The 288358-nt window shown below is 44.9% G+C and overlaps 1 protein-coding gene across 1 annotated transcript; it reads right to left on the reverse strand.

Annotated features, from left to right (window-relative positions):
* Nucleotides 1-18606: 18606 nt before the first annotated feature.
* Nucleotides 18607-164516, reverse strand: LOC144825121 (regulator of G-protein signaling rgs-2-like). Its single transcript, XM_078683998.1, has 5 exons — nucleotides 164465-164516; nucleotides 112551-112672; nucleotides 95610-95705; nucleotides 22599-22839; nucleotides 18607-19093 (listed from the first exon to the last, which is right to left on the reverse strand). The coding sequence occupies exons 2-5, from the start codon at nucleotides 112667-112669 to the stop codon at nucleotides 18905-18907; spliced, it is 645 nt and encodes a 214-aa protein (XP_078540124.1). The 5' UTR covers nucleotides 112670-112672; nucleotides 164465-164516; the 3' UTR covers nucleotides 18607-18904.
* Between the last annotated feature and the right edge of the window lie 123842 nt (nucleotides 164517-288358).

The following is a 288358-nucleotide window of genomic DNA, read 5'->3' on the forward strand; positions in this document are numbered from 1 at the left end:
CTTAGGTGTTTTGAGGGAAATATGGAAGACCTAACACTGCACAGACCAGAGGTTCCAAGTCTAATTCAATTGTACCCCATGGCCCCCATAACCTCTATTTAACCTCTTCAACATCTTCCAGCAGTAACCTGTGCCACTACCTCTTTAAGGTGCCTTCTCATCTTTCTAATTCAAAAGGGATACCACTGTCTTCCCTCAACTTGAAATGACTAGTGCACATCTCCCACCGGCATTTGCTGCCCTCTCATCCAAACTAAATACCATTAGTGGAATTTAAGATCACTTATCATGTTTCTCAACAACACTATGTCAACTGTAGTATCTTTATAGTGCACCCTGAAAGGTTAACCAACTGCATTACTCGCAAGGGCCAACAGGGTGCAAAGTAAAAAAGTCTCCAATATTGAGAGAACTTCTACCACATCATCAAAACGATATTGAGCTTTTGCTGCAAGATGACAATGAAAAAAATATTCTCCAAGACCTTTGAAAGGATCTCATTAATTGACAGCATTAAACAGAAATGAAAAGAGCTTTTACCTGTATCAAGAAAGATTTTAACCTCATCACCCTTGTAGAAGTTAATACAGTAAGGGCAACAGAGAGCAGGATTAGACACCCTTTCTTTAAGTACGTCTGACAAAATTGAAAGTCTGCTGTTAAACAAAGCCTCAAGATCACCGATCATATTATTTCCCAAAAAGTGCCCTCTTACTTGGGAATGACACTTAATGTGCCATCCAATGTATGGTTGGAATTCCTAGTATTGAACCATCTGCCTTGATCTAATTTAGAACTCTAATGGTGGGTAGCAACTATACCAAACATCTCAATAATATAAAACACAATTCATGCACATCATTTGAATATCTCTGAGTAAATCAAAACTACTGGTCCCATCCCAACTTAAGTAAATGGTATGTACCACCTGACAGGTGACAGCATTATAGGTGTGGAGTCAATAATTGATTTTGAAACTGACAATTAATATCTTCCTTGATATTTCAGCCTATACTGGGAAGATCAATTAGAACCAGCTGTGTCACAATTCTTTTCTTTCTTAATAAATAACAACTGCACTCACATTTGTGCATATCTTACTAATTCTAAAGACTGCATCCTATACCTGTTAACTGCTGAGCAGATAAGATTATAGCTGAGATACCAATCCCTCTAATTGGTAAGATCATTAACCAAACCACGTGCTTCTACTTTCTGTGCAAGATCTTTCTTCTGGTCAATTAAAATGCCCAAGCAACCTTACCTTAATAATTTGAATCATTTCACTCCTGCAGATTACACAGCCTACCAGACCAAGATTTGCAAACCAGTACTCTGAAATTATAGCAGCACACATATGTCAAACAAAAACTAAAAAGAATATAGTTTAAGCAAATTGCATTATGGTTTTTAAAAAATTGGAAGAAATAAAGAAACACTTTTCCAGCCTCAGATTATATATGTCATAACATTCCTTCCCCTGTGACCCTATGAAAAGCAAAGAGAATAATAAAATTAACAACACTTTATCAAAGCTCAATCCACCTTCATCAGAAGTAGAAAGCAGGAAATTACCCCAAGACGTTTTCTGAGATAATGAGGAATTCCTATCACGGTGGGAGGCAGTCTGGGGGAAAACAATGACTTCTTAATAAAAATCTAAAAACTTCTCCTTCTTCTAATATAAGGGATACAATTTGGATCTCCCGACAGTCACTGAACATTGGTCAGGATCCAGAAAATTAAGGTCACTTAGGCATCTTTCAGAGAAGTGACTCAATCAGATATGGAGTAACAACACTGCCATACGACAACCACTCTTGTGTACCCATGAAGCTATTCCTTGAACACTTTTTAAAGAGTTTCAGTAAAGTCTAATAAACACCCCCATGTTGATTAAATCTGGTCCAGGACTGTCTAAAATTAGAACAGCTTCCTATTTAAAACAAGAAGACCATGATAATTGAAACAATTTTGCAGGGTCACCAACCTTCCTTTCCTTGTGAAAGTTCTGGAAAGCTGTGCTGATGTTCAACTGAAACTTTATACAGCTTAAACTATGTGAATATCATTCTGAATACAAAGCAGGGTACATCACAGAAACAGCCCTAGAAAAACTTGTTGATGATGCACTTCACATCATAGACAAAGGTGAGCACTGCCTTCTCAGTCCCCGGAATATTACAGCAGCAGTTGCCACAGAAGAACATTCCACCCTCCATGATAATCTCTATGTTCTCAAATAAAAAATGTGTTTGGCACTTCACATCATAGACAAAGGTGAGCACTGCCTTCTCAGTCCCCAGAATATTTTAGCAGCAGTTGCCACAGAAGTACATTCCAGCCTGCCTGCTATTCTCTATATTCTCAAATAAAAAATGTGTTTGAGGAAGGCACTGCTCAAATGGATCCTTTAATACCTCGAACTAATGTCTATATGATAAATGGAACAACTCTCTTTCTAATCCTGCAGCACTGCATCAAGGCATTCCACAAGGTAACATCCTATCACCCACCTTCTGTAATCTACATATGGAAACACTTGCCTTCTCCGTCAAACATCCAAACCTTGCCTGCCACTGTGCTGACAATACTCAGCTCTATCTAATTATCTCTTCTCAATTCACAGTATAACAGTAGCTCTAAGTCTTGCAAATGTACGTACTGGATGCTGTAACACTACTGTAAAGTCAACACTCTGAAACTAGAGTTCTTTCGGCTTTCTTTTCCAAACTACACCATCTCAATACAAATGTGACTCAACACATGGTCTGGGCTAGCCGAACTGCAAGTCCACCATTCTGGAATTTGCCAAGTTCCAGGGCCTACCCAAACAAGAATTTGAACTTACAAGTGGACATACATATTTTAGTAGAAGGGAACCAATATGCCCTCAGACTACTCTGAGGCATTAAACCCCTCATCACTGAAACTGACTTTAAAAAACGGATTCATGTAATTCTGCTATCAAGCCTGTACTGTGAACACGCACAACTTGCCAGAATTCCTAAACTAGACCTATACCCTTTCAAGGTGCCATTTCATACAGCAGTTATCCGCTATCCACTGGCACAAGAAAGCTGACCCAATCTTTCCAAAACTATTTGTTCTGAGCTGGCTCTTTACTGAGGAATCCACAATGCATTGACAACTTGTTGAGTCGAAATCGCACTCCAGATTGTAAAGGTCGTTGTATGTGTTCTGTGTAGGCGGTGCTATCGAAGTGCAGCCCACTGTGCTCTGGGTGTGTAATGATTAGAAAAGCGGCAATTCCCTCAGGAGTGACGTCCCTTCGATGCACTCATGAATCAAATGTTCATCTCATTCATTCAATAAAGTTTCTTCAACAGTGTGTTATGCTTGATTCTGTTTTATTTCATGTTCATTTGGTATGCGTTATTTCTGCATAACGCTTTCAAAGTACTTATTGCGTTTATGCCCTATGCATTTCGGGCTTGTGCCCCTTATCAGGGGACTATAGTAGATCTGTGCTCTTCGCTTCGTATAACGCGTCACACCACAATCGGGATCAGAGAACGTACACGCTCGCGTCTAACGCATTGAACGATAGAGAATCGATCGAGATTACCAGATAAACGCGTTATACGAAGCGAAGCGCACAGATCTACTAAAGTCCCCTGATGAAGGGCACTAGCCCGAAATGCATTGGGCATAAACGCAATAAATACTTTGAAAGCGTTATGCACTAATAACGCATACCAAATGAACATGAAATAAAACAGAATCAAGCATAACACACTGTTGAAGAGACTTTATTGAATGAATGAGAGGAACATTTGATTCATGAGTGCATCGAAGGGACGTCACTCCTGAGGGAATTGCCGCTTTTCGAATCCACAATGCACTCACCAATGTATCTGCTGCAAAAAATTAGCCGTTTCTTCTATTTCTGGAAATCGCCTCATTGGAAAAATTAAATACTCTAAAGCAATCTTTATCCTGGAGTTCTTAGAGGGTCTGGAATCCATCCCATTGGTCATTGGGACACAGGATTATGAAACGTTCATAAAATACTGAAAAAGGCCATTTTTAACAAGATTGCTTTACCCTTAGAGGATCTCATATCCAAACCAGCTGCTGTTTATCTTAAAGTCTAAAGTATGCCCATATTATTTTGTGCTACTATTGTTTATTAATGTTAGCATGCCACACTATGGCTTCACTCTGTTTTGCAAAATTGTTAGTAGTTTGCAACCCAGAAGGTGTTACAATATTCTGCATTTTGTTAACAAGTATGCTACCCTTTTTGCTACTTACGTATCAATATTATAGGCATACACACATAACCTGAACATATTTGAGAATTGCATTTTACTGTTTTATCATGTTAGAATGTGATATGCATTCACAAGACAATGCAGGCACAAAGTCCACATTTTAAAATCCAAGGCTTGCATTTCTTTTTCACTCATTCACAGCTTCTTGTGTATATAAGATTTTCTACCATTTGATTAATTTAACATCAACACAAACCCCAGCACACACATTTAATGGAACCCCGCTTCCTTCAAGGCAGCAAAACAACATCAGAGAATAACTAAAGTCAAATCTATAGACTTTCAAATATTACATTAAAAAAATCACTACAATGCACAGTTTAAAATAAAAACCACAACCACTTTTCAATACACATTTATAGTTTTTAAGTCTTGCTAGATAACTCTGTTAAAAACATCAAACTTCAGTGAAGAGATGCCATACCCTGTAGCAATTCACAAGCAATCATAATTACATACTCAATATGAAACATATTTCTTACATATTTTTTTAATTTTATCCTGACAGGAATCACTGTCTCATGTATTAAAATCAGCACTTAATACAAAATTGCTTTTAGGAAAGATGTGATTCTTACTTAAGCACATCTTATCAAGGATCCCTGTCATATATAGTAAATTATTCGCTCCATCAACTAAGATTGCCTTTTAGCACTGACATTTCATACACTGAACATGTTTACAAAAATCATCACAACCTAATAATTTTCAATTGTTTGGTTCTCTGGTTGATACCAGTTTCTTACTTGGAGATGCCTTTCAAATCAATCTTATCCATTGGTTTTAGGTCCCTGCAGCTCCACTTTAACCTTTAAGGACACTCACATACATACATACAAATTTTATGCACAGCTTTCATAGAGAGCCATTTGCTTTAACCACTGGATTCAAAATCCAGCAATTCACTGCTGTCACTTTACAATGGTGGATAAAAGAATGTGTTAACCACTGCTGCTACATCATGATGGAGGTCCTGTCTGCTCTGGCTAGACTCCATGGGAGCCTGTCAGAGTACTGATGGAAAGCACAGCTCCTGGAGAGGTGGGAAAGTACAGAGATTGATGGGGATGCATGTTATGCATGTTTCATCATGTAGCTCCCCCATTACTCCTCAGCCCCAGCATAGCAGTTGAAAGCAGGGGCAGATGATTTTAGGGCCAAATATAAAATAAAATTATACATTGGTAAAAAAGGAATTACAGGGATATTTTCGCCTCAGCATTCTGAGTGATGTCATGGACAAATCGAGCGTCACTCTTGTTGTCTATTTGATTCACTTAGAACCCCTCAGTGAAAAAAGTCTCCTTAATTCACTGTTACTCAGCTATAATTCGATTATTTAACAATAGTTAAAAACAATATTATGACTTCTATTATCAGTGGTTAAAGAAAATAATATAGCAGATTCCTACCAGTCAAGTTGGTTACATTTCAGACACTCTCATCTAAGACCCTTAAGACCCTAAAGCTCTTGCATGTTTTACAATATCAATCAATAGTATTATGTCCAATCATGACAGTCATGGTAGTAACATATCTGATGCTGTTATCATGTTTAGACTATGGAAGTAGTATTTTGTCTCCTGCTAGTTATTAACATTTGAAACTAAATACAATCAATGTCAGGTCATTATTACCAATATATTGAATCCTTGGTAACTACATAGTTATAGATGGTGTGCTCACCTTTCACAGTTTAGTGTGTGTAAATTCTCATTTTCACTAGTTCTCTTATCAATGCAATACTAACCTGAAACACTGCTGTGTAGCCGACAACCCTTCATGCACCAATATTCCCTTGACAAAGGCCTTTTGGCCGAAATGCATTGGGATGATGGAAGTGTGAATCACCTTTGTTTGTCGGAATGAAAATGTAACGTTTACTGAAGTAATCGAACTTATGTTGTTAAGCAACAATATATGAATATCAGCAATTCTACCCTTTGAGTATTGCATTTATTGAAATCATTTTCAGTGTTATTAACCTTGTATAGAGGATTCAACACCAGTGCCCTGGTGACATACCCTGGGGTCAGGGAGGAGAGCTGTTAGAGAGAAGAGGACAGCCTGAAGCGCCGCAGAGACTCTGGAGGAGGCTGGGTAGTACTCAGAAAAGCAGAGGAAAACACTTTATAATCAAATGCTCATCTGGGGTGGGGGTGGGGGGAGTCCAGCTTCTAACTTGCATTGAATGACAGTGGTCACTTCTACGTTCTAACAATAGCTCCATTGTCAATCGAAATTCCTCAAACTAACCAACATGGTAAAGGCATTATTGTTAAACTTCACTGGTTTTGACAATTCTTGAGTAATGCAGATGGGAACAGTAAGGAACCCTCTGTTAAATCTGTGGTTCGACTAAGAATGTGGTATGATAATTTACTGACATTCAAAAATATGTATTCGTTTACAAACAAGATTTCTTAAATGATTTTTTGTTCTATTTGAAACCCTGAAGGTCATTTGTAGACTATTTTATAATAATGTGTGAACTTAATTTCTTAGCAGCCAAGTAAATAGTTAGGTGATCTAAATATAGAATATCAATATAATTTATTTTTGATCATGCAAACCATTGAGGTTTAGGGGCGGGATGTACTAACACTGGGAATAAAGATTTCCAAATTGCAATTTTCTCTGAATTGCAGTTGGGAAATCCCTATTCTTAATGCATTAAATGAACTTTTAAATTACCAATTGCCAGTGGATCCCAAATTGACCTACCTCATGAATTTTAATGAGGTAGGAATGACAGTCATCACAGGGATGGTGCCTGCGGAAGTCAGCAGATCACCATGCCTGTGATTACTATTAAATAAAACAATATTTTCATTTTTTAAAGATAGCCCGTTTTTCTTAATGGAAAACTAAATGCATTTTTTAAAAATGAAACGTTTAACTTAAATTTTTTTACAGTAGGAAGCCATCCGTAGGACCATTGCTGGAATTTGGTTGCAAAACATTTATGCATACCACTGCCATTTTGGTAATTGGAATGGATGCCCCAAACACGTCCCTTCTAAATAGGGTATCTGGTTGAAAACCCAAATTGCAATTCAGTGATTTGTTACTGAGTTGCATTTTGGGCTTGATACATCAGAAAAAGCCTTTTTTGCAGTTGCAAACGACCCAATTCTGTGAATCGGGTTATTTGCGACCTCAAAAATGCTTCATCCACCTTCCCCATTGTTTGTATACAATTTTCCACTGAAATGTACTTATTGTCAGCAACAGTATCAGGTTGAACACAGTAGACACAGTAGACTATCTTTGTGGGTTATTGTATAAACAATTAACCAGTACTGTACCAAATAAGATAAGTGAACACAATCTGTCCCAATGAAATTTGAACAGTGCAGACAAGAAGACTAATAAGACATAATTCAATCGACTTGGGATTCGAATATGACTGCTGCATAGTAATTGACTTTAAATCTGGTAGTTGACACTAAAAAATAAAAAGGATATATTCTTGAATCAGAGTAGTAAAATAATGCAATTTTGAAAACAGCTAAATTACAAACAAAACCAAAAATGCTAGTGGTTCTGTGTTATGAAAACTCACTGGGGGGTTCCAATTCACAGAACTAACTTAGGACAAAATCCTAAACTTACTACTTTTGATATTCACAGAACGTACTTACTACGTTTGGTTTTCACAGAATGCACTTACTAAGTTTGTGATGAGGCAAACGCCCCAATACTGTAAGTTTTTTTTTACACCAGTAGAGACCTTCCAGTTTTAGTAACACTGGTTGTACAGTTTTTTACCTACTCAATTGATCTATGTATCAGACAGAATGGTGTTATTGATCTTGACAAAGGCCTTAACACCTACTTTTAATATTTCTGAAGATTAGCATTTAAACAGCGAATGGTAATTAAAGTATAATTTTGTTGTATTTCAGATAAGACTGCGTGGATCGGAGCAAGGTAAAAAGCTAACAACACTATGAATAGTGTATTCAAAATGGAGCTGCACCACTATGCTAAAGAGTGTGATAGTTAGGACCTACTTTGCTAATTTGGTTAATCCTGTTTGGGCTATAAACTTAAATTCAAAATCACGATAGTCTGCCACATTATATCCAAGAATATTAAGCAACTCCTTAGTTAAATATTTTGGGGAAGTTTAAATTTCGATTGACCAGAGGAATTATTGTTAGAAATTATAAGTGACCAGTATCATTCAGTGCTAGTTGGAAGCCAGATTCCCCACAGGGGGACATTTGATTAAATAAAAAAGGAGCATAAAGCAAAAAGGTAGGATTCTTCTCAGAATCAAAAGCAGAAAATATATAGATATGAGCAGAATAAACATTTTTTACCAAAATATAGCCGTATATGAGTTTCCATTGCATTAGAGAATTGCGTACAAATTAGAATTTACGCATTGAACATGTGAACGATGAGCACAGCCCATCCATAACTATACAGTTACCATTAATTCAATGTAAAGGTAAATACAACCTGACATTGATTGTAATTAGTCTGACATGTTAAGAGCTAAGATGAGACACAACCACACAAACCACCAACTTCCATAGTTTTAAAATGATTGCAGCATTTGATATGTTACCACTATGACTGTTGTTAATCAGATATAATACTGTTTTTAGTTATTGATATTGTAAGGCATACAAGAATGATAGAGACCAAAGAGTCTTAGACAGGATTGTCTGATATGTGACCAACTTGACTGGTAGGATTCGGATATAAAATTGTCTTTAATCATTGATAATATAAGTCATAATAAAGCTTTTTAAACTATTGATATATTAATTTATGTGAAAAGGGGAATAAGAGACCTACAGGGACCTAAAACAAAGGGATATGATTGATGTGAACGTCATCACCAAATATGAAATTGGTAAGAGCCACAGAATCAAACAATAGAAACTAATTGTCCTTTAGAAGATTTGTGTGTAACATGTTCAGTGTAGGAAGAGTCAGAGTTTAAAGGCAATATCAGGTGATGGAGCAAAGAATTGACTATATGAGGCATGTTTGTGCAAGAAACACAACATATCTAACCAGAAATTATGTAAAAAGTTCTGACTGTACCTAATGAGACAGTAATTCTTGATAGGATAAAACTAAGAAACCTGGTAAGAAATACCATTTTTCAAATTAAGAATGTAATTTCCATTGCTTGGGAATTGCTATCAGGGTATGGCATCTCTCCATTGAAGTTTGACTTATTAACAAAGAGCTATGCAGTAATATCTATACATACATATAACCTACATATATGTTTCGAGAAGTGATTGTGTTTTTTATATATTCTAAAATGTACACTATAGTAATTTTGTTTTTTTGGTACATGGAAGTGACTAAGTTTTTCAGTGATATTTTGCAGCCTTAAGAAAGCAGGTTTCCATAAAACATGTGTGGGCTGCTGTGTGTGTCGATGCCAAATTTATGGAATGATAGAAAATCTAATACACACACAAAGTTATGAATAAAGGAGTGAATAAGAAATGCAAGCTTTGCATTCATGACATTTTTAAATGTGGACTTTTTTGCTCACATTTTCTTATAAATGGGCATATGACTAAGGGCCTGACTATGAGTTCGGAACCCGTGGTGGCAGTCCGACCACCGCTGCACTGCGGGACCGCCCACAGTATTATGGCTGCAACGGTCAGACCACCACAGGACCTTTGCAACTACCAGGGATACCAGATCCTGCGACGTTCTCACAGTGGTGTGAGGAAAAAAATATGCCTGCGTTGCCACAGCGGCACAGCCCTGCATAGTTCGAGTTGCTTCATCAACACCCTTTTCATGGCGGTGAGCCCTCCATGAAAAGGGTGGCGGTGAAGCAACACAGGGGGCTTCTGCCTCAGGGCGCAGAAGTTCACATGTAGTGCATTCCTGGATTTGCACCCCCAGTTCTTGCAGTTCATGGAGGAAGGTGCAGGAAGCACTCTGAGAGAGGTGGTCTGCATGTTAGGCTTTTCTAGTAGCCTACCAGACCACCGCTGTCAGACCACTGTACGTCCGACTGCCAGACCAAGAATAAACTCCTGATCTGGCGGTGGCACCATGGGTTTGGCAGTCCTACAGTGGACTGCACATTGCTCTATCTGGTTTAGGACTGCCAAGCTCATAATCAGGCCCTAAGATACGATAAAAGCTTCCCCAAAACAGCGAAATATTGTTAACATACGGACATCAAGTAGTATTGATGTTGTGGAAGCAGGAATAGCTGTGCTATTTTTGAACGCTCAGGTCTCTTTTCTAATACTTGTGTTTGAGTATGGAATATTGCATTCTTCCTATGTTTGCATTTTTTGCTAAAAAAAATTGAATCTCTCATTTGCAGTTGGTAACTTTGTCTGACATAATGCACTCTGTCTCCTTATCTGTCCTATTTGTACAAAAAAAATAATTAATGATTATAATATGGCTCAGTGATTTAAAACTATAGTGATAACCTCAACTGTGAACTGAAGATGTCGGCCTGATTTACAGACTGAATGTTATAGTACAATATGGGCCTCATTTTGATGTCGGTCAGAAAGCCTTCGACCGCTGGTTGGAAGCTTTCTGAATTCTGACCACTGTATTTCAATGACGGCAGTCGGAGACAAACCGGCCGGGGAATTCGACTTGGTTCTGTCAGGCTCAAGGAGCCAGTCGAAAGGTCCTCATAATTCCCAACAGACTGTGTTTGTGCTGTCTGAATTATTATGGCACTTTCCGATAGCAGTTCCATGTCGGCCTTTCCAACATGGAACTGCTGTCGGAAAGTGTCTCTGGGACCCCTAGCAGGGGCCCATTCCTCTGCAGACTCCGGTTGTGGCCCTGGGGGGCACCTGTGGTGCACCCCTGAAAATCCCCTCACAGTGCCTGCCTCATGATGCAGGGATTTACACAAACTCCCATTTCTCATTGGGAGCTTGTGCTGCAGTTGGTTTCAGCCACCCCACAAGCTCCCACAGAGAAATGGGAGTTTGCGACCACACCATGTGTTGTTGCATCCTAATGAGGTGTGCGGAACCGCCGACCTATGTCTGGTTGGTTCTCACACAGACACGGTGTTGTTCGAAGGCAACTCCGACCAAAATCGAAATGAGGCCCAACGTGGAGCTACAGTAGTACTACTTTCTTATTGCAAAAAACCATTTACAAACCTATAGGTGGAAATTTCCACCTCTTCAATTGTTTTTCCATGCCTTTTTACAAACTGTATTTTTAGTACATTTTATGGCACGACAATAATATAGCCTTATAGCCCGCCGTAGAGGGCTATACCGGCTATTAAAGGCCCTCTCCAGCGTTAAAGGCCCCGAGCCGAAGGCGAGGGCCTTTAACAAGGGAGAGGGACTTTAATAGCGGTATAGCCCATCTACGAAGGGCTATAACGCTATTAGAACATTCTGTCACTAGAGGACAGAATGTTCTAACAAAAAAAACAAAGCCTTTTGGAAGCGTGAGGGGATTGGAATCCCCTCAGGCTCCCTGAAGCCTTTGTTCACAGCCAGAGCTGTGAACAAAGAAACATTGGAATGTTGGAGCTCCAGGCTTATACCAGCAATTATAAGCCCAGGGCACTCCATTGTTTTCAATGGAGCTCCCAACATTCCAATGTTCTTATACTACTTAACATACTGCAAGATGATATTCACAAACCACCAAGTGGGGGTTCTGCCTCCACATCTCCTATCTTTTTCTGTGCATATATCTCCAACTGACTATAGAGTATCCACACAAATAAGTATACATTTTACTACTGAATTGGGAGATAATGGGTGTCTGATCTCAAATGGAAGATTAGAAAAGAATGTTCGCTCAAGGTATGCTCACTGTAGAAGCAAGGGATTTTCCAAAATAGATTGTTATTGCTATTTACTCTATGTTTGGATTTCTATCTGATTTGAATATTGATAATTCTTATATTACCCCTAAAGTCCTTTCCTTAACTACTGATTTTTTATTAGAAGAAAAAGAGCCTTGTAATTATAAGAAAAAGACACTATGCTTTGATAAGTCGAAATGGAGAATGGACTGGAACACAAGTAAAAATATTAATCTAAGTGAAAGGATAGAAGTAGCTACTGATGATATGTTTGAGTCTACAGAAAATCCTCTTGGAAAGCTTGTGTTCTACATGAAGTCCCTTCTAGTAAGAATGTCACATGTGTAAGGTTTCCAAGCCCAATTCTATTGAAAAAGGTTCCACCTTATAATATAGCCTTAGTAGAGAGATAAATAGAGGTGTTAGACATTCATGTTTGTACTTCTCCCATCAAGAGGAAAAACAATTAGTCTCCTAAAAGGAGAAGACAAAAAAATCTCATAAAAACATTGAACTCAGAGATGCAGAAGTCAATAAGACATAAGTAGAAAATGAAAAACTACTGCTGAGTCTAGTGTCAACAAAATAAAAGTAAAACCAATTTCAGGTAGCAATGAGGCAAGGGTTATGTATTTGTCAAATTTGGATTTTGCTATTTCAGTGACTCTAGACCACACTGCATTAGCCGAACATCCACATAATGTAATGGAATATGATTATGAACCCCCTTCTATTGAACAGATTGGGGGCTTTATTCTGAAAGCAAGATCATCTAGTGCTTTGAGACCTGATGAAATCCTTATTTCTGTGATAAACAAGGAATCAATTCTTTGGTCCATATTTTAAATTCCTTTTTTTAAATGTTGATATCAATATGGAGAAATTCTAAGTTCCTCGACGGGCAGTATTGTACTTTACATATGTAAAAGGCATCTTGCCATTATTCAAATAATTAAAGACAAATAGCTTTATTAGAATTTCTAATTTCTTTTGATAGACACATAAGTGTATGTGGATCTCACTGAAGATAAAAGTATGGGGAGGGACTGGAAAATGGGGAATTCTTACTACTAAATGGGAATAATTCAGGGAGGAATATGGATGGCTCAAGGGAGAGTTCAGGTGAGGTTTAGAGAGGGATGTGCACCCACACACAAAAGAATAACTCAAGTTCTTTTGCAACCAGCAATTCTAAAGTTACTATAGCCAAAAAGAATCCAATACAGTAGTAATGTACTCCAGCCTAGAGCTAGGATAAACACAGCACCATACATGCCCACTCACAGGTACATGTACAGGTATGAACACCCATTCACGGGAAATTAAGGAGGTATAGGCTATAAAAATAAGGGAATAATGTTAAATTAAATTATTTAAAATATATACATTTCTGTATAATATTAAAAATATATCAAATGATAAAGCATTTGGTATTTTATTGTAACATATGTAATAACCTTTATAATTAAAAAATAAATGTAATATTATTTTTATTCAAATATAATACCTGTACTTAATTTTATACATCACTATTAATAAATTATATATAAAATATGTTTTTTTACTTTCATTGGAAATTTATTTAATTTAAAATTCAGAATAATAATTTTAATTTAAATGAACATTCAACATAATTGTATTTCAAATGTAACTTAAGTTACTATTGCTGGAGCATTTTGTATTTGGCTCTACATTTAAAATAAAGATAGAAAATGCATTTACAATCATTTTTAACAAAAATATTTTGACTAATTTTTCAAGTTAAAACACTTTTTAACTTTTTCCTAGACTATACCAAAGGAAGATTTCTGACCCCAGGTCAGAGATCTCCTTATGCTAACGTACAGGGAAATCTTACTTGTGTGAACTAACATGTGCATATTTATTCACATGTTAGTTTATCTTAGTGAATATGCCTCTATATGGAAAGATCCTCACACATGTAAGTTTACTGGTGCACAGACATAATATCGACTCCAAAATATCGACTGGAAAGAATATCGAGTTTTAAATATCGTTTGGAGAAAATATCGACTAGACAGAATATCGACAGTCAAAATATCGTTTTTAAGGTGAGTGAAGTAATATCGACTGTAAATAATATAGACAGTGAAAATATCCAAGTATATAATCTAGATAGTAAAAAATATAGTTTTTTAAATAATATTTAATTATTTATAGTGTTTTTATGTTATAATATATGTGAAAAGTGTCATTTTTTTAATAATTATTTTTAATTAATAATTTTTTTTAATTATTGTGTAATTTTATTCTGTAGCGGGTTGTGGGTTTATAGGGGAATAGGGTGGGAAGTAATTTAATTATAATAAATTAAATATGTAAATTTATTAATTGGTAGTAATACTTAATTAATTGGTAATTAAATATTATATGTTAATTATTTACAATTTAATTGGTAATTAATTTAATTTAATTGATTAATTGCTAATTATGTAAATTAAAATAATGTATTTTCTGTAGCGGGTTGTGGGTTTATAGGGGAATAGGGTGGGAAGTAATTTAATTATAATTAATTAAATATGTAAATGTAATAATTGGTAGTAATATTTTAATAATTGTTAATTAAAAAATATTTTTTAATTAATTAAAATGTAATTGGTAATTAGTTTAATTTAATTGATTAATTGCTAATTATGTTAAATTAAAGGGGTATTTTTAGGGTTCAGGGTCAGTTTTCAGTTTTTGGGTAAAGGGGTATTTTTAGGGTTCAGGGTCAGTTTTCAGTTTTTGGGTAAAGGGGTATTTTTAGGGTTCAGGGTCAGTTTTCAGTTTTTGGGCTAATGGGTATTTTTAGGGTTCAGGGTCAGTTTTCAGTTTTTGGGCAAAGGGGTATTTTTAGGGTTCAGGGTCAGTTTTCAGTTTTTGGGTAATGGGGTATTTTTAGGGTTCAGGGTCAGTTTTCAGTTTTTGGGCAAAGGGGTATTTTTAGGGTTCAGGGTCAGTTTTCAGTTTTTGGGTAAAGGGGTATTTTTAGGGTTCAGGGTCAGTTTTCAGTTTTTGGGTAAAGGGGTATTTTTAGGGTTCAGGGCCAGTTTTCAGTTTTTGGGTAAAGGGGTATTTTTAGGGTTCAGGGTCAGTTTTCAGTTTTTGGGTAAAGGGGTATTTTTAGGGTTCAGGGTCAGTTTTCAGTTTTTGGGTAAAGGGGTATTTTTAGGGTTCAGGGTCAGTTTTCAGTTTTTGGGTAAAGGGGTATTTTTAAGGTTCAGGGTCAGTTTTCAGTTTTTGGGTAAAGGGGTATTTTTAGGGTTCAGGGTCAGTTTTGGGTTTTTGGGGTACATATACAATATTGCCTATTATTTAATTAAATTTTGTTACTATATATATATATGTTTTAAGAAATATGATGAAAAAAAAATAATTTTTTTACTTTCATTATTTATTTAATTATTAAAAGTTAGTTTAAGTATTGTTAATTATATTTTAGTAATTAATTTTTTATATTAATGTAATTAAACATTGTTTTTAGTAAAGTCGATATTTTTTACAACAATATTTTTGTAAACGATATTTTGTACTCGATATTTTTGTACTTACCTGTTTGTAGATAGAAACTCGATATTTTGACTGTCGATATTTTCTCAACGATATTTTGGGTAGTCGATATTCTTTCAGTCGATATTCTTTCAGTGATCCAAGTTTACTACGTAGGGCCCTATTACGATGTTGGTCGGTTGGCTTCCGACCGCTCGTTAGAGGCTCACTGACCGACATCGTAGATGTAAAGTCCGACCGCCTAATTACAATGTAGGCGGTGTGAGTTTAAACCGGTTGCGCGGAAAAAATGGCTTGGCTTCCGACTGGCTCAAGGAGTCCGTCGGCCATTTGGAGGCTGCACATAATCCCCTATGGACGGCACTTCCACCATGGTGATTATTATGTCAGTTTCCAAAAGGCTTTTCATGTCAGGCTTTTCAACATGAAAAGCCTGCCGGAAAGGGACTTTGGGGGCCCCTAGCAGTTCCCCTATGCCTCAGCAGCCTCGGTTGAGGGCCTGGGGTTTCCCACCGCAGCCCAAGCTCCAATAGAAAAATGGCAGCTTGCGGTCGCACTATGTGTTGTCATATTGCGGGGTTGGGACCGCCAACGAGAGGTCAGTCAGTGCGGAGACCACAACGTGTCAGTCGGAGGCACTCTGACCAACTTCGTAATCAAGCCCTTAATAGAGCCCCATTGGAAATCATGTTAAATAAATTCATTTAAGGATAACAAAATATATAAATGAGTAATACATATTATTTTATGATGAAATAATTTAATAACTTAATATTTGTACTTTTATTTTTTTAAAATATTTCAATTCATTTAAATTCATTCTATACATAACTTTTATGTAATACATAATACATAACTACAAACCTTTTACTTTAGGTGGAATTTTTAAAAGTAAACATCTTAAAGTGTAATCTCATTTAATTAAACATATTTAAATTAATTAAAAAATTAATTCAAAATTAAGTTCATAGTGCTGTAGGAATTTTTAGTTTGTTCTCTAATTAAAATATATGTTTACATTTTTATTTGCTTAGCTTGCTTTTCATATTTCTCCATAATTTACAATAGGAGTTCTCTGCCCCATTGATGGTGAACTATTTAATACTACTACTACTTACTAACAGTAGCTTTATCTTCACAAATTCTACTCCACCTCTTTTTTCAGGGGCTGAAGAAATGTAAGTTACACTACTCAGAAATGGTTAATAGCCAAAAGTAGTACATTTCCTACAACTTGTAAGAGTGACTTTACAAATGCAGATTCATTCATTTGTAAATTTACTTTGGTGATTAGGCCAGGACGTGTCTGAATTTCGGGAAGGCCAACTCCGATCTTATAGACTTGCAAAGTCAATAAATTTAGTTCCATCAAAATAGGTAACTATGTTTTTTATGTTACTTCAAAATGGTAAAAATTCCATATGAAGAGCAATATAAAAATAATTTTTTGATCTTTGGAGGAATTACATAGAAATTAAAGCTGTTCTTTACTGGTCTACGGTCAGCTGGGATAGAACAATGGAAAACATAGCTCCTCCAACTCCAGTTGTTCACGGTTAAGGGGGCCAGTATTCTGTTACTGTTAGAGGAATACCCTTGTGGTTCTGTTCAGAGCCTTTGCAATCTATGAGTTTGTGGGATGCACAGATAAGTCTACAAAGTGGCTCATGTGGTCAAAGCCATGTCTGCTGTCTTCGGTTCCTTTGCCCCCCACAATTGGTCTCATTCTCCACCGCTGGCTCAGAATGAGTTATCACAGTTTCGTAGTAGGAAAGAATAGTTACTCCAAATGTTAACCAGTCACTTATAAAACATTTCAAATATAGGAGCTGACAAATGGATAGTGCAGTGCAGGATGAGGCAGGTGGACCTTCATAAACCTATGAAGCTGGAAGATACTGCAAGCCTCATGTTCCACAAAAGTGGAAATCAACCATGGAAATATTTGTGGAAAATGAATACACTATATAAGTTAACACCTTTTACCATACATACTTCCACTAGAATATAATCCTGATCTCTTATGCCATTATATTTTCCTCACTTCCTCTGAACCAACCATATTAACCATGAGAAACTCAAGCCTCTGTTCCAAAAACTGCAGATCCAAAAGGATCTAAGTGTAGGATAAGAGCTGGTAATAGGAGAAAAGCTGACATTGATAGACATTGAGTGTGCTCAGGGGATTTTCAAAAAGGACAGTCTTTGAAAGGCTGCTAAGGTGGAGGATGGGAGGGTAGGGAATCAGTCATGTCATATTCACCCACATGAGAATAGCAAGTACTGGCTTTTCAGAGTTACTTTCCTGTATACAATTTCTCTAGTACACCTATTGGCTAGCCCCCCGGATGGAGACAATGAGTATAAGGCGAGCATTAAACAAAAACAAGGTGGATTTGTGCCCCAAATGTCTTGTTGAGGGTTTCAATACATATGAACAGGAAACAGAGCAGTAGGTTTTGAGGGAGACGGAGGCAAATAGAAAAACTGTGGTGTCAGTGGATCGCTGAAATCTAATTTAAAACCTCCTCAGAAATAACATTTTGCTAGCAATCGGGTAAAATCAACCTACAGGGATGTACAAAAGGTAAACAGATTTATTGGAGAAAAGTCTGTCATATTACACTGTAGACCTTTGGGCATCCTAATACCAGTTTAGGTATGCCACATCTGACATGAATCTGTTTAAGAACTGAACATTTCGCAATTCAGGAATTCTTCTTGTGATTGTGAAATAGAACTATGTGTCCTTGCCATATCCCTCACGTTTGTGCACGTGGGTTTGTACCATTGATAACAGAGCTATTTTCTATGTTCTTGCATGCTTTCCATATTAGGGAACTTTTTATCGACTGTCGGTGATAAAAATAGGTGGCCTCAGAATTTACATGTCTCATGCTGGAATCCTCGCTGCCTGATCAGTAAGGAAAGCAGCTGTTGTAATCAGTAGTCCATATCTTTATTTCACCAATCATTGCCCAAGTTACCAAACCAAGGCAAAACATGTATGTAATGGAGTGAGGTAAAGGTGTGAGGCTTTTAAACATGTTTCCAGTGACTTTCCTTCAGTGGTTGATTGTGTTTTCCTTGGAAGCCTGTTCCTTGATATTGTCCAACCATTGAACTAGGAAGTGTGTCTGTATCGCGCACTAGAATAAAATACTTGCCATGCTTCACAGCTGAGATTTGAACATACAACCAACGCATTTGGCTCTTTTGGCATTTTAGTCTGTCATGGTTGTGGCAGTTTTTCTGCTTGCTTCGAGAGAACATTGCGGACCAATGCCTGCTACGTGTCATGTTCCTGTGTGAATAGCCTCTTCACCAGTGATCTGTATAGTGGAGAGTTCAGAAACCTTGGGTAAGAGTCTCTGTGCATCAAGGCATAGACCTGTGCCTGGGCCTCATCAAACATGTGCACACTTGGCCGTGCCAATGACTTGTTGATGGCATCCCGTACCGTTGCATCAATGCTGACCTGCATGTTGATAAAAGAAAGGTGCAGTTAGGTTTCAAGATTGATATGATTTGTACTTCAACAGTAAATCAATGTCGGAATGACTCTAGCATGCAGTGATGGATAACTTGTTTGTCAATTGAGGAATACACCATACATTATACTAAGACCATGAGTTTTGGCACTCCCAATTATCTCCCTAAATAAGAATATTTAAGAATCCTGCCAATTGGGAACTTCTTGACCATAAAGCTAGCAATGAGAACCATCAACCCACAAGTGGGTAATTTTAGAGTTGGGGATGTCTGCAGTTGATCATATTTCTTCTTCACTGGAAGACACAATGGAAAGGAACTGCAATTTACATTATAACAGGATCTCTGGTTTCAGTTCGACCTTACTGTGCAAGGACAAAAGTCCTCATATCGGAGTGCTCATGGTTATGGTTGATCATCTATTATTATGTTTCTGACTTGCAGAACCTTTCTTGAGCTTTTCTTTTGTGGCTGTTTCTTCACAGTGAGGACAGCCAAGGTCACTGTTTGATCATTTTTTTGCAAGTTATGCGTCTTTACAACCTGTTTTTATTAAAGGTATCAGACACATTGTTTTTTTTTAAAGCTTCTGAGGAATAAGAAATATCTAAGATATCTAAGATGCCCAGCATTTGATGTGAGGCTAATAAACATCCCTGAACTGCTCTACTTCACTATCTTCATATAGTCTTCCTATTCCTGTGGCTCTTGTTTGGAAAACAATAGGATCCTATCCAAACCTGTCCCCCAAGTAGAAAGCAACCCCAGGTGGTTTGACCGGGAATGCACATTGGCTAATAGGAACAAACATAGGGCCCTATCAGCCAACCCGAGGTGCACCACTGACGTTCAGTTGGCTGGGAAGAATTATAATGCAGTGACTGCAAATAGGAAGAAGGTCCTCCTGATGGAACATTGGGAAACTCTCTCTGAGGTGGCCAGTTTAAAAAAAGGTAACATCTTTTGGTACGCAGTAAGGTACGTCCGATCCATTGGCCAGTTATCAACCCCGATCAGTTGCAACATTTTTTGTGATGCCTGGGTAAATCATTTTACGGAAATTTACACCACCCCACAATCAGGGTTAGAACACTATTTGCCCGGCACTTTGGCCCCCATAGAGATAACTATCTTAGAAGTGGAAGAGGCCATCCAGCAGAGCTTAGGGAACAAAGCTCCGGGGCCTGACGGGCTGCCAATTGACTTAATCAAGTGGAATCCTGATATTTGGGCCCCATTGCTTCTGAATGTTTTAAATAGCCTGACCCTTGCCACCTTACCTGCTACATGGGCCAAGAGTATTATAGTACCGATTTTCAAGAAGGGAGATAGGTACCAGCCGAGCAATTACAGACCTATATCTCTAATTGATAATACCCAAAATAAATATCGGGGAGAGTTCTGTATAATAACATTTTAACCTGGACAGAGGAAAATAACATTCTAGAACCATGCCAGTTAGGCTTCTGGAGCAAGGTGGTAACAGTTGAACAATGCCTTAACCTTAATTTGGCTATTGGAAAATACACCACTGCACGGAGGTCACCGATATATATGGCATTCGTGGATTTGTCCACAGCTTTTGACCTTGTTAATAGGGAAAAGCTGTGGTCAATCCTTCTGGCAGGTGGGCTGGATGAGCCGCTGGCACACTTTTTAGCGTATCTCGATAAAGATCTCAAGGCACAGCTGAGGATTGGCATGGGAGGAGAAGTTTCAGGGGTAATTGAAGTAGGAAGCGGGGTAAGACAGGGATGAGTCCTGGCCTCCCTTCTCTTCATTATTTATATTAATGGGTTGAACAATTCTTTGAAAACTGTTACCCAAGATGTTCCCAAAATCAACGGGAAATCTATACCTGTGCTTTTATACGCAGATGATGCGGTCCTGATAGGCCGCACTCCAAACTCTCTGCGTATCTTAGTCCAAAATTTTAACAAGTATATGGACGGCTTAGATTTACATGTCAATTTAAAAAAATCTTTTTTAATGTGCAGTGGACCTGGGAAGCGTGAGATAGGTACCATCACAATAGATAGCTAAAACATTGACATGTACCCGTTCATTTGTTTATTTGGGGTTGGTCTTTGCTGCGAATGGCGCCTGGAGTGAGCATTTAGCCCACTCCAGGTGTAAGTTCTCAAAAGCCACCAATTCAATTTTGAGTCTCCCCCGTCCTAAGACCGCTGGAGCTATTTTAGCAATTCAGAAAATGTATAAGCTACAGTGCATCCCTGTGGCTACTTATGGGGCTGAGATTTGGGGTACAGTAAATAGTTCATGCATCTAACAGGAAGAAAATAGGCTCTGCAGGAAACTGTTGGGTATCCCAATCTCGACATCACAATACATATGCCACAGGAAACTCAATCTTAATTTTATATCTGATTTTATTCTTGCACGATCAGCTCTTTTTTGGCTCTCAGTATGGAAGAATAGGGCGACTTCCCTTACTCGAGAGATTATCAGCGACTGCCTAAAGTGTGATAAAAGGATGGAAATCCCTTGGTTGAGTGGAGTGCAACAAAGCTTGCACAGCATCGACAGGGAACATATTTTCCTTGATCCCAGTACAGCTGAAACAATATCCAAAAAGAAATTGAGGGATGCTCTCTACTCCCTATATAGTAAAGAGAGGATTGACTCAGAATCTGCAAAATCATCTGTTCGCAACTATATGTCTATCGAGCGGTATTGCCACCCTCTGTATGATTGATTGACCACTCCTCCCATCTCACTTTACCAATGAGTCGCTGGGACAGGAGTTTATTATGCCGCCTAAGAGCTACAACTGTCAGATTTGCACTTTGCTTTCCTCTTGGTTACCACCCCACCCTCAATAAAATATTATGCCCCTGTGATGGGAGGAGTGGTCAATCAATCATACATTTTCTATTTTCATGTAAGTATTATACTAAATACTGTAAGCGGCTTTTTAATCCTTATTTTAAAAAGAGATGGCCCATTAGTTTGGAGGAGGCCTATCTGTGTATAGTAAATCTGGATGATGTAGACTTGATCTTTCGCACATGCACTTTTCTGAGAATAGCCAATAGAACACGTAGGTCTATGTTGGACCCTTGAGCCTCTTGATAATTGTTAAAAATCTTTTACATTTTAGTAATATTTATCTCACAATGAAATTACTTTTAATAGGCGGTTCTTTTACATTTTTAATTTTTTTTTTTAATGAGCATGTGTTATTGTTGTATAATTATCTATTGTCATATCTCCTTAAATTCATAGACTGCTGTTTGTATTTGTTATGACTTTGTGCTTTTATGGGTACTAAGGTACCCGAATAAAGTTTATGAATTGAATTAAATTGAATAAGATCCATCAAATCAATTTTATTTGCCAATGCTCCCCAAGCCTGTATTTCTCTTGTTAGTTAGTGATCAACTGGTTGCTCAACTACATTCTTTTTAACATAAGTGGCTTGGGAAGCTCGCACAAGGATGACGTGGCTGCAGCTACAATGTGCATCATACCTCCTTGGGAGACAGGATAGAGATGTAATCCAGGTAGACCTTCTTTGCAATCTCTGTGACTGGAGCTTCGTGCTGTTCATTCTTCAGTTCCTCACAGGCCAGCCAGAACATCATGTTCTCATCACTGTGCTCAGTCTGAAGGAACTGAGCGAAGACACTCCTGCCAGCCGGGTTCTCTAGCAAGAGATCAAAAGACCGCGTCCAGGAGGTGACTTCATCCAGTGTAAGGCTACTGCTGCTGCTGAACAAAAGAGAGTGGAGTAAAGAAAAGGCCAAAAAAGTTGCCATTCTCCCAGACCCATATAAGAGGACCTCACCCAAGATGAACAAGTTAAACCTTATTCCATGGTGCTCTCAGTTTACAACTGTTCAATTTTTCTTGAACATATCTTACGAATGTGCCTGTTCACAATATTAACAATTATAATTGATGATTGGCCAGCTGTTTCTTCTGGTCTTCATATGCCATATGAAACAAACAGTAGTGACTAATCTCTCAATCAGTTGCACAATGAAATAAAGAGAGGCCATAAATGGAAGTTCAAGCTTACTAAAATAACAGTCCAGCTTATGCCTTCCGAATTATTGGATACTAAACTCAAACAGAACAATCACCTTGATAACATAAGACAAAGAAGGAAGCCGAGGAGGGTGCATGGGGCAACTAAGATGACCTTCCACGACAATGTGCTGACACCTTTCAGCACAGGCAGTTGACATGTTAGAACATATTCCCAAAATTCCATAGCCAGTGTCTTCAAATAAACTATTTTGGTCCATGATGCTAACACTTGGCCTCTATGGCTGCAGAGCCTGCACCACAGCCATTCACATAAGTAAAGCCTGTACACAGAGTACTGACATTCACTTGCATGTAGCCCAGCTTTAATATATTTGAAACAATAAGAAATTAAATACTGCTAGATGGATACTGAGCCAGAAAAACGTCTGCAGTGAGGAGCTTGGGTAAGAGATGATGAGAGTATGATAGAAGCTATAGACTGAGGAAGAAGGTGACCCCTTGGTGGATAGAGATGGAGAAGGTCATACATGTCAGAGGAATATGAGTTGTAATATGGGGCTATCTTTTATTTTACAGATCCGCATAGATTCCGTTGCCTGTATGCTGTCATAAATGTATAACATGCATAGGAGTCAGGCACACACATTTATTTGAAGATGTGTGGGGCGGGGTCTTGAGTAGTCTGGATGTATCTTCTGCCACATCCTCTGCGTAGATGCGTAAGGACTGCAGGTTAATAAATACGTGATCAGGTGTTTATGGCTTCATCTGGCAAATCTTTGATTGGTGACAAGCAAAGGCCTTAGAGTAGGACAATACAAGATTGAAGCTTGATTGGTTTTACCTTGGAAGCCCCTCTCATTTGAAAGCCAAAGCTCCTACAAATAATAAAACATTGGAATGTTGGGAGCTCCATTGAAAACAATGGAGTGCTCCAAGCTTCTAATGGCCGGTAGAAGCCCGGAGCTCCAACACTCGGGCTTAGTGAGGCCTTTGTTTTATTTGTTAGAACATTCTGCCTTCTAGTAGCAGAATGTTCTAATAGCTTTATAGCCCTCCATAGCTGGTTAAAGGCCCGAGCCGGCGGGCTGAAAGGCTATATTAGAACACTGGAATGTTGGGAGCTCCGTTGAAGATAATGGAGTACTCCGGGCTTCTAATGGCATAATAAATGTACGGAGCGGCAACATTCTAGAGTTGTTGAGGTCTGATGGAGCTCAAGGGAATTTAAATTCCCTCTGGCTCCGTGAGCCCTTTGTTTTGTTAGAACTTCCTGCTTTCTAGTGGCTGAAAGTTCCAATAGCCTTATAGCCCTCCGTAGCTGGGTTATACTGACATTAAAGTCCAGCTGCCTTGTTAAAGGACTGAGCCGAAAGCTGGATTGGGCCTTGCTATACTGAAAACCCTCATTCATTTAAGAGGGAGCATGGTATAGATTCTAAACATATAGCATTTTCTAAATGCATTTACTATTTTTTGCAATATTATGTTTGCCTCTTCCCTTAGACTGAATATTAGGAGGCAAGGCTAAACAATATTAACTACTTACTAAATTCACTGTTATACCATTGAGGCCACTATGGGGCAACGGTATCTGGGGGATATGTACAAGGAAGTGGTGCAAGGAAATGGCAGAGTGGGGCGTTAGCCGTCATGGCTTAACACCTCACTCCGCCACTTCAGAAACGCAAGGCTGCACCACATTTTCAAGGATATGGTGCAGCCTTGAGTTCCCCCCTGCGCTGGCGCTACACTTAGCAGCAGTGTAGCACCACCACAGGCACCCTTGCACCATAGTGCAAGGGTGCCTGCTTGCATGGGAAAGATTCTTTATGTACAGGAATGTCCCCCTTCATGTACATCAGAGGTCTTCAAACTTTTGTCAGCTGAGTCCCCCATCTAAACCTTTTTACACATCGAGCCCCCCCGCCCCTCCCCACCACCTGACAAAAAAGTTCTGGAAGCTAGTACTCTACATCATTGATGGCCATTCACTCCTACAGAGCCCACATCATAAAGGGCAAATAATATTAAATAAAGTTAGAGTGTTTAGTAAACTGAAGTTTTTTTAGTGCTTGTGCTTATTATAAAGTTCAAATGAAAAGTCTCCAAGAAAACATTTGACCCAAAAAATTACACTGGTGATTTACTTTTCACATAAAACACAACATTTAGGTTAGATTAGTATAAACACTCCCAAAACACAGGTGAGGGGTGTGCCTGTTTTTCTCCACAGTCAGTCAATGTATGGATGGATTCTTTCTTCTGTCATCCTTAGGTTGTGCTCCACTTCCAGTCTTGAGCAGTACCTGGATACAGGAGTGCTCACAAAATTTGTTGATATATTTTTTGCTGTTTTATATAGCGTGAACATGACCCAAAGGTATTGGAGCGCCTTACAGGAGCATCTTTTACATTACACAAGCACACATTCATTTTTTGTAAGCACAGGGAGATTTAGTGATTTTGCCCCGGATCACATGAAATTGAGCCGATGCCAGGACTCGAACCTGGGTCTACCAGAACCAAAGTCAGCACCTATGGCAATATCTTCAAATCCGCTCTCCTGCTGTCCCGTTAATTGGGTGCTGACGTCAAAGCAGTGCTCTGCTGCAGGAACGACATGTTGATTGGCGGTTCTGAATGACTACTCCAATCAGGGAGCCCTGACTCGAGAGGGGGGTATGAAAAACAGGCAGCAAATGTACTTCTGACTTGGGAAGAAACTAGGGGTGCAACTAGACCCGAACTTCGGGGGGGGGGGAGGCTAAGACTCCCAGCCAGGACTAGCCCTAAAACTGGTTGCCCCCAGTGCAACAGACTTTTTGAGCGCCCCCTTTACCATTTCCTCCTTCTCCATGATTCCCTCACTACCACTCACCAACAATGCACCTCATCCCTCTATAGCCCCTTTCTGACCAACTTTTTCACTGCTGGAAAAAGCTCCTAGTTTAGGGATCACCTTTTTTGGTGAAAATCCCCGGATAAAGCATACGACCCTCATCACTTCATCCACCTTACGAAACTTGAATATACCCTCTTTCTACAGATTCTATGGAATACATCTTTTGTGCTCTACTCACCGAGTTTGATGCATCGGGAACGCGGAGCTGCCTGGCCTGTTCCTCTGATTGCAGCTGCGCCAGTCTGTGATTGCCCGACGCTGGCTTCCACCCAGCACGGCTCCTCGAGGTCCTTGAACGGGGCTCAGATCCTGGAGTCCGACGCCCGCTGCCCGGCTGCTCTCTTCGGGTGGATGGTTGCCCGGCTCCTCGAGTTCCTTGAGCCGTGCTCGGAGCCTGGAGTTTGCCACCCGCTATCCTACTGCATTGTTGTGGTGGTCGACCGCATGGCCCCTCGAGCCCATTGGGCTGAGTTTGGGCTTGGAGTCCTGGAATTTGCCGCCCGCTGTCCTGCTGGTCCAGTTGTGGACGGTCACCTGGCTCCTCGAGCTCCTTGAGCTGAGCTCGGAGCTCCGTTTCCCCGACACGCTGTTTCCCCCACACGCCGCTCCCGGGTGCGTTGAGGCACGCTGTTACCGCCCGCTGCCCAGCTGATCTCTCCGCGGACGGCAACTTGGATCCTCAGGCTTCTGGAGCTCGGCTCAGGGCCCGGTTTCCTCCGCACACCGCTCCCGGTTGCATCGGACGCGCTGTTGCCTACCAGCCCAGATTTTGATGGGACTGCGCTGCTGCTGACGCGGAGCCAGGTGAGAGATCCCTCCGCTGTCCGGCGTGTGTCATCGGCCGCCTGCCCTCGTGGACCTGGGGTGAGAGTGACGGCCGCCCACCCTTGTGGACCTGGGGTGAGAGTGACGGCCACCCGCCCTCATGGACCTGGGGTGAGAGTGACGGCCCGACCGTGGCGGTCTAGGGGCAGGAGTCCAGATCTTTCCCTGTTGTCGCCCAGGGGTTTTCTTTCTTTCTGGGCTGATCCGACGCCAGCCTACACAGCTTGGGGATTGTGGAGGCGAATCCTCGGGTGGCGCTTGTGGCCAGACATCGATGCGCTGGGCTGCTGATCCGATCTCCTGAGCTGCCTCTCCCTAAAAAATCGACTTGGTAGGGGCTCTACTATTTGCCGCACCCCCACTTGGCTCACACGCCAGTCGGATATCGACTCCAGCTTGCTCTTATTACTTTCCCTGAAATCTATGGACAGGGCTTGATTTCTTGCTATTTTACTTTTCCTTTGAGAGAACTAACTTATGGAACCCATTTTGTTTTTGTTTACTCTCGGTCAACAACAACTTTTTACTGAGCCACCATTTTGATGCTCTCCCCTGCCCATCTGGGATATAGACACTGTGAAAGGACTAGCATCACCTACACTAATTCGGTGGCCATCTTGAAAGTAGCCCCGATATCACTTTATATCACTTAACTTTCATCTCGCAACCCTGCACATCTTTGAATGTAGCCCTGCTCCCTTATACCCACTTATATTCTCTCTTTGCCATTCCTCACTCCATTTTTCACCTTACTATACCCCCCTCTCCACCAGTTGTCCTCACTATATGTTATACCTATTCATTTGTGATTTTATCTCCACCCCCTACTAGATTGCCCTTTGATTCGCACACTACTCTCTACTTTGTTACTTCGTGCACTTAACTAATTTGTGTTTGGATTGTTATTTCACTGTTGTTCACTTTGTGCACTTTATTAATTTGTGTTTGGATTTATTATTTCACTGTTGTTCTTTCTCAATTCTGCACTGCATATTTTCCATCACCTTTAATTCTTTTATTTTATAACTGTGTATTACTATTAGTCCTTCCTCCGTTTAAGTATCTCATTTTTATCATGTTCTCTTAATTGATATGTCATTCTTTTCAATTTCAATTCTCCAAAGTTAAGCAACTGTTTTTGATGATATGTCCCTCTTTCCCTTGCATTCTATGTTAGTATATATTATGTAAATACCTACTCCTCCCCATCCGATATTCCTCTGCCCTGCTATCTATATTAATAACTCCCTCTTTCCACTTACTTCCCTTTCTCTTTCTTTCTTTCTTTTATTCCGCTTTTTAGTTATTCTTCTCCCCACTCAATTATACTACGTATAATTACTTTACCTTTACCGCTTCCCTCAATTTTATCACCCATCCCACTGATTCTCTATTCCAGGTTACCCTCCTTCCTATACTCCATCTATACTAGTTATCTTCACTATTTACTACTTCCTTCTATCTCCAGTCCCCTCCTGACTAACAACTATTCTACCACATTCAGTTTATAATGTTTTATATTTGCACTTCTTTTTATATCGTTTGGATATGTTATTTTACTGTGACACTTTTTAACAGGACTGTTCATTATGGTATATCCTCTTTTCGTTATCTATTCTGTTATATTGTATACTTTGATATTCCTCTGTTTAGTCCACCCTCATTGCCGATCATTGTAATCTGTCTCACGATACTGTGCAGACTGCTCTCTATGTTTAATCCTTCTATCACTTTGCTTTTGGTTTCAATGTGTATCCTTATGTTACTAGGTGTAGATCATAATTATGCCCTAACTGTATTATTTGCTCAGGATATTGTTTAACTCCTTCCCCTACTATACAACCCTATCTACTAACTTCTCTGGCCTGCCCCTCCTTCATTCACCTTGAATTGTAATTTATATGCTTACGTCAACACCTCACATATTGTGCTTATATTTACATCCTCACTTGTTGAAATGTTATCTCCTACGATTACGTTGCTCCTCCACCTTTTGTGATTAAGTTAAACTCCACCCACACAACTCTCTGGATGAGTCAGCTTTAATTTCACTTATTATTCCCCCCTCTTCCCTTAGCACCACCTTCCATACTCCCTTGGAGGACTAGTGCGTACTTACTCCAGTGTGCTCCCCCCCCCTTCTTTTCTCTAAACCATGCCTCGACTCACTCTTCCACCGTCAATCTCAACCCCATACATCTCCAAATGTGGTCCTAACTCTTGGTCCATCATCTACCCACCCGTCTCTCTAAACATGGTAAAAAAAAACTCAAACACATACTTATCTGTCTCCACCCTGAAACCTTATTTGATGATCACCATAACAGCCTTAACTCTTCACTTGTCACCAACTTCATCTTTTTCACTCTACGCCCTTCTAAATGGAAAAGCATATTCCTAGGTCACTTCCTGATCTCTAATTCATGCAACATCCCCTACGGTTTTAAACTCTCCACCACACCATCTTCTGCCTTTCCTGGTGAAATAGATATCTCCATCTTCAAATCAGGAACCATACTCATCCAAGCATCTGAAAAGCACCTCAACATCTTTGAACAACACTTTAACGCCTTACCACAAACCCTCACATAATCCTTGAATCCTGCCCGCTATAACCCTCTTCCCCTAGACTCACCCCCCCTTCTCATCCCCGTCACCAATATCTTGTCTCTCTGACCAACCCCAACTTTTAATGCCTGCATCTCCCCTCATTTCTCTCCCCCTATCGCTTCCTCCTGATTTCCCCCTTCCTCTCCCACTTCCAATGATCAACATATTAGCACTTTATCCCTAACCACCACTCAATCCCCGAACCCTGCCTTCTCACCCCATCTAACCCTAGATTCATCATCCCCCATTTCATCCTCATCCTTCTTACCTCACCTCTCTGACCTACCCCACCCCCCAGTGTCTACATCTCCCTTCATTTCTCTCCCCCCCATCGCTCGCTCCTGATTCTACCCCTCCCTCTCCTACTCCCAATGAACAACACATTAGCACTTTATCCCAAACCCCCACTCCATCCCCCTCCCTCTTACCTTGTTCCTCTGACCGTCCCCAACTTTTATTGCATGCATCTCCCTTCATTTCTCCCTCCCCCCATCGCTCCCTCCTGATTCTCCCCTTCCCTCTCCTGTGCCCAATAAACAACAAATTAGCAGTCTATCCCAAACCATCACACAATCCCTGAACACTGCCCTCTCACCCCTTCTACCCCTAGATTCATCACCCCCCATTTCATCCCCGTCCCTCTTACCTCATCCCCACGACCTTCCCCAACTCATATTACCTTCATCTACCCTCACTTCTCCCACCCCCTTATCGCCTCTTCCCAATTCGCTATGCTCTGTTACACACGACTCTCCTTTCAACCTCCCCCCAACACCCCCTCCTTGCAACACTTCTCACATCCTAACAACGTTACCTCCTACATCCCCCTCTTCATCTACCCTCACTTCTCCCCCCTTATCGCCCCTTCCTAATTCGCTACGCTCCATTACACACGCCTCTCCTTTCAACCTCCCCCCAACATCCCCCCTCCTTGCAATACTTCTTACATCCAAACAACATTACCTCCTACATCCCCCTCTTACCCCCTGATCTCCCCCGATTCCAACAACACACGCAACTCCCTTCCCCCCCTCCAGGCTTTACACCTCTTCCTCCACACTTTATCCCCCCACTAAAAAACTCTAACTCGATAAACAGACCAATAAACACAGACCCTCCGCACTCATCAACTCACACTCTAGCTTCCCCTACCATTGAACTCGTCCTTTTGTCCCTCATCTTAGAACTCTCCTCTCTTAGAAGAGATATCTCACTCCTTTCTAAAACTATCTCCTCACACATTGACACCCTCCTCAGCACACACACATACTGTCAGCCTAACTCTATCACCTACAGAAACACTCTTCCTTCTAACAACCACACAACCTGCACATTACCCAATCAACCCTCACAAGTCGTGAGCCCACATAATACCAACATGTCCACACAACATGGTACTCAACCAACAACCTCTAAAGCTAACTGTTCCTCTAACCTAACTATCTCTCCATCTCTATCCTCTAAAGCTAACAGTTCCTCGAACTTAACTATTTCTTCACCACCACCGTCGACCAATTTACCCTCTAGTCATAAATCTTCCATCCCAGTTCTCTTAGGAACTAGAGAACTCCCCCTTCTGCCTTCCTCTCCTAGACCGCCCCAACAACTTAGATCTATCCCCTCCTTTCCCCCCTCCCAATTGCCCTATCCCACTCCCCTATGTTGCACGATGACTAACTGCCGATCCGCCTCCTGCCCTACGCATCTGTCTACTATTCCAGTTCTTTTAGGAACAAGCAAACTTTCCCTTCCTCCTTCCTCCCCTAGACCACCCCAACTACTCAAACCTATCCCCACTTGTCCCCCCTCTCTACCGCCAGTCCCCACCCCCCTCTGATGCATGCTGATTAACTGCAGATCTGCCTCCTGTCACGCTACGGAGATCGCTGAAACCATTCTTAGTGAAAACATTGGCATTGCTTTCCTAACTGGAACATGGCTCACCTCCCACTCCACTCCCATCCTCGACTTGCTTATCCCCCCTGGTTATTCTATCATTAGAAAAGACAGAATCGAACAAACAGGCGGTGGCCTCGCCATAATTATTAAAGCTGAACTTAACATCTCACTAGTCAATCTACAAGACCCTTCATCCTTTGAATACCTTTGCGCCGATCTCATCATACCTGACTCCCCCACTACCCGGTTACACACTATCTACCACCCCCCTGGAAACAACATCCCCTTTACGGAAGAGTTGACTGATCTTATCATACAATCGTCACTCTCATATTCTAAAAATCTCTTCCTCGGTGATTACAACATCCATTGGAATTATAGTGTTGATCCTGCTGTCATCCTACTTAATGATACCATGGACATCACCACTATGTCCCAACTCTGCCATTCTCCCACACATAACAAAGGTGCCACCCTTGATGCTATTATAACGAACAACGAGTTAGCGTCCCTCTCAAATATTCTTCCGGTAGATTGGTCTGATCACTACCTTATCCTTTTCACCATGACTAAATGCATTGCTCGCCCCACCCCCACCAGCATATTATCCAAGAAATCCACCCGCAACCTTCACCTTATTCCTCCGGGCGAATTGGAAACTGCAATTAAGGCTCACTAAGCTCTACCAAATAGTGAGAGAAAAGGGACCCCCTCAAGTTTTACTTTCAGGTCAGGGAGTAGAGGGGAAGAGAACACTAAGTGAATGAAGAAAGCTCCCTCTTGACCTATAAATACATTTCTTGTTGGAGTTTACTCTAAACCACAAGGCATATACCAACGAAATCTACACAAAGTGTGAATTGTTTTTCATTTTATTTCATTTTTTGTAAAAATTAGTTTTTTTCATTTTTATCATAATTTGCATTTATAACACTTATAAAAATATAGACATACTACAAAAACACTTCCAGAAACGATTGCTTTTCAATTTTCCCGATATACAAATATGCCTTTTTAAATTTGTAATAACACATTTAAATATCTACAATTCACAGGTAAAGAGCCACACACGCACACACATATACTCTAACTGCACATCCATCCAATCACAAAGACAACAACAATCATGTCCTATAGCATTGAGTCTGGTGTCCACTACATGACCAAAGTCATGAGATTTTTTCAAAATGAAAGAGGTCGACGCGTTTCGGTGGAAATAGCAAGGATGCGGACCACCTTCTTCAGGACCACGACAGATACAGAACGGTATAGGGACTCTGAACCTGAAATATACAACTGTCGATTAGATGCAGGCAAATATACGTAGTTTTTAATCCGATTGGTACAGGTAGCCAGCATCTATTTTGATCTGCCAAGTATCACACAATGGCGGGGGACGGCTTTGATATTTTTCCTCGATTCAATAGTGTGGAATGCTGAACCATTTCAGAAGGATGACGGCGGTGGTGGCGGCGCGCTAAAGGGGACCTGAAATTTTGGATCCTTTGGAAAATGCTGGAATATTTCAAAGACGATTACAAAACTCAACTTGCTGGGGTACAACAGATAAAGAAAAGGTGGCGCCCCTTCCACACTATTGAATCAAGGAAAAATATCAAAGCCGTCCCCCGCCATTGTGTGATACTTGGCAGATCAAAATAGATGCTGGCTAACTGTACCAATCGGATTAAAAACTACGTATATTTGCCTGCATCTAATCGACAGTTGTATATTTCAGGTTCAGAGTCCCTATACCGTTCTGTATCTGTCGTGGTCCTGAAGAAGGTGGTCCGCATCCTTGCTATTTCCACCGAAACGCGTCGACCTCTTTCATTTTGAAAAAATCTCATGACTTTGGTCATGTAGTGGACACCAGACTCAATGCTATAGGACATGATTGTTGTTGTCTTTGTGATTGGATGGATGTGCAGTTAGAGTATATGTGTGTGCGTGTGTGGCTCTTTACCTGTGAATTGTAGATATTTAAATGTGTTATTACAAATTTAAAAAGGCATATTTGTATATCGGGAAAATTGAAAAGCAATCGTTTCTGGAAGTGTTTTTGTAGTATGTCTATATTTTTATAAGTGTTATAAATGCAAATTATGATAAAAATGAAAAAAACTAATTTTTACAAAAAATGAAATAAAATGAAAAACAATTCACACTTTGTGTAGATTTCGTTGGTATATGCCTTGTGGTTTAGAGTAAACTCCAACAAGAAATGTATTTATGAGGGAGGAGCTACGCTACGATCCAAGATGGCTGCTTAAGCTCCCGGCTCCGTCGACCTCCGCCGGCAGCTCGCATATCCTGTCATTTATCCTTTACCTACGCCGGACTCCCGTGTGTATGAAGCTCGCCTGATACCGATGGTGCAATCCCGGACTCCCTAACATACTGGGTGGTGGAGTTATGTCGTGTTCCGTTTTCGGCCTACTCCAGGGCTGAAGCCGGGACCTCGATTTCTAGCCCATCCGGGCTGTTATTGATCAACAGCGGCTGTGGAACCAGTGTTTCGTCCGGTCTTCCGTACTCGGATCTTTTTCTGCATCTCCGATCTGCAATCCAGTTACCAGCTGGCACTGAGGACTCGGTCTCGTGACACAGGGTGTGCATCGTGCGCCGCGGTCGGGGGCGCTCGCCCGGAGACCCTGCTGGGGACGGCGGTGTTGAAGGGGGGGCCCCCGCGGCCGGCGAAGGTGTCGTGATGACCAGCTGAGGGAGCGCCTGCTGTTGCCATCGGCTTCGTGTGTGCCTGGAGCCTCGGAAGTGAGTCTGGGGCTCGAGTCCTGCTTCGTCTCTTTGGGGGGGGAGATGAAGAGGACAGATGGCGCACCATCGTTGAGGTCCGTGATGGCCGCCATTGGGGCGCTCCACTCTCAATTCACAGTCACGTATGACCGAGTGTCAGAAACGCTGGGAAATATCTGCTCGAGACCGGACGATGATGCTGCGACACACGATCGGCATTCTGTGGTTCCAGTGGAAGATTTGGCCTACTGTTCTGAGGTTCCCACGCGGCAGCCTGATTCAGCTCACGTCGATGATTTTGGCCTCGTGAATGTTGCACCTAAGACCGTAGTTAGCTTTCCCGGTATGACTCCTGCTCGGCGAAACATCGTTGCCGAAGGTTTTGATCGCCAAGAACAGCTCTTTAGTGACCATCGGAGAGGTCTGCTTATCTCCTTCATCTTTCCCCATTGGTCCTGTGGATGCCGCCATCTTGTATCCTGTCCTCGGTCCGATTCAGCTGCTTCGGACTGCTATGGACGTTTCGATTACCACATGAATAATGTGGCTTGGGTGGCATGGGTTTTCGTAAAGAATCGCACTGGTCAGGGCTGACTTCATCTTGTATCCTGCCCTAGATCCGATGCCATTGCTTTGTACTATCTGGGACGCTTCGTTTTCTGCGAGATTGCTGGCTTTGGCGACGTAGATTATCGTGAAGAACCGAACTGTCATGGCTGTCTTTGACTTTTGGGGTTAGCTCCGCTTTGTGATCTATGCCGGGATTGTGCTGTGTATCTCACTGGGAGTCGGGTGGTTTTGGATGAGGCCCTCCCCATATTGGTGCTTAATACTTGCTTTTATTAATGGGCAATATGTTTTGGGGAGGTCGCTAATGGCGGGGGGAATAGGTGGCCGGGAGTATGTTTGTTCTTCTCCTCCTCCGCTTTCTTTATTTCCCTTCTTTGGGGTGTTCCGGGGCGACAGGCACGCTGTTAGTGGGGTAGGCCGTAGCCATTACAGGGGTGCAGGGTGGCGGGTGTTGGGGGGGTTTGTTATTTTAGTTTGTTTTGTTCTATGGTCCCCTTTCTTTCTTTCCTCTTTCTTTGGGTAGGGTTTTTCCTCCCTTACAGTAGGGTTGGCTGTCTCTCTCCTTATCTTTTTTCTTTCTCTGTTTGGCGTCTATACTTGCCTATACCTTACTGTCTCCGGAGGGTGGGTTTTCGGGAGGGTGTGCTCGCTAATCGCTTGCTATTACATTGTCTTTTATTCCTCGTCAGCCTCGGCGGGCATAGTGTGCCCAAGGTTCATATTGCTCATCACCTGGACTTGTTTGCACTGCGGGGTACCTCCCCCCCATCTCTTCTTAATTTAATATTATGGTGTGACGCCACTAATAGTACAGCCACTTCTGCTTCATTATAACTTTAAAATTAAACCTTTGATATCCTTCTGCGTTGAGGCATATACAATCACATGCTGTATCTGCATTGTCGCTATTGTTTGGTCGTATATACGTGCATTACTCCTGATCTGATTCCTGTGTTTGCGGCCGGCCTCTGTGGTTGTAGGCCTGCGCTTGTCATACTTTGATTGACTCAATAAAGGTTTAAAAAAAAAAAAAAAGAAAAAAAAAAAGAAATGTATTTATAGGTCAAGAGGGAGCTTTCTTCATTCGCTTAGTGTTCACTAAGCTCTACCACCTCTCTCTGACAGCACCACTGACCTAACCAACCATTATAACAATTCTATTCTTGAAACCCTCGACCAAATTGCTCCAATCAAACTCAAACAACAAAAAAACATTCCTCTTAAGTCTTGGTTCAATTCTGAACTCAATAATGAAAGACGGTCCCTTAGACATTCTGAACGGATCTGGAAAACTCATTCAAGCGTGGACAATCTGGCTATCCTTAGAACTGCTAGATCCCAGTACAAAAAACACATATTTAACGAAAAAGCCTCCATTGACAAATGCGAAGAAATTGCCAGCTTCTTTACGGACAAAATCAACATGATCGAACTTTCCTTCTCTTCCCTCCCACTCTCACTTCAACCTACCACCATCCTACACACCCTCCCCAACACTCATAACTCTCCTTCGACCACTTTTTCCACACTGCTCGATACCTCTGTTCCCCTCCCTGCTCTACTCCAACAGGATACCCTTCCAAAAACAACCCCCCCTGCTAAAAACAATGCCTCTTGGAGCGATTTCAGTCCAGTATCAGAATCTATGATCACTAATATCATTGTCAAACTAAAACCTTCTGCCCACTCCAAAGATCCTCTACCCGCCCTTCTGGTTCAAGAACTTAAATCTATCATTGCCCCTGTTGGAAATGGGATCCCCGGCTGGCCAGGGCTTTCGCCAAAGTCAGTCAGAGACCACCACTACCAAGTCAGGGCAAGGGAGTTACACACCAAGATAACCCCTACTCACCCTCTAGTTAACGTGGCGCGAGCAGCAAGGCTAAACTTGGAGGCGATGTAGGCTAAGTATTTGCGCACGCACCCCAGCAACAACAACCAAAGGCCCACCACAAAGGAAACTCCACACAAGGTTATATAAAAATAGCCTTTGTATTACACCAAAACACATTAGATAAAACACACACTTTACAATGTGCCAGGGGCACGGGCAGAATTTACAGGGGATATGTACAAGACAGGGCCACCTGGACCACTGTCAGGAATCAGAAGTAGCACTTTCAGAAAGTAAAATTACTTTAGCACAAAATAGCACACAATATAACAATAGAGCGCACAACCAGTAATTACTGGTAACCAGGATCTCACTAGCACCACCTGTACTAGGGAGAAAACAACCACCTATGTATTACAATACCTGTAGGGGTGTAAGAGGAAAACACATGATGCAATGCATAACATTCATTCAGAGGTGTAAGGGGGAAAACACATGATGCATCACAATACATTCAGAGGTGTAAGGCACATGACGCATAATCAATACATTCAGAGGTGCAGAACAAATACCAACTTCCCCAAACTCACCAGTCACCACCTGTGACTGTCCCGGTGTCCCAATGTCAGGGCCTAAACGTGGCAGTTGCCCACAAAGTGCTGGGCAACTGGAGCAGGGAAAGTTAGCGCAAAGTTGGAGCCTCTCTGGGCTCAAAGAACCACCACTGTGGCACTGGTGAGCCTCTCTTAGGCTCTCTGACCAGTAAGGGGGGGGCTGCTGAGCCTCTCAGGGCTCCAGCAACAAAAAGGTGCAGCCTCGCTGGGCTGTGGGGTCCCCCTCTCTGGGGACCCAAAGGGATGAAGTTTGCCAAGAGCCTCGCTGGGCTCTAACTCAACTGGTGCCCCCGGGGCCCCTCGTGACTCAACAGGAAAATGCCCCTGAGCCTCGCAGGCTCCAACCAACAAATGCCGCCTTTTCGAGCCTCTCAAGGCTTTGCAACAGAAAATGCCCCCAGAGCCTCTCTCAGGCTCCAACCAACAAATGCCGCCTGGTTGGAGTCCCCCCCTCTGGGGGACTCGAGACGCAGAAATTGCCCCTGGAGCCTTTCGCCAGGCTCCACAACAATGAGCACGGGATCGCGCTCCTGGGGGGAGGGGGGGGCGGACACCGCCAACGTGTCCCGGCGCCCCTCCCTTCTCTACTTTGGCCTCACACCCCCTCCCGGTCAGCTCCACTCACCGGCTGTCTCGAGGCGGCGGTCTCCTTCTCGAGAGCTCCCGCTCCCCGGGGCTCTCTCTGCAGACTTCTCACTTCCCTCCTGGGCTCTCCCTCGCTTTGGGAGCCTGGGGGGTCAAGGAAAGGTGCCGGCTTCTCCCTTTACCGGAGCACGGGGTGGGCTCCCGTCAGCTTCCGGTTTGCCTCGATGTCCTGTCCCCGGCCCGCCTGACTTCCGGGTCGCGGGGGCGGGCTTTCCGTCCGGGCCGCGCTCGGATTGGCCGGCCGGCCAGCCACTTCCGGGTCGTCGCGGGCAGCGCGGCGGCCCGTTCCAGGCACTCGTAGGTGGGGGATGAGTTTACCGAGGAGTGGGCTCCCTCGAGGTAAACCTAAAATATAGCGGCAAGGTCCCTGGCAGGGTGGGCACCTGCCAGGGGGCAAATTAACCAAAATAAGCGAGGTGGGCACTCGCTAGGCAGGCAAAGCGCTCCTCAGCGCTAAAGGGCAATTTACAGCGCTCCCTGCGCTAAATGCCAAATACAGCGCTCTCAAGCGCTAGAGGACCAAAATAGAGCGCTCCCAGGCGCTATAAGTAAAATAAAGGTCCCAGGTGCCCTCAGCAAGCAGGGCAGAGTCCCAGCAGTCTTTGGGCAGGCAGGGGGGACAAGGCTGGGCCCAGAGCCAGCACACTGGGTCTCCAGGCAGGGAGACACCCCAAGTGGCGGTCCTCTGGCCCAGCAGCAGCAACAGCCCCCTCAGGATCCTGGAAGAGAACAACTTCAGTGGGGACACAGCCCCATTTTTATACAGTGCATTCCTTTGTCTGAGGGTGCAGAGTGGGGCGGAACCAGTCGCAGCTGGTTCTTGAGTACTCTGTTTACCTCAACCACCCTCTCTATTCACTGGCAGGGCTGGGGTCATTAGACACACCACAGGGGGGCGGAGCCAGCATTGTGTGGGGAAAACCCAGCCCATCCAGGACACAGGTACACTCCTCCCACACATTACTCATGCAGATCTCCCACTCACCACCGGGCAGACCCATCCAGACTTCCTGGAGCCTGGCATGCCAGCCAGCTCCAGCCAATCACACGCCAGCACCCTCACAGCACACGTACAGCCATGTCTAGAAATGGCGCTTCGCTACTAGACACATACATGCTGCATACACCGTTGCGCAGCATTCACTCACACGAGTTCACACATACCAGACTCAAGCCTGTACACCCCAAGCATCAGGAACTACCAGGGACACATACATTCCCCATGCATTCCTATGGGCGGGCAGGCCTAGCTCAGCACATGCACTCAGAGTGCGCACGCACTTTCCACTGGGACACAGTGAAAGTGCGCAGAATCCCAAAATCACCATCTCCAGGTCACCATTTCAAGCAAAAAGTCTAGGGGTGAACCTGCCCTAAGGGCCAAAGTCCAACAGCCCCCATATGGACTAAAATTATCAACCCCTCTCTTTCCACTGGATGTGTCCCTGCCTCCCTTCAACTTGGTCAAATCTCGCCTATTCTCAAAAACACCACAGCTGACCCCAATGATCCAAACAACCTTTGTCCAATCTCTAACCTTCCATTCCTCTCCAAATCCCTTGAAAAATGTGTCCTATTACAACTAGAGAAACATATTGTCTCCTTCAACCTCCTTGATGTCTTCCAGTCCAGCTTTAGAAAGGGATGCAGTACAGAAACTGCTATGCTTAATATCATTGATGACATTCATCGTTCCCTTGACAAAGGAGAATCCTCAGTACTAATCCTTCTAGACCTCTCAGCTGCATTTGATACCATCCACCACCCCACCCTTCTCAGCACTCTCAAAGATCGATTTCGGTTTGGAATGCACGGTATACAAATGGTTTTCCTCATTCCTACAAAATAGATCTCAACAAATCAAGCTTAGCCATTTCCTCTCTAAACCTCAACCTGTCTCTCTCGGCATCCCTCAAGGATCCATCCTCTCCCCTACCCTATTCAATCTGTTCATGGAACCACTCACCCTCATCTTCAAAAATTCTAATATCAACTACCACATCTATGCTGACGACACCCAATTATACTACAAGATCAAATCTCACAAAGACATACTTCACCTCAATGAGACCCTGAAAAAAATTCAAACCTGGTTCCATCTGAACCATCTCAAACTGAACCCCAAAAAAACAGAAATCATAATTTTCTCCCCCAAAAATAATTCTCTTCCTATTCAACTTTGGTTAAATGACATCAAAGCTCTAAACTGCCCTCTCTCAACCTCTAATTCTGTCAAATCCCTAGGCATCAGTATTGACAAGAATCTTAATCTCATCCCCCACATTAAAAATGCACCCAAAAGTGCTCTTTTCACCCTTCTCCACCTTAAGAAACTTTGGGCCTGATTCACAGAACTAACTTAAGACAAAATCCTAAACTTACTACCATTTACATATTCACAGAAGGCACTTACTCATTTTGGTATTCACAGAAGACACTTACTCATTTCGGTATTCACAGAAGTTAGGACTCCTAACTTTAGGACTCCTAAATGCGTTCTGTGAATACCGTAAGTCTTAAAATTAGGATTTTTCTCAATTTAGTAGTAGTAAAGTTAGGACTCCTAACTTTAGGACTCCTAAATGCCTTCTGTGAATACCGAAAGTCTTAAAATTAGGATTTTTATCAATTTAGTAGTAGTAAAGTTAGGACTCCTAACTTTAGGACACCTAAATGCATTATGTGAAAACCATAAGTCTTAAAATTAGGATTTTTCTCAATTTAATAGTAGTAAAGTTAGGACTCCTAACTTCACTACTATTAAATTGAGAAAAATCCTAATTTTAAGACTTACGGTATTCACAGAATGCATTTAGGAGTCCTAAAGTTAGGAGTCCTAACTTCTGTGAATACCGAAATGAGTAAGTGTCTTCTGTGAATACCAAAATGAGTAAGTGCCTTCTGTGAATACGTAAATGGTAGTAAGTTTAGGATTTTGTCTTAAGTTAGTTCTGTGAATCGGGCCCTTAAACCTTTTATTCCTGCAGAAGATTTCAAACTTGTTGTCCAATCGCTGGTCCTTTCCAGGATTGACTATGGCAACGCCACTTTGGCTGGCATCCCTAAAATCCATCTTGCTCCAAATAAATCTGTCCTCAGCCTTGCTGCTAGACTCATCTGTGATTGTAGAAAATTTGATCACATCTCCCCCGTCCTCAAAAATCTCAAGTGGCTCCCAATAGAAGGTAGATCCACCTATAAGATTGCCTGCATCACTCACAAAGCTCTCCACCAAAACACCCCTTCCTACCTTGCAACAAAACTACACAAAGCAGGTTGCTCCAGATCCCTGAGTAGCACAAACTTCCTTGTGCTGATCCCACCTAGACTCAAATGTCAAAAGACCCAATCCCGTTCGTTCTCTGGTAACGCTCCCACAATCTGGAACTCTCTCCCAAAAGATATCCGTTGCAACCCCTTTTACCCTCTCTTCAAAAAAGAACTAAAAATACTTCTTCTCAACAAATATTGGGGTATCTAATGTTACTGACACTGTACATGTTCCAAGTATTGGGGTATCTAAAGTTAGTGACCCCTTACATGTTCTCTCCTCTATTGTGCACTCCTCTTCACTCCCCCTCTCTATGCCCTCATATTCTTACTCCCCGTCTCTTCACCCCCCTCTCTCCCCTAACTTTCATTATCCATTTCCATCTTAATTTTTATCTCTAAGGGGCTCATTAGGATGGCGGACGGACTTGCGTCCGTCCGCCACCCTAGAGTAGGAGGGACCGTCCGCATGGGCTGCGGCGGTCCCTCCGTGCAAATTAGGATGTGACCGCCACCCTGGCGGTCACATCCTGGATATTTAACATTGCGGCGGGTGCAGCTTCAAGCTGCACCCGCCGCAATGTTAAAAAAGCATACATTGCATATGTATGCAGCAAGCAGCAGGCACCGCGCGGTGCCTGCCGCTTGCTGCATACATATGCAGGGGGGTACCATAGGTACCCCCCATGTGCACCCCCCACCCCCCCTTCACCCAGGGGGCCCGCAACGGGCCCCCGCAGTGAAGCTCCGTATGCTTTTACACGGCGGAATATCCGCCGTGTAAAAGCATTTCTTTCTGTGCATCCTAATATGGTGGACGGTGTCTGAGAGACACCGTCACCATATTACAGCTTTTCCGCCGCGGTTGTAAGCCAACCGCGGCGGAAAAGCTGCGGACGGAAACCAGGACCCACCAGCCATCCTAATGTGGCGGTGGGTCTTTGGTGGGTCCGCTGCGGTTTTTCCGCATCCTCCGGGCCGGCGGTGGATTCCGCCGGCCCAGAGGATGCGGAAAAAACGCCATCCTAATGAGCCCCTATGTCTCTTTGCCCCATTAGACAGGTTGAATACACTATCATTTTGTAAATCGTTCTTGCTTAATTTGTAGGTTATTTCATTGTTTGTTTTCACCTGCCTTGTAAAGCGCTCTGATACTCTTGGGTCCAGTAGCACTATATAAAACCTTTGAAATAAAATAAGTTCTATGATCTGCATGGTAGACATTCTTTGTAGCAGGCACACTAGCCCTCTGCGCTGTGTGGATGACAGGAGTGACCATGTTAGTGCACGGTGAATGATGCAACTGTGTGAGAGTAGGGTCAGAGGAGTGACTTCAGGGTGAGTGAGGTGACCATATGAATTTGGGTGCAGATATAAGTGCAGAGTGGGACAAATGAATGTATGGTTTGTGATGGGCTTCTTTGAGTGAGATTGCAAGGTGAGCAGTGAGGGGGACAGGTGAGTGAAGTGTCACATGAGCAGGGTGAGTAGTGTGCTCCTATGACTGCAGGGTGAGGTACAGGGTGAACAGCGCAAGAGCATTGTGAGTGCAGAGTGATCACTGTCAGTGCAGAGTCAGCGGGGTGTTCATGTGACCGCAGGGTAAGTGGAGGGAGAACAATGTGAGTTCATGGTGAGTGACATAAGTGCAGTGTGGTCACTGAGTGCAGGGGTAGTGTGAGTGCATGTTGATCAGTGTGAGTACATTGTGATCCCTGTGAGTCCAGGGTGAGTGTGAAAGTGAAGGGCGAAAATGAGGAGTGAGTTGTCTGAATGCAGGTTGCATTCCCAGACACAGTTGAAGTTATTCAGCATGTTATTAGGGCTGGCATAGGGTTTCAGATATTCACAGAGAGTCTTTTCTTCGTCTGTCAGATGGCTTCTGACAGTGATGAGTTTTTGGATACCGAGGCAGTAGCCTCATTACTCCACATTCATTTTGAGTTTTTTAGGCACTGTTTCGATTTATATAAGTTACACTATTGTTTTTATGGCATCATTCTTTTATTTTTAAATCTTTTTATTAAGACATCAACAATAAGTAAACATCAGGTGACAGTTTTTCAGGTTTCATCATTACTTTCGATACATCAAAAGATACGATCCAAAATAGTGAAAATGGATCAAGGGGACTTGTGCACCTCTTCATCATCTTGGCATATCGGGGGCACACAGATATCCCCACAGTGGTGATTCCAAGCCTCCCAAACTTTCCCCCACTTTGCAGGACACCCCCTAGCTGCATATACTGAGCATTCCCTAAACATGTACCAATCCAAATCCTCCACCCATTTGTGGGGCGACTGGCATGCTCCCCACAACTGAGCAATATTACGCTTCGCTATCATGCATGCGAATGTTGCCCACTGATTTCTGGGCGTTTATGGCATTATTGAGGGTCCAAGGATCGAGGGTGGAGGAAATAAATATTGCGCTCATCCTGCAACAAACTTTCAATCTTGTGATTAGGGTTGCCAGCTCATTATATTGATGCCCCAGACGATACAACAATAAGCAGTCCCCTAAACCCTATTTTCAGCACTTATCTGTGCATTCTTTGAACAGAAAGCATTTTAATTGTTTTCTAGGGTTGCCTGAATGATCCATGACTGATAATTAAAGGGAACAAAGATTGAAAAGTCATTTTGTGTCAAGACAAGGTCTTTGCAGGCTCTTTCAACAACACATGGCTGGCATTTTTCTTTTGGTAACCCTACTTTATATTACTTTTAATAAAATGCATTCTCACACTAAGGCATTCAAAAGTAAAATCCAAATGTAAGAAATAGGCAAATTGGGGGCCCAGGGGGTACTGGAACCAGAAAATAAACAGCCTCTGTAACCAGGTTACAAGGGTATGTAAATATTGTAATTGCATTTATATAGCGCTTACTACCCCTAACCAAGCGTCAAAGCGCTTTTTCTGCGACCACAGCAGTGCACAACTCGTGTCTGGCAGGTCAATTACACAAGGTGTACAGATGGCTACACATAGGAACATCGGTGAAATATGGACATGAAGGTTCAGAGTTCATGTAAGGATGCAGCAGGCTCACCTCAGCTTTGAAGCTGGGTCAAGTCCATTTACTTGTGGAACCTGGGTAAAGCGCTAGACACATAGCCCTGTCCCTTTACCTGCGACATCAAAACAGTAGTAAAGGTAAAAAAAAGCCCGATACAGTCTGGGGTCAGGTGTTTTATTTTAGATGGTGCAAGTTCTTTTAGTGTGACCTTAACCTGTGTTCGATTTGAAATAGTTTTTGAAGCAAACAAAAATCAAAGTGGCAGCATTGGCTGCATTTATCAGACGGTGCGGGGATCCTACTAAGTTTGATCATGATGTGGTGCGGCCTTGAAATGTAGTGAGCTCTCAACTGCACAACTGAAATCATTGGACTCATTTGAGCCAGGAATTTAAACATATAGGGCAGCCTTTCCGTCTATTGTAATTGATCCTACTAAGTTTGGACTGGGATGAAATTTGCATCAGGTGCCAAAGGGAATATCTTACTATCAAGCAGCTGCAGCGACCGTTTATCTCCACAAGATTTCAGTAATGCGACTGGCATGTAATACACAATCCCATTCTAAACAACCTCTGCACTCTTCTCCAAATTTAAATTTTATTCCTGTAAAGTTAAAATTGTCTTGTTATTAAACACTGCTGACTGTCGATTAACATGAAGGTGTTAATTTGAGAGCTATAACCAGGGCAACAGGAACTATGCTCCAGGGGAGGCCCAAGATGTACATGGGTTGCACATGGTCTTTAAAGACCTGTGAAAAACTAGGGCGTGCCAGAGATAAGACTCCATACACTGCCCAGACTAGCACTCTGCAGCTCGAGCTGCAGCAGCAGCCCGGGCTGAGACACACAAAGCCTAATGGGCCTGGAAGCAACAATTGAAGGTTAAGTGGTGGGATGGAGTGCGTGCCCCCCCCTCCCCCCGCCCCCGAGGGGAAGCTGCGCCCCACCCAGGAGGGCACACCCCACAGTTTAAATACCTATGCAGTGTACATAAACAATCTTTAAATGTCATTTTGTAATTTCTAATGGAGCACACATGGAAGTAACAAAATTGCATTTTTTTTTAAAAGATTGTTTATTTACAGGAAGGGGGACCTTCCTGTACATAAAGACCCCAAGGCATTTTGCTTTTTCCATGTGTGCTGCACAAGGCAGCACACATTGAAAAAGCAAAGACGAGGAGAAATAAAGTGTTTCTCCTCGTTTATCCAACTTAAGACCAGGTTTCACCTGGTCTTAATTTTGGCGCTGCCTCCTATTTACACTGCCCTTGTAAATAGGGGTCAGCGTCAAAATCAATGGGTTTTGCAGTGGAACACCAACCGCAACACCCACTGCCCACTCCTTTCACGCTAAGCATTATGTGAAAGTGGGCCTTACATACAAGGCAGCATTAGGCCACGTTAAGTGGCTTAACGCTGCCTTGTAAATAAGGCAAATGCAAAAACAACAATTGATGGACAGAATGCAGAACAGTGTCATACACTCACCCCAGTACAGAGATCTGGGCCTAAATCCATCGTTCTTTTGCACTCCACACCACCCCAGGTCAGACATGGCCATATGCAAATCAGCCTTGACCCTGTGCCTCATGGGAACAGTCCAGCCCGAATGACATTGTTCTGCATTCTGTCCATCAATTGTTGTTTTTGCATTTGTAAATAAGGCAAAGCCCCTGTCGCCACCACAATGTCATAAACAGTGACATTGTGGTGGCGATATGGGTTTGCACATATGCCCCTCTGTGTGTTGTGCAGGCTTGATAATACTCGAAATGAAAGGCCTGCTTGTTACCATAAGGCAGCTCCCTGAGTTTACCTTTAATCAGAGACAGCATGGCTTCCTAAATGTATACCGATGTGTCCTGCATTTGCCCTCGAAAACAGAGCTGCACTTTGAGAGTACATCAAAAATGGGCCATTATCTCTACCAGTGTTAGGAGAGGGAAAATGCTTAGCATCACAGGAAACTGTTATGAAGTGAGTGGAACAAAGACTCAAAAGATAGAGAGGCAGGAAACATCGCTGGTACACTATCTGATTTGGTGAAAATCTGCGCATTAGTCATCGAGTGAGGGGTTAGATGGTCTTGTGACCACACATAACGTTTCTGGCTTGCTTCAAAACCTGCAATCCATATGTATGCAGCCTAACCACTCTGAGAAAAGGGTTATTTGTAAACTCATCTCTACATGGTATACATAGTAAATTGTTGAACTGTTTTGTCATAAGCTACAACTCTCCCCATGCCAATGTCAAAGCTCCTACAGTGCTTAATTTATAAATAGAATGAATGCAGACGCCAAAGTGTTTACCAAGGAGCCTGACACCTATCCTGCCAAATGCAGTGTCGAAAGCTAGGGCTACCAAATACCAAGGCTATATGGAGTTGATACTCTGCCCTACACTTCCTGTCTCCCACTGTTGTAGATTCTTTTTCATCCCCGTATTATGCCTTTGTCTCTGTTCTCCTATCTTTCGCTTCCTCTTTCATTTCCTATTTTCTGCCTTCTCTCTCTTGCTGCAGGACCCCTCCTCTAACCTGCACCCGTGCCAGAAGCACAGGTCCGGTGCAGGGGAGAGGGGGATCCTGCAGCACTCCCAAATATGCTGAAGTTCAAAAGGTGAACAAGCAATAAAGATGCCTTTAAATTCTATATTATCATAGAGGTCAATAGCCAGGCTCTGACTTTTGACGAATTGCTTCTTAGTCTTTTAACATGGAGACTGGTGTTTACTTTTCTTTCTCCGGCTACAAAGTGAGAGACTTTTGTAATGTTAACTATGTGACAATCTTGCTGAGTGTGAAAGGAAAGGCTGTAAGATGCTACTTTTTTAACAAAAACTCTTGAACTTTACAAATATTTGGAAAGCAAATATAGGAAAGCAAATATAGGAAAGCATAAATGAAGCATTTATTTTTGACATTCTGTAGTGTGATGGAAACAATTATTAATAGGATCAAAACAATTCAAGACACTTGGGGCCCTATTTCGATGTCGGGCGGAAAGCCAATCCGACATACTGTTGGAGACTTTTCGCCCGACATCGAGGGTTTTCCTCCGATCACAGTATTATTAGGACTGTGGTCGGAGGGAAGCCTGCGGGGGGATTCCGCTCCTCTTCCGACAGGCTCACAGAGTCGGAAGAGAAGCGAAGTTGCAATCCCTTGAATGATTGAATCTCCGCTGTTGGGATTACGATGCCGCTTTCCAAACAGCCTTTCAATGTTGGCCTTCCGACATGGAAAGGCTTTTCAGGAAAGTGACTTTGGGGGCTCCTACAGGGCCGCCATGCCCCTCCACTATGGTGGGTCAGAGAGGTTTACAAACATCCAATTTCCAACAGAAGCTTTGTGCCTCAGACCTTTTCTACCTGTCGCACAAGCTTCATTGGAAAATTGATGTTTACAACCGCCCTATGGGCGGTCACATCCTAATACTGCGGTCGGAACCACTTACCTAAGGTCAGGCGATTCCAAACCACATTACGTCCGCCCAACATCATAATGATATATATTCTCTGAAACCTGATTTTCCGTCATTAGAATTTGTAGCTGTATAGTATTTATAAGTAAAACTTTATGGCTGTGCAAATTTAGTGGCCACTTTAATGGAAAATGTGCTGTCAGAATGTGAAGTGTCTGCAAATTTTCAGCGCTCCGTCCATCAACTCCTTGTGTTTGCTTTGTTCACCCTACATTGGCAGGGTATGCCCAGACGTGGGTCCCTTGCTCACTTTGCCACTGGATTCATGCTAGCCTGGGTGATGAGGGGTGTTACCACAAAACCGGTCCCAGGATGCTTGTGTCCGGTCCAGGGAAGACCTGTCTTGGCAGTTCGGGATGGACAGTTTCCATGAGGCTCAGGGTCAAGACTGATTTGCATATGGCTGGGTCTGAACTGGGGTGGTGAAGTAAGCTAAAGAACAACAATGGATTCAACCAGATCTGTGACTGGCTGTGAGTGTCTGAAAAGTTTCAGCGCTAAATCCATCATCTCCTTGTGTTTGCATTAAAACAAACATTGCCGGCAGCAAGCTCCAATTCAATCAGTCTTACAAACTGTACAAAACACTAATACAGAGTGTCTTTGCAACTTCAACACTGTCCTAATTTGAAAACATGGGCTACTTTTTAACCATATAACTCACTAATGTTGGGCGGGTTTAATTTTGGAGCCTGAGCCTATTTTCTGTCCCAGTATGACCTTGACAATTATCCTAGACTTCCATTGCCTTCAAATCCATGGTTCAGTCTGGTTTTTTGCCTTTGAGTTTATCTCTCGTCCAATTATATCCTCCAGTCATATCTCCTACAATCGTGATTATTTTGTGTTCTATTGTAAAGAACAACCTTTTCATCATTTCTAATAGCCCATCATATATCATTAACGTTAAAAATATTGAAAGTACCATTCTTTTTTATAGTCTTTTCACCCCAATCATCTGCCTGAATGCTGTGTATGATTAACATACTTACTCTAAAATACATAAATGGGAGATGGAAAACAAATCACCGGACACAATGGGCAACTAAAAATGCTGGAAGGAAATATAAGACATTTTTCTCAGGGAAATGTTTCTGAAAAAAATGTCATCAATTTATGTTCAGCCTTGTTAGTTACCCATTGTGCCCGGTGATTTGTTTTTCATCTTCATGAGTTTTTAGACTTGATTAAGATACATTGTTCCAAACTGCCTAGTTTTAGATTCTGTTTGCACTTACAGTAGCGGCTGCTGTGCAGGCGGAGTGGTAGGCGGGGGAGGGGGAATGGACAAAAACAGAAAAAAGAACAGAAAAACATCAATTTACCTGGCAATTGCCCACCGCTCTTCAGCTTCGAGTCTCGCTGCAGGTGCAACACAGGCTGCCAGTGTCCCTTGCGGCCCAAAGTGATGCTGTCCTCATGTTTAAAAGCAGCGTCAGGAATGGCCTGATTGCTGAAAATGTGCTCTGCCAGTAAAACTGGGAGCCTGTGGTTTGCTGTCTCCAACCCAGCAATGCAGCTGGGGTTGAAGACAGCGCAGTGTGCATGAGTGTTTGACCGGCCTGAGGCGGCCAGCCAAACACACATGTGCACCGATACCAGTGCCCTCCGCTACCTCTCTTGACTCCCCCCCCCCCCCGAGATGGCCCCGCCCACTAGAACTTGAAAAATAAAATGATAGTAAACACAGGTTATCATCATTTAATTTTTCAAGTTTTGAGGCTGGCAGGGAGAGTGACGCTCCTCCGCCTTAGCGGAGAAGCCGCCACTGTGCATTTGTGTTCTTTTGCATTGCTTGGCTGTAAATCGCAAAAGCGCCATTTCAAACGTAGCCATGCTGTCCCAGAATAATCAATCAATACTCTTTATTGAATAGTTATTGCAAACCATATGAATATAAAAAAAAATAGCTGAAGGTAAGCACAAAAAGGTAAATCAGGAAAATTCATCCATAATAGCCAGCGTGAAGAAAACCAAGTGATCACACAAATCAATATTCAAATGGCAGATTGTGATGCAGTCCTCACGCTTGCTAGCTCCCAGCTAAGTGCACGTTATTCCCTGCAGCCCCTAAATATAATGAATGTGCTGCTCAAAATCAAAAGACTGTAACTGACAATAATACCTTGTTGATGGCAAGCATACATTTAACAAAGCCACTCAGTAGCTGCATTTCACTGCAATTGAAACAGATGGCCCAGGCAAGAGGACAGCTACTAATGCCAAGTCTAACAAAAAAGGGATTGAAAAACATCCTGTGCTCATTGAAGAAAACTGGGCATAAGAAAAGAACATGCATGAGGGTCTATTCTTTATAGTCGCAATATTTGCAACCATTTGTAGGAGGTAAATATTTCTTGCTTTGCCGCTGCTCCCCTAAAGAATAGACAAGTTCTTAATCTCATGTAACATAATTTGAATGAGAACGATGGGATCAGTCATAATTTTTTAAGAATATTCTCTGCATATGAATCTAACATAATACCCAGATGTTGTTTGTGGAAAACCCAAGCAAGTTGGACTCAAAAGATAAAACCTGGGGTTCTTTCAAGTATGTTCCTCAAAGCTGCATGAGATACATTCAGTTACATTTTTTTCAAGGGATAAGCATTTTTCTGATTGATCTAAATAGGGTCTCCCACCAGAGTTGAAGTGAAACCTCACCCCTGACTGCTCTTTCCAGAGGCGTTTTTTCAAAGAGCCTTGATCCACATTTTTAATGCCATACCAAATACAAATATATTTGGCATCCAATCCAAGCATTGGTAAAGAATCCATAAGTCCAACCACACTACATCATCTCTTCCCTTTACAAAATTCTGTATAATCCTGCATTTATATTGTAAGGTGTTTTACCAGCCCTGATCAGCCAGTGTCTGTGCTCTGACTCATTGGAATGTTGGAGTCTGATGATGCCTTGGAATGTTGGGACTGAGAGAGGCAGAGCGACAGTTTGTCATGGGCTGAGTAGCTGACAGGCAGCTCCTGGTGGGGCTCTGATCTACCACATATCTACATGATGTACTGTACCTTACAACCTGTTATCTTCATGAAAATAAATCATCTTGAAATACTACCTTCCTGAGTGGACCTTCTTTACTACAAATTCATGAGAAAATTTCAACAATACTACAATTAATGCACTCTGAATTTAAGTGTTAAACAATGCAAACAAAAGTCTTTGAACCTTGAAAGCATGGGAGCATTTTACAAAACTCTAAAGTTTTATACTAATGAATATCATGCACATCAGCACTCTGATCAGCTATCGATTCACCAGAAAAATATAAATTCAAAGAAGAACACGAATAGGTTTTCTCAGGTACACAATAATTTCCACTATCACTACCATCAACTGGTAATGTGTAGTGTTTCACATCAAGGATTGTTGGTCAAATGTACTTTGGATCCACACTTAAACACACACTTGAATAGTAAGACTCTTCTTTTGAAATCCTCAAGGACAACACACTAATCGACTCACTACTTTCCACAGAATTAACAGATGAAACGTTATTCTTATTAGCCACACACTTGCTTGATATTATCGAATGCTGCGTACTTTTTGCAATGTCTATTAATGTGAGGATGAGCATAACTTTTCACTGTGCAGAGTACACCCTTACCATAAGAAAAGCCATTTCCTATACCTGCCCCCTCTTCTGGCTGAATGCCCTGAAGGGTCACTATATAAGTCTATATTTATTTATAGCCGATTATGTCCATATTCTTTCCTCTATTGAGCTAGCTTTACCATCTCCCCTTGGAATATATCGTAGAGCTGGTTATCGTCCATGCTTGTATTGTATTGAACTTTAAATGCACTTCTCCAAATACTGAATCAAATTCTTATTTCTTCACAGGCCACCAAGCCCAGCAGCACATTTTAGCACTAATCTAATAGATTTCTTGATGCCTTTTGATCAATTTTCAAAGAATGTGGTTATATTATGGCATTTCAACATCAACCCTGCTGTTGCTGTTACTAATACAGAGGCCCACTAATCAATCAGGTCATGCAACTGACCTACTTTTTCCCAACATTAGATCTGTCAAAGTCCACGAATTTGCTCTCATCACTTGGACAAATCATAATTTGGGTTCACTTTTTCAATTACTCAAAAAAGTGACTATTTGTAAGGTAAAGTCAAAAGTCAGCACTGTGGTATTCTCAAGATTTAAGAGATTGTAAGCTATGTAAAAAAAAAGAGAGTAACATTTGGAGATGATCTTACTCTTCGGCCAATCATGCTGCTTTAATGCTACACTACTGTCATGCAAGTTGTAGGTCCATAAAACACAGGATTCCTATTATGCTGACAAAATTATTATTGTTAATAACACTACGACAAGAATTTTTGTAATTGATTACCTAACTAGCTAAACAGGAGTGTTGTCAGAATTCTATTGTATCCTCCCAGAGGTTATCAAATACTAGTTCTTTTTTTGGTTTAAATCTTATTTATTTAAAGGACGAAACAAGATGCAATATGCAACATATAGCCCTAGTTGTGGGCTGAAGACATTTGCAATGCTATATGCCAAATCAAGAAAGAAAACAGGAAACAACCACTCAACCGCCTCCCATATTCCGCCTGTCCCCCTCCCCCCACGTCGGCCTCAGAAGATGAAGAGCTTGCATGGCTTGGGATGTGTCAATGTATAGGGGTTTGGGCCTGGGCCTGCTGCAGCATGGGGGGTCGAAGCAGTCGTATGTATTTGGGGCAGGTTAACTCGCGGAATTCAGAGCATAGCAGGACTATAAAAGGATGCCACAGGTCGGCAAAGGAGGCCCCATCTCCCTGGAGCGAGAAAGAGACCAAGCACATACCACAGCCTGTGCAGCCACCATTGTAGCGTGGGAGTTCTGTTCGTACCCAAGTGGGACAATATATTCTGTAGTGCCGCCCCCAGAGCTATTCCCATCTGCCTACCCTTGCGAGACTAGAGGGGTAATGTAAGCCTGTCGGAAGCGCCCAGGATGACATACACCGGGAAGCACAATATTGTAGTGTCAAAATGTTTGTTGATCTCATCTAGAATCTGTTCACAGTACTGTGTAAGAGTGGGGCATTCCCATACCAGGTGAAGCAATGTACCCTCCACCCCGCATCCCCTCCAACATCCCGGGGAGCAGCTAGGGTCGCTCCTATGAAGTCTGGGGGGAGAGAGATACCAGTACCTCGCAATCTTAGTAGCAGACTCTATGCTAGAGATATTGCGCGCCGCATGTCTGGCCCTGTAAAAAATATACCCCCATTCCTTTGGGGATAGTGTCCACTCCAGTTCCGACTCCCATCTTCTCTGACCCGCAGAATTAGTCAGCTGTTCCGGGGGGGGCGTAGCATGTGGTAGAGCTCTGTAAAAAGCTGTTTGTTTGACTGTTTGGAGAGTATCCCACTCTCGTACAGGGTGAGCCTCCTTTCCGCTCCCTGGCGTGTCTGAGGCTGCATTATCCATTGGCGTATCTGCTGATAGTGGTAATGTTCAATTTCGGGCATTGCAAAATCAGATCCGAAATCTTCAAACCAGAGGGGGCCCTCGGTGTCAAAGAAATGACCTATTGATCTGTGTCCCCCCCTATCCCAATGTCTGAACGCCGCTAAGTCGAGGCACAGGGTAAAATCAGGGTTATTAGTGATTGAGGTGAGCCGCGATGGGTAGGTGGTGAGGCCGCTGCATATAGCAGTGGCATCCCAAGCCCTTAGGGTGGCCCGTATGATTGGCAATTCATAGAGTCCTGGAGGTCAGGAATCTCTGCGAAGAAAGGGGATTTTCCACAGGGACTGGCCAGCACACGCTCCAGGAATAATCAATATTTCTCGGATTCCGGCTGGGACAACTATAACAATGGTTGCATCTGGGTAGTCCTATAACAGCGAACCAGGGCAGGGATCCCCAGGCCTCTCTTCCCAATGGGTCTGAAGCTCAAATCCTTACGTACCCTTGTTTTTTTTCGTCCGCCCAGACAAAAGAAAGAAACTCATTTTGAAGCTGCTTCAGCATGCCCAGGCGGGGAGTAGGGAGAGGTCCATGGGCAAAGTCTGGAATAAGTGTAAGATTTTGGGAAGTACGCTCATTTTAAGGGGTGCCACCCGACCCAGCCAGGAAAGGCTGAAACGGCCGCCAGCGGTGCAAATCACGACAATCTTGAGCCAGCAAGTGGGTGCAATTCAAAGAAACAGTTTCTGAAGTGTATACAGTTAATTTGATACCTAGATAGAGTATGACTCTGATCCCACCGGATAGGGCAGGCCTGGCTGAGGATGGCAACAGTCTGTGGGCTCAAGGAGAATCCTAGGGCTAGCGATTGGACACAATAACTCGAAAGCCCGATGCGGCCCCAAATAAATCTAACGCAGCAAGGAAGGCCGGCATCGACGACACAGGGGTTTCCAGCATGGCAATTACATCATCCGCATACAAGCTAATGGTGTGGCACTCTCCCCAAAAGTGAACACCTGTAATCTGATTGTTCTCTCGCATACTCTGTGCTAACGGCTCCATGTACAGAGCGAACAGCAATGGAGAAAGCGGGCAGCCCTGTCTCGTGCCTCTTGTTATTGGGAAGGAATCGGATGAGAAGCCATTTAACCAGACTGTGGCCGATGGATGGCTATAGCTGCTGAATACCCTTCTACAGAATCGAAGCCCCATCTCAAACTGCTCCAGGGTGGCCCCCAGGAAGGGCCAGTGCACCCTGTCAAACACCTTTCAGCATCAACTGACAGCCCCGCTCGTTCCACTGACTGGCGATGTGCTTAGTTCAGGAGGTGGAGTAGCCTCCTAGTGTTGTCACTGCACTGCCTAGTCTCCACAAAGCCGGCCTGGTCTCGGTCTATCAATCCCGGCATTAACGGCCTTAATCAGGCCGCTAGGATTCTAGTGAATATCTTAAGATCGATGTTCAGCAGGGATATAGGCCTGAGGAAAATGATATTTTGCCTGACCAAAAATGTCCACTACATACACCCCATGTTACATACATGTGCATGTCACCCATGCATATTTCTCGTAGTGGCCTGAATCACTAGGCCTCTGCAAACATGTCCTGCAAGTCATCAAGTCATCAAGTCTCCCAAACATTAAGCTAAAATGAAGGCCCATGTATTTTCCATTTTGCATTGTGCACTTTTAAATAAATATCGTACTGAGCCCTTTTTTTGTGGTTGAGCCTGAAACCACTTTCTGAAATATTGTTTTCATGACTCCTGGCACACTGAAAACTGCAGTCACGTCAGCAAGAAGCCTGCCAAGACAGTGTTATGAATAAAAGTTATCTGTTTTCAGTACAGAGTGGCATCCCTGTTGTGTATTCCTATAGGTTCTGAATCGATCCCCCTATTCCTGACCCTATTCTAGTTAAAACAAACCGACAAGTTAACTAGCAGTCAGCCCATGAGGCAGAAAAACCCCCATGATGCAGATACCGTTATCTGACGCAGTCACACTACGGCACAGGAACGTGTTATCTGATTAGGTCATAACGCTTGCGATCTAATTAGACAAGCGATATTCCTCCAGCCCCTGATAAGGCATACAGAGTTCTCATAACAAATCAAACCTATGACAACCTGGAAAAACCGTGCGGCCATTGTTTGGATTTCACAGAGAACTTCAGTAAAAGAATGTGCTAACGAGCAAGTCGTATGACATCTTTATTGACGTATCTATGTCCATCCTTACGTCAATCTCGGCACCTTAAAGGTATAAATATTACCGATCTTGCCCTATGCAAACACACGCGTGGTGACGAGACGGAGCAGCCATACTTGCCGAAGCCCAGAGCAGAGCAGACCCCGCTGGCAGCAGCCCCGCCTTCCTGACGCGCTGAGAGACGCGCTGCTTTCTCCTGCCGAGAAATCCAGCACCGGCGCTTCTGGGTAGCCCTCGCAGGCAGCCTGGAATATCGAGACCAGAGAGAGAGATACCATTCCTCATTCATCCCAAACTTCCAGGTACAGAACTGAATAACCCCTCACAGAGAATTCTTTAGTTATTAAACTTGGCAAAAACAAACTTAACTTAAACTATAACTTTCTATTCCCGCCCACGTATTAGGCTTAGGTCAGGTACACGGGGTAGGCGTATCTAGAAACACCAGTTGAGTACGTTTAGTCAAATGTATATGTGTATGTAATATATTTTATTCATTTTTAAACATCATATGGCTTAGAAACCATATCAATGTTTTTACAGTATTATACTATTGCTTTTAATGTATGCACTTTACTTAACGATAAGTATTGCAATAATATCGATCCATTTCTCTTGTATGAGAAAAGAGACTGATCAATAAATAACACCTTTTTATTGAACACGCCCGTCTCTTCCTTTTCTCTACATTCTGATGAGACTAAGAATGCACGTACTGACTGAGTAAAATAATTTGCCTTTTGTTCACACGACTCTCGAGATTTACTCTTGATTAGGGGAGAGCAAAGTTGTCATGTTCTATGGTTGTCAGAAACTAAATCCCTTCTTGTCTAATCAGGGAAGTTAAGTCCTCCTTGAACATTCGAGAAAGTTTCTAGTGAACTCTGAGCTAAGCTGGCAAACCCAAAACTTTAAGTCTAGTATCGACAGTAGTAGACCTAGTTAACGTCTGTCCTAGGCCTTTACTGCTGTAGGTATTATTCCAATGCGCAGAGCCTATTGGGATGATAGGAGCTACACTACATGGCGCCCAACGTGTTTGGAAAGGGCGATAAAACTAACGTAAGACATTTAGAGTAACTCAGTCGTGCTTTCTCACTCAGACCCCTTTTCCCACATACTCCAAAGACGTCTGGAGTGGGTGAAAGGTTATATCCGCCAGACCTCGCAGGAGGGAACTCCTATGTATGGTTCTTGGTATAGTCAACGTTGAAGGATACACTGTTCCAAAATATTGTGCATCTAATCTTTGTTTCCATAAGAAACCTGATCTGCAAACAAACAAAATAACCATCCTGTCAGTAAAATGTCAGACAATGAGGATGAAAGAGAGGCAGTTAGATTAGCAACTGAACTCGCAGCAGCTGATGCTACCATGCAAGCAGCAGACCAGGATATAATACTCATCCCGGTCATCAAAAGGAGATCTATAACTCTAAAACTTATAGAAAATGGACTGACACCTAGAGGTGGCACAGTCATATTCGTAATAGAGGCACACGAATATCGGCAGACAGAGGTATACTATTCATGGATACATTTTCCAGCAGCAAATGCTGTAACAAAGTACTTCCACTATTACAAAATAGAGGAACCTCCTAATGAGTACACTCCTTTCGAGGAGGTGGAAGTACCACTCAAAGTTCAAGAGCATTTGCTCTTATTTGATGGCGCCCTAAAACATAATAATCACATCACCAGGCTCGGTCCCTTAGGTAGACCAGGAGCAACGTGGCCGGTCCTAGCCGGATACGCACCACATCCAGACATCAATGAGATGCCAGCAGCAGAGCTGTTAACACAGCTAAAACAATTAATAAAAATACATAGACAATTAGTCCAGTATGTGATGCGGACTTCAACAATTCAGCCAGCGATTAAACTTCCACAGCTGACCCCTTACCAGGGGAACACAAATAAGATTACACCACAGAACATCCAGTCCTGCCTAGGTAAAGTACCGGCTAAACGGGAACAAATACCATTCTGGTTGGCACAGAAAATTACCCAAATAGAGGCGGTGTTTCCTGACACCACCCCGCTAGAAAAACACAGGATTCTGACTATCTGTCTTCCAATGGGAATCGCACCACACATTGAGGACTGTGACACTTGGGGTACAGTCTTTGCTTCTATCTACACAAAAACGCACGGTGTTCCATCCATTTCGGTAATACCAGATGTGCTAAAACAAATTCAAGACGAATATGGTCCTGAACCCGCTTTAACTCTTGGTATGAAATTACTGAAAGACTTCAAGCAGGTCTCGGCTATATTATTAGCCAACATAAAGGGAGAAGCAGCAAACGTGGCGATCCGCCAGAGGTTAAAAGAGACAGATATAGCAGACCAACCAGCTGAAATTGCCAGAATCATAGAAAAATCCTATGAGGAACTAGGTAGAGATAGTTTAGGTGGAATACCAGTAAAACCACAACTGACTGAAAGTCCAGAAAAAATATTTTTTAATAATAATTCACCAAAAAAGAACTGGGATGGAAACAAACAATCCAATCCTAAAGAAAAGGAATTCCAGTCCAGAGGAAGGTCTCCTAGGCGAAGAGAAAAATCTCCGAACCAAAGACACAGGTCACCCCAGAGTGACCCCTCTGGGAAAAGATATAACCTTAGAAATAGGGATAATATAAAAAAACCTGATAGATATCAAGACATTGATACACGTCCCTCTCAATCTTTTCAGAATTCCTCGCAGAAATCGGAAAGAAGAGGACGATCAGAACAGAGAGAAGAGCACGCCAAGTCCAAAGACAAGGAACCTGCTCAGCTAAAAAAGAAATTACAATTTCCAAAAAAGAAGGTAGCCAGTATCAAGGTAGTTAACAATGCCGAGAATACTGAGGACACAACTGAAAAACGGAGAGTGGGCTCAGACAATGCTAGACAGTGCAGCAGAAGTGAGCATAGCTCGCAAAGTCCTTATGAATCATCTGGAGACAGTGGACACGAATGAATATCTTCAAGTGGAAACTGCGGACACCAGAGTTAGCAAACCTCACAAAATATACGAAATAACATTACGTATAGAGGGAGATAAGACTAGGAAAATAAGGGGACTATTTTGGGATAACCTCTCCGAGGGCTATGACATCCTTCTAGCTGAAAAAGACTGGCCACCAGAGTTTGTTAGGGAGTGCCCTCATGGCGAAGAAGTAATTATGCCTGCCTTCTCAAATCAAATTCCAATTCATAAAAAATACACACTTGCCAGAAAGTGGGCAGTAGCTCTAGCTCCTGCTTTATATAAAAATCACGTGGGATGGGATGAGGACTCTCCTCCTCACAAAATCCAGTTAAAATCACAACCAACTGCACAAAGGCAGTACCCAATTAAGCAAGAAGCTAAAAAACAGGTAAATGAAATACTAGATCAGCTAGAATACCAGGGGGTGATTGAAACTTGCACCTCACAAATGAACAACCCTTTGTTTCCGGTCTCCAAACCAGACAATTCATATCGTCTAGTTTTGGATTACCGACACCTTAACACATGTTGCAAAACTTTTGCAGTGCAAAACTCACACAGTGCTGCACTAATGAATAACATAGTGCGCAAAAAATACAAAACAACATTAGACATCTCTAATGGATTCTTTTGTCAAAACATAGCACCAGAGAGCAGATATCTAACTGCGTTCTCAATAAATGGCACTCAAAAACAATTCTGCCGGTCATCCCAGGGGTACAAGAACAGCCCGGGGGTATTCTCAGCGAGAGTAACGGAATTACTACAAATATATGATGATGAAGCATTATCTTATGTCGATGACATTTACTTAACAGATGATGACTTGGAGACTCACTTGAAGAGAGTGAACACCATAATACTTGGGTTCGCGGCAGAGGGTTACAAATTCAACTTTAAAAAATCCAGAATTGCCCATCTGACAGTCCTATTCTTAGGATATGAGTTATCAAGTGAAGGCAAAAGCCTGGCTGACAATTTCCTAGAGAAATGTGCCGTATTCCAAGCACCTAGAACACTAAAAAACTTACAGTCGATTCTAGGCTTCCTAAATTTCGGAAGAACATACATTGCAAATTACGCAGGAAGGGTCAAACCCCTTTATGATCTGATAAAACCAGATTTTAAAAAATCCAATTGGACTCAAACACACACAGAAATGTTGAGATCCCTACAAACAGACATGCTAATTAAAACAAAATTAGAAACACGTGATAACACACGCAATCTTGTGATTCGAGTCATCCCAGGGAGATGCGGATTCACATACCTGACCTCTAATGAGGGAGAAAAGGTACCAATTGCATTTAAATCACACTTATACACAAAAGCTGAACATAAATTCAGCAACAAAGAAAAAATTGTTCATGCAGTTCAAACCGCAATAGCTAGAGAAAAAGATCAAGCTGACGGTAGACACATCATAGTCAGAACAGCAGAATCAGCCTTTGAGGCATTAACAACACCGTGTAATTTACCAACAACAACATTGGATCCAGAATGGTTACAATGGGTGAATTCAATCACAACGGACAAAGTATACTAATACTTTGATCCAGAGCTAGAAGAAATGGAAAATCTAGAATATGAAAAAACATACCCTCTGCCAATCGACATTCTGCCCTTACGACATTACGCCTGTGTAATCTATACAGACGGACATGCTCAACCCCCCGTTTGGGGAGAACAGGCATACAACCCCACATGTGAGATTACAAAAGAAGTGTGGCGCGGAGGTAAACTAAAACCTCTATTAACAAAATCACACTCAGTAGAAACTAATTCAGAACAACAGACTGAAATAATAGCATTGAAAATGGCGCTAAATAATGCGGATCGCGAATTCCCGACACTCATAGTGTCAGATTCATATTACTGCGTCAAATCATATAACAGCGATTTGCAGACATGGATTCAGAACGGTTACAAAGATGACACAGATGCACCAATAAAGCAGAAACTGCTCTGGGAACAAATAGCTCTTTTACAGAAAGAGCTACCAAAGACTCACGTGACACACTCACTGAGTCATCAGCGTGATGGCGTTCACGTTGCAGGGAATTCATTGGCTGAAACAGCCAGCGCGGCAGCCACTAAATCGGCTCCCGTAGTTCGAAAAAAGCGTACATTAAAATACATTGACGGTGAAACAGTGCTGGCGGTGAAAACGTCATCAAAAGGCGACTGCTCAGCATTACCGATCAACTATCCACTCAATTATACATACATAATCGATGCAAACTCCGTCCCTTTTGCTCGAATCCCTGGAGTGGGGGATAGAGTGATTCCAAACATGGACAGGAGAAACTTGTTAATCGCAGACGCACATATGGGCGAGGGTCTCAGACACCTCAAACTAAAAGATTCTCTGGAAGAATTACAATCACGGTACTGGTGGCCAGGCATGAGCCTGCGTCACACCGTGTTTGTAAAAAACTGCCCAAACTGCAACAGAGATCGCAGTGGGGAGAGAAACAGTTTAATACCTCGTCGGTTTACTCCGGAAAAAATCAAGAGTAAACAGGAAGGGTTGCGATTAACATATACAGGCTAGTTTCCACTTATAATGTAGATCACCAGCACTCGGCTGACGTCTGGACTGTTATACAAAGATTTGCGAGTCTAAATGGCATATACGCTAAGAGCATGCTACGTTTGATCATTGTTTTCACTCTAGCCCTCCAGCCTGAGGGGAAAAAATGACCAAATGAGCATAGCCCAGCGGGAATCTTCTCACTTCCTTCCTGAGGGTACGGGATGGCGTAAAGAAAAAACCAAGGCATAAAGCAATCTATAACGGAAAGGATATTAGGTTCGGGAGCTGGGTGGGTCAAACATCTAATAAGTGTCCAACGTAGTCTAAATAACTTGCCAAGAAATTCTCTGAAGGGATTCAGTGCGTACGAATTATTATTTGGAACTAGGATGATGATCTCTGACATTGATAGTCAGACTTCAGTGGTGAAAGAAAAAAGCTTTGATATCAAAGACCGTTTGGCTATTTTGCAGGACTTAAACAAAACAAGAAAAGACCTGAGCAACATAAAGTTGAAACAACAGCCAACAACCACTGAAGAACCACCACCTGTCCCAGCAAGACCTGTCTGGATTCCAAAAGTCGGGGATCTAGTCAGGGAAAAGATCGCGGTAAAGAAGGAATTTGGGCCTTCTTACAGAAAAGCAGTTCCTGTCTTGTCTGTCAACGGGACAAGATCAGTTGTACTACCGCCACTTGCTGGTAAAAAGGAGAACCGAGTTGTATCCATCGACCTGGTAAAACCACAACATGTGGCCGATAACAAACAGTAGGCCAAGTGGACTCCCAATAAGTAGCAGAACACCAAGGTTTGCTACCAGTACAGAGGTCCTATCGAAGAGGCTCATCACATTCGAAACGCCTACAGAAGAACAACAAGAACTATGCAACAATGCAATAGAACTCAGACCTCTGAAAACCCAAATAAAAACATTTAGCAGAGACACACCAATCTACAATGAAGTACCAAGTGAACATGCAAAAAACAGAAATCCTGAAGCAATTGGAACAATTGACAGAACTGCATCCGGCTACTTCATAAACTTCGATGATTCCTCTGAAGGCTTCAGTGAATCAAAGACACAGCCATCATCAAAAACCTTTAAAGATAAAGCTAAAGAACTTTTGAAACAACTGAAAGAAACATCTCTGATTTCTCCATGGATTGAATTTTGGGTGGGTTTTGGTGCATTTATCCTCATACTTTGGCTCATCATGGTACTAACTTTGGGACGCTTCATTGAGGGAAAATATGCTAAAATGGACACAGCAAGTCAGAAAATCAACTTGATCCTCAAACCACACACATCTTCACACATCGAGAAAAGAGAACTTTCTTCAGCCAACTTCACAGCCAATCCGATACCTGGTGGGGTAGCCTGGGACAACACTGACTATGAAATTTATGGTCCGGTCGAGATCCTGAAATATCCACACCAAATTAAGATCTCCTTGAGTGACTTTGTAGAACCAAACTCATTTGCTGATGATTGGGACTTCGAAAGCATTAATAATATGATGTCTGACTTAGTAATGTCTGCTAAATTTACCAAACATGATTATTTGCAGGGTTCTACAAATTATGATACTATGTTTTGCTATAACCACTATGGTAACCATTTTCTACATAAATCTGCACAACCTAGAAATGTTTTAAATTATAATCAATGGGAACATTGTGCAACACCTCCAAAAGGGAGCTCAAGAACCGTTTATGACAAATATTCATACTTTTCAGGGTTTAACACAAGCAATGCTGAAACATTTTATTTTAAATTGTCAAACAAAACAGGGACCAAGACCATGATAACAAACACAAAATTGATATATTCAGATTCCTTTTCTGAAAAAATGAATACTTTTGGATTTGATTATTGGGACAAAAATGTTGAATTGAAAAGTGTTTGGGGTACAAAAGAATGGCAAGTACAGGGTATAGAAGCTTTGTTTAGAACCTGCATGATCCCAGAACAAATGATATTTTTAAATGACACTGTTCAACAAACCACCTGTCTTGGCCTAGCCAAAATCAAAGATTTAAATAAACCGTCTATTTCAAAGCCAGCAAGGTTTAGCAACACTTCTACAGATGAAGAGATAGACGTAAACCATATATTAAACCAAAACAGAACACATCCTGATTGGAAACAATGGTTGATCTGGCCCACAGATACTAATAACTGTCAAGACAGATTCCTGAATAAAACACAGGGGTTCAAAATGACCAGGCCAGACCCTAGATATCCTCAAAGACATCACCCAGGGATAATAACAACCTACAGTGTGGGCAAATTGTGCCTTCAATGGCTACAAACTTCCACACTGACAGAAATTAAGCAACACCTAACTTTACTTACTGATGGTGCTGACTTGCGTGATTTCATTTTGGGACCACGCAAACAGCGTCAAAAGCGTTTCATAGCAGCCTCTGTATATGCAGCATACAATGAGGCCTGGAAGGTTACTCAAATTGAAACAGCAGAGAGAATACGGGAAATTGACCGTATTAATTTGGAAAAATCACTTTCTGTAGTGGACAATGGGTTAATGACTCTGTCCTCCAGAATTTTTTCTTTGGACAGCATTGTGTCTTCAGCAATCGACATATTATCGCAGGACTTACTGTTATTACAACACGGTCAGTCACAATTGCGTTCTATTGTACAGCTTGGCTGGACGTTACAAAATCTGCGTTCAGGCTATGTGCCTTGGCGTTTAATCAACACAACGTCACTATTCCAAATCTTTAACCTTACTGATAGACAAATCAGTATGGCACAAAAGGGTGCTGATTATACAATCTTGAGCATTGAAAAACTAGAAAGATTACCAGTGACAATGTCAGAACGACCTGTCAGTGAATGGATAATACATGGGATAATTAATATTCCAATCTCAACCTTCAGGTTTCAATACTGCCAAAAATATATACAGGCTGGCATGTACGAGAAATTGGGAAAGGGGTACCTTAAAACAACTTGGAACCTGCTCTATTCACATGCATGTGTCAGTAATAAAGGACAGAAAGTGTTTCTTAGTGGCAATAATTGTGCGATGTCACTAAGCGGCACGCTTCTGTGTAACGGAATTAGTTTGCATGGAGCCTGTGAAGGGAATTCATACAACCTTTCATGTCACCAGCAAGGCGCACCTGCAACAGAAATAGAACCATTCTTTCAAAGACTCTATAATGGGAGTTACATTCTTATTGTAGACCGCAGATGTTGTAGTCTTATGCCCGGGACTCCTTATCTAGTAACTACGACTGCGAAGGTCAAGTGCTGTGGACGCTCATTGTTCCCCAGCTCCTTTCCAGACAGGGAGGCAAGGGCATGGCCCAATTTGAAAATTACTTCTATTCGAATAGATACTTTAAGCAGAATGAAAACAGTGCTTCTTCAGACGCCTACAAGGCTCACGTCATCAAAAGAAACGTATGATCTACAAGTCGCAAGGACGACTGCAGAGATACATACATTATTATCAACTAATTCCCCCGTACATTTCGCGGAAATCCTGAATGAAATCTTAAATATTTCTGATACCAAAGGGGTCTCAAAGGTATTTAAGACAGTATTTTCGATGGCATTAACACCATTCAAAGCCATACTGGGTATTTTTCCAGATTTCGTCCATTCGATTTTTGGCGGACTTCCCCTGATCTTGGGACTAATTGCAGGAATCCTATTCTTAGTCCTTATTTTTCGTTATGGCAACCCATGTCACAGACAAAACTCTAGCGACAAGGGAAGAAACAATCCTAGCCATTGGATACCGGGACCGGATATCAAAAATCCTGGGACTCTCCCGGCTTAGAGACCAAATGTATATGTGTATGTAATATATTTTATTAATTTTTAAACATCATATGGCTTAGAAACCATATCAATGTTTTTACAGTATTACTTTATACTATTGCTTTTAATGTATGCACTTTACTTAACGATAAGTATTGCAATAATATCGATCCATTTCTCTTGTATGAGAAAAGAGACTGATCAATAAATAACACCTTTTTATTGAACACGCCCGTCTCTTCCTTTTCTCTACATTCTGATGAGACTAAGAATGCACGTACTGACTGAGTAAAATAATTTGCCTTTTGTTCACACGACTCTCGAGATTTACTCTTGATTAGGGGAGAGCAAAGTTGTCATGTTCTATGGTTGTCAGAAACTAAATCCCTTCTTGTCTAATCAGGGAAGTTAAGTCCTCCTTGAACATTCGAGAAAGTTTCTAGTGAACTCTGAGCTAAGCTGGCAAACCCAAAACTTTAAGTCTAGTATCGACAGTAGTAGACCTAGTTAACGTCTGGCCTAGGCCTTTACTGCTGTAGGTATTATTCCAATGCGCAGAGCCTATTGGGATGATAGGAGCTACACTACGGTGAGGAAAAGTAAACAGAACCCGTCCGCGACAGATAGGGCCTAACTCTCTGTCTCAGCCCCCATGCAATGAACGGAGAAATATATGCTTTTTCTTTATTTCTAGTGATGAACAACCTTTACTTCAGATAAAACATCCCCTGACTCTAGATATCAGCTGTACCAGACGTGCTCAAGTCGCCCTGACACAAGAGATTTCTCTGCTAGGCCGAAAGTCAGCTCTCCTCCCAATTACACGTCAATTACACGTCATACTCAAGTTGCACAATTAGGGCAGAGTTCCAGCTGGTCATGCATACTCCTCCTCTAAGTACCCACCCACCTATGACACCTACCTATCACCTACCTATGACTCATCAAGTGTACACCCTCATACACGCCCACATGCTCTTATCTCTTTCTTTCTTGCTCTGCCTGGAGCGCTCCTCCCTATGTACAAGGAGTAAAATGTATATATTCTGTTCATTGTTATTAAATGTTAGATTACTCTTCCTGAACCTCAGTGGTGATGGAACATATTCTCCCTTTGACTCGAGTTATTGGAATAAAGCCCATTTTAACTTGGACACCACGGATCCTGTCTCTCATTTGATGCATGATACTTTGTTAATGCCTAGAAATTCTGCCAGGGTAATATTTTATTTACCACATTAATTGGCGCCCGAATAGGATCATGTCCCTTTCCCCACTCGCCGGAGTTTGTAGGTCTAGTCTTTGCCCCCTTCCACAGCCGTGACAGACTTTAAAGTGTACACGCCATTGGGATTTCCCGCTACTCCCTCAGGCCCAGGAGGAGGACGGACTGCGACCAGGCATCCATGTGAGGCGGTGAGGAACGCGGATCGTCTCAAACCAGAGCCCAGCCCGTGAGAGAGCAAGGTCCGAGGTCTCCAGAGGTCCACCTGTTCCAAGGCGCATGCGTAGAAGTCTGAGGCCTTCAAGTTTCAAGTCCTGCTTCCCGGTGAGTACCACTATGGGGAATGCATCAAGTTTCAAGACGGGCCCATGGTAAACGTGGGAACGGTAAAGACGTGTCTCATTTTTGAGACCGGTATGGTTGTACTGTATTTCAGTGCATAAAGTTTTTCAAGTACATGTTTAGCTCTCTGTATCAGTTTAGGTTGTAACTGTTTTAGTGTTTAATATTTGTTTGTGTGTGAATGATTGTTGATTGTTTCAGTCTATTTTTGTGAATATTGGTTTCAAACATGCCACTGTTTTCAAAATTTCGTCAGATAGGGACCAGAAAAGGTATACTAGAAGAGTCAGTTAACATCCCGCCTAGAGACACACCTGGTCATTATATGTATAATAAGCATGGATTAGACGCCATTTTGTTTTTAGATTTATGGGTAAACTATACAAAGGACCTGGAGGAAAAGTATAGATGGCCAATCTCGGGAACATGGGATCCTGAATGTATTATGAGGGTGGAGGAAGCGCTATGGAAAAGGAAGTCAAGACCCTCTCAGAAAGATGCCATCGAATTGTGGCGCAAAGAGTCACATAGGAGAACAGAGAAAGAATTGAATAAAGCAGATAGAACTAGACAAGCTGGGGAAAAAGCCAGAGAAAAGGAACTGCGGGAGGAGGGGGAACGTGTCAAAACAGAACAGACTGATAGGGAAAGAAACACCGTTGTTAATGGTATTTATCCCGTTCTGTCAGAAGAACTAGCTAAAGTGACCACCTCAGAGAGACCCAGTAGGTCGCGAACGCCACCACCTGTACCATATAGAGAACGTAGAGTAAAGCCGACAGCATCTGAAGCATTCATTTCCTCGTATCTAGACGAGTCCCTTCCAGACTACGTTAATGCAGGTTTTCCTCCGCCCCCACCAGCAGATCAGCTCCAGCAACTCCAGCAGCAGCCCGTAAAAGATGACGTAGGTCCCGGGGCAGTGGGAGGGGCGCCTACTGTAGATGCAGCCATTCCATTTTGTGTATATGATCCAGAACCAGGAAAGGGTTCAATGGTCGTGATTTCACATAGACTAAGACAAGCTGTTGCATATCTAGAGACATTACCAGACATGAAAGATCACCCGGAACCGCTGCGTGGAGGTACCCATCCCGCAGGTCTCGCACAAACTATCGATCCCGCACTTTTGAGTGATCACAAGACACCTGACACTGTAGTGTAGCTCCTATTTTCCCAATAGGCTCTGCGCATTGGAATAGTACCTACAGCAGTAAAGGCCTAGACCAGACGTTAACTAGGTCTACTACTGTCGATACTAGACTTAATTTTTGGGTTTGCCAGCTAAGCTCAGAGTTCGCTAGAAACTTTCTCGAATGTTCAAGGAAGGATTAACTCCCCTGATTAGACAAGAAGGGATTTAGTTTCTGACAACCATAGAACATGACAACTTTGCTCTCCCCTAATCAAGAGTCAATCTCAAGAGTCGTGTGAGCACAAGGCAATTATTTTACTCAGTCAGTACGTGCATTCTTAGTCTCATCAGAATGTAGAGAAAAGGAAGAGACGGGCGTGTTCAATAAAAAGGTGTTATTTATTGATCAGTCTCTTTTCTCGTACAAGAGAAATGGATCGATATTATTGCAATACTTATAGTTAAGTAAAGTGCATACATTAAAAGCAATAGTATAAAATAATACTGTAAAAACATTGATATGGTTTCTGAGCCATATGATGTTTTAAAATGATTAAAATATATTTACATACACATATACATTTGACTAAACGTACTCAACTGGTGTTTCTAAATACGCCTACCCCGTGTACCTGACCTAAGTCTAATGCGTGGGCGGGAATAGAAAGTTACAGTTTAAGTTAAGTTTGTTTTTGCCAAGTGAATAACTAAAGAATTCTCTGTGAGGGGTTATTCAGTTCTGTACCTGGAAGTTAGGATGAATGAGGAATGGTATCTCTTTCTCTGCTCTCGATATTCCAGGCTGCCTGCGAGGGCTACCCGGAAGCGCCGGTGCTGGGTCTCTCGGCTTGAGATAGCAGCGCGTCTCTCAGCGCGTCAGGAAGGCGGGGCTGCTGCCAGCGGGGTCTGCTTCTGCTCTCGGCTTCGGCAAGTATGGCTGCTCTGTCTTGTCACCACGCGTGTGTTTGCATAGGGCAAGGTCGGCAATATTTATACCTTAAAGGTGCCGAGATTGACGTAAGGATGGACATAGGTACGTCAATAAAGATGTCATACGACTTGCTCGTTAGCACATTCTTTACTAAAGTTCTCTGTGAAATCAAAACAATGGCCGCACGGATTATCCAGGTTGTCATAGGTTTGATTTGTTATGAGAACGTCGTATGCCTTATCAGGGGCTGGAGGAATGTCGCTTGTCTAATTAGATCTCAAGCGTTATGACCTAATCAGATAACACGTTCCTGTGCCGTAGTGTGACTGCGTCAGATAACGGTATCTGCATCATGGGGGATTTCTTGCCTCATGGGCTGACTGTTAGTTAACTAGATAGTTAGTTTAACCATAATAGGGTCAGGAATAGGGGGATTGATTCAGAACCTATAGAAATACACGACACCCACTCCACGCTAACTATGGTCATATCTACTAATCTATGCATAGTATAACATAGTACAACATACTATAGAGTATAGTGTATACCTTACCACCCCAAAATACATAAATGCATTTCGAAATTTTCAAATATACTGAAAAATTGCAGTCATATATATTGTATGCACTTAAGCTATGAATTAAATGCAAAAGTAAACACGCATTTTTATGCATTATTGCTTTTTGGTATATGAGTAGTACACATGAAATGGCTCTTAATATAGCTATACAGAAAGGAAAGTCGAGACCATTTCATCACATAATAAAATATTTGTGAACATACCAGCGGGCAGCTAAAGTCTATATAAAGTATCTAAAAATAGAAATCTTAGTTCTCTAGGAATAGTTTCTTACTTTAAGCAGAAGATCAGTGTCCCGGGAAAAAAATATATAGAAAAATATTTTAAGGGGCTTGCTGAAAAAAGTTGCTGTCCGTGAACTGGATTGTAATTGTTCATGTGACTTTATTTTTTTTAAAGTTGAAGGCCGAATTCAGGGAACGCCGTGTGCGAGTTTACTCAAAAGTCTCTATTTCTGTTCCGGAGAGAACATCATATCATTCAGGCTTTCGAAAAAACTGTCAACAGCTTCATGGGAAAGTTCCACTAAGTCGGAAATAGGTGTAACCATGCATTCATGCGCATGATTGTCTGCATTGACATTCTGATTTGCATTGCTGACAGAAGGTCGTACCTGTTCGATGCTGCTTTCATCTTGAACTTCACTACCCTTCAATCGTAGTGGTGAAGATTCCAGGAATGCCGTCATCAGAATTGGCAGCCTTTGAGGGCAGCACAAAGCGTGAACCTTGGTAGGAACCAGCAGTGTATCTGCATCCACCGGCGCATCCGATTGTAGCGTCAGACAGGTGTCTAACACGCATTCTTCTCCGCATAGCAGACACCTTAGTACAGGTAAAACACACCTTTGCCACATTGGTCGAAATGATAGAAACCAAGTCATGTTTAGGTCTCTAAGCCGGGAGAGTCCCAGGATTTTTGATATCCGGTCCCGGTATCCAATGGCTAGGATCGTATCTTCCATTGTCGCGAGAGTTTGATCTGTGACATGGGTTGCCATAACGAAAAATAAGGACCAGGAATAGGATTCCTGCAATTAGTCCCAGGATCAGGGGAAGTCCGCCACAAATCGAATGGACGAAATCTGGAAAAATACCCAGTATGGCTTTGAATGGTGTTAATGCCATCGAAAATACTGTCTTAAATACCTTTGAGACCCCAGTGGTATCAGAAATATTTAAGATTTCGCTCAGGATTTCCGCGAAATGTACGGGGGAATTGGTTGATAATAATGTATGTATCTCTGCAGTCGTCCTTGCGACTTGTAGATCATACGTTTCTTTAGATGACGTGAGCCTTGTAGGCGTCTGAAGAAGCACTGTTTTCATTCTGCTTAAAGTGTCTATTCGAATAGAAGTAATTTTCAAACTGGGCCATGCCCTCGCCTCCCTGTCTGGAAAGGAGCTGGGGAACAAAGAACGTCCACAGCACTTGACCTTCGCCGTCGTAGTGACGAGATAAGGAGTCCCGGGCATAAGACTACAACATCTGCGGTCTACAATAAGAATGTAACTCCCATTATAGAGTCTTTGAAAGAATGGTTCTATTTCAGTTGCAGGTGCGCCTTGCTGGTGACATGAAAGGTTGTATGAATTCCCTTCACAGGCTCCGTGCAAACTAATACCGTTACACAGAAGTGTGCCGCTTAGTGACATAGCACAATTGTTGCCACTAAGAAACACTTTCTGTCTTTTATTACTGACACATGCATGTGAATAGGGCAGGGTCCAAGTTGTTTTAAGGTACCCCTTTCCCAATTTCTCGTACATGCCAGCCTGTATATATTTTTGGCAGTATTGAAACCTGAAGGTTGAGATTGGAATATTTATGATTCCGTGGATTATCCATTCACTGACAGGTCGTTCTGACATTGTCAACGGTAATCTTTCTAGTTTTTCAATGCTCAAGATTGTATAATCAGCACCCTTCTGCGCCATACCGATTTGTCTATCAGTAAGGTTAAAGATTTGGAATAGTGACGTTGTGTTGATTAAACGCCAAGGCACATAGCCTGAACGCAGATTTTGTAACGTCCAGCCAAGCTGTACAATAGAACGCAATTGTGACTGACCATGTTGTAATAACAGTAAGTCTTGCGATAATATATCGATTGCTGAAGACACAATGCTGTCCAATGAAAAAATTCTGGAGGACAGAGTCATTAACCCATTGTCCACTACAGAAAGTGATTTTTCCAAATTAATACGGTCAATTTCCCGTATTCTTTCTGCTGTTTCAATTTGAGTAACCTTCCAGGCCTCATTGTATGCTGCATATACAGAGGCTGCTATGAAACGCTTTTGACGCTGTTTGCGTGGTCCCAGTATGAAATCACGCAAGTCAGCACCATCAGTAAGTAAAGTTAGGTGTTGCTTAATTTCAGGCAGTGTGGAAGTTTGTAGCCATTGAAGGCATAATTTGCCCACACTGTAGGTTGTTATTATCCCTGGGTGATGTCTTTGGGGATATCTAGGGTCTGGCCTGGTCATTTTGAAACCCTGTGTTTTATTCAGGAATCTATATTGACAGTTATTTGTATCTGTGGGCCAGATCAACCATTGTTTCCAATCAGGATGTGTTCTGTTTTGGTTAAGTATATGGTTTATGTCTATTTCTTCATCTGTTTCAGAGCTATTGCTAAACATTGTTGGCTTTGGAATAGACGGGTTATTTAAATCTTTGATTTTGGCTAAGCCAAGACAGGTGGTTTGTTGAACAGTGTCATTTAAAAATATCATTTGTTCTGGGATCATGCAGGCTCTAAACAAAGCTTCTAAACCCTGTACTTGCCATTCTTTTGTACCTTCAAACACTTTTCAAATCAACATTTTTGTCCCAATAATCAAATCCAAAAGTATTCATCTTTTCAAAGAATATATCTGAATATATCAATTTTGTGTTTGTTATCAAGGTTTTCATCCCTGTCTTGTTTGACAATTTATAATAAAATGTTTCAGCATTACTAGTGTTAAAACCTTGAAAGTATGAATATTTGTCATAAACGGTTCTAGAGCTCCCTTTTGGAGGTGTAGCACAATGTTCCCATTGATTATAATTTAAAACATTTCTTGGTTGTGCAGATTTATGCAAAAAACTGTTACCATAATGGTTATAGCAATACATACTATCATAATTTGTAGAACCTTGCAAATAATCATGTTTTGTAAATTTAGCAGACATTACTAAGTCAGACATCATATTGTTTATACTTTCAAAGTCCCAATCATCAGCAAATGAGTTTGGTTTTGCAAAGTCACTCAAGGAGATCTTGATTTGGTGTGGATATTTCAGGATCTCGACCGGACCATAAATTTCATAGTCAGTGTTGTCCCAGGCTACCCCACCAGGTATTGGAATTGCTGTGAAGTTGGCTGAAGAAAGTTCTGAAGAAAGTTCTCTTTTCTCGACGTGTGAAGATGTGTGTGGTTTGAGGACCAAGTTGATGTTCTGACTTGCTGTGTCCATTTTAGCATATTTTCCCTCAATGAAGCGTCCCAAAGTAAATACCATGATGAGCCAAAGTATGAGGATAAATGCACCAAAACCCACCCAAAATTCAATCCATGGAGAAACCAGATATGTTTCTTTCAGTTGTTTCAAAAGTTCCTTCGCTTTGTCTTTAAAGGATTTTGATGATGGCTGTGTCTTTGATTCACTGAGGCTTTCAGAGGAATCATCGAAGTTGATGAAGTAACCTGATGCAGTTCTGTCAATTGTTCCAATTGGTTCAGGATTTTTGTTTCTTGCATTTTCACTTGGAACTTCATTGTAGATTGGTGTGTCTCTGCTAAATGTTTTTATTTGGGTTTTCAGAGGTCTTAGTTCTATTGCATTGTTGCATAGTCCTTGTTGTTCTTCTGTAGGCGTTTCGAATGTGATGAGCCTCTTTGATAGGACCTCTGTACTGGTAGCAAACCTTGGTGTTCTGCTACTTATTGGGAGTCCACTTGGCCTACCGTTTGTTATCGGCCACATGTTGTGGTTTTACCAGGTCGATGGATACAACTCGGTTCTCCTTTTTTCCAGCAAGTGGCGGTAGTACAACTGATCTTGTCCCGTTGACAGACAAGACAGGAACTGCTTTTCTGTAAGAAGGCCCAAATTCCTTCTTTACCGCGATCTTCTCCCTGACTAGATCCCCGACTTTTGGAATCCAGACAGGTCTTGCTGGGACAGGTGGTGATTCTTCAGTGGTCGTTGGCTGTTGTTTCAACTGTATGTTGCTCAGGTCTTTTCTTGTTTTGTTTAAGTCCTGCAAAATAGCCAAACGGTCTTTGACATCAAAGGTTTTTTCTATTACCACTGAAGTCTGACTATCAAGGTCAGAGATCAACATCCTAGTTCCGAATAATAATTCGTACGGACTGAATCCCTTCAGAGAATTTCTTGGCAAGTTATTTAGACTACGTTGGACACTTATTAGATGTTTGACCCACCCAGCTCCCGAACCTAATATCCTTTCTATTATAGATTGCTTTCTGCCTTGGTTTTTTCTTTACACCATCCCATACCCTCAGGAAGGAAGTGAGAAGATTCCCGCTGGGCTGTGCTCATTTGGCCATGTTTCCCCCCCAGGCTGGTTTGCCTGAGTGAGAGAAATGGTCGAACGTAGCATGCTCTTAGCGTATATGCCATTTAGACTCGCAAATCTTGTATAATAGTACGGACGTCAGCCGAGTGCTGTGGATCTACATTATAAGTGGAAACTAGCCTGTATATGTTAATCGCAAGCCATTCTTTTTGCTGGTAATATTATCTGCCTTGATTCGACGAGGTATTAAACTGCTTCTCTCCCCTCTGCGATCTCTGTTGCAGTTTGGGCAGTCTTTTACAAACATGGTGTAGTGCAGGCTCATGCCTGGCCACCAGTACCGTGATTGTAATTCTTCCAGAGAATCTTTTAATTTAAGGTGTCTGTGACCCTCGCCCATGTGTGCGTCTGCGATTAACAAGTTTCTCCTGTCCTTGTTTGGAATCACTCTATCCCCCACTCCAGGGATTCGAGCAAAAGGGACGGAGTTTGCATCGATTATGTATGTATAATTGAGTGGATAGTTGATCGGTAACGCTGAGCAGTCGCCTTTTGATGATGTTTTCACCGCCAGCAATGTTTCACCGTCAATGTATTTTAATGTACGCTTTTTTCGATCTACGGGAGCCGATTTAGTGGCTGCCGCTGCGGCTGTTTCAGCCAATGAATTCCCCACAACGTGAACGCCATCACGTTGATGACTCAGTGAGTGTGTCACGTGAGTCTTTGGTAGTTCTTTTTTCAAAAGAGCTACTTGTTCCCAGAGTAGTCTCTGCTTTATTGGTGCATCTGTGTCATCTTTGTAACCGTTCTGAATCCATGTCTGTAAATCCTTGTTATATGCTTTGACGCAGTAATATGAATCTGACACTATAAGTGTCGGGAATTCGCGATCCGCATTATCTAGCGCCATTTTCAAAGCTATTATTTCAGTTTGTAGTTCTGAATTAGTTTCTACTGAGTGTGATTTTGTTAATAGAGGTTTTAGTTTACCTCCGCGCCACACTTCTTTTGTAATCTCACATGTGGGGTTGTATGCATGTTCTCCCCAAACGGAGGGTTGAGCATGTCCGTCTGTATAGATTACACAGGCGTAATGTCGTAGAGGAAGAATGTCGATTGGCAGAGGATACGTCTTTTCATATTTTAGATTTTTTAATTCTTCTAGTTCTGGATCAAAGTAGTAGTATACTTTGTCCGTTGTGATTGAATTCACCCATTGTATCCAATCCGGATTCAATGTTGTTGTTGGTAAATTACACGGTGTTGTTAGTGCCTCGAAAGCTGATTCTGCTGTTCTGACTGTGATATGTCGACCGTCAGCTACGTCTTTTTCTCTAGCTATTGCGGTTTGAACTGCACGAATTATTTTTTCTGTATTACTGAATTTCTGTTCAGCTTCTGTGTACATGTGTGATTTGAATGCAATTGGTACCTTTTCTCCCTCATTAGAGGTCAGGTATGTGAATCCGCATCTCCCTGGGATGACTCGGATCACAAGGTTGCGTGTATTATCACGGGTTTCTAATTTTGTTTTAATTAGCATGTCTGTTTGTAAGGATCTCAAAATTTCTGTGTGTGTTTGAGTCCAACTGGATCTTTTAAAGTCTGGTTTAATTAGATCGTAAAGGGGTTTCACCCTTTCTGCGTAATTTGCAATGTATGTTCTTCCGAAATTTAGGAAGCCTAAAATTGACTGTAGGTTTTTTAGTGTTTTAGGAGCTTGGATTACGGCACATTTCTCTAGGAAATTGTCTGCCAGGCTTTTACCTTCACTTGATAGCTCATATCCTAAGAATAGGACCGTCAGATGGGCAATTCTGGACTTTTTGAAGTTGAATTTGTAACCCTCTGCAGCGAACCCAAGTATTATGGTGTTCACTCTTTTCAAGTGAGTCTCCAAGTCATCATCTGTTAAGTAAATGTCATCAACATAAGATAATGCTTCATCATCATATAGTTGTAGTAATTCTGTTACTCTCGCTGAGAATACCCCCGGGCTGTTCTTGTACCCCTGGGCTAACCGACAGAATTGTTTTTGAGTGCCATTTACTGAGAATGCAGTTAAATATCTGCTCTCCGGTGCTATGTTTTGACAAAAGAATCCATTGGAGATGTCCAGGGTTGTTTTGTATTTTTTGCGCACTATGTTATTCATTAGTGCAGCACTGTGTGAGTTTTGCACTGCAAAAGTTTTGCAACATGTGTTAAGGTGTCGGTAATCCAAAACTAGACGGTATGAATTGTCTGGTTTGGAGACCGGAAACAAAGGATTGTTCATTTGTGAGGTGCAAGTTTCAATCACCCCCTGGTATTCTAGCTGGTCTAGTATTTCATTTACCTGTTTTTTAGCTTCTTGCTTAATTGGGTACTGCCTTTGTGCAGTTGGTTGTGATTTTAACTGGATTTTGTGAGGAGGAGAATCCTCATCCCATCCTACATGATTTTTATATAAAGCAGGTGCTAAGGCCACTGCCCACTTTCTAGCAAGTGTATATTTTTTATGAATCGGCATTTGATTCGAGAAGGCAGGCATAATTACCTCTTCGCCATGAGGGCACTCCCTGACAAACTCTGGTGGCCAGTCTTTTTCAGCTAGAAGGATGTCATAGCCCTTGGATAGGTTATCCCAAAATAGTCCCCTTATTTTCCTAGTCTTATCTCCCTCTATACGTAATGTTATCTCGTATATCTTGTGGGGCTTGCTAACTCTGGTATCTGCAGTTTCCACTTGAAGGTATTCATTCGTGTCCACTGTCTCCAGATGATTCATAAGGACTTTGCGAGCTATGCTCACCTCTGCTGCGCTGTCTAGCATTGTCTGAGCCCACTCTCCGTTTTTCAGTTGTGTCCTCAGTATTCTCGGCATTGTTAACTACCTTGATACTGGCTACCTTCTTTTTTGGAAATTGTAATTTCTTTTTCAGTTGAGCAGGTTCCTTGTCTTTGGACTTGGTGTGCTCTTCTGATCGTCCTCTTCTTTCCGATTTCTGCGAGGAATTCTGAAAAGATTGAGAGGGACGTGTATCAATGTCTTGATATCTATCAGGTTTTTTAATATTATCCCTATTTCTAAGGTTATATCTATTCCCAGAGGGGTCACTCTGGGGTGACCTTTGTCTCGGGGTTGGAGATTTCTCTCTTCGCCTAGGAGACCTTCCTCTGGACTGGAATTTCTTTTCTTTAGGATTGGATTGTTTGTTTCCATCCCAGTTCTTTTTTGGTGAATTATTATTATTGTTAAAAAACATTTTTTCTGGACTTGTAGTCAGTTGCGGTTTTACTGGTATTCCACCTAGACTATCTCTGCCTAGTTCTTCATAGGATTTTTCTATGATTCTGGCAATTTCAGCTGGTTTGTCTGCTATATCTGTCTCTTTTAACCTCTGGTGGATCGCCACGTTCGCTGCTTCACCTTTTATGTTGGCTAGTAATATAGCCGAGACCTGCTTGAAGTCTTTCAGTAATTTCATACCAAGAGTTAAAGCAGGTTCTGGACCGTATTCATCTTGAATTTGTTTTAGCACATCTGGTATTACCGAAATGGATGGAACACCGTGCGTTTTTGTGTAGATGGAAGCAAAGACTGTACCCCAAGTGTCACAGTCCTCAATGTGTGGTGCGATTCCCATTGGGAGACATATAGTCAGAATCCTGTGTTTTTCCAGCGGGGTGGTGTCAGGAAACACCGCCTCTATTTGGGTAATTTTCTGTGCCAACCAGAATGGTATTTGTTCCCGTTTAGCTGGAACCTTACCTAGGCAGGATTGGATGTTCTGTGGTGTAATTTTATTTGTGTTCCCCTGGTGTGGGGTCAGCTGTGGTAGTTTAATCGCTGGCTGAATTGTTGAAGTCTGCATTACATACTGAACTAATTGTCTATGAATTTTTAGTAATTGTTTCAGCTGTGTTAATAATTCAGCTGCAGGCATCCTATCGATGTCTGGATGTGGTGTGTATCCGGCTAGGACCGGCCACGTTGCTCCTGGTCTTCCTAAAGGACCGAGCCTTGTAATGTGATTGTTATGTATTAGGGCGCCATCAAATAAGAGCAAATGCTCTTGGAATTTGAGTGGTACTTCCACCTCCTCGAAAGGAGTGTAAATGTCAGGAGGTTCCTCTACTTTGTAATAGTGGAAGTACTTTGTTACAGCATTTGCTGCTGGAAAATGTATCCATGTATAGTATACCTCTGTCTGCCGATATTCGTGTGCCTCAATTACGAATATGACTGTGCCACCTCTAGGTGTCAGTCCATTTTCTATAAGTTTTAAGGTTATAGATCTCCTTTTGGCGACCTGGATGAGTATTATATCCGGGTCTGCTGTTTGCATGGTAGCATCAGCATCTGCTATTTCAGTAGCTAATCTAATTGCTTCTCTTTCTTCATCACTGTCTCCCATTTTACAGACAGGATGGTATTATGTTTATTTGCAGATCAGGTTTCTTTATGGAAACAGAGATTAGATGCACAATATTCTGGAACTGTTTTATCCTTCAACGTTGACTTGACCAAAAACCATACATAGGAGTTCCCTCCTGCGAGGTTTTGGAGGATATAACCTTTCACCCACTCCAGACGTCTTTGGAGTATTTGGGAAAAGGGGTCTGAGTGAGAAAGCACGACTGAGTTACTCTAAATGTCTTACGTTAGTTTTATCGCCCTTTCCAAACACGTTGGGCGCCATGTAGTGTAGCTCCTATTTTCCCAATAGGCTCTGCGCATTGGAATAGTACCTACAGCAGTAAAGGCCTAGACCAGACGTTAACTAGGTCTACTACTGTCGATACTAGACTTAATTTTTGGGTTTGCCAGCTAAGCTCAGAGTTCGCTAGAAACTTTCTCGAATGTTCAAGGAAGGATTAACTCCCCTGATTAGACAAGAAGGGATTTAGTTTCTGACAACCATAGAACATGACAACTTTGCTCTCCCCTAATCAAGAGTCAATCTCAAGAGTCGTGTGAGCACAAGGCAATTATTTTACTCAGTCAGTACGTGCATTCTTAGTCTCATCAGAATGTAGAGAAAAGGAAGAGACGGGCGTGTTCAATAAAAAGGTGTTATTTATTGATCAGTCTCTTTTCTCGTACAAGAGAAATGGATCGATATTATTGCAATACTTATAGTTAAGTAAAGTGCATACATTAAAAGCAATAGTATAAAATAATACTGTAAAAACATTGATATGGTTTCTGAGCCATATGATGTTTTAAAATGATTAAAATATATTTACATACACATATACATTTGACTAAACGTACTCAACTGGTGTTTCTAAATACGCCTACCCCGTGTACCTGACCTAAGTCTAATGCGTGGGCGGGAATAGAAAGTTACAGTTTAAGTTAAGTTTGTTTTTGCCAAGTGAATAACTAAAGAATTCTCTGTGAGGGGTTATTCAGTTCTGTACCTGGAAGTTAGGATGAATGAGGAATGGTATCTCTTTCTCTGCTCTCGATATTCCAGGCTGCCTGCGAGGGCTACCCGGAAGCGCCGGTGCTGGGTCTCTCGGCTTGAGATAGCAGCGCGTCTCTCAGCGCGTCAGGAAGGCGGGGCTGCTGCCAGCGGGGTCTGCTTCTGCTCTCGGCTTCGGCAAGTATGGCTGCTCCGTCTTGTCACCACGCGTGTGTTTGCATAGGGCAAGGTCGGCAATATTTATACCTTAAAGGTGCCGAGATTGACGTAAGGATGGACATAGGTACGTCAATAAAGATGTCATACGACTTGCTCGTTAGCACATTCTTTACTAAAGTTCTCTGTGAAATCAAAACAATGGCCGCACGGATTATCCAGGTTGTCATAGGTTTGATTTGTTATGAGAACGTCGTATGCCTTATCAGGGGCTGGAGGAATGTCGCTTGTCTAATTAGATCTCAAGCGTTATGACCTAATCAGATAACACGTTCCTGTGCCGTAGTGTGACTGCGTCAGATAACGGTATCTGCATCATGGGGGATTTCTTGCCTCATGGGCTGACTGTTAGTTAACTAGATAGTTAGTTTAACCAGAATAGGGTCAGGAATAGGGGGATTGATTCAGAACCTATAGAAATACACGACAACACTCACCACTGATCATTCAACTCAGTTACTCTAGCACCACGAAGCGGATGCTTTATTTCATTTGGTGGCATCTATTTACTGGAGTCGCTTGGAGTACTGTTTTCTTAACATAAAGCTTTCTCATTGTACTTCCCATTAGCATCGTTTACACTACATGACCCTTGGAATCTGGAGCCACATCCACCAATCAGCGTCTACCTGGTCTCGAGCAGGGGCCGGGTCGGAAGTATCACCGGCTTAGCGACCTGTGGTCCTTTTCCTTCGCGCTACAGCCCTGATGAGTCGTGCAAGCATTGTTACCGCTTGACGACGAAACACGTGTCGGCTGGCCGTCCATGCAATTAAAGAGGAATCGCACTACATCGCTTCCCCTTTTTGTTCTGAACTTTGTTACTTGTACTTATTTATGCCCATTGAGACATCTCTCTCTGTACTGTAATTTGGTGTGCATTTGGTATTTGTTCTTGCATGAAAGATCACCTAGATAGCATGTATCGTTTTATTAGAACGGGGGAGGGACCAGATAGTATAGCACAAGCCATGGCTCAGAGAAAGGTAGGGGTTAAGAATCATATCTTACGTTTTATTATTAACTGCCTGATCAGGGAACAAGACGAAGGAGACGGAGATGTAAAGCCAGGTTTGATAGAATGGAGTGATCACATAGATGCCGGTAGACATGAGAAACAGGGACAGATAGATGCCATGTACAAGAAAATACGAAAGGAAATAATAGAAAGGCACAGAAAAGAGTCTGACGAGAAGGGCAAGTCATCAGCGGAAGAGGTAGAGGATCGTCAGGATCCGAAAGGCAAGATTAATTATGTAGGAAAAGCGCGACAGTTTGACAGACCCAAGTGCCTTGATTACTGTAAACAAGGGCCAGCTATAAAAGAAAGATATTCCCTTGAAGCTCTATTCCAGGCTACTGAAAAAGCACTGAAACAATGGATAGGGAGTGAGAGACCTCCCACACAACACGAAATAGAGTTGGCCCGGTCAGCCACCCAGTGGGTGTCCAATGCCAATATATATAGCAGTGATATAGTGGCTCAGACTTTCTTAAGCCTTCCACCGAACGAACAGCGTTTGGCTGGTATTTACATGGTTCAACACTTGATAACGTTGTATAAAAGTCAGCATTCTGATCCTGGTCACTTGCATAAATTACTAGACGACATTTTACTAGATAGATGGACAGGTTTAGGTACTGAATTAATTAATGTTATCCTGGATCAACGACATAAGTACATAGATTCTCTGACGACATACATGCCTCCAGTCTTACACCATGACAGACATAACGTACACATAGACAGACAGAACCCCCTACGAGAGGTTCATCCCGTCAAGAATGCGGCCAATGAGTTACAACGAGTGTATGTTTACACCCCCTTAACGAAATTAGAGATTCTTGAAATGAAAAAGATGTTGCCTTGTCATGATAAAGACCCAGGGGGATTTCACCGTGAATTAAAAGACATCCTCCGCATAGGAGATTATACGTACGCTGACATTCTGAAGCTATTAAAAGTACTGTTACCTGCAGGGATTTATGAAAAGCTTAAGGAAAAAGACTGGGAAGTGGGTGAGAAAAAGTTAAGTTGGGATGCATTGGAAACAGAAGAGAAGGGCAGGCTCCCAGGAGTTGGTCTTGGAGATAGAGCTAGAGAACTACCTGAATTCCTGATACAAGTTTTGCCAAGATTATTGATTACTAAAAAGGAAGATTGGGATGCTATTTCAGCATGTAAACAAAAGCAAGACGAGGACACAAGTGATTTCTATTCTAGATTTGAGAAATGTTTTACTATTAATAGTGGCCTTAAGCCTGGTAGCGAGTCATTTCCACATCTTTTTGTGAGCAAATTAGTAGAGAATTCCTTACCCCAGATCAAGAATAGAGTACTGAAGGTTGAGAGTACTTGGCAAGCAAACAGCCCTTCACAAATGTTACAGATGCTACAGTATCATCAGAATAGGATTAGAGAAGAGCAGGATCATGAAAAGAGACGCATGAAAGAGACAAAAATGAAGGTGCTGGTTGCCCAGACGGTACCGGCGACTTCAAACAAACATAACACGACACCTGTCAAAGGGAACTGTAATTATTGCAAACAGCCAGGTCACTTTGTAAAGGACTGCACTGTTCTGAAACACAATATAGCTACAGGCAAGACAAAAGAGCGACAGTACACTCCTAGACAGAATAACACGCAACAGAACACGCAACAGACAGTAGCGAATTATCCTCCACCACCGCCTGTTAATGCCACACCACAAATGTATCAGTACACACAGTCTGACTATCCAGAATATCAACAGTTCTCATGAAACAGCCTCGAGAGGGAAGTAGGCTTGCCCCTTATTGAGGTTCCTGTAGATCAAGAGGGTCCGTATGTACATAGTCGTGTTCTAGGTCAGGATCGAAAGTTTCTGATTGACACAGGGGCGAGCAGAACTACCATCAGTCATGACGAGGTTCCAGGGGCACCTCGCTCAGGCTCACAGAATGTTTCCCTGGGATTTTCAGGAAAGCCTATTGTTAATGAAGTATCAAAACCAGTTTCCCTAGGGGTTGGTCCACTGTCACGTACCACTGACTTGCTACTTACTAAGTCATGTCCAGAAAACTTACTTGGTATGAAGACATTAAAAGATCTAGGAGCAGTTATCTGCTGCTCTCCAGAGGGAGTACGCCTGTTCTTACGTGATTTTAAGGGACATTATGTACTGACTGATTTTGACCACAGACTCAAGAATGTGCCACAGACACTATGGGCACAAGGACCGACTGACGTAGGTTACATGGACATTACGCCTCACCATGTCACACTCAAAGCAGGAGTAGTACTTCCACGTATTAGACAATACAAGTTACCACCTGACGCCGAAACAGCCTTATTGAAATTAGTTGACGAACTTATTGCACGAGGAGTAGTGGTAGAGACAGTCTCAAATGTATGTAACTCGCCTGTCATTCCTATCCTTAAAAGATCTGATCCTAGTGTACTGCCAGTGTACCGATTGATTATTGACCTGCGAGAATTGAACAAATGTGTAGTACCACAATATCCAGTGGTGCCAGACATTTCTTCATTATTGACTGCTATTGATTCAGAGGCTACTTACTTTACTGTTATCGATTTGAAAAATGCTTTCTTTAGTGTTCCCATCCATCCCGACAGCCAGTACCTGTTCGGATTTTCATTAAAAGGTCGTAGCTTTGTCTTTACAAGAGCTCCACAAGGTTTTACAGAAAGCCCTAGTATTTACAGTCAGGCATTAAAAAGACAGCTAGACAGTGTTCACATGCCTACTAACACTGCCCTACTCCAGTACGTAGATGACATCCTAATTACAGCACGTTCAGAAAAAGAATGCGAAAATGCTTCATTGACAGTTTTACATTTTCTGGCGGACAAGGGGCACAAGGTGTCCCCTTCGAAGTTGCAATTCTGTGAAAAGCAAGTGGTGTATCTTGGACACTTGCTTTCCAAAGAGGGGAGACAGCTAACACAAGCACGTATACAGCTCATTGCTAACCTTTCACAGCCCATGACACAAAAGGAAGTACGTGCCTTTATTGGCCTCACTTCATACTGTAGGCAATGGATTCCCCAGTATGCCTTTCTAGCCAAACCACTCATACAGTTAACTACACAGGAGGCAGGGGGGACTGTCCTCCCTTGGACACAAGAACACACCTTGGCATTTGAGGAATTAAAAAGAGCTTTATGTCAAGCGCCAGTTTTAGCGACTCCATGTTACAGCAAACCTTTTATGCTTTTTGTAACTGAAAGAGAAGGAACAGCGTTATCTGTTCTCACACAAGATCAAGCAGGAAAACACAAGCCTTGTGCTTATTTTTCTAGCACGCTAGACCCAGTGGCCCAGGCTCTGCCTGCATGCCTGAAATCAGTTGCAGCAACAGCCCTAGCCATAAGACAAAGTGATTCAATAGTATTGGGTCACCCTCTGACAGTACAGGTACCACATGCAGTGGAGGTTCTCTTAAACAGAACACAGACACAACACTTGACTGTAGCAAGACTGACAGGATATGAACTGATATTATTTCAGCCACACATAGAGATCAGACGTTGTAACATTCTGAATCCTGCAACACTTTTGCCCTCAAGTACAGTAAATGCACCACCACATGACTGTGTGGAACTAATGAATATAGTGACGAAACCAAGACAAGACCTGACAGATATTGCACTTTCAGAACCAGACTTAACGCTCTATGTAGATGGATCATGCATGAGAACGAGTGCAGGAGAGTTAGTAGCAGCCTATGCTGTGACCACTGCTACAGAAGTCATAGAGACACAGAAAATAGACACACTGTCAGCACAAGCAGCAGAGCTCATCGCTCTGACACAAGCCTGCATAAGAGCTAAGCACTTGAAAGTAAACATTTATACTGATTCACAATATGCCTTTGGCGTTGTTCATGATTTCGGGGTACTATGGAGGGAGAGAGGATTCTTGACCTCCCATGGGACCAAGATCCAGCACGGTCAGCTTATTCAGGTCCTGTTAGAAGCCATACATTTGCCTACAGCCATTTCTATCCTGAAGTGCAAAGCTCACACCAAAGTTACAGACACCATTTCCCAGGGTAATGACCTGGCAGACCGGACAGCTAAACTTACAGCCCAGACAGCCCAGACACCAACAGACACGACAAGGACAGAGGTACCATTACTGACAACAAGTATGACAGTCAGGGATCCCACACAAGATGTACTTGACATACAGACACATGCCACCACAGATGAGATAAAGAAATGGACTGAACAAGGAGGGGTCCAGACTGACCAAGGTTGGATGACTAAGGAAAAAAGCTCATGGTTTCTCCCAGATTCTATGGTACAAGTAATCATAAATACAGCCCATAGTCCAGCACACTTAGGAGAAAAAGCAATGTTAGACAGCTTACAGAACATCTGGTTTAACAAGCACATGCGTGCAGCAGCGAAGCAGAAAGTACGAACATGTATGATCTGTTGTCAGTTCAATCCAGGTAAAGGCATCCCGGTGGAACAAGGCGGATTTCATCCTCCTGACCACCCTTTTGAGGTTCTCCAGATGGATTATATCCAAATGGACAGATGTAGAGGTTACAGGTATGTCTTGGTAGTTGTATGTGCACTGTCTAGATGGACAGAAGCATATCCAGTTCCAGATTATACTGCTGTAACAACAGCCAGACAATTAGTGCGCGAGTACTTCCCCAGGTATGGATTACCTCGGGTGATCTATTCAGATAACGGCCAGCCATTCTCTTCTGAATTAATGAAACAAGTGTCTCTTCTGTTAGGTTATACATGGAAGTTCCATTGTGTCCGACACCCAGAAGCAGCAGACCTTGTAGAAAGACATAATCAGACCCTCAAGACAAAATTAGCAAAGGTCTGTGCAGAAAAAGGCGTGGATTGGATGGTAGCCTTGCCGGTTGCTCTCTTTTACATGCGTATGGTAGCTCATTCCAGAACAGGCCTATCTCCGTATGAAGTGGTTTTCAGTAGACCGCCAAATATGTGGGGTACGCCTATGCCCAGAAAGATAACTGATGTTGACAGTAACATGCTGACAGATTACCTGGCTTCCTTGATGTCTGCACTACTCTCTTGTCGTTCACAGGTTGCTGCCGCCTTCCCTGACAACACCCAGGTCAAGGAACACGCCATAGTCCCAGGGGACTTTGTGTGCATCAGGAATTTTGATCGTTCCAGCCCCTCGAGCCGCGCTGGAAGACCCCGAAATTGGTGCTTCTTACCACGAGGACCGCGCTGAAAGTGGAGGGACGCAAGGGCTGGATCCATGCCCATCACGTTAAGCGGTATTTTGGACAATGTGGAACATTTGCAAAGAACATTGACTTTAATGACAATACAGACTTTATGCCGCCTTTGCTTGAAAAGACCCCTCAGCAAGAGTATAGGTCCAAATTAAGATCTAGTAAGTCAGACGTAGTTTAATTGTTTAAGCCCACCCGGTGGTGAATCGGTTAGACTAGTTTCTGACATGTATAAGATCACATATGAGAATAGCAAGAAGAGAGATAAAAAGGAAAAATACTGCAAGACATTACGCAGTAGATGTATTGTTACCTTGATCATTCTTTTTATTCTGTGCATTGTTATAATTGGTGTTAGTTTATTGCTACATGTTTTCTTTCCCATTTCCTCACATATACATTCATCCAGTATGCATACATTTAGTGACCTGCCACCTCATGAATTGTCATATCGACTTGCCTTGCGTAACGATACTTTTATTCAAATGTTACACCATTCTCACCAGACCAGCAGTGCAACTGATTGCTGGGTATGTGGCCAACTACCCCCTTATCAGAAAACAAAGGGAGTTCTGCCGAAATAATTTCTCGAATTTTCGGAAAAAACGCCCATTGGATAACATGGCAAATCGCACCTCTGCACAAAACATGCTTTTTCCACCACTTCCACAGCTCAGATCCTTTTCAAATTTGGCATCACAGTAGTCCAAGCGATGCCCTACATCCTCACCAAAAAGCAACCAAATCCCTCCATTGGAACAGGTACGAATTTCCGCTCAAAGAAACGCCCCCCGCAAACACCAAACAACGCCAAAATCCCTCAACACCTTATTAAACAGCATGTTAAAACAAATACTGCCTTCTCAATACAAGATATCAACTCTTTGGCAGCTGAAGCACAATCTTTCCCCAATGACTGCAGTACATGGAAAAGTCATGAACTCATCTCTCCACGTTATCACATAACACGTACGCACATCTTCAAAACGTTTTCTCCAAGCACTTGAAAGAGATCCAGCTCTCTCCTGCCTAACGTAATGTCAACATACTCTGCACAAACCATGACCACATGGCGCTATTCACAAGCCATATTTACAAGAAACTCAGCAAGTTATAATAATGACATGCTCTACATAAACCATATTTACAAGGAGCTATTTACAAGGAACTTCACTCTCAGAAGGACTTTCTTCTTTCAAAACGTCACGCCATACCTATTTCATTTGCGGTCAGACAGCTCATGTACACCTGCCCTTAGACTGGGGTGGGACTTGTTATATAGCATTCCTATTGCCACCTGTTTCCTTGGCTCCATCCCATTATCACAGAGATTCACAACTAGAACATGTTAGACAAACTCAAGTGGACAAGAACCCTTGAAGCAGTTGTCAATGTAGCTGCATCTGCCCTGGCGACTTGATCCAGGAGCAGTTTGCCATGATACTATCTCTGTCTGCAGTGTGGCCTGGCGATTTGCGGCCTGTGTGCAACTGCTTGCGTTCCCCATCCACATGTACAAAGGATAAAGATGAAGAAATGATTCTGTATGATCAACTATACGGTCTCATGAATATAGATGTATCCTAAAGGGTTATGTAGGAGACAAGGAGGGAATGAGGAAAATGATATTTTGCCTCACCAAAAATGTCCACTACATACACCCCATGTTACATACATGTGCATGTCACCCATGCATATTTCTCGTAGTGGCCTGAATCACTAGGCCTCTGCAAATATGTCCTGCAAGTCATCAAGTCATCAAGTCTCCCAAACATTAAGCTAAAATGAAGGCCCATGTATTTTGCATTTTGCATTGTGCACTTTTAAATAAATATCGTACTGAGCCCTTTTTTTGTGGTTGAGCCTGAAACCACTTTCTGAAATATTGTTTTCATGACTCCTGGCACACTGAAAACTGCAGTCACGTCAGCAGTTATCTGTTTTCAGTACAGAGTGGCATCCCTGCCCGGTGAGGAAAAGTAAACAGAACCCGTCCGCGACAGATAGGGCCTAACTCTCTGTCTCAGCCCCCATGCAATGAACGGAGAAATATATGCTTTTTCTTTATTTCTAGTGATGAACAACCTTTACTTCAGATAAAACATCCCCTGACTCTAGATATCAGCTGTACCAGACGTGCTCAAGTCGCCCTGACACAAGAGATTTCTCTGCTAGGCCGAAAGTCAGCTCTCCTCCCAATTACACGTCAATTACACGTCATACTCAAGTTGCACAATTAGGGCAGAGTTCCAGCTGGTCATGCATACTCCTCCTCTAAGTACCCACCCACCTATGACACCTACCTATGACTCATCAAGTGTACACCCTCATACACGCCCACATGCTCTTATCTCTTTCTTTCTTGCTCTGCCTGGAGCGCTCCTCCCTATGTACAAGGAGTAAAATGTATATATTCTGTTCATTGTTATTAAATGTTAGATTACTCTTCCTGAACCTCAGTGGTGATGGAACATATTCTCCCTTTGACTCGAGTTATTGGAATAAAGCCCATTTTAACTTGGACACCACGGATCCTGTCTCTCATTTGATGCATGATACTTTGTTAATGCCTAGAAATTCTGCCAGGGTAATATTTTATTTACCACAGGCCTGTAAGAAGCACAATATCGGCTGTCCTTACCAGGCTTAAGAATGACGACTACCGACGCTAGGAGCATCATGGACGGTAACTCGGAGGAATAACCAATGGCATTAAAGAGTTGAGTTAGTATTTGAGATAAGATAGAGCAAAATGTTTCATAAAAAATAGCGGTGAACCCATTCGGGCCTGGGGATTTAAGAAGCTTGAGCCGAGCTATGGCTGAGATGACCTCTTCAACCCGGATAGGGCTGTCGAGAGAGGAGGCCTGATCGGTCGTTAAGCGGGAGTGTTTTATCCCCTGAAGATATGCAAGGGAATTCTGCTCTGGTATTTGCTGTGCTGAGTATAGCTCTGCATGTAAGTCTCTAAATGCACGGGATATGTCTGCTTCTTGCATGCATTTGGCGCGCCGAGTGTCACAGATAGTTTGAACTGTCGCCGCCTGCCGCTGAGCGCATAGCATGTGGGCCAGCAGGCGGCCACATCTATCCCCCCTGTATAAGACAGGTGTTTCAAGCATAGGGCAGCGTACTCCAACCTATCCAGGTCTAGGCTAGCTAGTTGAGTTTGCACACAATCTAACTGTCTCCATACCCGAGGAGCCCCAGTCCATTTATGTATCCCTTCTAGTTCAGGACCTGCTTGGAGATCTCCTCTCTCTTCTCCCTGCACACCCTGTTGTCTGCTTGGGACATAGCGACCAAGTCGTCCTTGCCACTAATTTAAGTGTTTCCCATAAGACACTATAGAGATGTCCTGAGTGTCGTTAATGAATAGAAAGTCGTTGAGTGTCTTAGTTAAGCATGTGACGACCTCAGGGAAGTGGAGGAGAGTGCCCTTTAGCCTCTAGGAATATGATGACCGAGGTGTGGGAAGGAATGACAATGATATAGTTATTGTTGCATGATCAAACAACGTTCTTGTTTCTACGGATGAGTCTTGTGTCGAGAAGAGAAGGGACTGGGACCCAAGAAAGTAATCCAACCTGGCATAAGTCTTGTGGGAGTAGAAGGTGTAATAGGCTGTGCAAGGGTGGAAGTGGCACCAAATAACGACTAGCCCCACTGTTGTCCATCCGCAGATAAGGCCCGGTCTGACCCTGTCTCTGAGCTCAGCGGTCCAAGTGACTGTCAAACACTATGTTCAGGAGCCCTCCTATAAGTACTTTCAAGTCCAGGGAGGACGTTAGATCTGTGGCCACCCTGCAAAGGAATACCTCCTGTCCTTCATTGGGAGCATAGATAGTGGCCAGAGTGAATGTGTGCGGTCCGATAGTCATGGAGAGAGCCAAAAGTCTCCCCCAGATCTCAGCCACATTTGCTCCCACAACCCCTGTAAAGTTGAGAGATATGAGGATGGCTACCCCAGCCTTCTTGGTGGGAAGGGAAGAGAAATATTGCTGTGGGAAGACCTTGGAAAGTAATCTGTGTGTATCGCTGCTCAGGAGATGGGTCTCTTGCAGTAAACATATATGTTCATTCAAATTCTCTAAATAATACAGGATGGATCTTCGCTTAGTAGGGTTGTAAAGCCCTTTGACATTCAGGGCTAGAAGTTGAACACTCATCCATATGCAGGCTGGGATCTAGATGCTCTGTGGGAGCTAGGCATGTATATGTGACTATAATGCCTAGGGGTGAGTGGGGCCCCATTACAGAGGTAGGTCTAGTGGGGTACACCTATGTGCGTGTGAGGCGAAGAGGGCGCAGGGGGGGGAGGGAACCCATCAAATAAGCTTAACAAAACCCTAACATAACAACTACAGAAATATAATGAGGGGTCATCGAACAATCAATGTCCGGAGCATACAGCTCCTTGGAGAAAGAGTATAGGGTACCCATGGCCAGTGCCTACCCGCTCCCCCTGGCACAGCCTGTGCATGTGTTTAAAGCAGTTCCAACGACGGGAAAGGGAGCTGGTAACCGACAGTTAGATCTGCTTGTAAGTCCTCAGTGTTCATTCCGACGGTGCTCCAGCGAGGGATGCCAGAACCGCCTGCCGTTCTTTAGCCATACTGTCCAAATCAGGACGCGATGAGTGGCTGGGTGGCTTGATGGTGGTCCATCCGTGACCACTACTCCGTCGGGTGCTTCGGTGGTTCAGCTTGGGCTCTTCCTCTGTGGGTTCCTCAAGGTTCAAAAGCTTGTAAGCCATTGAGAGAGAGCGGATCTGCCTCAGCTCTACATTAAAGTGGAAGATCAATAAAAGGGGTGCCCCCAGGAGTATTTGATGCCAGCTTCTCTGAGAAAAGTCGCAATCGGTGGACCGACTTGCGCTTGATTAGGGTGGAGGCTGCCAGGTCCTGATATAGTGTAGGTTTTTGACCCTTGTAGAGGTAATCTGTGTTATTTCTAGCTTCACGAAGGATTCGCTCTTTGAGCTGGTAGTCGTGCACACAGGTCAAGATGTCCGATGGAGCGACTGGGCCTGCTCTTCCGGGAGCACTCTGTGGGTGCGGTCCAATTTGATTGGGAATTCAGGGGGCTCACCTAGGATCGAGAAGATTTTCAATGCCGCTGCCTCCCTGTGCCATATCACAAATGCCAATGTTGTTCTGCCGGGACCTGTTCTCCAGGTCCTCAGTGTGGGCTTGGATGTCGAGGTTCTGTTCCAGTAGCTTTAGGATCTCTTGCGGAAGGCTCTTGAGTTCCTCTTCACACCCAATTTTATGCTCCTCCAGAGTATTGACCCTCTCGTTCAGGGAGTCCACGTCTCCGCGAACTTCCTACAGGTCCAAAAAGAGATCGCGCTTCATGGCAGACAGGTCTTCCCGTAGGGAGGAGAAAAGTGATTCAAGGAAGGATCGACTTACTGGAGCCTTCAGTCCCTCCGCGCCTTCTGTCTCCTCCATGCCCTTCGCAGTAGGTTGGCTCGCCACCTGTGATGTCGCTGATTTGAGCAGCATGTCCTTCACCGTTCTGTCCTTCCTGCCTTTGGGGGCTGCCATGGCTCTGCAATACTACTACTTTCTGGGGTAGGCGCAGGCATAGGATAGGTATTCTGTGAGTGGGGAGGCACCACACAGTGGGCTCATTGAGCAATCCTTTCACCTTCTTCAGCAGGATTGCCTCTTCCCACCTCCGCTTCCACTCACTCCATGGGGCTCTCCTACCCGGTCAGGGCAACCCTCAGGCCCCAGCCGGTGTCGTCGCTATCATGAGGCCCAGAAACAGCTTTCCTGCCTTGGGTCCGATCAGGGTGTGGTCCACCCAACTGGTCAAAGCTTGTCTGTCCGCGTCTGTCAGTGTACCTTAATGCACGGAAGGACCACACCTCATGGGGGCGGCTAGCGATCACTCCTAACCTCAGGGCCCACACCCGGAAGCTCCCCCAGGCTACGCTCGGTGGTTGAACAGGGGGCGACTGAGAGATGTGGGTAATGCCTTTGTACCCACTGTCACTCCCTAGTGACATATGCCCTGTATGGGTCGCCGGGGAGGTGCTTCACACTCATCAGGATGTCAGTTGGCGAGTCACTTTTGCTTCAATCTTTTCCTGCCTCCGTGGTCCGGCCGCTTTGCTCCACTTCCAGTCCCCGGTCCAGGCATGGTCTCCCCAGGGTCTACCCCCTCAGCTCAATGTCCAGCGGGGAGGCCACAGGTGGATCTGACCCAAATGGGCATCCGTGGCCGAGGCTTCAGGGCTTGAGTCTCTCTGTTGCAGGACCAGCACGCCAGGCCCCACTCCGACCGCTGCCAATCCGCTGCTCAGTGCGTTTCTTCCCTGGTAGACTCCCTCCAAGCTCTGGGGGCCGCAGTCTACAGTGCCGATGGCCTCACCTTGCTTGCCTTCCATGACTGCCCCAGGCGATGATCTCCTCCCCGCGGGTCTATCCTTGGGGGTCACTAATGGGCAGGGCTCACCTAGGCCTCACGCAACCCAGCTCCTCTGCCGCCGGGCTGGGATTGCTCGGTCTCGTACCTGGTGTGACTAATTCTGCCGCCTGATCACAGATTATCCGGCGTTCTCAACACAGGGCTCGCTGATGGCAGCCAGCAGCGGCGCGGCACCGGACTCTCCGGGCCGCTTCCGATCGGCAGTCTCCTTTCTCCAGGCCGCTCCGTGTAGCCGTCACGGCAATCTCCGACTCCAGGATTTCAGCCCCTTGGGACAGCCCAGCACCAGCGCGGCCCCCAGGGAAGCCTTTATTGAAAGAACCAACAGCAGACCCAATGCAGCCCAGAAACTCCAGACCAATTTCACAATTGCCATTTGTAGGTCGTTCCTACTAGACAGCTTTGTCTGTTGCAGTACGTGTTGTGGGCTTACAAATAACAGAGCGGCTTGGAGCCAGCCCATTGATTGCTAATGGTTGGCTTTAATGTCCCTTTCAGTAGCCTGCTTCTTATTTGTGTTAGAGATAGCCAATCTTGTGTGTGTCCCTCCCATGGAACAGTGCCTCTTTACAATCACTTTTGATTGACTGGCGTCTGAGATTCAACTATATGCTTTTCAAGCATTACTTTTTTCAGTAAAGCACTCCACGAGAGTGCATGTTTTTTCCATTTGTCTCCCTTGCACTCCATGTTGTTCTTGGTCATATGTGCACTTCTTTCCACCCCCTTCAATGTGTGCTCATACTTGTATACTTTCCCCACCCCCGGCGCTTTCCCACCTGTCTGCTACTCACCCGCCCACTCCATGTTGCTCTCTCACCTGTTGCTTCTCCTACCCACCTCTCCCTTTGTGTGGCTTCCCCATCATGCCCTCCTCTTTCGCCTGTTGCTTCTCCTCCCTACCACCATGCACAGCCTCGTTGACCGCTCACCTATGGGCTTCTCCCCCGCCTGCACCCATGTTGCTCTCAACCAGTTTTTTCTCTCCAACCCACACCACCGTATTGCTTCCAGTGCCACCCCACCTTGGTTGCTTTCTTAACCCACTTCAAAAAAACAAAAGCTTTTGCACTTTTGATCTTTTTAGTTACTGATCTAACTTGAATTGGTAACTAAACAGGCACACACATCATTTTGTAGGTGTGTGCATTTGTTGTGCGCATGTCTCAAAAAATGATGCCGGTGGCTGCGTCAATGGCTTTATTTTTAACTCTTTAGCCAGGCTGCACAGCATCCGGGATGCTTTGCAGTATGTTTAAAAACCATTGCAAAGCCAAAAGGTCCCAAAAGGAAGACCTTTTAGCTTTGCCAATGCTCATTAATAAAGATGCTAAAAAAGAAGTAAATGCTCTACTTATTAACGACATGAGCAAGAAAATCTACTGGACTCTTATCAAGCAGGCTTCAGAGCCACAATAGTACTGAATAAATATTGGTCGCAGTCTTGGACCATCTACTTCTTTTGGCAGATCAGGGGAGGTGCATGAGCAGTCCTGATCCTCCTTGACGTGTTGCCACCTTTTGATACCATCTCCAATTTTATACTAATGGAGAGTCTTCATGAAATTGGAGTGAAAAACATTGCATTCGACTGGATCATTGACTAAAATGATAGATCCCAAGCTGTCTCCCTTCCACCATTTTTGTCTTCATTTCAAGATATTAGTCTGGAGTACCAAAGGGCTCTTCATTAAGCACTATATTATTCAATATTTACATGATTCAGTTGGCAAAACTGATTACAGCTTTTAACCTCAATTTCAAAATATACACAGATGATAATCAGTTTATAGTGAGTCTCAACAAACCCACACCATTGAACATAGAATCATTCTGTACTTGCCTGATACCAGCTATATCATAGATGTCAGTGACATTTCTCAAAATTAACACTGAAAAAACTTTTGGTTGGAAAATAAATCCCTTTAGAAATAAGAGAATGTTGGCTGGTCGAACTGGAGCTGCCCCCAACCCAATTAAAAAATCCGTAATATGGGGTTCCAGTATGATGAGCTGTTTACATTGGAGCCTCAAATTGATACGAAATTTATTTTCATGTTTTTTCCACCTTGGAGTAGTGAAAAATATCACCCTTAATTAGACTTAAAATCTTGCCAGTTTACGATTTAAGAGATAATATTATCAAGGTTGGATTATAGCAATGTTGTTTATTTTGGTCTGCTCAAAATATTAGTAACAAAGTTAAAACGAATCCAGCATGCAGCCATTACACTAATGTTTAGTTTTCCAAAACAGTCACATTTTACTCCCAACAAAATAGCCTTACACTGGTTGCCTGTGCCAGAACTGATCACTTTAAAAGCCATGTGCACGGGTTTATCAAGCCATCTGTATATTGCAAACTGAATTTCTACAACAAAAGTTTAAAAACTACGCCCCCAATTAAAAATCTTTAGATAGTATTTTACTTTTTCTTCCACTTTTCAAGAAAGTTAGTCCTGGCCACAGATGGTTGTCTTAGCAGCAAAAAAATGGAACTCTCTACTTCCAGCTCTTCACTTTCTTGAAAACCATTTGTCCATTAGAATATAATTTAAGAAATTTTTATTTGACCGAAATTCTATTTACAATTGAATTTTACCGATTAATCATCTGCTTTCTCTTACTCTGTCTTGGTATAGTTTATAGAATATGAAAGCACTAAGATACCTTTTGGGTGGCAGTTCTACGGTTACTGATCCTGCATTTAAATCAACTTAAATCAAATTTAAACAGCGCATTATACCTAATTGTGAGATATGTGTAGAGCTTATACCCGGTGTCCCCTTTTTACGTAAATGCCAGTACAACCCTTAAGTATCACAGTAACAATGTCGCTATATTTCACTTTTTAATTAGAAAGTGTTCAGTTTTAACAAAAGTATGTTGGAAGAGTCACTTTTTACCATAAAAGAGGAACAACCTCTAAGCAGAGAAAATACTGCGCACCCACCAATGAGGGCATTTCTGCATTCATTAACCAGGTCTACAAATGCTAACAATCTTTAGCAATGAATTAAGCCACTGCTTCGTGTGTTGACCCTCGTACCTTCAGAATGACCATTTCAGATCCCACATACATTTAGTCACATGCTTTCAGATTTCTAAGTGCTAGTTTTGAAAACCTCCTGCGAAATCTAAAGTTAGCTTCTGAATCCAAAAAAATAAGAATTGTCTGCTTTGGCATGTTATGCTAATTGGGTTTTGATTGCAGCTTTTAGAATCAAAATCCATTGGGGTTTGAAAGGGTAAACATTGTTTGAAACCCATGCGATACAATGCATGCCATTACAACGCGACCATTACAACGACCGCGTTGTTACATCGCATACCATTACAACACAAGTTGTTACAATGACTTGCTGTATAGGGCAGAAGGTGTTGGATTTTAAATACAACACCTTCCCTACTGTTGCACAGACTGGAGTTGGAACAGTAAATTATACTATTCCAAACTCCAGTGCCTCTTCCCTACAGCAAGTCGTTGTGATGACTTGTGTTGTAATGGTATGCGTAGTAATAACGCAGTCATTGTAATGACTGCTTTGTAATTGCATGCGTTGTAAATGCCTGCTTTGTAACGTGTTCTATTCCACTATACGTATCTTGTAATAGATCTTTCTTCTATGATCTGGTAACAAATATGGCTGGTTTGCTGTGGGTACCTCAGAGTTAGGTGATAGAAGCCCCTATTATTTAATCAACAAGAGATAATTAAATCTGACGTGTAAGCTATAGAAATAAACACTGCCAATTTGTTTGCAACTCATTTTTAATAAAAGCATTCCTTAAAATCACCCAGCTTTTGGAAAAGTTTATCCCTATTTTTCCCGACAATTGGCTGTTTTTTCAACATGCTGGAATCTGAAAGGTTTGCATCACACGCCCAACACAGGCATTGACAGGCCATTCAGAGCAAGTACCAACCTCTGATGGACGGTGTCATACAAGTTCATTCCTGTGAGCACGACTGAAGCCATGAAAACATTTGCCCAGCCTACAGGGGGAGCTCACACCCACCTCTCTTCGTTCCTTTGAGGGCTCTCCAGTCTTGTGATAGACGCTGCTCTCCTGGCGAGTCTGCCCTCCTTCCTGCGAATTCTCATTGCTAGGCCCCTGTAGCAGACATAGGAGAGGTTGATCAGTGTTAGGCAGCCTAGAGAAGCATAGGGACTATATTCAGTGAGATGCACAGGGGTATGCTAATGCATCCACTGGGAACACAAGCTAAAGGCATTGTCTGTATGGGGTACTGCTAATGCATGACAGGTCATATCACCTTGCAATTGAGAGATCTATGAGGCTGTGAAGCTGCACTGGTAAACTGCATTGAGATTTTTATCAACCATGAGGGTGTATTAATGTTTATAAGGACAGCAATATGGAACCTAAGGAGTACCCACGGATGCCCCAGAGGCAAGTGATGAGGGAGGTAAACAACATTTACCACACATTTTTCTCCCTGCAGGGAATCACAACGCAGTCGTTACAACGACGCGCTGTGATTCCGCATACCATTACTCCGCAAGTCGGAACAACGACTTGCGGAGGGGGAGGGGAGGTGTTGGATTTAAAATCCAACACCTTCCCTAGTGTCCGCACTGACTGGAGTTGGAATAGTAAATTATACTATTCCAACATCCAGCACCCCCCCTCCGCAAATCGGTTTTCCGACTTGCGGAGTAATGGTATGTGGAATCACAACGCGGTCGTTGTAACGACCGCGTTGTGATTCCCTGTAGGGAGAAATACCGCGCCATTACGTCACACATTCGATGAGGGATATATATGCCTTTTGAGGTATGTCTGATCTGTGATGTGTGGAAGGGTCTTGTGATGTTCAATGAGTCAAGTCATCTGTCAATGAATTAGACTAAACTAAAGTACATATGGCAATGTCACTTGGCAAAAAAATCGTCTTTTCATCAATGACCATGCAGTTGATGTATTGTCTTGTACATTCAGAGTGTCCTCCATCATGGCAGTATCCTGTTTTATGTTCTAAAAACACTGCTAGCTTTGAGGACTGGTTTTCAGAGAGCCACTATTTTAAATACATATTTGAAGTGATTGCTAAATAAACAAGCACTGACAAAGCCAATAGGCCTGACTTACATTTTGAATCATGGCTAACTTATTTTAAAAACCTGCTGTAGTAAAACAGAATAGTGCTTTATGTATGCAATGCATCTCTGAGATAAAAAAAACATAATATTTGATGATTCGGTATACTTTTAGCTATAATGAATAGCCCCTCATCCATAGCAATACAAGCACTCTGCAGGAGGTGGAAGAATGCCTCAAACTGTTTATGGCATGAGGAGAGAGACAGATAGTTATCTGGGCTCTCTTTGTACAATTTAAAACATTGCTAACAACACGATCCGGCCAGCTTCGCTGTCAAGCCAGACCTAAACAAACTGTGACCTTGAAAATACACTGAAGGGCACAAGGAATAGTGTGTGAGGAATTGATTGGACTCCACTCAAGTGACTAAGCAATAATATGGAGGGTGTTCTCAAGACTCTCCTAAAGTGCATGGGGCTAGAAGTGTATTGTATTACAGGATTTTATAGCACTTTCCCACATTTGACGAGGCTGCAAGCAACTAGTATATGCGGCATAATAAGATTCCATTGGACTATATGAGCGCAGTGTGTGCGCCATTGAGCAGACTCTCATGGAAAGCAGAAAGCCTCAGATGAGGGAAAACAGTTATCCTCCATTGAAGCACCAGAGGACGGTGGCATGGGAGCACAGAAACGTCTGAAGCATGTGAGATCCGTTTTGTTGGAGACATCTGAAGAGTATGAGTGGCATGATGCTGAAGAGAGAGGGATATTGATGCAGCGAATCAGCACAACTGCAATGAAAGGGATTTGGCAGCAGATGTGGAAAGTGTGACCCTATTACAGGGTGTACGGTTGGCTACAAAGGAGTGAGCTGCACTGCACTGAAGTGTACGAGGTCAGTTATGCCAGTGAGAGAGCACAAGTAAATGTATAAGTACGCCATATTTACAAGCACGTAGTTAGTTTAAACATGTTTTGCACACGAGTGTTTTATATTCAATAGCGAAATGTATAGAATGTTAAGTAGAGTAACCATAATTATAACGGTGTGAGATTAAATGTAGAAATGTTGGAGTATATGTGAAAACCTCATGGTTCTCTCATGTTAAAAGAGTCATGTCCGAATTAAATGTAACTTTGGATTCCAGTATTTTGTGTAGGCCTTAGGGCAATTCACAGCAAACCTGAACGTGCTGCTAAAATAATGTGAGATAAAGTTGACATGGTTCTTTCAAAATGTACTATTGAACTTAGGGTTAAAAGTATATGCTTTATAGATGTGTTATTTTAGAAACGTATGCTAGTTAAGAATGTTTGCTGTTTAAATCAAGTTAACGTTTTAAGAGTGCAGGAACCTGCTGCATGTAAATCAAGTAGGCCAGAACAGATAATGTCATGTAGTTTAAATCGTCATGTGCTCGTTAGAGGAGAGGTCGTGAGGTGTCCAGTATGGAGCTCTGAGAGTGTTTTATGGCCTAAGATATGGTGAAGTCTGGAATTTGAGGCCCACTGCAGGACGAGCTGTATGCAGGTGCGAGGGTCCTAATCAGCTCGAATGAAAGGGACTTTGTTCAGTGGCGCCTTGCGCAGGCCTGTAGGAGTTTCCAGGAATTTCAGGGGGTATCAGCGCACGGAAGAAGGAGCCTGGGAACCAAGGTCAACTATAACGAGGGTCTTCAAGAGTACCATCATGGAGTTTACCGCGCAAAGATGTACCACGTGAGGGGCGTCCCAAGGGGCGTTTCTATTGGAAATGTGATTTGGTATTAGGGAAAGTGACCCGGGAGGAGAGCAGCAGATGATTTTGGGAGCCTAAGGAAGCGGATGGGTAGGCAGATAGGCTGATCAGGAGAGACCCATTATCAGAGAAGAGACAAAGAGAAGTGCGTGATCTTCTTAGGAAGTCACCACGGCTGACACCTAGAGGGTAAAGATCTTGTTAAGTAGGGATGTCATTTAGTATAGTGTAGGGACAGACTAACCTTAATTTTCTTTTCTGTAATGACTTTGAGGTTGCAACTTGTATCCATTTTAGCAACCCTGATGGTTTTCGAACTTGTACTTATTATTCTGTTTTTCAGACTCAGACTATTCAAAAAGTTCATGTTCATAGTGATTCCGATCTACCTCTTGAATCTCATTTTGAGAAGTTTGTATCTTCAGTTATCTTTGACTTTATATTAAAACTTTAAAACTTAATTTTGGTCAGTGGTCATTTAGAGTGGTGTAAGTTCTTAAATTGATTGTTTACTGCGAGATTACCTTTTACTCAAGACAGGTACCAACGATTCAGTCGACAGGAAATGGGATTTGGTAAGATAATTAGTAACCAGTAATCCCGCGTTAGCAGTTGGTAGCAGAGGATGGTTATCTTCTTGAGGAAGGTAATCTAGAGAGGTTAGTTTACCCCAAGGCCCGAGACGCCGAGAGACGAGCAGCGGAAGAATCGTGTGCCGAAAGGTGCAGACGGTGCGAGAAAAGCAGCAGTATCGGAGAGTGAGTATAAAAAGGGTCATGCGTGAACAGATTGCGGTGTTTTGTGTTGTATTTGTATTGTAATGTCTTGCGGAGTTGAATGCCTGTAGTGTGAATGAGAGAAGGTTGTGAGCGCGCGCAACCTGGTAAACTGGTAACCTGGTAAACGGGTGAACTGGTGAAATCTTAAGTTCAGGCCAGAGCTTAAGTGGTTTTGGGTGTATCGAACATCCAGGGTAGTTGTCGACCATAGTACGGAGGTCACGAGGTACCATTGACCGCCGTGGATCCAAGATAGGGGGAGTGTAAGAGTGAGTGTATGAGTAACGGACGCTGGTCGAAAGTTACTGCGTGTGAGTAACCTATCGGAGAAGGCGATTGTCTGGAAGTAAACGGAAAGACATTTCGCCAAGTTAGGGTGACAACTACAGAAAGACTGTGGGCGTACAGTCAAAGAAAGGTGATCGCTTGGACGGAAGTAATCATTTTTCAGAGTATGAATGGGATGCGTGCATGACCGAGGAGACGAGCTGAGAAAGGAGGGGAACTGCTGCGAAGGGGGACGGGTGACGTCGGCTAGAGCCGCGCTCTGATTGAGCGGTTGGTGTGACGTTAGCTAGAGCCGCGCTCTGGTTGGGCGGCTAGAGTGACGTCGGAGGAAAGCCGCGTACGGATAGGCCAGTTAGTGAGAACGGCGCTGGGATTGGTGGAATATCATCAGGAAGTAAACAAACGCGGAGAAAAGAGAAATCATGAAGTGTTTTAAGTGTTTGAAAGGGATTTTTAAACGTAAACGAAGTGAACATTATTACGGGGAAGAGGCTCCCCCAGAGGGTACGCCAGCTCATTATATGGCAACGAATGTGGGGCTGCATACGATATTGTGGATTGGGGCTTGGAATAAGCTTACGGAAGGAAATGAGGAAATGCAGTTCCCGAAGTATGGAACGTTTAAGTTAGAGGTGTTACATCGGCTAAAAGCAACCATGTCCTCATTGAAACCCTCACCTAGACCAACACAGTTTGAGGCTCTTAATGCATGGATTAAGGCTGCACACGACCGAAATTTGAACAGGCGTCAACAAAGGCTGACGCGATCGGTAAGGGCAGTGCGAGATTCCAAATGGGATGAGGAGGAAAAGCGTTGGAGGGTACAGACTATTGAGGTGGAGAAAATGTATCCGATGAGGGAGGTGTCAGGAGGAGGAAACCTCATGGAAGAAGACGAGGAAAGCGAGTCGGAGGACAATCTGATAAACAGATTGTTAATGGATAGACCACCTCCGAGAGTGGGATTGATAGAAGACAGAGGGCTCGCAAGGGAAGATGGGAATGAGATAGAGGGATATACACCACTCCCTATATCGGAATGGACACCTAGCAAAGGCGGAGAAACACCTCCAAACAACACTGTACAGAGTGTAGTGGGAAGGTTTGTGGTGCAGAAAACGCCAACCACAGAAAGGGTTGAGTCTGTGGGATTGCCAGACGCTCTTCAAGTGCCTGTTACCATAGGACCCATAGTTTCGATCTATAATTCTGAGAGAGATAGAGGGGAACAACAAAGGCAATTGGATAGGGAAAGGATTGAGATGGAAAGGAGGAATAATGTGACGAATGCATGGAAACAATTACCAGGTTCGGTAACGTGGAACACCCCATTAGACACAACTGTCGGTCCCAATTCAGAACAGGGAGGTCCGAGAGGACCAATGGATCTAAGGGGACCGCGGCCAAGATCTTTTTCAGAGTTAAGAGCTGATTTGAGGGAATGGGACGGGTCCATAGTATCTCCGAGTAACAGGACAAGAACGGAACCAGAGTGGGAAAGCAGGGGTAACGGGACTGTATCTCATTGTGGGGCCAGCGAAAGCAGTCAGGGCCGGGAAGGCCAAAGTCAAGAGAATAGAGGGGATGCATGTCCTACAAATCAGAGAGAACAGCCGGAACAAAATACTAGGATTGTAGAATGTGAGGAAATGTCCCGTCTCTGGGGGAACGGAGGAGATGAGGCGGTACGGGCTTTCCAGAATAGGTTTAGGTGTCTTCATCATACACTTGGGGAAGACGTTCAACATTGGAGAAAGGAGAACAGCGATAGGTCCCGCCACGCCTCGAATAATCAGGAATCACAGGGAAGTAGGGAAGAAAGAGGGAGTAATAGAACCTCTTACCCTCTATCCCGGGAAACTAGCCGGGATGGAGAGAGAGAGGCTGGGAGGCATGAAGGAGTGTTTCACCACCCACCCCGAGAAGATGGAAAGGCATGGGACTTAGAGAGATGGGAACAGGGGAGGACTCCCTATAATTCACCAATACCTAAACGTAGATCTCGGAGCTGGGATGGGAGAGATGCGGATGGAGGAGCTAAATTGAGTGTCTTGAAAGCTGAAATAAAGGCAAAAAGGCTTGATGTTACCAGTTTAAAATCAGATGTTGATGAGATAATAGATGGAACATTGCCTTTGGAAAGGATAGAATTGTATGAACAGGATGAGTTATTGTTCATGGCAAAGGATATTACTAGGAAAGCTAGAGCGTTTCATGAAAAACTGACTGATTTGGCAGACAAGTATGCCGTGGATTTGTCTAGGACAAGAGCATTGCAGAGCAACCACAGATTACAGTACGCAGACCAAGATCTAGATGAGAAGAGAACTACTGGATTAAAAACACACATAAGAGAGCTGGTAACAGGGATAAGAGTGTGGAGAGAACTGGATAAATGGGAAGAAAGGTGGTCGAAAAAGGGCACGGTTAGGAGAAGTACAAATGTATTGACTCCTGAGGGAAGGGCAATGCATATGGAGGCATTCCCTTTGCGAGAAATATCAAATGGAAATTATGTACATGTGCCCTGGAGTAGAGGAGACTTATCCGCATTTACCAACTCATTTCCGAAGTTGCGGGACAATCCAGTCGAGTGGTATAAGCAGGTAGAGAGGTTTGTTAAAATTTCGAAAGTATTGTGGATAGATTTGAACACGTTGTTTGACATCGTGGTCCCATCTGATTTGTGGACCCCGTGCAAGACTAGTGTCGAATGGCCAAATGCTGAACCATTGAGGGATGTTCGAACAAATGGACCATCTGAGATTGTCATGCGAAAGTATGAAAGGGTAATAGCATGGCTGAAAGATAAGGTACCACCACAGGATATAGATTGGGTAAAAATAGACCGAACAAGGCAGGAACCCAAGGAGACAGTTCACGAGTTTTATGAAAGATTGTTGAAAACATTCAAGCAATACAGTGGACTAGATGTAATGGATCCCAAAGACATAGGGCAGTTCGTGTCAAAGTTTGTCTTGGGGTTGAGGCCTGATATTTGTTTGATGATACAGCAACATTTAATCTGTTGGCAGAACAAACCACTAGATGAGATTTTACGATATGCGAGGTACTGCAGTGACGAGATAGATTCTAAAGCCAAGAATCTAAAGGAGAAATTGATGGTGGTGCAAATGCAGTCCGCTGGGAAGGGTGGCCAGCAGAAGCAGGGGATGGGACGAAAACCAAATGGTCAGAACAAAGATAATGAAGAAGGGCAGAGACCTAGGATAGACTTTGCCACTTTAAAGAAAACGACAAAGTGTCATCTGTGTCACCAGGTGGGGCATTGGCGACGTGAGTGTCCCTTTAACCCTGAAAACGGAGAGCTAGAAGTAGAAGAGCAGGTCCAAGAAGACCCAGTGCAAAAAGTGACAGTCCCAAGCAGTAAGGTGGCCAAAGGGGGGACTTCGGCTCCACGGGCCCAATTCCCACAGCCACCGAAGATAACAGCTGGAGGAAAGGTCTTTAAACAAATGCCTCTGTTTATCGAGGAAGAAAAATGTTATTACATTGATCCATTGACAGGACAACGGGTGAGCAGTGAAGAAGACTGTACCCTCGGGGCAGTTCTAGAAGTGGATCAGAGAGGGCCATTTGTTGAGGCAGAAGTGGCAGGGTGTCCCACTACGTTCTTAGTGGATACTGGAGCTACTCGTTCGACTCTGAGATCAGCGGTAGTTCCAGACTTGCCAATGTCAGGGGAAACAATTCAGGTGGTAGGAGTCGCAAATAAGAGAATGACTAGTCCTTTGACAGAACCAGTATCTGTGAAAATAGGAAATCATATGAACGAACATCAGTTTGTGGTTTGTGACTCGAGTCCGGTATGTCTGTTAGGTAGGGATTTGTTATGCAAATTGAATTGCACCATATACTGCACCCCACAAGGAGTGGAGGTACAGACTACCGACGATGATGCTACCTTTAAGGTGGCCAATTCAAAATTCTGCGTAGAACTATATCCTACTCTGACTGTAGAAGATCTTCCACAAGACTTAAGAGATGCAGTGGCGTCAGAGGTGTGGGATTTCACAGGAGAAGATATAGGATTGATTAAAGGGGTAGAACCGGTAAAAATTCTGGTAAAACCAAATGTTGAGTTTCCAAGAACGCCTCAATACAAATTGTCCCAGGAAACGATTGTGGGAATAAAGCCTGTGATCGAGTCAATGATACAGCAGGGAATACTGAAGGAAATCGTGGGCAGTCCTTGTAACTCCCCGATTATGGGTTTGCAGAAACCTAGCGGGAAGTTTAGGATAGTTCAGGATTTACGAAAAATTAACAACATAGTCGTTTCATGTTGTCCCGTGGTACCGAATCCATCAGTAATATTGTTTCAAATACCATGTCAAGCAGAATGGTTCACAGTGATAGATCTTTGTCAGGCTTTCTTTTCAATCCCATTGGATGAAGAGAGCAGGTACCTTTTTGCGTTTAAAATGGAAGATCGCGTTTTAACATGGTGTCGAATCCCACAAGGATTCACAGACAGTCCATCCATCTTTAATCAGTTGTTGAAAAAGAATCTTGAGAATCTAGTACTGCCACAGAACTCGGTTCTGGTACAGTACATAGATGACCTACTTGTTGCGTCAGAAACAGAGGAAGCTTGTAAAGTAGATTCAATTGCCTTACTGAATCATTTAGCTGAAAATGGACATAAGGTATCTCCGAGCAAGTTACAGTATTGTCTGACAGAGGTACAGTATCTAGGGCACAGGTTAGAAAAAGGGAAACGTAAGGTGTCCCCAGAGAGGATTGAGGCGATAATGAAAATGAATGCGCCTACAACACAGAGAGAAGTTAGAATGTTCCTAGGAATGGTGGGTTACTGCCGACAGTGGATAGTTAACTTTTCACTGAAAGCAAAGCCCTTACAGAAACTGACGCACAAGGAGGTGAGTGATCCGGTACCATGGGATGAAGAATGTCTGGTGGCGTTTTTACAGCTGAGAGACGATTTATGTCGTGCTCCGGCTCTGGGAATGCCAGATTACGAAAAGTCATTTTCACTCTATTGCTGTGAGAGAGAGGGATGTGCTTTGTCAGTCTTGGCACAGACCCACGGTAATGCCCGTAGACCAGTTGCATATTTTTCGGCTACATTAGATCCAGTAGCCGCAGCGTTGCCCGGATGTCTCAAATCCGTTGCCGCAACGGGTGTCAGCATTGAAAGGAGCGAAAGTATTGTAATGGGACATCCAGTAGTGGTATATGTACCACATTCAGTTGAATTGTTAATGACCAGGACGAAGACGCAGCATCTGACCAATAGTAGGCTCACGCGTTATGAGCAAGTTATACTTGCCGCAGAAAACGTGACTCTCAGGAGATGCTCTGTCTTGAATCCTGCTACTTTGATGCCATTACCTACTGTAATAGAAGGCGAAGGATGTGAAGACCACGATTGCCTTGATGTGACTGAACTATGCACGAAACCCAGACCAGATATAGTGGATGAGCCATTGTCTGACCCCGATGAAATTTACTTTGTTGATGGCTCATGTTTAAGAGACGATACTGGTCGGTTGAAAGCAGCTTATGCTGTTTGTACTATTACTGGAGTTGTAGAAGCCGCTTGCCTGGAAGGAGTACATTCCGCACAGGTAGCAGAGATTATTGCCCTAACTCGTGCCTGCATAGCAGGAAATGGAAAGAGAGTCACCATCTACACGGACAGCCAATATGGTTTCGGTGTGGTTCATGATTTCGGGCAGTTGTGGTCTCAGAGGGGTTACATGACCTCCTCTGGTTCGCCCATTCGAAATGGAGAATTTGTGCGATTGCTGATAGAAGCATTACAAGGTCCTGTTGACATTGCAGTAGTGAAGTGTGTAGCTCATACTAAGAATACAGATTTTGTGTCACAAGGTAATAGATATGCTGATGAAGTCGCACGCTATTGTGCGGAACAAAGTTATTCTTTCTCAAAGGTGGAAATAGAAGGTGCAGAAGAAAAGACTGAATTAAGTATGATGTTAGAAACTGTAGACACTTGGGAGGATTTAAGGATAATGCAGGAGAACGCACCTGAAACAGAGAAAAAGGCATGGGAAATAGCAGGCTGTGTGCGAAGTGAAATGGATTTTTGGGTTTCAGCAGATGGGAGAGCTGTGTTACCTGAAGAATTAGCTAATCCCATGGCGAGAGAAATACATGGTCCAGTACATCTAGGAAGGGATGCTATGATGAGAGTTTTTAGGCAGACTTGGTATTGCCCGAAATTCAGAATAGCAGCAGAATCAGTATGTAAGCGATGTGTTACCTGCCAACAACTGAACGTAGGCAAACGAACACCAGTCACACTGAGTCACATTGGGAGGTCGGGGGGGCCTTTCAATAGAATGCAACTAGATTTCATCGAAATGCCAAGAATCAATCGCCTTCGGTATGTGTTGGTGATTGTATGCGTATTTTCCAGATGGGTTGAAGCGTACCCTACACGTAGGTGCGATACACTCACAGTGGCTAAATTGTTGCTCAGGGAGTTGATACCGCGCTTCGGGGTGCCTGCCTCTTTGGAATCGGACAGAGGAAAACATTTTAACAGCGAAATAGTGAAGATGTTGTGCTCCACACTGAATATCGACCAAAAGCTGCATTGTAGTTATCGACCAGAAGCTTCAGGAATTGTGGAACAAGTGAATGGCACTTTGAAGAATAGATTGGCTAAAGTAGTGGCATCCACATCTTTGAGTTGGCCAGATGCTCTTCCATTGGTGCTCATGAGCATGCGCAGCACGCCTGATAGGAGGACAGGTCTCTCTCCCCACGAGATCCTGATGGGGAGGGCCATGAGACTTCCTACAGTTCCAACTACTGCTCTATTGAATATTACAGATGATCTGATCTTGGATTATTGTAAAGGACTGTCTGACGCCATCCATTCTGTGTCCCTTCAGGTGCATGCGGCTGAAGTTCCAGCAGCGAGGAACCTGTGTCATGACCTGAACCCAGGGGACTGGGTCTTGGTTAAAAAGCACGTCCGGAAGAACTGCCTAGATGTTCGCTGGCGTGGGCCCTTTCAGGTAATCCTGATCACGAACACCGCGGTGAAGTGCGGGGGGCTGCCAAATTGGATTCATGCATCCCATACTCGAAGAGTTCCAGCACCTCTAGAAGGAACAGCTCCCATCCCAGACGAAAGCCCGGAAGTGGAAGAAGAGTCGCAAGAAGGGATTGAGGCAGCTGAGGAGGTGTCGGAAGAAGTTGGGAACGCATCGGATTCAGAAGAAGAGCGAAGGCAGGACGGCAGTGAGACAGAAGACGCAACTGAAGGAGAGAGCAGAAGTGAATACGACTCAGACTCAGATCCGTATCGGAGCGACCAAGAACCAAATGAGAGGACGAGAAATAGGAGAATAAGGCTTGGAGCTGCCACTTGGCCAGCAAGAAGAAGAAGGCTAAATTTGAGGTCGGCCCAAGAAGAAACGCTTACTCCTATATCCGAAGACTCAGATCCAGAAGAAGATATCCAGGATCAAGCCGAGGAGGGTCTTAGAAGATCAAGTAGGGTGCGAGTGCCTAGCAGAAGATACTCTACTCCCGATTGGACCTACCTCGTTGCAGATGTCTGGGAGACACAGAACAGGGAGGATCAGGGAAGTGGAACTGATCAGAACTGACCCGATCATCACAGTGCAAATAAAGTTTCTACTGCCAGGAGCGGAGACCGAAAGGTTGCTGACACTCAACATCGTTCATCCTGCTCTTCTGAGTGGAATAAGAAAATTGCTTTTAGAAACAGTTGAGTTTCCAGTTTGCTGTTCACGATATCCAATATTGGAGGGAACTCTTCTTCGTTTGGAAATGCTTGAGCGAGTAGTAGAAATGTTAGGAGCACTTATTGTTGTGGACTAATATCATATTGCGAATGGCTTTAAGGGGGTGCAGATCTGGAAAAGTGAAGAAAGTGATCTTGATTAGAACGAACCCCTTTGTAATTGTGGATATAGAACTGATAGTACCAGGATTGGAAATTGAAAAAACGCTAACTCTCAATTTCGTCCGTCCACTTGTCTTGAGCGAAATAAGGAGAATAATCCTAGAAAAAGTTGACTTTCCATGGTGTGGTACGAACTGTCCAGAACCTGAGGGAATGATACTTCGGATGGACGTTTATGAAGAAGTAGTGTCACTCCTTGAGTCATACATAACTTCAGACGAAAAGAAGACTTTTGAAAAGAAATTGTAAACTTGTTGCAAGATAACCTAGCGCCGAGTGGAAGAAGAAAAGTGATAGGGGTTTCATTTTAGTGGATGGAGAAGGGCTAGGGTTGTCTATTTTCTACTGGACTTTGAATTGTTTTGCGGAAATAAATTGTCAAGCTTCCAAGTGTTCCAAGAAAGACATTGCAAGAGAGAAAGACTTTGTTTGAAAAGAAGAGGAAGTGAATGCTGGAAGATAGTCGAAAACTACACTGTTTGAGAACATGGAGGCTGGCAACCCGAACCGCAGGGCAAAATGTATAGCTGTTACATTTTTAGGAGTAGTGGTTTCTCTTATAATTTTAGTGGTAACTGTTTCATTCCTAGCGGGACACGAAGGGGATGGAACCACAGTTAAGGAGGATAAGGGAGTGTCAACACCGAGAACTACCATTATTAAGGAGAAGGGAAACATCAATGAGAAAGACAAAGCGTTGTTAGATGCAGAAGTAAAAAGGTTACACATGGATGAGTCACAGGGGAATTACAAGTCAAATGCTTATGCTAAGTTGCTTTATGAATATGTTGATGCCATGGAAGTAAAGGACTGTTATGTCTGTATGCAATTGCCAATTTCGGTGGAGGAGGGTATCAAATACCATCATCTCCCGTTGACATATGGGATAACGTGCAGTTTATTGTTAAGTATGTTTTATGGACGAGACGGATTTGAGTATTACTTCTCGAATTTCGACTCGACATTGCCAGAGGTTCCGAATTTCAAGCATTTGAACAAATGGGACTACTACAAAAGCGAAGACAGGTTACACAAATGGTTTATTCCATGGAGAACGTTAGATACTTCACATGCTCGAATCAACAATCTGACTTGTCAAATATCAGAAGTTGAGAAAAAGTTTATAGCTCAGGTAGATACTAGATACAGGAGGCAGAAGATATTGAAGGCATCAGGACAAGGGGAAACAGATTGGACCAAGGAGGAAAGGGCACAACAACGAAAAGGTAGTATTGGTCCAATTGCTTTGGATAAGGAGAAACGGGGGAAACTGTGCATTCACAGGAGTTACTCCTATTATGAAAACGTTTATGTAGGACAAGTAAATTGTGAACATGCCTTTCAATTGGAGTACTACTCTAAGAACTTCATGAAAGGGATGCAAGCAATACCAAATGTATATTTTGTATGTGGAAGATATGCCTATGTGAAGTTACCAGATAATTGGTACGGATCATGCTATCTGGCTGTTGTCTTCCCTAAAATATATCATGTTGAGAATTTAGACACGCCTAAGAAAGAAATATCAACGAGATGGAAGCGAGGGCTGGGTGCAGCAGAAGTAGTTGGAGATGTAATAGGTGCTGCATTCCCTTTCTTAGGATTGATAATGAATGACATTAAGATCAGGAGGTTAGCTACAGTCGTAGATAGACTGTCTGCCAGTACTGCAAGATCCTTGATGCTGATAGAGGGGGAGATGCAATCGATTAGGGCAATGGTTCTTCAGAACCGACTTGCTTTAGATGTTCTGTTAGCAAAAGAGGGAGGAGTCTGTAGGGCCTTGAAGGTACAGGAATGTTGTACTTACATTCCAGACAATTCAAAGCCTCTAGAGAAGTATATACAAAACATCACTGCCATACACTACGAAATTGAGGACCTGGCAAAGGTAAATGTGTGGGAAAAAGTAGGTCATGGAATGGGTAAAGTTGGAAGTTGGTTTGCCAACTTAGGAAAGGGTATCGTTTGGTACATATTGAAGCCCATCATCATAGTAATGATTTGTGTAATCACTTTGTGGGGATTGGTGCGTTTGTATCAATGGTATAGAGCAAATAGGTTACAGAGAGCTATGAAGAAACAGGAAGAAGAGTTGACAGCGATGCAGGACACTCAATATAAGAGTCTGAAAGCATTAGAGAGTATGAAAAGAAGTGGTACTACCCTGTCTTCACTTTAAAGGTTCTACATTTTAGTGTCATGGTAATGATGACCCCTAAAGGTCATCAAAGGGGGGACTGAGAGAGCACAAGTTTGAAAAAAATGTATAAGTACGCCATATTTACAAGCACGTAGTTAGTTTAAACATGTTTTGCACACGAGTGTTTTATATTCAATAGCGAAATGTATAGAATGTTAAGTAGAGTAACCATAATTATAACGGTGTGAGATTAAATGTAGAAATGTTGGAGTATATGTGAAAACCTCATGGTTCTCTCATGTTAAAAGAGTCATGTCCGAATTAAATGTAACTTTGGATTCCAGTATTTTGTGTAGGCCTTAGGGCAATTCACAGCAAACCTGAACGTGCTGCTAAAATAATGTGAGATAAAGTTGACATGGTTCTTTCAAAATGTACTATTGAACTTAGGGTTAAAAGTATATGCTTTATAGATGTGTTATTTTAGAAACGTATGCTAGTTAAGAATGTTTGCTGTTTAAATCAAGTTAACGTTTTAAGAGTGCAGGAACCTGCTGCATGTAAATCAAGTAGGCCAGAACAGATAATGTCATGTAGTTTAAATCGTCATGTGCTCGTTAGAGGAGAGGTCGTGAGGTGTCCAGTATGGAGCTCTGAGAGTGTTTTATGGCCTAAGATATGGTGAAGTCTGGAATTTGAGGCCCACTGCAGGACGAGCTGTATGCAGGTGCGAGGGTCCTAATCAGCTCGAATGAAAGGGACTTTGTTCAGTGGCGCCTTGCGCAGGCCTGTAGGAGTTTCCAGGAATTTCAGGGGGTATCAGCGCACGGAAGAAGGAGCCTGGGAACCAAGGTCAACTATAACGAGGGTCTTCAAGAGTACCATCATGGAGTTTACCGCGCAAAGATGTACCACGTGAGGGGCGTCCCAAGGGGCGTTTCTATTGGAAATGTGATTTGGTATTAGGGAAAGTGACCCGGGAGGAGAGCAGCAGATGATTTTGGGAGCCTAAGGAAGCGGATGGGTAGGCAGATAGGCTGATCAGGAGAGACCCATTATCAGAGAAGAGACAAAGAGAAGTGCGTGATCTTCTTAGGAAGTCACCACGGCTGACACCTAGAGGGTAAAGATCTTGTTAAGTAGGGATGTCATTTAGTATAGTGTAGGGACAGACTAACCTTAATTTTCTTTTCTGTAATGACTTTGAGGTTGCAACTTGTATCCATTTTAGCAACCCTGATGGTTTTCGAACTTGTACTTATTATTCTGTTTTTCAGACTCAGACTATTCAAAAAGTTCATGTTCATAGTGATTCCGATCTACCTCTTGAATCTCATTTTGAGAAGTTTGTATCTTCAGTTATCTTTGACTTTATATTAAAACTTTAAAACTTAATTTTGGTCAGTGGTCATTTAGAGTGGTGTAAGTTCTTAAATTGATTGTTTACTGCGAGATTACCTTTTACTCAAGACAGGTACCAACGATTCAGTCGACAGGAAATGGGATTTGGTAAGATAATTAGTAACCAGTAATCCCGCGTTAGCACCAGGACAAGGCTGTCAATGTGCCTAGGGCCAGTCAGGTGAGCAGGCGATTGATAGGTAACTGTAGTGTAAGAAAGCGGTAGTGTGGGGAAGGAGTGGGACTATGCTACAATTGTATAGGGTCAGTGTGGTGAAACGGAGTGAGTGGACAACAGACCAGGCAGGAATTCAAAAGCTCCATTGAACCGTGAAAGGTAAGGAATGATTGAGACTCAATGTAACGCCTAAAACCAGTAATGAAGGACAGTGAAGCGGTATGCACCATATTAATTTGTAATGTGTAAACAGGCCTCCTGGATCAGCCTGGGAGACCATATCTGCGATCGAAGAAGACGGCGTTGGGGTTTGTGGCACAAATGAGGCTCCCGTACAGTGTATGATACCACGGAATAAGAGAGACTGCCTCACAATGTATGAAACCAGCGATAACAAACTAGGCTTCATTGTGTTACAACGGGTGAGTCCAGTGATGAGGCAATGAAAAGGATTCAATTGCAGTGTATGACAGTGGGGAATGCTATGAGAGTTCCCATTATGCTGAACCAGAAAAGTATTGAAGGATTGGGAAAGGCTCCATTTCAGAACATGGGTCAGCGAAGAGGGCTGGGAAGGAAGTGAAGAGGAATCGAGGAGGCTCCATTGCAATGTATGAAACAATATAAGGAACTGGACGGATAGAAGCTTCTTTTGCAGTGCATTAGTTGAAGAATTGGGACAAATTCCTTTTCAGTGTATGAGACCCATGATGAGCGGCTGGGAGAGACCCTATTGCAATATACAGGCAGTGATGAGTGATTGGCAGACACTCCATTGTAGTGCATGAGACAAGCGATAAGATGATATGGTAAGGCTTTAATGCACAGCGTGAGACCAGCGACATGCGGAAGAGTTTGACTGCACTGTAGAGTACGATACCACAGATAATGGGATGTGAGAGACTCCCGTATGAACCCAGTGTAGAGGAACTAGGAGATATTCCATTTGAGTGCGTGAGACCAGCGATGAAGTATTGGGACAGTCTCTACTGTAATTAATGAGGAGGAATGAGACTCAGCGGCACTGTCTGAGATCAGCGAAGAGTGACTGGCGGAAGCTGAATTGTAGAGTGTAACACATATGTAGAGGGAATGACTGCTTTGCTATGCATGACACAGATGATAAGAGAGTGAAAGAGCTTGCAGTGCATGGTAAGAAACAATCAATGGAGGATATGACAGGCTCCATCTCAGTGTAAGGGAGGAGTGATGAGGTCTAAGGAAAGACTGTATGATAGCGACTGCGACTAGTGGTGAGATGATTGGACAGGCTCCATGGAGATGATCAATGCTTCATGAGGTACAGTTCATATTCATTGTATGGTGATATTCCAGGCACTTTTTTTAAAGGGTCAGTGACTCAATGGCTGATTGTAAATTACTTCAAACACTTGGCAGGCATGCTACTCACCACAGACAGGTGCAGCACAGGCAGCAGGTCCGTGGGCAGCGGCAGCAAGTGGGGGGGCTCAGAGGAGTGTTGTCTGTGTCAGAGGAGCGCCTCTGCAGCTCTGACTCGTCGGACTCCATCTCCTGGAGAGACACAGGGAAGGGGTTCAGTGGAGAAGAGAACAGAGGTTAATAAAGCCACTTGCCAGAGGTAAAACCCCCAGACTGTGTACTAGCGTTCACCCCTCATAAGCCAGGTGGTGGAGGGATGGCGTTGGACGTGAAGAGGAAGCATTCCCAGGGCCATCCTATGGCATATTTTGATAGGAAATTGCAGGCTTCCAAATGCTTACTCTCTGAGAAGGAAGCACTCATTCATTCATTCATTTAGCAGACATGACAGAGGAAAAGAGAACACTCTACAAAAAGCCTGCAGGTTACTTGACAGGAAATATAAACCTAGTGTTCACATCCACTTCTACTTCCAAGAAGATATTTAAAATGAAATTCCAGGCCTCATCCACAATTTCTTCTAGTCGAGTACAGGCCGGAACAAGTACTGCTATTTAAGAGCAGATATATGAAAGGAACGCTTGACCCTTCTTAAGATCCCTGCTATATCTATAGCAGATACCACAGGAGCACACAGCTCTTCTTTACAACCGATGCTTTACACTTGTCACTTCTCCACAGTCAAATAATACTCAGCCATTTTCTATAGTGTCAGATATGAGATAGGAATATCCAACCCTTCTCCAGGGCCCTGCTCTTCTGGGTGAAATCTGTGACAGGAACTTGTAACCCTCCTCCAAAGGCCCTGCTCTTCTATGTCAGATATGTTGCAGGCACGTGCCGCTCCACTCCACATCCCCTGGCATTCTATGCCATGCCTCAAGCATGTGCCACTCCTCTCCACTGTCCTTGCAGATCTCCTGCAGCCATGGAGCAGAAACACTGTGCACTAATCTACAATCACTCCAATTCTACACGGTATATCCTGCAGACACACTAGTCTGTCTGCGAGTACCTACACAATAACTCTTGAAGCAGGATAGATATAACAGGAATACCCACCCTTGATAAAGTATCTTATATCGATGACCAGTCTTATGTCTCCATTGGCCTTGCACACTTAAAGTACTGGTGCCAACCACTCAGCTGCCTCATCTGGAACAGTGATGCTCTCCTAACAAACTCTCCTCAGTTGCTCTTTTAAGGACCTCCACACTTTGGCCACAAGAGGTTCTGCACCTTCTCGTTGTTTTATTTTTTTATAATTCTGAAGCCATCCCAATTTAGAACTGAAAGCATTAGAAAATCTATTTGGAAAAACACCACATTTTCTCCAACCTGGCAGACACGTCCTTGATGTACTCCATTCGGATCAAGTCAGGCACCAAGATCCTTCTGATGTAACCAACCCAAAATGTTGTTGCCGTTCACATATATCTTCCCTTCTGTAAACATTCTCGTATATTCTATAGGAACATGAAAATACCACAACATGTTTATCGGGTGACCACCAAAGCCTGGTTTAAAATCCTTTTTTTTGAGGTGCACATTGCTTTATAGAATGATATATATATACTTGTAAACAAACAATGCTTACTTTGGAGGTGGAATAAAACATCAACTCAACATAGCTTTAACTGATTTTAACAGAAACCAATAGACAACTATGCTTTGCATCACAAACCTGGAGAACCACCTCATCACAGACCTCCTTCCCATTACTCCTCAGACTAGTTTCACTCCTGCAACAACTGACCTTACTTATTACAAACTGCTTCGATGGCAGAACAATCTTTCCACTTAGCCATATGGCCTGCTTGCTCATTTACACTCTATAACACTCACATCAACTTTCTTACTGATTTCACCTCTAATTCTTCCACACAGCTCTCAATGTGTCTCATAAGCTTAGCGGTTCATACAACATCAGCGAACAGTAGCTCATCTCTGAGACATAACTCCTCCTTCATTTTGTCTAATTTATAATGAAATGCAAACTGGTCCCTTGTGCCTTCTTCCAGAAGAGCACCACTCTAACAAGAAGATGCTAGAACTCTTAACCAAGTCAAATATTTCTCTACAGATTCATTTTCTTTTTGTATACATCATCTAAAATAGAATCTTTCAACAATAGTGCTAATTCTTAGTAGATGATGTGAATATAGTTTCTTTACAGCTATATCAGTTTCATTCAGACCATGAGCATCTCTACGTGTGATTGCTTTGGCAAGTTATGCAAAACTTCTTGGCCTTCTGCTCCTGAACAGTGTGTAAAAAGTGCCAATTTCCTCTCAGCACTAAGATTAGCCCACAGATATGTGAATGATTTTAAAAATACCTTTTTCCATTTGTCCCAACTTAAATTGGGTTTGCCAGGATGTGATGAGAAGAATGGAGTTGATATTACATTGTGCTTGTCTACATGAAATCCAAAAACATGTGAATATGTTTTTTAAAACATGTATGTTTATGTGATTAATAACAACAGTCTATTAATAATGTAGATTCATGAAGAATACTTTGTTGAGGTTGAAATTTGTGGATCCCAATTCATATGAAAGTACAAAGGTTTCTCGAAAACAAATGGTGTATAATAATAAAACAGAATGGTGAAACATGTTCCTTTCATCTATTTAAATATAAAATTTATGTAAGTGAAAACAGACAGTCTTGTGTTGCTAAAGCACTCTGCATAAACTATAGTCACTCACGAGCAAGGTGCGCAGAGACTAAACTCATGCCTGGATAGCGCACTATGTACACAGTTAAGGCCTATCAGCCTATGTCTAGTCATGTGCAAGATTTTTCATGGAGATTCACTGCTGACGAATGCGCTAAACACAAGAGAATCTGTCAGGCAGCAGTCAATTGTGCGTCAGTTAAGACACATGGAGACTGATCCCTGCGGATCACACAGAGCCTCCTGTGCACAGTTATCAAAGATCCGGTCCCAACACCACAGGTGCTAGGAACACAAATCAATGTAAGAACAGGCAGTGTATGTGAGATCTCAAGGTGCATTCCTGTTAGACCTGGCATCCTTGGCATGGTTTCCCCAGACTTTTTGCCTTCTGACTTCCTGTTTTGCTGACTAAATTTTTGCTGGCTTTAGGATTCTGGACACTTTACCACTGGTAACCAGTGCAATGGTGCATATGCTGTGTACGCTAAACAAGGTAACATTGGCTTATCCACAATTGGCATAGTTCATTTACTTTTAAGTTCCTAGTCAAGTGCACTATATTTGCCCAGGACCTGTAAATTAAATGCTATGAGAGGTCCTGCAGCACTTCTTGTGCCGCCCACTCAGATTACCCTTTAAAGATGGCTCAGACCTGCCATGGCAGAGCCTGTATGTGTAGTTTTAAACTGCCATTTAAACCTGGCAAGTTAGCGTACTTGCCAGGCCCAACCCATCCGTTTTATTACATGTAATTCACCCCTTAGTTAGGCCCTAGGTAGTCCAATAAGCAGGGTGCACTGCTTTTAAAAGGTAAGACGTACTTTTGAGTTCTACGTGTCATGGTGGTGAAAAACTGCTAAATTTGTTGTTCACTACTGCAAGGACGATCTCTCACATAGGTTAACATGGGGATTGCCTTAAAATATTGTTTAAGTGCTATTTCCCATTGGGAACAGATAGAAAATTGGAGTTTGGTGTCTCTGGACTCAAAATTTAAAAACATATTTTCAGTAAAGTTGTTTTTTAAATTCCAGATCTGAAAATGCTGCTTTTAGAAATTTGCAAAACACACAAGATGATGGACGGAATGTTGCACATTGGCAAAATATTCACCCCCAGTCACAGATTTGGGTTTAATCCATCATTATTTTGCTCGCCAAACCACCCCAGTTCAGACATGGCCATATGCAAATCAGTCTTGACCCTGTGCCTCATGGGAATAGTCCAGCCTGAACTGCCAAGCCATGTCTTCCCTGGACTGGAATCAAGCATCCTAGGATCGGTTTCTGGCTATCAGCCATCATCAGCCAGGATAGCTTGACTCCAGTGGCATAGTGAGCACGGGACCCACGTCTGAGCATACCCTTCCCACATAGGGCGAACAGCAAAAAACACAAGATGATGGACGGAATGTTGCACATTGGCAACACATTCACACCCAGTCACAGATCTGGGTTTAATCCATCGTTATTTTGCTCACCACGCCACCCCCAGTTCAGACATGGCCATATGCAAACCAGTCTTGACCCTGTGCCTCATGGGAACAGTCCAGCCCGAACTGCCAAGCCATGTCTTCCCTGGACCGGAATCAAGAATCCTAGGACCAGTTTCTGGCTATCAGCCGTCATCAGCCAGGATATCTTGACTCCAGTGGCGTAGTGAGCCCGGGACCCACGTCTGGGAATACCCTTCCAACAAAGGGAACAGATAGAAAATTGGAGTTTGGTGTCTCTGGACTCAAAATTCAAAAACATATTTTCAGTAAAGTTTGTTTTAAATTCCAGATCTGAAAATGCTGCTTTTATAAATTTGGCATTTTCTTACTTTAACCCTTCTGTGCCTCTGCCTATCTCTAAATACACATCTGGGTTAGGGTGACAGCTGGGCTTTGTGCACTCCCTTTAGACAGTCACACAAAGGAAGCTAGGGTATGACATTTGCATCCTGTTGGCCCTCACCAGGCTGAAGGGCCTTTCTTAGGTAGATTGGGAGGGAGGAGTTGACACTTGCACCAGAATAGAGCTGTGCTTATTGCCACAAAAAGAACTGCATACCTTCCTGTAGCACGCCTAGAGCCAAGACAGGAAAGGCAGGGTCATTGTGATCTTTACATGCCTCTTTGTATCACCCACTTGAAAGGCACATTTGGGTATATGTACTGGGCCCCTGACACCACCAAATCAGTTCTGTACTGGAGCTAAGGATATTCTGTCTGGACGAAGAGCTGCTGCGCTGCAGGGGGGACTGCTGCTTTACAACTTGCTCTGCTGTTTCAGCCTGCTGCTAGCAGCTCCTTGTCTCAGAGTGAGACTGGACCTGCTCTCTACATCATTGAACCCAAGATTCTCCAAGGGCTTGCAGGGTTGCCTCCAGTTCTCTGGTGTCAGGGTCACAAGAGACTTCTTTCAACTCTGCTGGTGCTGCTGGAATCTGTCATCTATGAGTCCCACAGGTGTCTCTTTCAGTCCTGGGCCTCAAAGTGGCTTTCCTGCAATACAGCCCCTTTAAATCAAGCTTTTAGTATCTTTGTGAATTGGCCAGTTTGCTCAGGAGCCATGTAGCTCGCCTGTAGGATCAGCATGAACGGGCGCAAATGTGTCTCTTCGCACAGCAGCATCTCCGCTCGCAACCGCGAGGCCCCAGCCTGGCTGTCTGTGACGCCCGGCAGCTCTTTGCGCCCTGTAAACCTTTGCCAGAGATGCTCACCATGCTCCCAGAGAACTCTTTCTCCATGAATGGGACTCTTGGCTCAATTTGAGAAGGTAAAACTTCAGCTGGACCTGTTTGGAACTGTACTTGACCTGCACTCTATCGGGCTTGGCTTGACTTATCAGATTGGGTCCACTCTAGCCTGACCTGAAGTAACCCTTTAGTGCTATTGACTTGTAGCACTGTTTTTGGATTTAATATGTAAGAATTTTGTCGACTTCTACTGATTACATTTTTGCCATTTTGGTATTGAGGTTGTAGTGCACGTGGCTCCTCGTCACCAGTATAACTAAGCAGCCACCACATGTTAAGATAGGTAGGAGAACTCTTTGGTTCAATCTCGGCCACTGACTCTCTTACTCCAAGTGTCACATATGCACACACACAAGCCAGGTGTCAGGAACGAAATAACACACCATACAGTTTATTTTTTTTAAAACACAAGTTTAACAAATCTTAATGCTAAACGTCATTAAAACCAGAACATGCAGGGTCACCAAATGTTTTAAGAAACATATATGTATTGTGAAATAGCTCACTGAGTGGATTGCTTGCATTTGGGGTCTGTGTCTATTTCTTAAGTTCACTGGTTCTAGTGGCTTCAAAGTTGGCTCTAACTCTCTTTTTTGAAGTTGACAAAATGAGAAAGGTTAAGTTCAGCAGTAGGAGCACTAGATGTGCTAAGCACCCACATTCAAGCGCAGAATATTCCCACTACTACTAGGAGCAATGGAGCACTGACATTAACACCCCCCATTAATGTTGGGAGCATTAATACTACTAGGATCACTAGTGTAATGGCCATGAGCTTCCAGGTCCAAGGTTAAAGCAGTAGGAGCACTATACCTTCTGTTCTAAGCACCCATATCGAAAACAGAGCACTCATACTACTGGGCTCACTACCATGCCTATGCTGAGTACCAACATCCAAGTTCATAGCGCTTGAGCTGTTCAGGAGTCCATTAGACCTTGCTCTAGCTTACCAGTTGACCTTCAATGAACATCCATTTTCTGTACATGGCATGTGTGGTGTCAGTGAAGGGACGCACGTGGATTCCAAAAGAATCAAGTGCTACTGGGGAGCAGGTCCTCATCCCAGAAGACACTGCCTTCTCTTTATTCTAACATGGCCATTAGCCGATTTTTGCCAATAGATTTAGAGCAGAAGTAATCAGGATTTTAAATTCACCTCTGGCATTGGGTTAAATGGACAACTTGGACACATCCATTTTACAGAGGTCACTCACATTTTTGCTGTTTAGTTTTACATTGTTTTCCCCTTGGAATAGCCTACTTTTTTTTTAGCTTTTTTTCAACTTTCATTTTTCATACATTGCAAAGTTTACAAGATTACAAAATTAGATTTTTGTGTTAAAAAGTGATAATTGTATGCTCTTTGTAGTCATAAGGAACCAAATATGAGGCAGCATTTTAACTATTTTTGCATGCTTTACATCAACCACATTTGAAAAATCCTACTGTTTTTGCAATGGAGGAATTGTGTGTTGTTACTAAGAATAAATTACACCAAAATATCTCTGTTGGAGAGACCTTTACTGAAAATCATGCTTGGTGAGTCAGATAGAAGTGCTCCAATAAAGTTATCATTCATTAAGTTGGGACAGTGGTTTGACAACAACTTCCTGGAAGTCTGTGACTTCTCAGCAAATGAGGTTACTAATGCGATGGCACTACTCTAGTGTGCTACATCGTGATTGGGTTGGTAGCCAAATATCAAATCCTCTATAGCTAGTATATCAATCTCTCTTGTGCCAATTTCCAGGACCTTATTGGAATATCCCCTCGCTTGAAATCTTAGTAAAGTATCCCCCTTAGCTTCGCCAACATTTTTGGGGCATTATAAATAGTTTCTAACCTGATCAGTTTGCTGTAATTGAAATTAATGTGTAGCTACTAATTGAAATTAATGTGTGGCTGTAACATATCACGAAACATAAGTTGATGTTATTCTTGTTCAGTAGTTCATGGATTTCCAATAAGTCAGACACACTCTCATTTTAATAATGAAATTGGTTGTCAGTGCAATGCAGGCAAAGTATTATATTTGGTAGATACTTTTCATATAGCGGATTAATGAATGCCTGGTCCTCCCACCAGCCGAAGTACACAAAACTGGGGGTAGATGTCCATTGCTGTACCGCACATTTTTCAGGACAATAATCCATTAAATAGAACTACATTTTCCGTCAGAGAGAATTTCATAACATTGAGCAACATTCAATTGTGAATTAATCCTTATATCTAAGTCCCAAATTCTTTTGGTAAATCAGGTCAACTGTCTCATAACCAATGGGGTCACTCAGCTGGTGTAGACCCTCCTCTACATAGTCTTTTCTTGCCTACTTGATAAAATTCCCCCTTTGTAGGAGGGTTTAAATACTATTTCCTCCTCTCAGCTCAGTTTCTTCACTGTGTTAAATTCTAAGAATCCTTTTGATTTTACTGAACTCGTTTGTGTCTTAAATGGTTCAGTTCATTAATAGTAATTTCCTGAAAGACATTAATTTCATCATGATGTATAGAGGGCATAATCCTGGATCTTGGTTTAAAATCATTCTCACCATGCACATCAGGGCTGATCTCCGTTGAGTGTAAGATAACAATGATTTGTTCATCATTTAGTCATCATTTCTACTTCAACATAAATCTAAAGGATCAGTCTTTAAACTCACACTTTAAATGATGAAAATCAAGTAGACCTTCTGTGACTCCTACTGTCCATAAATTCTCAATTTATGCTAGATTTATGCTGTGCCACGCAATGTGCTTTTAAAGGAAATGATTGTACATTTATCAACCTAAATCAGAATTATTTTCCACCAGTGACTGCCTCTAATTTTACAATTTTTCTTATTTTTTTTATCTTCCACCAGATTATGGACTATCTGTCCATTGGGAATGACTGAATGAATGCATGATAACTGATTTTTTGAAACTTTGGGCTTGGAAAACAATAGAGATGTACCAATTAAGAGTAGCAAGTGGACACTAATGATGCAATGTAATCATTGGCCAACATGGACACCGTTGTTGATTCATTAATTGACCATAACCAATTTATTCTTCTCATGAAATTTGTCATCTACGTAACTTATGCTGCCTGAAGTTGAGAAAAGACTTTAACACATATATATGTAGTCTGCCTTTGCTGTTTGTCACTGTTTTGCATATAAAAACTAAAGGTAGTGGCGCTCACAGTGAACAAAGGGCCAGATGCACTAACGTTTTTTGCGGGCACAAATGGGTTTTAGACCCGTTTGCGACTGCAAAATCATGTGGCCCTTGTACTAATCCTATTTTGAGAATCACAAATCAATTTGTGACTCGCAAAATAGGATTAGCGACCCGCTATTAAATTTAGAAGGGGCGTTCAAAGGGCGTCCCTTCCTAATAGCGACTACAAAAGCTATGTATGACAGTTTTGCGACCGCAATTGCAATCGCAAAACAGTCGCAGTTTCCCACCCTTCACAGAAGGGTGGTAAACCACTTGCAAATGGGAAGGGGTCCCATTGTTAGTGGCTCTCAAAATATTTTTTAAGGGCAGGCACTGGTCCCAGGGACCACGATCTGCCCTTAAAGAACGAAAACTGAAAAGTTTAATTATTATTTTTTAAATGCATCCCGTTTTCCTTTAAGAAAAATGGGGCAGCATTAAAAAAAATACTGCTATATTTGAAAGCAGTCCCAGACATGGTGGTCTGCTGACCCCAGCAGGCCACCATCCCTGGGAGAGCCTGCCATTCACAATGGGGTAGCAATTTGCAACAGCCTCATTATTATGCATGAGGCATGCAATTTGCAACCCCATTGGGAATCACAAACAGTGTCTCAGACACTGTTGTGAATCCCAATTTGCAAGATGTAAATGTGACGTACATCTGGCCCAAAGCTCCTTTAATGAAATGATGGAATAAAGAACTTAATTTGCACCAGTACTCTGGAATGTATGTAGTTTATGTAGCATTGGAGTGATAAATATGTATGTTCATCCTTTAACAATTCTGCAAAAAACTATTCAAAAAAGGTTTACCCACTTTGGTTTTTTAATGGAGTGGTTGGTGCTGATTCACCAACCAAGGGTAAAGAAGAAGTGTGACGGTCCATAACACCAATTTGCCATTTTAATTCCAATAGGAACATTTTAATTCCAATAGGAACATTTGCTCTCTAATACAGAAAGTACAGCAGAACGGAATTACACCAAATGTGGCACAAAGTTAGAACTTTATTCAGAAATCCTGATTTTTATTATTTGATGCTGTCAAGGTCTTTAAAGGGTTGCCTACTTGAGGACGCTGATATCGTCGGAGGGCGTTGGAGACTTCTATTTCCTCAGCGCCTTGCCGCACCCGCTTCGCGGGTGCCGCTTCGCGGCGCTTGGATTGCCGTAAGGTTCCCGACTGTGGCGTGGAGCAGAACAGCTGTTGTAGGGGTGGAGCGTTGCAGGGACTCACTGATCCAGGAGTCCCTGCGTGGCCCGAGTGACCCGGCCTGCGCCCCCTGCTAGCTCCGCCTCTGGGCTGCAAATCGTCATAAAACGCCCATCTACCAGGCGTTCTTTGGGAGTGCTGTCAAGGTCTTTAAAGGGTTGCCTACTTGAGGACGCTGATATCGTCGGTGGGTGTTGGAGACTTCTATTTCCTCAGCGCCTTGCCGCCCCCGCTTCGCGGGTGCTGCTTCGCGGGTGCCGCTTTGCGGGTGCCGCTTCGCGGTGCTTGGATTCCCGCAAGGTTCCCGGCTGTGGCGTGGAGCAGAACAGCTGTTGTAGGGGTGGAGCGTTGCACAGACTCACTGATCCAGGAGACCCTGCGTGGCTCGAGTGACCCGCCCTGCGCCCCCTGCTAGCTCCGCCTCCGGGTTGCTACACGCCCTTAAAACTCACCCTCCTCTTCCGCAGCGCGGGACGCCCGCGGGATCGCCCGGGGCGAAGCCGGGGCAAAGGGCGGGCCCTCTGAGGCCCTCAGAGGAGCCGAAGGAGGCTGGGCTGGGCCCACTGGCTGAAATCTTACTTAGGAACATTCGTACTGTAAGGTATTAAGCTCCCTTTACTTTCTTGTGTGCGAGTATCGGCCTGCTAGCTTGCGAGACTCTTTGGTTGTGTTTCTGCCATCTTGGGGTCATCCCTCATCCTAGATCTGATCTAGACAATAGCTGCTACGCATCATGACCTCGACCAGCATTAAAGATATAAGTGTCGCAAATAATGGAACCTTGGACAATTATGTATTTAGGATTTCTTCTGATAGCGAAAGGGAGAGCACACTAGCAGAACGACAAGCTGAGCGACGTCGCTCTATTGAATTGATTAAAAACAAGCGCTTTTCCCCTGATCGCTCACAGATAGATAGTCCACCACACATTAGCTGCCCTGCTGACATCGAGGACCCTGACATAACCAATACCAGTATTCCAATACTATTACGAGATATAACTTCTACTCCTGACACAGTCAATGTATCGCACAGACTAGATTCACTTCCTCCCTGTAAATCACCACCGGAAACAGAAGTTATACCCGATACGCCCCTAACTGTAGTAAAGGCCATACGGAAAAAGCCAAAAAATTCTAAGCAACCCAGAGTTCAGGGTTCACCGCCAAGGAAAAGAAGGAAAAAAGGGAATGGATTACAGAGGAAAAAGATCAGCCACACTGACTTTGGGAAATCCACTAACGCCCCTATACCAGACACTACGATGACCCCTGTAGTAGAAACCCCACCACAATGTCAGACACTTGATACCCCCTGTAAGGATTTAATAGGAATAATGGAACATCTAATTAGAGCCTCAACACTGTCACTAATAGAGAGACTGAAAAAAATCGAAGATCGGCTCAGGACGTTAGAAGAGACATTAGCTCTAAACACAGGGTTAATTAATCAAAATGTCAGGCCCGTACCAGTAATTTCGCCTATGTCATCACCCTTAAATTCCATTGTCCAAAAAGATTCAAAAACTATTGAGGGGAAGGAAAAAAAAACACAACCTCCAAAGCCAGTTACTGATAAACCACAGCACCAGGCTGTACAACACGTAGACAGAGAGGCCCTTAGGAGAGAGAAAGTGCTTAATTCAGGAAATCCACAAAATAAGCTGGCTAGAAAAACCCCAGATAGGATTATAAAGCCTAGGGGGCGTCAAGTGGAATTGCCACCAGAAGCGGTCCCTCTGGTGGTGGTTCTTACAGGAGTCCCAACATTAGAAGATGGTAAGTGGGAAAACTATCCCCAGTTAAAAAATAAGACCACGTATTGGCTCAGGCAGAACCGTCCTCTTCCCCCAAACTTAAACGGCGAGATATTACACGTTCGCCGTCTTTCATGGCTTGGTAGTAGACCAAAGGACAAAATAGGAGACATAATTGTCATTAATTTCAGGGACCACAGAACAGTTAGTCACATTTTAAACTGGTATCCAGACAAGGGCAACGATTCCATCACGCCCTGTGATCTGACTTATTTTTACCCTAGATCGTTAGTGGCTCCCCGATCCAACTTTAGAATCAGCAATTTTAGAGCCGGCAATTATTCCCAGACCAATCACCTAATACCCCTCCAAAACCGTTACGAGATTCTTTCTCGCCACTCCCTGTTTGAAGGGATGAAAAGAATTGACTGACTGTGTAGTACGGCTATAAGGGATATTCCAGCTAATCCACCCTGTTGTAACATTAAATGTTCGGAGAAAAATGCTAGGTTAGCTAAAGACGAGGTAACCTTGTCACCCAGGGAAGGAAGTCTTGGGATATCGCTGACAGCAGATAAGCCCCCCACCAAAGACAAAGGAGAAAAAGCCTTAAATACAATTAGTAACAATGTGAATCCAAATACAGGAACTATTAGGATAATTTCCTGGAACATAGCAGGGCTTATTAAAAATATGTCTAAGCCAGAATGGAATGAATTCATAGAGGGATTCGACATTTGTATGTTTCAAGAAACATGGAGTACATCTCCCCAATATAAATGCGGATACACAACTTATTTTATCCCAGCTATTAGTACAGGGCGGGGCGGCCTTCTGGGGGTCTACAGATTTGGATTAAAATAGTGCTTAACTTGACTATCACCCCCCACTCAGGGCTATCAGATGATATATTGTATATTTCTGCAAAGGGCTATAAATCTTTTGAGTTGTTCAATGTGTATGCACGTGGGACTCCGGGAGGCCAAACGTCATCCACTATAGCTTTGCTTGAGGGGGCGTTGGCAGGTATTCGCCCCCTATCTAGTATTCTCATCGGGGGAGATTTTAATTGTACTTCTGAACCTTTGGCCACAGATGACATCATGTGTATGAATGAGGATGATTGCATAAAGTCTATCCCGCCGCTGACCCTAGCACCAATAAAAAAGTGGACCCCGAGAGTGATCCAATTAAATGCCCTATCAGTAGAATATAATCTATGTGCTTTGAATGGGAGAACATTATCTGACCCAAATGGGGCAATGACTTACAACAAACTCAGGGGCATATTATCAAGGGGGTTTATCTCCGCTTTTTTGGCTTTTAAAGCCAAGAAAGCGGAGATAAAATTATCTCCCTATTACCTAGCTGTCGCTAACACCAGTTAGCGACAGCTAGTAGGAGATAGCGACCATCTTGGGCCCCACTTTGCATGTCAGTGATATTTATCACTAATGACATGCAAAGTGGGCGTGCCAAGATGTTAGCGACTGGAAACAGTCGCTAACATCGCTATCTCCTATTACCAACTTTTGGAGATATTCGCGCTAAGCGCGAATATCTCCAAAAACTAACACCTGCCCTGAGCAGTTCTTAGCCATGTTATCCAATGGGAGGTGGATAACATGGCTAAGAGCATTAGCTCGGTAATGCATGAATATCGCGGACTTTTCAGCGATATTCATGCATTGCGGCCGTTTTTTATCGCATTTGCGATAAACCTTGATAATAGCAAGGTTTATCTGCGATAATTTCTGACGATGCTTAGCGTTAAAAAATTCGTTGCTAAGCATCGTTAGCGATAAATATCGCTTAACGTTGGTAATATGCCCCTCAGTTGTCCCTCCCGTATTGATTATATTTTGCTTGATACTAGTTCCTGGAGGAGACTAGTTGATATGGAAGTTGTACAGTCTCAGGACAGCGACCATAATCCACTATGTATGGAAATAAAATGGGGGAGGGAGAGGGATTTAGCAGAGATACCATTAATGATAACGAAAGAACTAATCCCGTCTGATGGTAACCGTAAGCTTAAGTGGAACAAAATATTGGGGCAAGAAGATAGTCTGCTTTCTATTAGAGAACTGGTGGAATCACAAACCAGGGAATTGACCTCTGAAACTATGGCCTGCTATAATGATAATAATAATTTTAGTCTTGAAGTTTCTTATAATACTTTAGTGAGGGAAATTGGATCCTTCTTTGTAGTATTAAGGCAGCGGAGGTTCAACAAGAAAACACCTTCTGCAACCCACCACCCCCTGGTATACGGCACAATGTAGGGAGAAGAGAAGGGAAATAGGAATTGCGATTAAGGGGAAAGATAGTGCAGCTGTACGGCTGGCTAGAAGGGAATACAATACCTGCATACCAAAGGCCAAGAGGGATTGGGAGGAGGAATACTGGCAGGAATTAAAGGTGGCAGCAAGCTCAAAAAATACAATATTATTCTGGAACATGATAAATAAGTTAGATAGAAAAGGAGTGGATCCTCTTGCCAATCATATAACTGAACTTCAATGGCATACACACTTTTCTAATCTGTATTATTGTGAGGAAGAAGTGGTGACATCTTGGTGGGGACAAACCTAAACCAACAACAATGGGATTATATCTATTGAGCCTTTCACAGCCCAGGAGGTAGCTGTAGCTATAAGGAATATAACCCCTGCAAAAGCGGCTGGCCAGGATGGGATACCAGGTGATTTGTATTTACATGAACCCAAGCTGTGGTCTAATTTTATTGCCCCATTGAAAAACGTAATCCTTGGTGGTCACCCTGTCCCCGACTCCTGGAAGGGAGCAGAAGTAGTTACAATCTACAAGAAAGGTGATAGGGAGGACCGAGCCAACTACAGGCCGATTAGTTTAATCGATGCTATGCAGAAAGTAGTTGGCCGGGCTATTGTGAATAGAATAGACAGATGGATAGAGGAGGGGAATATACTCTCCCATTTCCAGGCAGGATTTCGGAAAAATGTGGGGACAATGGATCAGGTCTTCAGATTCTGGGCGATCTATTGGAAAACAGTCACCGTTATGAAGGGAAAACTCTACCTGGCCTTTGTAGACCTTAAAAGTGCGTTTGACCTAGCCCCCGCGAAAAACTCTGGAAGGTCTTAATGGACATGGGGTTCCCATGCTATCTTCTGCAACTGATAGTTAAGCTCCACGAAGACAGTTATGCTAGGATTAGGTGGGGGAGCCAGGGGCAGCTAACAGGGAGGGTGACCGTGAATAGGGGTGTACGGCAGGGCTGTGTGATGGCCCCGACACTGTTCTCTCTCTTTGTCAATGGGGTCGTAGACTATTTGAGGGAGGACAGTGCCGATGCCCCGGTCCTGGCTGGGAAGAAAACACCTACCCTCCTCTTCGCTGACGATACCCTACTGTTGGCTAAAACTCCAACGGGCTTGCAAAAATTATTGGATAAATTTAGCCTGTTTTGCTATGAACGTGGACTCACCATCAACATGACTAAAACAAAGTTGATGGTGTTGCCCCCCCTAAACAGGGAAGGAAACCCCAGATTACCCTCAATGGATCTCCACTCGAGGTGGTGGAGGAATTTGACTATCTGGGAATCAGGATTAATAGTAAAATGAGGTGGGATTCCCATATAGCCAAGATGTTACTAAACCTTAAGAGAGTCTCGGGTGCCATCCTGAGGAGCCAGCGTTTATCAGTTAGTAGACCTATCGCTCCGGCTCTTGCTGTGTATGAAGGAAGGGCATCGCCTTCTGCGACATATGGGGCAGAATTATGGGGTGGAGAAAATGTCCAGGTCTTGGCCAGAGCAGAGAATAAATTTATAAGGGAATTAGTTGCCCTACCGGCTTCAACCCCGCTGAAACCTCTGTATCTGGATATGGGCAAACGCTCTATCTCAGATGTAGTTCATTTGTGCCCGTTGCTGTTCTGGGTGCGGCTAAGGAGGACCCCAGAGCTAGCAAACTATGCCCTGGTGTTGGACGAACTGATTACATTGAACACCGGTGGTAAAATCCATTGGGTAAACAAATTGAAACAGATGGTTTTGAAGTTGGGTTTGATTGAATCCTGGATTTCCCAGTCCCCACCCCCAAAACAAGTAATAAAGAAAATCTATTGGGAGTGGGTGGAGGCAGAAGAACAGAGGAACCCAAGCTGGGGTACTGTAACCATGCAGTTCATAGAACACAAACCGATTAGGAAGCTGGAACCCTTTTTAGATCTCATTAGAACACCTAGAGACAGAGTGATCTTCCTAAAGATGCGGTATGGAATTTTACCACTTAATTGTTTCACTAAAGGTTGGAAAGGCTCAAGGGCCCCTAACGGTGCATGCCCTTGTTGTCCCTGCAAAACAGAATCCCTTCCACACTTCCTGTTTGGCTGCAAAGCTTATAAGAGGGCAAGAAATAGATGGCTGAGACCAGTGTGTAGGGAGCTAGGGGTTAGAGATTTCCGGGTTGCCCTCCGCATCATCACAACTAATACGTCTCCCCTTTTCATTGTTTGTGGTGTGGCAAAATACTTATCAAGTGCTTGGCTTATTCGCATGAGGAAATGTAATGCTATTAATCCTTAGATCCTCCAGATATGGTTATTAATCAATTATATTTTTAATATTGATTTATTTAGTATTGTCATGTAATCTGGTTATGTTTTATGTTTTAAATGTATATAGTATTTTTATAAAATTTTAATATGGAATGTACATTTTTAGCTTTAATGTTTTATGAATTAATGTACTTTTATGATATGACAATATCGAATAAAGTATCAATCAATTATTTGATGTGTATCATTTCATTTGTTTTCGAGAAATTGCATCTAAAGAGGTCCCTGGGTTGGGCACAAAGGGGTTAACCTCCAGGCAAAGTTAGTGATATCTGAACCATCGGTGTTCAGGTAAGCTCTGATTGCCCAATTTACAAGGGATTGATCAATCCTGACTGGCTAGCCTCAACATGAAGAATATGTTGTGGCAGCCATTTGAGGACTCAGGGACATGATCCCTGTGTCCTGAAAATGATTTAAAGAAAGATATAATGGGTCTTAGTGCTTACACTATGACCCCTAGGGGCTTGTGGGAGGTGTTCCAAATGAACCCCCTCTCCCCAATTGGCTGGCCACAACATGGACAACCTGTTATGGCAGCCATTACAAGGCTCTGGGACATTGTCCCCAGTATAATGCATTGTAGTGAAAGTCTGGTTTTGAGGGTCAATAAAAGGAATACATAGTAAGGGTGATAACAGATTTTAGTCACATTATAAATCATTTGTTGGTGGTTGTTAGTGGTACCACACTAACTTTAGGAATTGTGGTGTGTTCTAAGGTTATTTTACCCTGTGAAAAATGTTGAACTTTTGGTGGGATTTGATGAAACATGTTTCAGACAAAACAGTTTTCTCATAGGAGTTTTGGAAGATGCTCCAGAAGTTAAAATGAGAACACATTTTCCATAAATTCACTCTATCATTCTTAGGCATGTGAAAAAAAGTGTGATATTCTGAGTAAAACATATTCTTCCAACAGCCGCAGCAGCAGCCTGTCAGTTCATTCCCCAGTGTTCCACTTCAGCTTCACCACAGTGGTCTAATGAAGAGCTACAATGCTAACATTTTGTATTTGTAACAAATGCGTGCCACATGAGATACTCACTTTGATGAAATCAGAGCTGTACAACTTTAAAGCATTTCTTTTGGAAACGAACAACATGAGGGGAGTTCATCTTGTCATAGAAATGATGGAGAGTGCTCTAAAAATCTAACATGTGGACACATTTTCTATACATTATCAAATATCTTCCTCATCAATGTCAGAACAAAAGTCTAGTATGCTGAGTGAAACATGTGCATCTAACACCAGCAGCAGCCTGTCTGTTGATTCCTCAGTACGATACTGCAGCTTCCCCACAACGTTATAAGAAAAAACTAGTGCAATGAAATGATTTACTTTCGACAAATGTGTGGCACACCTGACTGCCATATTAATGGAATCAAAGATGTAAAACTGAAATTATTTCCTAAAGAAGATGCTGCAGTAAATGAACAAAATATGTGGTTTCTTTTAGCCATGGACATTATGGTTAAGGCTCTAGAGAGCTACAATCAGGACACATTTTTACGTTCTTAATTACATCCTCATCCATGTGAATGAACCATTCTGACATACAGAGTGAAACATGTACTTCTAACACCAGCAACAGTCTGTCATTTAACTACCTATTGATCAACTGCAACTTCACCAGAGAGTTCTCATTAACAACTAGAGTGCTAACAGTTTGTATTCAAGACAAAAGTGCGGCACTCCTGAACTCCATTTTACTGGAATAAGAGTTGTTGAGTTTAAAGCCTTTCCTGAGAAGCAGGCTGGAGTATATGAGTATTGAGATGTTAATGTAGGTATCAAACCAGTGGGTAAAAAATGTCAGAAGAGGTATATGTTTTCATTAATTTGAGGCATAGCATATTTCTAAATGGGCTAACAATAGTGAACAAGAGCGACATCTGCATAAGTACAGCAGGCCCCTTTCACACCTGTTTACTCACTGCACCCATATTCTCACTCAGGACCCTAATTTTCAAATAATAACATTTAGGTAAACAAACTTTCCGCACAGCGGGGTTGGCCTCCTGTGCAGGGTTTGGCATGGAGCCAATTTATGATATGATTGCAAAACCACATAAATGTACTGAGAAAAACATAAAAGTGTTATAAACAGGTTAGGTGTTATGCCCTTAACTTACATTACAAAAACCTAAAAATTCACAGAAAAGAACAAAGATTAAAGTGATGTCATATTTGGGTTTTGAAATAAGACAAGAACATTAATAAAAAACAAAACATTGATATACATCAGTTGATGTTTTTTGTTAACTAACTATAGCTGGTGACTCCATTCTGTACTGATTATGACTTCACAAATTACATAACTTATTTGATGATATCACTTACTAGATATAAAGAACAACACTGTTCAAATGACTAATAAGTCCTGCAGTCCCTCCAAAAAAAGTTAAAGAAAAAAAGTTGATAATTGGTGGGAAATGAGCCCTTGTAGAGCGTTGGATACATATGTCTTGAGTGATGCAATATGTTAAGTTGTAAGCTGTGCAACCTAGGAGTGTAAGTTATAGTGGCCTGACTAAAACCATGACTGGAATATTTCAGTGGTATTTGAGGTTTTTTAATGTTAGTACAGTGTTTCTTGTCTTTGCCTGCTTTGTTTTGTTTTTTCAGTGAATTTCTAGTTGTTTTATGTAAATTAAGCTCTTAGCACCTAACCTTACTATAACATCATGTTAACTGTTGTTTTTTTAATTGAATATATATAGACATAAATATATATATTAACTGAAAAAAACAAAGGTTTCAGGCACGTTATAGTTAGAAATTAGCATTTAAAAAACCTTAGAAATTCACTGAAAAAAACATTTGTTTTAGGGAAAGTTATAGTTAGTTGGACATTTCACTTGTACAAAATCAGAGAAATTCCCCCGTTATAGTTAGTTCAGCTAACTATAACTCACGCCCCCGCAATGCACTGCTGATGACATCACATATTTCATCACTCATGACATGGTCAGTGACATCACTGATGATATCTCAAATGACATCACTGATGACATCACTGATTACATCATCCAGTGAGTGTGTGTTTCTGTAAAGTTTAAATATGTTTAATATATATAGGGAAAGGCTTATTGAAGAATGAGTGGGTGCAAAAGTGTCTGAATGGATGATTTTGTAGGTTTGTGACTGATTCTATAAGTGAGTGATTAAAAGTATCTTTCTGAATGCATGGGTTAGTGACTAAACTGTGTGAATGTCTGTATCCGTCTGTTGGTTGGTGTGTAAGCGGCTACATGGGTTTGTGAATAGCTACATGTGTGTCTATATGAGTTATTGATTGGTTGTCTGAGTATCTGTATGGGTGCCTGAGTGTTTGTGTGGGTGGGGTGTGTGTGACTCTGTGCATAGATGTGTGAGTGGGTGATTCACTGGGTGCATGGTTTCAAGAGTGCATCTGTGATGGACTGTATGAGTGGGTGAGTGTTTGTATGAGTGTGTTAGTGAGTTAATGTATATCTCAGTGGTACATGCGTGAGTAACTGCATATGTGAAAGGCAGTATATATTTGTGATAGAGTATATAAATGTCTATAAGTGAGAGTGTGTGATTGTGAGAGTGGCTGTATGGATTAGTGTGTGCTTGTATCAGTGATTATATAAGAGCGTAAGAATGTGGTAGTATTTGTATGAGTAATTGAGCTGGTGTGTGTATAACTGTATAGGTGAGTAAATGGCAGTGTGATTAATTTGTTGCATGACAGACTAGGTGTGCGAGTACCTCTATGGATGAGTGAGGGTGTGTGAGTGTCTATATAGGTGTACTAGCTGCCCGTCCCGACGTTGTCCGGGTATAAAAAAGATTTACCTGAAGGACGGCAAACTTTACTGAACGCTACCCCACCGCTTTTCAATGCAGCAGGCGTCTTAGAATGCACACGCCCACACACAACAACGCTGAAGGGCACGCACACCTCAAGACATGCACGAACGCTAATCTCATCACAGTGAGATTAGCGTTCGTGCACGTCGTGAGGTGTGCATGCTGTTCAGCGTTGTTGTGTGTGGGCGTGTGCATTCTGAGACGTGTGGGCGTGTGCATTCTGAGACGCATGCGTTTATCCCCGGTTGAGATCGGTAACGCTTATGCCCACAAAGGTTGCTTCGCAACATATGCTACTAACGCCGCCTGAATGGCAATGTGCGTGAATGCGGCGCACCTTGTGTCTTCTATACGGACGTGTGAGAAGTGATTGTAACTCGTGAATGGAAAGGCACGCTACTGAATGACGCGGCCATTTGTTTGTTATAAAATTTGTGGTACGCCCCTCTCACATGTGTGTACTTTGACATGGCTACGACCATGCCCCCAACACGCCCAGGGCACTCTGAGTGTGTAGTTTGACACGCCCACGTCCCTCTGACAACGGTTACGGCCACAAAGTAAAATGTGTGTAGTTTGACACGCCCACAAACACGCCCCCGACATGCCCACACCAACGCCCACGCCCACAAGGGACTACTTTACCCCTAAGGTTCTTTGACGTTTCTAATGTATATGGTGGCCACCTGTATAGGCTGTGTCCATCTGCTGCAACTCCCCTTTCCAATGCTGTATTGGGTGTTGTGATTGGTGCTGTACTTCTTGAGTTTACCCACCTCAAAGGTTTCAGCTCTCTCTTTATAATATTAGTATGGATGAGTGCATATGATAGTCCTGCACTGAGTGACCATAAGTAAGAGTGACTGTACGGGTGAGTGAGTGGGTATGTGTGTAAACCTAAGAATCAGTGAGTGGGTATGTAGTTATTGGTGTTGGAGTGTCTATGGTTTTGAGAATGGCAGTCTGTAATTTAGAGTGGTTGTATCAAAGCTTATATTAGGCTGTGAGATGATGCACCAAATTATCACATGGATGATGTCAACAGTAATGTCACTTGAGATGTCATCAGTGATGTCATCAGTGATGTCACTGACCATGTCATGAGTGATGTAATATGTGACGTCATCAGCAGTGCATTGCGGGGGCGCGAGTTATAGCTAGCTGAACTAACTGTAACGGGAATTTCTCTGGTTTTGTACGAGTGAAATGTCCAACTAACTATAACTTTCCCTAAAACCTATGGTTTTTTCAGTGAATTTCTAAGGTTTTTTAAATGCTAATTTCTAACTATAACGTGCCTGAAACCTATGGTTTTTCCAGTGAATTTCAAAGGTTTTTTATATGCTAATTACTAACTATAAATGCCTGAAAGCTATGGTTTTTAAGTGAATTGTTAAGGTTTTTTAAATGTTAGTTTCTAACTATGCCTACAGAGGGAGGACATGTGAAGAAAGAAGAAAAAACGCACAGAAAGTAGCAAAAGAAATGCGAAAGAACCAACAGAAGTCCACAAAGACGAAGAAAAGCACAGGAAGAAGCAAGACATGTGCAGAAAGAACCAACAGAGTAGCAGAAAGAGGCCTTGTAGCAAAATCATCCTGTGTCCACAACTTTTTCAGACGGGTACTGGTGGTAACTGACTCTGACTAACCAGGCCTAAAGCCAGTGCAATGCTAAAAGACACTTAGAATTCAGTGGAAACACCTACATACACTAGGGAACACTATGTGTTGGGGTACCCCTGTAATTAGCAAGACCTCCTCTGTAAGGCCCTAGTATATAAAAGGGCAGGAGGATTAAAACTACCTCTACGTTAGAGGTGCAGAAATATGCTACTTTGACTAGTAGTCACGTTTGCAGAGTGGTGGAGAAAGGGTGCTGGGCGTCCAACCAACGCTCAGGAATTCCGCTGCGTCAGACTTACAGGAGGTACCAGCAGGGATTCTTGGCACCCAAACTCCCTCAGGACTAAATTGGCCTTCATCCCCCATCCCGTAGTGGTAGAGAAAGAGGGCCATGGCCTCCGAAGACGTCTTAGCAATCCCACTGTGTGGGACTTACTGGTGGTAACAAGAGTGGTAGTTGGCCCCCAAGAGCATCCTTGGGGGCCAACTTCCCAAACTATTACCTCCAATCAGTTCCCCACAGCAGCATTGGTAAGTACTCGTACCAGGCCACGCCCACTTTGCCCACCACTCTACAAATGCGCTCCCTGGCACGCTCTTGGATGAGGAATGAAGTCTCCTTCAGTGCTGGGGGTCCTTTAGGGGCCAACTAGCATACCTTTTACCTCCAGTAAGCCCCATTGGTGAGAGGTAGACAAAGGCCATGCCCCCTTTCTCCACCACTCTGCAAACACGCCCCCTGGCGCGTTATAAGTTTGGGGATTAAGTCCCCTTGAATCCTGAGGATCCCTGGGGTCCAAGTAGCCCACTAGGTACCTCCAATAAGCACCACAGAGCTGCATTGCAGAGAGGTGTAAAAAGGGGTGTGGCCTAGCCTCTCTGCAACGCAGGCCTGTGGCACTTAGTGGAGGCACCTGGTGGGCTAGTTGGCCCCTAGGGGCCCTCAGTATTGAAGGGGAATTAATTCCAAAACTTACACGCGCCACAGGGCGTGTTTGCACATATGTCACCTCAGTCCTCAGCCCTCCCTTCACCACTGTGCAAACGTGCCCCATGGTGCATTTTATGTTGGGGGATTAAGTCCCCTTGAATCCAGAGAGTCCTTCGGGTCCACCTAGCCCACCAGGTGCCTCCAGTAAGCGCCACAGAGCTGCATTGCAGAGAGGTACCTGGTGGGCTAGCTGGCCCCCAGGGACCCCCAGTATTGAAGGGCAATTAATTCCCCAATTTAAAACGTGCCACAATGTTGCTGGGAGGGGGCAGGGCATCTGGCACGATTGTGTCTTTTTTTCTTCTTTTTTTAGAAGGGGGTTGTGTGGCCCCCCTTCTTTTCGCTTTTTTTGGGCCCTGGGGACCCCATCCCCCAGGGCCTGACACCTTTAAAAAGAAAAGGCCAATTCCAGCCCCGGGGACCCCATCCCCCGGGGCATGGCCACGTTATTTATTTTAAATAGTGGAGGTGGCTGCATGGCCTCCCTCCAGAGGCCTCTATTGGCCCAGGGGACCCCATCCCCAGGGCCGGCCTTTATTTATTTATCTTATTATTTATTTAATTTTGGGGAGGGAGCCGCGTGGCCCCCTCCCGGATCACTTCTAGCCCTTAGGACCCCATGACCCCACGGTCCCTGACGGCTCCCCGCGTACTGCGGGAAACGGCACTGCTTTTTCACATGGGGAGCTGCTAACATGCAGCTCCCCATGTGGAAAAGCAATCTGCTTTGCTTCATTGAAGCGAGAGCAGGTTTCCCTGCTCACGCTTCAATGAAGCGAAGCAGAGTTTGCAATGAGAGGGTGGGAGCCACACGGCTCCCGCCCTGTCATTGCAAACAGAGGTGTCCCGGGGGTGGGCACCCCGGGACACTCCAGAACCGGCCCTGGGAGGTGGCGATCCCCAGGACCATCAAGGGCTCCAGGAGGGCGGCCCCCTTCTCACCTATTGCACAGCCCGGGGGAGTTGGTGGTGGTTCCCAGAGCTCGGGGGTCCGTTACAGACCCACAAATTTGAATATTAGTGCCCCGGGGAGGTGGTGGTCCCAGGGGCGTGTGGGGGGGTTCGACCCCCCCACAAAGGTGTTTGTTTTAAAAAAAATGAAAAGCCCCAGGTGGTGGCAGTCCCTGGAGCAGCAGGGGGGGCGTGTGCCCCCTGCGATTATCATTAATAAAAGCCCCGGGGGTGGCCCTGGGCCCCCGCAATTACAATTTTGAATTTACACCATTTAAAAAAAAGGGCGCTTTCTGAACCAAGCCCTACCTTTTTGCCAAATTTGGTGTAATTCCGCTCAGCAATTCGGGCTGTAGCCGTGTCTAAATTTTCCTACGGAAATTAACGTGGAGAAAACTCATTTTGGGACCCACTTTTTATCTCGGCCCGCTTGGTGAATCACCCTGAAACTTTCAAGATAGGGGCTGACCGGAGCGGGCCATAAGTTTTGAAAATTTCGCGAAGATTCATCAACCGGCGCCAAAGTTATTGGGAACACAAAAACGCTTTTCCTAAGGAAACTAGGTCCTAACTATAACTACCTACTGTCGACCACCAGTAGGTAATGTCTATACATGTGTGTGTATGTGTGTTTTGTGTGTATATAATTTTAAATGTTGTACTAACTTAACATGAATTCAGATGGGGTGTTATTTAGTTCACTGTTTACACTGATTTCAATTACAGTGTACTGCAGTGGCAATGGTTGGCAACGAGTGGTGTTTTACCTACTCCGAGTCTTGGCTGGAGAACATTTATACCTGTTTTGACACCTTTTCCTACTCTTATGTGGTTGTGTGTTTTGTATTTGCCTCTCCCCCAAACTCCTCCTTAAATTTCTCTTAACCTATTCCATTCATTAGAATGTATTTTTCAACCACTCCCCTTTGCCCCTCTCAAATCTACTACTAATTCATGTACTTACATGTGTGGAGATCACTGTCACCATATAGGAGATTTCCACGCAGAAAAGATAGTAGAGGTTGAGGTATTTGGCTGTAGGTTTGTGAACTACACGTTGTAGTACTTGAGTACTACATTGACTACTACAAAATACAGTTTGTGAATCTGGCCCAATGTTTGTTTCTATACAGGATACTGTTGTAATGTTTAATATATGTACACAATCACTCATAGTGTTATACATACACCCACTCACTTACTCATACATACAGTAATGCATGTACTCACTCACCTATACAATCACTGGGACAAGCACACGCACACACACACATATATATATATATATATATATATATATATATATATATATATATATATATATATATATATATATATATATATATATATATATATATATATATATATATATATATATATATCAATCCAATTGCTCAGATGTGAGGCCACACACCACTCGCAGGACAGTTTCCAAAACTTTTATTTCAAATATGCAGCTTTTCATCCCGGTGTTCCAAAATTAACTGGGTTCAGGTGTGCCCCCATTGTCATCTTTCAACAGTGTTCGATGGGAAATGTAGTAAAATACCGCAGTTCATACCCTCCAATGGGTTCGATTCCTGTATGCACTTTCAGGGATATATTCAAAGCCCTCCATTAGGCTCCCGGATGAAACCACCGCATATTAAATGTTCAGCCTGCCGTGCCATTGCATGAAAAGAACGTTACCTCTCATGCGGTCCTTTATTTTCAATCAGGTGGTGCGATCCCTCCACGGCCGGAGCCGCCGTGATAACATATCAATCCAATTGCTCAGATGTGAGGCCGCACACCACTCGCAGGACAGTTTCCAAAACTTTTATTTCAAATATGCAGCTTTTCATCCCGGTGTTCAAACCCTTGGCCTGACGCGTTTCAAAGCCTTCTCGCTTCTCATCAGAGGCCACATAACAGGAATACAATTCATTGCCTCTACATTTCCATCGCTTTTTATTCCAAAATTAACTGGGTTCAGGTGTGCCCCCATTGTCATCTTTCAACAGTGTTCGATGGGAAATGTAGTAAAATACCGCAGTTCATACCCTCCAATGGGTTCGATTCCTGTATGCACTTTCAGGGATATATTCAAAGCCCTCCATTAGGCTCCCGGATGAAACCACCGCATATTAAATGTTCAGCCTGCCGTGCCATTGCATGAAAAGAACGTTACCTCTCATGCGGTCCTTTATTTTCAATCAGGTGGTGCGATCCCTCCACGGCCGGAGCCGCCGTGATAACATATCAATCCAATTGCTCAGATGTGAGACCACACACCACTCGCAGGACAGTTTCCAAAACTTTTATTTCAAATATGCTGCTTTTCATCCCGGTGTTCAAACCCTTGGCCTGACGCATTTCGAAGCCTTCTCGCTTCTCATCAGAGGCCACATAACAGGAATACAATTCATTGCCTCTCATGTGGTCCTTTATTTTCAAGCAGGTGGTGCGATCCCTCCACGGCCGGAGCTGCTCCAAAAACACCATCCTGCGAGTCACTCTCGTGGCGGGTGCTGTAACGCGGTGGTGTACCGCGTGAATATCAATGCTCCAAAATTCTCCCCCAAGGTTCTTTCGATGAGAAGAAATACAGCACTCACGGGATCTTCAGCTTAAACGGATTTAATATCAAGACAGACGCGTTTCGGGAAGCCTCCCTTCCTCGGTGTCTAAAAGAACGCGCCGCGCGGCACCATTTTAAAGGAACCTGTGTTGCGTAGTAAATATAAGCGAGGGACTATGCTGCACATATTAACATGAGCGCCATCTTTAAATCTGTCTTTACGCATAATGCCAGCATATTATTTTCAAAACAACAACATAGTCTCACACTTAGTTAACATGTGTACATCATAATCTTGCCGTGTATCGGCACTTGCAATCCCCAACGAGGATTGCACCCCCTCTTATTTACAAAATGTTACCACGCAGAATGATATGTTATTGGATTTGTCTACCCATGCCCACGTATCCACATTGATGAGGGCTAAACTTTTCCTGCTATTGGTCACGTATATAGAATTATAATATAAATTCATTTACTAAAGCATATCATATGCTACTTTTCTCAATCAAAGCCGTGGATCGGCAATTGCAGCCTAAATATGGCTGCTCACATCCTCATTCAGTTTTCGTGAACATATTTCATTGGGTTTAAAAAGGCAGACAGTGATCCTAACAATAAACTTCCGATTCTGTTATGAAAATTAATTAAATAAAACAAAACACCACACCACCTCTCTCCCAATCTCTCTACTTGGCATTACGATATTCAAGATTACTAACTTTTCATCAATACCTAGAAAATCACATACATGGCGGTAAGGCGCCTCATTCAGGAAATAATCAACAGTACTTACAAGTGGCCAGCCACATCTCAGATATCAGTAATTCATATAAGTCTACGGTCTGTACATAGTAGGTTTATATTCAGTTCCAATATATACTCAGCCCAAATGAGCTGACATTTCTTCTCCGATATTCAGACCCCCTGGCGCCTTCGTTTCAAGGACCACTATATAGCGTGACTCTAGTCTCCTTAGTTTTTGTAGTTTGTTGCCTCCCCTTATATTGTCTGGCACATATTCCAAGCAAAAATATAGTAGGAGGTTCCTATCGCTGTTGTGCTTAATAGCGAAGTGTCGTGCGACAGGGTAGGAGAAGTCCTTGTTCATAATAGCTCTCATGTGTTCAAGGATTCTGAGCTTGACTGGGTTGATAGTGCTTCCAATATATTTCAAATTGCACAGACAGCGTAGGCAATATAAAGCATGACTAGTGTGGCAGGACATAAACTTGTTAATCCTCCTACCTCCTTTGCAACCTTTAACCTCATATGTCAGGGTGCGTTTGCTGGAGGCGCAAGCTTTGCACCGCCCGCACGGGAAGAAACCTTTCGCATCTTTTAAAGTCCTAGTCTTCTTGACCAGTGGGTCAAGATGGCTATTGACTAATTGGTCTCGTAATGATCTTGCCTTTTTAAAGGTTATCAATGGAGCAGCTGGTATGTCTAGACCAATGATGTTATCTGTCTTCAAGACATGCCAGTGTTTCTTCAAAATGGCCCTCAGTCTGTTCGAGTTCGTGGAATAAGGGGTGATCAATCTAAATTTGCCCCCCTCACCCCCACTGGATCTTTTTTTTGGGCGAAAAGCGACAGTCTAGATTGTTTTTTCACTCAATTCAATGGTTCTTGCAGAAGATTATCTTTATATCCTCTTTCTAGGAATCTCCCCACACTCTCATTGGCTGCCTTTTCAAAATCACTGTCAAGCGAACAATTGCGTCTCAGTCTTAAGAACTCCCCATAGGGAATGCTATTGATCAACCTACCTGGGTGGCTACTGGACGCATGCAACACACTGTTGCCTGCAGTGGCTTTCCGGTATAGTGAAGTTTTTTAGTTTCTCTCCACTGACCTCAACTTTCAGGTCTAGATAGTTGACTGTTTCTTTGCTCGCCTGTCCAGTGAACTGTAAATTACAGTTATTAGTATCAAGCAACTTGATATAGCTTTCAGCCTCTTCTATGGGACCATCCCAAACCAGAAACAGGTCGTCTATATCCCTGAACCACGCTACAACCTTGTTCGTCCATAGTGCGTTCCCTGGGGCCCAGGCTACCTGCTCCTCCCACCAGCCAGGTTCGCATAGCTGGGGGCGAAGCAGGAGCCCATCGCTGTACCAGACACCTGTCTGAAGATGTTATCCTGAAAGAGAAAGATGTTATTCCCTAAACAGAAGTCAATAAACTCCGGCAACATTCTGTTATGCATTGCCATCTTTAATGGTCTCTTTTTCAAAAAATACTCAACAGCATGTAAACCTTGTACATGCTCAATGCATGTGTAGAGGCTGGTGATATCAAGTGTTATAAGGCTGTATGTTGGTAGCCAGTGTATGTTCTCAATTTTTTCAATGAAGTCCGTGGAGTCCCTAATATACGATTTCAATGAGAGAACAAACTCGAACAGAAAGTGGTCCAAAAATTTAGAAAGATTTTCAGTGAGTCCCCCAATCGAAGAGATGATCGGTCTCCCCGGTGGATGTTCCATGTCCTTGTGCACTTTGGGTAAGTGATAGAACGTTGGCAGTACTGGATTGGTAGTTTTCAAAAACAGGTATTACTCCAAGTCCAGCATTTGTTTATCATGCCATTTTTTCAGCAGATTATGTGATTTATCAATACTCTCTTGATACGCCTTCTTAGTTGTGAGTTCATAACAGTTCTTGTCACCAAGTTGGCGCATTGCTTCGTCTATATAGTTTTCCCGAGACTAAATCACAATGTTGCCTCCTTTGTCCGAGGGCTTACACACAATGGATGTATCCTCAGCCACGGCTTTCACGGCTTGTCGTTGGGATTTTGTGATATTATAGAACTGTTTTTTGGGTGTTTGTTCCACCCGCATAGCCATCAGGTCCCTGATGACAGCATCCGAGAAAGTATCAATTGCATCAGCTGTGCTTGGTGGTAAAAATTTAGAGGTCAGTTTTAAACCACTACTCGGTGCATCTTGCTCTATCCCAACATTGTCTAATCTCTGAGTCAGTGTAACAATTGTCTCACTGTTATCCAAGGGATTCTCTTGTCGGATTCTCCAAGAGTTCACATGCTGTCAAGTCATTGACATTGAGTAAATCAGTCTCCCTTTGGCTCATTCTGAGAACTTTTATTTCTTTAGGTTTTGGTTTGACCTTATAATATTTGTGTAGTTTGATTTTTCTAATAAATTTGAAAAGGTCTATTCGTGTCTGCGTATATTCAATGCAGACATTTGGGCAGAAAGTCAGTCCCAGTTTTAGAACGGACTCTTCACATGATGTTAAGGCTCTGTGAGACAAATTTACAATCGTCAAAGAGTCTCGTTGTCCTACCACCTGGCTCCTCTGTTGCTCCTCGTTGTTCTTGTGGCTACATTTGGTTTTGCTCTTCCCCTTCCCCTTCCAGCCGCCTCTCCTGGTTTTTCGTTTCCCTCGGGGGGTTTGTTCTTTCCACCCCTCAACCACTTTTGTCTTATGATGTTGAACTCCTGCTGAAAAGGGGGTTTTAGTTGGTACACCTGATGGTCCTGCCACCTCGTCCCCTGAGATTTCTCCCTCAGTTGCCTTGTGGAAATTTAGTTCGTGTACTAAACATTATCTACGCCATCTTGCAGACTCACGTATGAGAATACACGACAGCCATTTTAGGTACCATGGTCTCCCTGTTCACGATCGCCCTGTCAGCACACTTCCCTGACCTTGCAAGCCTTCCCCGCGCACCCTGGCTGCCCCCGCACTCACATGCACAAGTCATGAACCCTCCCCTCCCATGACTCTGTCTCAGGGAATCGCACCCCGCGCCTGACCAACACCTCCTTTCCGTCCATGAATACCCCTCCTTTGATGACCCCTTACTCTGAGCCTGAACGTCAGCACGGACCGCTGGTCATCCTTTAGCCCGAGGATACAGTTTATTGCCCATTACTGTATGCACTCGCCTTTCCTGAAAGGAGCCACTATTGATCACGACCTCCCCATCCCCTGAGATTCGATCAGGCGCACACATTCCAAAGGAATCGGCAGAACACTCAGCTGCGTGATAGCCCCCTCCCAATCATATGAGGGGAAAGGGCCCCTACTGTTGTCATGTGTTGGAAGGGGCCGGAACTGGGGGGGTGCCGGTGATGTCGTTCTCATGCTCTACAATGTCCCTGTTGTAATAAAGGACGTTCACATGTCTAAAACCAGTGTATAAAAGACCAGGTCTCAGAGAGGCTGAGAGAGCACCTCGAGACGATACCTCGTTGTCCGATCTGATGTGTTCTACTCCGTCGGAATAAAACTTGTTTCCTGTCTTCCTGCCTCCAGCGCCTGCCTCTTTATTGAATAACTTCGTATGGTATTAGAGGCGCTTTGCGCCGGGCAAATTTAACTGAGGTAACATCTACTGAAATCGCCTGACCATTTTGAATTGATCTTTATCAATTGGCGTCCCAAACGCGGGGCCCATCAGCGACACGTGGATCCAGTGGGAGAGGTCCCGACGACAGAGTGAACGACTGCAACGATCGGAAGAGCTCCTGTCCGATAGACCCTCGTCTGACAGCCGATCATCTGAACTTCACTGATTCCAAGCAGACCTCTCCCGAGTGATCTACGGTCCTGACTGGGAACCACCAGGAGTGCCGCGATAGCAACAGAGAGTAGAGGACGATCGGGCGCTGGAAGCGGAAGACGAGAAACGGTCCATACGGTCCGGGTAAGGTCGTGACGCACGACAAAATTGCGAAATTGATTGATTGATTGTTTCAAAATACTAGTATTACTTATTGACTGTTTCTGAGAAATTCTCTATTTGCAAACAAACACAGAATCGCCATACTCTGTTTAGTCTTTGCAGATAGTGAAGGGTAGGCAACGCAAAACTTTAACACGTCGTGCCTATTCTTTTTTTCTCCCCATTGATTGATTGATTGAATCGAACATTGAATTGTTCGAAGTTGGTTCTCTTAAAGGATCTTCTCTGCCCGCAAACGGGGAAGAATAGGTATATTCTCTCTCCCTTTGCCGATAGTGAAGGGTAGGTAACGCAAACCTTTAACACGTCGTACCTATTTCATTCCTCATTGATTGATTGTTTGTCCAAACATTGACTGTTTGGAATTGGTTCTTTCTGGAGGGATTCTCTGTTTGCAAATAGCGTAGAATAGAATATTCTGTCCAGTCTTTGCAAATAGTGAAAAGATAGGTAGTGCAGGCTTTTGCCCCCATTGTAATCCGTCATGCCTATCTTCTCCCCATTGGTTCATAGTTGGGTCAACCCGACCGTTTATTAGAGATGAACCATCCAGCTCCACTGGAAGGCACCCCTAATAAGGACATGTTTACTAAGCAAGGACTAGTCGCTATAGCTTATAGTAAGTTATGGCATAAATATACAAAAAGGGATCCTAAAAGCCAGTGGCCACTGATAGGTTCTTTTGATGAAAATAAAATAAAAACACTAGAAGCAGCTGTAAAAATAAATAAGGCAACGCCCACTATGCTCGTTAGTATTGGCATGTGGCGCAAAGAAGCAGAACATCAAAGGAAAAAAGAAGAAGCAAAAATAGTGAAAGAGTTACGAAAAGCTGCCCATCTGGCTGCAAAAGAACTAGATGAAGAAATAAGAAGAAGAGAGGAAGTTAAGCAAACACAAGAATCAGGACTGGCAGGCCAATGCCCTGTCAGGACCCCCTCTACGCTCTACCCGGAGATGCCCTCCAAACAGCGGGAAAATGACGAGTTACTGCTCGGTCCTCCAATTATCTACATGCCTCCTCCTTATGCTCCCAGCCAGCCTCTAGCACAACACTCACCAGTTCAAAGTGCAGGCATAGGTGACCATAGCGCTAGTGCCCCGGCTCTTACGGCCTTCGCACCAGCCGCATTGGTAACAACAGCAGACGAACATGAGACTAGCAGGCACCTAACAGCCAGGCCAAATAGGTTGAGCAAAGATGAGCGGGATGGAATTGACCAGATAGCAAAAACCCTGGTAGAACGGAAGGAGAGCGAAGAATATACGATGAATATGCATAATTCACATGCCGGTAGTCACAGACGGCATTTCATTTTGCGGTTCAGCTACCACACCCTGAACGCGTATGAGGATAGGTACCAGAATAAAGGTCCTGCCAAATTGACGGCTCTATATAGAAGGGTCGATGTTGGAGATGGGGCTGAGAGCGATGTGACGGACCTCTTCATGCAAACGCTTGAGGTTTTCCGCCACCTCGCGGAACAGAAACCAGAGGTCAAGATCACAGTCCCTGGGACGATTGAGCCCTCATTAGAAGCAGCCAACACTATGATGCCTATCAGAGAAGCCGCCCCCTACTGGGTTCCCCCAAGAGGTCAGGGAACAAACGATGATATCAACCACGCAGATGCCAAAGGGAGGGTTGTGTACAACTGGGTTTACCAACCATGGGATCGACAAGATATTTTAACTTTTAGGCAAACCCTGCCCGATTTAAGAAAGAACCCTACAGCATTTTATACCGAACTAGGCACAGCTTTGGGCTCAACTATAATGACTCTAGCGGACATTGATTTGTTTTTCGGGTTATGTCTGCCGGCTGATGTGTGGAAGCAAATTCGGAGAGCCGACCACACAGATCTGTTCGGACACACCTGGACAAAACTCGATGAACTAGATAGGCAGCGAGAGCCCGGAAAGAAACCAGTAAAAGACATACTGGAACTTCCCGACAAAATAGTGCAGAAGCTAAAAACGTTGATCCCAGAAAAGAAAGTAGACTGGTCGGTGGTCACGGCTTGCCGCCAGAAACCTCAGGAGGACGTATCAGAATACTTCTCCCGATTTGAAACGGTTTTCTCCGACTACAGTGGCCAAGACATGACCACCGCAACCGGACAACACCTATTCGTGCAAAACTACGTAAAGGGGCTATCGCAAGAGGTCTCCCAAAAGTTACAGACTAGCGAGAGTAGTTGGGGAGCCTCTAAACCTGCAGCTATCCTTCAGATGGCTCAGTATTACGAACACCAAAAGAACGAGAACGAAAGGGCAACTGAGAAAAAGAAAAAGGACTTAAAGGAACGAGTAATGATTGCTCAACTGCAGGGAGTGACTACAGGGAGGGAACGGTATAGGGGAAACTACCAGTCGAATGCCCCTAGGAATTCGGCCCCTAGAGACCGTAACTCCACCCCTGGTGCTCCACGAACCGACCTTGATGAGAACCAATGTGCATTTTGTAAAGAATTTGGACATTGGAAGTCTCAATGCCTGGCCCTTCGGGAACTGATTAAAAGTAAAGAGACAAGGAACATGACAAATGGCCCCAAAACTGGAGGGCAGGGACAAGGACAGACCCGCGACACCACCAATGACCGATCTGGCAGATCTAACACATTTGACCGCCCCCAACAGAATCAGTGCCAACAGTCCGATTGCAACGATGCTCACGACTTTGCATAGGACTGCCAGGGGCAAGGGAGGGATCCAGTCGAGCTCTGTGTAGACCAGCAAGGTCCTTACGTTACTGCTAAGGTCCTGGGTACAAAGTCTCCATTTTTGGTAGACACTGGAGCGACACGTAGTGTATTATCAAAACGACTGATTCCAAGGGCACCCTTGTCTGGCTCACACATTACCTCGATAGGCTTCGATGGAACGCCCTCCACTAATCCCCTGTCCGTACCTATCTCCTTTGACCTAGGAAACAATCACACTGACACGACGTTTCTGCTCTCCTCCAACTCCCCTGACGCCATTATGGGTATTGATTTACTGAAACATTTCCGAGCTACTATTAGGTGTTCCCCGGATGGAGTCCGAGTCATCCTGTACGACAACCCGAGCATGTCCAGACCCTACCCCGCACGACATATGTACACTATAACAGATGCTGACCTATCCTTGCTCGATACCCTACCCCTGTACCTATGGGCCAGAAACGACTCGGATGTAGGACGAATGATGATCGATCCTGTACACATAACTGTTCGACCAGATGCAATACTCCCGAAACTCCCACAATACCGGATATCGCCCGAAGGCGAGAAGGCATTGGTAGCGATTATTCAGTCCTTGGTAGATGCAGGAGTGGTAGAGGAAGTGGTTAGTAATGTTTGCAATAGCCCTATCCTACCCATTGTTAAGAAGCAAGGTGAGGGAGATGAGAAAGCGTACCGCTTCATCATCGACCTGCGAGAAGTCAACAAAGTGGTGGTGCCACAGTACCCCGTAGTCTCAGACATCGCCACCATTCTGACTCTCATCCCGTCCACTGCCACCACCTTCACCGTTATAGATCTTAAAAATGCATTTTTCTCTATCCCCATCCATCCAGACAGCCGTTATCTCTTCGGCTTCACTTTAAAAAAACGTTCATACCGATTCTGTAGAGCTCCCCAGGGCTACACTGAAAGTCCCAGCATTTACAGCCAGGCCCTAAAAAGGCAGCTGGACGCCGTCCAGCTACCAGATGGAGTGGTGTTGATCCAATATGTCGATGATATCCTTTTGGCGGCCGACACCACTCCACTTGCAATCACGGCCACTATCCAACTCTTGCACTTTCTTGCGGAGAATGGCCACAAAGTCTCCAAAAAGAAACTGCAGTTCTGTCAGCCCCAAGTAACATACCTAGGTCATCTCCTGTCCAACGAAGGGAGAAAACTTACACCCGACCGAATCCAAACCATCCTAGACACCCCTATTCCAAAAACACAGAAGCAAGTCCGTTCATTAGTGGGCCTTACTTCTTTCTGCCGACAATGGTTACCAAATTTCAGTCTCATTATAAAACCCTTACTTTCCCTATTGGCCAAAGATGTTCCGTTCCCACTCCCTTGGACTCCCGAATGCCAAGCATCCTTTAAGGAGTTACGAGATGCCCTTTGCTCGGCACCCGTTCTAGGAACACCAGATTACTCCAAACCCTTCTTCCTCTTCACTCACGAAAGGGAGGGATGCGCATTGTCTGTTCTAACTCAGCCCATCGGCGCCAAGCAACGCCCTTGTGCCTACTTCTCTGCCACTCTTGATCCAGTCGCCAGAGCTCTACCAGCCTGCCTTCGAGCAGTAGCCGCTGCTGCTGTCTCTATCCGACAGAGTGAGGGAATTGTACTTTCGAACTCTCTTACAGTATTAGTACCCCATGCAGTTGACACGCTTTTGAACCAGACAAAGACTCAACACCTGACTAGTGCACGACTGACAGGATACGAATTGACTTTACTTGCGCCCCACATCACTCTGAAGAGATGCACGACATTGAATCCTGCTACACTGTTACCCTTGCCCGAAAATGACCCCGATGTGCCCCCTATACACGACTGTGTGACTCTCACGGACGAACAGACTAGGAGTAGAATTGACCTCCGAGACATTGCTTTCACAGATCCTGATGGAGAACTATGGGTAGATGGCTCTTGCATCAAACTCCCAGACGGCACCACTTCTGCTGCCTATGCGGTGACGACAGCTCGAACAGTAGTTGAAACAGCTCGCATCACACAACGATCCGCACAGGCAGCAGAACTAATCGCCCTCACACGAGCATGTATCATAGCGACAGGAACCACGGCCAACATTTACACGGACAGCCAGTACGCCTTCGGGGTAGTTCATCATTTTGGGCTCCTGTGGAGGGAAAGGGGATTCCTGACGTCCCATGGTACACCCATCCTTCACGGAGATTTAGTCTCCGCCCTGATTGAAGCAGTCCTTCTCCCCACACGATTAGCAGTGATCAAATGCCAGGCACACAAGAAGGTGACAGATTTAGTTGGACAGGGAAACGCACTAGCCGACATCACTGCCCGAACCACAGCTGAGAATAGGGCCACGACACGCATGTATGTGACCAGGTCACAAGCAGAAAAATGGACCGACGCTAGGGAAACGATCAGGGACATCCAATCGGCCAGCACACCACACGAACTGACTGAGTGGGCACGGGTGGGTCTAAGGGACGATGAAGGCTGCTGGCGGACAAAGGACACGAACAAATGGTTGCTGCCTGATGCATACTTGATCCCCATACTGACAATGGCACATTCCCCTGCACACATAGGTTCTGCCCCCATGATCGAACTCATTTCCAAAGTCTGGCACAACGGCAAGATCCCCGACTCAGCCAAACGCCTAGTCCAACAGTGCCTTATCTGCTTACAACACAACCCCGGGAAAGGAACTGTGGTACCCCGGGGAGGGTTTGGGATCCCTGACCACCCCTTTGAGGTCCTCCAGATGGATTACATCCAATTAGAGAGGTGCCAAGGCTTGAAGTATGTATTAGTCATTGTATGTGCCTTCAGCAAATGGGTGGAAGCCTATCCGACCCGTGATAACACTGCCATGACTACTGCCAAAATACTACTGAAGGAGTTTTTCCCTCGCTACGGCCTTTGTCGAATTTTATGGAGCGACAATGGCCCCCACTTCATAGCTGAAGTTATCCAACTAATCCTGAAGGGGTTAGGGGTGAAACAAAGGTTCCATGCGGTCTTCCACCCCCAATCCGCTGGCCTGGTTGAACGACACAACGCTACACTGAAACTGAAACTGTCAAAAATAGTGGCCACCACAGGACTTAAGTGGCCAGATGCCCTTCCACTGGCATTACTATCGATGCGCTCCACTCCCACTAAGCACCACTTGACCCCCTACGAAGTTGTGTTTGGACGGCCTATGAACCTCTGGACTGCCCCCAAACCAACCTCCATTCATGACGTCCCCGACGTCCTGCTGTCAGATTATTTATACAAGTTAACTAAAACATTGTCTGTCATTCATCAACAGGTGCAGCAGGCCATCCCCGATACTTCCAGGGGTCCCGGTCACAATATCCAACCGGGGGACTATATCCTGATCCGGAACTTTCAACGGGCGAAGAGTCTGGAACCCCGGTGGACGGGCCCCTGGCAAGTACTGATCACCACTTGGACGGCTCTTCGAGTGGAGGGGAAAAAGAACTGGCTGCATGCGCACCACTGCAAGAAGATTTCCTCGACCCTGGCCACGACAGACAACGTCAGCACCCAAGAAGAGCTCCTGAACAAAGACCGACCATCACTGAACTGCTATCCTGATACCGAGGCACTTGAACTTGCAAAACACTCTGATCCCACTGTGCCATCTCGAGAAGGGTATTTCCTACGTCGAAAGGAGGGAGCTTCGGCTAAGTAGGATACTGACTAAGTTAAAAATCTCAGAACGGTGACCCAAAGCAACCAAGGGTTACCCGGAGAGAAGCTAAACGAAGTCTGTGGTTCTGCCCACTACCGAGCACCTTGAAGATGAAGATGATGGAAGCGCCAGATAAGAAGATGATGGAAGCGCCAGATAAGAAGACGTCGAAAGCAACAGGAAATACCCACTACAGGAATCCAAAAACTGACAATTTGCACAAATCAAAGACAATCGATTTCTTCATTGTCTTCCTGTTTTGCCTCCTCCTCATGACTTCCTTCTGGATCTTGGAGGAAAGCACGCCCGCTCACCAGATGTTGCCAACCACTGTCCAGCCAACCACCGTGAAAGAGCACCACCTGATCACCCTTTCACCTCAACTTCGAGAAAGGCGTAGGGAATTCTGGAACAATTCCTTCGTACAACTGTTGCACCAGCACAACCTTGCTGCAAATGCCACAAACTGCTGGATCTGTGGGTTGCTCCCACCTGCTATCGGACACTCCATCCCCTTCATTCCTTCTCCTTTCTCAGTTCACGGCTCCTGCCTCGCCTGGTTGATCCTCATGCAGGAAAGCCACAAGGACAACGCTGCTTCTGGTCAGACAGTGTCACACTTCTACTCTGGGTTCTGGCTGAATAACACAGGAAAGCCCTTTTGTCCTGCAATTTCAGGTTCAACCTTCCTTACGAACATCCCTGCCAAAGAAAGGGTCGAAATGCAGGTGCTCCACAATCCAGCCAGACCCACCTTCTCCCACCTGCGGAAACAAACGGCTGCCACCCTGACTGTGGCCCTGTCTGTCATCAATGTCACAGGACTCGTATGCCTCGAAGGACAAGGAACGCAGCGGGTGGGTCACAGTTCTTGTCGCATCACCAAAACATTGGTCTCAGCTGACCCCCCCTCCTTTGTTGCTTCCCCGAATATGTACTTTGTTTGTGGCACCAAAGCTTACACGTGGCTCCCAAAAGGCTGGAAGGGTACGTGCTACATCGCCTTCATTCTTCCTCCCACGTATGTGGCTCCAGCCAACCACCACCGGCAAAAGCGTGCCGGAGATGTTGAACAAGCCGACTCCACCGGGGCACAGTTCCTGGATGCAGCAAAGGGACTTGTTCCTCTGTGGGGACCAATGGCAAATAGCCGCGCTATCCGACATCTGACTCAGGCAGTAGAGACAACAATTAACATCACCGCTGGCATCCTTGCTAACAACACGGCTGAACTTCAGGCAGTCCGCCTGGTGGCTCTTCAAAACCGTCTTGTTCTAGATGTGGTTCTGGCCGACCGTGGAGGTGCATGCCGCATCATCGGCTCCAGCTGTTGCACCTACGTGCCAGATAACTCACCTTCAGTCTACAAAGCAATCGAACACCTCCACAGACTGTCCTCGGAGGTTCACCAGGAACAGGAAGGATGGTCGCTTGGAGGCTGGTTCTGGGACACTTTGAAGAACTGGGGATGGAGACTGTTCACGTTTTTATTGATACCAATCATGATACTGTGTGGGTGTTGTTTAGGTATTCAATGTTTACCACCTTTATGTGCACTCATTTCCAACTGTATGTGCCCAAAGACTTTGAACTTTAAACCTGAGCACATGAGTCCCCTAAACGAAATAGAGTTGCGTGGTCTCATGGAGATTGATCCGAACTGACAAGCTGGCGAGACATGTTAAAGGGAGGACTGTGGAAATTTAGTTCGTGTACTAAACATTATCTACGCCATCTTGCAGACTCACGTATGAGAATACACGACAGCCATTTTAGGTACCATGGTCTCCCTGTTCACGATCGCCCCGTCAGCACACTTCCCTGACCTTGCAAGCCTTCCCCGCGCACCCTGGCTGCCCCCGCACTCACATGCACAAGTCATGAACCCTCCCCTCCCATGACTCTGTCTCAGGGAATCGCACCCCGCGCCTGACCAACACCTCCTTTCCGTCCATGAATACCCCTCCTTTGATGACCCCTTCCTCTGAGCCTGAACGTCAGCACGGACCGCTGGTCATCCTTTAGCCCGAGGATACAGTTTATTGCCCATTACTGTATGCACTCGCCTTTCCTGAAAGGAGCCACTATTGATCACGACCTCCCCATCCCCTGAGATTCGATCAGGCGCACACATTCCAAAGGAATCGGCAGAACACTCAGCTGCGTGATAGCCCCCTCCCAATCATATGAGGGGAAAGGGCCCCTACTGTTGTCATGTGTTGGAAGGGGCCGGAACTGGGGGGGTGCCGGTGATGTCGTTCTCATGCTCTACAATGTCCCTGTTGTAATAAAGGACGTTCACATGTCTAAAACCAGTGTATAAAAGACCAGGTCTCAGAGAGGCTGAGAGAGCACCTCGAGACGATACCTCGTTGTCCGATCTGATGTGTTCTACTCCGTCGGAATAAAACTTGTTTCCTGTCTTCCTGCCTCCAGCGCCTGCCTCTTTATTGAATAACTTTGTATGGTATTAGAGGCGCTTTGCGCCGGGCAAATTTAACTGAGGTAACATCTACTGAAATCGCCTGACCATTTTGAATTGATCTTTATCAGCCTCTGACTCCGAGGTTTCCACTCTGGGCTGCGTTGAAGATCCAGGGGTCAGGCTTTTTTTTAGCAGTTTGCGTGTCTGATCATATCTCTTGGTAAAGGTTAGTACTCGGCCCATAGCATAGTCCTTTTCATCGCGTTCAAACTTTTCTTGTTTTTCTCATTTTGATTTTCATCTCGTATTTCTCAAGTCTCTTTTTCATTGCTGTGCGTAGAGCCTCTTGCTGGTCTTTGTCTGAGTTTTTTAACCGCATGCGGGCGGAATTCCGCCCGTACGCTGAGAATCCGTAAAGTGCACTTTACATGATGAGCTGGGCTCGTCATGAGCGTGCGAGGAGGCTACCTCATGACGAGCCCAGCTCGTCATGAGCGTCGAAGGGGTTAATAGTTCCTCTTCCATGGATTCAATCTCTTTCACCGCCTTGTCCCGGTCACTCCACGCAAATTGCACAATGATTTCTAGCATTCCTTTACATGACTGGGCTATATGCGCAGCCCATGCCTCCAGCAACAGGGGATCTGGTTTCTCATATGCTGGAATCGTAAAAATGCGTAGTCCCCGTGGGACTCTTCGAACTTCAATGTATCCCTGTAGGAAGGTACCCTCCCACCATTTCCGTAATTCTCTTTCATAGAGTTTCTCTAATTTCAGGTATTGATTCATTATTGTGTTGCCAACCTCCTTGGTGGCTTTCGGAGGTGGTTGGGAGACATCAGGGTTTTTATTTTTAAACCTTCCTCCTGCCGCGTCTTTGCGCTCTGACATGTTGAACATGATGAAATTCAAGGTGGGTCAACGTGGTATTCCGGTTCCGGAATATCACCCCTCCTATCCGTTTCAACGCTGTTATTGTCCCTCGCCTTGCCGCTCACTGATACTTAGAACGGGTATACTTTTAAGAAAACAGTCCATACAGGCTTACCGCACTTTCGTCGCGGTGTTTTGATTTTGCTCCCTCCCCTTTCTCAGTATGTACATTCGGGAGTTGTTTCTCTCTCATCCGGTTTAACAGTGGCGACGGTGCTCTCGCTCGTAATTCATAACTGCTCCAAAAACACCATCCTGCGAGTCACTCTTGTGGCGGGTGCTGTAACGCGGTGCTGTACCGCGTGAATATCAATGCTCCAAAATTCTCCCCCAAGGTTCTTTCGATGAGAAGAAATACAGCACTCACGGGATCTTCAGCTTAAACGGATTTAATATCAAGACAGACGCGTTTCGGGAAGCGTCCCTTCCTCGGTGTCTAAAAGAACGCGCCGCGCGGCACCATTTTAAAGGAACCTGTGTTGCGTAGTAAACATAAGCGAGGGACTATGCTACGCATATTAACATGAGCGCCATCTTTAAATCTGTCTTTACGCACAATGCCAGCATATTATTTTCAAAACAACAAAATTGTCTCACACTTAGTTAACATGTGTACATCATAATCTTGCCGTGTATCGGCACTTGCAATCCCCGACGAGGATTGCACCCCCTCCTATTTACAAAATGTTACCACGCAGAATGATATTGACCGACGCCGAAAGAGTCCCGGTCTTCACAAGGATTGTGGAAAGGTGGATATATATATATATATATATATTCACTGAAACAAACACAGGTTTCAGGGACGTTATAGTTATTTGGACATTTCATTCGTACAAAATCTGAGAAATGTGGCCGTTATGATTAGTTGAGCTAACTATAACTCAAGCCCCCACAATGCACTGCTGATGATGTCACATATGACATCATTCATGACATGGTTAATGACATTACTGATGACATCACTGATGACATCTCAAATAATATCACTGTAGACATCATCCATGTTATAATCTGATGCACCTCCTCACACCCTAATATAAACTTTGATACACCTACCCATTGCGGGGTGCGAGTTTGGCTGAATTTCTCTGGTTTTGTACGAGTGGAATGTCCAACTAACTATAATGTCCCTGAAACCTGTGTTTTTTTCAGTGAATTTCTAAGGTTTTCGAAATGCTAATTTCTAATTATAACATCCCGCACACCTATGGTTCTTTCAGTGAATTTCAGAGGTTTTTAAATGCTAATTTCTAACTATGCCTACAGAGGTAGGACATGTGCAGAAAGAGGAAGAAAGGCACAGAAAGAAGCAAAAGAAATGCAGAAAGAACCACAAAGGTGCAGAAAGAGGCTTTGTTGCAAAGTCATCATGTGCCCTGCGCACCGCCCCATTTTTGCAGATTGGTACTGGTGGTAACTCATGACTCTAACTGACCCTGGGTCTGCCTATCCAGGACTGGAGCCAGTGCTATGCTGAAAGACACTTAGGATACAGAGAAAACATCAACATACACTAGGGTACACTATGGGTTGGGGTACCATGTGATTAGCATGACCTCCCCTGTAAGGCCCTAGTACATAATACGGCAGGGGGGTTAAAACTACATCTAAGTCCCTAGCATATAATAGGGCATGGCAGTTTAGAAGCCAGCAGCCCTTTTCTACACTTGCATGTGTGCACTGTTGAGCCTGAGGTCTGTTTAAAAATAGCCCTGTGTGTGCAGAAAGAGGCAAGAGAGGTGCAGAAAGAGGCAAGAGGGGGTCAGAAAGAAGCAAGAGAAGTACAGAGAGAAGCAACAGAGGTGCAGAAAGAGGAGTGAAGAAAGAGACAAGAGAAGTGCAGAAAGAAGCAACAGAGGTGCAGAAAGAGGCAGGAAAAGTACAGAAAGAGGCAGGAGAGTTGCAGAAACAGGCAAAAGAGGTGCACAAAGAGGGGACAGGGGTGCACACAGAGGCAAGAGAGGAACAGAAAGAACCGAGAGAGGTGCAGAAAGAGGCAAGAGAGGTGCAGAAAGAAACAAGAGCAGTACCGAAACAAGAGAGGTGCAGAAAGAGGCAAGAGGTGTGCGGCAATAGGCAAGAGAAGTGCAGAAAGAAGCAACAGAGGTGCAGAAAGAGACAAAATAAATAACTATAGAAAGAAGCAAGAGAGTTGCAGAAACAGGCAAGAGAGGTGCTGGAAGAGAGAACAGGGGTGCAGATAGAGGCCAGGGAGGTGCAAAAAGAGGGAAGAGAGGTGTAGAAAGAGGGAGGAAGTGTGCAGAAAGAGGCAAGAGGGGTGCACAAAGAAGCAACAGAAGTGCAGAAAGAACCACCAGTGGTACAAAAGGAGGCAAGAGGGGTGCACAAAGAGGCAAGAGGAGTATAGAAAATTGCAAGAGATGTGCAGAAAGAAGCATGAACAGTGCAGTAAGAAACACAGAGGTACAAAAGGAGGCAATAGGGGTGCAGAAAGAGGCAAGAGCAGTGTAGAAAGAACCAAGAGACATGCAGGAAAAGGGACGAATGGTGCAGAAAGAGGCACGAGGGGTACATAAAGAAGGAGAAGTGCAGGAAGAAGCATCAGAGGTACAGAAAGACGCAAGAGGGGTACAGAAAGAGGCAAGAGAGGTGTAGAAAGAGGCAAGAGAGTTGCACAAAGAGGCAAGAGGGTTGCAAAAAGAGGCTAGAAAGGTGCAGAAAGAAGCAAATGAGGTGCAGAAAGAGGCAAGAGGGGTGCAGAAACAGGCAAGAGAAGTGCAGAAAGAGGCAAGAGAATTGCTGAAAGAAGCAACAGAGGTGTAGCAAGAAGCCAGAGAAGTGCAGAAAGAGGCGAGTGAGATGCAGAAAGAAGGAAGAGAGGTGCAGAAAGAGGGAAGACGAGTGCAAAAAGAGACACCAGGGGTGCAGAAAGAAGCAAGAGAAGTGCAGAAAGAAGCAACAGAGGTGCAGAAGGAGGCAAGAGAACTGCAGAAAGAGATAAGAGAGTTGCAGAAACATGCAAAAGGGGTACAGAAAGAGGGAACAGGGGTGCAGACAGAGGCAAGAGAGGTGCAGAAACAGGTAAGAGGGTGGCCGAAATTTGCAAGAGGGGTGCAGAAATTCACAAGATAGGTGCAGAAAGAAGCAAGAGCATTGCAAAAGAACCAACAGAGGTGCAAAAAGAGAAACTGCAGGAAGAGGCAAGAGAGTTACAGAAACAGGCAAAAGGGGTGCAGAAAGAGGGAGCAGGTGGGTAGACTGAGGCAAGAGAGGTGGAGAAAGAGGGAAGAGCGGTGCAGAAAAAGGCAAGAGGGATGCAGAAATTTGGAACAGAGGTGCAGAAAGAAGCAAGAGCAGTGCAGAAAGAACCAACAGAGGTGCAGAAAGATGCAAGAGGGGTACAGAAAGAAACAAGTGAAGTGCAGAACGAAGCAAAAGTGATGCGGAAAGAACAGAGGTGAAAACGAGGCCTGGGTGCAGAAAGGGTTAGGAGAGGTGCACAAAGAGGCAAGATGGGTACAGAGAGAGGCAGGAGGGGTGCAGAAAGAAGGAAGAGAATTGCGGAAAGAAGCAACAGAGGTGCTGAAAGAGCCCTAAAGGATTCAGAAAGAGACAAGAGGGGTAAAGAAAGAAGCAACAGAGGTACAGAAAGAGGCAATAGTGGTGCAGAAAGAGGGAAAAGAGGTGTAGACAGGCAAGAGAGGTGCACAAAGAGGGGAGAGAGGTGCAGAGACAGGCAAGAGAACTGCAGAAAGAGGCAAGAGAGTTGCAAAAAGAGGCAAGTGAGGTGCAGGAGGCAAGTGAAATTCAAAAAGAGGCAAGAGAATTGAAGAAACAAGCAAAAGGGGTGCAGAACGAGGGAACAGGTGGGCAGACTGAGGCAAGAGAGGTACAGAAAGAGGGAGGAGGGTTGCAGAAAGAGGCAAGAGGGGTGCAGAAAGAAGCATCAGGGATGCAGAAAGAGGCAAGAGAAGTATAGAATGAGGGAAGAGTGATGCAGAAACAGGCAGGAGAGATGCTGAAAGAGGCAAGAGGGGTAAAGAAAGAGGCAAGAGAGGTGCAGAAAGTGGACGAGATGAGCAGAAAGAAGCAAGAGAAGTGCAGAAAGAAGCTACAGGGGTGCAGAAAGAGGAAAGAAATGTACAGAAAGAGACCAAAGAGTTGCAGAAACAGGCAAAAGAGGTGCACAAAGAGGGAACAGGGGTGCACAAAGAGGCAAGAGAGGTACAGAAAGAAACAACAGAGGTGCAGAAAGAGGCAAGAGAAGTGTAGAAAGAGACAAGAGAAGTGCAGAAACAGGCAGGAGAGGTGCAGAAAAATAGAACATGGTGCAGAAAGAGGCAAGAGGGGTACAGGTAGAAGCAAGTGAGCTGCAGAAAGAGGCAAGAGAGGTGCAGAAAGAGGAAAGAGAGGTGCATAAAGAGTAAAGAGAGGTGCAGAAAGTAGAAGAGATAAGCAGAAAGTGGCAAAAGAAGTGCAGAAAAAAAGAAAGTTGCAGAAAGAAGCAACAGAAATGCAGAAAGTGGTGAGAGGTGCAGAAAGAGGCAAGAGAGGTATAGAAAGAGGCAAGAGAGTTGCACAAAGAGGGAAGAGGGTTGCAAAAAGAGTCTAGAAAGGTGCAGAAAGAAGCAAATGAGGTGCAGAAAGAGGCAAGAGGGGTGCAGAAACAGGCAAGAGAAGTGCAGAAAGAGGCCAGAGAATTGCTGAAAGAAGCAACAGAGGTGTAGCAAGAAGCCAGAGAAGTGCAGAAAGAGGCAAGTGAGATGCAGAAAGAAGGAAGAGAGGTGCAGAAAGAGGGAAGACGAGTGCAAAAAGAGACACCAGGGGTGCAGAAAGAAGCAAGAGAAGTGCAGAAAGAAGCAACAGAGGTGCAGAAGGAGGCAAGAGAACTGCAGAAAGAGATAAGAGAGTTGCAGAAACATGCAAAAGGGGTACAGAAAGAGGGAACAGGGGTGCAGACAGAGGCAAGAGAGGTGCAGAAACAGGTAAGAGGGTGGCCGAAATTTGCAAGAGGGGTGCAGAAATTCACAAGATAGGTGCAGAAAGAAGCAAGAGCAGTGCAAAAGAACCAACAGAGGTGCAAAAAGAGAAACTGCAGGAAGAGGCAAGAGAGTTACAGAAACAGGCAAAAGGGGTGCAGAAAGAGGGAGCAGGTGGGTAGACTGAGACAAGAGAGGTGGAGAAAGAGGGAAGAGCGGTGCAGAAAAAGGCAAGAGGGATGCAGAAATTTGGAACAGAGGTGCAGAAAGAAGCAAGAGCAGTGCAGAAAGAACCAGCAGAGGTGCAGAAAGATGCAAGAGGGGTACAGAAAGAAACAAGTGAAGTGCAGAACGAAGCAAAAGTGATGCGGAAAGAACAGAGGTGAAAACGAGGCCTGGGTGCAGAAAGGGTTAGGAGAGGTGCACAAAGAGGCAAGATGGGTACAGAGAGAGTCAGGAGGGGTGCAGAAAGAAGGAAGAGAATTGCGGAAAGAAGCAACAGAGGTGCTGAAAGAGCCCTAAAGGATGCAGAAAGAGACAAGAGGGGTAAAGAAAGAAGCAACAGAGGTACAGAAAGAGGCAAGAGTGGTGCAGAAAGAGGGAAAAGAGGTGTAGACAGGCAAGAGAGGTGCACAAAGAGGGGAGAGAGGTGCAGAGACAGGCAAGAGAACTGCAGAAAGAGGCAAGAGAGTTGCAAAAAGAGGCAAGTGAGGTGCAGGAGGCAAGTGAAATTCAAAAAGAGGCAAGAGAATTGAAGAAACAAGCAAAAGGGGTGCAGAACGAGGGAACATGTGGGCAGACTGAGGCAAGAGAGGTACAGAAAGAGGGAGGAGGGTTGCAGAAAGAGGCAAGAGGGGTGCAGAAAGAAGCATCAGGGATGCAGAAAGAGGCAAGAGAAGTATAGAATGAGGGAAGAGTGATGCAGAAACAGGCAGGAGAGATGCTGAAAGAGGCAAGAGGGGTAAAGAAAGAGGCAAGAGGGGTCAAGAAAGAGGCAAGAGAGGTGCAGAAAGTGGACGAGATGAGCAGAAAGAAGCAAGTGAAGTGCAGAAAGAAGCAACAGGGGTGCAGAAAGAGGAAAGAAATGTACAGAAAGAGACCAAAGAGTTGCAGAAACAGGCAAAAGAGGTGCACAAAGAGGGAACAGGGGTGCACAAAGAGGCAAGAGAGGTACAGAAAGAAACAACAGAGGTGCAGAAAGAGGCAAGAGAAGTGTAGAAAGAGACAAGAGAAGTGCAGAAACAGGCAGGAGAGGTGCAGAAAAATGGAACATGGTGCAGAAAGAGGCAAGAGGGGTACAGGTAGAAGCAAGTGAGCTGCAGAAAGAGGCAAGAGAGGTGCAGAAAGAGGAAAGAGAGGTGCAGAAAGAGGAAAGAGAGGTGCAGAAAGTAGAAGAGATAAGCAGAAAGAGGCAAAAGAAGTGCAGAAAAAAAAGAAAGTTGCAGAAAGAAGCAACAGAAATGCAGAAAGTGGTGAGAGGTGCAGAAAGAAGCAGGAGTGGTTTGCACACCATTAGTACCAATTTAACACCCACATTTAGCAATAAGTAACAGGTGACCATTCTAGGTTTGCACAGGGCCTTCCACCACGCTGTAACACTTGTCGCTGCATTTTTGGGAACGTTTAGCCGTATGAGCTAAAATCAAGGCTTTTTTGTTCAAATCTGCAGATTAGGCAGCACATGATGGATTATGTGGCTAATGAGGAAAATGTATAATTGTGTGAAAGTCGGTGCAGCCAAACAGTTGCAGAATTCCAGTGGCCTTGCTCATACCTCTGACTAGGTCCAGAAGTGCTCCTCAGTGATTCCTTCTTTTTTTGTCTCATTGAGTTCATAATTTAGCTTCTATGGGACCAAGGAAGACTAAACCTGAGGTTACCACTCTACAACACAGACTACTATACCACATAATAATAGGTCTAACTCTTGCAAATGCGAGACCTATTAAATTACAAATGCTTCTTTAAATGGTAGTCACATTTGCAGAGTGGTGGAGAAATGGGGCTGTGCCTTCAAGCCGCGCTCAGGAATTCCGCTGCGTAGGACTTTCAGGAGGTACCAGGAGGGCTTCCTGGCCCCCAAACGTCCTTCAGGAGTAAAGTGGACTTTATCCCTCAACCAGCAATGTGCCAAGAGGCGAGTTTGCAGAGTGGTGGAGAAAGGGGGGGCGTGGCCTCTGAAGACCTCTTAGCAATCCCACTGTGTGGGACTTAGTGGAGGTAACAGGAGAGGTAGTTGGCAAAAGTGAAAAACCTTGGCGTGGTCTTTGATTCAAAACTCACGTTTGCTGACCAGATGAATCAGCTCATTTCGTTCCGCTTTTATCTTTTAAAGATATTGAAAAAAACACTGCCCTACATCTCGTCTGACCTTCAGACAACCGTTGTCATCTCTTTAGTTTTGAGGTTGGACTACTGTAATGCCTTCTATTGGGGCATGTAGCAAAGCCTCTTAAAGAAACTCCAGAGGCTGCAGTATACAGCAGTTCATCTTCTTAAAATCATCAGAAAACACAAATCAGCCGCCAAGGGGCTGGAGTGGGCTACATTGCCTCCCTATTAAAGAAAATAGTGTATTTTAAAGCGCTCTCCACGGTACAGGTCCAGAATACCTGAAGAAAAAACGTTTGTGTTATTCACCTAGATGTCTTCAGTCAGCCATGTCCAAAATGATGCTGGTTCCTAATGGAGGCGGCCACCACTGGTTCCTAAAATCAATAGAACTTTTTGGGGCGGCAGAAGTTTTGTTCATACCACCTCTTTGATATGGAATCAAATGCCTTTGGATCTAAGATGTCAATCTAATCTGTGGACTTTTAGAAAGCTGTTAAATACTTGTATTTTCTCTTTATCTTTGTAACTACAGCAATTTGGTCCTCTCAGCAGTACTATCCTTACATATGCTAACACCGAGACATCCTCGGGCATTTATTACACTTTACAAAATCAAATCAGATCAAAATTATTGCTACCAGATCGTTTAAAATCACTGACCTGGTTGACTGAATGTCTTCCTTTTATATATTGCGTTTATCTCCAATTGGTGTAAAAAAATTATTTAGCAAATATCAGGAATGAGAGCATTACGCCTCATGTTTATGCATGGAATGTATGCAGTAGTTAGGGAGGGAGTTGTTAGGCCCTGAAGACGACCGTGTTGGCTCATAAATTAGTCGAAACATGTCAGCAAAAAAAAGAATGGATTGATGGACCATTATACTTTAACAAAAATCTTTCACAAACTTTTTTTAAGCATATCAAGGGTAAGGTACCTGTTAGTAAAGGGAAATCCTTGGGTTTACACTTTAGATATTTTTACTACTGGATCCCTGCTTAAGTCCAGAATAAGAATTATATAAGAACTCCTTACGAGGTTGAGTCCACAAGACTGGTATTCACCTACTATAGTGTGGTAAGGACGCCTATGATGAGGCATGCAATGATAAGTTGGGGGGGAGGAGGTGGCGCTACAATATCTTTTGGATACCTCCGGCCTACAGTGAATATTACAACAAGTACCTAAGAAGGCAGCTATACGTTTATTCTGTGCATTCAAGCCCCTTTTGTGATACAATATACTGCATAGGAGGATGTGCTTGAATATAGATCCTCTTCCTCCCCTTTTTGTGAGAATATAAAACAAGAGCATTACCACAGGGACGCGATTCTAATATCGGTCAAATGTAACCAATTGTAAAGAATAATGCAGCAGAGCTTGTTACAAAAGCAACATTAATACTGTACTCCAATGTATAATACATAACATAAACTAACATAGCATAACAAGTATAAAAACCATCACGGAAACACTGTGCTACACTAACTGTTACCGAAGGAATACTGCCCTGTGGAAACAGCAGCACTGTTTGAAGACTGTGTTGTTGAGAGACCAAGGCTCAACATTAGTAATGCACTGTAGCATGCACTACCACTAAACTTCTATTCTGACCAATCTGCAGAGTACTAAAACCACAGCATTACCATGCAAATAATGAACCATGCTGTGCCAAATCCACAACCTTACATGATAAACAATGCAACAGAATGTGCCACATTCACAGCACACACACACCCACACACACCACACACACCTACCCACACACCACACACACCCACACCCACCTACACCACACACACACACACACATACACACACACACACTTCACACACACACCCACACACACCCCACACACCTACCCACACACCACCCACACCCACCCACACCACGCACACCCACCCACACCACACACACACACACATACACTCACACACACTTCACACACACACACCACACACATGCACACACCCAAAAACACACACACTCCATACATACCCACCCACACACACCCCCACACACACACTTCACACACACCCACACCACACATACACACACCCAACACTCACACACACCACACATACCCACCCACACCACATACATACACACACCCAAACTCACACACACCACCCAGACACACCCACACCACACACATACACACACCTAAACACACACCCAAACACCGCCCAGACACACCCAAACACAGACACACACACAAACTCACACACACCACCCACACCCACACACCACCCACCCACACACTCACACACACCCACACCACATACACACTTAAAACAGTGCATGCCAATTCTGCAACATTACCTGTGCCAAATGCAGAGCACTCTGACAGAAATACTGCGGTGTCACAAGTACAAAACACAACCACAGAATACAGCATTATAAAATGACAAAACAACAGCCGCATCACGGTAGTGTGGAGAACACAATACACAGCATGAATGATGCACAATTTTGAGCCAAATCCTCCCATTACTAAAGGAAAACTACCCTGAAGTATGCTAAATAGGCAGTGTACTCCTGCACAATGCACAGCAGTGTGACAAACACACGTTACGATAAACAAAGTACAGCACTGTATTATGCAAATCCAGAACATGACAGCAGCAATATTGTACTGTATTTAACAAAGGTCATAGTATGGCCATAAAATACTGCACTATCTTGTATTAAACCCCCAGCACTACCTTGCCGATTCTGCACAACAGTGGGCCACAGCTGCATAATGGCCACATTAGTACTGTGCTTTTATGTGCCAAATCGACAGCATGGCCATATGAATACTGCACTTGCCAGTGCCAATGTTGCAATATTTCTATAGAAACACTGCACTACTGTTTGCCAAACTGCTCTGCAGCGTGCGACATTCACATTTCTATAGTAGTACTTCCCCGTAGCAGGCCACAGCATTATCAAAAGAATGCTGCAGCACAGTGTGCCAAACTCACCCAATCACCGTGGGAATAGTGTGATGTAGTGAGGTCAATCCACAGAATTGCATGGTATACTGTATTATAGATTTCCAAATGCACAGTATTATCATGGGACGCTACAATATATCGATTCTACATCTTGCGACGGGAATACTGTCTTAATGTGTGCCAACTCGTGTGAGCCAGCGTCACTACGTATCTATAGAAACGTTGCCCTGTGTGCCCAATTCTAGAATTGCCATGGGAATGCTACCCTTGAGTGTGCCAACTTCACATTTTAATAGAAGCGCTTCAGTGCGGTAGGCCACATCCAGAGGGCACTGTCCAAGGGATGTTGCACTACAGTGTGCCAAGTGCACACCATCACAACGGGTTTGCTGCCCTATAGTCAGGCGAGTCCACATTCTGCATTCCACGGGTCCAAATCTACAGCATTCTTGAACAAGAGAACTCTGCACTGCAGTGTCCCGAGTCACCTGCACGACCATGGGTACACCGCACTAAAGTAGGCCAAAATCAGCAGCATTGTCACAGACATGTTGCAACAGAGTGTGCCAAACTCAGCAGTTCTGCAGAAATGCTGCAGTTACGTGTTCCAGATTGGCAGCATTATCAGGGGATGCTGTTCTGGGCTATGCCAAATGCACACTCCTATAGAAATAGTGCATTGAGTGATGCGCACCGCACTGCCAGCACTGCCACAGGATGGAATACTGCACTGTAGAGTTCAGTAGCAATGCCACAGCCGTTCTGCACCCGGCACTGTACAACTGTACGGCCCAGCTGCAACATGTCCTCCTGTTTAGGGACGTGCTCGCTCTTTTGCAGCTCAGCCTTCCCGCCAGTCTCCTCGCCGCTGCGGTGAGTGGTCGCATAGCCGCGGTACCCTACTCACCTCTACCTCTAACCGGCAATAGGTTGCAGGGAGGCCTTCCCCATCCTCCCGCCTCTGCCAGCGCCCCTCTTCCTCCCTGTTGCTCATCACGGGCCGTGCTTCCAGCCGCCAATTGCTCCCTATCGCCATTAACCCTTGGCACTTACCTCGCACCCCCATGCAGCAGCAGGCTCCCGCTCACGACTGCACACGGCTCCTTCCGTCTGTTTAGGGAAGGCGGCGGAGTGCAGGCTCTGCACCGAGTGTGGGTATTTCTCGCTCCCTCTCTCTCTCTTTCTGCACGCTTCCTTCTGTTTGCCGGTCAGTTCCCTTTTCAGGCACCAGATGGCAGCATCTGACTGTTCATTGAAGGATCCCTTCGCTTGCGGCTGCCGTTCTTTTCCCACCACAAGCAGAACCCAGAAGGATGTGTCGAGTTGGGAGAGATTAATGACAAGAGGGGAGTATACCCAAGGCCCACCCAGAGAAATGTTGAGCTGAGGGCCAGGGAAGGTGTGCAGACAGGGAGATGAAGATCTGGTTGATTGAGACCGAGTGGAGGCGCATGGAAATGTCAATCTGGGGAGATGTAAGACCATTGGAAGTGTGCAGCAAGCAGGGAAAAATAGCCAGGGAGGTGTAGGTGGTATTTATAGGATGTTTCCTTGGAAAGATAACGGCTCAATTGCACGGGTACAAGGACAGACGTGTGATACTGTCCACTTTCAGGCCCTGACCCCGGGATATGCGGATCTTGATACAAATAAAAGTCATGGGATTGGGCGGACCGGAGGGGATCTAGGCCCACAAAAGATATGGACCCTAGAACAGGAAGTCATTGTAACGTTCCATGTTGAGCGAGATGACGGGGGCTGGTGTGGGGCCAGCACAGATGTTTACCAAGGAAGGTGTGAGTCAGGGGAGACGATGGACCATGGCAAATGGGCACTCAGAAGGATGTGAGATTGACAAGATATAACCTCCGGGAAGGTGTGTACCCAGGGCGATTTGGAAATATGATGATGATATTGAGGCAGGGAAAGTTTACACTCACGAACAAGTGGGACCAGAGAAAGGTGGGCAAATGAACGTCGAATGAAGTAGCCCAGGGAGACGTGTCTCTACTGAGACATGGAGCCTGGAAACACGTGGACCCAGTGGATGCTAGTTGAATGTATTTTTTTTCTTGGTAGTTTTATATCGGGCGAACTTGACCCGAAGGTATCAGAGCGCTTTACAGGAGCACCAGTTGCATTACAGATGGACACATTCATTTTGTTCAGCACAGGTCGATTAAGTGATTTGCCCAGTTCTGCCGAGACTCAAACAAGCTTTCGCAGCTTCGAGGTCAACCACTCTAGAGCTAGCCCTTAGGCTACATAAAAATGTGTAGGGCGCTTACTCGAAGGGGTCTTGGGGCCGAGCGCATTGTAACACAACCGGAAGCCGCAATTATTTTCTGGAAAGCCACGTTTTCAAATTCTTCTGAATAGGGCGAGGGAGGGTAAGGCCCTAATGTGTGGCGGAATGTTGTTCCAGTCAGATACAGTCACTGTTACAAAACCCCTACCACCCCAGTTAGTTTTACGAAATCTGGGCACCACCAATTTCTTGGCACCAGAGGAGCACAAAAGTCTACTGGGTATATACCAGTCCAAAGCATTTCTGAGAAACTCGGAGCCTATGCCAGGAAGTGCCTTATGGCCCTTGCAGAGGGTCTTGAATTTAATTAGACTTCTGATTGGTAGGCAGTGTAGTTTATGGATTCATTGTGAGAAAGTTTGAAAATTTGGAAACCAAGAGCAGTCTAGCAGCTGCATTTGGCATAATTTGGAGTCTTTTCAGAAGTTTCTCCTTCAAGTTTACATAGAGTCCATTGCAGTAATCTAAAATTGATAAAATGAGGGCAGTGATGACAGTGTATTTGGTATTCGCTGGGAAGTAAGGGAGAATTTTGATGGGAGATGAGATGTATCGACCGAAGAAGGGAGCAGCTGAGGGAAGATGTTGCTCTAGGCTGATAGGGGCTCAAGGGAGTTTTAGGCCTAGTAAGAAATAGATCATAATTTGAGCCGGTGCTTTATGGTGCTCAGCACCGGCACTTAATTGGTTTTGGGTGCTCAGCACCAGCACCTAATTCTCAACACCATACTTAGAACAGTCTACCACATGGTGGCGCTGCTCATCTAATTTAGAGATGAGCAGAACATTGGTTGTTTTGTAATACAATATACATTAAAATAGTGCTAATACCTGCCTCCCCAGCCATTCCTTTAGATTTTGGGACCTGGAATAATCTGAACTGTTGCATATACATGCGAGAGATATGGTTAGTAGTTGTTTTGACAGCGATGACAAGGGCAATGGGTGGTGCAAGCTGCAGTGGTCTCCTGGTCAGAGACCTGGCACTTAATATTTAACAAATTAAGCCCAGGGAAAATGTCGCTGAACCGCGATATCGGCCTATAGATGTACTGCCCAGTGCAGAAGTGAGTCTAGGCATGCTCTGCCTTAGTCTGCGAGATAAATCAAATATTGAACATTTGAAGTTGCTCTCAGCTAGGGCTGTCGAGCAAAACGCCTCCTCCCAGGTGGTAACATTAGAAGCTTAGGTTTACCTAGGAGGGGCTGTTGCACACCGCCGCCCACGGGTGTCAGAGGAAACTCACGCTCCACTTGCAAAGCTACAAGCCGTAGAGGAGGACATGGGCATGCACTTAGCATCTTGTTATGTGCTGACCCCCTCCTTCTGTTTAAGGTGCGCGGCCTTCGGGCAGATTTATCTGGCTAAAGACGATGAACCTATAGATACCCACGAGGATGCAGATGTCTCCTGGCAAAGCATAGACGAGGTGCATTCACATACGCAGGGCACAAGCCTTAAAAAAAAAAGTGGGGGGACACTGACGTCATGACAGGAAGTGACGTCACGAAAGGTAGCTTGCACTCAGTTGCAGTTTATTGTTATCAAGCTCCTGGTAAAGTAAGTGGGGGATGCCGTCCACTCGCGTGGTACCCCGACTCAAGCCCTGCACATACGAATCCTATTGGGACCCAGGGGAGGGAAACAGCCTCCTGGCACACCGTCACACTGAAGGGACATTACCCTTGGAGTGGTCCGTGTTCCAGGTGTTCACTGAATCCCTGGTGTGGCGCACTTTGGTGATTGTCACTCACATATCTCCTTCTCGAGTGCCGAACAGCCGATTGTGCACCCACTTTGGATCTGCTTGTTTCTTAGACCCTCTACTCCGATGAGTATTTCGTTTTTAAACCTCTTCAATCTGAAACTTACCTCGGTCGGACTCAGGGCTTTAAATGGCCTGAAAAAACTGGGAGGGTCTCTCAAAGGGGCGTGGCCCATGTCATTAAGGGCGTGGCTTAAAACCAGGTAAGGAAACCTCTGTGCTAAGCATAGTGTGCCGCCCGACTTATATTTTGCTGTTTCTGTCATTGCATCCACATATATGATACAACAAGTAACATCATACCTACAACAAGTCAGGACTATTGGCTTTGTCAGTGGTTGTTAGTTGCGAAAGATAAATAATCAGCAACTATAGCTTGTTATATAGAATATTGAGAACGCTTCCTCTTAAAACCCTGGTGACACCACTGCAATGTTGCTGCTCCTGAGTTTTTAAAAAAGAGAAGGGAAATCCAGAGAGAAAATGACTTGCTCTTTACCTAGAACGCTCACCTGGCATGACATCATGCCTTTTAAGTCTCCACTAGTGAGAAGTGAGCAGTGTGAGCAGCGCACACTAATGAGAAGTGAGCAGTGTGAGCAGGCGCACATGTGCCTGCTATCACTGCAGTCCGGAAAAAAACGGACCCCTTGTGCCAGGGCACAAAACAGAGCCCGATAGAGAACCCTTTCGAGGACTCCTTAAAAAAGCTGCCAGTGCTCAGTCCCGGTGAGACCCAGCCCACTTAAAGCCCTGGTCGGGATTGTGATATCTTGTAATCGCGCTAGCGCTATCTATGGCGGTGCCGCGATATCAAATAAGGCTCAGGAGACCGTGCTTTGGTTTACTCGTAGCTCCGACTGTCCATGTCGGCCACGCCCCCTTTATTATGTAGCGGGCGCGTGACGACACGCGCCCGCGCTAACGTGCCCTCGCAGGCGCGGGTAGACGAGAGCGCTACCCGGCGTCGCAGGACACTACATTCCTTCTAACCTTTATTTTAACAAAACATAATCAGCATCATAGAAATAACGAGGGTCTGTTACCAGTCTCTTGATTTCCAGTCTCTGGATGGTCACACCATGAAATCAGCTAGCCAGGAGGATGGTGCTGGATTCTGGCGCAAACCATACCTGGATTGCTCCCCCCTTGATGATGGCACTGATGGTAGTCACTCTCGGCGAGGTCCCACTTGTCGGAGACCACACTGGGAACTTGGCAGGCTCGCCCTTGGTGTTTCCGGCATTGACAGAGCGTCTGGGTCCATTTGGTTCTCATTTTCGGTGGGGTATTGTCCTGGTAGTTCATAGTCGTCTTCATCCGTTGATTGGCTTGCCCTGGTTGTCGGGCGATCTGGCTCCTGACGACCTGGTGCTCCGGGGTGTGCCTTCTTGTAGAACGAGATGTTTCGAGTGACAACTTCGGATCCTCTCTGGGCGGTCACCATGGTGTCAATTCGACGGAGAACGGTCCAGGGCTTGTGCTCGACCGGGAGCCGCAATTTGCTCCCTGGATATCGGTCTTTGATGAACACGTTGTCTCCTTCTTGGATTTCAGATTCTTTGGCCCGTCTCTTGGCGCTGGCTTGGTCATTGGATTTGGTCCGGTTAGCCAGGGTTCTTTCCACATCTACTCGGGCTGGGCCCCAGTTTGGGTGGTTTGGGATGGTGTCTTTCACTACTCGGCCCATGGTTGCCGGACCGGGGGCTGCCTCGGTTGTGAGATAAGGTGTCACCCGGTACTCTCTCAGGAAGCTGTAGATGGACCTTTCCACGGGTGCAATGCGTATTGTTTTGTAGAGCGTACTCATGAATCTCTCCATTTCCCCGTTGGCCTGGGGCCAGCGGGGAGTCACTTTCCTGTGGTTAATCCCCCAGCTCTTTAGGTAGTCCGGAAACTCCTGTCCCTGGAAGGGTGGGCCATTGTCTGTTTTGACCACCTCGATTATATTCCGTGCGTAGCGGCGGTTTTTTCGAACTTGGTGATGACTTTGTCAGTTCCCTCAAAGGTTTTGTGAGGTTAGAAAGATCGGGGACGAAGCTGGAGGGGGCAGGGGCTTCTTGGACATCTCTCACCTTTTCGGGGTCCGGGGCAATTCCTTGGTCTGAGAAGGTGTAACCAAAGAAGCTGATCTTGTTTCTCAGAAACTGACCCTTCTCCCGGTGTAGGGTCAGGCCGGACTCTTTGATCCTTTGTAGGATTCCCCTCAGCCTCTGATGGTGATCTTCAACTGACGATGCGTAGATGAGCAAATCATCGCTCACGTTTAAAACTCCTGGGATCCCACTGAGGACTTCACGGATGGTGTTTTGGAACACCTCAGCGGCACTCGAGATCCCAAAATTGAGGCGCCGATACCTTCTGAGGCCTACGTGCGTGGAGAAGGTGGTTATGTATCGAGAGTCCGGGTGTAGTGGCAGTTGGTGATACCCCGACCAGAGGTCCATCTTTGAGAACCATCTCGCGCCGTTCAACTCTCCCAGTATGTCGTCGATGGTTGGGGTTAGGTGTCGTACCCTCTTTACTGCTGCGTTTTGGAGGCGCATGTCCACACAGATTCGGACTTGTCTCGGCTGTTTCGGTTTCCGAGCCAACACGAACGGGGACACCCACGGGGTGGGCCCACTGACTTTTTTGATAATGCCCTGTTTCTCCAATGCCTCCAGTTCTTCCTCAACCTTCTTCCTCAGGTGGAACGCGATGCAACTGTGTCTCAGTGCAACCGGTTGGATCGATGGGTCGATGTGAAGGGAGACTTCCTTCCCTTTCAGGCATCCGATGCCTTTGAAGACATCTCCGAACTCTTCTAAAATGGCCTCTAGTTCATCTTCCAGCACTGCCAGGGCAAACGATATGAGCCTCAGCTCTTCTGCTGATTGTCCACTAATTAGCATACCGCTGCCTTCCTTGGTGACATACACGGTGGTGGGTACTTTGAGGCCGTGGTGTTGCAGATCCGTTTTGAAACTCCCTATGAGTGGAAGTGGCGTCTTCTGGCCATATGCGAATACCCTGATCCTTGCTTCGCGGAGGGGGGGCTTATTACTAAGCTGGTTGTACACGTTGGCCGCCATTAGCTCAATGGATGCTCCTGTGTCGATAGTGGATCTCACCTCCTGCTGATGGACTTTGATTCGGCATTTTGGTAGACGTCTCTTCTTCCGCTGTGGTTGATCAATCGCAAACACATAGTGGACCGGGTAGTCACTTGTGTCGTCGTCCATGTCTTCACTGTCTCGTTCTTCCAGTACTGCTTGAGCAGCTTCCTTCTTTGACTTTGACGACCGGCATACCGCCGCATGGTGGTTCATCCACCCACATGCGCTACACCTCTTTCCTTTCGCCGCGCAATCCTGCATGTGGTGGGGCGGTCCCCCACAGTATCCACACTCTGTTTGCTTATCCTGCTGTTTCTTGCCAGCATATTGGCGCGCTTTTGGTCTCACTGCGTTTGCTTTCTCCGCCATGTTGACTTGCTCCGTTTTGATGGGTCGGTGGAGGGCTGCTTCCATGTGGGAGGCTCTAGCCTGCGACAGCTCCTTGGAGTGCCCCAGCTTGAGGATGTCTGCTAGTGGCTTGCCGTCTTGCTGGAGGATGGTGACTCTGAGTTTGGATGAGTAACACCCTTAAATTATCTGTCCTCGAATTTATTCCTGTTCATCACGGAATCCACACGTGCTGGTCAACTCTTTCAATTTCCCATGGAAGACGTCCAATGACTCCTCTGCTTCCTGTTTAGCCTGGCGAAAGATGAACCTCTCATAGTCTTTGCTTGCCATGGGTTCAAAGTGCACGTTTAAAGCGTTGTGGAGGGTGTGGTACTTCTTCGGCTTGGCTTCCACTATCGTTTTGTAGATACGGTGGATATCTTTTCCTCTCAGGTGAAGAAGTAATGCTCTGCGCTTCTCCCGGGCCGTGCCCGCCCCTTCGAAGTAGATTTGGAGACGATCAACCCAGTCTCTCCATCGCGGAGCGAGGGATGACGGAGCTCCATCCACGACAAACGGTTCGATGGCGGGAATTAGCGCCATTTTGGCACGTGCATGGCGCGCTGCTCACCCACTTCACGGGTGCGCTGGCGGATGCCTGGCCAAGGTCGGTAGTGACGATGACAGAGTTTGTGCTCATGGCAAGCCTTCCCTCCCTTCTTCCACGATGGCTGCTAGTCTGGAGTGCAGCCCGGTCCTCTGTGGTGGGCTCACGCGGCACTCGGGCACGGGCCAGTCCTAGGGCATAAAGAGGGTGCACCCCTGGAGGTGTCTACAGCCATGTAATGTAGCTGGGCACGGACAAAATTCCAGGGATGATACTGCTGCAGCTCTGGGGCCCTGAGCTCCTTACCACCAAACACGAGGCTTCAGTGATCTCTGCAGGGCCTCAACACAGTTGCCCTCAAAATCGCACCAATTTGGAGTGGGGGAGAGTTGATCTGCACAGCATGGGGTCTGTAAGCCCCTCGTCGCCAGTGTGATATCTTGTAATCGCGCTAGCGCTATCTATGGCGGCGCCGCGATATCAAATAAGGCTCAGGAGACCGTGCTTTGGTTTACTCGTAGCTCTGACTGTCCGTGTCGGCCACGCCCCCTTTATTATGTAGCGGGCGCGTGACGACACGCGCCCGCGCTAACGTGCCCTCACAGGCACAGGTAGACTGGAGCGCTACCCGGCGCCGCAGGACACTACAGGGGTCATCTTTGGACGAATGGAGGGTGTTTACTAGCCTTATCCCTTTCCTTTACCCGCCGGGCTGCCGGCGTACAACACTGTTAAATGGATTTCACCCCAATGTCCCGGTTATTTTAATATCAGCCAACCAGGACAGCACTTGGCCCGCCCTCATTTTTCACTTTTTCTATGTGTATCTCTCTTCTCTCTCTTTTCATTAGCCCGTTCTATTTCTCTTTCCTCTCAGTATAGCTTTCTCTTGTCTCTCTCTCTCCCTCTCATTTCCCTGTCTCTTTCTCAGTCGTTTTTACCTTTTTCCCGCAGTCTCCTTGCTTTTCTCCACACTCTCATGTTTCTCCTTCTCTGTCTGTCTTTCAGTTTGTCGTTCTCTCCCCCCTCCCTCCACCCCCGTCTTCTTTCCTTGCCTCCTCTCTCTTCATCACATTACCACACACTTTTCGTGTGACTGGAATTTTTCAGGAGCGAGCTACATTTACTCCGAGAAAGAAAGGCGTGTGAGTCGTGTCTTGGCCCTCTCACCTGCTGGCAGAGTTAAGGCTGCGGACTCTGGCCCTTACCAGGACTTTGATTGAATTCCTGTTTTGGCCCCAGGCTCCAATTTTTACAAAAAAACAGGAATGACATGTTTAGTGTTAATTCCAGTCGCTTATCAACTTGGGAAAACAACCCGGAATTCAGCAAATCATGCAGCAAGTGGTCCCGTAGTACATATTTTTTCATGTAATTCCGCTTTCCATATTGGCCTAGTAGGAGGTAATCCATAATCCAGCGGAAATACTGGGCCCGACATTGCCGATAACCCTGACATCGGTAATTACAGTCTGGTATTACTAACCGAAATTAAAGGACAACTCTTGTAGTCTTGAGGGGTCCAAGGCGCTGTATAATGTACAGATGCCATAGAACTGGATGGTGAAAGCATCCCTACTGCCCTTCTCGGCGCTAGAAACATTGGGGCAGATTTATGAAGGCCTTGCGCCGCAATTGCGTCAATTTATTTGACGCAACGGCGGCGCAAACAATGCGCCCTATTTACAACGTGACGCATCTAGGAGATGCGTCACGTTTTAAAGCCCTGCACCATAAGGAGGCGTTCCTGCGCAGGGGGGGGGGGCGTTCCTGCGCAGGAAAGCCTCCTAAAAGTGACTGAGTGAAATCTATAAGATTTCACACAGTCACTTTCAGGACAATGCTGCGTCAAAACCCTGCGCCTGCTTGAAGCAGGCGTAGGTCTTGATGCAGCATTGTCAAGATGGGGCACCCCCGAGCCTTGCTGGAGCTGCGTGGCGCTTGCGACGCAACTTCAGCAATGCGCCACCTTTACGGCACAGATTTGCCCCATGGTGCGCCGCATTGTAAATGCGGCGCACCATGGGGGGCGGAGCAGCGGCGCAAGATAACTGGCGCATCCCTGGGGATGCGCCAGTCATCATAAATCTGCCCCTATACATTATCTTCGGACTATGCAGATCTGTAGTCAGACCAGTGGCGTAGCTAGGCCTAGGAGGGCTTAGAAACAGGGTTAGTCAGGTAGCGAGTGCTGTAAACACCCTTGGCAAAGACCCCCTTGGTGAAGGTTTGCAATGCACTGAGGTTGGCAGGCACAAGCCACCCAGCCTCCACTGTTAGACATGGTGCACTAGGAAAGTTCTAACCAGGGCACTAGGATAATAAGGCCATGATTATGAATGGGTGATATTGTCCAATGTCTGCGTAAATGTTTATGCAGAGTTCGGAATTTTTGTATTTAACACATACAATACTTATTGGATGTGTTAAATACCTCAAACTTTGTTCAATTGAAAGGGAAAAGCATACACTATTTACCATCTCATGCCAATTTTGGTGCATTAAACACCAACATCCACTTTATTCCCCAGAAACTCACAGTAGGTGCTATTTTTCCCATCGGTATTTATCATGTGCATTACACAGCACCTATACTTGTAATCAGGACCTTAATGTTTAATTAATCCTGGCTGTACCACTTTGCTAAAATCTGCTGGTTGTGAACCCTGTATTAAAAGTCTGGGCAGTTCCCAGCACAGTGGCATTTCTTTGGTGAGTGCAGTCACTGAGTGTCTACAAAGAGGGAGAACTAAGTGCTTTTATCCACAGGTCCAGCATACATGCCCAGAGACAGATAAACACAAAAAAAGGGTATGCAGTTCCTGACAGGATAAAACAGGTTGTGTAAGCGAGCAGATGCTCGTTTAATATCTAGAAAGAGGGGACCCTCACACACCCAGCCAGCTAGGCGCCATGCTTCAACATTGGGTCTGCTCCTCATCGGGTCGGCACTGCAATACCCAACGGGCACCCATCAAGGGGCTTTTTGGCGGAGATCTTTTATTCCTTGCCGTAAGGTGCAGTGCGTGTGAGGGGCCTGGTGTGTGTAGATGTAAATAAAAGCGAGGCTAAGATGGGAGGTAGGGGTCCAATTAGAACAATTTTAATGAGCATTGCTTTGCTTTGTTCATCCTAAGTTGGCAGGATATTACCAGACGTGGGTCCCTTGCTCACTTTGCCACGGGATTCAAGCTAGCCTGGCTGATGACGGCTGATTAGCCAGAAACCGGTCCCAGGATGCTTGTTTCCGGTCTAGGGAAGACATGGCTTGGCAGTTTGGGCTGGACTGTTCCCATGAGGCACAGGGTCAGACTGATTTGCATATGGCCATGTCTGAACTGGGGTGGCGGAGTGAGCTAAAGAATGATGATGAATTCAACCCAGATCAGTTGACTGGGGGTGAGTGCTTGCAATGTTCAACACTCTGTCCATCATCACCTTTGGTTTTGCTATGCTAAGAATTGCTTCCAGCATGCCAGTGTAATTTTGCCATTTATTGCTCTACAAGCCAAGTAGTTATATATCGGCCCAGAACAGAATTTTTCCTTTCATCTCTTTTGATCTGCAGAAAACAGTGGTTATGGCACTAATACTCTCCAGGTTGGATTATTGCAATGCCCTTTCTTTGGGTTTTCAGCAACGCTTTTAGAATAGAATAGATTACACATCATACAGAATGCCGCTGCTCGTCTTCTTCTGAGAGTATCTAGGTTCAAATCAGTGTGTTAAAAGCTAGCGGAGCTCCACTGGCTTCCGACCAAAAAGCGAATTGCTTTTAAGGCACTCTGTTTGGCCTATAAATCTCTGCCTTTTCCTGGTGCAAGCCCAGGAGAGCCCTTCATTCTGTGTCATCCAAAATGGTGTTTATCCCTAAATGCAATAAAGTTTCTTGAGGGTAGGGGGGGGGGGTAGAAGTTTTGCCTTTTTAACATGTAAACTCTGGAATAAACTGCCCATCCAAGTAAAACATCAGCCTAACTTGACGCGTTAGGAAACATCTGAAAACTTGGCTTTATGCGCTACAGTATTAGTCCAGCTTTACCTAAACGATTGACTCTTGTTTTTTATATCCTCCCTCGGCATTCACTGCCCTTTATAAGTTATATCAATATCATTGTCTGAAAACATTGCTTAATGATCCTGCTTTGGGCGATGATATTTCTTTCTTGGAAAATGTACCTGCAGTGTTTCTGAATTTTACTATTAACTTGACGACTGTCGGTTGAGAGGGTGGTCGTACTGAGGCTTGAAATGTTACACTGCTTTGTCGCCCAAAAGCATATTGTAAAAAGAAATTTTCCTTAATATGGATGACAAAAATACATGTTTTCATTTTCTATTTTTTTGGCAGTTTAGTTTCAATTTAATACAATGTAAATTTAGTTAAAAAAGAAAAACTAGGGCCAAGTAAGTAGGATGATCGGTAAAAGTCGGACAAAGGATCTATTTGTAGAACTCCTATTGTTTATAAGGCATTTAGCCACTGTACACAGCATTCAGTGTAAGTTGTGTTTTTCTAATCGTTCGATTAAATAAATGTCGCTTGAAACTTCACTGGAAGCGAAATTTACCCCGCCCCACACCACACACACAATAACATCTGTCTAAACTGAGGGATAACTATCCTGTTTAATGCCTGAAATTGTGATGTGTGTATTTTGACATCCTCCCCCATCGAAGTTGATTAGTTAAAATGTTATATGACAGATATTCTACTAACTCAAGGCAGGCTGGACATTTTTTGATAAAAGTGATGAAAAAAATGCAATAAGAGATGCTTTATACTTATTGAAAAATGTCTCGAGACCCTGTTAAATTGCATGCCCCCATTATATAAAATTAATTTCAAGACTAAAGCTTTTAGCCACTGTCTTTGCAAAATTGAGGCCCCGTTGAAGCAAAATGAAATGCTCTTCGCTGTGTGTGTGTTCCGTGCAGTCTTGCTAGGATAGTTTCACCTCCCCTCTTTGAAGGTTTACCAGCTAGGACTACCACTGAGCCAAGTTAACCTTATAACTGAGTAGGCGTAGTGATGCTTCCATTGGGGCGTAGGGGCGTAGCCCCACTAGCCACATGGACCCACCGTCGCGGCTGCAAGGACACATATTGCATGAATGCAATAAATAATAATCATGATGAATTTATAAGCGGCGCTGCCGCCCGCCGCCGCCTGGAATCCGGGCAGCACCCGATTTATCCAGAGTGCGCTGCGTGCAGGGGGGCTGGCCTGTGCAGCTTGAGTGACGTCACACTAGTCCACTCCACACACTCAGCTGCAGACAAGGCAAGTGAAGCTTGGGGCTGAAACTAGCCCGAGCATGCGCATATAAAAGTTCCCCTTAGAGAGAGCGACAGGGGGTGCTGGTTTAACCGGCCCGCAGCCCCCGGCGTTACAAAGGGCGACTGGGCGAGGAGTCAGTGTGACCCCCTAGCCAATCCTGGCGCTGCATGCAGCGCCAGGATTGGCTGGTCACCCGCGCAGCAGGGCAGGCAATCCATTTTTGGATGCCGGGCGTGGGTGGTGGCACACTGACTCAGCCGCCCTGCAATGGTCAATCACTGTGTGACTTCATGTGAAGTCATGCAGTGATTGGCCATGGCGCTGTGACGTCGGTTCCTGCTTCTCTCTCTTCCTCTGTAGCCTGTAGTGACTCGCCTCGTGCGCATCGCAGGCAGCAGTCAGATCGTGACTCCTGCTGCCTGAGGCGCCTCACAGTCACGACTTTCTGTGCTGACTGTGTGTGCTACAGCCTGTCACTGTTATCGTGACTCGTCACGTGCTCTGCGACTGCGCGTACCCTACAAACTACTACTTTACTAGTACCAAGTAAGCCACAGCACAGTGCATTTAGTAATTAAGAAAAACCCAACGTCAGTCTTTTGAGTAGGCGGCGGCCTACTACTGCCAGTGCCTCTCCAGTCCACTGCAGTGCCAGCACGAATCACCCGGCCGTATTACATAAGCTCTGGCTTCAAGGTGAACCCTTCCACATAGTCAGTCCTGGGTGGCCAGCGTGAATTCATGTAAGTAGGGGGGACGTAGTTGGGATTGCCAAATGTCTTCAGGGCGAGACGTCGACGGTGGCTGCTGCATCTGTGCATACAGACAGTTCACTTTATCCCAAAAAGTTAGGCTCTGAAGCCACTGTGTCGTGGTGCGGTGCCGTCCACTACCCAATGTACAGCAATCTCACATCACGTTCGGCCAAAAGGAGCGCAACCCGCAACTGCCACAAAGCCGCGTACCTCCCCCGAAACATCATGTACCGATGTACGCAACCCAGGAACGCCATCAGGGGGTCAGGTGCCAGTGTGTGTTGATCCTATCATCTGGGAAATCTTGGTGAAAATATCAGTCCCATAGGCGGGCGCCTAAATGGGGGCATGTGCATGTGAGATGAAGAAAGTCGGCATCGGGTACTTTACATCTCTTAGGCCTGGTTACTAGTACCAGGTAAGGCCACAGTGCATTTAGTAATTACTGTTGTCAGTCTTTTGAGTAGGCGGCGGCCTACTACTGCCAGTGCCTCTCCAGTCGACTGCAGTGCCAGCACGAATCACCCGGTATGCTCTGGCTTTAGTAAAAGAGGGTGATGTGTTTAGGAACGCTAAATCAATGTGTTATGAAAGGAAGGCAGTCTCAGGAGCTCTCTGTGTCACGAACCTACAGGATTTACATAACCTGAGAGATTCCTCTGTTGGCTCTGCTCTAAACCTCTGAAATTTGTGTACCCTCAGGATAAGATCCATGTGGCTTAATCGCTAGAGCTGCCTACTTGGGAAGGTTCAAATCCAGGTATTAGCTCAACATTCTGTGATTCTGGGCAACTCGCTTAATCTTGACAACAAAAGAAAAGAAAACACAGGCCGATTCTCTCCTAAAGTGCTGTATTGCCACGGCCAAATTTGCTTTGCACTACAGAAAACGGCAAAAAAAACAACAACAAATAACCTGAGGGATAGGTCTGCTGTATATGCTACCAGCCTGAAAAATCTGAGTAACCTGAAAGATACCTCCACTCTTTATGCCACGGATCACATAATTTGCGTATTATACAAGGGATAGTCATCATGACTATGCCACTGTTTAAATGATCGCGGTCATCTGAACAAATAGGTCTAAGCCAATTGCATCTATGGCATAGATGCAATTGGCTTAGACAGAACTATTTCTTATGGCATGTGTAACCTGAGAAATAATTCTGCCGTCTTCACCCCGCCCCCCCCCCCCCACGGGCCCACCACCTACACACACACAGGCAGGCCTGCTGCGCTGCATGACGGTGGAAGAAGTGGAACGGAAACCACTCCTGCCTGCAGCACGATATAGTACTGTGACTGTCCTCTGCAGAAGCTGAGCCGTTCAGGAACCCTCTGCATTCAGGTCTTTATAGTAATTCGTGCCCTTATACAGTGCATCAACCGCAAATAAAAAATAACTCAAAGACATTTTTATTTAAACAAATAGCTCCTCCTCCGTCAATAGCGGTTCCACTACAGTATTACAGTATTAGATCTGCCTCTATCTTGCCCCCAGCATGTGCTTTTGATAACTTAAAGCAGGTGCTAATAGTTTGGTATTGCACATTGGCATGCGAGAGAAGCAGACACGTTCTGGAGGGAGATCGTGAAGCGTTTTTATGAAGGTACGATCAACTTTTGAATGGGATAGGCTTATGAGGATGAGTCATTATGTAATAATGGGCACTGCGAATATCAAATCAGGGGAAATTAGGAAAGGTGGATATGGTTGGTATACAACGGTTACCACGCATTTTTTACAACGCGGTACCGTTACCATGCTACTTTTACCACGCAAGTCGTTACAACGACTTGCGCTGGGGGGCGCTCCAGGATAGTAAATAGTTTAATTTACTATCCAACTCCTTTCCCTAGAGTCCACGGGGACTGGAGTTGGAATAGTAAATTAAAAAATTTACTATCCAGCGCCTCTCCACGCAAGTCGTTGTAACGACTTGCGTGGTAAAAGTAGCGTTGTAACGGTACGCGTTGTAAAAGTACGCGTGGTACCGTCATACATCCATATGGTTTCACTGGGCACACTATATTTTGCGCATAGTTGCGCGTTTAGAGGGAAAACGTCAGTTAGGCAGCTAAGCACACTATTGATTGTTTGTTGTAAAGTGGTCCGAACAATACAATACTCAATGTCAATGTTTTAATATTTTCAGTGAACCCCCGAAGAAGGGCTAGAAACAGCCCGAAATGCATTGGGTCAATAAGAACCACTATCAAGAATGTTGAATGTATATATCATGCTCTAGAAAAAGGCCTGGATGGGCATATCTTTAGCAGAAGAAACGTTTTTATACATACACTGCCCCATATGTGACAGGAACTAAAAATTTGGTGAAAATCGATTGATGAAATTGAAAACATGGAATAAAATTCAAACATGGATATAATTATGGAGTACTGTGGTGAATACATAACGAAGTAAGCTGTGCGTCCGGTTGGAGTGGAATGTTGCTCCAGTTTTCTTCATGTTTACACAGACACGAGGCACTTAGGCAGGCCACGTTACCGAGGCTGCACGCGCTTCAAGGACTAAACAGTATCAAATAAAGCCCGATGAAAGTACGATGAATTGAAAGAAACTGGTGTGCACGTGGCAACCTTCTTTGAACTTTGATAACTGTGCCACTGAATGTCTTGCCTGGTTTGATCTGATTTCTGGGAATCCGGCGAGCAGCTCATGAGAGCGAATGATCCCGGAAGAAGAAAGGGGAGAATATATGTTTGAGTGAGACTGTCTGAGGGGCGAGTTCTGCAGGCCTTCCTATGCAACACTGTGTACTTTATGTCCCAGGGATGTGTGTTTGTGTGTGGATGTGTGTGTGAGCGTGTGTGTGTGTGTCTGTGGGGGGGTGTCTGTGTGAGTGTGTGTGGATTGATGTGTGGGTGTGTGTGTGAGTCTGTACGTGTGTGTGTGTCTCTGTGTGTGGGAGTGTGTTTGTGTAGCTCAGACAAACTTTCTCTATGTCTCTCCCAGGGCTGGTCTCTCCTTCTTTCCCCTATATGACAATGACGTTCAATTAATCCTCATGTTTTTCTTATCCCTTCATGGCGAGCTTTGTGTAACTAAAACTACCTCGTTTTCTCAGAAACTGCTCTTAGATGACTCACCGGTTTAGGCGTGCTAGCTAGCTCGAAATGAATTACCTGGAGAACGTGCAATTTTTCATTTATAACATACACGTCGGTCGCATTCATGCAGCAGAATTTGTGGAACAATTTAATCACAGCTGTTTCTTATAAGGTGGAAAACATTGAAAAAGTCCAAAGATGCCAGCATTTTTCATACCTTCCTGTTCTGACTTTGCATCAATATTGACCAACCGGCAGAAATGTTGTTTTTGCACTGGCCTGTCTGTGGAAAATGGTGGTTTTCACGTTCCTGACAATGTTGGGACAAATTACCCCGGCTTCAATTTTAAGCTTTATTCTAAGGTTTATTTAGGCATTAAGGCAATGTAACGAAACTGGTGCTCATGTAAAGCGCTCTGATACCCGATGTCTCGGGTCTAGTTCGCTATATAAAACAAAAAATAGAAACATCAGTTGTTGGCCTATATATGTAGGTGCATTGGCAGTCTGGCAGAGCTAGCCTATGTTTGTGGTCCCAGTAGTGAAATAGCAGCAGGCGGCAGCGCAGAAGGTTAAGGTGCCTGCTGCAAAGAACATGTACCTGATGCAGATCACAAAATGCATATGATGTAAATAGGTCAGTGAGTCACTGCTTTTGTCAGAGAGATCCTTTTGTTACTTGCAGTTTGTAAGTTAAAATCCTATCATACAACAGCGAGCTATTAACTGTCATCTAAGAGCTGCATGCATCTTTGTTTGATTACCCTAGTGTTTCAAAAATAAATTGTTATCTTTTCATTTTCAGCACCTGGTTAAGCCTGACAACATGAAACATTACCGCATTTTGGGGCAATTTTTCGCCAAACAACAAGAGGACCCCAACCTCCTTTGCTGCTCTTTCACCCCGGCTACGACCCAGCAAACACCAGTGTTAAAGGTAAGGAAACTGATGCTATATTTTTTTTTATATGGGAGTTAGGGCTATGTATGTGGTCACTCTCAAGCTACTCAGAAATGCATTGTTATCTCTGTTTTTAAATGTTTTCTGGTGTTTGTTCTACTTGGGGACTAAACAGATTTTATTGATCAAATGGCATATTTTTAAGTACATTCTGTAGCACCTAAACACTATAAAATGTGTGGAAAGACATGCGTGATAAAGTCACATGCGTTGTAATGGAAACGTGGTAAAGGTAATGCTTGGTTCCCAATGCTTTGTAAAGGCTGTTTCGCAACTGCTGTGAACCTACTGCTACTCTTAGAGCTGAAATTGTCATGAAAGTCTTATAGTCTGAATTCAGCAGCGTAATAGGACGGAATGTATGAAGCTCTGTGGTTATACTGAATAAGCAGCTACCTATGTTATGACATCTATTAATGTAATAACTGCACTTTCCTAATTGCTTCATTAACCTTCCTGCTTTCTCAAATTTGCTTGAAAATGCACCATTTGTCCAAGCTTTTTTTTAAATTTTCTCGTGGGGAAATCCCTCCGAACCCTCCTTAGGGGGTTCGGGCTCGCTCGCTGCGCTCGCTCGCTACGGTGCAGTTAGATTATCATTTTACGCCCCACCACCACTTTCAAATGTCACCAGCCGCCTGGTAGTGATGTGAGCATGAGTTGCAATCACCATGTCTTTTTGAATTCTGCTTTTGTGCTTGCATTACATTGTTTTTTCGCTTTGAGTATGACACATAATGCACACATGCATTCACATCTGTGCATTAGGACTTCTATGTGCGCTATTTTAGTCTTTTTTCTTCTTGACTGTTGTTAGAAAAGAGTATTGTGCTCATTATTTGTCCTGAAGTCAATGATAATCTCTATTTGATGGAGAAAGGTCTCTTCCTTTCAGTGGTTAATTTAGGCCGGTGGTTGCTGGTGGGGGTCACCGGAACTCCTTTTAGGTTACAGCCTACCAGACTGTCTGGTTTGCTAAAGACATCTTGGGGATATTCCGAATGTTGACTTAGTAAAGCATTCCGCCCAAGTGATGTATTAGATAGGCCTGGTATCAAGAAGCTTCCTAAGATAATATCCGATCACAACCCTTTAATTTTAGAAATTGAAATAGTACATTTTAAGAAATGACGGAGCAAATGGACATTTGATAGAAAACTGTTAGTGAATAATGAATATATTGCATACATAAAGAGTTGGTCACAAGACTTTTTCAATATAAATAGATTAAGTGCTGGCAGGGGGGTTGTCTGGGACTCTTTTAAGACTGCTCTTAGGGGTGAAGCCATTAGTTTTGTAGCCTGGGCTAAGACTCAGGGGGTGATGATCAAAAATCAACAATTAATGTGGGATTTGGCCATGGCAGAAGAGGAACACACCTTGATAATAGCACAGGGATTAGAAGGGGCTCAAACGATGTTTCAGATAATTGCTTTATAAGCAGAACTAAATAAATGTCTGTCACAAAGATCTGCAGAGCAATACCATTCCCATCGGAATGAGTCTTATGAAAACGGAGAGCAAGTTGGTAGGAGGCTAGCCCTACGCACTAGGCAGAAGATATCCATGAATTTAATAGCCTCTATTAAAATAAACGGACAAGCTTATACTGACCCAGAAGATATTATTAAAGGGTTTCCGGATTACTATCAAACCCTATATCAAGATGATATTAATAAAGGTACCCCTGAAGTCACACAGGAGATATTGCGGTTAATGACTGATATTGAACTCAGTGGGTTCCTGGAGGGGCCAATAAAAGAAAAACTTGAAGAAGAAATCACTCTGGGGGAAGTCCATATAGCACTGCATGGAATGGCACTAGGGAAAGCCGCTGGTCCTGACAAAATACAGGTGGAGGTTTATAAGATCTTAGCTACAACTATCACACCCCTCTTAGCAGATCTGTTTAGGGGTGTACAATATAGTGGAAGCCCCCATGAATTGTGGAAAGAAACTGATATCATAATCTTCTCCAAAAAAGGGTAACCAAAAAATAGTCCATCTTCTTATCGGCCAATATCGTTGATTAATTCAGATATGAAAATCTATTTTAAGATCCTGGCCAATCGGCTAGGGAGGGTTACAGGGCATCTGGTCTCCCCGTGGCAACACCGTTTTATCCCAGGTAAAGAAACTACAGACCATATCTGCAGGGTTATTTCTCTTTTTTACATCATATTCGGGACGGGGGGCCAGATGGCTATGATACTCCTCAACGCCGAAAAGGCTTTCGATCGGGTGTCTTGGGAGTTTTTATGGGGGATCATGGAGCTGAATAGCTTCGTATCACAATTTATAAGGGCAATCAAAGCAATGTATTGTCAACCAAGAGCTCAATTACAACTCATGGGCAAGGAATCTGGCAATATAATTGTAACAAGGGGGACCATGCAAGAATGCCCTTGCTCCCCTATTTTATTTGTTTTATATATCAATCCACTAGTGGTTAAACTCCTACAGACTGGGAAGATCAAACTGATAACAACTCAGGGGTACGAGACTAAGGTTTTGGCATACGCTGACGATGTGGCAGTACTCACTACTAATCCAGCAGAGGCAATCGAGGAAATAGTAAGGATTGCTGAGAGTTATGGGCGCTTTCTGGCTATGCATTGAACAAGGCGAAAACAATTGTTATATGTACAGATAACGTAGATTTTAATGATTCCAGGTGAACAGATTCAGCTTTGTATTTAGGGGTCAGAGTTAGTGCTAAGGTGGGCGAAATTGTTAAGAGTAACTTTGAACCTCTGTTCAAAATCAATAGCTACAGATCTAAGGAGAGTCAATGGGCTACACGTGTCTATCATTGAAAGAGGGAACTTTTTAAAAATTACCATGTTACCGACAATTCTATATCTGTATCGTGTGATACCTCTAGTAGTGGAAGACAATATATTGAGAGCCTTGGAGTTCACTTTTTCTAATTTTATATGGCAGTATGGGAAGGTTAGGAGGGCTTTAAAATATTTGGCTTTACCACAAGACATAGACGATCTTGCAATTCCTAATGTTACCTTATACTATTGGGCGGCCCTCCTTCATCAGATGGTCTCCCTGTTTGTAGTGGATAGAAATAAGGATCTAGAGCAAAGACTGAGAATACCTACAATTTACGAACTTGCTAAAGGGAAAGAAGCACCTGGGTTGCTCGTAAGACAACTGGAGCAGAGCTATTGTAAGAAGGTATGCTTCAAAGTAATCCATGGCTCATGGAGAATCTGGAAACAGGTCTCTAAATGTATGGCACTTCCGAGAATCTGTAGATATACCCCCATGTGGCGTTCATCAGTATTCCCAGCCCAGGTTAATCACGCTATGGGGAAGAAATGGGAAACTATGGGGGTATGAACAATTGGGGATTTATGTGGGGGAGAGCAAGATTTTCAATTCTCTAAGCTTCAGCAAGTGTTTGGAATATCGGATAATCAATATTTGCGCCCATTGCTATCATTGGCTTTGCGGATTGTGACTCACATTTTCTGGCTTTCACTGTGCTGGCTTTATTTGCCTTAGGCTGTTCAGCTTGAGTTTGTTCCGCCCATTGCCCAAACCTTGTTTACTGTATTCTTCCATGAACTTGTTTTCTGTAGGCAGGCCTTTAAATCTTGTTCTTATCGTGTCATATTTACTGTGCATTCAAGAACAGAGGTTAAATGTCAGACTGTCTCTTCCAGGGAGCTTGGTGTTTAATTTTCTTTCTCTGACTTCAAAGTGAGATTTTTTTCTAGCACAGAACAACATTTTTATATCTATAAATTAACGGTGCTGATGATTTCAATCAATACATCGGGTGATGACATTTGCACACATCATTTGTGTGATGTATACTTTTATCAGTAAAACTGTATGTGAGTGCAAATGTAATGGTCATTTCAATTGAAGATGTGTTGTCTGTAATGACAGTATGCTACCATACCATGCTTACTTCACGTTACCCCACTCCACTCTACTCTGCACCACTTCACACCATTGCGCCCTACTCTGCACCAATCCATGCCATGCCACTTCACTCCATACTGCATCACTGCACTCTTCTCTGCACCACTCGACTGTATGCCTCTCTACTCTACATCACTCCACTCTACTTGATGCCAATGCACTCTACCCCACAATACTCTTCTGTGCACCACTTCACTCTGGACCACACCACTCCACTCTGCACAATGCCATTATGCCACCTTACTCTGCAGCATTGCACTCTACATCAGCGCACTCTAAGCCAATACCCTCTATGCCACTCTAATCTATTCTGCACCATTACACTCTACTCCGCACCACTGTACTTGGCGCAACTGTACTCGGCGCCACTGCACTCATCACCACTCCACTCTGCTCTGCACCACTCTATGCCACTGCACTCTATGCCAATGCACTCACCATCACTTTTCACAAAACCAATGCACTCTACACCAATCTAATCTGCACCACTACACACTACCCCATCGTACTCTGTCACTGCACTCTACGCCACTCTACCCTGCACCACTATTCTCTGAAACAATCTACTGCCACTCTACTACACTCTATGCCACTGCAGTTAATGCTAAGCCACTGTACTCTAAACCATTGTACTCTATGCCAGTGATCTCTAGACCACTTTACTCAGAACCAATCCACCCTACGCCACTGCACCTACACCAACTACTTTTTACCACTGTACTTTACGCCACTATACTCTACGACTCTCTACTCTAAGCCAGTGCACTCTATGCCACTGCATGCTACGTTGTTCTACACTATTGTACTCTATGCTACTTCACTCTACACCCTCTATTCTGCTCTGCATCACTGTACTGTACGACCTTGCACCACTCTCTGACCATGCACCACTCTTCAACCCTGCACCACCCTATGACCCTGCACTCTACAGCCCTGCACTCTGGCACTCTACTCTGCATGATTGCACTCTGACTCTCTACTCTACATGAATGCACTCTATGCTACTGCACCACTCAGCTCTCTGCCACTGCATTCTATGCCACTGCACTCCACACCACTGCACTCTACGCCTCTGCACTCTACCCCTTACTACTCAACTCTACCCTGCACCACTCCTCTCTAAGCCACTTCACTCAACGCCACTCTACTATACACCTCTGCGCTTTACCCTGCACCACTCTACTCTGTGCCACTTAATTGCACGCCACTCTACTCCACCCTGCACCACTCCACTCTATGCCATTGTAGTTAGTGCTACTGCAATCTACTCTGCACTGCTCTACTCAATGCCACTGTACTCTACGCTACGGTACGTCACTGTACTCTATGGTAATGCACTCTCACCACTTTACTCAAAACTAATGCACTCTATGCCACTGCACTTTACCCCAATCTACTCTGCACCTCTGTACTTTACGCGACTTCACTCTAGGCCACTTTACTCCCGTCTACTCCAATCCACTGTACAACACTCCCCTCCACAGTACTCCCCTCTATGATGCACTGCTTCATCAAACTCTGCTCCACTGTATTCCACTCCGCTCTTCAGCAATCTACTCCACTCTATGCCACTCTACACTACTCCACTCTCCGCAACTCCCTCTATGCTAGTCCGTGCCACTTTACTTCACTCTATTCAATGACACACTGTTCTACTCCACTCTATGCCACTCCACTCTAGACCGCCTACTCTGCTCCACACCACTCCACTCTAAAAACACTCTACTTTACTCTATGCAACACCTGCTATGTTACTCCCCTGTGCTCTACACCAGTCCATGACATTCTGTGCCACTCCACTCTACAACACTCTACTCAACTCTGACACTGTCCTCGACTCTATGCCACTCAACCCTATGCCATTCCACTCTATGACACTCTACTCCCTCCACGACACTCCACAGCAATGTACGCTACTCCATGACATTCCACTCCACCCCTATCCTCAGCACTCAACTCTACTGTACGTCACTCCACGCCACTCTATGCCACTCCATGGCACTCCACTCTACTGAACTCTATGATACTCCACTCCACATCACTATCCTTTATCCCACTTACCTTTAGTCTTGCTGTACAGCATCCACCCTAGTGTACAATATTGCTAAAACATGTTCGCAAAGCCAATATCTCATGCATATTTGAGACTTATTCGCTTTGCCAATGCTTGTTGCCCATGGCCTCAGGGCACATCAACTATATGAATTCTTTGAAGGCCCTCTTGTGACAAGGATTGAGACGGAGAGCCGACCGCCAAAGTTGACTCTGTGCAAAATTCAGCAATAGTCTGAAACTGGTCTCAAAGGTGAACACTAAGGGCCAGATTAGGTAATTTTATTCGGTATTTAAGAAGTGGTAAAATAGAGGGGGGGAGATGTAGGTATTTCAGATTCAGTAAATACCGAATCGTTAAGATTCGGTATTTACCGATTCTGTAAATACCGATTCGGTAATGCCCATTGATTCCTATGGACATTGAAGCCCATAGGAATCAATGGGCATTACCGAATCGGTATTTACAGATTCGGTAAATACTGATTTCAGCAAGGGTGCAGGGGGTGTCACTTTGACACCCTCTAGCACTCCAAATACAGGCATGGCACAGGTGTGCATGCACAGATGTGCATTCACATGGCACAGGTGTGCATGCACAGATGTGCATGCACACCTGAATTCGGTATTTTACCACCCAATTGGATTGGGTGGTAAAATACCGAATTCTGAAGGCCTGTAGCACTGTAAACAGTGCTACCTACATCTGGCTTTTACCGAATCGGTATAATTACCGATTCGGTATTTTACAGATTCGGTAAATTTACCGTTTCGGTAAATTTACCGAATCTGTAAAATATTGGCCCCTACATCTCGAAAACCAATTACCGGTCGGTAACGGCCGAAATCGGCCGTTACCGACCGGTAATTGGCGACCTACATCTGGCCCTAAAATTCACAAACACTGCCTGCAACTTTGGTATAAAGATGGGATAGAAACTTCCAGTCAGGTCGTCAGTGTTTTTTTCCTGAGTCCAGGGTCCCCACACCAGTGGTGACCAAGAAACGTTTTGAGCTGCAGGGTTGAGGTGAATACCCCTGACTGCCCTTTGCCAGATTCAGGACCGATAACTTTTAGAAATGTAACCAGTTTGCCAGGATTGACTGCCTGGAACCTCCTTTAAGGGGCTGCTTGTAAAGGTCAATAGATGTGCCCTTACACAAGGAAGGAGAGAGGCTGAAAAGATCCGAAGTTAGACAAATCAACTCCATCACTTTGACGTGGGGAGAGACCTGCACCGCTGTGCCAAGGATGAGGTCCAAGCGCCCTAAGGTGTCCCCACAGTACAGGTACACCTATGCCTGAGGATTTCCTTAAACTTGTCAGTGAGTGTGTTTTGTCTCAACCATCTACAGGCTAGAAGCATTCTAGCACTGAAGAAATTTAGAATTTAGTCCCTAACTTTACTATGAAGAGAACTACAGGTGCGGAGAGAAGATCAAAATCCTCAGAGGAGACTGCACCTATTGGGGGCGTTGATTGCTTCCACCCAAGGTGGGCACCTAGCTTGCTAGGAAGGTGTTTTTGTGACTGTGCCCAAGACAGAAGCCCTACAGCAAGATTTACTGTATCTCAAGCATTATGACCCCAGTACACCCTCCACTCCATTGGTGCTGATGCTGCCACTCTGGACAACGGGCGTGCGATGTTCATGTACTTTTCTTTTGCGTAATTATGCAAAATTTCAGCAAAATTGTGTGTAATTATGTGAAATGCAAAAAGTGAACGCACTGTAAATGACAGCGACTAACGTACTGTTATTCCCATGAATTTACAGTAAGTTTCACCTTTCAATGTTTGCGTTCTCTGTAACTATTTACTATCAACGACACATAATTACACAAAGTGACATAAGGACTGTGCAGAACATCTAACCTGGGCTTCTATTGGAATTCTACAATGCATATTAGCAAGCCCATTATCGCCGTTTTAGCGGCAGTTTCCTGCCGCTAAAACGGCAATAATTTTAATGAGGTTCTTGCTAATATGCTCTTAATTTCGGGGATTTTCTCCAACAAGCGTAATGTGGAAATATGCAAATTATGCTGGAGTATTTTCAACTTTACCCAGATCTACTGCTAACCTACCAGAGCAGGCACTGACGCCATTCCCTCAAGGAGCGAGTGAGGGAAAAACTTTGACATTGCCATACAGTGAGCCATGCAGAACGTTCATCAACCGGAGCAGGGCTCCACCCACTGTTTAGCAACAACCTCAGAAGCTGCCTTCCACCAAAAGGTCTGAACGTGGACACAAAGTTACTATGCACCAGTGCTTAATTTGCAAAAGAATAAGTGTCGGGACTCTCATAAGGAAGCTACTGCAGCTCGCACACCTCATTGCCCCTACCAGCTGCCAATGACTGGACAAACTAGCTATCTACTAACTATCACACTCTTACAAGTGTGGCAATTCATACTATTCCATGCTAGCAAAGCTATAAGAATGGCTTAGGAGGTAGGGATTAGTCAAAGTTAACGTAAATTGCACTAATAAAGGCTTCTGTGCTCATACCTAAATTAGCCAGACAGTGCCAACATGTGACAGACTGTCATAAGCACCGGTGCAGGCAATTAAGTGCCAGTGCCGAGCATCGGAAACCACCAGCTCAAATTAAGCACTGCTATGCACCCAGAAAAGAGAGGAACTGATCTTCCGATCTATTAGAACGTTGGGGAGGTGATTAAGATTGGATTGGCCCCCACAAAACTACAGGGAGTATCAGGGAGCCTTGTACGGCCAGCACTGCTGAGTAGCCATCCAAGAAGTTTTGTTATTTGTGGCCACCTGATATTATGTACCAGAACAGTGAATACAGAGTAAAATACAGCTTCTTTTTTAACGTATAAGCATTTGTTGGACACTAGTTAGTTGTCCTAATTTAGTTGTCAAGCCTCTAAGCCCACACTACCTCTCTGTTTAAGTCTTGGACTGCTCAACTTTGCTACCCAGAGGGCCAAGGTCTAAAGGGGTGTACTTGGCACACAGCTTTGGGCTGAATAGTAAGGTTAATGCAAAAAGAACAATTGATGGACAGACTGCAGAACAATGTCATACATTCACCCCAGTACAGTGATCTGGCCCTAAATCCATCTTTTTTTTTGCTCACCATGCCATTCCAGTTTGTACCCAGCCATATGCAAATCACTCTTGACCCTGCGCCCAGTGGGAACAGTCCAGCCTGAACTGCCATGCCAGGTCCTCCCTGGACTAGAAAAAAGCATCCTAGGACTGGTTTCGGGCTTTCAGCCCTCATCAGCCAGGATAGCTTGATTCCAGTGGCATGGAGAGCACGCGACTGGGCTGGACTGTTCCCATGAGGCACAGGGTCAACACTGATTTGCATATGGCCAGGTCTAAAATGGGGTGGCATGGTGAGCAAAAGTATGATGGATTTAACCCAGATTTCTTGACTGGGTGTGAACGTTTTGATTTGTTCTGCATTCTGTCCATCAATTGTGTGTCTTTTGCTTTCTCACCCTAAGTGCGCCAGGTATGCCCAGACGTGGATCCTGGGCTCACTGTGCCACTGGAATCAAGCTATCCTGGCTGAAGAGGGGTGAAACCCCGAAACCAGTCCTAGGATGCTTGTTTGCGGTCCAGGGAGGACCTGGCTTGACAGTTCGGGCTGGACTGTTCCCATGAGGCACAGGGTCAAGACTGATTTGAATATGGCCAGGTCTAAACTTGGGTGGCATGGTGAGCAAAAGAATGATGGATTTAACCCAGGTTTCTTGACTTGGGTGAATGTTTTGATTTGTTTTGCATTCTGTCCATCAATTGTGTGTGTTTTGCTTTCTCGCCCTAAGTGCGCCAGGTATGCCCAAACGTTGGTCCTGGGCTCACTGTACCAATGGAATCAAGCTATCCTGGCTGAAGAGGGGTGAAACCTCGAAACCGGTCCTAGGATTCTTGTTTCCGGTCCAGGGAGGTCCTGGCTTGGCAGTTTGGGCTGGACTGTTCCCATGAGACACAGGGTCAAGACTGATTTGCATATGGCCAGGTCTAAACTGGGGTGGCATGGTGAGCAAAAGAATGATGGATTTTACCCAGATTTCTTGACTGGGGTGAATGTTTTGATTTGTTTTGCATTCTGTCCATCAATTGTGTGTCTTTTGCTTTCTCGCCCTAAGTGCGCCAGGTATGCCCAAACGTTGGTCCCGGGCTCACTGTACCAATGGAATCAAGCTATCCTGGCTGAAGAGGGGTGAAACCTCGAAACCGGTCCTAAGATTCTTGTTTCCGGTCCAGGGAGGTCCTGGCTTGGCGGTTCATGCTGGACTGTCCACATGATATATAGGACAAATTGCCCGAACCACAAAATCTCCACAAGCTTATTAAGAGGGAAAAGATCAATTTATTGTGATCACCCGCGACATCCTACTTAGTGTAAATTTTTTTTATCTTTTTCAAGTTATCACAAGCTGTATGACAGAAAACAACAATACATTAAATATTTGCACACCTATATATACTTTGTACATAATGGGAAACAAATTCTTTACACAGTCCAAAAAGAAAATTCCTTGCATCAAACATTACAAAAAACTAAGAATACATCACAAACAACATTAGAACAAACATTACAATCAAAAATTGAGAAAAATAGGAAAAACCATTCTTAGGGGGAATCATAAGCAAATGAATGGCTCTTAAACAAATCAAAACTCGACCAGCCGGTCCTAGTATCGTAGAGATGACATTTTTTTCCACCCTATGAAAGTGCCGACGCGTTTCGAGATCAGGCACTATGTCGCTGATCTCTCATCAGGGCTGTTTTATTCTTTGTATCTGCAAGATGCAAAGAAAATATTTTACTCATCACTCTCAAAACCGAACTTCTTTTAGGGCAATGGGCTGAGAAAGAAAAATGCTACATACCAAACTTGGTTGAAAGTGAAGCAGGGCATTGGGGCATAAAGGATTTCAAACCAAATAATTCTAAACGTGGCCAGGCAGGGCAACCTACAAGAAATGTTAAGAAATTTTCGTGCATTGGTAAATCTAACCAGCTCGTGGTTTCATTACTAAAACGTCACCCAATGCTACATAAGGCATACCTTGCTATTGTAGATTGCCACCAACCGGCATTCTTATATATGATACACCACCATGAAGGTAGGCTCCTAAAACAATAGTGAAAAATGTTTTAGTGGTGGGGCTGTTGATTACAATGTTCGCATAGTGCATGAATTATTAAAATCCCAGAAAGGGCAGGAGTCATTTCGCCTACCTTAATGAAGTGTTTCTATTCCCTTTTTAATTTTTGGAAATTTTTAGAAATGTGCTCTCAATATGCCGTCCTGTGTTAGTGGAAAAACGAAAAAACGAGTATAAGCGCTTATAGCCAAAAGTATGACCATTCAAACAGATTCTAAGCATAAAACAAGTCAAGGCATTTACCTGCTCAAAAGTAACAGCACGCCGCTGGTGTGATCAAAGTTTTCTCACAAGAAATGGCCACGCAAGTACTTCCTGTATTTAAAGCCCACCTCAAAAAAAGGCATGATGGGACTTGTAATGTCCTCAAACTTGCGCTGTGAGAAAATTCTGTTTAATATGGAAAACGCATGTAAAATCAGAGCGCGCCTGTTGCGTGGTGTCATTCCTAATAAATGGAGGCAGAAAATCAATTTTTGACTATTTTAGTTACGCGCTAAGTTTGAAGTAAAAAACCTCAAAACTTTATTGGCAACTCGTTTCTAAACACTAATGTTAAAACGGGCCATCTGATTTTAATTTGATAAATACTGATTTAAATGGCATTTATTCCACAAATACGGCGAGCACATTGAGGGTCATTATTATGATAGTGTATTGCATGCACCCTTAAAAAAATAAACTTTAGTAACCGAGCATGTGGGGAGTCTGAAGGTGACGCTGCACCCATTATTTAGATTGCATATATCTACCTGCCAGGCAGTGGCCACGCTTGTTTTTTATACACAAGATGTATTAGTGAAAAGAGGACGTAAGGCTACAGATTAAGTCCAGGGATGTCTAACAGATGCCAGTCCGCTATACTATGTTTCTCTACCAATTATATATGGACTATCTCAGACAAGCTGTTAAGGCCTGTTTGAGTGCTATTGTATTTCAAAAGGAGATAAGCCTCTTTCTGCAGTAAGACACGCTCGATATCGTGACATTTTGTCATTGAATTCGCAGTGAATAACACCAACCATTTATATTCATGTTCATTATGGCCTTTATCGCAGAAGTGCTCAACCAACGGAGCGGTCATTATTTTTTTCTTTATGCGTGATCGATGTTGGCTGATCCTTTGGTTGACTTGTTGGCTGGACTTGCCTATGTAGATTAGTGGGCACGGGCAAAGTATTCCGTAAACAAAATTTTTCGTTTTGCAGTTGGAGAATTCTGTATGTCTCCACTTGGTTCCCTGATGGACAAATTCATTGCCCTCAATTGTGTTAGAACAAGCAACACAATTGCCGCATCTATGATGACCTTCGAAGGGCTTTAGGTTCCATTGTGCCAAGAGGTCACTTTTAGGTTTTGGAATGGAAATGTCAGCTCTAATCAATTGTTGGCCAATACTTAGATTTTTTCTATAAGCGAAGATGGGCTTAGGAAATGGACAATTCAAACCTTCTAATAGATGCCAGTTCTTTAAAACAGCTTGGCGCAACTTGTGGGTGTCGGGACAGAACGTTGTGACGCACACCATTTTGTTAATTGGTGGGCGTTGTTTAAGCTGCAGTAAGCATTCTCTCGGTGTATATCTAGCACGTTTGAATGAGTGCTTCAGGAGCTTCTTAGGATAGCCCCTGTCCTGCATATCATGACAAAAAGTTCTCCCATGTCTTTCATAATCCGCCACATGCGAACAATTATGCCTAATTCTGAGCAAATGGGTGCTTCTGTGGTGCAGAATGGTGTTCCTATCAGTCGCCTTTTTATGGAGCGATGTTACCAACCGTTCTTCCTCACATCTCACTTCAACATCCAGAAACGTCATGCGACTAGTGCTGTTTTCTATTGAGAATTTGATGTCCCTGTGTCTTGCATTGAGACATTCATGTAAAGACATTAGCTCCGCCTGGCTCCCCTGCTACAGGAGCCAGACGTCGTCAATGTATCGATACCACTGTAAAATTCAATCTCTGAATGGGTTGTTAGCTTCCACGAACTTCTGTTCGTATTGTGCCATGAAGTGAACCGCCATTTCTGGGGCATAAGGACACCCCATGGCGGTCCCCTTCACTTGCATGTAGTACTCACCATTAAAGGTGAAATAGTTTTTCTTAAGTGCTATTTCAGCCAATTCTAAGATAAAGGCAGTGGGGACCCGGCGTGGTCTTTCTCTCTGGTCAAGATAAATTTCCATCACTTGTAGAGCCTCTTCTTGGGGAATTTGAGCGTATAGCGACGTTACGTCCATCGTCACCATGATTTGAGACTGTATATCAAAGCAGGTTCCTTCAACCTTAACCAAAAAATCAGTTGTGTCTCGCAAATATGACTTTACCTGACTCAAAAAAGGTTCACATGAGGCACAGGGTCAAGACTGATATGCTTATGGACAGGTCTAAACTGGGGTGGCATGGTGAGCAAAAGAATGATGGATTTAACCCAGATTTCTTGACTGGGGGGTGAATGTTTTTATTTCTTCTGCATTCTGTCCATCAATTGTGTGTCTTTTGAATAGTAAGGTTAAGCCCCAAAACAATTGTGGTAAACAACTTTGGTTGTCACTGTCTGAGCCTGGTAACTCCTGCCTGTCATGGGACTCCTACAGAGGTTCCCACAATCAGTATTCCTTAAAACATTCCTTGCATTCTGATACAGAATTGTATGTTTAGAGTAGCCCCTGCACCTCACCACTACTTCTTATATTAATCATGCCCTACTTCATTATGCCTTACTGGCTCTTTTCACAAAATCTCCTTCAAGACTTCACCCTCTACAGCTGCAAGTAACAGGCCTTCTCTTTTTGTTTCTGTTCTCTATTTATATAAGCGTTTATTTCTTTCATTAATTAACTTTTGTACTTTGTTTTTTTCCCTGTCCTATTGCAATTTCTGATCATTTGCCTTTGCAAGTGATATGGTAAAGTCGGTATATGAAATCGCTGTTCTCGGTGCCAGTACTGTATTCTCTGGAAAATGTTGTACGCTATAAATAAATTAAGACTCTGTGGGTTGACTTTTTCTCTTGCAGTGCATAAAGTATGCAGCACGAGCTGCTTAATATGAGAGATCTTGTTTAATTCAAGCCTAGGGGTAATGTGCATACACCAATCTACATTGTTATCCACAGCTCTTAGAACATTTCTGTATTATTTTCGAATAAAAGCATTCATTTGCTTACATTTAACTGGCCTGTTTTAAATGAGGTTTTCGATTACTCCAATAGGAATTTTTATTTTTCTGAGCATATGATTTATTCTTTTTGCTGTAATGTGTTTGGCGTTTGAGCTTCTCCAAATCCATCACAGTTTGTTGAGATCTTACCGACCCTCAGTTTGCATTCTCTTTTGGAATGAACGACCCCCTGACTGTCCAATAGACCAGAAACGTTTCATTCACTCGAGCCTTTCATTGTCTAAATGCTCGACTAGCATTTGTCATTTATCCGTCTGCGAAAATTCAGCTATTTTACTTTTTATCAGAGGAGTTATTACATTTTGCCACTTTTTCTGTTTACTTTGGTAAACTCCACAAACATAACCTTACATTTCATCTGCAATCACCACATCGTTGCTCACTGAACAGCCTATGTTGTGGCCATCACTGCAAACTCAATCTGTTACATCAGAATCTGGTTTTGTCTCCACTGTAGTGGAATGGGAGCGTCACTTTATATCACGGATCACCTTCCCAGGATTGTGCATCTGAACGGGCTATGAAGGGGCCTGGGTGGGCCATAAAGATACACGGGCAAGTAGCTAAAAATCAGCAAAATATTTTTGTGTTCTGTTGTTTAGACTACCAAAAGCTGTCCAATATGGACATGTCTAAAAAGCGATGGTAACGCATATTTAGTACTGTTGGATATAGTTGGTCAATCTGTTGTCATGCCCAGAACCCATTTTTCTGCCTGGCTTTAAGCTACTTTCTAAAGGGTGCTTGCATGCTCTGTCTTTAGTTTTAGTGGAGTGTTGTAGCACACCCTGTTATTAATTTGGGTATGGGTGATGGATGGGATGACATCAGCTTTCCTCATCACCTAATTCACATCTATCCATATGGCAACCGCAGCCAGTCCGTGTGGGCAGAGGGGCCACACCCCCACCATTTTCCCCACATAAAGAGTGCCTATCACTGTTGAACAAGGGTCAGCCTGACAGGCACTCTCACTCTTCTGGTTCAGGTCAGGCAGCCAAGAGATAGACACGCGCTACATTTGGAAGCTCTTGGCTTCCTGAGCTGACCTTTGCCATGCTGTGGATTTTAAAACCCTTTGGGTGTGTCCTTCACAGCATGACAAAAAGGCATTGATGCCCCCCCTCGTGAGGAGGGGGAGCGTCACTGATTGACTAGGACCTGGGTACTTCAGCTTTAAGCCCTGAAGTGCCCAGTGCCAAGTGTCAATCATGACACCTCGTCACAGAGTGGGGTGGAGTCAGCAGTCTCACTGATCCTTTCCAACTTTGTGATGAATGAGGGACTGCTGCCTCCCACATTGAGGTCAGCCAATGAAGAAAGGCAGCATCCCCAACCCTCCTGGGACCTCCAAGGCTGCCCTCCCAGAGAGTTGCAGTGAAATCCTGTTTTGTTTTTGATGCTTGATGCATGCATGTATGTATGTGTATTTGAGTAAGTGAGTGTTATGAATGAATGCGTGGCCCCCTAGCCCCTCCCTGCTAAAATCACCTGACACCACTGCCACATAGCAGACTAGTCAGCGGGGTTTGTGGGATCCTTGTAAAGAATACTGGCAAGATCCCATGCTGTCTCTCTGCCAAAATGTCTTCGACCATTCCTTACATATGTTTCATTCTAATAGATCCTGCAGTGTGACTTGTATAAAGGTGAGATTATTTAAATGCATTGTTAAACTGGGTTAGGATATTCTCTATAGGAACTTTTGGAAATAAGAAGGACTAAAGGGCCTTTTTGAAATAGTGTGGGATAGTAACAATAATGAAATTAAAATATGTTTTGTAGTTATGAGAAAACGGAAAATGGATGAATGCACACTGGTCTAGAAACTTTTCTTAAAACACAACAAGATTTAAATAAGACTTTGTATGGGACTTATTGTTTCTCTCTAATAAGTATTTAAAAGAGCAGGCATGGCGCTTTTAAAGCATTTGGGGCATTAGCAGTGATCAGCATTTGGTAGGGTGTGAGGAGAAAGGAAACAAGAGTATCAACTCAAAATGCACTTAGAAATAATTAGAAACACTTAGAAAAATGATCTTATACGAAATTGCTAGCTATGAAAGTGGAAAAAGCTGGTATGAATTCAGCCACATGCTGACCGACAGTGTCATTGAAGTATTCCCTGATGTGACTTCCTCTGACACAGCTCTTTCAGCCTTTCAAAGACACCATCTCCTATGAACTTTTACCACAAATCATTAGTTGGTTTCGTAGCATTTCTAGATTGCTCTCTGAACCTCTTGTTGAGTCTTCAAGGCACTCTCTCTTAGTGGGCTACTAGGTAGAACCGTGTCTTACAGTGGTGTGCACACATGTGGTTGGGTTTTTGACTGCGGTCTCATCTACAGTGTAGAGTTTTCATGTAGGGAGTGAATGTCCTTAGATTGGGCTTCAGGCTTGTCACAGCAGCACATAAACGCGCCCACGCATAAAGCAGTATACAAAGATACGTCTGAGCGTCATTTAAGTTATTTGTGTATTTTTCTAGGAGAGACCTTGGCTTTTTGTTAATCTGAAGACCACTATCTTTGATGCAGACTATTCTTTATGGAGACAAGATCCAAGGTTTGCATGGCAGGACAAGAATAGGTGCTCCCTGAAGGGGGTTTGGTTAACTCAGTCCTGGCAAACAACAGCCTAACCTCTGGATGCACTGTTTGGTCACCAATAAATCGCTTTATTGAGTCCATCCATGACCAAAAGGCGTGAAGCCCCTGGAGGCGCTTCTCACCAATAAATCGCCTTATTGAGTCCATCCACGACCAAAAGGAGTGAAGCCCCTGAAGGCGCTTCTACACCAAAAGTAGACCACTTTGTGGTGTTCACCTAGGAGGAGTAGACGTCTCAAGACCATGGAACCCCATTTAGGCCAGGGTGCAATAATTACTTCATCTCATGGTGAAACCAGCTTAGTTGTGTGCAGTCCTTTATTGCAACTAGACAGATCCTAACTACGGACATATCCCTAATGCAAGCCAAACTTGTTTGTGTTGCCAATGCTTGTTAGCAGTACCAAATAAATGAGAACAATGTTAATGTTGTAAATAATTAGAATAGAAAATGTTTCACTTCTGAAAATAAGGGACTATGAACTAACCATTACTAAAGTCTGTCTAGACGGTGGGCTTTAGAGTGCCTCAGTCACTCCCTTTCTCCCCTTAACTCCACCCCCTTTGCCGTGCAATCTGTTGCTCTGTGCAGCACGCACCCCCTTTTCTTCCCATATCTTTCTGAAATAATCAATCCGAATCTCTCACACTTCTCCTTTCACTTCATCTCTGCCTTTTCAGGCTATTCTTTGGCATGCATATCCTTGTGCTACCTTTTCTTTCTCCCTCTCCTCACCTGTAAATGCAGTATTTTCTTTTGGCATTGTTAATATTTCACACTTGGGCATACCCCCTTCACCCACCTCCACACAATTAAATTGGCACATATGTAACCATTGCTCTGAGCACTCTCCAGAGACCATAATGATTTCATAGGCATGAAATCTGAATACCTTTCTGTCCCACTGACATGCAGTGTCAGACACTCACACTGCCTTCAGCAGCAACTCCAGAGCCCTCAAGTGTATATGCCATGAAGAGCCTTACACGCCCTGAGCTCACCCAGACAACAACAAGTGACTCAGTTCATAATATGCACTACATAAGACTCAGGTGTTGTGTTAAAAATAGTGAAACAACATCTGGAAGAAATAGTGAAACAACATATGGAAAAGACATATATGCATGGGCAAGAAGAAATAAAATGTGAAATGTAAACAGGGATTGAATGACGTACATCGAAAAGGTTTTTACACTCATTGTTGAGAAATCAATCTGTGTTTTTGCTTGCTTGGATACGAATATAGAGTGCTGTGGGGGCCCGTTTCTAATTATTGCTGGGTCTGGGCAGTGGCAGGACCGATTTCAGTTAAAGCCCTGGTAGCCCGCAAGGCTCAAGGCAGCTGTTGTTCACTGTCTTACAACAAACCAAGGCTTGCTTTTTCTTCAAATATTTCCACACACACCCGTGGAGCACAGGCTTTGGGATAACGTACCTGGCTGCACCCTCTTTGTGACTTTCCTTTCACACAATCACAAAGTATTCAAAGTCCCTGCTAGCTATGGCACATTGAAACATTCAAAATAACACAAATGGACACATTTCCATATGGAAATGGCCCGTGGGTTGGCCAAAGGGTTCCCTTAGGAAAACCTGGTTCACCCGGCCACCTGTAGAACCGGGCTTGCACCTGCCTCACCAAATTTATTTATTTATTTATTTGTAAGGTTTTATAGAGCGCGAACTTGACCCGTGAGGGTATCAGAGCGCTTTATATAGTCAGCGGTAGTATAGAGCGTAGTATATCATAGGACCTGTACATCAAAGAGCTTACAGCAATTGAGGGGTCATAAGGTTGGCAGGAGCATCCAACAATACTATACATTTAGGGAAGGAGAGATTGTACAACGGGGCATTTTACAGAGAGCAAGAGACATACAATTGGCCGGAAGTCACACAAGTACTGTACAATGTCGCAGGATGAGGCAATAGTCTCTTGGGTAGCTGAGGAGCAGGTTTAGCCAAGGAATTTACCCATGAGGAAGGATTTATTCTCTTTTTTGAAGCGTGCAAGGGAGGGATTGTTCTGATGTCTGGAGGGAGGGAGTTCCATATTCTTGGTGCTGATCCGGCGCAGGCTCGATTGTAAGTTTTTGTTTTCCTAAAGCGAGCAGGCCGGAGGAGGAGGGTGTTGGCCGATCGTGAGTTTCTGCTTCCTCCGGATAACACAAGCTTCTGTGCCAGATACGCCGGGGAGTTAGAGTGTAAGGCCTTGTGTGTGATGCATGCCAGTTTGAGGTAGATCCTAGCCTCGAGGGAAGCCAGTTCAAAGCTTTCAGGTGAGGAGTGATGTGATCGAATTTTCTGGAGCCTGTAAGTAGTCTGGCAGCTGCATTGAGGCATGTTTTTAAGGGAGCCAGCGAGATCTTAGGTAAGCCGGAAAGGGTGGAGCAACCATATTCAAGACGAGAAATGACTAATGATTGGACTGCTAATTTTAGGTCAGGAGCGTCAAGGAAAGATTTCAGTTTCCATAGGTAGCTCAGGTGAAATCTGGCTGATTTGGCCATTGCGTTGACATGGTCTTGCATGTTCAAATTGTGGTCCAAGGTAATTCCCAGGGATTTGGCCGAGTCCACAATGGTTGGGGAACAGTTTAAAGCAGTGATGGCTTTAATCCATGTCTGGATCTCAGGATTATTCTTGGGCGGGGAGATTAAAAGGAACTCAGTTTTCTTGGCATTGAGTTTAAGTTGGTTTGAGGAGAGCCATCTGACGGTCAGCTATAGGGTCTCATTCAGGGTGAGGATCTCCGCAAGGGAAGAGATTTTTATGTAGATCTGAGTGTCATCAGCGTACATATGGAAGGAGATATTTGCAGTGCTAGAGGTTCGAGATAGAGATTGAAGAGGGTGGGGGACAACATTGATCCTTGCGGGACTCCCACTGTGACCATGGAGGGGGCGGACAGTTCACCATTGACTAAGAACCGCTGAGATCGGTTTTGGAGGTTGGAGCTAAACCAGTCGAGGACTGTACCATCTAATCCCATTCTCAGTTTCAGGCGTTCAAGTTGCATCTCGTGGTTGACCGTGTCGAAGGCGGAGGAAAGATCAAGGAGGATCAAGAGACAGGTTTTGTCTTGGTCAAGGGCTAGAAGAGCATCATCGATAATGTGAAGCATGGTGGTTTCAGTGCTGTGACCCGGTCTGAATCCGGATTGGCAGTCGTCGAGTAGATTGAAGTTGTTGATGTGGAGGCTTAGCTGTGTCTGGATGCACTTTTCCAGCACTTTGGCCAAGAGAGGAATGTTGGAAATAGGTCTAAAGTTATCTGGGGAGGCTGGGTCCAATGATGGCTTTTTCAGAATGGGAAGGACTTGGCCAGCTTTCAGTGAGGCCGGTATTGATCCCTGCCGGAGGGAGGCGTTGATAATCGCAGTCCAGCAGGGAATATTAGATTTGGCGATGGTCGAGAGACAGTTGGAGGGGAGCGGGTCGTTGAAGTGGTTGTTAGGGTTTAAGGTTGAGAGGATTTTAGCGACCGTGTGTTCATCATAGGGTGTGAATTCAGACCAGTGTGCTTGATTCTTTGGTGCGGGCCATGGCGGCAAGGGGAGAGATATTGGAAGGTCTAGGTTCGGAGGGGGGAGTGAGGCAGCTTTGAGTTCAATATCAAGGGCTTTAATTTTGTTTGCGAAGAATGAGGAGAAGTCCTAGGAGGAGATGATAGACTTGGGCATTTCTTTCGTTGTTTTGGACAGTTTGTTCGATTGAATTTTGACCATTTCAAAGAGTTTGCGAGGTCTGTTCTGGGCGTTTCCTAGTTCCGCTCTGGAAAATTCCTTTTTTGAGTTGATGATGTTCTTGTTGTAAGTATTTTTGGCCTGGCGAAGAAGTTTGAGGTGATCTGCCGAGTGGTGCTGTATCCAGAGTCTTTCGGTTTATCGGAGGGATCTCCTCTCGTCATTGAGGGAACCAGTGAGCCAAGGGTTTCTATCTTTGACTCGAGTTCTTTTTAGTTTAAGGGGGGCTAGGTCATCCAAGATGATTGACATTGTGACTGAGTAGTGATCGTTTAGGTCGCTGACCGAGGTGATGTGGTGGGGGGGGGGGGAGTCGGATTTGCAGAGAGTCTCAAGTTCATTGAGGTCAATGTTTTTAGTGTCCCTGGCCCAGCGTTTAGGGCGCACCGGTTGTGGTGTCCATGTCCTGCATGTGCCAGGTAGCGGGAAGGTGATAGCATGGTGGTCTGACCAGTCACAGGGGTCAATCGATATGAGCTTGACTGTTGTCTCCTTGGAGATGATCCAGTCAAGAGTGGCCCCTTTCGAGTGGGTTGGGAGTGGGCAAGCTTGGGTTAGGGCTAGATCAGCCATGAGGTCTTTGATGGCGTTGACATGAGGGTCATTGGGGTCATTCCAGTGCAGGTTGAAGTCGCCGAGGAAGATATCTTTGGTATTGGTGGAGTGCTTGGTCGTGATGACTTCCATGAGGTAGTCGGTGAAGGATTCGTTAGTGTCCGGGGGGTGGTAAAAAATGTGAAAGTTACATAGATGGGTGGTGTTACTATGGACTGAGAGGGCTAGGTATTCGCAGGAACCAGTGGAATCAGTTAGAAGCTCTGTGACAAGGAGGTTGGAGCGATGGATGCAGGCGATTCCGCCACCTTTTTTGTTATGTGGTCTGTCTAGTCTGGTAATGTTAAAGTTGGGGGGATTAAGAGATCGGTTTAGGCAGTGGTGCATTCCGTCTATCAATTGTGTGTCTTTTGCTTTCTCGCCCTAAGTGTGCCAGGTATTACCAGACATGGACCCTGGGCTTACTGTGCCACTGGAATCAAGCTATCCTGGCTGATGAGGGGTGAAACCCCGAAAACGGTACTAGGATGCTTGTTTCCCGTCCAGGGCGGTCCTGGCTTGACAGTTCAGGCTGGACTGTTCCCATGAGGCACAGGGTCAAGACTGATTTGCATATAGCCAGGTCTAAACTGGGGTGGCATGGATAGCAAAAGAATAATGGATTTAACCCAGATCTCTTGACTGGGGGTGAATGTTTTGATTTGTTCTGCATTCCGTCCATCAATTGTGTGTCTTTTGCAACAAGGCTTCCTACATCAGAGCATCGACTTGCTCTGCCGTCAAAAATCTGTGACCAGTAGCCCGCCCACCATGCATATATCAATGTATGTGCTGTGGAAGACCTGGCTTGTTTCCTGCCCTGGCCCTCTGGGTGCGGCTTGGTGGAACTCACAGGGACAAAATGTGTGCATGCCAATGACACATGCTTTTGTATTTCTAAACTAAACCCACACTTTGAGGGGTCTGTTTCTGAAATACCAAAAAAGTGTCGACCAGGATGCCATGACAAGGTGATTTACCAGGTATGTATTTTCTCAAAAAGCGCTCTTGCCACATTGTTGAAATCGCTTTTGACAGAAACCTCATGCCAATTAAGTGGAAATATTTTAATAGAGCAGGTGGACCACAGGTAGAAGTGGGGTCATTGCGACCCTAAAAAATAAACCTTTCTGTCTGTCTGTCTGCTGTCTACCTAGCTAGATATCTAATGGGTGCAGGGTTCAAACCTTGCAGTTGGCCAACCCCTGCTGCACACGGCTACAGTTTGTACACAGTGGGGTTGGGAATAGTGCCTGGGCTGCAACCAGCCCTGCTCCTAACCTCATCAGTAGCCAACCTGCTGCCAGCTGCCTTGTGTTTTCCACCCACCTATGCCTTGGGGTCCGAAACTCATGAATGTGTCTCCCTTTGCCTGTGGATTTATTTTCACCACACAAAACTTGTGAATCACTATCGATTTGCGAATCATTAATAACAAGCATTTACAATGCAACGGTCTCGCCTTTGCAAAAGTTAGAGCTATTGGCATTGTAAATGACAAACTTTTAATGTATGTGTTGGTTTTGAAAACAGGTAAATAAATGGCATTGTCATTTACAATGCCTATAGCTTAATCTCTCGCAAATGCCAGACCTATTGCATTTGCACACACACACACAGAACCACACACACACACACACACACACACAGCCACACACACACACACACACACAGACACAGAGCCACACAGAGCCACACACACACACACAGAGCCACACACACACACACAAAGCCACACACACACACAGAGCCGCACACACACACACACACAGCCACACACACAGCGCCACACACACACACACAGAGCCACACAGAGCCACAGAGCCACACACAGAGCCACAGAGACACACACAGAGCCACACACAGAGCCACAGAGCCACACACAGAACCACACACACAGAGCACAGAGCCACACACACAGAGCACAGAGCCACACACAGCCACAGAGCCACACACAGAGCCACACACACAGAGCACAGAGCCACAGCCTCAGAGCCACACACAGCCACAGAGCCACAGAGCCACACACAGAGCCACACACAGAACCACACACAGAACCACACACAGAGCTACACGCACACTCTTACCCAAAATAGTATACAAATGGGTTTACAATGGACATTTAGCAATACTACTAGTGCCTTAAATGTTTAATCCCCAGAGTCCAGAACCCTTGAGTTTATGAAGGAAACAAGCGTCAACAGCCCCTTTCAATCTCACCCCAATTAGGAACAAAAGTTGAGAGCACGACACGAGTCGGAGACCACCCTGCTTCTGTCACTGAGATCACCTTGTTTTGCAAGAGAACATCAAGCCCACACCACCGGTAGCAACTCACACTCATTGAATCACAGTGGAGGCAATGCAACACGTGCTAATCAAAGCTTTAACACTCATTCAATTCGTAACGGCACAGTGTGCGATTTGTGCATACAATTGCTGCCTCATAAGATAACTTTAGTATTGGAACAAAAGTCAGTGTGAAGAGCTAAACACCTTTAAATACTACCCTGGATATTGTGTAACATTGTTTTTAAGAGGGCAAACATTGAAAAACCAAGTGCATAAGGACCCTTCATTTAAGAAGCATCTCAGGGAGCATACGCCAGGACCCTGGCAGGCAGCAATAAGAATCATCTCAGGGAGCATACGCCAGGACCCTGGCAGGCAGCAACCAGGAGCGCCTGTGGAAACAGTCAAGCCACAGATTCATTTAACCTGCCACCGCTCACCGACGCCCTTTTTTTGCCGTTGTAGCTCCTCGCGTCTCCATTTCATGTGCCGCTCCCGTTCAAGCTGCTCGGCGTAGTGGGCTCGATAGAACTCTTCAACCCTAATACTCCCCTGTGGTATTCCCGGGCCCCATTCACGCAGACAACTTGGTTCCAAGGCGCCGGGACCCACAACTACCTCCGGCCGACCTCCGCCATTATTCTTGAGCGGTCGGCATGCAGCACCGGCCGCACCCACCAATCACAGATCGAGTAACTAATCGGAAACACACGGTCTCCAATTGCAGCCAATCATGATGAGGTAAGAAAGAAATCTTGTGCCGCGTGAGCCAACCATAATGGAAGGCACGGCCTGTCTTCAGTCCAGGCGGCGGCGAAGAGCACACTGTGCAAGAAATTCTAGGGAATTCTGCACAACAACTTAAACAAATCAGTTCACTCACAGGTGCCACCGAAACCAGGCATATCTTCCATGGGTGACACCACCCTGGATGCCAGGAGACCAGATCTCCTAACAGTGCAGCCACGCCTGGGGTGGGACACGCAAACAGCCTGCATGTGCACATAACACTGCGTTCATGGGTGGAAGAACAGAGAGAGGTCCTTGTGGCAGGTGGCTTGTTGTTGTTAGAAGGCACCGCCTAGTAGATGGCAGCAATCACAGGGCGTGGGGCAGGAAGAATAGTGGTGGGTCATCCAGGCAGCCTAAGCCGAGTTTTGATTGAATTCACCCTAAATTAGAGGTCTTCAAACTTTTTGATGCCGAGACCCCCTTGTAAAACCTTTTTAGGCGTAAGGACCCCCTTCCGACAAAAGTTTCTAGAAACTGGTACTCCTCATCATCAACTTTTGACAACCATAAATGCGCTTGTTAGACCTCATCACATCCCTCCATCATTCATCCACCCACACTTTCACACATCCGTATATCCACCCTTCCATCCTGCCATCCATACATCCATCCTTCATCAATCCACCCTTTCATCCTTCCATCCATACATCCATCCTTTACCCATCCACCCTTCCATCCATCCACCCATCATTCATCCACCCACCTTTTCACACATCCATCCATCATTCATCCATGCAACCTTTTATCCTTTCATTCATCCATCCACCCTTTCATCCTCCCATCCATACATCCATCCTTCATCCGTCCCCCCTTTCATCCTCCCATCCATACATCCAGCCTTCATCCATCCACCCTTACATCCTCCCATCCATACATCCATCCTTCATCCATCCACCCTTTCATCCATACATCCATCCACCCACCCTTTCATCCATCCATCCACCCATCATTCACCCCCCACCTTTTCACACATTCATCCATGCATCATTCATCCATGCAACCTTTTAGCCATCCATACACCCATCCACCCTTCCATCCATACATCCTTCATCCATCCACCCTTTCATCCTTCCATCCATACATCTATCCTTTACCAATCTATCCTTCATCCATCCACCCTTTCATCCTTCCATCCATACATCCATCATTCATCCATACACCCTTCCATCCATCCATTCACCCATCATTCATCCACCCATCTTTTTACACATCCATCCATCATTCATCCATCCACCCTTTCATCCATCCATCCTTCATCCGTCCACCCTTTCTTTTTTCTTCCATCCATACATCTATCCTTCACCAATATATCCTTCATCCATCCACCCTTTCATCCTTCCATCCATACATCCATCATTCATCCATCCACCCTTTCATTCATCCATCCACTAATCATTCATCCATCCATCCACCTTTTCATCCATCCATCCATCCTTCAGCCTTACATCCATCCATCCACCCATCATTCATCCACCCACCTTTCCTGTGCCTCTCTCATGGGGGGGACCAGTTTCTCTCTGCGTCGTCTGCCTTCTTCTTTCCCGCTCATGGGAGGGCATCTCTGTGCCTCCCTGCTGGGGGCGGGGGGCGTGTCACGGGACCCACAGCTCCAGGCGCGCAACATCGATTGAACTCAAAGGGCTACACTACAGCCTGCTCCCCCAGCCCTCCCCCTCTACCCCACCCCACCCCAGCTCCCCCCAGCTTGTGTATGTGAGCCCGACTGAAACAGCTTCAGGGACACACACACACAGTCACACCCAAGTACTTACACAGGTCTTTAAAAGACCTTTTACTTGTTAATGAGGAACTGCACTCTGCAGAATCTGGACTCCACGACCCAGGACTCCACAACCCCCCTGGGGGTCGCGCCCCACAGATTGAAGACCACTGCCCTAAATGGACACCAATATCAGTGAAAGCAACAGAAATAACTAACCCCGCCCCAAATTAAACATCAATGTGCCCAATCTTCAAACAGTATAGCGTTCATTGTTGTGTTAGCATATAAAAACAAGCGCTCGCCATTTGTCTGTAAGCCCCGTCCTTTTCAGACTTGGGAGCGTGTTTCTGACATTCTTTCTAGGCTGTAAACAACAGTAAAAAAAAAGCCCCCAGGCTGAAAAGTACGGGGCTTAGAGACAAATGGTTCTTCTTTCGATCTAAGCCCCGCCCTTTTCAGACTGGGGGGCTTGTTTTTGACTGTTGTTTACCGCCTAGAAAGAATGTCAAAAACATGCCCCCCAATCCGAAAAGGACGGGGCTTAGATCCAAAGAAGAACGTCACTGGGACCTCTTCTCCAATGGCTGGCCACCGTTTAGGAGGCCAGCCAATGGAGAAGAGGGGCGGGGCTTAACCTCGCTACTCAGAGTCATTAAATCTCGCCAGCGAGACTGGGCATTTGCACAGCCTACGCTAGACGAGACCTAAAAAGGTGGTTGAATCTGGCATCTAAAATGGCAACTTGCAGGAACGCAACTGGTTATTGATTTGCGAATTGCGTGGAGGCTTTTACACTGCTTAGTTGTGTGGGACTCACGATTTGCATACCTTTGGCTTGCCGTCACCACTTCCCTCAAGTCACAGACTTCTGCGGGTAGCCACCGAAGGCTGTGAAAGTTTTTTTTAAAGAGCATATACATTGCAAATAATAATCGATTCACAATTTTGATGATGCTGGAAAAATCAGATCCCTTCTCCAGCCAGTAACAATTCCAGGTGTCCAGGGCACGCTAGTGCCTGTCCAGGGGGGTATTTTCTGCTCCCCCTAAATAGACGGCTGCAGAGGCCGCTTAATGTTGCTGGCTGCCGCCCCTGCCCTGTAGCATCAGAAACAGGCCCAGTGTCTCCGGGCTCAGAATGTAATAATTACAGACTTGGATACACTTGTGATGGCTGTTTGAGTTAATTCAGCAGGGAGAAATAACCCAACTCATACGGATGGATAAGTGTGAAATTTTGCTAAGAAGTTCCATTTTCATGGCAGGCAGCCGCGTGCCATGCTTTCAGAGTATGACCCAAAGCCAGGCCCTGCACTTAACACTCATATCCCAAATAATGACTTAGCCATGACCAGAGTTCCATAGGTATGGTGAGCCCCCCTTAGCAGCTTCAATGATGCTATAGATGCCATTTTTATGTTATCTGTGACATCATGGTGGAGGTCTTTAATGGTGCATTGCTCGGAGTTGTGCTGCCCAAACAAACTGGCAAACCTCCATTTATTTTTAGTTTAGTTTTTTAAATGTAAAACATACACCATTTCTCTTCTCACAAAAGCAGAATAACTTTCCATTATGACATTTTTATTTCTATGCATGTTTTAAGTTACGTAATGAAATACTTGACTTAGGGGGTGGGGCTAGCCACGCCCTAAGATGGCCGCTTTATAAGTGAGCTCCTTCGGTCGCCTGACGATCCTTCAACTATCCTGCACACATAGCCGGCAAAATGGAATAAAACCCATGAATACATTCATCCGAAGGCAGCGGTGTCCAGTACATCCCACTCTCACTGCTGAATCCAGCTCCGAAGTGCGTCAAAATGACGTTACTTCCTGAGTCGGAGCACGGCCTGCATGAGCCCCCATTCCTGTGAGCCCGCTACGCGAGACCCGTTGCAAACAAAGAGGAACTGTTGGCGGAAGGAACATCACACCTCGCACACCCTGGTAGTCAGAACTCTAGCTGGGGTCACCAGTCCATCCTGAGCTGCCATCTGAGGGCCCTTGATCTGACACGGAGCGAAGAAGAAGACCGCAGTGGCCAGAAAATAAACTGGCTTAGGGTGTGGGCGGCACCGGCGCGGGGCCGTGTGTGGCTGCCTGAGGCCTCGGAGATGAGGCCGTGGTGATCTGCATCGGCAGAGGAGCCCCGGCGTGTGTGTTATGGACCGATGACTGCAGCTTAACAACGAGAAGCCACAAATATTACCAGCCAGTAAGTACAGCCAACAAAGACAAAGAAATAGTTGCATTGCCCGCGGCGGATCAGCTCCTATACACTGAAGGGCTACACTTGAGGAGGCAAAAGCTGCTGAAGCAGAGCTGGGGGCGAACAATAGGGCACAGGTTCCACAACCCTTAATAAGCCTGTGCAAAGACTGCGCCAGCAAGGCCTAAAGTGCGCGATGGCTGCAGGAGGCGGCAGAGCGCGCGCGCACAATCGTGGTTCCCTCCTCTCATTGCCTCTCCCGTCTGGCTGGTGCGGATTTATTACGGTGGACACTGGGACCTCAACTACGTGGTATGGAGACTCTGCATATTAACCCCAAGGGATTGAATGCTACAAAGCGGTGCATTGGCGCCATAATGTCCTGCTAAGGCCGAGATTGTGTTGTTGTGTGCTTCTTATGCCACCAGTGAAAACTGCCACTGCTTGCTGAGGCCGGGACCTCATTGGCTACATATCCCTTGGTTAGCTGCCTGTGATCTTTGGATGTGAGGGAGCATGGACCAGACTTGGCCTACACGAAGCGGCAACTGGACTCACACACTACTTACTCACGATGCTGCGAAAATGGGGAAAGCTGATAGGAATCAACCCAAGCTACATTTTGAGCAGTCAAAGAAAGTAGTGGAAAACAGCACAGAAGAACAACCTAACACGCAGGTAACAGCGGCAGCAACGGATTCTGACAATGCTGTAGACTTTCAGTCCATTTTTACGACAATCCTGTCCTCACTGTCAAATATAGATGGGAAAATAGACTCCTTATCCTACAGAGTAGATCGAATGTCTGAACGTCTGGATAGACATACGGAAAGAATAGACATGGCAGAGAGACACATCTCAGATACGGAAGAAGCCCAGCACCAAATGGAGGCTAAACAGAAGAAGGTAGACAAAACCTTGACGACGCGGCTGGCGAAGTCAGAAGATTTAGAAGCGAGGTCCCGCCTGAATAACCAGCGCCTCAGGGGTATAGCAGAGTCGACGAATACAGGAAATGTGGAATGCTACATGATCGGGTCCCTAGTGATAACACTGCTTGACAAAGAAACTTTCTCAGCTGTTTTCTTATTGAGAGGACACATAAATCTCTTGCTCCACCACCCCCACCAGGGGCATGACCACGCCCAATCATTGCCAAACTATTAAGCTATGGAGACCATGATGCAACGCTATGCAAGCTCTCGAACTGGGAAGTCTGAAGCATGAGGGGATGGAAATTTCCATTTATCCGGATTTTACACCACAAGTCCAAGAAGCACGTAAGAAGTTTCTGACGGTAAAAAAGAAATTACGAGACCTCAACGTTCCTTACATGATGATCTACCTGGCTCGCTTGTGAGTCACAGATGGAGGAAAGAGCACAGTCTACAATGAACCCAAAGACGTGCCAAAATACCTGCAACTAAAGAAATCAGAGACTCTGTGTAGGAGATCACCCAGAGGTGAACAAGAAGAACAAGGGGGCATATCTTATGTCGAATGATTAAATGGCTCCTCAGCACTGACCATGAGGCTGTGGAAAAAACACTGCTAGACGTCTTGGACAATGCTTCCCAGGGACACAGATAAGTGATAAACTGGAACTTAAAGCTTAATGTGATGCATATTAAGTATGGGTGAATTTGCAAAAAAATCCGCAAGTTCCCGAAAAAATTTGTGAACTCGCAGATTTGACCAAATATACTGTTTCCCACTGTCTACAGTGGCTAATCAGTAAGTGCTACCTTGCTGGGTAAATGTATAGTGCTTTTCCTTCACTACAGCTGTGTAAAGTGCCAGAAGAGTTGTCTCCAGTGAGCATGTGTGTGTTACTATTCCATCGCGCCGAAGGGCGCAGGGGTAACTTGAGTGAGCTGTCCATCATAGTGGGTAAATGGCGGGAAGATCGTGCACACCACTAGTGTGTGCGGCGGGGCCAAAGAGCGGGGCTTCTATGCGAGTTCACATGCCTTTTGTGTGTATAAAAGGTCAGAAATCGATCAGAGCAGCAGATGAGGAGAAAGAAGCCCCTAGTCACACCAACTGCATGGGGATTGCACTTGTGAAAGTGAAGGTTGCAAAGGCCTCCATCCAGCATCACATCTAATTTTCGAAGGTAGATATGTGGAGAAAGCACACCTGCCCAGCCTCGACAAAGCTCACGATTGTTTTTGGGCTGGTGAATGCGTTACTGAATTTGAGCTTCAACTCGGGCACCTGCTTAGTTGTAACTATTCTCTGACCCTGTCTCGGGCACCCGGCTGTTTAGGGTCAGGACTGGGTCAGAGAATAGTTGCAAGTAAGCAACTCTGGCACCTGCTTTATTTATATCTGTAAGCGCTTCCTGTTGAGGTTTAATTTTTCTGACAGGAGCATCGTGCCACAATGAACCCTGCCCTTCATATTTATCCAAGAAGACGCCATTGTTTTGTGCGATACCTCTACTCAACTGGAGTCCTTTCTACTGGCTAATCAGTGAGTGCTACCTCGTTGGGTAAATATCGTGCTTTTCCTACACTTCAGCTGCGTAAAGTGCCAGAAGAGTTGTCTCCAGTGACCATGTGTGTGTTACTGCCATCGCGGCGCAGGGGTCTTTTGAGTGAGCTGGCCATCCCCAAAAAAAAAATCTGCCTGCAAGCGAATTTGAGAATTTTTGGCAATTTCTCGAGATTCGCGGATCGCGAAATTTACGAAAATCCGCAAATTTCGCGAGTGGAACGGATTTTTGGCCCATGCTTAACCACTTCGCTGCTCAGCATATTCCCCTCCTGTGCTGAGAATTTGTAAATCCCATTATTCATGACGAGCTGGGCTCGTCATGAGCGTGCGAGGAGGCTAATTCATGAAGAGCCCAGCTCGTCATGAGTGTGGAAGGTGTTAATGCATATAACTAACGGAGCATAGTATATACCTACGAAGTGCGGGAAAATAAATTAGACTGTAATGTGTATCTAAGACAACACACCGCATGTATTTTGTAATTCACAGGGTATGTTGGTTGCGCTAAGTTTTTATGAGATTAGACAGGCGACCCCCCCCCCCATGTGACGGTGTCACTGGGGATCCCAGGTGGCAGCTACAGCCAACCTGTGTACACCACACCGTATTTCTTTCTCTTTAAGGGGATGTGTGGGGGTGGGGCACTGGTACCTGTTTATTGGGTTTGTCTTCACTGTGATTGGGATAGCGAAGTGGATGGAGGTGGGGGCGGGGGTGGCGACGGGGAGGGGGAAACACTTAACAAAATGGTCAGCACAGAGACGCTACAAGCCACCTGCAATACGAGATACACAGACATAAGACAATACTTTAACACTAACACCACCCTACCAGGACATGGGTAGCAGACCACAATCTACAAGAAAGTTGACATTCATGACATGGAATGTACGGGGCCTAAAAAATCCACAGAAAGTCTTTGCATATTTACACCATCACAAAGTTGATGTAGCATGTCTCCAGGAGACTAATCTTACTAATACCACAGAGAGTAAAATAGGAGCCCGATGGGTCGCATACAGACTAGCGTCCTCTTATTCTACGTATGCTAGGGGTGTACTGTTGCTTATAAAACACGGCACACCATTCACGATGCTCCATTCGATTGCAGACGAACAGGGCACATATGTCATCACTCAGGGGAACTTCGGAGGAACACTCTTAACCATTGTCACTGCATATGGCCCAAATACAGATGATCCCTCCTTTTTTGTACAAATATGGGCTAAACTGCGTACATTACCACTGTCAGCAATACTCTGGGGTGGGGATTTTAACTAATGCATTGACCCCCCTCATGGATAGGTCCACGAGTAATGATAGATATGGGAGGCAGTCCGCCAAAGCACTCAAAGAATGTATGGAGGAATATGCAAAGACAGATATATGGCGATGCGTAACCCAGGTCATAAGGAAGGTATCAAGGAAGGTATCTGTATTTCTTCCACACATAACACATGATCCAGAATTTGATACTGGATAGCTACCGCTGATGTTTGCACAGGGGCTACCACAGTCACACACATGTCTAAAACCCTCTCAAACCATGCACCGGTCAGATTAGAACTTGCCATTCCCACGCACACCCCAAGACAGTATACATGGCACCTAAAGCATGGTGCGATGTTGGACCAGGTGTTCAGAGTGGAATTGTGGCAGGCCATCATTGCATACTTTGAGACCAATGTGGGTTCGGTGGACAGCACCAAGGTACTGTGTGAAGCATTCAGGGTGACGATCAGAGAGTTCTGTAAAGGCAAATATGCTGGAATATTGAAAGACATTCAAAGACTGTTCATGGTCAAAAAGGACATAAAACAATTAGAGATGGACTACACAAATACCTAAAATACTGGCGGTCATCAGGAATAAGCTTGACATTTACCACGAATTCATGAGAGTGAAATTAAATATATCTCGAATAGGCACACAGCACGTAATTATAGAGAAGAGGGCAGGCCAGGGCACGCACTCTCCAGCAGGATACGTCCCATGCACACGGCATCTCACATTACTTGCATTGTAGATACGCAGGGTGTATTTAAATATGATACCCATCTATCATTGGCTGCTTCACGGAATACTATGCATGACTATACACTGCTAGGACGAATGCGTCCACCACCGAGATAAGCTAATACCTTGATGGTATAGCCCTGGCGTGGCTCTCTGACAAGCTTCACCAATATTTCAGCCATCATATCACAGAAGATGAAATAAGGGAAGCTATAAATTCCCTCCCAAATATTAAAACCCTGGGTATGGATGGAATACCCAGAGAATTCTATAAGGAATATAAGGACTATTAATCCCACACCTTTCTGCAATGTATGAGGAGGCATATGAGGAGCACATACTGCCATCTTTGTTACGCGAGGCATTACTAATTGCGCTCCCCAAGCCAGACAAAGACCCTGTTCAATGTGAGTCATACCGCCTACTATCGTTAATAAATATGGACACAAAAATACTGGCAAAAATAATGGCACTCCAGTTACAGCCCTTAATGCCGAAGTTGGTATTGCCAGATCAAGCCAGTTTTATACCGACGCACTCAACGACAACAAATTTAAGGACTATATTTGTGATGTTCCACCAATTAAAACCCAGAGTTGACAGCTACTTCGGCCCTCCAGGAGGCAGCAAAAGCATTTGACTCTGTGGAATGGCCATACATGTTTACCGTTCTGCGTTGAATGGGTTTTCCGTAACCGTTTTTGCACTGGATAACACCGCTATATACTGCACCATGTGCACGAATAAGAATAAACTGCAACACGTCTGCCCCTCTTCATATATATCATGGGACGAGACGGCTGTCCACTGTCGCCGCTGCTTTTCACTTTAGCATTGGAACCACTAGCCAGTAAGATACGACAACGACATGCAGACACGCATTACAGTTTCAGTTACGACCGTTTAGTATATCATTGTACACAGACGATATAGTCCTTTAGACACACAATTCGGACATTCGCTTGAATAAACTTATTCGAAAGTATATCAGATTCGAAAACTTCTTTGTTCTTAGTATTAACTGGGACAAGTCTGTGGTGATCCCTCTCACCCAGGAAACAGCAAAACCAACACTAGATTACCCATTGCAGTGGCAGACAGAACCAGTGAAGTATTTAGGCATCTGGATACACTGAGATCCAGAGATAGTGTTACTTGACAATTATGGCAGAGGACAATCAAAATTAGAAGACCAGATAGATAAATGGATCAAGCTGCTACTATCACTCACTGACAGGATTGCACTACAAAAAATAGTGGTCTTGCCCAGATTCCTTTAATCTATTTATGATTATACCGTTTTGGCTTACACAAATATTATTAGCTAAGATGTGCACAGCCATGCTTAGGCTCACATGGGCAGGAAAACAAGCAAGGGTGGGGTGGAGGGAGTTGACCAGGCCATACATTCAGCGGGGCTTCGGGGCGCCTGACTTCCAACTATACTATTACTGTGCACAGGCACAACATGCCCACTACTGACTCCACCCACATGGACATATAACGCATATAGCAGTGGAGTATGAGAGCCCAGAACCTACCCCTCTGATCACTTTAACATTAACACCGAGACAGGGCGCTCCAAGCGCCGACATGCAACCAGCTGTCTGCAACTCAAGAGCTTGGCATATGCTAGCGAAGCGTGCACATAAGCTTCCACCCCACGCGCCGGCACTGCCCATAATAAACAAGCATTGGCATAGCCAATAGGTCTCGCCTTTGGGCCCTTGTAAGCAGCGGCGGTGGGTGACATTTCAAAGTGGTGGGGCGCAAAGTGATGTGCATACAGCACCGTAGCGAGCGAGCGCAGCGGAGCGAGCCCGAACCCCATAAGGGGGGTTTGGGGGGGTTACCCCCCTCAAGAAAATTTTGGGAAAAAAAAGAAGAAAAATCGTGCATTTTCAAGCAAATTTGAGAAAGCAGGAGGGTTAATAAAGCAATTGTGAAAGAGCAGTTATTACATTAATAGATGGCATAACATAGGTAGCAGCTTATTCAGTATAACCAAAGAGCTTCATACATTCCGTCCTATTACGCTTAGGTGCTGAATTCAGACTATAAGACTTTCATGAAAATCTCAGCTCTAAGAGTAGAAGAAGTTGCACAGCAGTTGGGAAACAGCCTTCACAAAGCATTGGGAAAATGAGAGGCAATTACTTGAAAGCAAATTGAAAGCAATGCATCAAGTAGTAACTTAAAGCAATGCATCCAGCAAAACAGTGCATGCAGTCAACCATACAAAAGTAAACTAAAGCAAGTGTGCACCTGTGAACCTTCACTTTGAAAGCAGGGTGCTAGTCAACAGGCCAGTCACATACATTTAAACTGAAGAAGAGTACACCTCAGCATGCAGGCACCAACATAAAAGCACCAAGCAAGTCAAACAGTTCAATGAAAGAAAAATGAAAGCAATACATCCAGCAAACTAGACAGTGACTCAAAAAGTAAACTGAAGCAAGTGCACACTGAAAGGAATGCGCAGTCATAAGTCAGACATTCACATAAAAGCAACTTACCAAGACACCCAATCAATTACATGGGAAAAAACTTGAGCCAATGCACCCAGAAAACCAGACCAGCACACCAAAGCATCCCACCCCTGATAGGATGGCAGCTGTGCTCTTAGGGTCACCCCTCAGTTTTTTGGCAGGTTGAGCACCCCCCAGTTTTATGCCCTGTGCGCCTGAAGGGGAGACAGGCAAAAGGGGTCATAATGGGACATCTGGCACAGCCACTTTGTAATTGAGGTCACCCACCCAGCTCAAGAATGAGTTACAGGTTGATCTTAAATCTTTAAACAACCACAAGGGTCTCCAGCTAGTTGGTTCTTGAGCCAAAAGAGTCCCCAGCTCACTGGGAGTCTTTACATCGCGCCTGAGATGACATGACAATGTCCCTTAATCCGGAGCAACTGTGTGGACTGGTCTGGGTCTGACTTGGTACATCAGAACTGCCCCATACCTTACTGCATTAAAAACATTCAACAGTTTCTGGAGTGAGCCACTTATACAAGTGGACATAAGTACACCGAAACTCTGGAACTGTCACAAGTAAGCAATCTGAAGTCTTGGCAGCTGTAAATAAACCCTTTGACTGTCAGATCACCAATTAGCAATTAAAAGGCTTAAAAGCTCACAAAAAGCAACTTAATGACTCCAAATGTGAATGTCACTTCAGGCCAGCTTTCGTTTTTCCCTTTATTTTCACTCTATACACTCCAGCAGGCTGCAATCACCAGGGAGGAACACATCCAGCTCACAATTTGACTTCCCAACAATAACATCAGCAATTTACAGAGTATTGGGTTGTGACAATCAAGGGTTCACCGGTTTGGACAAATGCCAAGCACCTTCACAAGCTTTCATACAATGAAATCCCCTAGCTTTCCCAGAGTGCAGCCTTCAATATTTATGCTGTTCGCACGCCATATGCAGAGCTCCTTTATCATGCACAGAAGAAGGTGCAGTCCTGTCACATACACACAGTCCAGGCATTTGTATTGATTTCAATAGTTACTTGATGTGCCCCTTTTCAATAAAGCCCTTAATATCGTACCAGTTTTCAAGACCCACATTGAAGCTTGGAAGCAAGTCTAAAGAAGGTGTCCTATTTTTGAAGGTTCAGCAGGAATGCCCTGTTTTGTCTTAATGGTTGTTTAGTGCCACTATGTTTAATCTGTTGAAATATTTCAAGAAAAGAAGGCAAGAATTAGAAAACCATCACAAATCCTACATGAACAAAGCAACACTTGTATTGCTGTGCGTCATGGAGCATTGCACATGTAACTGTTGAACTGATCCGGTTTTATGTATTTAATGGTTAACACAAAATGAAAAGCTTTTTCTAGAAATCGTGTACTGTAAATGTTCGTTCAGGTATAAGAGTTGCATATTACTATTGTTTTCGTAAAACATTCAAAAGCGTAGAAGCAAACTAAATTTGTGAAAATAATTTAAAACAGACAAAAATGCAGAAGAGCAGAACTGCCTTTGTTTTGATTAATAGTGGCAAAAGAAGCAACTGAAAGCTTTCAAAGGCACTAAAACAGACAACTTTAAGCACCCCCCCTCCCTTCAAACGATGAAGAAAGCAAGCCATGGCATCTCCGAATGGTATTGGGCTTGAAAGCGCATGAAGTCCTTCACATCGGTGTGAACTCAGTCAGCCAACCAATGCCAGCTCATCATTGCCCACAAGGGCCACCTCCTCACACAGCCTACCAATACCAGCTCTTCACACTGACCGCTATAATAGCTCGTTGGTCACTGCTGACTTGTGACTTTACCACACTATCGGCCAAGGCCTTATTTAAGACTTCAAACCAGTTTTAGGTCTTCACATTACCCAGCAGTGCTGCTCCTCACCAATTGCGGGGGGTGGGAGGGGGGAAGAATAACACGCTTAGGTAATCATTTGGGCGAGCCATTTTCAAACATCCCAGTGTCTAGTTTGAAAACCTAAATAAAGTTTATTTTTAAAAGTGCAGAATTTTCTACACGACTGTGATAACTGTGTTAGGAGCAATCAATTACAACCCATCTGTTTTACTTATGTTTCTGGTCAGATGCAACACTATTTTATATCTAATTTAGACCCAGCAGTTAGCTTTTTTATTGTAAGTCTGGAGGTATTCAAATTGATAATAACTTGTGGAATATCGATCAGGAAGCTATTGGGTGTACATTTTGGAAATGTCCTAGACAGTAGCTAAAACATGCGCGTGTTTTAAGTTACGGAAAGTGATAGATTGTGATTTTTATATCCTTTATATAACAAATTGAAACAGTCCGTGTAATGTATAGAGAATATACTGTGAATACTTGGTTATGGCAATTCTACTACAGATGTATTTGTAAGTACCCGTGTGGATTTAAGATTTTAAATAACGATAATTAACATCCAAATTGATGCGGTGAAGGGGAATGAGTTTTCCGACGCAAAAATACCTTTCCAGTATCATATGAGAAAAAATTTTAATATCCACTTGTGCCTTATATTTCGGAAAGCTCGTAGTGACCTTCATACCTCAGCAACTATCTAGATATAGGAGTAATCATTGAAAGCTGTGACAATGCACCTTCACGGGTAAACTAAGTCCTTTGTGAATTACCAAACGAAGGAAATGTGCCCAAAACTTAGTTATAGGCAAACTAGAGTAAATTTAGTCGTGTGATTTACAAAAGCACCCGCTTCCTCCCCAAGACGTACACACGTTAACACATTGGTTATAAAAACCCATGCACAATTTGTAGAAACGGACGCAAATGGTATGTGCATCTGTTTTAGCGCCGATTAGGAGAGAAGGGATAATGGTGCCACTCCGGTTTCACCTGGCGGCGGTCAGTCACTCAAAACAGTGCGCAGTAAAAATGCCGTCTCCAAACAAATTTCGCAACCCCCCATGAAACGGTTATTCCACATTTACGTGCACTCATCAACTATAAATCATGCGCTGATCAGATCCGAGCAAGCTCTGTGCCGGCAATTTACGCACATGTAAGTGAAATGAGTTCCGCCATTGGATGTGGAGCGCTAGTAGCCGGGCACCTGCCTTTTAAAGCACGAATGATATCTCCTCTGACCTATAGCGCTTCATTCTTCACACTGACCGCTATAGCTCGTTGGTCACTGCTGAGTCAACTAGCAGGAACAGCCCTGACAGTAGGCAGGGTTTGCTCTCAGCAATTACAATCAAACACCACCTCAGAGGCTTCAAACGTTTCATTAGCGCCCGCCAACCCCGACCCTCTACCGAGGGGGTGCTTTAAAGACACGTCAGATAATAAATACGCTGTGCCGTTCAGGAGGTTTTGACTCTCTTATTTCATAGCGTCTCTCGAGTTTGACATTTTTGACAAAAACAACATAATTACAACCAGCGTCTGTAAAAAAAACACACAAAGCCGCACGACAGCTCGCAGCGCTCCCCATACACCCTTAAAAGTCATGTAGTAAAAAATATTCTTTCCAGAAACTTCGCCGATAGAGAGATCCAAACAAAACACTGCCAAAGAGCAACCCAGCGGCCGTTATAATATCATAACACATGTCTTAAGGAGACCCGCGTCGGCGTCGGGCCAATATACATATAAAATGTCACATAAAGTCGAATGAAAACTGCGCGCCAGCGGCACGTGGAAAATTATATGGTGCTATATACAATTCCATTAATACTTGCACGGGAGGGGCTTGGCCTATGCCAAACACGGTCGGCCCAGGAGCTGCCACTCAGAGGTATGTGATGTCTCCCTCTGAGTCTCAGGACGACCTTTCACCTCACTCATGGCCCAGAATTAAGACAGGGCGAAGGGGATAAGATAATGGCAGGGCCGGCTCCAGGATTCGGTATCTGGGAGAGCCATAAAGTGGGCCATGGAGATGCATGGGGTTGCTTAGAATCTCTCAGGTGTCTGAGAGCTGGCTCTGAACATGCAGGCTAGTCTTGTAGGTGGATGAGCAGCTGACTTGTGACTTTACCACACTATAGGCCAATGCCTTATTTAAGACTTCAAAACCAGTTTTAGGTCTTCACATACCCAGCAGTGCCGCTCCTCACCAATTGCGGGGGGTGGGAAGGGGGAAGAATAAAGAAGTGAAAACTTACCTGACCGCCGATCAGCACCGCCTGCATCTTCTAAGTTCTGGGACCTTGGCGCCTTCACTGGAGTGGAAACCCCGCCTTTCGTCCGTCCTCAGCCAATCCTGGCGCTGGAGCAGCGCCAGGATTGGCTAGGGAGGCACATTTGCTGCTCGCCCTCTCGCCCTTTAGAAACCCGGGCTGTGGCAGCAAACAAGCACCCCTGGGTCCTGCTGGGGAACTTACAGTGCGCATGCTTGAGAAAGTTGCCAACTTTCCCAAGCATGCGCACTGTAAGTTCCCCAGCGGGACGGTCTGCTGCAGCCTGAGTGTGGACTGTCACTCAAGCTGCAGCAGGCCACCCCCCCTGATGATGCAATGTATTTTATTTAGAACTAGAGATTGGCCGGCGGCGCAATGCGGGTCCATGGTGGCTGGTGGGGCTACGCCCCTACGCCCCAATGGACGCACCGCTGCTGCTTGTAAGTAAAACAAAACAAAACTGAAGTGTAAGACTTCACGTTTACATTTACTGCATCCTAAATACAAAGTTAATGCAAATGTGAAGTCTTATAATTCAATTTTTATTTTTACTTACAAGGTCCCAAAGGCGAGACCTATTGGCTATGCCAATGCTTGTTTAAAGGGGTTTGAAACAAGTCTCTATCGGGCTCTGTTTTGTGCCCAGGCACAGGCGGTCAGTTTTTTTTTCGGACTGCAGTGACAGCAGGCATATCATGTGCGCCTGCTCACACTGCTCACTTGTCAGCAGTGGAGAAGTTACGGTATGACGTCATGACGTAATGTCAGGTAAGTGTTGTAGGGTAAGGGTAATCCTTTAAAGAGAGTCATTTTCTCTGTGGATTTCCCTTCTCTTTTAGAAACTCAGGAGCAGCAATATGTTGAGATGTCACCAAGGCTTTAAATGGAAGCTTTTTCGATATTACATACATGCCATAGTTGCTGCCTATTATCTTATGCAACAAACAACAATTGAAAAAGCCAATAGTCTTGTCTTCTTGTAGGTATGATGTTATTTGTTCTGTTATATATCAGGATGCAATGACAGAAACAGCAAATTACAAGTCGTGAGGCACACTGTGCTAAGCACAGATTTTTAGTTTACTTGTTTTTAAGCCACTCCCTTAATTACATTGGTCACTCCCCTTTGAGACCCCCCCCCCCCGAGTTTTTTCATCCCACTTCAAGCCTTGAATAAAGCCTATACTTACGTGTGCAGGGACTCCACCCTCTGGGCGGAGAGCTCTGCACAGACAAATATAGGAGCAGCGGAGGCGTGAACACCGCATATATGTTTGTGAATATAATTTTGTAGTATTACAAAACGTGCTACCAAATGCATTTTGTAAATAATCCCCAAAATATGTGTTAAGGTAGCGATCATGCCTTTTCAGAGATAAATAGCAAGGATCACCTAGAGAGGAAAATGTAGAAAAATAGCACCGTTAATTACGCTTCCAGCCATTAAAGTAAGGGATCGCCCAGATATGAGACATGCGGTAAAGGCAATGCTGATAGTACTTCTGCAGATAAAGGCGGTTTTGCCCAGACATGCGGTAAAAGGCAGTTCTGTTTGCACTTCTGCAGATAAAGACGGTTTTGCCAAGACATGCGTAATGGATATTGTACTTGCACTGATAATGACGATGTTGCCTAGACATGCGGCAAAGGCAGTGTTTGCACTTTTGCAGATAGAGACGGTCTCGCCTAGACATGCGGCAAAGATAGTGTTGTTTGCACTTTTGCAGATAGAGACGATCTCGCCTAGACATGCGGCAAAGGTAGTGTTGTTTGCACTTTTGCAGATGGAGACGGTCTCGCCTAGACATGGGGCAAAGGCAGTGCTGTTTGCATTTGTACTGATAGAGACGGTTTAACCTAGACATGGGGTAAAGGCCGTGCTGTTTGCATTTCTGCAGATGAAGACGGTTTTGCCAAGACATACGGTAAAGGCAGTGCTTTTTGCACGTGCACTGATAGAGGCGTAATAATAGGTAACAGGGGTCCTTAACTTAAGCAAATTACATACAAGGCAATTAATGAATTATAGACAGCAATGTGCTATAAGAAAAAACTTGTCCAGCCAGACAATGATTTAATCAATGCAAAAGATTTGGCAAAATACAGTGAACAATTGTACAGTGGGATACAATCCTGTATCAAGTACATATAAAACAAACAAAGAACCAAAGTTTACATAAAGGGAAATTGGCAGGCAATTCTCAGGTTGTGTGGGTGCTGGTAGTAAATTAAGGTTTGATCGAGCTACCCACATGTAGTAAGCACAATTAGAGTGACACAATGGAAAACTAGCGTGAGACTACATAAATTGTCGACGGCGTTTCGATCCTGTACAAAATCAAGGATCATCATCAGGACTAAAAATTACGATGCCTAAATATGAACCATAACCCTGTGAAAGAATAAACAGAGGGAACAAGGGAGGAAAAGAAAACAATATTTAAGTGTACGAACCTGCAACCTTAGGCAAAATCTGTCTGAAGACTCATACTTAATGTGCCGACCTTACATCCGTGCGTGAACAGCGAACCGTGTCTCTCACGCAGTACAGACCATTTGTATATTGTGACCTACGAGTGAAGGTGATTTAGGTACTAGGGCAGATGTGGAGTGATATTTCGAGTGAATGTGGGTGAGGGGTTGAGAGAATTGGTCTCACCTATCATTCCGGAGGGTTAGGTACAACCGGAGACTTGTGGTGAGGAGTTGGGACTCCTACTTGCAACCTGGAATTAAGGGGCAGGATTAACCTCAGGGTTGCTGGGGTGAGTTAAAGGATAAGGTGATAAGAAGCGTATGAATTACCTGACAAGCCGGTAATTGTTCGTAGCGCCGCGGGGCGCCAATGCGTCCTGGGACACACGATAGTGGGGAGGAGCAAAAGCTTCTTGCGGGTTGATTAATCTTGGCTTCAAAGTACGGGGCAATTAAGGACCTGTTGATCTAGTGGGAATAGGGAGGGGTTAAGTACAAGGGGGGCATGGGGTCAACTACAGAATAATCAATCTAACTGTGAGTTTCTTACGAGGGATCCGCCGTAGTAATTTCCGGGTCGGAGTCAGCCGTAGCCTCTGCTGATTTGATTGGCAGCGGTTAGATGGGATTTCCAGAGAGGGAGCCGGTGGGGTTTAGACGGCTCAGTAGTGGGCTAGATATGCCTCACTAAATTGGAGTGACCATCAGAGTAAGGGTTCTCGGCTTACCTTAATGGTGAAGGGTGATCATGTCCCATCAACGATCGGGCGCAATGGCTCTTATCGGCTACGTGGGTTGAAGGCAACGCAAGGATGTTTATGCGTGCGGCGGTGGCGGCCATGTTGGGCGGGCAAGGTAAACCGAGATGGGGCGACGCGGCCCCCATCTTGGTAGAGTCAAGGAGCGCACAGGATTGATCGTGTTGGTGGGGGATAGAAGGGTGGTGGCGTGATAATGACAATTAAAATTAAGGGATGTGAAGGGGTGAGATTCGGCATGCAGTTGGACTGGCAGGAATATTTAAAAAGGCAATTTATCGTTTCCATGGCAATTAGTACAACAATGGTTGGGGACAAGGGAAAACATGGTTATTGAAAGTGAACAGAACGTCGTTACAGCAGAGAGGTCCAGTCCTCATTTCTGTTAAGACCACTCTTTATACTGTCCATACGAATGATCATGCGCAGTTCTTCCTTATTCAATAAGAGAGCCATGTCACCTCCTCGAGGGGGCAGTTTCAATGCTTTCAGAACAGTCCATCTAATGTCATTTTCTGTGTGGCCTTTTTGCGTGAAATGGTCGACCAGTGGGGCGTTGGGTGTCTTGCATCGGACCCAACTGCGATGTTGGCCAATTCTGGTTTTGATTTTCTGTTTCGTCTGACCGATGTATACTTTATGACATGGACATTCAATTAAATAAATAACGTCACTAGTATTGCAATTCGAAAAAGATTGACAGTTAATCTGGACATTGTTGAATTGGAAGGATTTGCCTTCAATGGTGTAGTCACAAACATTACAGGAACCACATTTCCCATGCCCTATAAGCGGGGGTTGATTCCAAAGGGCATCAAGAGTTTGGCATTGTGGTGGACAGGGAAGTGCTGCTCTAACGAGGTGATCTCTGAGGTTGGAGCTTTTTCGAAAGGCAAATACAGGGCGTTCAACATCAAGGGTGCCCGCATTTAGAACCGGCCAATGTTTCAATATCGATTTCCTCAAGGCATTGGAGACCGGTGAGAAGGTTGTCACACAGGCAATCGTGGTGTTTGTCTCTTCCTGTTTGGGACTGAGAAGCGCCTCCCTAGGGCAGTACAAGGCTCTTTTTACTGCCCTACGTACTAGCCTCTTAGGGTAGCCTCTATCTTTCAGTTTATTTGATAGGATAGTATCTTCCCTGAAGTAGTCTTCCTTAGCGAAACAGTTTCGCCTAATCCGGAGAAGTTGGGAGTATGGTAATGAGTCCCTAGGTGCTCTGGGATGGTTGCTGGAGTAGCTCAATAGAGTATTGCGCTCTGTAGGCTTGCGATACAATTTTGTGTGGAGAACTCCCTCGGAATGATAAATGGTCAAATCTAGTAACGAGATTGAAGCTCTATCCACTGTACTTGTAAATTTAAGGCCTGAGCAGTTATTATTAAGCCAATGAATAAATTGTTGGAGACTCTCTGAGTTCTGGTGCCAAATGAGAAAAATATCGTCAATATAGTGTCTCCAAATAGAGACAGCTGACAAAAAGGGATTCGTGGGAGAGAGTATGGTATGTGTCTTAATATAGTCCATAAACAATATGGCCAGATTGGGGGCAAAAATAGCCCCCATGGATGTCCCCTTTACTTGCTGGTAGTATTGTTGATCGAAGGTAAAAAAGTTCCTCGTCAGACACAACTCAAGTAATTGGAGGATGAAAAGTGCAGGCACTCGATGAGGTCTAGGTCTTGATTCTAAAGTGTTTTGTATGACGAACATAGCCTCAGTTTGAGGTATGTTCGTGTACAAAGATTCCACGTCTAGAGTACACAGCAATTGATTCCCTTCAGAAAAGGGAAGGTCTTCAATGAGATTCACCATCACCATACTATCTCTCACATAGCATTGGGTGATGGGCACAAAGTCTTTTATGAAGAAGTTGACGTAGTTACCGAGGGGCTCCAAGACGGAGCCGCACCCCGATACTATAGGTCTGCCAGGGAGGTTGGCGACACTTTTGTGGATCGTGGGAAGAGTATAGATTACGGGGGTCCTAGGTGAGTGGACGTTGAGAAAGATAAATTCTTTTTGGTTAATGACACCTGTCTCTAGGGCCTCTGTTGTGATTTTGGCGATGAGACCTTGCAGTTCTTTGGTGGGGTTGGTGGGAAGTCTCATATAATGATCAGTGTTGGCCAGTTGTTTTAGGATCTCTATGGTATACAGTTCTCTGTCCTGTAGGACAATACCACCGCCTTTGTCGGCACTTTTAATAATGAGCGTTTCAATTGATTTGAGTGATCTTATGGCTTTCTTTTCTTCTAGTGATAAGTTATAAGGGATACATTTCCTAGTTTCTTTGAAGAATGTGAGGTCTTTGGTGACCATTTTTTCAAAAGCTATAACTTCTGGTGGGACCATCCCTGCTGTAGGGGAGAAAGTTGATGGAGGCCTAAAGGGGGTATTGGAGATGCTCAGAGGCGAAGGATTCAGTTGGAAAAAGGCTTCAAGTCTAACCCTACGGAAAAATCTAAGGATTTCCGTGTTTAACTCCAGAAAATTCGTGGGAATGGTAGGCACAAAGGATAATCCTTTTTTAAGGCGAGACATTTCAGTAGATGAGAGAATATGTTTTGAGAGGTTAAAAATTGGGATAATCTCTTAATTGGACAGATTGAGAGTTTGTTGGTTTACCATTGGTAGAACTTCTGGCGCGTTTGCCGTTCTCCCGGTGGGTTGTACCATCGTGGAATTCGCTTTACTCTGCCCCATTTGGGTATATCGTGTTGGCCTCTCCCTAAGAAATTGCTGGTAGAGGGGCCTTGGTTCCTGCTGGAGGGGCTTGGATTATCTGCTGAGTCAGAGTTATCTGAAGAGTCACTTGATGAGTCGGAAAAACCCACTAGTGTCTGACGCTGGTTAAAGCGGCCCCAGGGCTCACTATTGCGGGGGTTCGCGTAAGTCCTATTGCTGTAAAAATCTTTTTGGAGATACGGATAAGTGGTCTCAATATAATAGGCCTTGATTACTTTTTTAACCTTATTGGTCTTTTTGTTTTGCTCAATCCTATAAAAGTCGTCTACAGTTTTTTGAACTTGATCAAGAAGTTTCTTGGCCTCAGGGACTGTGTTGGTATCCTGAAGTTTTTTCTCAATTGCATCAATTTCTATGACAAGAGATAGGAGGGTCTCTGTTGCTATTTCAATACCCAACACAAGCCAGTGTCTAGAGCATGTAGTTCCTATGTGGTTAAAATTTTGGATGTATTTGGGGTTATCTGTAAAAATCCCGGGGATATTGCGGCCCTGAAGTCCAACGGGGATTATATCTGCTTTTAAGTATTGCCTTAACATAAGAGTCATTAGTTGAGGGCGTACTTGTTTTTTCCGTAACTTTTCTAATTGGTCGGTGAGTGTGTGGAAGTGGTGTTGGTGGGGGTGGTATCAGTGGAATCGGTAAAGAGAGAGGGTCCTTCACAAATCTTTTTGATGTATTCATCAGAATACAGTGGAGCAAGGTCAGACATGCTATGTTGGCAGGTGAGAGGTTAACAAGGAGGGTTATAAATACAACAATTGGATTATATACACAGGAACAGGAACCCACACAAGGAAGGAGTGGAATGGAAATTAATCCCTTGCAATCCGGCGATTGCGCAACATACTGTTTAGGGCAACAAGGGAACCCACCAGGTAATCAAGGACCAGGGTAACAGTTATAATAGGTAACAGGGGTCCTTAACTTAAGAAAATTACATACAAGGCAATTAATGAATTATAGACAGCAATGTGCTATAAGAAAAAACTTGTCCAGCCGGACAATGATTTAATCAATGCAAAAGATTTGGCAAAATACAGTGAACAATAGTACAGTGGGATACAATCCTGTATCAAGTACATATCATACAAACAAAGAACCAAAGTTTACATAAAGGGAAATTGGCAGGCAATTCTCAGGTTGTGTGGGTGCTGGTAGTAAATTAAGGTTTGATCGAGCTACCCACATGTAGTAAGCACAATTAGAGTGACACAATGGAAAACTAGCGTGAGACTACATAAATTGTCGACGGTGTTTCGATCCTGTACAAAATCAAGGATCATCATCAGGACGAAAAATTACAGTGCCTAAATATGAACCATAACCCTGTGAAAGAATAAACAGAGGGAACAAGGGAGGAAAAGAAAACAATATTTAAGAGTACGAACCTGCAACGTTAGGCAAAAGCTGTCTGAAGACTCATACTTAATGTGCCGACCTTACATCAGTGCGTGAACAGCGAACCGTGTCTCTCACGCAGTACAGACCATTTGTTTATTGTAACCTACGAGTGAAGGTGATTTAGGTACTAGGGCAGATGTGGAGTGATATTTCAAGTGAATGTGGGTGAGGGGTTGAGAGAATTGGTCTCACCTATCATTCCGGAGAGTTAGGTACAACCGGAGACTTGTGGTGAGGATTTGGGACTCCTGCTTGCAACCTGGAATTAAGGGGCAGGATTAACCTCAGGGTTGCTGGGGGGGAGTGTGATAAGAAGCGTATGAATTGCCTGACGAGCCGGTAATTGTTCGTAGTGCCGCAGAAGGCAGGGCGCCAACGCGTCCTGGGACACACGATAGTGGGGAGGAGCAGAAGCTTCTTGCGGGTTGATTAATCTTGGCTTCAAAGTACTGGGCAATTAAGGACCCGTTGATCTAGCGGGAATAGGGAGGGGTTAAGTACAAGGGGGGCATGGGGCCAACTACAGAATAATCAATCTAACTGTGAGTTTCTTACCAGGGATCCGCCGTAGTAATTTCTGGGTCGGAGTCAGCCGTAGCCTCTGCCGATTGGATTGGCAGCGGTTAGATGGGATTCCTAGAGAGGGAGGGGGTGTGGGTTAGACGGCTCAGTAGTGGGCTAGATATGCCTCACTAAATTGGAGTGACCATCAGAGTAAGGATTCTCGACTTACCTTAATGGTGAAGGGTGATCATGTCCCATCAACGATCGGGCGCAATGGCTCGTATCGGCTCCGTGGCTTGAAGGCAACGCAAGGATGTTTATGCGTGCGGCGGCCATGTTGGGCGGGCAAGGTAAACCGAGATGGGGCAACGCGGCGGCCATTTTGGTAGAGTCAAGGAGTGCACTGGATTGATCGTGTTGGTGGGGGGATAGAAGGGTGGTGGCGTGATATTGACACTTAAAATTAAGGGATGTGAAGGGGTGAGATTCGGCATGCAGTTAGACTGGAAGGAATCTTTAAAAAGGCAATTTATCGTTTGCATGGCAATTAGTACAACAATGGTTGAGGACAAGGGAACACATGGCTATTGAAAGTGAACAGAACGTCGTTACAGCAGAGAGGTCCAGTCCTCATTTCTGTTAAGACCACTCTTTATACTGTCCATACTAATGATCATGTGCAGTTCTTCCTTATTCAATAAGAGAGCCATGTCACCACCACGAGGGGCAGTTTTAATGCTTTCAGAACAGTCCATTTAATGTCATTTTCTGTGTGGCCTTCTTGCATGAAATGGTCGACCAGTGGGGTGTTGGGTGTCTTGCATCGGACCCGACTGCGATGTTGGCCAATTCTGGTTTTGATTTTCTGTTTCGTCTGACCGATGTATACTTTATGACATGGACATTCAATTAAATAAATAACGTCACTATGCCTGATAGAAGCGTAGGCCTAGACATGCAGTAAATGTCGTGCTGTTTGTACTTGCAGTGATTGAGACGTGTTGTGCCTAGACATGGGTGTGAGAAGTTGGCCTGGTATATGATGTTCACTATTCTAGTGAGCACCTTGCACCAGTCCAAACAACCCTTGTGGTGATGGTTGTAAATTCAACCTTATAGACCAGCTATCCTAGTGGTAGCATGGCCAAAACCAGTCTTAGGCTAAACTCAAAAGGGCATGTGAAGCCAGCTGTTTTACCATATGCAATCCCTTTAATACCAAATGAAAGGACACCACACAGGTTATATATTCAAAATATATATGTATTTATTTCTAAAACAATCCTCTGTACTCTTTATGAGAACAGAAGCACAAGAGCATAACAAGTTACTTAATATAACATACAAATGTTGCCCAAATATGGATAGGCCCTGGTGGCCCGCTAAACAATATACTAAAATAGTGGTATAAGAACCATGTCACGAACAATGGTAAGGCCTAGGGCCTTGGGAATCGCTGGGGCTACACTGGACTAACAGTAGTTAGGGAGCAGGAGGCCCACGGGATACGGGTGCAGTGTCTAAATGCACACGCCTGCACACATAGAAGTCAATGGGTGCGTAAAGTTAGAAAGTTAAAGGTTTAGGAGTCTTCCACCTGGATTAGAAGCTAACCACTTGAAACTAGGACACTAGGAGAGTTAATCTTTACAGGAGCACCGCAGTACTCGCGTTACCTCACCCACAGGAAGTGGGTGCATAGGTGTCAAAGTGTGTCGGGTTTTGTCGTGGAGTTCTATGGAGCCTTGGAGAAAAGATGCTGCAGGCGACCAGGAGAGAAGAGTCCGGTTGGATCCAAGGGTGGATTGAGGATGAAGAGTACCTGAAAGCAGAGGGGACAGAGTCTGGGTCACTAGCCAGTGACCAGGAGGGAACCAGTAAGGAACCAGGCGATGTCGGGAAGCAATCAGGTGATGTTGTGAAGCTTGTCTCTGCAGCCACGTGGACCAAGAGGTGTCGACGATGACCAGGAGCTGGATACGGACTGTCCCATAAAGGCTCTCACTGTCGGCGGTGTCAGTTCTTGATTCGGAGTCAACAGGCCTTGGCAAATGCAACCCACGCAGGAATCGAAGATGGCTTCTGGATCAGACCAGCAAGGTCTGACGGGCTGCTCCTTTTCAGGGGAGCAAGGGTCAGTCTGAAACAACCAGACCAGTGTTAGAAATTCAAGGTTTCATCGTCACAGAGGCCACTAGCCAATGGGCAAGTGACCGGACAGACACGCCAAGCAGGAAGATGCAAAAGGGCCCCACGCAGCACTCGGTGGGTGTGGAGAGGTGATCTTCGGTGCAGTTGGTGCTCGGGGATGGGGCTTCTTAATCCCCAATGCACAAATGTCAAGGGTGCCTCAGAAGTTGCACGGAAAGCAATTCGCTGGCTTTCCAAGATGGCCGGTCCCATGTCTCTCGTCGCCTTGTGGAAAAGTAAATTTTGCCATGTTCTGTGTCCCTACGCGTCCTCCATCATATGTTATGTGTGCATGATTGATATGCATATGTATTCACCATGTTCGATTAAAGACGCAATTATAGCTGTGTCCATCTCTAGTATGCCAGTTTCCAGTTCTCGTGAAAGCTACGAGTATCAGGCCTATTTAAAGTTACGTTGCCACGTTTCTCAGTGTGCACGTTATTCCATTGTAAAGTCCCCGTTTCTAGGCCTCAAAAGGGCCCGGACACCAGATTCAGCTCCTGTCTCCTGAACCCTCGCTGAGGAGCGATACAGCCCCCACCTGTTTCCCTGACCCTTCACTTACTTCCTGCCTCACAGTGCCCGGTTCAGCCTGGTTCTGCCTCTGAGCCTGCCAAGAGTATGTTATGATTCTAGTTATCAGTCCAGCCCTCCTTCTCTGCATTCCTAAGCTACTGAACCGCATCAATAGTTTCCGTCATTGTCTAGCCTCTACGTCTCCATGTAAGAGAAATACTGTATTTATGGTCATTTAATATTCTTCATCACGCACTACATGTAGAATAATGCATGCTCCAGTCTTAGAATCAAGTTAGCCTTTCCCCTCCTGACTTCTAGTTTATATCAACATGTTCTCTAAACATCAGATACTAGATACTGTTTAGGTACATGTCGCCCTGACTCTCCAGACTTCAGTCTCTGCTCCTAGCACAGAGTTCGTAGCCCCCAGCTTCTCCTAGTAACACGTCATTGCCAGTTTGCACGCACCACTAGGTTAGAGGTCCCGGCTCCTTAGGTAGCCCCCTCCATGTTTCCGCCCCATTTATGACATATTCTGTTACGTTTACATCACATGTCTATGTATACGCCTCTTGTTACACCTACTTTCACCCTTATCTTTCGCGACTACTACGCGTCACACCCTTTGCTCCACCCACTGCTCCGCCTATCATATGTACTGTAATGCAACTGTTTTACTATATATGCTTGTGTATTGTTATTAAATGCTAGCGCGCTCATCCCAGATCCAGCCCCGGCAGCTGCCGGGCCCTGCCATCCTATTCCTGTGCAGGTTGTCCTGTTCCTGTCCTTTATGCTGTAATAAACCTGCAAACTCCTACTACCTCGAATCTTGACTCTTATTTATTGAGCTATCTGTTATTTCTATGCCTAGTCAAACCTAGATCCGGTATTATTTATTTATATACCACATAATGGCGCCCGAATAGGGACTTGCCCTTTCCCCACGCGTCGGTGAAGCCACGCCGGCCCCCTGACCCTCTGTAGTCGTGACGGAACTCTTCTGCGCACCGGCAGATATTTCTGCTTTAATTATCCCTCAGGCCCACGGAGGAGACGGAGGAGGCGGTCCAGCATCCAGACGAGACGGTGGAGGAACGCGGCGAGTCCCGACCAGAGCCCAAGCCGAGAGTCCAAGGTCCGAGGTATCCGGAGGCCCACCCGTAACAGAAGTCCGAAGTTCGTCCGTCCGGCGTCGAAGCAGTCCAGTCTAGTACGAGGCTTTCCGTTCTTGCTGCCCGGTGAGTACCGTTGCTGGGGTAGTATCTAGACAGGGTCAATCTAAATTGTCTCTGGTCCGATGGGTCTGGGTACGCAGATCTGAAACGAAGTGTTCACCTAGGTGGATACGGGTCTTGATGCGTCCCTTTATGGGACCGGTATGTTCCGTGCTGTTTCAGCAGCGCATCCAGTAATTCTAGTCTGTTCCGTTCTCGAGAAATTCATGTGTTTCTGTTCTCAGTGTTCCAGGTAGTATTCTGTCCGAACTGTTGCTTCATAATGTTATTCAATGTATTTTCAATGTCGTGGTATGCCTGAATTGTTTTCTCAATTGTTATTGTTCCTCGTGTATTGTATTGTGTTCAGATTCAAGTTTGCAATGTCCCTCTTTTCGAGATTACGTCAGTTAAAAACTAGAAAGGGTCTGCTAGAAGAAGCAGTTCCTGTTCCGCCTAGGGACAGTCCAGGTCATTTCATGTATCAGAAGCATGGCATAAGCGCCATATTATATCTAGATTTATGGGTAGAGTATACCAAGGAGTTAGAAGAAAAGTATAGATGGCCTGTATCAGGTACGTGGGATGCCGAGTGCATCATGAGAGTAGAAGAAGCATTATGGAAAAAGAAAGCCAGACAGTCACGGAAAGATGCCATCGAGTTATGGCGCAAAGAATCTCATAAAAGAACCGAAAAAGAAATCAGAAAGTCAGAATTAAGTAGAGAATCCTTAGAACGAGCCCAAGAAAGGGAATTAATCGAGATAGGTGAACGAGTCAAAACCGAACAGTCAGACAGACAGAGGCATGCCCTTATTAAGGGTATGTACCCTCTTCTTGCCGAGGGCTTGCCAAAAGCGACCCCGGAGGCATCCAGTAATTTCCCGCCACCATTAGTTCCGCTCAAGCTACGTCACAAACCGACCGCAGCTGATATTTTCATCTCGTCCTATTTGGACGACACAGTCCCGGAATATGCAAATCCCGCTCCGCCAGTCCCTGTAAATCAGGCACTTCCTGCTCCTCCAGACACCGGGGCACCCCTTGCAGTACCTGCTACGGCACCCCCGGTCCAGCCTGCATTTCAAATTCCCGCTCTGCCAGCACGAAGAGCATCAGTCGATGGTTCCAGTTTAGGGGCCGCAGGAGGAGGTCCTCCTCAGACCCCGCCGCCAAATAGACGTCCAGGAGCAGTCGAGTTACATGAACGTGCGTTACAGCGTACGCCTAAATATCAGTCCATTGCAGAAATCAGGCGAGCTCTTACTGAATGCTGTTATGATCCAGTTCCAGGCGAGGATAGTATGGTTATATTTTCCGTGCGTGTTAGACAGGTGTCCGAGTATCTAGTCACTTTACCGAATATGAAGGAAGATCTAGACAGAATATATCGTTTCATCCGTACAGGGGATGATCCAGAAAGTATTAGTGAAGTCATGTCTCAAAGGAAAGTTGAGATCCAGCTCATGATATTAAAGTTTCTGATTAATTGTCTAATAAGGGAACAAGATTATCCGACCAAAGATCAAGTCGAAATGAGAACCCTGACAAGGTGGAGTGAGAATATAGCCGAGGGTAAGCACAAGACTATCAGTAGTATAGAGAGTATGTACAAGAAAATTCGTAAGGAAATAATAAGGTTACATGATCAACGTAAGGCAGCACAAGTAAGCGAGAAAGAAAATGACTCTGCGGAAGAGGTAGAGGACGAGAATCCCGCCAGAATAGCGTATGTAGGAAAATCTAGATTTCCAGATCACCATTTACGCCTAGAACACAAGTCAACTTTCCATCGTCCAACACCAGAACAAGGTTCTCTAGAACAAGTATTTCAAGCCACCGACCATATTCTGAAATCACGAATCGGTTATAGCGAGTTAAGTACTATGCATGAACAAGAACAAGTCCGATCAGCAGTCCGATGGATTACTGATTCTACCACTTTTCCAGACGAAATAGTGGCACAAATGTTTCTGAAATTGCCCCCAGCCGAGCAACGACTGGTGGGTATGTATATGATCCAGCACCTCATTACATTGTATGAAGGTCAACATTCTGATCCAGGTCCGTTACATGATGTCCTGAACGAGTTACTCCAGTATAAATGGAAAGGTTTAGGTACTGATTTAATTAGTGTCATTCTAGAACAGCGCCACAAATACAGAACGTTTTTGAACCCGCATTTTGTTCATGTCTCACCCCCAGAAAGTAAACCCTTTTACATAGACAGACAGAATCCGTTACGAGAAGTGCATCCAGTTAAGACAGAGGGTGGTGAAATGCAACGAGTGTTTGTTTACACCCCTATCACAAAGATGGAACTCTTAGAGATGAAAAAATTAATTCCCTGTCATGATAAAGATCCAGCAGGGTTCCACCGAGAATTAAAAGACATGCTCCGTATGGGAGAATACACGTATCCAGATATTATTAAAATGTTAAAGGTCCTGTTGCCCGCAGGGGTATATGAAAAACTCAAGGAAAAAGAATGGGAGGTGGGAGAGAAAAAGATCGATTGGGCAGTTCTAGAAGCTGAAGATAAGGCACGAGTACCAGGTACCGGTCTTGGAGATAAATGTAAAGAATTACCTGAACTGTTAATACAAGTTTTGCCCAGACTATTAGCAACTAAAAAGGAAGACTGGGATGCAATCTCAGCATGTAAACAGAAACAAGACGAAGACACTAGTGATTTTTACTCTAGATTTGAAAAATGTTTTATTATAAACAGTGGCCTCAAGACGAGTAGCGAGTCATACCCTCATCTTTTTGTTACTAAACTAGTCGAGAATTCAAGTCCACAAGTTAAGAATCGAGTTTTGAAAGTCGAAAGTACCTGGCAAGCTAATACCCCGTCCCAGATGTTACAGATGCTTCAATACCACCAGAATAGAATCAGAGAAGAGCAAGATCACGAGAGAAAACGTATGAAAGACACGAAAATGAAAGTACTAGTTGCACAATCTGTTCCTCAAGACAGTCAGAAGAGGGGATCAAATCAAGCCAGTCATCCTGCAGCTCCCGTTAAAGGGAACTGCAATTATTGTAAACAGCCAGGTCATTTTATAAACGAGTGTGCAGTTCTGAAACACAACATAGCTACCGGTAAGACTAAAGAAAGACCACGTCCGCCTAGACAAGAGCAAGTTTCACAGACTTCTCAGCCACAGAATGCACAACAGACAGTTCCAGTACCGCAGCCTATTGCTGCAACACAGCATGTTACACAGCAGATGTACCAGTATGCGCAGTCTGAGTATCCAGAGTATCAACCGTATTCATGAAACAGCCTAGAGAGGGAGGTAGGCTTGCCTCTCATCGAGATACCTGTAGATCAAGAAGGTCCCTATGTTCACAGTCAAGTATTAGGGAAAGACAGAAAGTTTCTGATTGATACAGGGGCAAGTAGGACCACCATCAGCCACGCCGAAGTTCCAGGGGCTCCGCTCTCAGGCTCTAGAAATGTTTCCCTTGGATTTTCAGGAAAACCTATTGTAAATGAAATATCAAAGCCAGTTACCCTAGAAGTAGGTCCATTGTCCCGCACTACTGATCTGTTACTTACTAAGTCATGTCCAGAAAATCTATTAGGCATTAAAACACTGAAAGAGTTAGGTGCAGTTATATGCTGTTCCCCAGAGGGAATACGATTATTCCTACGTGACTTCAAGGGTCACTATGTATTACGAGATTTTGATCCGAGATTGTCTAATGTCCCGCAGCATCTATGGGCGCAAGGTCCAACTGATGTTGGCTTTATGCAAATCACACCCCATCGTGTGACTCTTAAACCAGGTGTAGTGTTGCCACGAATCAGACAGTACAGATTGCCACCTGAGGCTGTAGCAGCCTTGTCCAAAATTATTGACGAGCTCATGGCTCAAGGAGTAGTGGTAGAAACTGACTCCAATGTATGTAATTCTCCGATCATTCCCGTTATGAAACGTACTGATCCAAATGCACCTCCAGTATATCGATTAGTGATTGATCTTCGAGAACTTAATAAATGCATTATTCCCCAGTACCCAGTTGTCCCAGATATCTCTTCCCTATTGACAGCCATTGATTCCGAAGCCTCATTTTTTTCGGTCATAGACCTCAAGAACGCGTTTTTCAGTGTCCCCATTCATCCAGACAGCCAGTTTCTTTTCGGATTTTGTTTAAATGGAAGGAGCTATATGTTCACACGCGCTCCTCAAGGTTTCACAGAAAGTCCTAGTATTTATAGTCAAGCACTCAAGAGACAACTAGACAACATTCACATGCCAACTGACACTGCCCTGCTCCAGTATGTCGATGATCTACTGATCACAGCCCGTTCTGAACGTGCTTGCGAGCGAGCATCACTTACAGTCTTGTATTTCCTAGCCGAGATGGGACACAAGGTGTCCCCTTCGAAGCTTCAATTCTGTGTCCAGCAAGTGATCTACTTAGGCCACTTGCTGTCCAAGTGGGGTAGGCAGTTGACACCAGACCGTATCCAGTTAATAGCGAGTCTTCCTCAGCCAAAGACCCAGAAGGAGGTACGTGCTTTTATCGGCCTTACTTCTTATTGCAGACAATGGATTCCTCAGTATGCATTTCTAGCTAAACCACTGATACAGTTAACGACACAGGAGGCAGCCGTATCGACTGTTCTCCCTTGGACATCTGAACATACACTTAGTTTTAATGCATTAAAGAAAGCCCTATGCCAAGCTCCAGTTCTAGCTACACCAAACTACAGTAAGCCTTTTACACTTTTCGTCACTGAGCGCGAAGGTACAGCATTATCTGTTCTCACACAAGATCAAGCAGGACAATACAAGCCTTGTGCTTATTTTTCGAGCACATTAGATTCTGTAGCCCAGGCTCTGCCTGCGTGCCTCAAGTCAGTTGCAGCCACAGCACTAGCTATCAGACAAAGTGATTCCATAGTATTAGGACACTCTCTGACAGTACAAGTTCCACACTCTGTGGAAGTTCTTTTAAACCGAACACAAACTCAGCACTTGACAATTGCACGTTTAACAGGTTATGAATTGACACTGTTTCAGCCACACATAGAAATCAGACGCTGCAACGTCCTAAACCCTGCTACATTGTTACCATCAGTTACTTTGAATCCTGCCACACACGACTGTGTGGAAGTAGTTAACATCATGACAAAGCCAAGACAAGATCTGACAGATATTCCATTACCAGATCCCGACCTGACACTTTATGTGGATGGTTCATGCATGAGAACAAGTACAGGAGAACTAGTCGCCGCGTATGCAGTGACTACTGACACTGAAGTTATAGAGACACACTGTATTGACACCCTGTCTGCTCAAGCAGCAGAGCTAGTTGCTCTGACTCAAGCCTGCATACACGCCAAGAACCTGAAAGTTAATGTTTACACAGATTCACGTTATGCATTCGGAGTCGTACACGACTTCGGAGTGCTCTGGCAGGAGAGAGGTTTCATGACTTCTCATGGAACCAAGATTCAGCATGGTCTCCTTATTCAAGCTCTGTTAGATGCAATACACTTACCGACATCCATTGCTATCATGAAGTGCAAAGCACATACAAAAGTTACTGACACTATTTCTCAAGGTAATGATCTAGCAGATCGCACAGCCAAGCTTACAGCTCAGACTCCAGACATTCCAGTTAATAAGACACCGACACACACTCCAGATCCAACTACATGTATGACAGTCAAGGACCCTACTCAAGATGTCATAGACATACAGTTACATGCTACTCCTGAAGAAATCAAGAAATGGTCCGAACAAGGAGGGGTCCAGACAGATCAAGGATGGTTAACGAAGGGTAGAGCCACATGGTTTCTCCCCGACTCTATGGTTCAAGTCATTATTAATACCGCACATAGTCCAGCACATTTAGGAGAAAAAGCTATGTTAGACAGTATCCAGAACATTTGGTTCAACAAGCATTTACGAGCTGCAGCCAAGCAGAAAGTCCGTACCTGTATGATATGTTGTCAGTTTAATCCAGGTAAAAGTGTCCCGGTGGAACAAGGTGGATTCCAGCCCCCTGACCACCCTTTTGAAGTCCTCCAGATGGATTATATTCAGATGGAGCGATGTCGAGGTTTCAAGTATGTCCTTGTAGTTGTATGCGCTTTGTCCAGGTGGACGGAGGCATATCCAGTTCCAGATTACACAGCCACGACCACTGCCAAGCAGTTGGTTGTGAGTTCTTCCCCCGTTATGGACTCCCTAGAGTCGTATATTCTGACAACGGCCAGCCATTCTCATCCGAGCTAATGAAACACGTGTCCCTTTTGTTAGGGTACCAGTGGAAGTTCCATTGTGTACGCCATCCTGAAGCAGCCGGTCTCGTAGAGAGACATAATCAGACCCTGAAAATTCGAATTGCAAAGGTTTGTCAAGAGAAAGGTGTGGACTGGCTAATAGCTCTGCCAGTTGCCCTGTTCTATATGCGCATGGTCGCACATTCCAGATCAGGTCTGTCCCCGTATGAGGTCGTTTTCGGCCGCCCCCCTAACATGTGGGGTACTCCTAGACCTCGAAGTATTACCGATGTTTCAAGTAATATGCTGACAGATTACCTAGCTTCCTTGATGTCTGCCCTCAACTCTTGTCGTTCACAGGTTGCCGCCGCATTTCCAGACAATACCGAGGTGGCACCGCATGAAATCGTTCCCGGATCCATGGTCTTAGTGCGAAACTTTGATCGTTCAAGTCCCCTGGAGCCTCGCTGGAAGGAGCCCCGACAGGTCCTCCTGGCCACCCGTACAGCCGTGAAGTTGGAGGGACGCAAAGGCTGGGTGCATCTTTCACACATCAAAAGATTTTATGGATTGAAGCCAGTTTCAAAGAACATTTCCCAGGATTTAAAGGACTGCCAAAGTACTATTCTTAAGGACTGTCCCGCAAAAGACACTGTTACTGAACCCTCCCTGCTAGAGACAACTCCGCAACAGGAGTATAAGAAAAAGTTAAGGTCTAGTAAAATAAGTCAGCCAGTTTGATTGTCTAAGTCCTCCCCTAGGTGAAACGGTTAGACCGGTTTCTGACATGTATAAAATAGACCCCCATAGTGAGAGAGTTAGTCAAAACTCAATCCGATGTATCGTTTTTCTAAGTTTCATATTATTTCTCAGTATTATGATTTCCTGCACCAGTTATGCGTTTTATCTGTATTTTCCAGTTTCTCATGTAAATAAGTCTTCTAATGTTACAGTAGAGCACACGTTTAGTGATCTGCCTCCTCATGAACTCTCTTATCGCCTCGCTATGCGTAACAATTCTTTTATCCGCATGTTACATTATTCACACCAGACCAGCAATGCCACTAATTGTTGGGTGTGTGGTCGACTCCCCCCTTTCCAGACACCGAAGGGAGTTCTGCCACTCTTTCCTTATCCATTTTCTCATAATGGTTCGTGTGGAGCATGGTCCACGTTAACGTCATCCTCAACAGATATGTCTTTTCTTAACAGTACATGTTTTCCAGACAAGCAAGGTTTTCCCCACAGAACAGGGTTAGATCTAGAAAATGAAGTTTACAATTTAGGAAATTATTCTTCGAATTTCATGGTCCTGAATGTTCAGTCTGATACTACTCCAGACTTACCTGCTATTTCGGTACTACCAGTCAAAGGCGAATTATGTGTCCGAAATAATGGTTCCGTACATGTAGGACACAGCGATTGTACTACTATTGTCAAGTATAGTGACAGTGGGAAATCTATTTTCAAAGCTTCACGTCATTCTTATTTTGTTTGTGGTCAAACCGCATATGTTCGTCTGCCCCTCGATTGGGAGGGAACTTGTTATATTGCCTTCCTACTGCCACCAGTTTTCCTAGCCCCATCTGATTATCACAGAAACACACATCTAGTACACATTAGACATAAAAGGGAGATTGAGTCCCCAATTGTCGATTATACTGAAACTGCTCTAGAACAGTATACAGATTTCAATAGAGGTTTCTTCTTCTTTATAGGCCCTATCCAGAACAGTAAGCTAATCCGTAGGTTAACCAGAACCCTTGAAGCTGTAGTAAATGAGACTGCCTCTGCTCTAGGTAACTTAACCGAAGAGCAATCTGCTATGAGATTTGTCGTTTTACAGAATCATCTCGTCCTTGACGTCATATTGGCCGATAGGGGCGGGGCATGTAGAGTCATCGGATCTAGTTGCTGCATTTTCATTCCAAATAACGCGCCGTCTGTTTATTCAGCAATAACCAGACTCCATAAAATTGCCCATCTGTTACACCAAGATCCAGGCACCTGGACATGGTCCGGTTGGTTCTGGAATATAATTTCCGCTTGGGGATGGAAGGTCTTGTCCTTTCTAGGTATTGCAGTAGCGATCATATTCAGTTGCTGCCTCTGTATACAATGTGGCCCTGCGATTTGCGGCATTTGTGCTACCTCTTGTATTCCTAGTCCCAAGTCCCGTTCTAAATCCCGTTCCAAGAAAATTCGGGACGAACAAATGATACTGTATGAAATGATAGATGGTATCATGAATATTGATGTTTCCTGATGGAAACGTAGTGACAAGGAGGGAATGTGGAAAAGTAAATTTTGCCATGTTCTGTGTCCCTACGCGTCCTCCATCATATGTTATGTGTGCATGATTGATATGCATATGTATTCACCATGTTCGATTAAAGACGCAATTATAGCTGTGTCCATCTCTAGTATGCCAGTTTCCAGTTCTCGTGAAAGCTACGAGTATCAGGCCTATTTAAAGTTACGTTGCCACGTTTCTCAGTGTGCACGTTATTCCATTGTAAAGTCCCCGTTTCTAGGCCTCAAAAGGGCCCGGACACCAGATTCAGCTCCTGTCTCCTGAACCCTCGCTGAGGAGCGATACAGCCCCCACCTGTTTCCCTGACCCTTCACTTACTTCCTGCCTCACAGTGCCCGGTTCAGCCTGGTTCTGCCTCTGAGTCTGCCAAGAGTATGTTATGATTCTAGTTATCAGTCCAGCCCTCCTTCTCTGCATTCCTAAGCTACTGAACCGCATCAATAGTTTCCGTCATTGTCTAGCCTCTACGTCTCCATGTAAGAGAAATACTGTATTTATGGTCATTTAATATTCTTCATCACGCACTACATGTAGAATAATGCATGCTCCAGTCTTAGAATCAAGTTAGCCTTTCCCCTCCTGACTTCTAGTTTATATCAACATGTTCTCTAAACATCAGATACTAGATACTGTTTAGGTACATGTCGCCCTGACTCTCCAGACTTCAGTCTCTGCTCCTAGCACAGAGTTCGTAGCCCCCAGCTTCTCCTAGTAACACGTCATTGCCAGTTTGCACGCACCACTAGGTTAGAGGTCCCGGCTCCTTAGGTAGCCCCCTCCATGTTTCCGCCCCATTTATGACATATTCTGTTACGTTTACATCACATGTCTATGTATACGCCTCTTGTTACACCTACTTTCACCCTTATCTTTCGCGACTACTACGCGTCACACCCTTTGCTCCACCCACTGCTCCGCCTATCATATGTACTGTAATGCAACTGTTTTACTATATATGCTTGTGTATTGTTATTAAATGCTAGCGCGCTCATCCCAGATCCAGCCCCGGCAGCTGCCGGGCCCTGCCATCCTATTCCTGTGCAGGTTGTCCTGTTCCTGTCCTTTATGCTGTAATAAACCTGCAAACTCCTACTACCTCGAATCTTGACTCTTATTTATTGAGCTATCTGTTATTTCTATGCCTAGTCAAACCTAGATCCGGTATTATTTATTTATATACCACAGCCTCCACGGGTCTTAGCTTTGCTGTGGCTTTGGATCGGGCTGTTGGATGTCTGGAAGTCCGGGTTTTTTCAGGCTCTGTGTTCGAGCTCCGGCGGGAGCAATGACAAAGCAAACCGTGGAGCGCTTGATGGTGCCTGCTTGCACAGGGTGGTCACTCCTTGACCACAAGGGAGATTCTTCAGTCTTCTACGTCGAGTAGGATGTCGAAGGTCCAGAGTTTTGTATCAGAGTTTCAGTCAGGATATATCTAAAGTCTAAGGACACAGCTCCTACCTATATACCAAATCTAGGGGCTGGATTACCTGCTTGGTCCCTCCTATGGGTGGGACCCAGGAAAGGGGTGGTTACACCCCTTTCCCTTTGTCCAGTTTCACGCCAGAGCTGGGGCTGGCGTGCCCCAGCACCGGTTTGAAATGGACTATGCATGGGACACCTTGTGTGCCCCAGGCAGTGTCTCATTTCATTCAGCCCTCCCTGCCCGAATACACCATAGCCTGTCTGGGGTGTTGCTAGCACCTCCCTTTGACAGGAAACCTATTGTCCAAGCCTCCCTCGCTGGAAGGACTCCCAGCAACAGGAGGTCAGTCTTGTACCTGTGGCAGCAGCATCCATTTTGTGATGCTGAGGCTCTGGTTAACTTTAACCGGGATTAATGAAAGCAACATGTCTTCTCCCTCTAGAAGGGTGGAATGCTACCCCCGTCACCAGGACTGGTGAGGAGGGAGTATTCCAAAGCGTATGGCACCTTACACTACATGTTTTGATAAAGCCAAACCAAAGTTAGCATCTGACCGCGAGGTACATAATGCACTTAAGAGTATATGGTATGGCAATATCCTAGAACAGCTATAAGGACATGGTTCCGAAAGCTGCAGACAGGCTCAGCTCATGCTAGAGCCCCATCTCACATAAAACCAAGCACTCTGCCTTCAGGATTGTTAAGGCCTGCCATAGGAGTGACTTATAGGTGCATATGTGTCCAGATATATAAGGTTAGACATAGGAATACTATATCTAAGCAAGGGGTGATTACACGACCTTGCCCCAGCTGAGTGATCAGCCAGTTGTGTCAGTTTGGATGGCCAGCCAGGGGTGGCAAAAGATATGCTGCAGCCCCTGGTAGGCCTTGGGTGCACCTATTCTCTGGGTACCTATAGTACACTGTACAGGGACTCATAAGAGTGACCCAAATCCCAATTGGTGATGTACCTAAAGTACATGGTGTGAAATATAGAGAGAGAACAGCAGGGCTGTGGGTCTGGTTAGCAGGCCCACAGCCACATTAAGTCGAAAATCAGTGAAGCAAAAAGCAAAAAATGGGGTGACCATAGGAAAGCAGACTCTACTCTCCTACATAATAATAATAATAATAATAGGGGTATTTATAGAGCGCTGAGTTATGCACACCGGCGTGTCCCCGCGCTGACAGTGGGAGGGGCAGAGAAACAGGGAAAAGCTACCAGGCAGACTATTATCTGGCAAAGAGGAAGGTTTTTAGTTTAGCACGAAACCTCGTTTCTGCTGGTTCCAAGCGAAGGTCTACTGGGAGTTTGTTCCAGTACTTTGTCGCCAAATACCTAAAAGATCTACCTCCCATACGAGCTTTCTTCACCATGGGGATCCTCAGCAGTCCCCCACCCGCAGATCTGAGCGCTCGGGTAGGTTCGTAGGCTTCAATCAGTTTCTGCAGTGGTCAAGGTGCCCTGTCATTCAGAATTCGATGACAGGTGCAAAGAGCCTTGTACTCGACTCTGCTCTTCACAGGGAGCCAAGGTAGCTTCTGCAGGGCCACCTTCGAGGGCGACCTTTTGGGCAGCCTGAGGATCAAGCGTGCTGCCGCATTTTGCAGCACTTGAAGTCGCCCAACAGCTTTCCCCGGTGCTCCCAAGTACAGCAGGTTCGCATAGTCCAGCCTTGCGGTCACCAGAGCATGTACTAGGGTTTTACGAGCCTCCATCGGCAGTAAGTCGAGAACTTTCCTCAGCCTCTTCAAGACCCCAAAACACACGCCTACCACACGGTTGATCTGGGGCCCAAAAGGGAGGCCCGCGTCGAACCAGACTCCTAGATTTGTTGCCTCCTGACAAGGGGTGGGAATTGATCCCAAACAGGGCGGCCACCATGCCGACGACCAAGCAGACTGGGCTCTCCCCACCACCAGCACCTCTGTCTTGCTACCGTTAAGTTTTAAGCAATTCCTGGCCATCCAATCGGCAAGATCTTTCATGCATGATCGGAAGCCATCCGCAGCAAGACAGGGCGCATGCGACAGGGAGATGACCAGTTGCGTATCATCTGCATAAGATACCATTTGGAGACCATGATTCTCCACAATAGAGGCAACAGGCGCTACATACAAATTAAAAAGGGTCGGGCTCAGAGCCGAGCCCTGGGGCACTCCTTTGCCCAGTGATACACCTTTAGAGTAGTAGTCGCCCTGCCTCACTCGGAAGCTTCTTCCCGTTAGGAATGCCTGGATCCACCTCAGCGCAGTGCCAGCGATGCCACCTCTGTTCAGACACTGTAGCAAGATGGAATGTGCTACAGTGTCGAACGCCGCGCTGAGGTCTAGCAGGATCAAGGCCATAGTTTGCCCTTCATCTACACCCTGTCTCAGATGTTCTGTGGCCATGAGAAGGGCGGACTCCGTAGAGTGGCGTGGTCTAAAGCCGAACTGCGTCGCATGGAGCAATCCCGCCTCATCCACATGTTCCATAATTTGGGTGTTAACCACCTTCTCTGCCACTTTGGACAGATAAGGCAGGAGTGAGATGGGCCTCAGATTTTCTAGCACCTTGAAACTGATATGGGATTTCTTCCGGAGAGGGAGCACCACTGCCTGTTTCCACCCCTTAGGTAGCATGCCAGACTTAAAGGAGGTCTCGAGGACATGCCTTATATATGGCTCCAGGACTTCCAAGCTGTCCCCCAGCCGTTTAGGGGACACCGGGTCCAAAGGGGAGCCAGATTTTATTGAGAGACACACCCTGACTAGCTCTTCTGGAGGGGGAGTACTAAAACTTTGGAGGATCCCCGGAATCTCCGAGCCCTCCGATATTACCTCAGACTCAACCCCTGTGGGGGGAGGGTTAGAGAAAGTCGAGTAAATTTTCTCGACTTTAGTCGAAAAGTATGCGGCGATGCGATCGCATCGTTCAGTTGAACAACTCTCTGGGTCCGCAGACGAGTCTATAGTAGTCAGAGACTTGTAAATGCAGAAGAGTTCTTTAGCCGAATTTTTTGCCCCTAAAATTTGCCCTGCATAGAAGGCCGCCTTCGACTTTTTAATCAGCCTATGATGGAGCCTTCTTTTTTCTAAAAACAGTTCCCTGGCCTGAGAGTCATATGCTACTCTCCACGCTCTTTCAGCTCACTTACATTCCGCTTTGGTCCGCCGCAGCTCTCCACTAAACCATGGAGCTAATCTCTCCTTGCGGCCGCACGCAGATGTTCGGCAGAGCGGAGCGGTCTCATCTAGCGCCGCTGTAATGCGCCTATTCAAGTTAAGAACCGCCAATTCTATGTCCTCGCCTCCTGGCTGGCCTTCCCTAGTTAATGCTTCATTAAAATCCTCCACGGAGAATTTTGCCCACTTTCTCCTTAGATAATTCAGGGGTGCCTGACTATGTTTTGTGGCTTTAATGCTAACTATGGAGAATACCACTAGAAAGTGGTCTGTCCAGGGGATTGGCTCAACTGTAGTGACCTCAACCCCTCCCCAGTTAGCAAAAACCGGGTCCAGAAGATGGCCTAGACGATGCGTGGGGCTTGAGAGCTTGAGTTCAAGCTGAAGGGCTTGAATATCCCTACAGAACTCCTTCACTCCTTTGTCCTCAGGGCTGTTCAGATGCAGATTCAAATCTCCCAATAGAAGGAATTTATCCCTGCGTAATGCTGCCTCTGTTGTGCTCTCCAACAGACTCTCCCTGAATTTGGTACAGGACCCAGGGGCTCTATATATGAGAAAGCCTTTAATCGTCATACCCCCATTAACTTGTATGGTGAAAGCTCCTGCCTCACTCTCAGCAATCGGGGTGGGCTCCAATAAGCATCCAAGAGTCATTTTAAAAATAATAGCTATTCCCCCTCCCTCCCCCACTGGCCTGTCTTGCCTAACCATAGAGTAGTTAATATTATTATTAAAATGTATATAGCGCACAGCTACCCTGAGGCATCCCGGCGCTTTGAACAGTGCATCAACCGTGAAACCATGAGATAGTTGGATCAACTCACGCAGGAAACAGATGTGTTTTCAGGCCCTTTCGAAAGCGCAAGATGCAGGTCTCAGCACGAAGTTTTAGGGGCAGAGAGTTCCAAAGCGTTGCTGTGTGAACAGAAAAACGTCTCCCGCCCGTGCGCGATCTTTTTACTCTCGGGACATGGAGCAAGCATTTCTGATCGGACCTCAGCGCTCTGTTCGCTTTATAAGGCACTGCCAAATTCTTCAGGATAGATGGTCCGTTACCCTGAAGAATTTTGTGTGCGATGCAGAGTGCCTTAAACTTCACTCTCTCCCGCACCGGTAACCAGTGCAGAGCCTTAAAGGCGGGTATAGCAGATTCTGTTCTGGGGATGCCCATGAGTAGTCTAGCCACCGCGTTTTGCACCTGCTGAAGTTTGTTAAGAGTAGATTCAGGGGCGCCCAGAAAAAGACCATTACTATAGTCAAGGCGAGATGTTATCAAACCCTGAATCAACAACTTCCTCGATGGAAGAGGGAGGAGCGGGAAGATTTTACGAGCGGCCCGCAGCAGGGCAAAACATACTCCCGCAGTTTTTTTAGCGTGAGTTCTGAAGGAGAGATCTTGCTCCAGCCAGACTCCCAGGCTCTTAATCTCCTCTTTCATGGTGGGGAGATCACCCATACAACTTGGCCAGCATGTTAAAGGCAATGGGGGAGCTTTGTTTCCAAGCAGCATAATCTCTGTTTTAGAGCCGTTCAGCTTCAAAGCTGAGCTGCTCATCCAGGTGTAGACGTCCACCAGGCATGAGTGCAACAAGTCGGGGTTCTCCACCAGTTGAGGAAGGGCGACCACCAGCTGAGTATCGTCAGCGTAGCTGATGATCTTGATGTTGTAAGGGGCCACCACATCCTCCAGGGGGGCCATGTAGACATTAAATAATGTCGGGCTCAAGGACGAGCCCTGCGGCACCCCCCACTGGAGAGAGATGGATGTAGTCTTGTTGCTGCCTTCCCAGACCTGGTAAGACCGGTCTTCGAGAAATGAGCAAAGCCATTTCAAAGCGGCCCCTGCCACACCCACCTCTGACAGTCGTTGAGTCAACACCCGATGGTTCACGGTGTCGAACGCGGCACTCAGATCCAGGAGGATCACTGCCACTGATCCTCCCGAATCTAAGATGCGCCTGGATTCTTCAACGACTGCCAGGAGGGCCGTGTCAGTACCTTGACCGGGACGAAAACCGGTCTGCGAGTCTCGGAGCAGACCATTCGACTCTAAAAAGTTGGACAGTCGATGATTTGCAAGCTTCTCAGCAATTTTGCTGAGGCCTGGCAACAGAGAGATAGGCCTGTAATTGGCCAGCTCCGCCGTGTCAAGGTTAGATTTTTTTAACAGTGCCTTGACCACAGCTTTTTTCCAGCTGGGTGGCACCAGACCATGGGAAAAAGAGGCATTTATCAGGTCCGTAATGGGCCCTACCACAGCGGTTGCTGCTTGCTTTAAAATTTTAAAAGGAACTGGGTCCATAGGGGAGCCGCTTTTTATGGAGGCTATGGCTTTTAGAGTTTCAGCTTCTGAAACTGGGCCAAACGTGTCCAGGGAAATGAGTCGCTCTTTCCCCTGGGTTGGGGGGAACTCTTCTTGGGTCCCTTGAGGTTTGATAACCTGGGGTAGGGAGTTGAGTATTTTCACAATTTTGATGTGGAAAAAATCGGCCAACTCCTTGCACTTCTGAAGGTCATGAGTGGCTGCTGGTTCGGGGACTTTAAGGAGTTCTTGCACCACCTTAAAAGTTTCCCTGGACGAATTTGAGGCAAGTTGTATTCGTTCCTGAAAAAATTGCGCTTTTGCCAAGCGGAGGGCTGCTTTGTAGCCTCTCATCGCTATCCAGTAGTCCTTACGCTTAGCAGCATCAAATTTCTTCCTCCAAGCCCTTTCAAGTTTCTTGCATCCTTTTTTAAGCAGGCGGAGCTCAGCCGTAAACCAAGGAGCAGAACCAATTCTTTTCTCCCTCTTCTGCATAGTTTTCATAGGAATGAGGGCATCGAGCGAGGCATTCAGCCATCTGTTAAGGTCAGCATCTCCTTTAATCGGGTCTGACTCAGATGGAGGTTGTGACTTTGCCAGGTTGTGGGTCCAGTCCCTGATCGATAATCTGGACCATACACGGTCCACCACAACCGCTTGATGTGTCGGTGTTGAGGGCAATTTGACTTGCCATTCCACCGAAACTAAAGAATGGTCTGACCATGGGAGAGGGAGGGCTGGTCTGGCCTTAAGCCGGGGGATGTTAGAAAAGACTGGGTCCAATAAGTGGCCATTCTCATGGGTGGCTCCTGTATTAATTAACTGGAGCTCACATGCAGTCAAATCGCCTTTAAGATCTGTAGCAGTTGTGTCTGCGGTGTCATTAAAATGCAAATTCAAATCCCCTAAGACAATAAAAGTAGAAGTGGATGTGGCCAGCAGTGTTACTGTTTCCATCACAGAACTTACAAAGTTGCCCACACTGCCAGGGGGCCGGTAAATCAACAGGCCTGCCAGTGTCACCGTAGGAGATATCTGTAGTGAAAAGTGGCAGCTCTCACAGTCAGCCACAAGTCCCTTCCGAGCCCTACATATAAAGTTTTCTCGGTAAATAATAGCAAGACCACCTCCTCGCCCCTCAGGTCTATCCAAATGAAATATAAGAAAGCCTGGTGGGAGGGCTAATACGATGTCAGCGTCAGAACTGGAAGTAATCCAAGTTTCTGACAGAAACAGGATATCCAGTTCCTGATCTTGAATGAGGGAATTAAGTTCCACTGCGTGACGCGGAAGTGATCTGCAATTGAGCAGGCCCCAGAGTAAGGTGCTTTTACCTGATTGAGGAGGAACTAATGCGTCCAGTCCTCGTGGGGATGATGATAGGAAACCATTGTTGATGACAGGGTGGTTTTCCATGGGCAGGATGCGTAATGCAAGTAGCTCCTCCCGAGAGTAGGTACGACGCAGTGGTAGTATGTTTGGCATAGTGCCAGGCCCCAGGCCCGTCTGAGCCCGGACGAGCCCAGACGGGCAGGACTCTGGCTGGACTCCGGCGTGAGTCCGGCGACTCCACTGCGCGTCTCCGCTGCGCGTCGTCATGGCGAGGTTTAAATAGGGGCGTGAAGTCCTGTCTGCGAGGCTAGTGCGCTGGCCGAAATGGCGCCGCAATGAATCTCTGCCTCACCCAAGATGGCGGTGACAATCCCCGAGTGTGTTTGAGGGTCTAAGTGTGTTCCGCTCCCAACAGCGGTGCCTGTAGCCTTTTAAATGCGGTAAGCACTATGTGTGAGGGACAAAAATTAAATTAAACTATTAAAATAGAAACAGTTTTAAAAAGCGCGAAAAGCGCTGCAAAGTGTCCTGCAAGCGCGCCTGTGATCTCCGTGCTGCGCGGTTCAAGTGCCTTAGTTCTCCGGCATAGCCTCGATAATATCGGAGTCGGAGAACTGGTCCAGCCATGTTTCCGTGAGGAATAATAGGTCGAACTTTCTCTCCGTGAGCAACTCGAATATATCGAGTCTGTGCTTACGCAATGATCTCACGTTGAGAAGACCGCATTTTAGCGCGGTTTGCTCCCCGGTACATTGCAGCAAGGAGGTGAAACGAAACCGGCAGTGAGCACATTCCACATCTTCACTTGACATGCCATGCCTACATGGATAGGGGGTATCCGGGCGTAGACCGAGGAGCTGCTCCCTGTCCCAATAGATCTTACCATCAGGAGGAGGGTCCACCGCCCCGGGCCGCAGTCGGCCGCGGACGGGCGCAGACGGGCTCGACTTTGGCGACACTTCGGCGCGCCTTCGTCGCGCCCGCTGCGCTCGTCCGCTGCGCTTCCGGGGGTACATCCGCCTTTTGAATCCCTCAGCCCGTCAGCCTCCCAGCCACTAGACCGCTAACCGGCCCCTAGCACAGCGGAAGTGACTGCCTCTCACCTCCATGCCCTCCGCTCAACGGTGCTAGCCACCCTGTCGGAACGAGGCGTGGAGGAAGGATGGACAAGGCAGCCGCCCCGAGTGCGTCCGGTAAGTCTGGGGAGTGCGGGGGGGTGAAAGCCTCAGCCGCTAAGGTATGGCCCCACCAGAGTCCTAAGCAAATGCCCTGCAAATAAAAATAATTAAAAGATACTCCGGTATCCGATTTAAAATTCCAGATGGCAGACAAACAAAAGTTTTCGATGTAAGCGCGCTAGCACCACGCAAGCAGCTGTGAGCCCTGCCACTGCCCACTCACCACTAACGCGGGCCCGAGCTCCAGTGCCTTTTGAATCCCTCAGCCCGTCAGCCTCCCAGCCACTAGACCGCTAACTGGCCCCTCGCCCCGCATAACCCCCCTTCCAAACGCAGGGACATTAGACTAATCTTGACCAGCTGTGTTTTCATGTTCTAAGTGGAAATACCTGGAGAGACCATCTGCATTGCCATGGTCAGTCCCTGATCTGTGCTCCACTGTAAAGTCCATCCCCTGTAGGGAAATGGACCACCTGAGCAGTTTGGGATTCTCACCCTTCATCTGATTTAGCCACAAGAGGGGCTTATGGTCTGTCTGAATTTTGAAGTGAGTGCCAAACAAGTATGGCCTCAACTTCTTCAGGGCCCAAACCACAGCAAAGGCCTCCCTCTCAATAGCTGACCAACTTTTCTCTCTAGGGGTCAGCCTTCTGCTAATAAAAGCAATGGGCTGGCCTTGACCATCTACATTAAGTTGTGAAAGCACAGCTCCCACCCCCAAATCAGAAGCATCTGTTTGGACAATAAACTCTTTGGAGTAGTCAGAACTCTTTAGGATAGGTGCAGAGCACATGGCCTTCTTCAGGTCCTCAAATGCCTTTTGACAGCTAACTGTCCACTGAACCTTTTTTGGCATCTTCTTTGAAGTCAAGTCATTGAGTGGTGTCACAATGGACCCATAATTCTTGACAAATTTTCTGTAGTAACCAGACAGGCCCAGGAAAGCTCTGACCTGTGTCTGGGTAGTTGGAGGGGCCCAGTCCTTGATGGTCTGGATCTTACTCTCCAGTGGTTGAACCTGACCCCCACCTACAAGCTGGCCCAGGTACACAACCTTACTCTGCCCTATCTGGCACGTTGTGGCCTTGATAGTTAGGCCTGCCTTTTGCAGGGCCTCTAAAACCTTCTTCAGGTGGATCAGGTGATCCTCCCAGGTGGAGCCGAAGACAGCAATATCATCAAGATAAGCTGCACAAAAGTCATCCAACCTAGTAAGGACTTGGTTCATCAACCTTTGGAAAGTGGCAGGTGCATTCTTCAAGCCAAAGGGCATTACCACAAATTGATAATGACCTCCTGGGGTTGAGAAAGCAGTTTTGGCATTGGCATCCTCAGCTAACATGATTTGCCAATAGCCAGCTGTCAAATCAAATGTGCTCAGAAACTTGTCAGAAGCCAATCTATCAATGAGCTCATCTGCTCTTGTAATTGGGTGAGCATCTGTCCTAGTGACAGCATTGAGACCTCTATAGTCCACACAGAACCTCATCTCTCTCTTACCATCTTGGTGTGAGGTTTTGGTACAAGGACTACTGGGCTGGCCAAGGGGCTCTCTGATGGTTCCATTACTCCCAACTCAAGCATTTTCTGCACCTCAGTCTTTATACAGTCCCTGACATGGTCAGGTTGCCTGTAGATCTTACTCTTCACAGGCAGACTGTCACCAGTGTCCACCTCATGGGTGCACCAGTTAGTCTGACTAGGTGTCAATGAAAACATATGTCTAAAGGCTTGTAGAACTTGTCTGCAGTCCTGTTGCTGCTGGTCAGTGAGGCTGCCTGCCAAGGCCACTCCATCAACTGAACCATCATCAGGTTTCTGAGTCACCAGGTCTGGGAGAGGGTCACTCTCTTCCTCCTGTCTCTCATCTGTAGCCATGAGCAAGCCCATGTCTGCCCTGTCAACATATGCTTTGAATCTGTTGACAAGGAACACCCTGTGGGGGCTCCTAGGGGTGCCAAGGTCCACCAAGTAGGTGACCTCTCCCTTTTTCTCAACAATGGTGTGGGGTCCAGACCATTTGTCCTGGAGTGCTGCTTGGGCCACTGGCTCCAACACCCACACCTTCTATCCTGGCTGGTACTCAGTCAGCACAGCCTTTTGGTCATGCCAAGCTTTTTGAAGTTCTTGGCTAGCTTCAAGGATTTTAGAAGCCTTCTCCATATACTCAGCCATCCTGGAGCGGTGACCAAGTACATAGTCCACTATGTCTTGCTTAGGCTTTTTGAGAGGTAACTCCCATCCTTCCTTCACAAGACATAGGGGTCCCCTTACAGGATGCCCAAACAAAAGCTCAAAAGGGCTGTAGCCAACCCCCTTTTGTGGGACCTCTCTGTAAGCAAACAGAAGGCAGGGTAAAATGATGTCCCATCTTCGCCTCAGCTTTTCAGGTAACCCTTTTATCATCCCTATGAGGGTCTTGTTGAATCTCTCCACAAGCCCATTGCACTGTGGATGGTAGGGGGTGGTGAACTTATAGTTGACACCACATTCCTTTCACATTGCAGTCAAATATCCTGACATGAAGTTTGCACCTCTGTCAGAGACAACCTCCTTTGGAAACCCCACTCTGGAGAAAACTCCAAGTAGGGCCCTTGCCACAACAGGAGCTGTTGTGGTCCTCAGGGGAATAGCTTCTGGAAACCTGGTGGCATGATCCACTACCACCAGTATAAATCTGTGCCCAGATTCTGTTTGGGGGTCCATTGGTCCTACAATGTCTATCTCCACTCTCTCAAAGAGTACCCCCACCACAGGTAGTGGTATGAGGGGGGCCTTTTTTGTGCCACCTGATTTGCCTCTGGCTTGGCAGGTAACACAGGAGCGACAAAACTCCTTGGTATCTTCTGACATATGGGGCCAGTGAAAGTGAGGGACAAGCCTGTCCCAAGTCTTGTTCTGGCTTAGATGTCCTGCTAAGGGAATATCATGGGCCAAGGTAAGAAGGAAGCCCTTAAATTGCAGAGGTATAACTAACCTCCTGGAAGCACCAGTCTTGGGATCTCTAGCCTCTGAATAAAGGAGCCCATCATCCCAATACACTCTATGGGTACCTTTAGCATTCCCAGCAGGCTCAGCAGCAGCCTGCTGTCTGAGGGGTTCAAGAGAGTAACAATCTAATTGAGCCTGCCTCAGATCTGCCCTTGAGGGTCCCCCTGTCCCAAGAAACTCAACCTGATCAGGCTCAAGCTCTTCTAGGACAGTTCCCTCTTGGATCACAAAATCATCCTCCTGGGAGGGCTGATCCTCAACCTGAGGCAGGGGGGAGGCACTGCCTTAACCCTCTTGCTCTTTCTCTTGGGTAGTGTCTGGTCTATAGTTTCAAGATCCAGCACTGGTTCAGGTAAGCACTGTTTGGCCTGTGACCTGGTCACAGCAAGGACATGTGCTGAAATACCTAACATCTCTGAATGAGTCCTATATTCCACTTCTGACCATACTGAGTTTTCTAGATCATTGCCCAAAAGACATTCAACTGGGAGGTCTGCACTTACCACAACTCTTTTGAGGCCAGTTACCCCTCCCCAGGAGAAATTAACAACTGCCACACTATGTGTAGTAGTGACATTGCTAGTATTGGTCACCAGGTAATTATCACCCAGTACAATCTGTCCAGGGTTCACAAAATTAGGTGTCCCCATAGTGACACTGGCACATGTGTCCCTGTAGGCTTGAGCCACTTTATCGTTAATCAAAGGTGTCTGTCTGTACTTGCCCAAAGTATTGTGACTCACAGTAGTGGACATAGCCATGTCCACATCACAGATCAGGACAGCCTGAGTTGGAATCCTGACTAGGCCAGAATCCACCTCAGTACCCATGGTTAACCCCACTATAGCCTTGGGTTGGGAACTACCACTGCTGACTGTACTAGGGGGTGCAGTTGCCTTAGGGGCTGCAGTGGTAGGGGCTGTACCTTTCTTGGTGCACTCACTAAACCAGTGAGAGGTAGTTTTACTATAATTACACCAAGGTTTCTTTGGACCTTCTTTCTTCTTTTTCTTGGAATTTTGGGACCCCCCATCATTAGAAGTATTGTGGGGGCCTGAAGAAGACTTCTGGTCTTTTTGTTTCTGAGCCCACCCTTTTGGTCTGCCTTCTTCTGATCACCACCTTGGTTCTGGGGGTTCTGCTTAACCCTGGTCTGACCCATTTGTCTGCCTTCTTTCCCAATTCTTGGAGAGAGGTCAGATCTGAGTCAATCAGGTGTTGGTGCAACAACTGGTTCTGACAATTATTAAGGATTTGCTCTCTCGTGATCAAATTATACAATCCTGTATAGTCCTTAACTTTACTTCCCAGTAACTAACCTTCCAGAGCCTTAGTGGCACAATCAACAAAATCAGTCCAGTCCTGAGTCTGTGTCTTCTGGGTATCTCTGAACATCAACCTGTACTGTTCAGTGGTTAGGCCAAACCCATCAATTAGAGCACTCTTCAGGACAGGGTAGTTATTAGCATCCGCATCACTAACTGTGAGGAGCTTATCTCTGCCTTTTTCTTCAAAGGAGAGCCACAAGATAGCTGCCCACTGACTCTTGGGAACCTACTGGACTTTACAGGCTTTTTCCAAAGCAGTTATCCACTTGTGGATGTCATCCCCAACTTTGTAGGGGGGGCACTATCTTACTCGCCTAGAATTCTCATGGGACCTGTCTTTATCCTTAGGGATATTGCTGCCACCAGTGGGTTGTAACCCACTCAATTTCTGCTCTCTAGCTAGGGCAAGCTTCTCTTTGGCAAGGACAACTTCTAGTTCTTGCCTCTCAATCCTCAGATTAGCTTCCCTCATCCTAGCCTGATGATCTTTCATTTCAGGAGAGGACATGCTTTTCTGAGCAAGGGTATTAGATCCCCTAGAGGCATTAGAGTGGTGAGAGTCACCTGAGTGAGACCTCCTCCTCTCATACCCCTGGTTAAGTCTACTAATAGGTCTGTATGGGGCTTGCCCATGTTCAGCCCCATGTAGGCTTAGGTTAGCCTGGCTAAGTTTCCCAACTTGGACCTGCCTATCTTGGAAAACCTCTTCTTCAGATTCTTCCTCTGGTTCATCCTCATTCCCACCTATGATAGTGGGGTCTGATGCATCATCTGTAGATGGCAAGACCTCTTCTGCATGAACTGAGGGACCTTGTCTAGAGGCCTTCTCAGCATCTGCCCTTTCTAGGACTTCTATCAGGTGGGAAATGGTAGGGTTGGAACCTTGTTTCAATCTCCTTGAGGTACACAAGTGTCTCATCTCTTGGAAATTGAGCATTTCACATCTAGAGGGTGCCCTGGGAGGGTCACCTCCCACAGGGAGAGTCATACTTGGCTCACCTGTGGTAGATATTATTCTAGTGAGGTGTGGTGTGTGCACCTACCTACACTGTGTGTTTTCCTACTAGAACCTCTCTAGGAGTTGTAGTCAGGGTGTGCAAAGCCCTTTGCTCTACAACAACTAAGTTCAGTAGAACTTAGGTATTTTAAGTACTGTTATATGTACATATGGTACCTAATGTGATCTTTTAAATGATATCTCAAAGATTACAATTGGTAAAACAACAGCAAGTTCAAATCCCAACCGCTGCACACCAATGTGAGAAGTTGGCCTGGTATATGATGTTCACTATTCTAGTGAGCACCTTGCACCAGTCCAAACAACCCTTATGGTGATGGTTGTAAAGTCAACCTTATAGACCAGCTATCCAAGTGGTAGCATGGACAAAAGCAGTCTTAGGCTAAACTCAAGAGGGCATGTGAAGCCAGCTGTTTTACCATATGCAATCCCTTTAATACCAAATGAAAGGACACCACACAGGTTATATATTCAAAATATATATGTATTTATTTCTAAAACAATCCTCTGTACTCTTTATGAGACAGAAGCACAAGTGCACAACAAGTTACTTATTATAACATACAAAAGTTGCACAAATATGTATATAGGCCCTGGTGGCCCGCTAAACCATATACTAAAATAGTGGTATAAGAACCACGTCACGAACAATGGTAAGGCCTAGGGCCATGGGAATCGCTGGGGCTACACTGGACTAACAGTAGTTAGGGAGCAGGAGGCCCATGGGATGCGAGTGCAGTGTCTAAATGCCACACGCGTGCACACATAGAAGTCAATGGGTGCGTAAAGTTAGAAAGTTAAAGGTTTAGGAGTCTTCCGACTGGATTAGAAGCTAACCACTTGAAACTAGGACACTAGGAGAGTTAATCTTTACAGGAGCACCGCAGTACTCGCGTTACCTCACCCACAGGAAGCGGGTGCATATGTGTCAAAGTGTGTCAGGTTTCGTTGTGGAGTTCTATGGAGCCTTGGAGAAAAGATGCTGCAGGCGACCAGGAGAGAAGAGTCCGGTTGGATCCAAGGGTGGATCGAGGATGAAGAGTACCTGAAAGCAGAGGGGACAGAGTCTGGGTCACTAGCCAGTGACCAGGAAGGAACCAAGAAGGAACCAGGCGATGTCAGGAAGCAATCAGGTGATGTTGTGAAGCTTGTCTCTGCAGCCACATGGACCAGGAGGTGTTGACGATGACCAGGAGCTGGATACGGACTGTCCGACAAAGGCTCTCGCTGTCGGCGGTGTTGGTTCTCAATTCGGAGTCCACAGGCCTTGGCAAATGCAACCCACGCAGGAATCAAAGATGGCCTCTGGATCAGACCAACAACGTCTGACAGGCTGCTCCTTTTCAGGGGAGCAAGGGCCAGTCTGGAGCAAGCAGACCAGTGTTGGAAATTCAAGGTTTCGTCGTCACAGAGGCCACTAGCCTACGGGCAAGTTACCGGACAGACGCATCTAGCAGGAAAATGCAAGATGGCCCCACGCCGCACTCGGTGAATGTGGGGAGGTGATCTTCGTTGCAGTTGGTGCTCGAGGTTGCGGCTTCTCAATCCCCAATGCACAACTTCGAGGGTGCCTCAGAAGTTGCACGAAAAGCAATTCGTGGTTTTCCAAGATGGCCAGTCCCACGTCTCTCGTCGCCTCCGCCGGTCTCAGCTTTGCTGTGGCTGTGGATCGGGCTGTTGGATGTCTGGAAGTCTGGGTCTTGTCAGGCTCTGTGTTCGGGCTCCGGCGGGAGCAAAGACAAAGCAAACTGTTGAGCGCTTGATGGTGCCTGCTTGCACAGGGTGGTCACTCCTTGACCACAAGGGAGATTATTCAGTCTTCTACATCGAGTAGGATGTCGAAGGTCCAGAGTTTCGTATCAGAGTTTCAGTCAGGATATATCTAAAGTCTAAGGACACAGCTCCTACCTATATACCAAATCTAGGGGCTGGATTACCTACTAGGTCCCTCCTATGGGTGGGACCCAGGAAGGGGGTGGTTACACCCCTTTCCATTTGTCCAGTTTCGTGCCAGAGCTGGGGCTGGCGTGCCCCAGCACCGGTTTGAACTGGACTATGCATGGGACACCTTGCTAGCACCTCCCTGTGACAGGAAACCTACTGTCCAAGCCTCCCTTGCTGGAAGGACTCCCAGCAGCGGGAGGTCAGACTTGTGTCTGTGGCAGCAGCATCCATTTTGTGATGCTGAGGCTCTGGTTAACTTTAACCGGGATTAATGGAAGCAACATGTCTTCTCCTTCTAGAAGAGTGGAATGCTACCCCCGTTGCCAGGACTGGTGAGGGAGTAGTATTCCAAAGCGTATGACACCTTACACGACATGTTTTGATAAAGCCAAACCAAAGTTAGCATCTGACTGCTAGGTACATAATGCACTTAAGAGTATATGGTATGGCAATATCCTAGAACAGCTATAAGGACATAGTTCCGAAAGCTGCAAACAGGCTCAGCTCACATAAAACCAAGCACTCTGCCTTCAGAATTGTTAAGGCCTGCCATAGGAGTGACTTATAGGTGCATATGTGTCCAGATATAAGGTTAGACATAGGAATACTATATCTAAGCAAGGGGTGATTACATGACCTTGGCCCAGCTGAGTGATCAGCCAGTTGTGTCAGTTTGGATGGCCAGCCAGGGGTGGCAAAAGATATGCTGCAGCCCCTGGTAGGCCTTGGGGGTGCACAGACATAATATCGACTCCAAAATATCGTTTGTACAGAATATTGAGTTTGAAATATCGTTTGGACAAAATATCGACAGGACAGAATATAGACAGCCAACATATCGTTTTTAAGGTAAGTGAAGTAATATCGACTGTAAATAATATAGAAAGTGAAAATATCCAAGTATATAATCTAGATAGTAAAAAATATCGTTTTTTAAATAATATTTAATTATTTATAGTGGTTTTTATGTTATAATATGTGTGAAAAGTGTCATTTTATGTTATAATTATTTTTAATTAATGATTTTTTTTAAATTATTGTGTAATTTTATTCTGTAGCGGGTTGTGGGTTTATAGGGGAATAGGGTGGGAAGTAATTTAATTATAATTAATTAAATATGTAAATTTATTAATTGGTAGTAATATTTAATTAATTGGTAAATAAATAATATTTGTTAATTATTTAAAATTTAATTGGTAATTAATTTAATTTAATTGATTAATTGCTAATTATGTAAATTTAAATAATTTATTTCCTGTAGCGGGTTGTGGGTTTATAGGGGAATAGGGTGGGAAGTAATTTAATTATAATTAATTAAATATGTAAATTTAATAATTGGTAGTAATATTTAATTAATTGTCAATTAAAAAATATTTGTTAATTAATTAAAATGTAATTGGTAATTAATTTAATTTAATTGATTAATTGCTAATTATGTTAAATTAAATTATTTATTTCCTGTAGCGGGTTGTGGGTTTATAGGGGAATAGAGTGGGAAGTAATTTAATAATAATTAATGAAATAATAACATTTATTTAATTGTATTTAATATAAAATAATTGTAAATTAATTTTTAATTATCAAATAAATAATTGGTAATTAGTTATAAATTAGTATTAATAGGTAACTAATTGAAATATTTTAGGGTTCAGGGTCAGTTTTTAGTTTTTGGGTAAAGGGGTATTTTTAGGGTTCAGGGTCAGTTTTTAGTTTTTGGGTAAAGGGGTATATTTAGGGTTCAGGGTCAGTTTTTAGTTTTTGGGTAAAGGGGTATTTTTAGGGTTCAGGGTCAGTTTTTAGTTTGTGGGTAAAGGGGTATTTTTAGGGTTCAGGGTCAGTTTTTAGTTTTTGGGTAAAGGGGTATTTTTAGGGTTCAGGGTCAGTTTTTAGTTTTTGGGTAAAGGGGTATTTTTAGGGTTCAGGGTCAGTTTTTGTTTTTTGGGTAAAGGGGTATTTTTAGGGTTCAGGGTCAGTTTTTAGTTTTTGGGTAAAGGGGTATTTTTAGGGTTCAGGGTCAGTTTTGGGTTTTTGGGTAAAGGGTTTTTTTTAGGGCTCAGGGTCAGTTTGGGGTTTTTGGGGTACAGGGTACAGTGTAAAAATAAAGTAAAATTAAATTTACATTAAATTAATTTAATGAAAATAAATTAAATTAAATTATATTAAATTAATTTTAAATAATTTAAATAAAAAAAATTATTATATACTTACCGATACGTTGTAATGGTATGTGTTGTAAAGGTATCTGCGTTGTAAAAACATGCGTTGTAAAAACATGCGTTGTAATACTTTTTGCGTTGTACACATTTTGTTGTAATGGTAGTGCGTTGTAAAAGTTGCGTTGTAACGTCATATATCCACTGTTGCACTCTTTGGAGTGGGAATAGTAATTTTAACCCCTACGCTATCCAACGCTTTCCCTACTGTTGCACCCACTGGAGTGGGAATAGTATTTTGTATTTGTACGTTAATAATATTGGCTATTATTTAATTAAATTTTGTTACTATATATATATATGTTTTAAGAAATATGATTAAAAAAATATTTTTTTACTTTCATTAATTATTTAATTATTAAAAGTTATTTTAAGTATTGTTAAGTATATTTTAGTAATTAATTTTTTATATTAATGTAATTAAACATTGTTTTTATTAAAGTCGATATTTTTTACAACTATATTTTTGTAAACGATATTTTTAACTCGATATTTTTGTACTTACCTGTTTGTAGATAGAAACTCGATATTTTGTCTCTCGATATTTTGTCAACGATATTTTTGTTGGTCGATATTCTGTCCCTCGATATTATTTCAGTGATCCGGCCTTGGGTGCACCTATGCCCTGGATACCTATAGTACACTGTACAGAGACTCATAAGAGTGACCCAAATCCCAATTGATGATGTACCTAAAGTACATGGTGTGAATCAGAGTCTGATTAGTAGGCCCACAGCCACATTAAGTCGAAAACCAGTGAAGCAAAAAGCAAAAAATGGGGTGACCATAGGAAAGCAGACCCTACTCTCCTACAATGGGGTGTACTCACTCAGTGCTGTTCTCGCTTGCACAGACAGAGACGGTTTTACCTTGATGTGAAGCATGCGGTAAATAAGATGCTCTGCAAGTAGGCACCAGAGAGGTTTAAGCCCAAACATTAACTATGCCATAAAGGCGGAGCCTGCAGAGACGGACGGAAGGGTCCCAGTGGACATGAAGCCTGCTGTAAATGTCGCACGGCCGCTGTACTTGTGGAGACATCTGATAGAATTCTGGTTTTAAATGAAACCTCCCTCCCTCTCCCAGGACTGTGCAGAGAGCGTGGCCGGGACGGGAGACTCGCATCATCTCTATTCACATCCCCTGCCTGAGCCCGCGGAACCGGAGCGGCGCAAACAGAACCCTACTTTGGAGAGTTACTTTGTGACTGACACAGACACCAGCCCGTAACAAAGGCACGGGGAAGCATTCCAAGCCGGTACTGAGACATCAATCAGCCGAACATCTAGGTTTTGTACCGAAGATGGGTTCAACGTGAATTAACATGTCCCTTATGTCTCTGCGGCCGTCTGCCAGCTGAAGTACTGGGCAGTGCGATAAGAAGTAGGTGCACCGGAACGGAACGTTTCTGGACGCCCGCGAGGTGAGGCAAAGCCCGGTACGGCGTGGCCGACCCGGCACTTGCGTTATCTGGCCTTGAAGGCCCATAACCCGTGAAGCTGTGCAAGCACTGTGAGAGGCCCACACCGGCAACCCTGCTGACACCACTGCCCCACCGCGAGGACTGGTCTGTCTCCTAGGCCCCTATCACGGTGCCAGCACTGGCCTGACACGAGACGGCTGACAAGTGCACCAGTAGCCTCATACGGCAGCCCGCCAGCAGAACAAAGGATTGAAACCTCTCTGCAGAACTTGGAGGAAGCTCACCACAGGCTCGATGAGCGATGCACGGATGTACGATATTACAACGCATGCTTTTACCACGCATGCTTTTACATCGCAAGTTTTACAACGCATGCCTTTACAACGCATAGTGCTTTGGGGTGCTGGATAGTGAATAGTTTAATTTACTATTCCAACTCCAGTCCCCGTGTATAGTAAGGAAGGTGTTGGATAGTAAATTAAATCTATTCCCTATCCTAGAGCGTCCCCCAGCGCAATGCGTTGTAATGGTTTGCGTTGTAAAAGTTGCGATGTAAAAGCATTGCGTGGTAAAAGTTGCGTTGTAAGTGATGTTTCCCGCGCTGCACCAGTGCTACACAGAGGCCTGCACGCATCCCCAGTAACGGGTGTCCCACAGCATCAGCGAAACCAGTATGTAACATTGCTGCGCAAGCTAGGCAAATTCCGATGTGGCACTTACACGTTGCATGTGACTGAGCACCCAGGGTAAAAAAAATAAAAAAGTAAATGTTTAAACACACTCCGCTAAATTCACCGAGTAGTGGTTCATCCTAAACACATTCTCGCCTCTTGCGTTAAGGCAAGGGCTCGGCCTGTGGAGGAAAGATGAAACTGTATGAGAGAGCAATGTATGCGATTCACTCGCGGGAGCGATAATTGCTGCCACATGGTGGCATGCTCCCGCGAGTAAATCTCCTGACGTGCATGCGTTGCCATTGAAGGCAATGGAACGCGTGCACGAGCTTGGCTGAAAAGCCTTAGCGATCGGGAAAAGGTATTTTTCCTTTGCAACGCATGCGCGTTGCGAAGGCGAGACCTAATCACCCACAAATCATGGTGACACAAGAAAGAAACATGATGAAACTGCTGGAAGAGATGGGCCTCCGTACTATGGGGGATATATTCCTGAATGGGCAGTTTATAGCGCATGCCGCCTCGTCCCTTAGTACACACTAACATATTGTGTATTTATGTCTGCGGCAAGCGGTGAAGGAGTTATATCCAGCATTCCCAGATGAACCACAATCACATAATGCACTGCAGGTCCTCTTGACAGCACCATTGCGTCAAAGCCTAGTCACACAATTGTACACTGCGGCTCAATATGAACAGTTCCGTATGATAGATAAACCACTGGCGAGGTGGGAGGCAACAGTAGGTGATACCAGGCGGAAAAACTGGGGGAGGAGCAGCAATAATCGTCAATAAAAAATTCCAACTCAGACAGCTCCCCTCTCTGCCTTTACCTAATACTGAAAACATAGTCGCCAAAATTGACACCCCCAATGGCTCACTTATATTGGTCCTATTATATCGCCCTCCTCAAACCATGGCTACATTCCCCTCTGCTCTAGCTCAACTACTGGCACCATTGGTCACTAACCATCCTAAACTACTCCTGGTTGGAGATCTAAACTTCTGGTTCGACAACCTATCGTTGGACCCCCAAGCTGCAGAGATGAGCGAACTTTTCTGCGATCTTAACCTGACGCAACACATACACACCGAGACCCACCAGAAGGGCCACAGCCTCGACCAAATCTGGTCTCTGAACCTACCCCTATCTGTACTAGACATAAAACCCTGCTGTTGGTCTGATCACCACAGCATTACTTTCTCTTTCCAGCTAGATAAGACAACCCATTTTAAACTACAAACCAGCAACACCATTAGGAAATGGTCCTCCATAGACATGCCAGCCTTCCTAAATTTCTTGGGTAACTCCCCCCCTCTCGATAGCAACAATGTGGACGAGGCCGACAGCCGGCTCAACGATTGGCTCACCGAAGCGATTAACATCTATGCTCCCCTTACGCATCTTAGCTGCTCAAGGAGCCCGGACGCACACAAATGGTTTACACCCGAACTAAAAACACTGAAACTTGAAGTGAGGCAAAAGGAAAGAACCTGGCGTTCCCAGTACTGCCCACTGGCCAAAGCCGCATATTGCTCAGCCAGGAAGACATATCAAAAAACCCTACAGAACCTGAAAACAACCTACTATTCATCTAAAGTCCTTAACTCCACCAACAAATCTAAAGAAATCTTCAGGATTGTGAACGACCTTTGCAACGACGACAGAACTTCCCCCCCGGTAGTTCCCTCACAAGCACTATGCAATTCCCTGAATGACTTCTTCCGTGACAAAATCTTAACGATCAAGCAAAACATCCTCACATCTCCATCATCCGCCCCAGTGGACGACATCTATTTCAATCCCTCAACTCTACATTCCTACCCCCTTATCGACTCGAAAACCTTCTTAACCTTATTGTCTAGAGTCAAATCAGGATCCCCTATGGACATCTGCCCCCCCCATATCATGAAAGAAATTGGTCGAGCTATGCCCGACAGCATGCTATCCTTACTCAACGACTCTCTTATGTCAGGGACAGTACCTAGCAGCTTCAAACAGGCCTTACTGATTCCCCTTACCAAGAAGCCCGGCATCGACCCGCTCGACCTTGCGAACTACCGGCCCATATCACTGCTGCCTTTTCTGTCGAAAATGCTGGAGGCACATGTCACCAACTGCCTCTCTAACTTCGTGGAGGAAACAGAATACCTCCAACCCAACCAGGCGGGCTTCCGACCTGGTCACTCCACTGAAGCGGTAATATTAGCAGCCCAAAACACCCTGAGGTCCAACGCCGATAACAACCTTCATCAAGCCTTAGTACTCCTCGACTTATCCGCGGCATTCGACACGGTTGACTATTCCATTCTGGTCAACCGTGTCGAACAGGCGGGCCTCAGAGACTCTGCCTTAGCCTGGTTAAAATCGTTCATCTCCGAACGTACCCAATCGGTTCGCTTAGGCTCCTTTTCTGCCGCCAAGGTCAAGTCTTTCTGTGGGGTGCCCCAGGGCTCCTCACTATCCCCCTTGTTGTTCAACCTATACATGCGGCCCCTCCTCTTTGCCCTAAGTAAGCATAAAGTCACTGCATACAACTATGCAGATGACCTACAGCTTGTCTTTGTCCTCAACTCTCCTGACGCGGTGGAGGACTTCCAGGCCACCATGACCCTAATTCAGAGCTGGATGTCCTCAAACCACCTCAGACTAAACCCAGGGAAAACTGAGTTGATCCTGCCCGGCAAGAGCGAAATTAGTTGGAGCCCTAACTTCTGGCCATCGGACATGGGCCTCCCCCCTAAAAAATCTTCCACTGTGAAAAGCCTAGGGATAACCATCAACGAGGACCTCTCGCTAAAATCCCAAATTGGCACCGTGGTCTCCTCTGGATTTTTCCAATTAAGGAAAATCAGGAAAATCGCCCATTTCCTCACTCCCTCCGCCTTAATCCAGGTGGTCATGGCCCTGGTACTCTCCCATATTGACTTTTCCAACAGTTTATACCTAGGCCTACCCGCAGGACAACTCAAGAGACTTCAGTACCTGCAGAATCAGGCCGCCAGGCTGATCTGCAAAGTACCCAAATGGGAACCTATCAAACCAGGCCTCGAGAGTTTGCACTGGCTCCCCGTGGCTCAAAGAACCGAATTTAAAGCCGGATGCATTATCTTTAAGGCTCTGCAAGGCAAAGGACCCCTATTTATCAGACAGCTGATCGGTAGATACGTCCCCCCACGGAACCTAAGATCTGCCCACAAAGATCTTCTAGAAGTTCCTCGTTTCAAGAAAAAACGACAAGGCGGCAGCTGTTTTCACTTCCTTGCAGCCACCCTATGGAACTCCTTACCTCTTGCCCTCAGACAGAGTAGAGACCTTCTTGCCTTCAGAAAGGCTTTTAAAACACATCTTTTCATACAAGCTTACCCGAAATAACTCCTCCGCCAGACTCTCCTCCTGTTATGTTTTTTATCTTACCAGCGCCAAGAAGCCCTCGGGCGTACGCGCGCTTTATAAATTGCCAATAACATAACATAACATAACATAACCATCGGCAGGGAAGACTGGGAATATAGCTGTACACAATTGCTCACATCCAACTGCAATTTACGAATTACACACTTTAAGTTCCTACATCAGGTGTATTACACACCAGAACAGTTGTATAAATATGGCTTAAGAATAGATGATAGGTGCCACAGATGTGGCACACCCAATGCAGGTTTTTTACACATGGCATTGTCGTGCCCCAAACTTCAATCATACTGGATAGAAGTAACCAACATCCTCGCTAATATGCTGATGGAGCAGATCCCAAATGCAACATTAGTGTGTCACCTAGGCATTTATAAACAGGCTCGTAGATGCAAGCTTCTGGCTGGCCAAGAGATGCATAGCAATTTGATTGGGAAGCAAACGTATACTGCAATGCAAAGACTGGCTTACAGATATGACATATTGCAAGGAAACACTGGAGGTGTATGCAGAGGAACTACCTCAGGCTTCCCGCCCTAGGGACTTTTGGGGCCCGCTGGTTAAATACCTTACATCTGTGCAACGGGAGGACTGATCCCATTCACTGATGCATAGGCAAAAATCACACTATCTAGGCATCTATATATGAATATGTTCCAATGGACGGGATCTGTACAGGGTACGAGTAACAAATGTCAACAATGTGATCTTGCTTTATTCTGTATACCTCAGGGCAAATTTCGATGATATGGATGTTTATTGACTGTTAACAGCTGTAATGATAACTTTTTTAGATCATACGATCTTGCTGTTTATTTGTGATGTATGTAGCTTGCAAACATGTATGTACCTAAAGTGGCATTATGTGCTATGTTCGACTGACCAGAATAAATAAATATAAAAAAAAATTGAAATGCTTGACTCCTGACCAGAGCAATGATCTGATGCACACAGTATGTCCCCATGTGCAACTTTGCTGGTTGAGGTGCTTGAAGGTTGCCCATATAGTGTGCCCATCAACTATACACCATAACCTGCTCCTTGGTGAAAAGAGTTGGGCATGCCGATGTTCTCTCCCTGCGCCCCCAAAACCTCCAGCAGTACCTCCAGCTTTGCCCTGAACCCAATCCCAGTGCACAAACAACCCAGGGCACTGGGCTTTTTTTTCCCATGCATGGAGGGTCTAGGCGCGTGCCTCCAGCCATCCCATCTGAAAATGCGCTGTGCCACCAGTCATAACTTGCACACAATTCCAAACTCCCAGAAGCCATTGCACATGGTATTTTGACATGAGCCCCAGGCTCCAAAGCAAATGGCGGGATTTCTGGCCATGTGCTGCCCCAAACCTGAATACAGATAAAATTCATTGTATGCAGTCTTTAGATCCTGGGCACAGACATGTCCTATACCCAGCCACCATCAGGGACGGACTGGGAACGAGAACTGGCCCTGGCAAACTGCTCAGCCGGCCCCCCTGGGGTGAGGGGGGTGCAGCCGAGCAGTTTGCGAGGGCCGGTTGCGGCCGATTTTGTTACAGGGGGCTGATATTGCTGACCCCCGTGACAAAAACTGCCCCCCAGAAGCCCAAAACCGGCCCCCACCCAAGCGGCCCACTGGGGAAACACCCGTTGCCCGCTACGGCCAGGTCGGCCCTGGCCACCATACCCCCTAATCTATATGAGTTTGTTATTTTGTTTAGATGTTCTTCTACGTCTTTCTTTTTTGTGGTTTTTACGTGGTTTATGATCTTACTGAGAAAAACGAAACTCACTTTTCGCAAATAAATGGCATTGCCATCTTTTTTGTGTGCATTCTGACCGTATCTTAGATTAATGCCTGCTGCCCTGCTGTACCCACTTGTTTCTCTTTTATCTTTAACACAACACTGGTTTGAGAGCACACATAGATCCTCTTACATTGTGTAATTAGTGGGCTGCACATTTTTCAGCTGTGACAGAATGGAATGGTTCTCAAACTGCTCGTGAAAAAGTCGAAATTCAGAACATGATGGCCAAACACCACCTGTCCATATAAACATAAAATTAACTGTTCAAAACCAATCTGACACCTTTTCATACTGTAAATATCCAAACAATTATTGATCAGAGTTAAAGCAATTCTGAGTAAAGTTATACCTTAATGCCAAGTTTGGTGTAATTAAGCTTATCTTTTGGTACCCAGAGGCATGCATGTGTGTCTAGAACTCGCCCCCTGTGCTATCTCTTCTGAGTTGGTATCTAGGGGGTGTGTTTCTGCCTGGCCTGTGCCTTGATTCTTCATTGTTATAAATGTTCTGCTCTGTGCGGCCAGTGTTTGATGATCATGATTTGCAACCGACTCTGTGAAAGACCTTTTTTAGGCCACTGTTGCTTTCCCCTTTTGTTATTTTTCTTTCAGCCTGCCAGTGTGCTTCAGCAAGACCGTCCTTTCGGCTCATGGACCTTTCAGTGGTATTTTGATATTGATCTACTCTTTTTCCACATCGCTAGAGGATAATGCAGGATGCAAAATTTAGAACTAGTCCTACCTTTGCTCTTTGTTCCTGGCTTCCTTAGTGTGTGCCACCTATATGTCAGAGAGCTCAATGGCATTGATTGTTCTGCTGCTTCTCTTCCTCTATTAATTCCACGAGGGCTTGTGCCTGTTTGGTACTGGTCTGATAAGTTGTTATTCACCTTCTATCAGTGCTAACGGGTTCTGGACTTTGGTAATTTATTAGCTCTAAATAATTGTTACTTTTAGTCTAGAGGAGTTTTGTTGTTGCTTACTTTGCAAAGTTATTAGTAAAACAATATTTTTTCCATAGACCATGGTTTGAACCGTAACTACTATAAACGAGAAAGGGGTAGATTTACGACCAGTTTTTGCAGTCACAAACGGGGATTTGGCCCATTTGCGACCACAAAATAGGTCAACCCCATGTACAAACCATATTTTGAGAGTCGCTAACCTCTTAGCGACTCACAAAATATGGTTTGCTCCACGCTATTAGGAAGGGACGTGCCAAGGGCGTCCCTTCCTAATAGCGAGTCTCACACCAATGTATGATTGTTTTGCGACCGTATTTCAGGTCGCAAAACCCTCACAGTTTACCACCATTTTCAAAAGGGTGGTAAGCCACTCGCAAACAGGAAGGGGCCCCCTGGAGAACCCTTTCTCTTTGTGAATGGGTGCCAAAATATTTTTTTAAGATCAGGCAGTGGTCCCCGGTACCACTTCCTGCCCTTAAAAAATGAAACTGAAAAGTTTCATTTTTCTTTTTTAAATACATCCCGTTTTCCTTTAAGGAAAACAGGCAGCATTTAAAAAAAACTGCTTTATTTAAAAAGCAGTCACAGACATGGTGGTCTGCTGACCCCAGGAGGTCACCATCCATGTGAGTGCTGGCCATTCCCAATGAGGTCGCAAATTGCTCTTGCCTTATGAATATTGATGAGGTTTGCAATTTGCTACCCCATTGGGAATCGTAAACAGTGTCTGAGACACTGTTGTACACTGAATTTTGTGAGTCGCAAATTGCGAGTTGCAATTTTACGCTATTTCGACTCGCAAAATGCAAGCATCGTACATTTGGCCCAAAGTTCTGTCTCTATGAAATATATATTTACTTTAAAAAACACATGTATAGTGCAACTATGGTTAGGCGCACATTCCAACATTCCATAACTCACACATCAACCATGCAAATATGAAATACTGTACTCATGACTTCAACCTTAATGAGACAGATGCAGTTACAAATGTTGTAAATCATTGTTGGACTTTGGCCCTTAGGGCAGGTTCACCCCGAGACTTTTTGCTTGAAATGGTGACCTGGAGATGGTGATTTTAGGATTCTGCGCACTTTCACTGTGTCCCAGTGGAAAGTGCGTGCGCACTCTGAGTGCATGTGCTGAGCTAGGCCTGCCCGCCCATAGGAATGCATGGGGAATGTATGTGTCCCTGGTAGTTCCTGATGCGTGGGGTGTACAGGCTTGAGTCTGGTATGTGTGGACTCGTGAGAGTGAATGCTGCGAGATGGTGTATGCAGCATGTATGTGTCTAGTAGCGAAGCGCCATTTCTAGACATGGCTGTACATGTGCTGTGAGGGTGCTGGCGTGTGATTGGCTGGAGCTGGCTGGCATGCCAGGCTCCAGGAAGTCTGGATGGGTCTGCCCGGTGGTGAGTGGGAGATTAGCATGAGTAATGTGTGGGAGGAGTGTACCTGTGTCCTGGATGGGCTGGGTTTTCCCCACACAATGCTGGCTCCGCCCCCCTGTGGTGTGTCTAATGACCCAAGCCCTGCCAGTGAATAGAGAGGGTGGTTGAGGTAAACAGAGTACTCAAGAACCAGCTGCGACTGGTTCCGCCCCCACTCTACACCCTTGAACAAAGAAATGCACTGTATAAAAATGGGGCTGTGTCCCCACAAATGTTGTTCTCTTCCAGGATCCTGAGGGGGCTGTTGCTGCTGCTGCTGGGCCAGAGGACCGCCACTTGGGGTGTCTCCCTGCCTGGAGACCCAGTGTGCTGGCTCTGGGCCCAGCCTTGCCCCCTGCCCCTTGAAAGGACTTTTGCTGGACTTTGGGCTGTCCTCTAGCGCTGGGAGCGCTGGAATTGCCTCTTAGCGCTTGGAAGCGCTTGCAGATTCCTCCTAGCGCCTGGGAGCGCTTTATTTCGTCCTAGCGCTGGGAGCGCTGTAGTTTGTGCCCCCCTAGCGCTTGAGAGCGCTTGATTTTGTCCAGCAGCGCCTGGGAGCGCTTCTGTAAGGCAGGTGCCCACCCTGCACTTCGCGGCTCGAGCGGCTGCCCACGCCGCATATTTGTTTGATTTATTGGATTCACGAGGGAGCCCACTCCTCGGATCCTGGGAAGCCACCTGCCTGCCTAAAAAGCGAGCCGCCGCGCTGCCCGCGGCGACCCGGAAGCACTGGGCCGGCTGACCAATCGCAGCGCGGCCCGAGACAGGCAACCCGGAAGTCCCACCCCCCGCAGCAGAGAAGCTGCCGGCCGGGTTCCCGAGGCTCCCCGAGTGGAGAGGAGAGCCCCGGGACAAGAGGAGAGGAGAGCCGGGAGCGAGAGAGAGCACCACGACTCAAGACGAGTCCCGCCGGTGGAGAGAGGAGCCGGTGAGAGGAACCGCTGCCCCAGAAGCTGACCGGGGAGCGGAGAGAGCGTCTAAGAAGCAGCCGGTGAGTGCCTTGCCTGAGAGAGGCTTCCGGGGCCGTTGCATTTGTGTTCCGAGTCCCAAGGAAGGACTCCACCATTTCGGGGGCATTTTTGCTAGTCCGAGTTCCCCAGAGAGGGACTCCAACGGCGGCCATCGTGGTTACGAGCCCAGAGAGGCTCACTGGGCATTGGTTGCGTTGCGAGTCCCTAGAGGACTCAGGGGGCATTGTTAATTAGGAGCCCCGAGGCTCCAGGGCCCCATTGTTGCTTTAGAGCCCCAGAGAGGCTCAGGGGCCGTGATCTGTGTTGAGAGCCCAGCGAGGCTCCCAGAGGGGACAACCAGTTGTGCAGAGCCCAGCGAGGCTCTTGAGGGGGCATTTCCTTGCTTTTCGAGCCCAGAGAGGCTCATTGCCCATCCTTGTGAAGAGCCTGAGAGAGGCTCAGGGCACCAGTTCTTGTCCAGGAGCCCAGAGAGGCTCCGCAGGGCCACAGTGGTGGTTCTTGAGCCCAGAGAGGCTCCAACTTTGCCCTAACTTTCCCTGCACCAGTTGCCCAGCACTTTGTGGGCAACTGCGACGTTTAGGCCCTGACATTGGGACACAGGGACAGTCACAGGTGGTGACTGATCTAAGTTTTGCGCAATGTTATTGCTGCACCTCTGAATGTATTGTTTATGCGTCATGTGCCTTTACACCTCTGAATGAATGTTATGCATTGCATCATGTGTTTTCCTCTTACACCCCTACAGGTATTGTAATACATAGGTGGTTGTTTTCTCCCTAGTACAGGTGGTGCTAGTGAGGTCCTGGTTACCAGTAATTACTGGTTGTGTGCTATTTTGTGCTATATATTATGTACTAAGTGCTATTTCTGAAAGTGCTACTTCTGATTCCTGACAGTGGTCCAGGTGGCCCTGTCTTGTAAATATCCCCTTGTAAATTCTGCCCGTGCCTCTGGCACATTGTAAAGTGTGTGTTTTATCTAATGTGTTTTAGTGTAATACAAAGGCTATTTTTATATAACCTTGTGTGGAGTTTCCTTTGTGGTGGGCCTTTGGTTGTTGTTGCTGGGGTGCGTGCGCAAATACTTAACCTACATCGCCTCCAAGTTTAGCCTTGCTGCTCGCGCCACGTTACCTAGAGGGTGAGTAGGGGTTATCTTGGCGTGTAACTCCCTTGCCCTGACTTGGGAGTGGTGGTCTCTGACTGACTTTGGCGAAAGCCCTGGCCAGCCGGGGATCCCATTTCCAACATTGGCGGCAAGCGGCGGGATAAGGATTTGTGTTTGCGTTGTACCACAGTAGCGGCTGGCCGCACTTCAAAACTCTGCATTTTAGATGACCACATTTTAGGGGATTGTTTTGAAATTCCATTGTTTCTTCTCCTGAAGAGTGTCATTTGATTGTGTTCAGTACATTTGTCCCCCGCCCTGCTTCCAGAGTTTGGTACCTGTGTCGCTTTTGGTCAGGTTGAGAAGTCAGGGGTGGTAGAAACTGCCTTACCGATCCGAGGGGAGGGTGTGTGTGGATGAATGGTGTGTTTTCCTGGACGCATGAGTATGAGTTCTCTTTGATAAGGAGATTGTTGAAGTTTTGGAATTGAGTCCTCTTACTTCAGATTGTTCAGTCCCCTGTGTTGCACGTGTCTGTGATCATCTTGCCAAGATGGAGTCTGCTTTTAATGTCTGGGGTCTGTTTTTGCATGAACTGAGAGAGTTTTGCGAAGAGAGAGACATTGAAGTGAATGAGTCAGACACCCAGTCCCAACTTAGGGGTAACCTGATCCAATGGCAGAAGGATGACTGGGAGCGTGAGCACAGTGCGGAGAGGGCCCGGGTCTCACACCATGAGGGTGGTGGGTCAGAGGGGAGCCCTGAAGAGTCTGAGGAGGAGGAAGATGATAGCACAGGGACGCCAGCAGAGAGTGAGGACCCCATAGATAGGGAGTCCCTTGCTGGGTCCAGTTTAGGAGGCAGCGCCTCATCCCTTTCCCTGTCCCCAGAGGAGCTGGAAGATAGGAGGAGAGAAAGGGAGCACCAGCTGGCTTTAGAGAGGCTCAGGTTGGAGCATGCCCAGGCTATGGCACAGCTGGGCATTAGAAAGCAACAGCTGGAGGTTAAGAAGCAACAGCTGGAGACCGAGAGGGTCTTAGCGCAGGACAGGATAGAGGAGGCTGAGAGGGCCGCCACCAGAGGCAAAGTAGCTCTGGAGGGTAGACTATCCCCTGCGCGCAGTGTTGAGTGTCTGGATCCCCCAGGGAGGGTTGGGTCCAGTGGTGGCAGCTATTTAAATCTCAGTCTAGAAAGTCCCAGTTCCCAGAGTATGGTTCCTGTTTCCCCAGAGGAGGAGAATAGGTTGAGGTTTAGGAACCTTAGGAAACCGTCTCATCAGTCTTGGGAAGACTTTGAGGATGACTGTTGTGAAGCCCTGTGTGATTGGGTACGGGAGCCCACGAAATGTGATTGGGACCTATTGTTCGATGTGTTTCTCAGAGAGCAGTTGCTCAGTTGTTGTTCACCAGGGTTGCGCCAACACCTGTTAGGGTGTGGATTGTCTGAACCATGTGAGCTGGCAGAGGAAGCAGACCGCTGGGAAGGGACCAGAGGTTCTGTAGAGTCATTGGTGAGTGACTCCAAAAGTAGTGGGTCAGGGATCTTCCAGCCCAGCGTGGTGGAAGAGGCTCAGTGTAGCCCAGCTAGGTCCCTGGTTAGTGAGAAGGGTGTAGGGGCTGACTGCCTGGCTCAGTGGAGCAGGAGTCAGTGGGTGGCTGAGAGCCCCCAGAGGCCCGAAGCCCTGTCTCAGAACCTGGGTGGTTTCTTGAGGGAACACCAGGTTGGGGACCTAGGCTGTCCTGTTAACCCAGTTGAGGAGGATCTCCTAGTGAGTAGAGGACCTGGAGTGTCTGTAACCAGAGCTCCTGTGGTTCTAGAGTCTGGCAGTACCGCTCCGGTAGGGAGGGTACAGGAGTCCAGAGTGAGGAGTGATTGGGGGAGTTCCCCAGTGGAAGGACCAGTGGGTCAGGGACTACCCAGTTGGGCTAGGTTCCCGTGTAGTGACCATGGTAACAACACTTCTGGTCTGGGGGATCTTCACGCACTGTCAGGTGGACAGAGGGCGGGAGATCTACGCCAGACAGACAGTCACACAACAGATGTGACATTTGTTAGCCTCAGGGGGATTGCGTGTGAATCCCCAGAAGTCCTGGAGTGCCAGGCAATTGTTCCACCGAAGGTTCTAGACCAGAGGTTGGAAGGCCAGGTTCAGGATCGGCCTGACCTGAAGGGTAGGACGACTGTAACTAGTGTCCTGACCGGTTCTTCTTCCAGAGGAACTTCTCCAGGTGGGAGAGGGCAGACCTCTGGAAGGGGGTGCAGAGGGTGGGAGAGCCCACCTCTGACCCCGGTGCAACCTGAGTGGATAAGCCCTGGGTTGGAATGGCGTTCTAGGGGTACCCCTCGCAGAGGGAGGAGGAACCCTAGGAGAAGAGGTAGGGGGAGGAGAGCCTTCCCCGAGACTCCTGGTCCGCCTGAGGTTGTAGGCCCTCGGCTGGAGTACCAGTGGCAGTCTAGTCCTGTCTTGCAGACAGGAAGAGTGGAAAATGGCTCCTATGTGCCAGGGGTTACTACCCCCCGCTCTGCGAATTGGCATGGACCAGTGGCACCTGGGTGGCCCAGGGCCTGGTCCTGGCCGCGGACAACTTGGGAGTACCAGTGGGGTAGCCCAGTTGGTCCAGACAGTGTGTTTAGAAGGAATCCCATGGGTTCACCGTGGCATAGAACAGGAGGGTGTCCCTGCAGTTGCGGGCCCGCGTCCGTGTTCTATCGCCCCAAGCAGGGAAGTCCATCACGGTGGTGATTGGTCTCCCCTGCGTTTTGGCTGGAAGGGGGTTATGTTGGACTTTGGCCCTTAGGGCAGGTTCACCCCGAGACTTTTTGCTTGAAATGGTGACCTGGAGATGGTGATTTTAGGATTCTGCGCACTTTCACTGTGTCCCAGTGGAAAGTGCGTGCGCACTCTGAGTGCATGTGCTGAGCTAGGCCTGCCCGCCCATAGGAATGCATGGGGAATGTATGTGTCCCTGGTAGTTCCTGATGCGTGGGGTGTACAGGCTTGAGTCTGGTATGTGTGGACTCGTGAGAGTGAATGCTGCGAGATGGTGTATGCAGCATGTATGTGTCTAGTAGCGAAGCGCCATTTCTAGACATGGCTGTACATGTGCTGTGAGGGTGCTGGCGTGTGATTGGCTGGAGCTGGCTGGCATGCCAGGCTCCAGGAAGTCTGGATGGGTCTGCCCGGTGGTGAGTGGGAGATTAGCATGAGTAATGTGTGGGAGGAGTGTACCTGTGTCCTGGATGGGCTGGGTTTTCCCCACACAATGCTGGCTCCGCCCCCCTGTGGTGTGTCTAATGACCCAAGCCCTGCCAGTGAATAGAGAGGGTGGTTGAGGTAAACAGAGTACTCAAGAACCAGCTGCGACTGGTTCCGCCCCCACTCTACACCCTTGAACAAAGAAATGCACTGTATAAAAATGGGGCTGTGTCCCCACAAATGTTGTTCTCTTCCAGGATCCTGAGGGGGCTGTTGCTGCTGCTGCTGGGCCAGAGGACCGCCACTTGGGGTGTCTCCCTGCCTGGAGACCCAGTGTGCTGGCTCTGGGCCCAGCCTTGCCCCCTGCCCCTTGAAAGGACTTTTGCTGGACTTTGGGCTGTCCTCTAGCGCTGGGAGCGCTGGAATTGCCTCTTAGCGCTTGGAAGCGCTTGCAGATTCCTCCTAGCGCCTGGGAGCGCTTTATTTCATCCTAGCGCTGGGAGCGCTGTAGTTTGTGCCCCCCTAGCGCTTGAGAGCGCTTGATTTTGTCCAGCAGCGCCTGGGAGCGCTTCTGTAAGGCAGGTGCCCACCCTGCACTTCGCGGCTCGAGCGGCTGCCCACGCCGCATATTTGTTTGATTTATTGGATTCACGAGGGAGCCCACTCCTCGGATCCTGGGAAGCCACCTGCCTGCCTAAAAAGCGAGCCGCCGCGCTGCCCGCGGCGACCCGGAAGCACTGGGCCGGCTGACCAATCGCAGCGCGGCCCGAGACAGGCAACCCGGAAGTCCCACCCCCCGCAGCAGAGAAGCTGCCGGCCGGGTTCCCGAGGCTCCCCGAGTGGAGAGGAGAGCCCCGGGACAAGAGGAGAGGAGAGCCGGGAGCGAGAGAGAGCACCACGACTCAAGACGAGTCCCGCCGGTGGAGAGAGGAGCCGGTGAGAGGAACCGCCGCCCCAGAAGCTGACCGGGGAGCGGAGAGAGCGTCTAAGAAGCAGCCGGTGAGTGCCTTGCCTGAGAGAGGCTTCCGGGGCCGTTGCATTTGTGTTCCGAGTCCCAAGGAAGGACTCCACCATTTCGGGGGCATTTTTGCTAGTCCGAGTTCCCCAGAGAGGGACTCCAACGGCGGCCATCGTGGTTACGAGCCCAGAGAGGCTCACTGGGCATTGGTTGCGTTGCGAGTCCCTAGAGGACTCAGGGGGCATTGTTAATTAGGAGCCCCGAGGCTCCAGGGCCCCATTGTTGCTTTAGAGCCCCAGAGAGGCTCAGGGGCCGTGATCTGTGTTGAGAGCCCAGCGAGGCTCCCAGAGGGGACAACCAGTTGTGCAGAGCCCAGCGAGGCTCTTGAGGGGGCATTTCCTTGCTTTTCGAGCCCAGAGAGGCTCATTGCCCATCCTTGTGAAGAGCCTGAGAGAGGCTCAGGGCACCAGTTCTTGTCCAGGAGCCCAGAGAGGCTCCGCAGGGCCACAGTGGTGGTTCTTGAGCCCAGAGAGGCTCCAACTTTGCCCTAACTTTCCCTGCACCAGTTGCCCAGCACTTTGTGGGCAACTGCGACGTTTAGGCCCTGACATTGGGACACAGGGACAGTCACAGGTGGTGACTGATCTAAGTTTTGCGCAATGTTATTGCTGCACCTCTGAATGTATTGTTTATGCGTCATGTGCCTTTACACCTCTGAATGAATGTTATGCATTGCATCATGTGTTTTCCTCTTACACCCCTACAGGTATTGTAATACATAGGTGGTTGTTTTCTCCCTAGTACAGGTGGTGCTAGTGAGGTCCTGGTTACCAGTAATTACTGGTTGTGTGCTATTTTGTGCTATATATTATGTACTAAGTGCTATTTCTGAAAGTGCTACTTCTGATTCCTGACAGTGGTCCAGGTGGCCCTGTCTTGTAAATATCCCCTTGTAAATTCTGCCCGTGCCTCTGGCACATTGTAAAGTGTGTGTTTTATCTAATGTGTTTTAGTGTAATACAAAGGCTATTTTTATATAACCTTGTGTGGAGTTTCCTTTGTGGTGGGCCTTTGGTTGTTGTTGCTGGGGTGCGTGCGCAAATACTTAACCTACATCGCCTCCAAGTTTAGCCTTGCTGCTCGCGCCACGTTACCTAGAGGGTGAGTAGGGGTTATCTTGGCGTGTAACTCCCTTGCCCTGACTTGGGAGTGGTGGTCTCTGACTGACTTTGGCGAAAGCCCTGGCCAGCCGGGGATCCCATTTCCAACAATCATCTTAGAAGAGATTAAAATATCACATTCTCAACTTGGAGTGTAGTATCATGAATTGGTTTGATACTATGTTGCTGTTTAATTACATTTCACTTTTAGGTGTTATTTCTTGGTATAAATGTCGTGAGGCCACAGGCTTTGCATTTGATGTGCCAGTTTTGGTGTGGGGGGAGTTATGGGGAGTTATGGATTAAACCTCTACTATAGCTTGCTAATGTCATCATTTTTTGGTTTTAATTAGTAACTGTAACTGCAATTTTTTTAGGTGAATTTCTGAAATTTCTGAAACATACATTGAGATATAATGAACATACCAATAACTTCACATTAACCTTTGTTTATTCACTGACGTTTTTTTAGGATCATATACTACACCCAAGAGTTCCTAATGGGTAGTCAACCTCACCTGGTCATGACCTTTAGCTGTATGCAACAGAGGGCTTGTCACAGGGCTTTATCTCCAGCCTGCCTCTGCTCCTAAATCTCCTCTGGTGGCCAACAGTTTCTGGTCTTGTACCCCAGTCATGTGCACGGTCGGTTGGCCAGAGAGCTTGGTCTCTGGATAGGCCCAACACTCAACACTCCTTGAGCAGCCAACCCTCGCTGAGCATTACTCAAGTTGATGTGCAGCAGGTTTGGCCTCAGGTCCTGGCCTTAAGGTCCTGCCCCCATCCACTGTGTCTATTCCCCACTGCCCGTGTGTGCAACGTGGCTTTGGGTGTTTAGACAGAACATTGGAAACAGGAATATGGTGGACCAAACGTTTTGTCAAGACTAACGAGGACATAAATATTGTGAAGGTAAATTTCTATAGGTAAGCAAAGTTTTAATATAACTCCACATATATGTACCTTGACAATATATATATATCGTCAAGGTACATAGATGTGGAGATAAGAATAGTAATTCTATACTTACCTATTTGCACTTATTCTGTCAGTGATCCATGGCTTGGCACAGGACCTGGCTTTCAACTAGCACCTGAACCACTGCATTGCAGGGATTGACCAGAGTCTACATGCCAGCGGGTAAGAACTCAACACTTCACAGGCAGTCAAACCCAGCAGCACCTGGGCATGGCCTTCATCTGTGTACAGGGGGAACAATGGCAAGGCCTGAACTCCAGCAATGCCCTTAGACAAACAGTCCCAGCCAGCAAATGTACAACCTGTTGATGTGCATGGGGTGCAGTGGGGGTTTTCCACAGGTTCTGGCCTCCAGCCAGGACCTGTGCCCAATCCAACAAAGGTAACAAACCCCCAAGTGCATAGCCTTCGGCCATGAACTGCAGAGTTGGCTGCAGGGTCTTGCCCCCGGCCAGTCCCTGCACCAGCTCTCCACTGGCAGCCAACACCTGCAGCACAAATATTTTAGCTGTGCTCTGCAAAAGTTTAATGCAAAAAAAACTATTGATGGACATAATGCAGAACAAGGTCATACATTCACCCCAGTACAGAGATCTGGGCATAAATCCATGGTTTTCCAGTTTGGACCCAGCCATATGTAAATCAGTCTTGACCCTGCGCCGAATGGGAATAGTCCAGCCCGAACTGCCAGGCCAGGTCCTCCCTGGACTAGAAACAAGCATTCTAGGCCCGGTTTCGGGGTTTCACCCCTCTTCAGCCAGGATAGCTTGATTCCAGTGGCATGGAGAGCACGGGACTCACGACTGAGCATACCCGTCCCACTCGGGGTGACAAATACAAAAAGAACTATTGATGGACAGAATGTAGAACAATGTCATACATTCACCTCAGTACAGAGATCTGGGCCTAAATACATTGTTTTTTGCTCACCGTGCCATTCCAGTTTGGACCCAGCCATATGCAAATCAGTCCTGACCCTGCACCCAATGTGAGCAGTACAGCCCGAACCGGCAGGACAGGTCCTCCCTAGACTAGAAACAAGCATCCTAGGACCGGTTTAGGGGTATCACCCCTCTTCAGCCAGGATAGCTTGATTCCAGTGGCATGGAGAGCACGGGACTCACGTCTGAGCATACCCGTTCCACTCGGGGTGACAAATGCAAAAAGAACTATTGATGGACATAATGCAGAACAATGTCATACATTCACCCCAGTACAGAGAACTGGGCCTAAATCCATAGTTTTTTTGCTCACCATTGCCTTGCCATTCTAGTTTGGACCCAGCCATATGCAAATCAGTCTTGACCCTGCGCCCAATGGGAGCAGTCCAGCCCGAACTGCCAGGCCAGGCCCTCCCTAGACTAGAAACTAAAAACTGATTAGCCAGAAACCGGTCCCAGGATGTTTATTTCCGATCCAAGGAAGACATTGCTTGGCAGTTCGGGCTGGACTGTTGCCACGAGGCAAGGGTCAGACTGATTTGCATATGGCCATGTCTGAACTGGGGTGGCGGAGTGAGCTAACGAATGATGATGGATTAAACCCAGATCAGTTGACTGGGGGTGAGTGCTTGCATTGTTCAACACTCCATCCATCATCTCCTTTGGTTTTGCTTTGTTTGCCCTAAGTTGGCAGGGTATGCCCAGACGTTGGTCCCTTGCTCACTTTGCCACCGGATTCAAGCTAGCCTGGCTGATGACGGCTGATCATCCAGAAACCGGTCCCAGGATGCTTGTTTCCGGTCCAGGGAAGACATGGCTTGGCAGTTCGGGCTGGACTGTTCCCATGAGGCACAGGGTCAGACTGATTTGCATATGGCCATGTCTGAACTGGGGTGGCGGAGTGAGCTAAAGAATGATGATGGATTAAAACCAGATCAGTCGACTGGGGGTGAGTGCTTGCATTGTTCAACACTCCGTCCATCATCTCCTTTAGTTTTGCTTTGTTCGCCCTAAGTTGGCAGGTTATGCCCACACGTGGGTCCCTTGCTCACTTTGCCACTGGATTCAAGCTAGCCTGGTTGATGAAGGCTGATTAGCCAGAAACCTGTCCCAGGATGCTTGTTTCCAGTCCAGGGAAGACATGGCTTGGCAGTTTGGGCTGTACTGTTCCCATGAGGCACAGGGTCAGACTTATTTGCGTATGGCCATGTCTGAACCGGGGGTGGCGGAGCGAGATAAAGAATGATGATGGATTAAACCCAGATCAGTTGACTGGGGATGAGTGCTTGCATTTTTCAACACTTCGTCCATCATCCCCTTTGGTTTTGCTTTGTTCACCCTAAGTTGGCAGGGTATGCCCAGACGTGGGTCCCTTGCTCACTTTGCCACTGGATTCAAGCTAGCCTGGCTGATGATGGCTGATTAGCCAGAAACCGGTCCCAGGATGCTTGTTTCCAGTCCAGAGAAGACATGGCTTGTCAGTTCGGTCTGCACTGTTCTCATGAGGCACAGGGTCAAACTGATTTGCATATGGCCATGTCTGAACTGGGGTTGCGGAGTGAGCTAAAGAATGTCGATGGATTAACCCCAGATCAGTTGACTGGGGGTGAGTGCTTGCATTGTTCAACACTCCGTCCATCATCCCCTTTGGTTTTGCTTTGTTTGCCCTAAGTTGGCAGGGTATGCCCAGACGTAAGTCCCTTGCTCACTTTGCCACTGGATTCAAGCTAGCCTGGCTGATGTCCGCTGGTTAGCCAGAAACCGGTCCCAGGATGCTTGTTTCCGGTCCAGGGAAGACATGGCTTGGCAGTTCGGGCTGGACTGTTCCCATGAGGCACAGGGTCAGACTGATTTGCATATGGCCATGTCTGAACTGGGGTGGCGGAGTGAGCTAAAGAATGATGATGGATTAAACCCATATCAGTTGACTGGGGGTTAGTGCTTGCATTGTTCAACACTCCATCCATCATCCCCTTTGGTTTTGCTCTGCAGAAGTTTAAAGCAGTCAGCCAACCTTTGCTGCACATAGTCTTCAATCATGCGCGACAGGGGGCTGGCTGCAGGGCCTGGACAGTAACCAGTCCCTCCACACACACATGTTGCATGTGCAAGGCGAACATGTGGCCTTTGGCAAGTGGAGCAGTTGTGCTGTGATTACACAATTTTTTCATTTTGTTTCGCAAGAGTCGCATATCCCATTATTCATAAATCCTGAAGCCTGCCAGGATGTGTGGTACAAAGGGGGTCCTGGATTCCTGAAGTAAACATGGGATTTTTGAATGCTTTGATGAAAATCATTTGTTGAATTTTTATTTTATTACTTGGAGTCCCTTTAGGGACTTTTTAGGGCCCAACACATATGCCTACGGGTCAGAGTGTACCCGCCCTGCCCTTTATGCCCTCTTTCTTTTGAGATTTCCCAACTTAGTGCTCCATGCACCATGTTGGGCAATGGTGGCAGAAAAATAATTTTTCTGTAAAGGCCAGCCAATCAGAAATCAGTGGATTCACAAATATTGAGCCGAATTTGTGAATCCACAGTGGGTGACAGGAGAAAAAGCACCCTTGTCTAGTGGTATGCCTTTTTTTTTTAACTGGATTCGTGAATCCTGCTTGTATTTGCAAATCCTCGGAGGATATACAGATTAGTAGTCCATGTATCTCTAAAATGTAACCTGTTATCGTAAACATTCTGTTTTCCCCTTTGAGGACCTTTCATTTTTGTTTTAAATGTGTACTTGTAAAATAACAGAGCAATGCATTGCCATGACTTCATGAAGTACACATTCCTAATATATTGTTTGGTTCCTCAGGTTTTTCAAGCAAATATGATAAACAAGCGTATGCAAATATATTAATCTTAATTAATCATTTCTGCTGAGGCATATCATTCGTATCAATTATAAACACACAATAATTTCTGGAGGGTTTGTGCTAGGGCATCACATATTGTTTCTCTATCATTGTTCATTAATTTGATGTACCTGAAAGAGCATTTTGCCACTTCTTTTTCTAGTTTATTCTAACAGTTGATAAAATGCCTGCAGTAAAGTGTTAAAAAAGTGAACAGAAAGATCTATAGCAGTGATGAAACCTTCATGCCATTGCTATCAGGTTTGGATGGGCACAACTTCAGCACCCACTTTAACCGAAGGTTGCTGTACGATGGCAAGTGGCCTTCAACAGCTTCCCGAGAGGCTGTGTATTTTCTTTCATATGCACAGCTGCACTGTGATAGTAATAGCAGGATTGCTATTTCGACGGAACAAGAATCCTGGTCCGAACCAGGTATAAGGGTGTGCACCACCTTTTAAACACAAGGTAGGCTTGTTATTTGCTAGTCTGCTAGAGCCAGACAATGCCTTGAAGTAGCAAATGAGGATATTCCTGCTAGAGATATAATAACAATTTAAGAATATATCTTGCTGTTTACAGTATCGATTCATTTCCTCACTGCTTTATTGCTTTTATTCTGTGTGGTTACATTTATTATCATATGGACTAGATTACGTTTTTAAAATAAACATTTTAAAATCAGTGGCGGCTGGTGAAATTTGAAACTGGTAGGCGTATGTAGAAGGAATGAACGTATGTGAGCGAGCACAGCGAGTGAGCCTGACGCCAATAAGGGAGGTTCTCCCCACGTGAAGAATTTTTTTTTTTAATTGCCATCTTTTTGGTGCGATTTTCAGCACTATTTCTGTGATAAATGGACTAAAAATGTATTTCTTCTAGGCATTCATAAAAGAAAAAACTCATACACTTCAGAGAATTTCTGTGTTGCCAAGCAAGTCTGACTTCTGAAGAGGGCTAGGGTACTAAGCAAGACTGCCTTGGCTCTCCCCTTTCCAATAGAAAACACTAATGAGCGATTTGAACAAGTTCAATGGACAAACCTGGGGTCCAGGGAGAATCCCTCTTCTGAGAAAGACATTTAAAAAAGATTGGCAAATGGTGCATTTTAAAGCAAATGAATGCAGCTATGAAAACAGGTACTTTCTTGCGTGATACCTTCATGCCATCTGCCCAGTAAACAACTTCACTGATTCACTTGGTGAACGTCTTATTTTCCCTTTACTGCAATATCACTGTTACGTACTATGAAGTTTATATTTTGGGGGCTTTTTCTACTCTAGTATTTCATTTAAGCAGAAATGCATTTATTAAATCGTGCCACTTAAAACTTTCCATTACACATTCTCTGACCCACTAGACACACAAATGGGTGATCACATGCCAATTCACATATATATCACAAAGAAATGTCATTGAAAAATATAATCTAAGTTAGTATATTAGAAGCTTTCTCTTACAGTGCGTCAAACCACACTTGCAAGTAACCTTTTAATATTACCCAACTTGGGGGCACTCAATTCACAACCTCAGAAACATGATTTGGCTTTGTCTGAATTGCAATGTGTGGCCTGTAGATGATAGCTGATGTCAGTGGTGAGCGTTTAGCTGCCTGAGCCATCCTGGTTTCCGAATGTGCAATCTGAACAAGAATATGACAGGAGGCAGCGCCAAGGCTGGTAGCAATTACTTGAATGTTATAGGCAAATACATCTAATTAGGCCACTGTTAATCAGTGTTTCTGGTCTTGAACGTTGTGAGAACCTCATATTAAGAATGAAATCTAGAGGGGAAAGGGCGGCGTATTCAAAAAGGGTTCTTGACACAGTAACTAACCACATTAGTCATGCATAAGTTATGCTGCAATACACATTAAGTTAAATAGCGCAGCTCCAATGCATAATGAGATGTTCCTAATTGTACCTACAGAGTCAACATGGGAGTGTTACACAAAGTAAATGATGCTGATGGAGATGTATTTACATGATGGTTAAATTGGCATGACAGCCTTCTGCCAGACCACTCAAGAGATACCTACTAGAAATCTGTTTCAAATAGTGAAAATGCCTTTACAAACATTGTCACATGCAATTAGCAAAATGCTAATGAAATAGCAATATGGTAATGAGTGCAATATGCCCAACATATTGCATTGAAGCTGATAGTGTTCATGTAGGTTCATCTTTAACGTTTGTTTGCCTTTGCTTGTCTGCTGTGTTTGATCCTGGTGATGTATGTCTTCTTTGTTGTCATAAGTATTTACCAATCATTGAGACCATACATTATACTATTATGAACGGACAAATGCAACATACATTATTTAAATGCCCATAAATTAAGTTTGTAAATTGCCTGCGTTGGAAAATGAACACTATATCTAAAGGAATGCCATTTCCTAGTGTATATATATGTTAAGTTTAATAATGAAATACATATGAAAAAGACCCAATGTGCATATTGGTGTAGCATGTCTACCATATATGAACCAAATCCATATGCTGGTTTGCCTGCACATGAAACACAGGGACAGAAACAACTTCTGATCACTTTACATTGGGTCCTGGCATTGATCAATACTAGTCGGGTGTCCTGAATCATGTGGCAACGAAGCAGTGCATCAGTATGTAGTGGTACTATGCAGAAGGGTGAAAATGCCTTTTATGGTAAATTACTCACCCCACGCCCCCACCCACGACCAACTCTTTACTGCTGGGAATCAACCAATGAGTGTTCTCCTGAATGTACTCAGAACACACGGGCATTCACAGTCACTTTATGTTGTTCGCAGACAAACCGTGAACTTTACATTGCATCCAGCGCTTCAGTCATATACTAGACAGAGGAAAAGTTTACATTAGTGCGTAGCCGGGAGCAAGACTTAAAAGCCAATTTACCAAAGAAAGCCTGTGCGCTTTGAAACGGATGCTCCAGTACTTATTCTTTGAACGATCTTCTAGCGGCAATCGGTCCGTGGTGCAATTAAAATGCACTGCATAAGAACTATCTTGTAGAAGTAATAACATCTGCCAATAATCCACTGTGTTTTATCTCTGTGACATTGCAGTTATCTTCACTGGGGCAACCCTGTACTCAGAAAGCACTGTGGCATCCTTGTCTGTCACAGATGCTGGCAACAGCTGAAACAGACAATCTAACAGAGCTCTTCTCCCAGCCTGTGTGTGTGAGTGTGTGCTAATCACAACAACCATACGCCTTAATAAATACAATACAAACAGTTTATCAGTTTCGCCGGCATGCCAGTGTGCGCGCATCAGGTACTAGTGTGTACTGTCTAGAATAGGATATATACTGAAACTATACTTTTCCAGTGCACATTCCTATGCGCACATAAACCCAGATGGTTTGCACAAATTGGATATGTGCTGTGCTCTGCAACACGCATGAGATGTGTTGTTTTTTATTTAGAAATTAACATATTTGCCCATGTTTGCAATGCCTCAAATAGGCATTAGTGATTGGTGTAAATTTCATTCAACTATCTTATTAGATCAGGCTTTACCTTAAAACCAAAAGGCGTTAGTGCTGATCACCCTAGTAATGGCCCCTTGAGATTAGTTGGCACAAAATGATGCAAAGCCTTTTTCGCTCTGCGAAAAGTGCACCTTGCCACAGTGCAAGACACTTTTATTTCATTGGATAGCAAATAGCATTTGTTGCTTTGTGCCACTCTGCATCAGGCTAGCCTCAGTAGATCTGTGCACTTGTATGACTTTGGCCGAGTTAGCTCACCTCTTGCATCTCAGTGAAACCAACTAGAAATGGTGGGCACTGCCAATGAAACAACAAACCATGCCCTCATTGAGCACTCAACAGATAACCTCATTGACATTGACAGATTTCTAACTCCATCCTCGACTGGGATCCCGATGATTTTAAGATCAAGCATTGTTTTTTTGGTGTATTGATCAGCCGCTCTCCCTTTTGTTATTGAGTAAATCATGACCCTCAAAACATTAGTCAATAATAAATTAACCTCATAAACCATTCACATACCAGGCGAGGAAGAGAGAGTGAGCCTTCAACACTGAGCGTTTGAGTTGTGTGCTAAACATAACATAGGCCATCTTTAAACTCAGATTGAACAGCGTTGCAAAACGTGGGCTGGCGTCCCCTTTACATCAAGTATAAGAAAAAAACACGAAGAAAGTGAGAAAGGAAATGCATCTGGGATAAAGAAGTCTCGCGCTCACAAAGACTCCTCTGTAAATAGTTATTGGGCAAGTGCGTCCCTACACAATTAAACACAGTCAGCATTATTTATTTTAAACCGCTTATAAATCTTCGATTTATAACCTATCGTCAGCCTTCAAATGCATCTCAAGTGAATTCAGAGAAGGAACAGGAAAGATGAAGTTAATAAAAGGCATTGAAGCACTGGGGAAGGGTCCAGGGTAATTACCAGTTTAGGATCTCGCGGCTCCTGGTGCGTGCATGCATCAAAGGTTGCACACACAGTGTGTTGGATTTGCTTGCGCCCCCTCGCGCCGTAACTCCACTGCGCCTGTCGGCTTCCTTGCAGGTGCTTAGTTTCAAGTAAGGCTCGTGCTTGAAAACCAGTGCGTTCCGAATTCAAAGCACCAACGCCATGACACCACAATAATGCAGAGTTCTCACATATGTCAATCTGCAAAAATTTGTCAAAACTTCGCACACCAATGCCTATTTACTGATGGTATGTCTGCCTTGGGCAACAATAATACTGGACTTCTATACACAACACAAAATGTTATCTTGACTTAATGGCATGAGAATAAGCGGTAGCAGTTGCAGCTCACAATAAGCGCGAGGGAGAGGGGGTCGCACGGGGGGTTGGGGTCCGGGCTGGGAGGTGGGGGGGTTAAAAATAAAGTAAAAAACTTAACTGACTGGCGTGACCGGGTCCGCGCCGCCTCTGCTGTCTTCAATGGCACCTTCGTCTTTTGTTCTGCATTAGTGGCTGGTGGCAACTCCTCTCAGACAACCATCCAGACGATGCCCCAGCAGCGCCAAGATTGGCTCGAGCAGGAACTGTCACCGCCCATAGGAGACCGGGTGCTGCGGCCACTGGCCAGTAGCAGCCCTCGCTAGCTCTCCTAATGTGCAGCAGCAGCACTGCAGGCAATACTAGTGAGCATGTTCGGGATGGTCAGAAAAATTACCAGCCCACACCCTAACATGCGCACTGGGCCTGCCTGCTGTCAGTGCTGCTGTGTCATGTCAGTCAAACAGACAGTTACACAACACATCACAAACCCAACCCGCTCCAGGGCTGCCCCACCCCCTTCCGCGTCCTGGCTGACAGAGTCGGGATTTCGAGTCAGGTCAGCCTCAGGACGGTGAAGTGTCGAGGAAGAATGTGGCCATGCTGTCTAGTTGGGCAATGCCCCAACGCCCTCAATGGACGCACCGCCACTGTTTAAAATGCATATTCTGTTTCTAGTGTGGCTTTAGTGTGTGGTTCATTTATGTAATAGGATTTACCAAGCAGCTGGTAAAATAGCACACAATCTCTGCTATTTAGACAGCCATAGACTAAATATTAGAGATGATGTACATGTTGACCAGCAGCCAGATAAATAGTGTGAAGGAGGTCAATATTTAGCCAACCTAAAAGAAAAAAGGAACTCCAGGCAATGGTAGTGTGGTGGCCATCTTGCAATGGTGATACAACATATGTGAAGCATTTGGAAGTAAGTGCATTTATAAATGTATAATAGTTTGTAAAAATGTGAGTGCATGATTTCAAATAAACTGCTTACAGATGAAAAAAGTAAAATGAATTTTGAATAAAACATTTATGTTATTTTATTATTCTAATAAGACATGTAGAAATCAAACAGAAGCACTGGAGATGGCACACAGATATTTTGTGCTACAGTGTAGGAGTATTTGGCTGTCTGCAACGCATGTTGGATAAATGTTTTATTCACTGATGAGAATGCAATATTTTTGTAATGCTCACAATGCTCCTTTAGATGATTTTTGTTGACCAGGCTCTTTTTTGGTTGCTTTTGGAAGACCTTGGTCTACCTTTAAGTTTCTGTTTAAGAGGGATTGTGATTGCTTAGTATTTGAAATCTGGCCACACAGCCGCAGTCGAAAATCAGCAGCAAAAAGGAAATGGAGACAGATGAGTGGTATCTGGACCTCATAGAGAGAGAGAGACATACGGTAGGCAATTGGGGCTTGGG

Source organism: Lissotriton helveticus, chromosome 3_1, assembly GCF_964261635.1.
Source record: "Lissotriton helveticus chromosome 3_1, aLisHel1.1, whole genome shotgun sequence".
Taxonomy (NCBI): domain Eukaryota; kingdom Metazoa; phylum Chordata; class Amphibia; order Caudata; family Salamandridae; genus Lissotriton; species Lissotriton helveticus.

What these genes read in the sequence shown, in the direction of transcription:
- LOC144825121 (XM_078683998.1), bottom strand. Translation starts at nt 112,669, where the DNA reads ATGGAGTCCGACGAGTCAGAGCTGCAGAGGCGCTCCTCTGACACAGAC. An exon ending in CTGTGCTGCACCTGTCTGTG is followed by an intron (nt 95,706 to 112,550) that starts GTGAGTAGCATG and finishes TGTCTGCTACAG; the next exon opens with GGGCCTAGCAATGAGAATTC. An exon ending in CCTCAAAGGAACGAAGAGAG is followed by an intron (nt 22,840 to 95,609) that starts GTGGGTGTGAGC and finishes TCTTTTGTTCAG; the next exon opens with CAGCAGCAGTAGCCTTACAC.